The sequence below is a fragment of the Giraffa tippelskirchi genome, chromosome 2 (assembly GCF_054371585.1).
Source record: "Giraffa tippelskirchi isolate mGirTip1 chromosome 2, T2T-mGirTip1v1.2.pri, whole genome shotgun sequence".
In the NCBI taxonomy this organism is placed as follows: Eukaryota; Metazoa; Chordata; class Mammalia; order Artiodactyla; family Giraffidae; genus Giraffa; species Giraffa tippelskirchi.
In genome coordinates this window covers 189620943-189909300 of record NC_137276.1, presented here as the reverse complement: position 1 = coordinate 189909300, position 288358 = coordinate 189620943, and the positions used below count along the sequence as shown (strand labels likewise).

The 288358-nt window shown below is 37.5% G+C and overlaps 1 long non-coding RNA gene and 1 pseudogene across 1 annotated transcript; one reads left to right on the top strand and one right to left on the bottom strand.

Moving 5' to 3' along the window:
* The first annotated feature begins 66188 nt into the window (after positions 1-66188).
* LOC145539096 (hsc70-interacting protein pseudogene) lies at positions 66189-67017 on the top strand (annotated as a pseudogene).
* Positions 67018-86885: 19868 nt separating this feature from the next.
* Positions 86886-287981, bottom strand: LOC145539090 (uncharacterized). The gene is made up of 4 exons (XR_014077567.1): positions 287932-287981; positions 239254-239304; positions 151785-152040; positions 86886-89548 (listed from the first exon to the last, which is right to left on the bottom strand). It is a non-coding gene; the product is annotated as an uncharacterized LOC145539090 (long non-coding RNA).
* Between the last annotated feature and the right edge of the window lie 377 nt (positions 287982-288358).

Here is a 288358-nt window from a genome sequence, read left to right as displayed (position 1 = left end):
CTCACATCCATACATGACTACTGGAAAAACCATAGCCTTGACTACATGGACCTGTGTTGACAATGCAAATCAAAACTACAATGAGGTATCATCTCATACCAGTCAGAATTAACATCATTAAAAAGTCTGCAAATGATAAATGCTGGAAAATGTATGGAGAAAAGGGAACCCTACTATACTGTCAGTGGGAATGTAACTTGGTGCAGTCAGTATGGAAATAGTACGTGGTTTTTCAAAAAGTTAAAGATGTAATTACCATATGATCCTGTAATCCCACTCCTAGGCATATATCCAGACAAAACTCTAATGCAAATAGATACATGCACCTCTATGTTCATAGCAGCACTATTCACAATAGCTAAGAATGGAAACAATCTCAATGTCCACTGACAAATGAAAAAATAAAGAAGATATGGTAATATACACAATGGAATATTACTTAGTCATAAAAAAAGAATGAAATCATGCCATTTGCAGCAACATGGATAGAACTAGAGATGATTATACTAAGTGAAGTAAGTCAGACAGAGAAAGACAAATATCATATGCTGTAACTTAAATGTGAAATCTAAAATATGGCACAAATGAACCTGTGTATGAAACAGAAACAGACTTACAGATATAAAGAACAGACTTGTGGTTGTCAAAGGGGAAGGGAGAGTAGGGGAGGGGTGAACTGGGAGTTTGGGTTTAGCAGATGAAAACTATTACACATGGAACTGACAAACAACAAGGTCTTACTGTATAGTGTTGGGAACTATATTCAATATCTTGTGATAAACTATAATGTAAAACAATATGAAGAAGAATATATATATATATATATATCTGAATCACTTTGCTGTGCAACCAAAATTAATACAGCATTGTAATCAATTATACTTTAATTAAAAATTAAAAAAGCCTCAAATTTATAAGTTACTTCATCCTAAGACATAAGTCCCATTTTCCTTTTTTCTTGTTGCATTCCTCTCATATTATTTCTTGTGTGATAAACAAGGTCAGACAGATAAAAGATATATGAGGTGGTTCACTAGGTAGAAGGAAATATAATGAGGAAATGAACCTATCTTATTTATTATCTCATTAAGTAAATTAGATGCATTTAGTTTTAGAGTTCACCTGTTACAAGCAAGATGAGTTAAATATCTAAATTTTAATGAAAAAAGGCATGGTAGTCTCTGCAGATTAATGCTATTATAAATTAATTGCATTTCTACTTTAATATCTACCAGAAAGTTTATGGTGTTCATACATGGGGTAAGGTATGAGGCATAACCTAAAACATTCAGGCAATGTGTAGTAATTTAAAACTAAGCCTGATGGAATGGTGTAGTTCTTAGAGAAAATATTTCTAGAAGTGACCCAGTGACAAAGATAAACATTTTTAGTTTTTAAAGGAATGTCCATACTGTTCTCTATAATGGCTGTACCAATTTATGTTCCCACGAACAGTGTAGGAGGGTTTTTTTCCCCTGACATCCTCACAAGTATTTACTATTTGTGGACTTTTGATGAAGGCCATTCTGACTGGTGTAAGGTCATCATTATAGCTTTAATTTGCATTTCTTTAATAATGTTGGACATCTTTTCATGTGCCTTTTGGCCATATGTATGTCTTTCTTGGAAAAATATCTGTCTAGGTTATCTGTCCATTTCTCAACTGGCTTTTTTTTTATATTAAATTGTATAAGCTGTATCGATATATACATCAATATACATATTAAAAAATATATGACCGAGGAAACCAGAATTGAAAGAGACGCGTGTACCCCAATGTTCATCGCAGCACTGTTTACAATAGCCAGGACATGGAAGCAACCTAGATGTCCATCAGCAGACGAATGGATAAGGAAGCTGTGGTACATATACACAATGGAATATTACTCAGCCATTAAAAAAAATACATTTGAATCGGTTCTACTGAGATGGATGAAACTGGAGCCCATTATACAGAGTGAAGTAAGCCAGAAAGAAAAACAACAATACAGTATACTAATGCATAGATATGGAATTTGAAAGATGGTAACGATAACCCTATATGCGAGACAGAATAAGAGCCACAGATGCATGGAACAATTTTATGGACTCTGAGGGAGAAGGTGAGGGTGGGACGTTCTGGGAGAATGGCATTGAGACATGTGTATTGTCATATGTGAAACAGAGCACCATTCCATGTTCGATGCATGTGACAAGGGCTCAGGGCCGGGGCAATGGGATGATCCAGAAGGATGGGATGGGGAGGGAGGTGGGTGGGGGGTCCGGGAAGGGGAACACATGTAAACCCATGGCTGATTCATGTCAATGTATGGCAAAAACTATTACAATATTGTAAAGTAATTAGCCCCCAACTAAAATAAATAAATTTATTAAAAAAAATAATAAAATAAAAAATATATGCAAATATTTTCTCCCATTCTGTAGGTTAACTTGTCATTTTGTTTCTAGTTTCCTTTTCTGTTCAAAAGCTTTTAACTAGGTCCTATTTGGTTATCATTATTTATTTCCATTACATTAAGAGATAGATCCAAAAGGATATTGCTGTGATTTACGACAAAGAGTGTTCTGCCTATGTTTTCCTCTAGGAATTTAAGGGTATCTGGTCTTATGTAGAACTGCCATATGATCCTGCAATCCCATTCCTGGGCATTTATCTGGAGAAAATCATAATTTTAAGATACAAGTACCCCAATGTTCAGCACTATTCACAATAGCCAAGACATGGAAGCAATCTAAATGTCCACCGACAAATGAAGAAATAAAGAAGATATGGTACATATATACAATGGAATATTACTCAGTCATAAAAAAAGAATGAAATAATGCCATTTGCAGCAACATAGATGGACCTAGAGATTATCATACCAAGTAATTGATAGACAAAGAAAGACAAATATAGCATATCACTGATATGTGGATTTTTAAAAAGAATTTATATACAAAACAGAAATAGACCCGCAGATTAGAAAACTGATGGTTACCAAAAGGAAGGGAGGAAGGGATAAATTATATATATTACTAAATATAAAACAGATAAGTAACTGGGACCTACTGTATAGCACAGGGAACTATATTCAATATTTTATAATAGCCTATAAGGGAAAAGAATGAAAAATAGATATATATGTATGTATAACTGAATCACTTTGCTGTACACCTGAAAAAAACATGCCACTGTAAATCAATCACACTTCAATTTAAAAAAAACAGAACTAGAAGAGATTTCTAAAGGTCTAATTAAAATAATTGTAGAAGTTAAATGAAAATTTGGTGTGGATTTGTTAAATATCCTGACTAAGAGGCAGTATAAACTTAAAAAATTAGTGGAAAAAGGAGGAACTTAAACAGTATTTGCTGTGATTTATTTCTTTGAAAGAAGGAACAAATATCCCTAACTAAAGCTGCTAAAGCTTAAAGCTCAATGTTCAGAAAACTAAGATCATGGCATCTGGTCCCATCACTTCATGGGAAATAGATGGGGAAACAGTGGAAACAGTGTCAGACTTTATTTTTTTGGGCTCCAAAAGCACTGCTGATGGTGATTGCAGCCATGAAATTAAAAGAGGCTTACTCCTTGGAAGGAAAGTTATGACCAACCTAGATAGCATATTTAAAAGCAGAGACATTACTGCCAACAAAGGTCTATCTAGTCAAGGCTATGGTTTTTCCAGTGGTCATGTATGGATGTGGGAGTTGGATGGTGAAGAAAGATGAGTGCCGAAGAATTCATGCTTTTGAACTGTGGTGTTGGAGAAGACTCTTGAGAGTCCCTTGGACTGCAAGGAGATCCAACCAGTCCATCCTAAAGGAGATCAGTCCTGGGTGTTCATTGGAAGGGCTGATGTTGAAGCTGAAACTCCAATACTTTGGCCACCTCATGCGAAGAGTTGACTCATTGGAAAAGACTCTAATGTTGGGAAGGATTGGGGTCAAGAGGAGAAGGGGACAACAGAGGATGAGATGGTTGGATGGCATCACCGACTCGATGGACGTGGGTTTGGGTAGACTCCGGGAGTTGGTGATGGACAGGGAGGCCTGGCATGCTGCGATTCATGGGGTCGCAGAGAGTCGGACCCAACTGAGCGACTGAACTGAACTGAAAGCTGCTGCTGCTGCTGCTGCTAAGTCGCTTCACTTGTGTCTGACTCTGTGCGACCCCATAGACGGCAGCCCACCAGGCTCCCCCGTCCCTGGGATTCTCCAGGCAAGAACACTGGAGTGGGTTGCCATTGCTTTCTCCAATGCATGAAAGTGAAAAGTGAAAGTGAAGTCTCTCAGTCATGTTCGATTCTTCGTGACTCCATGGACTGCAGCCCACCAGGCTCCTCCGTCCATGGGATTCTCCAGCAAGAGTAATGGAGGGGTTGCCATTGCCTTCTCCGCTAACTAAAGCAAGTAAGATCAAATGTTTTTATCTATTTTGTCATTCTGGTGGCTACATAGATGTCTATTTTATTTTTTCTATTTGTTTAAAAATTTTATTATTAAAATTTTTAAGGGTGGGATTGTTGTCACCATCATTTTTTATTTTTAGAGATGCATACTGAAATACTATATTGGGATGAAACAACATATCTGGGATTCTTTAAAATACTTTAGCATTCATAAGAAAATAAGAGGAGCTAAAACGATAAATAGAACAAGGGTGGCACAATCTTGAACACATTGTGTGAAAATTAATAAAGGAAAAACCCCCTTGAAAATGGAGTCTGGAAGTCCTAAAGGAGAAGCTCTCATGTATGTACCATCTGCTGCAGCTTGCTTTATATTCCTGGGCATGAAGAAGCTTACTTTACTACCCCAGTAGGAGGAAGGTAGCTTTTCTCCTCAGCCACAGCCCAGCCAATGAGAAACTCCAGGAGACAGTGAAGGACAAGGAAGCCAGGCATGCTGCAGTCCATGGGATTGCAAAGTGTCAGACATGACTTAGCGACTAAACAACAACAACAATAACAACAGCCAGAGCCCAGCCAATGAGAAATTGCAACAGCTCAGCCAGTGAGAAACCATCACCACCCTGAATTTCTGTTTTCCTACAGTGGACTTTTGTTCAAAGCAGCCCCTTCCAACTTTCTCCTTTTTCTCTATAAAGTAACCCTTCCTCTCCTATTGCAATTCCTCTGCCATTCCCAAACAAAAACAATTTTTTTTTTTTGCTGGTAAAATAACTGGCCATTTTATTTGTAAGTTTGAAAGTTAAATCCAGATGATAAGTTTATATGCATGTAAATATTTTAAAATGAGGAACAATGTATATATTCTTATATCTGTTGGCACATGAATGCTTAAACAAACACAAAAAGGAATTAACAATTAATGAGGAATTAATAATGATTCTGAATTTCTAAAAGTTTCAATTATTTTATTTATACCAACTGTCCAAATGTTAGCTAGTTCATTTTTATGAGTGCAGAATAATAGTAATAACAAGTTAGATTCCTGGGAAATTTCAGCTCTTTGCTTGTATAAACTCTCTTGGTTTGTTCTCTTTTTCCTAACCATTAACTTATTAGCTTAACTTATTCCTCAACTCTGTTTTACCCACCTGCTCACTCCAAATGAGGACTTTGACCATGAGGGTCACTTTAAAGCCAAATTCTAGGGGGAAAAATGAATACAAAAAGGAGTTAGTGGGAATTAAGTGAGAACATTCTGAAAAGTACACTTGAAATTGAAAGGATATGGGGACATTCTCAGCAGGATAGAGTCCTGGAATTGGTGAACATTTGCCACATCAACCTGTTACTAATAAGTAGTTCAAATTTACTTATCAGAGCTCATCTAAATAACCATTCTTTTTCAATTATATGCTATTTCCTTATTTCCTCCTGTAAATACGTTTCACATAAGAAGTCACAGTAATGTGAAGTTAGTTTTGTTCTTGGAATTTTTGTTAAGAAAATATTTGCACATAAAATGAAAAGACCCTGTTATTAGGAAATTAGCACACATCTTTTATCCTGCCCCAAAGGCAGGATAAATCCTTTATTGTGTTTCATTAATTTTCCTATGTCCTGTATATTTTGGACATGACAGCACTGCGTTGTATCCTGTGTTGGTGTCTCTGTTTTGGTTAACCAGACCAAGTTCAGGATTCAGGACTTTAGCGCCCTTCCCAAAGCATGTTAAATCAATTATGGAGGCATAGGGTAGAAGGGAAAGCATTTCTACCCAAAAGGCCCCACTAAAACTGTTAGATTCAATTAGGTACAAATTTAGTCTTCAGGATCAGATTTTTATATTCCAAGCCCAAACTCTATTCCCTTTGTTCATTTCTATACCCACACATACATCTTGCTACTGAGGGTATGTATCCCCACTGTGCTGTCTAGCCCTGAAAAGACACAGTGATTCACAGCCTTCCTTCTGAGAAGTTGAATACATTCACCCTTTGGGTTTGGAAAAAATCTGAAGGCTTCTTTTTTGGGAGAGAAGTGGGAGAGGGAATTTTTTGTTGGTTAATACAGGAGAGATTTGGGTTTTAGGTTTTATTTTCATACCAGAGTTGAGTTGCCGAGCCGGAAATCAAATTAAAACTGGCATGTCTCTGTGGCTTCATTTGCTTTTCTTCCCGCCATGGGGCAAGCTGGCACCAAAGCTTTGTTTTGAAACCCTGAAATTCAAGTCTTAGGCAGTCAGTGCCAGTAGTGTAAGTTGAAATTGCTTGGTTTGACTTTCCATAGGATTGTGGGGACCCAAATAGAAAGATTGAATGGGAGTTTGTCTCAGCAGCTAGTAGAATATCTTCTTTGGGAAGGTTTGTTAAGGGATCCAGGCATTGTCTTACAAAATGTTTAAAGATTAAACTTGCACCAGCCCTTCTTCTACTGTATAGAAATAGTACCTTATTTATGGGAGAAAAGATGTATTAAAGCTAACAGAAGGAAGTGAGGTTTGTTGTGTTTTAAAGGAGAGTTTTCAGGGATCATGTAAAAGGAGCAGAGGAAACTGGGGCAAACAAAATTTGATCAATGTAGGGTATTGCAAAAAAGTGGATGGAGAAGATTTTACAGACATTTTGCTGTATATTATGAGTGGCATTCTCTTTGCAAACACTTTGAGAAACTTACAAATTTCAGTAGCTTTTAAGAGCCTCCTCCTACCTTTTTTTTTTCTATAAGGTTGGATTCCTTTAAAATGGAATTCTTAAGCACTTATACAGATTAAAAAGTAATAATGGTCTGGATTTATTCTCTTAGTAGGTTGCACAATTCACCTAATATCCTAGTTTTATATTCAGGAAGAATTTTAAATCTCTCCTTTCATTAGTTTTTATTTAATATTAGATTTTGAATTTGGAAATATCTCTGATCCAAGTCAATGTAATGGGAGATTTAATTATTTCTCTTTTTTATTTTTTTATCCAGTATTAGATTTTATAATTAAAATTATTTCTAACTTCGGGCAATATAATATGTTATTGATTAATAGAGGGGTCAGGACATGTGACCTTCACTGTAACTGCAGTCTAGTCAACTACTTATGCACAAAAATGAAGATCAAGTAAGAGATAATACAGATACCTGCAACCACGAGGCTCCTTGTACTCATCCTCTTTTTTTTCTCCCTCAGCAATATCATATATTAGAATTATCTTACAAAGAGTCACAGACTATAAATTTGGAAGGGAGAAATATAGAGAGGGGAATGCTCCTGCATCTATCATGTGGAAATGATAACTGACCAGGTTGTTCAAAATCCCTTGAGTCAAGTTCAACTGGAAGAATGAAATGGAAATGTTGTTGATGTGCTTTTAAAGATTTCTTTCCAGATAGATTGCCTGTGGGTTTAATATTTACAGTGCAGTCCAGGTATGAATTTGAGAGAAGGGAAATGGATTTTGGTTATTTCTCCAGAATAATTTTATTTTTGTTTTTGTCATTGTTTTTGGCCTTGGACAGACTTATCTAGTGTACACAGAAACACAGATGTTGCAGTTTAGAAGTGTGATACTCATTTTTTCCCCTAAAAACAAAGCAAAAAACCTGTCTGCTTATCTACTAGATGATAAAATTGGACATGAATGGTAGTCTTGGTGTGAAATGTGAAGTTTCTGTTTAGTGTCTCTCAGCCTGTTACCCCATACATTATTTCTTATGAGGTATATTTGAAGCTACATAGGCCTAAAGAGAAAACTGATACGAGTGTGAGCCTTGGACTAATGATACCTCACATGAGTTAACAAGGAATGGTGATAGCAAACCCTCTCAAATTAGGGAAGAGGAAAGCCACTACATATTGTGACAGATTTGAAAAACATGAATGTTTGTAATTCCACATCTGTACTTAATTTCGTTAAATTTCCCTGGTTACCCAAGTCTGACTCAAGTAGACTCAAGTTCTACTGCCATGCAAAGCACAGAGTTGTTGGTTACTCTAGCTGGATATTTAGTTAGTAGCTTTTAGAAGAAGAGTTTAACCAGGCATTAGAGAATGTGATTATTTTATTCGGGAAAAAGTTAAAGACATTAAGTATGATTAAATGTATTTTTAATCCATATGTTATGAAAACTATGATGCTTAGAAGTGGAATGAAGGGAGAAGTCTCTGTTTATTTAGGCATTAATGTAGTCTTGCTTTCCACATCAGTCCTCAGAGGGGAAGTGGGGAAAGAGTAAGAGTCACATTAATCATGCTGAGGGCAAGTCACAGGCTAGGTCCAATTTAATGTCTATACTTGATAGATAATATCATGGCTACACTAGTCAACTTTTAGGTGAATTCCAACTTTAATGAATTTCAGGATCAGAAGATTTCTGAGAAGTATTAAGGCTGAAAATAAAAAAAAACCTCCTATTGAACTGAAGAAAATAAAGCCAAAGAATCCTAACTTCCAGGAACTGAAGGGACCTCAGCCCCAATTCCAGAAAAGACTCTGACATAATTCTTACCCACAGGTGAGTATCTACCCAATTCTAAAAAAGTTCCTCTTTCTAGAGGAAAGCATTCTACTGTGTTCTTTAATGAGTACAAATTATAAGGACTTTCCTTTGAAAACCTGAACTCCAACTACTTTAGCAGGGTTCATGGGTGGGTGATCATCCTGGTATGATTGTGAGACAAGACCCATATAAGAACACAGAACCTCCTGACATTACTAGAAATGTACCCAGAAAACTAAGTTGAAGGGAACATTTTTCAGCTTTTGAACTATTTTATCCCTCCTAAGTGGTATGTTATTTTGCTTGAAAACATGTCAGAAATATTAGAACCAACCCACTGATTAGTTTCTGCCATCATGCTTCTGAGATAGTTAAGGATCAAATGAGCCATTAGATGAAAAAGTACTTGAGAATCTCAAAGTTGTTAAAATATGAGTGATTATTTCAATGACTCTGACCCTGACAAGCTGTACTTGGTTAGGCTATCCATTAAAACTCACTAGGTCTCAGTGGCTTCATGAGAAAATGAGGAGGTTGGATTAATGGATATTTAAGATTGCTTTTGGTTCTAACATTCTATGATTTCAAGATGTTTGATTTTCAGTTAATTCAAGTCTGTTTACAAAAAAACTGTTCATCCCAAAGATATTCCTGAAATTGGGTCTTAAAATTATGGGTCTGGAAATATTTGTTCAGTAGGTATTTATTTCTTTTAAAAAATAATCCCTGTTCTCTTATAACCTGGGTTATTTAGCGTAGACCTTTGGAGTCCTGTATACTCTTCTACTTCAAAAGAGGGCCAAATTTTTCTGGTGAAGAAGTTCCAATTATACACCAAACATAATCAGAAGGATCTGGCAGGATATATTGTCTATAGTGTCCAGAATTTTCACATTTTATGCTGGTTTGGGAGCTTGGTTTTTGTTAAGTATTTTCCAACATCTCATCGCTCTTAATTGAACCCTGAAGGCTTTTCTTGGCAGTTGATCTCAGCCTTCACTAAGTCTGAGAAGGCCCCTCAATGTGGGCAGAAGCAGTGTACTGTTAAGAGTCCTTGATTTCTCTCTCAAGGTTCTGCTTAGGCAAACAGAGACCAACTCCTGCTGCTTGATTGATACCCAGACAAGATTTTCCAAGATAGAGATTGCTGGCACATAGGGTTTAAAACAAACCCCCAATGGTTGCCAGGGAATGTGGTTTTGAGACTGGAGGTTATATATTCACATCTCCCTGTTCCTCTTGGAGTCACTTCTTCTGCTTTCTAGAGGGTAAAGCGAGTTGGCTAACAAAATTGAGCAAATTCGTGATTGATGGCGCTTTCCCTCTCTTGAAATTCATTAATATTTCTTAAGGTCTGCAAGTCAATGGTTTAAAAGCTCTTCAAAAGTCTGAATGGTGACAAAGTTTAGCTTCTGTCTTTGTGCTTTTCTCATGTAAGGCCAGACATGGTTTTTAATTTTTATATTTTTTCAATTTTTAAAAATATAAAGCACTTTTAAAAGGTTACTTTTCATTTAAAGTTATTACAAAATATTGGCTATATTCCCATATTGTATAATACATCCTCAAGCCTTTCTTTCACCCAGTAGTTTATACTTCCCACCCCCCAGTCTCTGTACTGTCCCTCCCACTTCCCGCTGGTAACCACTGGTTTGCTCTCTCTGTCAGTCTGCAGAAGTGGCTTTTCAAAAGTGAAAACAAATTTATAGGAAGAAGTGTTGCTTTGTATAATTGCTTATATCAAGGTAAGGTAGTGGCACTAATGAATTTGGATTGTGTTACTGGCTAAAAACCGAGACATAGCCTAGATTACAGTGAAGGAAAGAATGACCCCAGCACTCTTTACTGTCATGAAGGATATTGATGTTTGATGAAATGATTTTGAATTCCATCAAAAGAAACCTTATCACTAACAAATAATAAAATGTCATAGGAGAATGGGAAAGGGCTGGAGGTGATCTCTGGGTTCTCTTTTGCAATTAAGTTAGTCTGCATACAAGCGAGTGATATGACTGTGTCCATAGTTTACTAGACAAGGCTTCCGCTATATGCAGCTCATGGTCACCAGGGCCAAGGCCGGCTGATCTCTTATACTCAGTGTGGGCTGCAGTATAAAGCAGTGTATATATTTGGAAGAAAGAAATCACCAAATGAATATAGGTGATCAAAAATTTATTTTGAACTTTTATAAAAATAACCCACTCATAGAAAATCAGATATTAGAAGACCAGAAAAAAAATCATGCAAATTCCTACTACCCATTGACAACCAACAGTAACAGATAGTCTATTTCTAGCAATCTCTTTTCCTAAGCATTTTCAATCATGATTGTGATGATGTTGTATATAAAATTTTGTATTTGCCTTTTCTCATTTAGTACTTTATTCTCCCCCCTCCCCAGTTTTACTGAGGTATAATTGACATAGAACGTTGTGTAACAGTGTAAAATGTGATGGTTTGATATGCATTATACATTTTCATTTTTTTCATTTTATTAAGTTCCTTTGTAGAACTTGACAGTAGAAATATAAAGCTGATCACTGAATAGACACTATTTTGGGTCCTCTTTAATTTACAATGCCTCAAAATTTCCTAGTATGCTGATATTCATAATTATCATTTTAGTGGGCATCACATTCCATCAGTTTGTTGTACCATAGTTGAATCATTCCCCTACCATCCAAAGTCCTAGGTGTTTCCTGACTTTCCATTTATTGCCAGTATAAATAATGATAGAATGAGTATGTTAGTACATATATTTTTTTTCCTTCTTGTGAATTATTTTCTTAGGATAAATTCCCAAAGGTGAGATTCCTGGTACAAATATCACTTTTTTTGATTTCTGATACAGTCAGACCACTTTCCAAAATCAGCAACAGAAGGTTGCAAACTTGCAAATTAACCCATTCCACCACAATTTCATTACCCAGTCCAGTATTCACGAACTTCCCTGGTGGCTCAGATGGTAAAGAATCCACCTGCAATGTAGGAGGCCTGGGTTAGATCCCTGGGTTGGGAAGATCCCCTAGAGGAGGGCATGGCAACCCACTCCAGTATTCTTGCCTGGAGAAACCCAATGGATGAGGAGCCTCTTGGGCTACAGTGCATGGGGTCGCAAAGAGTCAGACATGACTGTGCAACTAAGCACAGCACAGCACCACAATTTCATGAGGACTGAATATTATGACTTTATTTCTTAGCATTTATTGAGTAGCATTTATTTTTCTCTACATGGTACACAGTGTGTGAATTACTTCTTATAATTTCAGCATGTGTCATTTGTTTTTATTCAAGCATTTGTCCATGTTATATACAATCTCATTGTTACCATAACTGAAATTTTAAATAATGGCTACATAACTGTGAACTGTGAATGGCTACCTAACTGTGATTCTAAAGGAAATCAGTCCTGAATATTCATTGGAAGGACTTATGCTAAAGCTGAAACTCTAATACTTTGGCCACCTGATGCGAAGAACTGACTCATTTGAAAAGACCCTGATGCTGGGAAAGATTGAGGACGGGAGAAGGGGATGACAGAGGATGGTTGGATGGCAACACTGACTCGATGGACATGAGTTTGAGCAAGCTCCAGGAGTTGGTGATGGGTAGACTGGCGTGCTGCAGTCCATTGGGATGCAAAGAGTGGGACACAACTGAGCAACTGAACTGAATATAACATGAATATAACTGTAGATTGTTCAACATTTATTTATTGATATTTCAGTCATTTTCAAATTCTCACTGTTGCAAATTACAAAAACATCTTTGAGGCATAAACGTATTCTCTAAAAATTTGTCATTTTTTTCCTTTATGAGAGATACTCAGCATGTCAGTCCTTCTTCAAGTTATCACTAAGCAACAGAATTTTAAAGAACATCAGAAATTATCTCAACCAGCTTGCTCACTTTGTAAATGAAATATATGAATGTGTACTGTGAAAAAGAATTTTTTTCTTTCCTTTCTTGCTTAAATTCTCTTTAAGATGACTGTATCTGTTCCCTAAAGGAAGCAGAGATGGGAAGTTAGATACCCTTGCAGCTACAAATGACACCTCTCAGGTGACAGTCTTTGGCTACCCATTCCATGATGAAAATCACGTGGGCAACTGCTGATATATCCAATATGCATTGTTCTGAGCCAGTCTGGTTTTGAGATTCCTTACACTATTCCCTACACCATTGTTTCTTTCCCATTGGGCATGCTTCTCCTTCACATACTTTCCATCTCTCTCCCTCTTGTGTGATGAGCTATTGAGTCACAGAGCAGAAACAAAAACCTGGTGTCCTTATTCCTAATCCAATGATGAAACATTAGGGGCAAATTGGGAATATTACTCTGGTGTTGATTTATCTGCTGGCCAAATACATTTTTGAGAGTTTAAATCAGAATTTTGCTGTTTGTTTTTAATTTTAAAGTGACTGATTCTCTTCTGTCTTTAGCTTTCATTATCTTCCTGATTACAATAAGAAGTCTCCAAGTTGAGAATTTTGGCTAACCTTGGGAAATCTTGTTGTTCTCCATTGCTTCATCTTTTTTCTCTTTCTTTGTGTCAACATTTCCTTTCTTTCACATTTGTTCCTCCTCTCTGAAGTATTCTTTTGATGTAACCAATTACTGATTATGGGGCAGAAGAGTGCTGCTTCACTTTTTTCCCCCTGATTTTTGAGTAATGGAAAAAGAAAATTAAAAAAAATGGGAGCCAGGTGACTTACTTTTGAATCTAAGTTCTAGGACTTGTCACATGTATTGCTATAACCTTGGGTAAGTTACTTGATCTATCTATACCTCAGTTTCCTTACCTGTAATACTGGCCTAATATTATAACTTCCCTCATAGAGTTGTTTGAAAATTAAATAAGACATTACAAGTAAATCATAAAGGTTCCATAAAAAATGTTTGTTGTTATTTACTGAATCAGAATAAGAAAAAAAATGGGCTATAGACTCCAGCTTTTAACTGCAAGTATACTCTGAAAATTAAGCTGACCAGTCCTTCTTATTTAGGGTTTCAGTTGAATGATTTTAAACAAGGTATTTGAATTTTTTGAATAGTTTTATATGCCAGCTGTGGAGCTAAAGGACCTCCCTTGCAGTATCTCATCTAATCCTCAAAACAACCTAACTACATGGATAAATTATCCTTAGTGTGTGGATGAGGAAAATAATCTTACAGAGATGACATACCTTGTCCAAGATCATCTAGAGAATGCCCAAACTGGATTTCTAGCCAATTTGAGCTATATATACCTCTTTTCAACAACTAGCCTATAGTCTCGTTTTATCAGAGGAAAAGTAATTTAGAGTTAAAAGACAGAAATCTTAGAAAATGAAACTGTGAATACCTTGGATTTCTAAGAGAGGAGAGAAAGATGCTTCAAACACCAAGAACAAAATGCCCATGTTAACAGGTGACTAAGTAACTAATGTTACCTACATGCCATCTGGCATCAAAGTCATCTTTCCCAGGATGAGTCACCATACAGTGGTAGTGATGGGATCATGCTTAACATTCCTGGGCAGTTTAAAAGGACAGGCAATAGTAAATAACAGGAAATAATAAAATAATTTGAAATTTTAAAAAATATTATACACACAGTCATGACACAAAAGAATAATTTTCCTTCTTTTTGTGGGGAGCTTCCCAGCCCAGGGATTGAACCCAGGTCTCCGGCACTGCAGGCAGATTCTTTGCCGAATGAGCCACCAGGGAAGCCCAAGAATACTGGAGTGGATATGTTATCCCTTCTCCAGAGGATCTTCCTGACCCAGGAATCAAACCTGGGTCTCCTGAATTGCAGGCAGATTCTTTACCAGCTGATCTACCAGGGAAGCCTAATAATTTTCCTAATAATCCTCAAATAAAGTTTTAATCTTTAAGAAAGACTAGTATTTCCTCCTCAATTAAACCACACACTTTCTGATTATAAGAGGTCCCATGTAATGCTTCATCTGGCATTCTTCTCTCTGTCGTTGTTTGGTTGCTGTCATGTTTGACTCTGCAGCCTCATGGACTGCAGCACGCCAGGCTTCCCTGTCTTTCACTATCTCCTGAAATTTGCTCAGACTCATGTCCATTCAGTCAGTGATGCCATCTAACCACCTCATCCTCTTGCCCCCTTCTCCCTCTATCTTACTTCTAAGAAACTGAAAACTAGGTATATTCTCTAGGAACTGGGGATAATAGTTCCTAATATCCCTTTTATCTTCCTATGGATTAGAGCTTGCCAATTTTGTCTGTTGCCCTCTTGTGCCTTTCTCCCATTGCCCTGCTCCTTGCCTTCTGTTCATCTCCCCCATCCTCTGAATAAGGGACACAGGTAAAGGCAGAATGATAACTGTGACAGAATTTAATGGTCATTAGGCCAAAACCTTCCTCAGTCCATATTCTTTTACTGTTGTATCAGATGAGCTGAAAGGGAGTACTAAAAATGATCCAAGGAGTTTCCATGGCCATGGAGCCCGTATGTCCAATTTCAAAATCAGAATTAACATTAAACTGATATATTGCTTGAGGGTTTAAAGTTGTTTTGTTTTTTTCCTGAAAAACTGTGTAAGAACATTGATTCCTAACTTAAAGGTCCTTGACTTCCTCCCTACCAGATGTCTATGAAGAATAGGGATGTATGTTATTTACAGTGTGTTTTTTAAAAAAAATTCAGAAATAATATATTCACCAAAGGCTAGAAAAATTTAAATTTCTTTGTTTTTTGTTATAAGTGGTTGTGTTAGCATTTGTTCCTAATCAGGAGCTCTAACTAGAAATTTTGTTTTAGATGCTAAATGTGCAAAACTAATTAGCAATTCATGATGTTTGTTTCATGGATTCAGCTACCACCTATACTCTTAGGACCACAAACCTTTATTTTTTAAAGTTAATCTTTCTCTCTCTCTCAACTTCAAAATCAAATATCCAACTCCCTTACACCTATAAACTGCCAGATGTTGTACTGTTTCTTCAAACTAAACTCATCTCTCTCCTCATTCTCAGCCTCCTCTTGACTTCCCTATTTTCATGAACCCATCACCCTCTTCACAATCGCTAAGAAAGGCATTAGAGAATCACTTTCTTCATAGCAGCACTATTTACAATAATCAAGACATGGAAGCAACCTAAATGTCCATCAACAGAGGAATGAATACAGAAGATGTGGTACCTATATACAATGGAATAATACTCAACCATAAAAAGGAAAAAAATTGCATCATTTGTAGATTCCAAGATGGACCTAGAGAGTATCATACAGAGTGAAGAAAGTCAGAAAGAAAAAAAAATTGTATATTAATGCAAATATGTGGAATTTACAAAAATAGTATGGATGATCTTATTTGCAAAGCAGAAATAGAGACACAGACATAGGGAACAAACACATGAATACCAAGGGGCAAAGGAAATATATAGATGAATTGCGAGATTGGGATTGACATATATACACTATGATGTATAAAATAGGTAACTAATGAGAACCTACTGTATAGCACAGGGAGCTCTACTTAGTGTACGGTGGTGAAGTGAATGGAAAGGAAGTTCAAAAGGGAGGGGATTTATGGACACATATGGTTGATTAATTCTGCTGTACAGTAGAAACTAACAGAACATTGGAAAGCAACAATACACCAATAAAAATTATTTTTTTAAAAAACAATCACTCTTACTTTCTTCATCTCTCTCTTTTTCCAAGTGCAACAATTTAATTCTGTCATTTCATTTATTTTAGAAATCTCACTCAGTCACAGTTGGTAGTACCATTAAAAAAGTCCAAAATTGTCTCCTTTCTTCTCCTCTGTAAAGTACATTCAATCCATAGCCACTACAGATCTGATTACAGTATTTTGGTTTTTAAAATCAGTTCCGTATCACCCAGAGAACAAATCCAAATCTCAAGCAAGCATACAAGGCGTTTTAATACAAGGCCTCAGTTGAACACACTATCTCATTTGATGGTATTTCTGATCCATAGCTTATATTCTAATCACTTACTGAAACATCCACATACTCTCCTGTCTTGTCATTGTCCTCTGCCAGCACTGCTCTTCCCCTCCTACTTTTTCTTGTTAATCTCTACTCATTTATCTTTAGAGCGCAGCTCTTGCCACCTATCTTTAGCTTTTATTTCAAATGCAATTGTTCATTCCTTTTCATTGTACCCCATGGTATAATTTTCTTCATGTAATCATCCATTTGTTCATACATTCATCCATTTATTTATTTATCCAAATATTTGTTGAGAGCCCTGTATGTATTCTAGCTAATAATACAGCAGAGAATAATGCAAAATCCTTACCCTCATAGTTTTTTTTTTATACATTCTAGTATGAAATAAATAAATAAAGGTTGATATAGTGTGATTCAGGTAGTGACAGTATCAGAAATAGAAATCAAACAGTTTAAGAGGAAAGAAGGTGACAGAGGTTGGGGAGAGTGGCTACATTTAGTCAAGAGATCAGGAAAGGTTTTTATAAGGAGGTGAGAGTTGAATAGATATTTTAATGAAGTGCAAGAGTCATACTGGTGAACTTCTAAAAGGTGGTGTATAAGCCATGAGAGAAATAAGAATCAAGAATAAAATCTAGGCTCGAGAAAAGGGCATCTGGGTGAATGGTGACATCATTTACTGGATAAAGAATATTAAAAGAGCACAAGATAGGCAGAGGATATATTTATTACACACATTTATTTACAGATTTATATCTCTCATTAGTTTAAAATTCCTTGAATACAGGTTCCATGTTTTCTTTGACTCTGGATTAAATAAAAAGGGCAAAATATTTTAAAACAGGGAGAATTGTTCATGGGTGTGGCCACTAAGCAGCAAAAATGTTAGGGACCTCTTTGCTAAAGTATTTCTACAGTGGTGTCTAGCTCTATAATTGTATGCATCTAACTCTAAAAATTTTAAGATGAGCATTACCCAGGATTTGAAAATCAAATACTTACTACCAATGGGTATTCTGAATAATATTCCATGTACAAAAAATTATCTTTTTCACTAGAAGCTTTCAAGTTAAAAACAACATCTTCAATATGATGTAGAAAAAAATGAATAAAATGGCAAAAAATGTTAACTGAAATATAGTTAATAATATCTAAGTCCTGAAGTGAAACTTAAAACTCAATGCCACCTGTTTTTGATTACTCATATGAGCTCTCTCTTTTCCAAACATTCATCACTCAGATCACTTATCACATACTAAAGAGGCAGCCCAAGGCTATAGGAAGAACAGAGGGAATGGGAAGATAGGCTACAGCCCATTTCTACCACTTAGTTTATTGGAAACCATTATGAGCTCTCGGAACCTGATTTTTATTGACTGAAATGGGAGCAAACATGTAGGCTCTGCTCGTCTCATAAGGTTAGCCAAGTGGCTTCATGGACTTAAAAGCTTTTCGTAAACTATAAAACTTCATTCACAAAGTGATTCCTTTTATTTATGATATATTAGTATTTGTCTCTTTTCCAGGTACTACAAGGCCTACAAACATTAATAAAACACAATCCTGATTACCTAAGAGCTTAACCTGTGGTGGGAAAATAGGAACATAACCAAGGAATAAGAGAGATGGATAGCAAGATGCAGGAGGTGTTACTACTACCAGCGTGTACACCTTCATTTCCCAAAGAGGAAGTAAATTCCTAAGTGGTAGAGACCATGTCTTGAATAATATTCTTATACTCCACTATTGGCAGAAGTTCAGTCCAGTTGAAGTTGGGACCTCAAAATTATTAATAGCTAAATGAATGTGTCCAAATAGGGAGCTGAGCCAAGGAATCATATCACTATAAATATAAACATGATATAAATCTCCTGCTCCATACACACAGTTCCCTTGCTCTGCCCTGTGTCTCCCTGCTTTTGGACTTTGGAATGTCCACTTTATGGAAGTAAATTAGTTTTTTTTGGGGGGGGGGGTGGCTGGATTCCTTAACCTTGGTGTCAAGATTGCTCTCTCATAAATATTTCCAAAGACATTCTTGAAAGATATGCACATCTAAATTTTCTCAAGACAAGTATATTTCCTATAAATGTTTTGCAAAGTTAGTTCAATCTCTTGAAACTTGTAGAAAAATAGTTTGGGGGCATAGTTCTCCTTATTCACTGATTTTGGTATCTTTTATAATAGCTTACTATAGATATTTTAGTGATTGCTTGTAGTAAAATTCCCTAGCACCCAGAGAGGTCAACACAAAGGTTACATCCTGACACCTCCAGCTTAAACTGGTCAGTTGCAGTGAGGTTATTACAGATGAAGGAAACAGCTGCAAAATGACACACTTTGCTCGGAAACTTGGTTTCTATGGTCTTAATCCAAACTTGCTGTCTCTTCTGAATACACACTTCTGTGCAATGATGTCTTTCCTGAGTGCATCCCAAACACAAAGTGCCAATTTTAAGTATGACTCAGCATGAGTATTTAATTTGCCTGACTTCACAGAACAAATGGTTTATGACCTTATAAAACACAAGAAGTGACCATTTGATCATTAGTGGCATGTAATTATCTTTTCATGCCCCTTAGAGGTCATGGTATTCAGCAGATATATCATCAAATAACTATTTAACTGGATTTTTCGGATCATATGAATTTTGTTGTTGGGACATGTTGATTTGGACACGAGAAACATTATAATGTATTGGGGAATGTCTTCTTTCAGAAATCAGGAAACCAGGGTTCTGATTCCATCTTTGTCAGTAATCCATCCTTGTCACTAACTCACTCAATAACCTTGGAGAAACAATTTCACTTTTGAAATCCACTGTTCTTACCAGTTAATGGAAAGAATTTTACTAAGTCCATGGCAATCCTTTCCAGTTGGAACATTCTTTGGTGCTAATCACTTAAAATTTTTTTATTGACATTGTTAACCATTTTTAGCATTAGATAGTATCAAGTTAATTTATTACTTAGTCTAGGAAGAGTAATGTGTTTTGAAAAAGTATTGAATGACAGGAGGCACAGTACTAGGTGACCTAAGTAGAAAGAGAACATTTATATGAATTGAAGCACAGTGTAAGACTAGAAATTATAATATGTAGAACACTAGTGAACAAAAAGAAAGCACAGGTTAGTCTGCCTAATGTTCTGATAAGGTTACTGAATGAATCCTATTGGGACCAGACCTCTTTAGGTCTCATTAAAATGTGACCAAACTGGCTCTTTTACTTGAAACATCACTGTACCCTGCCCACCAGTCTATAATAGCAGACTACAGAAGTTTGAGAATGAATGTAGTCTAAGATGAGAGTGCTGCAGCTTTTGCTTCCCCTCCATGGAGGAGGTAAAATAGTGGCTCTTTATGGTCCCCAAATTGAGAAATCTGAAAGAATCACTTCTAGAAACTGGAAGAGTCAGGTTTAATTGAAGCCTGGCATCTTATTATCTGGTAGGTTGCAGAGGACTTACTAAACATCCCTGTGTCAAATTGAGCAAAGGAAAGGGAACTAGAGAGATATGGAATGGAGAGATACGAAAAAGACCAAGGAAGGAGACAGGAGTAGAACAGGAGTTCACTCCCACTATCTTTCGTGGCAAGATGCACGCAATATCCTGTGGATCAAATGTCTTCTGGACAAGGGCAACCCAGAAACAAGATCAGTCTAAGAAGCAGCTGATAGAGATATCAGGGTCAAGCTGAAACAAAACTCTCATGCAGAAGCTGTGTATTTAGAAGTCTTCACAAGTGTTCTAAAGAATCCACTTATGTGCCCACTAACGAGCCATCAAATCAAGATCATTGTTCAGAGAAGAGTATTTAGGAAGATATATTGATTGGATTGAAGTCACTCAGTCCTGTCTGACTCTCTGTGACCCCATGGACTATAGCCTACAGGGCCACTCTGTCCATTAGATTTTCCAGGCAAGGGTACCGGAGTGGGTTGCCATTTTCTTCTCCAGGGGGTCTTCCTGACCCAGGGATCAAACCCAGGTCTCCCACATTGCAGGCAGGCAGACACTTTACCATCTGAGCCACGAGGGAAGCCCTGGGAAGATATAGGTGAGAAACAATTGCTTATGACCTTCCATGTCTCCTCCCACCAAGCCAAAAGTGAAAGTGACCAAGAAAGGGGCCAAAGGGGTGTTCTCAGAGCACCCCATGTCCACACAGTCCTTACTCATTCTGCATTCTTCAGGCCAAAGCTAAAGTTGAGCTGAGAAAAGGAGGATATGAGGTTAAAGTTTGCAATGATTAAATAAGACTGGACTCTTCTACAGCCAAAAGTGACAAGAAAATTGAAACTGACTGTAGAACTGAGATTTCACAAGGAGATAGGAAATGGAAATTCCTCCTGGCATAGTGAAAGCAGATTTAGCAAAATAGAAAATCATTTTAGCTTCATGTCCTACTAAATCCAGAATGCTAGGTAATCTGGCAGGCAGCAGGTTTTCTCAAGCCTTGGTCCAGGATATCAGGTGTGGGGAACATGACCTAGTTGAGGATGCTCTTATACCTGTTGCTATTGAACAGATATGTGGATATCTAGCTTAGCTTCTAGAATTTGTGGAAATTCATGAAATACCAGGTTCATTAAGAAAGAAAGGATCCTGGTCTGCTGTTCCAAAATATCTAGAGAAAAATATCTGTATATCCTTTTTTCTTGGGAGATAATTCTATTCATGGATATTTTCATATTTTTGCATAGTTGGCCTTTACGACTAAGTCATAAATGCAGGAAGATAGAGATTGTGCCTTGCTCCAGGGACATTTAGAGATTTCCGCCCCCAGAGCCATTTGTTTACATTCCAGGGTAGAGCCCTTCCCTTCCATCCCCCAGAGAAAATTTTGTTACATTTCAGAGCGAAGTTTTCTCTCTCTCCAGAGAGGAAGAGGGAGGGGTAGATAGATCAGCTGCCTTGTATAAACTTTGAGTCATAATGTCAGGGTTCCTGTCCTCTGATGAATCTCATGCATGCCCAGGTGAACAATTGGTCCTCATCGCAGTGCCCTCTGGGGAAATGGAGCTGAGATGTTCTGTGAGAAATAATCTGTTCTCTAATTCAGAGATTTCATATTTTCTGTCAGTGTATATGACATATACTATATACACACACACATATTGAGAAATACTACATACATATAAGTGCTGTGTTTAGTCGTTCAGTCCTATCTGGCTCTTTGCAACCCCATGGACTGTAGCCCGTTAGGCTCCTCTGTCCGTGTGGATTTTCCAGGCAGGAATACTGGAGTGGGTGGCCAAGCCCTCCTCCAGGAGATCTTCCCAACTCAGGGGTCGAACCCAGGTCTCCCATATTGCAGGTGGATTCTTTATAATCTGAGCCACCAGGGAAGCCCACATACGTGTATAGTGTATGTCAATTTTACAAAATCAATAGGAAAATATTTAGCAACTTTATCCTACTTATATTTGTAAAAATTGACATTTACAACCAAATAAGCAGTCATTTTAGGTCCAAAAACTAGTATAAAGCATTTATATTTTATTTCTATTATGGGATTAATTTTAGAAATTGTTTTAGAGATATTGGTAGTTTAATTTGTCTGCAGAATAAAAATACTTGATTTTACATTTATTAGAAACAACATTAACTCTGTTAGAAAAATAGACTGATATGATCTATTATTCAGACATAAACTTCCTGAGTATTGGGTGGATACTGTAGACTACAGAATTAAGGCCTAAACTAGGTGCCGTTTTGAATGTTGACCCAGCTGGGTGTATCTGTTAGGGCCAGTGAGACAAACTGTGTTCTTGTGAAGTTTGGTGAGGTTTCCGACCCGAACTTTGGCTGGATGAGGTGGGCAGCTGGAGGTCAAGAATAAATTTCCTCCCTCTGTTAAACTGAATAATTTTTTATATTAAGAGATCCCATTTTTTAAACACATCCCTTACTCTTCTCTGAAATGTAGAGTGAGGAGAGGGAGTTGGGGCATAGAAGAGGGAGCTGGGGCTTGGGACAAGAATGAGGAGGGATGATTTTGAGCTACTTAATTTGTCCTCTTGCCTTGACCCAGGGAAGGACCCAGGTCTTTAGTGACAAAATTGAACTAGGTGACCTGATCAGATGAAAGATTTTACCCCTTGATAAAGGAGACCATGATGAGAGGACTAGGAAAGGTAGAAGTGATAACACAAGTGAGCATATTTGCTGATCAAGCTGGCATTAGCTCAAGAAACTTATTCTGCTCCTATTGTGCACAATGTACTGCACTAGGAACCGGGCTGAAAAGATGAATACAACACAGTTCAAGGCTGTGTGTGTGTGTGTGTGTGTGTGTGTGTGTGTGTGTGTTTCAATATAAAATAGCAAATGAAGGGATAAAGAAGCAAAGAAACAGAGATGGGAAACAGTATGGTGTCCTAGGAGAATCAAAAGTAGTTCAGTAAAATTAAAGCAGTGCTTTTCAACCACGGTCACACAGAGGAATCATCTCATGAACTTTAAAATAAATTGCCCATGTGTAGGCCCCACCCTAGACCAGTAAAATGTGAATCTCTGGAGGCAAGCTCAGGCATCGGTTAGCCTTTTAACCTTCCCAGGTGATTCATTGTATTTGGGTTGAAACCCACTGTCATGGTGGATAAGCATAAAGTAGGACTTCATGAGAGATCATGCAGTTTACCCATCTGTTAAACAGGGCTTATAACATCCACCTTGACTAACTCATCAGGTTGTTATAAAGGCAGTTTGAATGTGAGTATGTGTTTGAAAATGCTTTGTAAACTACAAAGCCTGAAAAAATGCAACATAATATTAGTTCTCCTACCAGACTGAAAGTCCTTTGAGCATAGAGCATTATTAATTTTTATTAATATTAACTTCTATAAGGTTAATCTTATTCATCTTTATATCACCACACTTTCCAGCATAGGATCTGCCACATAGTTAATATTCAATATATGTCTGCTGCTTGGGTGAAAATATAAATAAATCAACAGTGCAAGTAAACACACACTGAACTCCTGAAACAGCACTGAAACAGAGAAAGTGAATAAAGTGAAAGTATTTCTTTATGGTTTATATAAAGTTTATAGGGGCACATGAGCTTATGAAGTGATTTAAATTAAGTTGATTTATTGTACCTTTCAAACAATATGTGAATGAACCTTAAAAATATGTATGGAAACATGTCTCTGATATTGAGTGTTCCAGCTGAGAACCCAGCTTGGTATGTAGACAATTTAAACAACAGGAGATTTCAGAAAAAAGTCAGTATTTGAAATCAGAGCATAGTGGAATTCTTGGAAAGAAATCACATTTTCTTTGGAGTCTCCCGCTTTCATCTTTTACATGGTCTGACTTTGAATAAAATCATATGTGGCATGTATGTTTGTATATGTGTGTGTGTGTAATTTATGTGTGGATTTAGACATTATGGAGATGTTCAGATAAAATAAATCTACAATCCAAAAGTGATTAGCAAGTTTTAAACTTAAGAAAAAATGTTGCATGTTTAGTCAATGAGGAAAGGCAAAGAACTATAAATACAATTGTATTTGCATGCTACTCTCTGTGAATTTCAAAGAAATATCATAAAATATACCCTCATCATTGGTATTAAAGAAAAGCCAGTCTTTTTGTTCTTTTTTTGCAATTTGTCTTTCTGATTGGTCATCAACTCATTTTCATTTTGCCTTTGTTATGCTCTCACTTATAAGCTTCACTTCCCAGAAAGAGATGAATGTGTGCCTTTATCCAATGCTAGAGTGAAGGAAAGGGAGGTCACACAGAGGGGAAAAAATAGGAGTAGAAACAGTACTCCCAGAGAGGTACCAACTGTAACACTTTTCATGGTTCAGAATCAAATAGGTATCAACATCTAATTAGAATTCCATACCAGGAACATAGGATAATTTGTTTCTAACTTCAGAAGTTTGACACAAAGATGACAATAACATTAGTTTATGTCCAAGGAGACATGGTATCATGTCTAAGGAGATCCATTTGAATCTGTGTGTGATGAGCAGACAGAAGATAAGAGAGTAGATCCAAGTTAGCATGCCAGGTGCAGAGCAATCCTCCTGGCGCCACTGGTCTAGGCAGGGAGATGTTAGTATGGAGAAAATCCAAGGACTCAAGGAAAGTTAGCATAGGTAGGCCTGCACTTGTCTCAGGGATGCTCAGAAGGCCTGCCACCTTCAACAAATGTCTTCTACATATGCCTAATGACGCTAGTCAAAAATATTTTTCAAGATATATTATCTGATGGGGTAAGTTTCGCTTTAGTGCTAGGTTAGAGTCTGTTGGTCCACACAGGCTAATCTGCAGATGGTTAACAACTCATTTGACAAGTTGGATTGAAACTAAAGTAGATGGGAATTAATGCATTGCCCTTTAGCCTTGTTTATATACTCATCATCTAGTTGTTAGTTTTTTTTATAATGGTCCTCTACCTAGCCCCCTTGCCTGCAGTGCATCTCTACAATAATCTCCCAAAAATGTAAATCTAATAACATTACTCTTTAACATCATGTTCATTGTTTTTAATGGAATCTTCAATGTGTTCTATTGCTGTGTGTGTGTGTGTGTGTGTGTGTGTGCGCGCGCGCATGCTCAGTCATGTCCAACTCCTTGTGGTCCCATGGACTGTAGCCCATCAGCTTCCTCTTTCCATGGCATTTTCCAGGCAAGAATACTGGAGTGGGTTGCCATTTCCTCTCCAGGGGATCTTTCCAACCCAGGGATCGGACTCACAACTCTTGTGTCTCCTGCATTGGCAGGCGGATTCTTTACCACTGTGCCAACTGGTAAGCCCATGAGGTTAATTAAAAAAAAAAAATCTAACTTCCCACTACCCAATGACAATTAGCCCCATTCCTTGGCTCTTTCTATATATGGAGCATTCCAACCTCTTAACTGCTAAAATTCCACAAGTCCTTCAAGGACAGCTTCAAAGCTTAGCTCTGGGTAGTTCTGCCCAACCTTCCAAGCTAAGATTTTTTGAATACTTTGTTCACCTTTTCTTTTTGAATTTTCTGTAAAACTAAACATTCAAAATAATATTTATGTTTGTTTCCTCCATGAGTCTGTGAGCTCATCAGAGGCAGGGAATCTTTCTGATTTGTCTTATCTTTCATTTTCAGCACTCAGCATAGTGTCCAGTACACACTACATCTTCAGATTTTTTTAGTTAAATGAATGTTGTGGTCCAGTCACTAAGTCATGTCCAAATCTTTGTGATCCCATGGACTGCAAAATTCCAAGCTTCCCTATCCTTGACCATCTCCTGGAGTTTGCTCAAACTCATATCCATTGAGTTGGTGGTGCCATGCAACAATCTCATCCTCTGTCATCCCCTTCTTCTCCTGCCTTCAATCTTTGCCAGCATCAGGATCTTTTCTAATGACTTAACTCTTCACATCATGTAGCCCAAGTATTGGAGCTTCAGCTTTAGCATCGGTCCTTCCAGTGAATATTCAGGGTTGATTTCCTTTAGGATTGACTGGTTTGATCTTCTTGCTGTCCAAGGGACTCTCAAGAGTCTTCTCCACCACCACAGTTTGAAGGCTTTGATTCTTCGGTGCTCAGCCTTATTTATTGCCCAGCTCTCACATCCGTACATGAGTAACAGAAAAATCATAGCTTTGACTATATGGACAATTGTTGGCAAAGTAATGTCTCTGCTTTTCAATATACTGTTTAGATTTGTCACAGCTTTTCTTCCAAGGAGCAAGGGCCTTTTAATTTCAAGGCTGCAGTCACTGTCCACAGAGATTTTGGAGCCCAGAAAATAAAGTCTGTCACTGTTTCCATTGTTTCCCCATCTGTTTGCCATGAAGTGATGTGATGATCTTCATTTTGAGGTTAAATGAATAGATGCATATACACTATATCATTTGACACTAGGTTTGATTCAATATGATAGAAATTCAAAATAAATGACTCAGACAAGATAGTAGTTTTTCTTTGTCCTTATGTAAAGGAAATTCAGAGACATATAGGCAATCTCAGGATGTATGGACCTACCAGAAACAGAAGATATTAAGAAAAGGTGGCAAGAAGAACTATACAAAAAGATCTTAATGACCCAGATAACCACAATGGTGTGATCATTCACCTAGAGCCAGACATCCTAGAGTGCAAAGTCAAGTGGGCTTTACGAAGCATCACTATGAACAAAGCTAGGGAGGTGATGGAATCCCAGTTGAGCTATTTCAAATCCTAAAAGCTGTTGCTGTTAAAGTGTTGCACTCAATATACCAGCAAATTTGGAAAACTCAGTGGTGGCCACGGGACTGGAAAAGGTCAATTTTCATTCCAATCCCAAAGAAAGGCAATGCCAAAGAATGCTCAAACTATCACACAATTGCAATCATCTCACACGCTAGCAAAGTAATGCTCAAAATTCTTCAAGCCAGGCTTCAACTGTACATGAACCGAGAACTTCCAAATGTTCAAGCTGGTTTTAGAAAAGGCAGAGGAACCAGAGATCAAAATGCCAACATCCGTTGGATCCTCGAAAAAGCAAGAGAGTTCCAGAAAAACATCTATTTCTGATTTATTGACGACGCTGAAGCCTTTGACTGTGTGGATCACAACAAACTGGAAAATTCTTAAAGAGATGGGAATACCAGACCATCTGACCTGTCTCTTGAGAAACCTGTATGCAGGTCAGGAAGCAACAGTTAGAACTGGACATAGAACAACAGACTAGTTCCAAATCGGGAAAGGAGTACATCAAGGCTGTATATTGTCACCCTGCTTATTTAACTTATATGCAGAGTACATTATGGGAAATGCTGAGCTGGATGAAGCACAAGCTGGAATCAAGATTGCTGGGAGAAACATCAATAACCTCAGATATGCAGATGACATCACCCTTATGGCAGAAAGCAAAGAGGAACTACACAGCCTCTTAATGAAAGTGAAAGAGAAGAGTGAAAAAGTTGGCTTAAAACAGTTGAAGTATAGGATGTTTTAAATGCTACTATCGTTTGATTAAAAGGTTGGGTAGGACATATTCTAATATACCTTGGAAAGAGTTTTGAGAGGATATTCCTTTGTCTCCAAGCAAGAAGAATCTCAACTGGATATTCCTCTAAAAATGAGAATCCACTCTGGACCTGTCACTTCAGAAAGGTTGATTATATTATGCTAATCAGAATCTATTTGCCAAAGTTAGCAGAAGAGAAATAATAAAGATCAGAGCAGAAATGCATGAAGTATATATCAGAAAAATAATAGAAAACATCAATGAAACTATGAGGGTTTTCTAAAAGTAAACAAACTTGGAAAACCTTTAGTTAGACTAACAAAGGAAATAAAAAGAGATGACTCAAACAAATAAAATCATTAATGAAAGAGGAAAGCACTGATATCAGAGAAATATATAGGATTATAAGAAACTACTATGAATAATTAAAAAATTAGAATAAGTAGATAAATTCCTAGAAACAAACAACTTACTAAGACTGAATCAAGGAATAGAAAATATGAACAGACAGATAGTATGTTAAGAAAGGAATCAGTAATCAAAAACATCCCAACACAGAAAACCCCAGGGCCAGAGAGGTTCACAGTGAATTCAATGAATCATTTAAAGTAGAATTAATGACAATGTTTTTCATTAATTGAACTCTTCCAAAGAATTGAAGAAGGGAGAACACTTGTTAACTCATACTATGCCAGCATTGCCTTGATATCAAAACCAGATAAGGAGACTACAAGGGAAGAAAATTATAGATCAATAAGGGACTGATGAAGATACAGAAATTCTCAACAAAATATTAGCAAACTGAATTCAAGAACATATTAAAGCATCATACCATGACCAAGTGGAATTTATTCCTTGAATGCAAGAATGGTTCAATGCATGAAAATCAACAAATGTAATAACACCACATTAATAGAATAAAAAATTGAAATCATATAATTATCTTGGATACAGAAAAAGCATTCAACAAAATGCAAAATCTTTCCATTATAAAAGCCCACAACAGATTGGGTATGGAAGGAACATATCTCAACATAATAAAGGCCAAGTATGACAAACCCACAGCTAACATTGTACTCAATGTAGAAGAAATTGAAAGCTTTTACTCTAAGATTAGATACTAGGCAAATGGTGCTATGAATACTGTACTCTTACTCAGTACAGTACTGGAAGTCTTAGCTAGAGCAATTCTGCAAGACAAAGAAATAAAAGGCATCCAAATTGAAAATGAAGAAGTAAAACTGTTGTTAGTTGAAGAATATATGATCTTATATACATATTGTTGTTGTTTAGTCACTAACTCATATCTGACTCTTTTGCAACCCCATGGACTGTAGCCCACCAGGCTCCTCTGTCCATGAGATTTCCCAGGCAAGAATACTGGAGTGGATTGCCACCGCCTTCTCCAGGGGATCTTCCCAACTCAGGGTTCAAAGCATTGGCAGGTGGATTCTTTACCCCTGAGCCACCAGGGAAGCCCTATATACATATAGGAAATCCAAAGACTTAAAAAAAAACCTGTTGGAATTAATACATGAATTCAGTAGAGATGTAGGATATAAGAACAACATACAGAAATCAGTTGAATTTCAATAAACTGACGATGAAGAATCTGAAAAAGAAATAAAGCTATCCCAGGCACAACAACATTAAAAACAATGAAATACTTAGGAATAAATCTAACCAATGAAGTGAAAGATCTCTACCCTGGATTCTATAAGACTCTGTTAAAAGAAATTGAAGAAGACACAGACAAATGGAAAGATACCCCATGTTCATTGATCAGAAGAATTAATATTATTAAAATGTTAATATTACCCAAAGCCATGTATAGTTCTGAATGAGCCCTGTTAAAATTCCAGTGGTGTTTTTCATGGAAGCAGAAGAAAATCCTAAAGTTTGCAAGGAACCAAAAAAGACCCTGAATAGCCAAAGCAATCCTGAGAAACAAGAACAAAGCTGGAGGCATCATACTTCTTGATTTCAAATTATACTATAAAGCTATAGTAAAAACAGTAAGGGTACTAATATAAAAATAGGTATGTATGTCAAAGGAATAGAATACAGAGCCCTGAATTAACCCCCCCACCCCCACCCCCACATATATGGTCAACTAATATTTGACATGGGAGCCAAGAACGCCCAACGGGGAAAGGATAGCCTCTTCAACAAACTGTGGTGGGAATACCGAATAACTACATGCAGAAAAATGAAATTGGACCCCTATTTTACCCTACTCACAAATATTAACTCTAAGTGGATCAAAGACTTAAACATAAGACCTAAAGCTGCAAATCTTTTCAAAGAGAACACAGGTAGGAAACTCCTCCATTGGTCTTGGCAATGACTTTTTGGAAAGGAAAACAAAAGCACAAACAACAACAGCAAAAATTAATAGCACAAATTATGCAAATGCTCTAAAGAGCAGTACCTTTCTTTACCTGTAAAATGAGAATATTAAAAACACTTACATTCTATCGTTGGGGTGCATAATCAATGAGAGATACTATCTCATGGTTCTCCAAGGCATTCTCTGGCATCTGTGCCCTCAGTGACCTGGGACCCTGTCCATAGCTATTTGTTATTTGGGAAGCTATATGTTAAATTTATTTATGAGTTAAATTCATTTATAAGTTAATCAATATTTGATCACTCTGTTGTTTAAGCAGAAAGATTTTGAATACTGTCATGCTTTATATTTTAAAGCAATAGAAATTTACATTTCAAAAGAAATCTCCAAAGAGAACCAAAACATATAGTCCAGACAGAAGCAGGAGTCTAATCATAATTCCTCTTAGGTTTTGGCGGCTGCTTAGAGGTGGTGATCCTAGGGATGGGGTGTTTGGGGTGGGGCTAAAGATGGTGAGCTCAGCCTAGGCTGTGGTGACCACAAGGTATCAGGCAGAGAGACAGTAGATAGGTGTAGAAAGGGCTAAAGCTTTAGAACCAGGGACACTGGTATGGACAGTATCAGGTGCTGTGTGCCTTATGAGGTATCAATAAATCAATGTTGGGTGGCTGCAGAAGCCAGGTGAATGGAATGAGTATGGGGAATGGAGAGAGAATCATGGATAGAATGAGAAAACACCCTAAACACAGGAAGAAAAGAGCCTGTGGAAGAATCCAAGCAAGCGAAGCCTGAGTCGGAGGACAATATTGAAGAGCAGAGCCATAGAAGTTATTCTAGAGATGCAAAATCACATTCTACCTGCCTCCATGTTGGGGGATAGTCTCACCCCCCACCACAATCTGAGTCCGCACCTGCAAAAGATCTCAAGCTACTGACCACAGCTGACTGGAGATCAGGATTTGACATTAGACTCAAATGGGTCAAGCAGATTCCCTCTTCTTGATGGGTGTAACTGTAATGAAAGACTCTAGTCATTTTACTGGGATTTTACACTAGATGCCATGGAAACCTAGGATCAGGACAGCCATCTCAGTGCTAAAGCAGAGAAAACTCATCTGAAGAGAAGTTATGAGAAATTCAATGACCACAGGGTGCTTGAGAAAGAAACTCAGGTTACAACTTTCTGGTTCCAGTTAGTTGCTCAGAGGTCCAGAGGGGTACCTGCCTGTGGGTTCCTGTTATCAATACTTAGGCTGCCTTGAGTAGGTTGGGTTCCCAGCAGCCAGGGATCACAGACTGAGGCAGAAATCAAGGGAGGAAAGCATTCTAAGGATATTGTGGCTAATGGTATGTAGAGATGCAACAAGGTTAATGATACAGTCTGAAATTAATCCATTCATTTGGTGAAAAAATAAGGGATTGGCCTTACTAAGGGTATAGGCAGAGTACTAGTAGTGAGAGATTTAGGTAGTAGTTGGGATAATGAAATGGATGCAATCTGGCTCTTCAGAGGAGAGGAGAGAAGGGTAGGAAGGTACAGATTAAAAAAAAATTATTTATTTAATTGGTTGTGCTGGGTCTTTGTTGCTGCATAGGCTTTTCTTTTGTTGTAGTAAGAGAAAACAGTACAACCTGTAGTTGCAGTAAGCAGGTGCTACTTTCTAACTGAAATTGAAATTTGCTGGAAGTGAAAGGCCCATAGAAGGGAAAACTTTGCTGAAGATATGATCTGCCAAGCAGAGGGTATGGTAGCATATGAGGTACAAAATTATTTACTAGGTTGCAGGAAAAATTTTTCTCATTTAAAATTATATGTATATAGCTTTTTAATGTATATATTATAAAATAGTACAGTTGTATAATTTACACATACATATACATACATTGTGAGTGTGTGCTCAATAATTTTATTGATAGAGGCATATGATCAAAAAAGGTTGAGACCACAGCCCAAAACTGTCAAAGAAGCAGGATGTTCACTCTCCTAAAAGCCAACAGTGTACTAGATAGCACAGATGTAGTGCAATGAAAGCCAATGTTTTGGCAAAGAAAAACCATGGAAAACTTCATCCTAAAGAAGTTTTGCATTTTTATCCTTTTTGCTTTGTGCTTTGTTGAAACCTTTACTTCTTTCTTAATGAGGTAAGCTTTATGATACTGGAAAGAGTGGAACTCAAGTAGCTTTTATTTCATTACTTTTCGAGACCAAAGACTCTTGGTCATCAATGACCAATCCTAACATACCAAAAAAACATGAAATATGAAACAAAACATTTCCATAGAGCAAGTGCCAGAAGAATCTACTTTGCTTTTTCTCTTTGTTTTTTTGGCTGCACAGCATGTGGCATCCCAGTTCCCCAACCAAGAATTGAACCTGTACCCCCTGCAGTAGAAGAACAGAGTCCTAAACACTGATCCACCAGGGAAATCCCATACTTTGATTTTTTTTCTTACTTCAGTGGTCTTCCGATGTCCTAATGACTTATTCCTAACCAGCCATGGAAAGAAGTAACAAAGGTTTTTTTTTTTATTTCTAAAGCTAAGGCAATAGCTTTGCTTTCAATTTGCTTTGATTCTTTTACATTTGAGGTAGAAAAATAACACAGAAGATCGAAAAAATCTTGTTCTGAACATTGGGAAACCCTTGGCATTCCTACAGTTTTATAATAATTATAATAAATTAATCAATTCAATAGCAACAGATTCATCTTCAGTTTAAACATCTTTAGGCCACTAGAAGAGAGAATTTAGAGATCTCTTCTAAATTACTCTCTGTGAAAGGGCAGAGTTTTCACTTTTGTTCTCCAATTGAGCTGCATCATCGAAAAAACAAGAGAGTTTCAGAAAAACATCTATTTCTGCTTAACTGACTATGCCAAAGCCTTTGACTGTGTGGATCACAATAAACTGTGGAAGATTCTGAAGGAGATGGGAATACCAGACCACCTGACCTGCCTCTTGAGAAACCTGTATGCAGGTCAGGAAGCAACAGTTAGAACTGGACATGGAACAACAGACTGGTTCCAAATAGGAAAAGGAGTCCATCAAGGCTGAATATCATCACCCTGCTTATATAACTTATATGCAGAGTATATCAGGAGAAATGCTGGGCTGGAAGAAACACAAGCTGGAATCAAGATTGCCAGGAGAAATATCAATAACCTCAGCTATGCAGATGACACCACCCTTATGGCAGAAAGTGAAGAAGAACTAAGAGCCTCTTGATGAAAGTGAAAGTGGAGAGTGAAAAAGTTGGCTTAAAGCTCAACATTCAGAAAACTAAGATCATGTAATCTTGTCCCATCACTTCATGGTAAATAGATGGGGAAACAGTGTCAGAATTTATTTTGGGGGGCTCCAAAATCACTGCACATGGTGATTGCACCCATGAAATTAAAAGACGCTTACGTCTTGGAAGGAAAGTTATGACCAATCTAGACAGCATATTAAAAAGCTAAGACATTACTTTGTCAACAAAAGTCCGTCTAGTCCAGGCTATGGTTTTTCCAGTAGTCATGTATGGATGTGAGAGTTGTACTATAAAGAAAGCTGAGCACCAAAGAATTGATGCTTTTGAACTGTGGTGTTGGAGAAGACTCTTGAGAGTCCCTTGGACTGCAAGGAGATCCAACTAGTCCATCCTAAAGGAGATCGGTCCTGGGCATTCATTGGATGGACTGATGTCGAAGCTGAAATTCCAATCCTTTGGCCACCTGATGTGAAGAGCTGACTCATTTGAAAGACCCTGATGCTGGGAAAGATTGAGGGCAGGAGGAGAATGGGACAACAGAGGATGAGATGGCTGGATGGCATCACCAACTCAATGGACATGGGTTTGCGTAGACTCTGGCAGTTGGTGATGTACAGGGAGGCCTGGCATGCTGCAGTTCATGAGGTCGCAAAGAGTAGGACACGACTGAGCGACTGAACTGAGCTGAACTGAGCTGACAGTGTATTTAGTAAAAAAAAAAAAAGAGAGAGAGAGAGATAGATATTTGTGGCATAATTGTATGTGTGAGACTTGTAAGTTATTAACAAGAGATGGCCCATCTTATCGATGCTCCCCAGTGAAGGTAAATCTAGAATCCTGGGAAGGAGGTGGGATGGGAAGAAATGACCAAGAGAAACTGAAAGAGTAAGCAGAAATCATGAAGGAATACTAAGAGCCTAGGTAAACTGCTATATAGTCATCTGAAGTGGATTCTATGAGAAAGAAATGTGACTCTTTGGGGAAAAGTTTAAAAAGTTTTGAATTAATATCATCTTTTAGACCTATGCATGTTAACAATCATATAACATGAATTTCTTTTTGGTCATAAATCACTGAGAAGCTATGTCACACCTTAGAGATCCTAAATAAATGGGCTGCCAAGTTGCCATTGGATTACAGTATTTATCCATCTTTCATTTTCAGAGTTAAACTGGAAGACTCTGTTCATCAGAGAATGTCACTCTTTACCCCAGAACTGATTGCTATTCTAGGAACTTACTGTAAGTTAATGATCTTTCTGGAGAGAGAGGTAATCAACTCTAACTCAAAAACTTATCAGTGAGCTTGAACTAAACATCAATATCATTTCCACATTGAGCTTAGTTTTAGTGGAAATTTGGATTCTTTATATCCTTATTATATTTTTGAAAAATTTATTTCTGGTATTGATTTAGGTTTCAATTAGCACCCTATTTTGGCATAAGGATGATAACTTCCTAATACTATTCTTTGTAGGCAATCTTATAAGGAGCCAATGACAACTAGAATTAGTAAATTGAAATAATTTATGATAAGCTTTTAATTCAGATTTTATATATTGTAGGTTTATAATTTTCCACACACTCCTCTAAGCACATTTAAGTTACAAAAATTTGAATTATGCACAAGATAGCGTACTGGTTAATTTTATGTGTCAACTTGGTTAGGCCATGATCACCAGTTGCTTGGTCAAACATCAGTTTGGATGCTGCTGTGAAGTTGTATTTTAGGGGTGATTAACATTTAAATTAGTAAAGTAGACTTTGAGTAAAGTAGATTACCCCCTGAAATGTGAGTGGGCCTCATCTATTCAGTTGAAGACCTTAGAGAAAAGGCCGAGGTCCTTAGAAAAGGAAGGTGTTCTGTTTTTACACTGCCTCTGGAATCAGGACGGCAACACCAACTCTCTCTGGAATTTCCTAGCTGCCAGCCTGCTCTGCGGATTTCAGACTTGCCAGTGTCCACAATGAGGTGAGCCAGTTCCTTAAAATCTCTCTCCTTCTCATTCATATTTATATATGAATATAAATAGAAAGAAAAATTCCAACTCTCCAAGTTTTTTTCTTCTTAATGTAAATTGAAAAATTATATTGACATTATTTTGAGAATGAATAAAATCTTATAAATAGATGTGTTCACATATCAAGGCTTTTTTTTAAACCAAGTAAACAGAAATGAAACATGGGTAGAAATCTAGGTGTTCAAGGAATGGGCATTTTGCCGAGCACACCAGTGAGGATGGTGGCTCTATGTGGATTTCATTTTCAGGTGTCCTGTCGATTGTTACCCCCTTAATTCTGTTGGTTCCAACACCTGCTTGTTGGGAGAAGCACTGCCAGGTCTGAAGTGAAGCCCAGACGAAGCCAGCCTTACTTCACCTAAAACACCCTTTGTGGAAATGCAGTCCAAGCATTTCAATAGCTGTGGTTAGTCCACCATTCAAAATTGAACCAAGATTTTGAAGATTATGAGAAAGCTTTCCAGATGCTGAGTCTATACATGCATTCTATCTGAAAATCAGTCTACTTAGATGCACAAAGGTTTACCCAGAAATAATGAATGTTCTGTTTTGGCTGCCGCCCAAAGTAAGCAACTAGAAGAGGTTCCAGTAATTTCTTCCTTCATGTGCTGATATTTAATAAGTTGGAAATGTCTGTCTTTCAGCAAACAGATTTTATGCCTCATCTTTTAACTCTAAGACAACTGTATGGTTAGACTAGAATTATAGAATACCAAAAGGTTGGTAAGTTCGAGTGCTTCACTTAAGTCGCTGGTTCCCCACGTTGCCCCTGAATTACAAAATCATCTTCACAGTAGAGTTTCCTATTTGGAGACTGTTTTCTACCCTTGGCTTGAAAAGCTGAACTAGTCTGGCCGGTTGGCCTGTTGCTCACAGAGGGTCATATCGAAATGTGATATCAAAATGCCTACAACTGTGTATTTTCCAAATCTGCTGTAGTTGTAGAAGCACAGCTGGAAACAAACTGATGATTTTAGATATGAATCTTATCTAATTATGGAATAAACTACAATTTAAGAAGAAATTCATCCAGATACAGTGGGATTAGCCATGGACATCCTCAGACCAATTGCAATTATTTCTTTTTCCATTTATACTTTACCACACAAAGGTTCCCCTGGGGCTCAGGGATCATGGTGAGAAGCCTGGGATTGGAGTGCCCTGGGATGTCAGGATGAAATGCTATAAGTGCGATGTGTAATTAATCATAGGCATGTCTTAGGAAGTGTATTTTGAATGCACTGCTTATCTCTCTAAAAGGTGCAACCACTCTAACAATCTCCATTCCCTTTAGTTTCTCACAACTTCCTCCTGTATTCACACCGGAAAGGAGTCTAACTTCTTGTAAGGCCAATATAGAAAAGTAGACTGTATCTCATCTTGTCAGGACCAAGCTGGACCAACAAACTGAGGAGGAAGAGTTTAAGTTGTCAAGAGAAAGAGACACAGATTAAAAAAATACCTCAGACTAAACATTTACACATCATCTATCTGGACCTGACTCTGACCAGCCTGTTTTTAAATCTCTGGTGATGTGTCGCAGACAGCAGAATACGTGGTCTTGAGGGCTGCCAGCTTCCCATCCAGAGACGTAGGTGGCCACAGGCATCTGCCCATCGTTGTCAAGATTCAGCAAGTCTGAATAAACATCAACATTTTCATAAGGAAGCTGAGGAATTCCAGATGCATCAACCCAGTGAGACAAATACTCTGTAAAGGAAACCGGGGCAGACTCTCCCACACCTCTTGGACAGACATCCACATTTCCTACATGAGGGCATCCACTCACCCCTAAATGTGAGAGCTGAACAAATATCAATTTCACAACCCAGACCAGTGAAGGCATATTTTGATTCCAGAAATTAAGCAAGCTGACCAAATGAGTCTACCTATGAAAACTCCTGGCCACTCTCCCCCAATCTGAGACAGGAATGACAAGAAATATTTTTTTCCCTCAGGAAAGAGAATCCTGCTAAGACTTAAACTCCATTCTAGACAGGATCTGGCTTCTAGAATTTTAGGCAAGATGCTAAGTCAGTTAAAAAACAAACTGTGTAGAAAAATCAGACATACAGAAATGCCCCCGAACATTTTGAATGTTGTTATATAAGGTATTTTAAAGGGAAGGAATTATATTTTTAGAAGCCAGAATATTTTAGAAGCCAGAATATTTTTCAAAGGTTATTCTTTCTCCTAGGTGTACTATTGCTCCTCTATTCAAATTCATTAAATGAGGAACTATCTTATTTAAATGTGGGAATGGTGAATTCAGCTCAAAATTGTTAATATTGGAGATGGAAATTCTTTCTGGAAGTTGTGGTTTTACTCCTCTTCCCCTGCTTGTCAGGTGGATTTCAGAACTAGATTCTCATATGTTCTCTTTCCACAACTGGAAGCTTCCCTGTGTGAAGGGAGGATTTCGCACTGTTGTTTTCTGTTCCAATGTGTATAAGGGTCCACTCATCATCCTCCTAAAATTGTGACAATGTATACTTTTAGATTCTTAGCAAGAAATGGTTACATTTGAATTCAAATTCAGTAAAATCCAGTAGTTTTAACAAATGAGTTAAGTTGTAAACCATTTATGCAGAAAGTAATTCACATAATGACATCATTCATTCATTTAATATTTATTGAGTAGCTTAGTATATACAGGCTTCCATGGTGGGTCAGATGGTAAAGAATTTGCCTGCAATGCAGGAGACCTGGGTTCGATCCCTGGGTTGGGAAGACGCCCTGGAGAAGGGAATAGCAACTCACTTCAGTATTCTTGCCTGGGAAATCCCATGGACAGAGGAGCCTCCTGGGCTACAATCCACGGGTCGCAATGAGTCAGACATGACAGAGTGACTAAGCACTAGTATATTCAGATATATTAAGCCTTTAATCTCTACTTATGGAGTAAAAAGTTTTGTTTTTCTAAGAACTTTCAGGCATCTGAAAGTATACAGAGAAATCTAAAAATAAAGCAAAAAAAACAGACCTAATCTTGAACAGCAACAAATCCACTGTCCTAACCAAAATCAGCATTTTCCTTGGAAAACATCGCAAGAAAAGAAGATGGTCAGAAAAAGTTGATTATTACTGAACAGCTATCTGTTTCATTTAAACTGATATTAGATTTTATCAGGGGTAGAACTGCTAACTTGATTTATGTTCTAGCCTAAACAGCCATGCAGGATTTGGTTTCCTTTTCTCCTTTTGATGTTTGTACTTTGTGAGGCTATCAATTAATCTCTTACAATCTAATTGAAATGCAGACATGTGGAAGAAAAGCAGTTAGAATGACAAAGATTAATAAAACTCTAGGAATGCTCCTCAGGACTCAAAATTTATGGTCTGCATATTGAGTAATTGAGACTAGAATCACCAGAAAAAAACAAACAAACAAAAAAAATTAGGAGCAGTTTGAAGTTCAGTAGACTCTGGCTGTTGGTTTTGCTTGTTCCCCTCCACACTGAGAGGGGTGTGACCTATTAACTTCAGTGGAATTTTTGCTAGCTCTGCACCACAGGGTTGAGCCAGACAGCATATTGAAAGTGGGGCTCTTGTACACTTGGATTGAATGAATTCAGGAGTGCCAACCATTGTCAGTTAGTAGCTGAAGTGCAGAGATCTTGGCATAGAGGGTTTAAAAATATGTTCTGGCTAGTCCCCAAAGAACTATTTTGTTCTTAGAGTACTTTAACAACACACTGAATCATAAAGCAAGGCCAAATGTATGTCTGGCACAAGTTTATCTACTATATTCATTTGTATATTTTCAGGGTACCTATCAGGATGCCTAAGCTTTTATGTAGAAACATAATATCCTTCAATGGAAGTGACTGGAAGAGAATCCATTTCCTCTGTAAGCTGGGGCTATGATAATGAAATGCATAAAGGGTCAAGAGCTGGCCAAGCCTGTAGAATGACTGTGTGCTGTTTACCATCTATACTTCACATGTAAGAGTTGGCCATTTCTAAAGTGATGAGTAGCAAGGCAATGATGATTCCTTCGCTTCACAGTGAACAAATAAATACATACAAAAGAGAGGCTTCCCTGGAATGGCGGTGTATTGCTAATAAAAACAGGTGAACTAGGAGTCTGGAAAACTTGGTCTAGCCCAGTTCTGCTAAAATTGATTGCATAACCATGGGTAAAGCACAGTCATTCTAGGGCTCCTCCTTATTTGCAAACTGAAGGGGTGTGACTCTCTAAGATATCTCCCACCCCATAGTTCTTAATCTCCAAGGGATGATGAGAAGAAAACAAAACGTGTGCAAGCACAGTGAATAATGAAACAACTTTGCAGATTTTGTTCCTCTCAAATGCCATGTCTTTTTCATCAGCTCTAGAAACTGTCATTGCTCAAGTTCAGCATTCCTATAACCAGGCTTCCCTAGCGGCTCAGACAGTAAAGAATCTGCCTGCAATGCAGGAGACGCAGGTTTGATCTGTGGGTCAGGAAGATCCCCTGGAGAAGTGAAAGGCTGGTGAATGGCTAACTACTCCAGTATTCTTGCCTGGAGAATTTCATAGACAGAGGAACCTGGCAGGCTACAGTTCATGGGGTCGCAAAGAGTAGGACACGACTGAGTGACCAACACTTATAACCAGGTTAGGAATCAAAAAGAAAGGCACAAACTAGCTGGATTCTAGAATCATGATGATTCAGTGGCTTATAAAGTTAGATGGAAGTTGCTATGAAAATAGTTGCACTAGTATTCTGGCATGGTTAACTTCTGGGCCTATATTTGGTTAAGCTTGCTTTTGACTTCAAGCAAGGAATAGGGACAGAGATTCTGACTCAATTCAAGGACTTCAACTGCTTTTCAGTTTCTCTGACAAAAGGTCTCTGGTCTTGGCCAGCATCATGACTGCCCAGGCCCCTTAATCTTCTTTGTTTTTACTTCCCCATTTATAGGATGAGGTACTGTCTAAAGTCATTTACTGCTCTGAAATTCTATCAGTTACAGATTATTTGGGCCTTAGCATAGAAGAAAATAGTCAACTATTCTTCCTTAAATATTTTTTCAAAATTAATTGTATGCATTAATTTTTACTATGACATACAACAAGCTGATATTTTTTACTTGTATGAAATTAATCAACCCAATATCTTTGCATCCTTCCTGTTCTTTTTAGCCTGCTCACTGTAGGTGGGCATTCCTTTGTCTATCACTTGCTTCCCAGATTTATTAGACCTCCCTAAAAACCTAGAAAAACATCTGTTCCTAAGAACTCTCTGAAAAATTTTTTTCATCAAAGAATTCTTTTTAATTAATTTTTTATTGGAGTATAGTTGATTTACAATGTTGTGTTAGTTTCTGCTGTAGAGCAAAGTAAGTCAGTTGTACATATACATGGTAGTGGTGATAGTTTAGTTGCTAAGTCACGTCCAACTCTTGCAGCCCAATAGATTGCAGGTCACCAGACTCCTCTCTCCATGGAATTCTCCAGGCAAGAATGCTGGAGTGGGTTGCCAGTTCCTTCTCTAATATATATACATATATCCACTCTTTTTTTAGATTCTATTCACATAAAGGTCATTACAGAGTAGAGAGTATTATTGCCTGTGCTGTACAGTAGGCTCTTAATAGTTATCTATTTTATCTATAGTAGTAGTGTATCTATGGGACTTCTTCAGTGGCTCAGAGGTAAAGAATCTGCCTGAAATGTAGGGGACACAGGAGATGTGGGTTTGATCCCTGGGTCAGGAAGATCCCCTGGAGGAGGGCATGGCAACCCATTCCAGTATTTTTGCTTGGAAAATCCCATGGACAGAGGAGCCTGGTGGGCTAAAGTCCATGAGGCTGCAAAGAGTCAGACATGACAGAAGCTACTGAGTACAGCATACACATAGTGCATATATGTCAATCCCAATCTCACCATTTATCCCTCAGCCCTTTCCCCCTTGGGAACCATAACTTTGTTTTCTACACCTGTGACTTAATTTCTGTTTTATAAACAGGTTTACTTGTACCATTTTTGAAAGAAAAGATCCTCTCTTCAAGAAGACACAAAGTTCTTTATAGCAAGTCACAATGGTAGTCAGCATTGGGATAGTGCCAGAAAAGCTAAATGTTTATTAGCTTGATGTGCTGTGTGTGCAAAGTCACTTCATTCATGTCTGACTCTTTGCAACTCCATGGACTGTAGGCCACCAAGGTCCTCTGTCTATGGGATTCTCCAGGCAAATACTGGAATTGGTTGCCATGCCCTCCTCCAGGGGAATCTTCCCGATCCAGGGATTGAATCTGTGTCTCCTGTGGCTCCTGCATTGCAGACAGATTCTTTACCGCTGAGCCACTGGGGAAGCCATATTAGCTTGCTAGGGCTGTCATAACAAAATACCACAAACTGGGTGGCATAAATAATAGACATTCATTGTCTCACAATCCCCAGTCTTCTTGGCTGGAGAATCCCATGAACAAAGAAACCTGGTGGGCTACAGTCCATGGGGTGGCGAAGAGTCAGAAAGGACTGAGCAATTGAGCATGTATGCATGCTCCAGGAAGTAAGAAGTCCAAGATCAAGGTGTCAGCAGGACTGATTTCTTCCAAGGGCTTTGGGTGTGTGTGTGTGTGTGTGTGTAGGGATTTGTTCCTTGTCTCTCACCTGCTTCTGGAAGTTTGCTGGCAATGTGACATTTCTTGGCTTGTAGCATCTCTATCCAATCTTTACCTTCATTTTCACATCTTCTATGTGTGCATGTCTATGTCCAAATTCCCCCTGTTTTAGTCACTCAGTCATGTCTCTTTGAGACTCAGGGATTGAACCCCGGTCTCCTGCATTGCAGGCAGATTCTATACCATCTGAGCCACCAGGGAAGCCCCATGTTGGATTAGACACCAGCATATTCCAGTTTGACCTCATCTTAACTAGCTACATCTGCAATAACTCTGTTTCCAAATAAGGTCACATTCTGTGGTACTGGGGGTTAATATTTTGATGTGTGAATTTGGGGCAGACACATTTCAACCTATAACATATGGCTTCCAAGATTCTTAGTGTGGGCAGAATCCAGTGAATGGTACTGGCTTCACACTTTGCACCAGGGCTCAGTTGCATTAATAACAAAACTTATGTGGAAGGCTCTTGGCTAAATTATGAAGAAGAGGAGTTTGCTTTCTGTTATCTTGGTCCCTCCTTCTAGGTCCTTCTGCCTCTGGTGGGCCCTCTACTCTTAGTCCTTTCATGTTCTGCCCTTCAGAATGGATGTATAATTCATAATATTAAATGCCTGCCCCAGCCTTTGTTACTTTGGGGAACATTGCTGAACGCTCTTTGTTAATCATTACAGAATTTTAGATCTGTTTAGCTTCTTGGCTGGCAGCTTTATCTAACATGCTTTCAGAATAACAAGATATTAGATTTTAAAATCATCTATTTTTTTCACTTTACAAACCTTATGTATACCAAATTGGCAAGCTACTTATTTCTGTGACCACTTCTCTTCTTCTTTTTTTTTTTTTTTCTGCTTCAAGGAAAAGCACCAGAGGCTCTTTAAGTCTCGTCTCCCTTCTCACCAACATCTATTTTGTCAGTTGTCACTATAATTTGTCCCTTTGACTTGTCTCATTTCCACATCTAGAAGTTATAGGCATGTATTTTAAGCATTCTATTCGGGAAAAATATTCCTACATTTTCCTATTTACAGAAATATCTAGAACCTATTCTTTATGATGGAGTAAGGAAGAGATGGGGGCCTAGGTTTGATCAAGTTCAGACACTTTCCCAGGCACTTCATGTAAGTTATCTATTTCAATCTTACAATAACCCTGAAGTATTCTTGCTTAAATTTATGAACAAAATAGAGACAAGCTAAAGAATTTGTGATCATTAATAGCCAAGAAGGAAGGACCTCTGGAGTTCTTCCTATTTCAATGAGAAATGCTGAACTTTAATAACATTTTGAATGGTGACAATAATGATAATTTCATATTTACTGATCACTTACTCTATTTTAGGTACTGGCCCACAAGTGCTTTGCTCACTTTATGCAATTTTATTCTCATAACTCTTCAAGTAAGATGCAAACTCTGTTTTTGTTTTATGGTGATATTATTGACATAGAATATTACATTAGTTTTAGGTATACACCACCATAATTTGATATTTGTATATACTGCAAAATGATCACACAGGTCTAATTGACATCTACCACTGCATATAGTTAAATTTTTTTCCTTATGATAAGAACTTTTAAGATCTATTCTCTTAGCAACTTCCAAATATACAATATAGTGTTGTTAACTGTATTCACCCTGTTGTACATTACACGCCCAGGACTTATTTATTTTATAATTGGAAGTTTGTACCCTGTGACCACCTTCATGTATTTTGCCCACCACATAACTCCCACCTCTAGTAACCATGAGTCTGTTCTCTGTATCTATGAGATTTTTTTTTTAAGATTTCATGTATAAGTGAGATTGTACTGCATTTGTCTTTCTCTGACTCATTTCACTTAGCATAATGCCCTCAAGGTACACTAGCCTTCTTTTACAAAATGAGAAAATTGAGGCTGAAGGAAGGTTAAATATCTTGACCAAAGTTTCATGGTTAGGAGTTAGTAAAACCTAAACTGGAACCCTGCCAGTTTAAGAATTAAGACCCTTTACTTTTAACCACAACACTTTAATTGAAAGTGAAAATATCACACATTACTTTTCACTTGGTCATTTTTTGCAAGACAAACAAACAAAAAAACAAAAACCCCATCTCTCTTTTATTAAAATTGCCACATATAAACACCACACATCTCCCCAGGATGTCTAGCTGAGTGCTGGGCACAAAGTTTATGATGAATATATACTTTCCCTCGTAAGCAGCCATATGAATGTATCCCTTAAATTTACAATAAATACAACTGGAAAAGTCATCATCAGAGTGGAGGCTGGGAAAAATACTGGACAGATTGTTAAGAGACCTAGGTTCTAGCCCTGGGTAACACCTGTGATACTAAGTTCCCTCATCTGTAAATTTAAAAAGCTTGGTTTTAATGATTTGGCTTCAAAATGGTTTTAAAATGCATACCCCACATTTTGTAGTTTCAATCATGTTTTAATTGTGTTGGAAAGTATTTTAACTTCTGGTTAACAGCAAAGACTATATGGAATATCAATTTCAGCACAGGTTTGTTTCCATGGCTTTTAGGAATGCAAATTATGTGTACCCAGGTTTTGGCTGACCCATATATTTGGGGGCGTGTGTGTAACTGAGAGAGTGTGTGTGTGTGTGTCTGTGTGTGTTTAGTGTCTGTGGTCAGATCTAACCTAATTTGTGTATATTCCCTCAGAAATACGAACTATGAAATTGTTTGGAGATAAATATTATCTTCATTAATGTGTCCTTTTTCTTAACATTTAATATTTAATTCCAGCTTAAAAAAAGATCATTTAATACTTTTCAGGCACAAACATTGGCAGCCATTAAACTATAGCTATTTACTAGAGACCCAAATAGGCAGGCTTCCTTTAGATGTGGTAAAATTCAGATATGTATGTACGTGTGGGTGCTCAGTCATGTCCCACTATTTGCAATCAAATGGGTTGTAGCCTGCCAGGCTCCTTTTTGGTCATGGAATTTTTCAGGAAAGAATATTAGAGCTGGTTGCCATTTCCTACTCCAAGGGATCTTCCCGAACCAAGGATCAAACCCTGGTTTCTTGTGTCTCTTGCATTGGCAGGTTGATTCTTTACCATTGCGCCACATAGCTAAGTTTTATCCAGTGTTTAGTATTTTGCAGACATTTTGTATTTGCCCATATTAGCTCCTTTAATCTTTATGAGGTAGGTGCTCTTAACCATTCCATCTTTCAGATAAGGAAACTGATACAGAGAGTAAATGCAACCTGCCAACCCACTAACTATTATTTAAAATATGAATAGAAATCTGAGCTACTTCCCCACCAGTGATATTTTTTTAGGTACAAAAGAATTTGCTTAATTAAAATTGCCATATTTATGGAAATAGATTCTAAAAAAGAGTGGGTATATGTATAACTGATTCACTTTGCTCTATGGCAGAAACTAATATGTCAACTATACACAATAAAATTAATTTAAAAATTGTCACATTCAGACAATAAGAGCTAAATGAGTCTTTAAAAGTCAGTTTGTAATAACAAAGTTTGAGTTACTCTCCTAATCTTTAGGTATTCCCACCTTCTGCTTAATTTTCAGATTTGACCTTGGCCTCCCTAGATTACTTCCTTTGACTATAACTTAACTTCATTATTTAAAATGCTCCCAGCTTCAACGTTTTCATACCTTTTCCAAGTGTAAACTTTAACACAATTTTTCCTGCACCCAAAGTTTTAAATGTCCCCAGAGAATGAGTCTTAATTGTGAGACACACAGACATTAAAAAAAAAATTCTTTTTTACTTTTCCCCACTCTTAGCTGTTGCTAGTGTGGGGTATTGTGCAAACAGAAATACTCTCATCTCAATGAGTTGTATAGAAACTAAGCTATTAAATCAATAGATGAATGAATTGTCTTAGGTCTAGTTGGAAAGTCAAAGCTGTGAGAGAATGTATCTTCATCCAAAGTAGGCCTTTAAATCAAAACTGGTTGAGTAGGCAGCAACTTAGTCATAGCTTTTGCAAAAACATTCAAATTACTGATGCGAAACAATAGATTTAAAGTTTAAAATGGAAGTCACTATCCATTTATTGCCCTTCTGTACGCAACTCATATTCAACTGCAAGAACAGAAAACCAATGGAAAAACATCTCTCATTTCCATATATTCTGGCTTATTCAGGTTTATTCTCCTGTGAATTGACTTTTCAGAGCTTTCATTCATTCTTCTACTGAGCTTTTCTTCTTATAAGAGTTCTTTATATATTTTAGATACTAATTATTTACTAGTTCTAGGTACTATAAATATTTTATTCCATATGATAGTTTTGGATTTCACCTTATGATTTCTTGTATCAAATAAAAGAATTAGTAGTTAAATATATCCATCATTTCTTTCATATTTTGGCTCTGTGTGTCTTTTTTTCACTTGAGGTACAGTAGATTTACAATATCGTATGAATTTCAGGTGTACAACATAATGATTTACAATTTTTAAAGGTTATATTTCATCTATAGCTATTATAAAATATTGGCTATATTCCTAGTGCTGTACAATACACCCTTGCAACTTATTTATTTTATACATAGTCGTTTGTACCTTCTGATCCCCTGTCCCTTTCTTGCCCCTTCCCTTCTCTCTCCCCACTGGTAACAACTTGTTTGTTCTTTATATTTGAGAATTTTCTCTCTCTTTTTTTTTTTGCCATATTCACTAATTTTTTTTTAAGATTCTATATATAATTGATATCGTACATTATTTGTCTTTGTCTGTCATATTTCACTAAGCATAATACCCTCCAAGTCCCATCCATGGTTTTGCAAATGGCAAAATTTCATTCACTTTTATGACTGGGTGATATTTCACTGCATGTATATACTTTTATGACTGGGTGATATTTCACTGCATGTATATGTGTGTGTGTGTAACATAGTTTTTATCCATTCACCTGCTGATGGATACTTAAGCTGCTTCTGTATCTTGGTATTGTAAATTGTGATGCTATGACCATTGAGGCGCATGTATCTTTTTGAATTAGTGTTTTTGTTTTCTTGGGATATATTCTCAGCAGTGGATACATGAATATTGTTGGATTGTATGGTAGTTCTATTTGTAGCTTTTTGAGGAAACACCATACTGCTTTCCACTTGCTGCACAAGCTTACATTCTAACTAACATGAGGCTTCCATTTTCCCACACCCTCACCAACATTTGTTATCTATGGCCTTTTCGATGACAGCTATTCTGACAGGTTTGAGATGATATCCCAATGTGTTTTTGGTTTGCATTTCTGATGACTATATTATTGGCCATCTGTATGCCTTCTTTGGAAAAAATATCTATTCAAATCTTCTGCCCATTTTTTAAATCAGGTTCTATGAAGTTTTTTTTCTTGATATAGAATTGTATGAACTTTTCAGATATTGTGGATGCGTGGGTGCTGCATGACCAGTCACTCAGTTGTGACCCTTTGCAACCCCATGGATTGTAGCCCACCAGGCTCCTCTGTACATGGAATTTTCTAGGCAAGAATACTGGAGTGGGTTGCCATTTTCTTCTCCAGGAGATCTTCCTGACCCAGGGATTGAAGCTGAGTCTCTCGTATTGACAGGCGGATTCTTTGCCACTGAGCCACAATGGAAACCTTTGCCTTAAAAGACAGATCCCCAAAAAGCATTTCTATGATTTATATCAAAGAATGCTCTATTTTCTTTTCTAGGAGTTTTATGGTTTCTGATCTTACATTTAGGTCTTTGATACTTTTTGAGTTTGTTTTTGTATATGGCATTAGAAAATGTTTTAATTTATTCTTTTACACATAGCTGTCTAGTTTTCCCAGCACCACTTATTTTTTTTTTAATTTCCGAATTTTATTTATTTTTTTCTTTTTAAATTAGTTTATTTTCTATTTTTTAACTTCACAATATTGTATTTGTTTTGCCATACATTGACATGAATCCACCATGGATGTACATGTTTCCCCCTTCCAGAACCCCCCTTCCACTTCCCTACCCATCCCATCCCTCCAGGTCATCCCGGTGCACCAGCCCCAAGCACCCTGTATCATGCATTGAACCTGGACAGGCAATTTGTTTCACATATGATAATTTACATGCTTCCATGCCATTCTCCCATATCATCCCGTCCTCGCCCTCTCCCGTAGATTCCATAATACTGTTCTATTTATCTGTGTCTCTTTTGATGTCTTGCATACAGGTTATCTTTACCAATTGACTAAATACCATATATATGTGTTAGTATACTGTATTGGTGTTTTTCTTTCTGGCTTACTTCACTCTGTATAATAGGCTCCAGTTTCATCCACCTCATTAGAACTGACTCGAATGTGTTCTTTTTAATGGCTGAGGAGTATTCCATTGTGTATATGTACCACAGCTTCCTTATCCATTCATCTGCTGATGGGTATCTAGGCTGCTTCCATGTCCTGGCTATTATAAACAGTGCTGCGATGAACATTGAGGTACACATGTCTCTTTCAAGTCTGGTTTCCTCGGTGTGTATGCCCAGTAGTGGGATTGCTGGGTCGTATGGCAGTTCTATTTCCAGTTTTTTGAGGAATCTCCACACTGTTCTCCATAGTGGCTGTACTAGTTTGCATTCCCACCAACAGTGTAAGAGGTTTCCCTTTTCTCCACACCCTCTCCAGCATTTATTGCAGCACCACTTATTGAAGAGACTCCTTTTCTCCATTGTTTATTCTTGCCTTCTTTGTTGTTGATTAGTTGACCATAAATGAGTAGATTTGTTTCTGAGCTCTCTATTCTGTTTGGCTCAATGTGTCTTGATTAAGTAATCCTTTACTACTGCATGTCATGAAGATATTCTTTGATATTTTCTTCAAAAAATTAAAAAATTTGGCTTTTCACATTTAGCTTTTAGATCATCTCTCATCTTATCTCTATATGTGGTGTGATGCAAGGTAAAAATGTCATCTTATTTTTTTACCATATGGGAGACCAACTGTCTCATATTTATATTGGACAGTCCATTTTCCCCCCAACAATTAATAATTCTCTCACTATTTTCAAAGCCCTTGTGTATACAAAAGTAAGATTCTAGGCTATATTATCATCATTGTTCTTACGGTCACTTCTTACATCAGTACCACGTTGTTTTAACTATGGCAAGCCTTGATGGTAAATCAACTCTTATTTTTTAAGATTTTCTTTGTTCTTGATTCTTGTTTCACATTAAAATATATTTGGGAATTTGATTGGAACTAACTGAAATTTTAAAGACGCATTCATATGTATATATGTAATACGTATGTGTATATATGCCTATATACATATCCAAAACATATGCATATGTACATATGTACACACACCTATTCTGGGAGCCCTTCATTCTTTTGAGATTGAATCTTTCCATTCAGTAAGATACCTCTCATAGATATCTCTGTGATTTTTCAATAAGATTTTATCTATTCACAATATTTTGCATGCTGCTGCTGCTGCTGCTGCTAAGTCGCATCAGTCGTGTCCGACTCTGTGCGACCCCATAGACGGCAGCCCACCAGGCTCCACCGTCCCTGGGATTCTCCAAGGAAGAACACTGGAGTGGGTTGCCATTTCCTTCTCCAATGCATGAAAGTGAAAATTGAAAGTGAAGTCGCTCAGTCGTGTCCAACTCTTCGCAACCCCATGGACTGTAGCCCTCCAGGCTCCTCTGTCCATAGGATTTTCCAGGCAAGAGTACTGGAGTGGGTTGCCATTTCTTTCTCCAATATTTTGCATATCTTTTATTATCTTTATTTATAGGAACCAATAAAGGACCTATAGGAACCACATGGGAATGTTTATTGTAAATGTATCTTTTTTATTTATTTTTATTGAAAGATAATTGCTTTACAGAATTTTGTTGTTTTCTGTCAAACCTCAACATGAATCAGCCATAGGTATACATATATCCCCTCCTTTTTGAATCTCCCTCCCATTTCCCTCCCCACCCCACCCTCTAGGTTGATACAGAGCCCCTGTTTGAGTTTCCTAGGTGTAACTATCTCTCTTAAAATTACATTTTATAAATCATTCTGTCTCATAGAAATATGTTTACATTTTATATAACTTTGCATATTAATCTTACATCCAGCATGACTTTGCTAAACTTTCTTACCAGTTTTAATAGTCTGACAATAACATTCACCAATATTTTTAATGTAGAAAATAAAATTGTTTGCAAGCACTCCATTGAAAGAACTGGTAATACTATTCATTTTGGAATTGAAAAGGAATTCTCTTAAGATTTGTTGTTCAGTTGCTGTCGTGTCCGACTTTACGGCCCCGTGAACTGCAGCATGACAGCCTTCTCTGTCTTCACTATCTCCCAGAGTTGGCTCAAACTCATGTCCATTGTGTCAGTGATGCCATCCAACCATATCATCCTCTGTTGCCCCCTTCTCCTCCTGCCCTCAATCTTTCCCAGCATCAAGGTCTTTTCCACTGAGTCAGCTCTTAACATCAGGTGGCCAAAGTAGTGGAGCCTCAGCCTCAGCCTCAGCCTCAGCCTCAGTCCTTCCAAAGAATATTCAGTGTTGATTTCCTTTAGGATTGACTGGTTTGATCTCCTTGCTGTCCAAGGAACTCTCAAAGGAGTCTTCTCTAGCACCACCATTTGAAAGCATTAATTCTTTGGTGCTCAGCCTTCCTTATGGTCCAACTCTCACATCCATACATGGCTAGTGGAAAAACCATAGCTTTGACTATATGGACCTTTGTTGGCAAAGTGATGTCTTTGTTTTTTAATATGATGTCTAGGTTTGTCATAGCTTTTCTTTCAAGGAGCAAGTATCTTTTAATTTTGTGCTGTAGTCACCATCCACAGTGATTTTGGAGCCTGAGAATAGGTATTATCATTAATTTTTTTTTAAGCTACTTTCCTGATGCCAGAAGGTCTATTTCCCTATAACCAGTGACTCTCTGATGAATCAGAGAGCATCAGAAACACCTGGAGAGTGTATTAAATCAGAGTTCTGGGCTCTAGCCCTGGAGTCTCTGATTCAGCAGGTCTGTGGAAGAGCCTGAATATTGGCTGTTTATGCAAGTTTCTAGGTGATGATGATGCTGCTAGTCAGAGAACCACACTGAGTACCACTGCCAGTACTCTATGTTAAACTTTGGTCTTTATTATTTGAGTGTATTCTTCTGGTCAGATGGTTCTTATTTGCTTCTAAACTTGCTTATTCCAGCTTTATTGTGATCCTCTGTATTTTATTGTGATCCTTTGTTGATGACTAAGGCCTGCAAACAGTTTTATAAGTATTTGTCCAGCTTTTATAGTTGCTGATTCCTTTTATATCTTGCCATTTCTGTTCATAGTATATTTCTCCCAATAATTTACTATGAAAAAATTCAAACAGATAAGAAGTCATTTTACATTGAACACCTGTATAACCACCACCCATATTTTACTATAAACATTCTACTACATATTTGTCCATCTGGTCCCTCTATATCCATTTATCACTATCTTATCTTTTATGCTTTTGTGTCTTTTTTTCTACATCTTCAAGTCTTGCTTTTTTCTCTCTCTCTTTAGTCATCTTAATAATTTACTTCAGAATCTCTGTCAGATTGTTCTATTTTCTGTTATTATTGGGATTTGGTATGTGCTGTCTCATTCCTGGTGGATTGTTTCCTTTTATTTTGTAATTGCGTTGTAAACTTATTTTCATTCTCATAGGAATCCTGTGCAGCCTAGGTTGAAACCATGTCCTATCAGGGAATTTTTATGCTTTATTAATTCCATGACTCTTAGAAGTATTACTGGTGTAAGAGCAATTTTTATGGTAATTTCTTTTCCAAACCAGACAATGTTTGGTTCAGCCCCAACACAGAGAAATTCTTTTAGCCACTCAAAATCCAGACTAAAGTAAACTTTCTTATATTCTCCCTGAGTCAGGAGGCTTTCCTTTTCCTTTTTCTTTTTAACCTTTTAATTGCAGGGACTTCAGGTTCTAACTTATGTTGGTGGTCTCAGGTCCAACTCCTTGCTTTTCTGAGTTCTAGCTTCTCTGCCACTGTTTCAATCTGGGTGAAAACTCAAGATTAGTACATCTTGAAGAGCAGATATACTTCAGCTCATGTACTTGCTACTCATTTCCCTTTTTTGGATCCCTGTCATCTCTGGTTTCCCAATGTATTTAAAGAATGTCTGCTATAAAGTATTTCTTCCTGTTCTCCACTTCTTGTGTTTGTGACAAACAGAAGTCTACTTCTACTTCCATTCACCTGGATTTTATTTCTATATGTATCTTGAGGAAGTGACTATTTCTATTTCTGATTCCCTAGACAGCATATTAAAAAGCAGAGACTTTGACAACAAAGATCTGTCAAGTCACAGCTATGGTTTTTGCAGTAGTCATGTATGGATGTGAGAGTTGGACTATAAAGAAAGCTGAGCACCAAAGAAGTGATGCTTTTGGACTGTGGTGTTGGAGAAGACTCTTGAGAGTCCCTTGGACTGCAAGGAGATCCAACCAGTCCATCCTAAAGGAGATTAGTCCTAAATATTCATTGGAAGGACTGATGCTGAAGCTGAAACTCCAATACTTTGGTCACCTGATGTGAAGAACTGACTCATTGGAAAAGACCCCGATGCTGGGAAAGATTGAAGGCGGGAGGAGAAGGGGACGACATCCTTGGTTGGATGGCATCACTGACTCAATGGACATGAGTTTGAGTAAACTCTGGGAGTTGGTGATGGACAAGGAGGCTTGGTGTGCTGCAGTCCATGGGGTCACAAAGAGTTGGACACGACTGAGTGGCTGAACTGAACTAATTGAATTGATTTACATATACTGGCCAGTCTTCATTCTGTGTTGTTCTGTGTTTTTCTAACGGAAGTCACCTCTATTTAAAATTCACCAATGGAATTCTCTCTCCATTTAAAATTTTTTTTCAGCTCACATATGTTATAATATAATCCAAGAGAATCACATTGAGTTTCTGTTCAGGAAAACCCCTTAGCTTACTTGCTAGTTGAATGAATTCTCTCTTTCCTCTCTGTATCATAGTCATCACAGTGACTGAGGTTGATTGAGTCTCATGATACAGCAAACATTCAAGACCAGAAGACTATTTTCTTCTCCAAGCCATATTGGTACCTCTGTTCCCATCAGTTGGCTTACAGACTTATCCAGAACTAGTTTGGTTGCTGCCTTATGTTATTTAATATTTCAATGTTATTTTAAATGACTTTACTTAAAAAATTTTAATGCATTCAAATATATAATTGAATGGAATATGAGTGGAAAATAAAATTATTTCTATAAAAACTAAGTTTAGTTCTGTGATTAAGCCATGATAATCTTGTGTTTATAAATAAAATTTTCTTTTAAATGAGGCATAAATAAGAATTTCATAAATGATTGGGTAAATAGTCTCAAAATCTTAAGACTTACACACCAATTTTAATTTGGAAATATATTTAAATTTTCACTTTAAAGAAGCCAAAGTTGGATATTAGAGATGTCGTACTGTGGCTCAGCTGGTAAAGAAACCGCCTGCAATACGGGAGACCTGAGTTTGATCCCTGAGTTGGGAAGATCCCCTGGAGAAGGGAAAGGCTACCCACTCCAGTATTCTGGCCTGGAGAATTCCATGGACTGTAATAGTCCATGGGGTCACAAAGAATTGGACACGACTGAGTGACTTTCACTTCACTTCACTTCATTAGAAATTGTGGTCTTTGTACAACATGGACTACTATGGAACACTCTAATAAAAAGATATTTATGTGTATAAATATGATCTTTAAACAACATATCATTTAAAAAATATTCCTCACACTAAATGACTTTTTGACTAAATAATCAATTACTGGTGATTGCATGAGGTAAGAGGACTCCTACTTGTCTGATTTTATTATTACTTCTATCCAAATTATTTTGTATCTGAAATGTTTATAGTAACCTATGTTTATTTGAAAATGGGTTCAAGAGAATAGATGGGAGGCAATAAATTGGACTGTTTAAATTAAAATGAATTTTTTTAAAAAAATTAGCAAGTTATGATTAAAAAATAAGGGATGCCAGGTACTATAATTCATGAGAGGTCTCTGCTAGCCTGCTCCCATCCTTGAGATAAAGTACTTGCTTATGGTAATTATGGTTTGTGCCATGTGACCGCACAACCCTTGAGAAAGCTGAGGATGGGGGATATGACCCAAAGGATATAGGCAATAGACCTATACATAAAGGAGGTCAGAGCCCCAATAAGTTTGTCTTGGTAACTAGCACATTCGAACTGATCCTCTAAGCAGAGTTAAGTCAAAAGTAGAATATCTCAGAAAAATAAAAGAAGGTAATAATTTTACCCAAGAAGGCAATAATAATCAACTCTAATCAATAAAAGGAGACAGAGAAAAGGAGTACAGAGACAGGTTAATTTACATGAAAGATAAAAACAACTAGAGAAAGAGGCAGGATGATAGGAGTGAGTCCTGGCCACAGGAAATGTGCATTCACACTGGCTTCCCAGAGATGCCCTCTCACTTCTCCAGCTTTTGTGGATTCCAAACTGTAAAGATGCGGTTCCAATCATTGAAATGATTTCCTATGTCTATTTAAAGCCTTCAGAGACCAGGTTCTGCCCTTTCATACTTCTTGTATCCCCCAAAGCCCTACCTGGAATCTGAATATATATGTCCTGCTTGCTTGTTGAAAGAGCCTAACTAATATAAGTGCAAAGGAAACTAATTTACAGTTCTATTGTCTTTAATAGTTAATATTCTTGAAGGCAGTGACCATATGTCTACCACATTTTGGTATGCTAATAAGCAACAGAATAAAAACAGCTTTAGTGAGTTTATCTGTACATATTTCTCATTTAGAACCCTATCTTAGCCAAGAGGCTTTCCAATATGTTGATATAACTTATCTCATATCTTTATATGGAATGTTGTGTGAACTGCAGGCCATAAAATTTTGGATCAGGAGTCAGGAAATCTTGATCGTAATCACAATTTAACCATGACAAGGAGTTGGTGACTTTGGAAAAATCATCCAAAATCTCTCCACCTCAGTTTCTTTATCTGTGGGTCTCATGTTTTTTGATTTAAGGTTATTGTAAAAATCAAATTAGAGACTATATGAAATTACATTGTAAATTTGATCTGCCATACAAATATAGGTGATGAAGCTTCAGAATCTCAGACAGAGTCAGAAGGGACTTTGCAGCATCTCAGATCCAGACTTTACTTAATTTACAATAATTTTTAATGCTTTTAATCTTTTATAACTTTTGCGTATCTCCTCTGACTTCCATACTTGTTTCACTTAAATAGGAATAATATTTTAGCTAAGTCGCTTCAGTGGTGTCCAACTCTTTGTGACCCTATGGACCTTAGCCCGCCAGGCTTCTCTGTCCATGGAATTTCCCAGGCAAGAATCCTGGAGTTGGTTGCCATAATTTTAGCACATCGTGTTCAAATGAATTTCCTGATACTCCTAAAACAACATTTGAAAAAAAACTAGATTTCTTTTTCTCGAGTTAACCAGTAAATACAGAGGGAAGAAGAAAAAGATTCACTCTCATACTCCATAAATACTAAGTTATTGACAGCATAAAAATTGTTTGAGTGTGCTACCAGACATGATTACATCAGATAGGCTGGGCAGAAGACAAAGGGGGTGGAGTACCCCAGGATCTCTCCGCACTCCTGCCCCCTCCTTCAGCTCCTAGGCTCCCTTCCATCTATGCTTTGTGGCAGCAACACACCTGTAAGTTTGACTTTTCCTCCCTAATTCTCATCTTTAAAACATATGTGTCCTCTGGGCTCTGCCAAAAATAAGCAGAGTTAATGAAGAAAAAGCCTGTTAAGAGGAGGATGTATTTCTCACCTTGAAAAACATTTGCATTTTCAAAGCTGTCTGAATTGTAGTCACAAGTATTGACAGGTTCAGTCAGCTGTGTGTGAAATCTTTCCTCAGGGCCTCTCCTGTGAGACTCAACAAATAGGAGAGCTCTTTATACAAGGGTGGTGTGTGTGTGTGTACACAGGGTGTGTGTGTGTAAGAAGATAGCTGGCCAATAGATGTCAGAAACTAATTTTGTAATCTTTGACAAGCCTTTCACTGATGTAGCCAACAGTGACCAGGTTGGAGAAAGGTTGTTTATTCATGATCCAAATGCATGTTGATATCTCATTAGGCCCAGATATTCATATTCCTAGATATCATCTTGATATCAGGGCCCAAACCAACATTATGCTGGGAGACTGAATTCCTCAAATTCATTCCTTAACTATTTATGTTCTACTGGGAAAATTTACTTCTCCCTCCTTCCCTACCTTCAATACTCTCTAGATTACAAAGTGAACAGTTTTAAAACAGTCAAATGGAATGGAAATGGAGGAGTGGGGTTTTAGGCATTCCTTAGTAAGACACCCAAGAGGCCTAAGAATTCCAATCATATGAAGCCCTCTCCACAGCTGAGCAATGGTGATAATAACAGAGAAATAATTTCAGAAAAACTCAGTTGGAAAAGATACAAAAGAGAACAATTCAGAAAATAGTAAGAATGATTAATGGGAAGAAGATTAAATCAGATAAATAGAGTATAGGGTTAAAGGTTTGGGTTCCAGAGAAAATAAGTACCTATATTTTTATTATTAATAATCAATTATTAATAATTAGCAGAGTTTAATTTGGAGTTCTTTAATAAATTGTTATAAAAATCTTCCCAGCCTCAATGATTTTAGGCAAAGTAGGGGCCATTCAAAGGGAGTTATACTTATGACTTGCTTCAAGAATATAAAAAGCCACTTTAAACAAGATTCTGGTACATTGTCTGATACTGAAAACCAAATACCAGTAAGAGGACTTATATTAGTGATCAAAAGTGAGGTTAGATTTAAAGAAAATGTCATAGGTCTTAATGGTGATTGATTATATACTGATATACCAAGAGAGCTTAAAAGGATATCTATTCCTAAGATATGTTCAACCAGCACCATAAGTAAATATAATATTTTATATTCTTTTTATGCATTGGATTTATTTCCATGATTTTACCCCCTTAGTGAAAGTGTTGATTGAACTATTTGAATAGATCATGAAATAGTAATTACAATCTTAGAGGCAAATTAAAGACATTTATATAATAGGAATTGTAATTATACATTGAAAACTAAGAATGTTTTTTTTTTAGTAGGCTACTTTTGCCCTAATAAAAATCAAACCTTCTTTCAGAATGTGGTGCTTTTAATTCAGATTACCTAGTATACTGACTATCAAATTTGAGTAGTGTTTTAGACAATAAGGTGTTAATATTTGGGAGGTGTTTTAAGTAGTATTAAAAACCAAGTCATTTCACTGTAAAATTTATTTAGGATAACGTTCACAATTAGGTAGGCTGTCTGATAGCATCAAGTGCTGGCTATTCACTGCTGCTCTAGATCTGAACAACCAAATGCTAAGGAGTTCTCAAGTATTCTCATTTTAAATTATGTTCCCAATCAAAATTACAAGAAAATTGGCTTAAGAGCCTTTTGATTTCTTTTGCCTCAATAAAGCAATATGTTTACTGTTGGATTTTAAAAATTATAGCTAAGCAAGGAAGTGGGGAAGAAACTACTCAAAACATGATCACTCAGAGATGGGCATGGTTAATATTTTTGTTTGCTTTCTTTCTTCAGAGAAGCGTTCCGTGTGTGTTTGCATGTTTACATTTTGTTGTATAATGTTTCTCCTCATAAGACAATTTATTAGGAATATGTTTCAGCTATTAAATAAGTTTTGATTTCAAAATAGGTACACTTTGAAGACCAATAATTATGGGAAGAATGCTTTCAGAGACAGCCTGCTTGGATTCAAAAGGAACAATGAGTATTAAAAGGCAAGAATGACAAAAAAATTAATTGGAGGATAATTGCTTTACAAAGTTGTGTTGGTTTCTTCCTTAGGACAACATGAATCAGTCATAAGTGTGTGTGTGTGTGTGTGTGTGTGTATCCCTCCTGAGCCTCTCTCCCACACCCTCTATCTCACTCCTCTAGGTCGTCACAGAGCACTGAGCTGAGCTCCCTGTGTTATACAGCAGCTTCCCACTAGTTATCTGTGTCACACATGGTAGCGTATACATGTCAATGCTACTCTCTCAGTTTGTCTCACTCTCTCCTTCTCTCTCTGACCACAAGTCTGTTCTATGAGAGACCACATCTGTGTGTCTATTTCTGCCTTATAAATAGGTTAAAAGGCAAGTATTGAAACCTTCTCAGGGAACCTTTCTTCATGGTTATTTTGGCTACATATTCATGTGAGACAGCAGTCAGCAACCTTTTTTGCACCAGGGACCTGTTTCACAGAAGACAATTTTTCTTTGGACTGGGGGTGGGGATGATTTGGGGATGATTCAAGCACATTAAATTGATTGTGGACTTTATTTCTGTTATTAGACTTTGGCATTTAGTCCAATTTACATCCACTGCACCTTAGATCATTAGGCATTAGATCCTGGAGGCTAGGGACCACTGATTTAAGAGACTTCACCCAATGTTGGTAAGTTAGTTATAGGAGGCATATACTTACAGGTTAGAAGAAGCCTGATTTATTAAAAATTGTGTTAACCTGGGGACCAAGGGGCCTGGCATCTAATCAGGGACCCAGCGAGTGACAATCAGGCAAAGGAATTAACTTAGATGTCTTTGTTTATACTGTATGCCTAACCCTGGCGGACTCTGATTTTATATATCATAAATAAAATAACTAAGTGTTACTTGATGTGGATTCTGCATAATTTAGTTTAGAAATCTGTTCAGATTATTGTCATTTCTGTGAGGAAAGCTGTGACAGAATAGCAATTCAAAGATTTTTACATCTATTTGAAAAAGCTATTCAATCAACCTGTTCCTTGAATCTTAGAAAACAATTTTTACAACATACCAATCACTTGATAAGCCTACTTTTTTCTGTGATTCAAAATTGTACAGAATTGGACTAAATACCAAAGTCTAAAAATGTAACTCTTTAGAAACAAGTAATTGAAGCTAAATTATTTTGAGGAAAGACTTTGCCCTAAAAATATCAGTAATGATAGTTTATATCTATTTCTTTTTGCACAGCTATTTTTTTTTCTTTGAATGGTTATTCAGAAATTAGAATCCCATCTGTGTCAGTAACAAACTTAGTTCACAGAAGGCTTTATTGCTATATTAAAATTTTCTCACAGATGTAAAATTTGCAGATGGCTTTGTTAGGTGGGATAAATGAGAAGTTATAAAGGAAGGAAAAATTTGCTTTGGGATAGTCCCATCTACTGAAGTTTTGATAATATAAAGTTGTGAAAAGAGCCCTGAAGAGACATAATCAGAGTGTCTTTTCCAGTAGCAACATGCAAAGCCCTCTAAATATAGAGGAGAAACTCATCTCTTTCAAAGAAGGTTTATTCAATAACTTAGCTTCATTGCTTATAAGAAATATTCCAAAATTAAGTCCCTTCTAACTTAATTTAAACCTATTTTATCTTGTGAAAGATCCCCTGGAGGAGGGCATGGCTACCCACTCCCGTAGTCTTGCCTGGAGAATCCCATGGACAGGGGAGCCTGGTGGGCTACAGTCCATAGGGTTGCAAAGAGTCAGACATGACTGAAGCAACTTAACATGCACACACCCATGCACATCTGAGTCTGTAAACAGCTGGCTGCCACTCACTGAATACAGTCCCTCTGTATATTTAAAGACCGGCACGTGGACAGCTACACGTGAAAGAATGAAATTAGGACACTTCTAACACCATATGCAAAAATAAACTGAAAGTGGATTAAAGACTTAAATCTAAGAATGGAAACCATACAACCCCTAGAAGGAAACATGGGTATAACACTCTTTGAAATAAATTGTAGTGATATTTTTTTGGATCTGCTTCCTAAAGCAAAGGAAACAAAAGCAAAAGTAAAAAATGGGACCTAATTAAACTTTAAAACTTTTGAACAGCAAAGGAAACCATGGACAAAACAGAAAGACATCTACTGAATGGGAGAAAATATTTGTAAATGATATGACTGGTAAGAAGTTTATATCAAAAATATATAAATAGCTCATACAACTTAATATCAAAAAAGAACCCAATTAAAAGATGGACAGAAGACCCAAGTAGACATTTTTCCAAAAAAGATATACAAGTGGATAATAGGCACATGAAAAGATGCTTAACACAACTAATCGTTCAGTTCAGTTCAATTGCTCAGTCATGTCCGACTCTTTGCAACCCCATGAATCGCAGAACGCCAGGCCTCCCTGTCCATCACCAACTCCTGGAGTCTACCCATTAGAGAAATGTAAATCAAAATCACAATAAAATACCACCTCACACCTGTCAAAATGACTATCATTGAAATATCTACAATTAGTGAACTTTAGCAAGGATGTGGAGAAAAGGGAAGCATAGTACACTATTTGTGGGAAAGTAAGTTGGTACAGCCATTATGGAAAACAGTAGGGAGTTTTCTCCAAAAGCTAAAAACAGAATTACCATATGACCCAGAAATTTTATCCCTGGGTATACTTCAAAGATTTCTAGGTCAGGAAGACCCCCTGAAGAAGGGCATGGCAGTCCATTCCAATATTCTTGCCTGGAGAACTCCATGAACAAAGGAGTCTGGTGGGCTATAGTCCACAGGGCCACAAAGAGTCAGATACGATTAAAGCAACTTAGCATGCATACGTCAAAAAACAAAGCAGAAACACTAATTCAAAATGATACAGGTACACCAATGTTCATAGCAGCACTATTTACAATAGCCAAGACATGGAAGCTACATAAGTGTCCATCTAGATGAATGGAGAAAGAAGATGTGGTACAGAGTATACAGTGGAATATTATTCAGTCATTCAGTTCAGTTCAGTTCAGTCACTCAGTCATGTCTGCCTCTTTGCAACCCCATGGACTGCAGCATGCCAGGCTTCCCTGTCCATCACCAACTCCTGGAGCTTACTCAAACTCATGTCCATTGAGTCAGTGATGCCATCCAACCATCTCATCCTCTGTTGTCTCCTTCTCCCCTTGCCTTCAATCATTGCCAGCATCAGGGTCTTTTCAGATGAGTCAGTTCTTCGCATCAGGTGGTCAAAGTACTGGAGTTTCAGCTTCAACATCAGTCCTTCGAATGAACACCCAGGACTGATCTCCTTTAGGATGGACTGGTTGGATCTTCTTGCTGTCCAAGGGACTCTCAAGAGTCTTCTCCAACACCACAGTTCAAAAGCGTCAATTCTTCGGTGCTCAGATTTCTTTATAGTTAGAAAGAATGAAATAATGCCATCTGCAGCAACATAGATAAACCTGGAGATTATCATACTAAGTGAGGTAAGTTAAACAAAGAATGGTAAGTATTATTATGGTATCATTTATATGTGGAATATAAAAAATGATACAATGAACTTACTTAGAAAACCAGAAACAGAGTTACAGATTTCAAAACAAGCTTATGGTTACCAAAGAGGAAAGGTGTTGAGGAGGGATAAACTGGGAGTTTGGGATTAACAAATAAACACTACTATCTGTATTATAGATCACCAAAAAGAGCCTACTGTTTAGCACAGGAACCTATGCTCAATATCTGAATCACTTTTTCTGTACACCTGTACACCTGAAATTAACACAACACTGTAAATCAACTATGCTGCTGCTAAGTTGCTTCAGTCGTGTCCGACTCTGTGCGACCCCATAGACGGCAGCCCACCAGGCTCCCCCGTCCCTGGGATTCTCCAGGCAAGAATACTGGAGTGGGTTGCCATTTCCTTCTCCAGTGCATGAAAGGGAAAAGTGAAAGTGAAGTCACTCAGTAGTGTCCGACTCTTAGCGATCCCACGGACTACAGCCTAGCAGGCTCCTCCATCCATGGGATTTTCCAGGCAAGAGTACTGGAGTGGGGTGCCACTGCCTTCTCCAATATAAAATAAAAATGAAAAATACCACAATAAGATATCAGCTCATACCTCAAAATGCCTGTCATCAAAAAGTCTACAAACAGCAAATGCTGGCCAGGATGTGGACAAAAAGGAACCCTACTGCACCATTTCTGGATATGTAAATAGGCACTGCCACTATAAAACACTATGGAAGTATCTCAAAACCTGAAAATAGAACCACCATATGATCCAGCAATTCTACTCCAGGGTATATATCAAAAAACAAAACAAAACTTCTAATTCAAAAAGATACATGCACCCCCAATGTTCAGAGCAGCCTTTGTTACAATAACCAAGATATGAAAACAATCAAGATATAAAGGTGATGTTATACCACATAATGGAATATTAGCCACAAAAAAATGAAATTCTGCTACTTGCAAGAACATGGATGGACATAGAGGATATTACGCCAGTGAAATAAGCCAGGCTGAGAAAGACAAACATGATATGATATCATGTATATGTGGAATCTAAATGATAAAACAAATGAATACAACAAAACAAACTCACACACAGAACAAACCAGTGATTACCAGTGGGAACAAGACAGGGGGAAGCAGCAAGATATGGGTAGGAAATTGAGATACAAATGACTATGTATCACATAAGTAAACAGCAATGGTATATTGTACAGCACAAGGAAATATGGTCATTACTTCATAAAAACTTTGGAGGATAATCTATGAAAATATCAAATCATTATGTTGTATACCTGAAACTAATACTGTATTTTAAATCAACTCTACTTAAATAAAAAAAATTTTTTTAAGACTGTCATGAAATGACTGCTCAGTCTTTTTCTTCATCAAGTGGTATAGTTCTATAGATATTCTATCTATAGTTGTACTGACATTCTCTCAATGTCCGTCTTGCTTCCAGTCCTTTAATCAACTTCTGGATCATATCTAAAGCTGTCACACAGTCTTTCATGAGTCAATTTTATTTCCATAAGTTCTCCAACTGCTAAGAAACATGTCAGGATTTATGTTTAGTTGTCGTAGCATTTTATGCCTCTTGATCTGGATTTCTTTGAAAACTCCAAGCACAAGGATAAGGCAAAGATGGAACTTTACGAGGTACAGATTTACTTTTTGTTTGTTTTCCTTTTCTTTGGTAATATAATATTATGACAGTTTTGCCAGTAAGCCCAAACAGCTAGTCTGGAATTCTGTATTTAGCAATAAAAACTCTTAAAAAATGAAGGTGAAATAAAGGCATTTTCAGAAAAATAAAACCTGAGAAAACTTGCTTTCAATATAACTATACTGTGAGAAATATTAAAGGAATTTCATAGGATGGAGAGAAACAACACCAATTGGAAACTTTAATCTGCAGGAAGGATTGAAAGTTCCAGAAATGATTAAGAAAGATATATCTTTTCTGTTTCCCAATTTCTCTGAAAGATGTTTGACTAAAGGAAAATCAACAGCAATATATTGTAAAATATATAATATGGAAAAATATATGAAAACAAAAAGTTCTAAAATCAATAATCTAAGAAGCAAACATGATATCAATAGACAGAAGAAAATAATAGAGAACAGAAAAAAATGTTGTGGAAGTAAAGAGAAAATTCTTCAAGCTAAGTTGGTTCTTGAAAGGATTATTAAAGTTGATATATACTAACACCACCAATTTAGGGGAAAAAAGCACAAAGTATAAATATACAAAATAAGACAGGAAACATGACTATAAATCTACAGTAATTAGAAAGATAGTAAGGAACTATTAAAGACACAAGGCCACAAATCTGATGATGTAGGTAGATGAAATAGACAAATTCCTCAAAAACACAACTTAATAAATTGATGAAAACTGGTAAAGAAATTGATTTTTTAATCTCTCCAAAACTCTTTCAGGAATAAAAGAGGAAAAACAGTTCCTGACTCATTTTATGGGACCACTATACCAGCATAACTCTGATATCAAATGATGATAAAGCAACCATAAGCCCTTCACAAAAGTAAAATCAACCGTGGAGTAATACCCCTGAATATAGGCAGAAAATTTCTTAACCAAATATTGGCAAATTTAACCCAGCAGTATATAAATAGGATAATATGATACGACTAACCAAGGATTATCCTAGGAATGCATGTTTGGTTTACTAACAGAATAAAAAACAGTCACATGGTTAGGTACAGAAGAGGTACAGAAAATATGTACAAAATAGGTCAAAAAAAATCACATGATCATGTTGATACCCAACTATGATAAAAATAAAAACCCTAGGAAAACTAAAAGAGATTCTGCAGATTCTATACTGAATTTAACTTAATGTTAAAATATTGAATGAAGTCTGTTTTTACCCTTCCTATTCAACATTCTACTGAAATCTGAGGCAATGTAATTAGGCAGAAAAGGAAAAAGATCAAGGGAAATAGAGACAAAATTTTACTTTCAGAAAATCTAAAGGGTGCTATGAAAAATTCTGCTAGATCCAGTAAGTGAATCGAACAGTGTCTCAAGGTCAATATATACAAATTGTTTCTACATGCAAGCAACAAAGAATTAGAAAATAAAAATGAAAAATTGATGCTATTTGTAATGACATTAAAAGTGATACTCAAGAATAAATTTTTAAAAAGAAATCAAAGGTTGTTTCATCTGAAAACCACACATCACTGAGTTTTCTTTTTTATTTTTTTTAAGGATTTATTTATTTGGGGGTACCAGGTCTTAGTTAAAACTCAACAGTCAAAAAACAAAGATCATAGTTTCCAGTTCCATCACGTCATGGCAAATAGATGGGGAAACAAAGGAAACAGTGACAGAATTTATTTTCTTGGGCTCCAAAATCACCTTAGATGGTGACTGCAGCCAACAATTAAAAAATGCTTGCTCCTTGGAAGAAAAGCTATGACAAACCTAGACAGCACATTAAAAAGCAGAGACGTTACTTCGCCGACAAAGATCAGTATGTATAGTCAAAGCTATGGTTTTTCCAGTAGTCATGTATGGATGTGAGAGTAGGACCATAAAGAAAGCTGAGCACCAAAGGATTGATGCTTTTGAAATGTGGTGCTAGAGAAGACTCTTGAGAGTCCCTTGGACTGCAAGGAGATCAAATCAGTCAATCCTAAAGGAAATCAACCCTGAATATTCATTGGAAGAATTGATGCTGAAGCTCCAATACTTTGACCACCTGATGTGAAGAGTGACTCATCTGAAAAGACCCTGATGCTGGGAAAAATTGAGGGCGGGAGGAAAAAGGGGTGGGGGGGCGACAGTGGGTGAGATGTTGGATGATATCATCCACTCAAGGCACATGAGTTTGAACAAACTCCCAGAGATAGGGAGCTACAGGGAAGCCTGGCCTGCTGCAGTCCAAGGAGTTGCAAAGGGTCGGATAGGACTTAGGGACTAAACAACTAAAGCCAAACCATTATGCTGTATACCTAACACTTACATAGTGCTGTGTATCAGTTATATCTCAATAAATTGGAAGAAAAACTATCACATAACAAAGTAGAGAATTAGAAATGATAAATTAGAAAAAACATCAAAGAATATCTGATGTCAAGATGATTCTTCCTCACCTGGAGCTGTGACTGCTGCTCTGGCCAGAAGTCCTTTTGGTTTCATGGCATCATGTTCCATTTAATGGCCACACTCAAGAGAATATTCTATTCTAAATAACTCCTTTCAGGGGCTAACAGTTTCCACCTTCTTGAAAACACTGGATGGTTGATTCCTCTAGAGCACAGGTTTTGAGTTAATATAAGAATGCATGCATGGAGAGGTGGGCAACACCATGAACAGCCACACTTCTAGAAGGTTCTAACCAGCATGCAGGGCAGTGGTAGAGAAAGTAGGAGTGAACAGGAGAAGAATCCAGGGTAGTTGGGTGGGTGGAGCCAGTGGCCGAGGAAGTTCTAGTTTGTTCGGCCTCGGGGCATCCTTCCCCTTTACGTGGTCATGCTGAAGTAGTGCCCAGGCCTGGCATCTGGCCAGCAGCTTCTGGCACTCCCACCATCTCCCAATGCCTCCCGGACCACGGACTCTCGCAAAATGAGAGAGCTTGGAGCCTTCCTGTAAATGTGTGAGCAGGACTGAAGTGTTTTGAACACAGAGGAAATGAGCTTCCTGAGGGAGTGGGGGGAGAGCATGGGGGCTAAAATGCCACCTGTTTCTCATAAAACTAAATCAGAATTAAGCACCCAGGAAGCAAAAGCAGATAGTAAGAAGGTGGAGGAAAACATAAAGACAGACAAACCATCAACTGAGGAAAGTGATCTAGAATTTGATAATGAAGGTGTGATTGAACCAGACCATGATGCCCCTCAAGAAATGGGAGATAAAAATGTAGAGATAACTGAGGAGATGATGGATCAGGCAAATGATTAAAAAAAATAAGTGGCTGCCATTGATGCCCTAAATGATGGTGAACTACAGAACGCCAATGAGTTGTTTACAGATGCCGTCAAGCTAAACCCTTGTGTGGCCATTCTGTATGCCAAGAGAACCAGTGTCTTCATCAAATTACAGAAGGGAAATGCTGCCATCCAAGCCTATGACAGAGTTATTGAAGTAAATCTGGATGCAGCTCAGCCATACACGTAGTGAGGGAAAGCACACAGACTTCTGGGCCATCAGAAAGAAGCTGCTGGTGATCTTGCCTCTTCCTGTAAGCTAGATTATGAAGATGCTAGTGCAATGCTGATGGAAGTTTACCCAAAGGCCCAGAAAATTGCTGATACTGGAGAAAGTATGAGCAAAAAGCCCAAAGAGTGAGAGATCAAAAAAAAAGAATAGAAGAATAGAAAGGGTTAAGAAGGCTTGGGAAGAACATGAGAGAGCCCAGAGGGAGGAAGAAGCCAGGGGACAATCAGGAGCTCAGTATAGCTCTTTTCCAAGTGGCTCTCCTGGGGGATTCCTGGTAATTTTCCTGAAGGAATGCATGGAATGGGTGGGGGGCAAGCCTGGAATGCCATTAATGCCTGGGCTGAATGAAATTTTTAGTGACCCAGAGGTCCTTGCAGCAATGCAGGACCCAGAAGTTATGGTGGCTTTTGAGGATGTAGCCCAGAACTCTGCAAATATGTCAAAATATCAGGGTAACTCAAAGGTTATGAAGCTCATCAGTAAATTGTGGGCCATATTTGGAGGTCAAGCATAATGCCCTTCTGACACATAAAGTCCCTACCAGAGGAAAAGCAACTTAGATCACCTAATGGATGGTGCAATAAAACAAACCAGTGTACTTCTGACCTTCTCATGAAGAAAGTTGGGGTGCTTTCAAGATAATCACTAGGCCCTCTGCCCCAGATGCAGCTGAAAACATTTTGCAGTGGTTTGCCATTAGGGTGTTCAATTCAGATAACGTTTTCCTACTAGAAATTAAAAACTTTAAGCAATTTTTAAAACTTAAATATTTAAAACAAATTAAAAAGGTGTGTTAAACCCTACATTTTTCCTTACTAGTGATTTTGGTTTTTTCCTTTGAATTAATTAGGCAATGAAGATACTTTAGTATGGAAGATTCATCGTTCAAGTTTGAGTGAAATAAAGCTTTATTAGCGGGAGAAAAATATAACATTTAAATAAAGTTTGAGTTGGACATGTAGTCACTGAGGCATTTTGATTTGTCTTTTTAATTGCTCTGTTATTATTATTTTTAATGATTTGCTTCTGTAAAACTCTTGGGACCACCAGTATTGCAGTAGGACCTGGGTAAGGCTCCAAAGTGCTTGGCAGGGCAATGTGAAATGAAAATGCCTTCTGCCATGTTAATCAACAAGAAATGTCACAGCCATCAGTGATTGAATTCTGGCCTCCAAATGTGAATAAGGGCTCCCAAAACTGTGATCCAGTGGATGCTGCCATCCATTGTGCAGCATGGTGATTGCTGAGGAACTGTGAGAACGCAAGAAGCAAGGTGAACAAGGAAACAGGATTGGTCCCAGATATCTGAGGTGCATACGAAAGGAATGAATTCAGTGAACCCAGAGGCTTACATCTTCCCATACTGTAGAATGCTAAATTCCTTAATTTGATACCCAATCTTTGATGTTCAGACTGCCTGTTCCCTTTTTTGCAAACTTGCATAGATCAGTCCTGGGTATTCATTGGAAGGACTGATGTTGAAGCTGAAACTCCAATACTTTGGCCACCTCATGCGAAGAGTTAACTCATTGGAAAAGACCCTGATGCTGGGAAGGATTGGGGGCAGGAGGAGAAGGGGATGACAGAGGATGAGATGGCTGGATGGCATCACCGACTCGATGGACATGAGTTTGGGTAAACTCTGGGAGTTGGTGATGGACAGGTAGGCCTGGCGTGCTGCGATTCATGGGGTCACAAAGAGTTGGACACAACTGAGTGACTGAACTGAACTGATATAGCCTGACTTCCCCAGCCTCTTTAGAGCTGTTGTATCAGAGCTGCTGAGATGCTGTCTCCCAGGCTCAGGGTACAAAACATTCCCCCAAAATAAGATAACTCTCTACTTTCAGTCTGTGACTATCGTTTTTAGTCTATAGCAGCAACCAATCTACTACATTTTATGTCACATGTACCCTTGTGCATCTGCATTTATATCTTACACTGTGGTGAAGGGATGGTTTTTAATATGCTGCAGTAAAATTGTATTACTTAGTTCTGCTTTTGTCAAATATCTAAAATAAATGTTTCATATTTCCTCAGTTCAGTTCAGTAACTCAGTCGTGTCAGTCTCTGTGTGACCGGATGGACTGCAGCACGCCAGGCCTCCCTGTCCATGACCAACTCCTGAAGCTTACTCAAACTCATGTCCATTGAGTCAGTGATGCCATCCAACCATTGCATCCTCTGTTGTCCCCTTCTCCTCCTGCCTTCAATCATTGCCAGCATCAGGGTCTTTTCAAATGAGTCAGTTCTTCACATCAGGTGGCCAGAGTATTGGAGTTTCAGCTTCAGCATCAGTCCTTCCATTGAATATTCAGGACTGATTTCCTTTAGGATTGACTGGTTGGATCACCTTGCAGTCCAAAGGACTCTCAAGAGTCTTCTCCAACACCACAGTTCAAGACATCAATTCTTTGGCACTTAGCTTTCTTTATAGTCCAACTCTCACATCCGTATATGACTACTGGAAAAACTATACCTTTGACTAGAAGTACATTTGATGGTAAAGTAATGTCTCTGCTTTTTAATATGAGTCTAGGTTTGTCATAGCTTTTCTTATAAGGAGCAAGCGTCTTCTAATTTCATGGCTGAAGTCACCATATGCAGTGATTTTGGGGCCTCCAAAATAAACTCACACTTTTTCCACTGTTTCCCCCTCTATTGCCATGAAGCAATGGGACTGGATGCCATAATCTTAGTTTTCTGAACGTTGAAATTTAAGCCAAATTTTTCTCCTCCTTCATTTTCAACAAGAGGCTCTTTAGTTCTTCTTCTCTTTTTGCCATAAGGGTGGTGTCATCTGCATATCTGAGGTTATTGATGTTTCTCCCACCAAACTTGATTCCAGTTTGTGCTTCATCCAGCCCAGTATTCTGCATGATATACTCTGCATATAAGTTGAATAAGCAGGGTGACAATATACAGCCTTGATGTATTCCTTTCCCAATTTTGAACCAGTCTGTTGTTCCATGTCCAGTTCTAACTGTTGCTTCCTGACCTGCATACAGGTTTCTCAAGAGGCAGGTCAGGTGGTCTGGTATTCCCATCTCTTTCAGAATTTTCCACAGTTTATCGTGATCCACATAGTCAAAGACTTTGGCATTGTCAATAAAGCAGAAATAGATGTTTTTCTGGAACTCTCTTGCTTTTTCAATGATCCAGCAGATGTTGGCAATTTGATCTCTGGTTCCTATGCCTTTTCTAAAACCAGCCTGAAAATCTGGAAGTTCATGGTTCACCTATTGCTGAAGCCTGGCTTGGAGAATTTTAAGCATTACTTGACTATCGTGTGAGATGAGTGCAATTGTGAGGTAGTTTGAGCTTTCTTTGGCATTGCCTTTCTTTGGGATTGGAATGAAACTGACCTTTTCCAGTCCTGTGGCCACTGCTGAGTTTTCCAGATTTGCTGGCATATTGAGTGCAGCACTTTCACAGCATCACCTTTGAGGATTTGAAATAGCTCAACTGGAATTCCATCACCTCCACTAGCTCTGTTCGTAGTGATGCTTCCTAAGGCCCACTTCACTTCACATTCCAGGATGTCTGGCTCTAGATGAGTGATCACACCATTGTGGTTATCTGGGTCATGAAGATCTTTTTCTGTATAATGTTTGTGTATTCTGGCCACCTGTTCTTAGTAGCTTCTGCTCCCGTAACATTTCTGTCTTTTATTGTGCCCATCTTTGCATGTAATGTTCCCTTGGTATCTCTAATTTTCTTGAAGAGATCTCTAGTCTTTCCCATTCTATTGTTTTCCTCTATTTCTTTGCATTGATCCTTAAGGAAGGCTTTCTCATCTCTCTTTGCTATTGTTTGGAACTCTGCATTCAAAAGGGTATATCTTTCCTTTTCTCCTTTGCCTTTAGCTTCTCTTCTTTTCTCAGCTTTTGGTAAGGCCTCATCAGACAACCATTTTGCCTTTTTGCATTTTTCTTGAGGATGGTCTTTTTTTTTCTTTTAATTTATTTATCTAATTTGAGAGTGGTCTTGATCACTGCTTCCTGTACAGTGTCCCAAACCTCCATCCATAGTTCTTTAGGCATTCTATCAGATTTAAACCCTTGAATCTATTTTGTCACTTCCAGTGTATAATCATAAGAGATTTGATTTAGGTCATACCTGAATGGTCTAGCGGTTTTCCCTACTTTCTTCATTTCCACATAGTGGGAAAAAAAGATGATTCCACGTCAGAAAAATTTAATGATTAAACACCATACATTGTGACTAATTTGAGTTTATGCCAGAAATTCAAGAACAAAACAATGTCAAAATTTTCTACACACTTCATTACACAACAGACTGAAGAAAAGTCATATAATCATTTTAACAGATGCAGCAAAATTAGGAAAACTTAATAGTTTGTAATTAAAAAATATCTTAGTAAACTAGAACTAAAGGAAAATTCCTTAAATTTGTGAAGTATATCTACCAAAAATCTATATCAAACATCACAGTTAAGGATAATCATTTCAGAAATACCTTCAAATAATTCAATAAGACCCTACTAAACTCACTACTATTCAACACAGTACTAGATACTATAAACAATGAACAAGACAAAAAAAATGTTAAGAGTTTTAAGACTTGCAAAGAATAAAGCAAAATTGTCATTATTTTCAGATAATAATTTCAGAGACTCTAAAAATCAGGAAAAGATTTTTGTAGGATTGTTGATACAAGATCAAAAGACAAAATCCACTACTGTTCATATAGTCTTAAAACATCTTCAAAATGTAGCAGTAACATAATCCTGTATTTGTTAGCAATGAAATCTATAGCTACTATTCATAAATCAAGCTAAAGATTTATATAATGTCATGGAGAAAATTATTTATTAAAGAACAAAAAGGAAACTTGAATAAATAGAGAAGAAAATTTTGTTTATGAATTGAAAGGTTTTTGATACAGTCAAGATGTAATTTTATCACAGAAATGTATAAATTACAACAGTTTTCAACACAATTTCAACAATTAATGAACTAATAAAATTTTTATTAGTTTCCTACAAGACCTTCTACAACTAAGACCCAAAAAAGACATCCTTCTCATTATAGGGGACTGGAATGCAAAAGTAAGTAGTCAAGAGATACCTGGAGTAACAGGCAAATTTGGCCTTGGGGTACAAAATGAAGGGCAAAGGCTAACAGAGCTTTGCCAAGAGAGACACTGATCATAGCAAACACTCTCTTCCAACAACACAAGAGAAGATTCTACACATGGACATCGCCAAATGGTCAATACCGAAATCAGATTATATTGTTTGCAGCCAAAGATGGAGAAGCTCTATACAGTCAGCAAACACAAGAACGAGAGTTGTAAAATTCAGGCTTAAATTAAAGAAAGTAGGGAAAGCCACTAGACCATTCCAGTATGACCTAAATCAAATCCCTTACGATTATACAGTGGAAGTGACAAATAGCTTCAAGGGATTAGATCTGATAGACAGAGTGCCTGAAGAAATACGGACTGAGGTTTGTGACACTCTACAGGAGGCAGTGATCAAGACCATCCTCAAGAAAAAGAAATGCAAAAAGGCAAAACAGTTGTCTGAGGAGGCCTTACAGATAGCTGAGAAAAGAGAAGTGAAAGGCAAAGGGGAAAAGGAAAGATACACCCATTTGAATGCAGAGTTCCAAACAATAGCAAGGAGCAATAAGAAAGCCTTCCTTAATGATCAATGCAAAGAAACAGAGGAAAACAATAGAATGGGAAAGACTAGAGATCTCTTCAAGAAAATTAGAGATACCAAGGGAACATTTCATGCAAAGATGAGCACTATAAAGGACAGAAATGGTCTGGACCTAGCAGAAGCTGAAGATATTAAGAAGAGGTGGCAAGAATACACAGAAGAACTATACAAAAAAAGATCTTCATGACCCAGATAACATGATGGTGTAATCACTCACCTAGAGTCAGACATCCTGGAAGGCAAAGTCATCTGGGCCTTACTAGGTCTGGGAATACCAGACCACCTGACCTGCCTCCTGAGAAATCTGTATACACGGGCTTCCCTGGTAGCTCGGACGGTAAAGCGTCTGCCTACTATGCGGGAGACCCAGGTTCGATCCCTGGGTCGAGAAGATTCCCTAGAGAAGGAAATAGCAACCCACTCTAGTATTCATGCCTTGAAAATCCCATGGACCGAGGAGCCTGGTGGGCTACAGTCCGTGGGCTCGCAAAGAGTTGGACGCGACTGAGTGACTTCTCTTCTTCAAGAAGCAATATTTAGAACTGGACATGGAACAACAGACTGGTTCCAAATCAGGAAAGGAGTACATCAAGGCTGTATATTGTCACCCTGCTTATTTAACTTCTATGCAGAGTACATCATGCAAAATGCCAGGCTGAATGAGGCACAAGCTGGAATCAAGATTGCCTGGAGAAATATCAATAACCTCAGATACGCAGATGACACCACTCTTATGGCAAAAAGCAAAGAAGAACTAAAGAGCATCTTGATGAAATTGAAAGATGAGAGTGAAAATTTTGGCTTAAAACTCAACATTCAGAAAACTAAGATCATGGCATCTGGTCCCATCACTTCATGGCAAATAGAAGGAGAAACAATGGAAACAGTGAGACTACATTTTTTTGGGCTCCAAATTTACTGCAGATGATGACTTCAGCCATGAAATTAGAAGATGCTCCTTGGAAGAAATGCTATGTCAAACCTAGACAGCATATTAAAAAAACAGAAACATTACTTTGCCAAACAGGCCCATCTATCAAACGTATGGTTTTTCTAGTAGTCATGTATGAATGTGAGAGTTGGACTATAAAGAAAGCTAAGTGCCGAAGAATTGATGCTTTTGAACTGTGGTGTTGGGGAAGAGTCTTGAGAGTCCTTTGGACTGTAAGGTGATCCAAACAGTCAATCCTAAAGGAAATCAGTCCTGAATATTCATTGGAAGGACTGATGTTGAAGGTGTAGCTCCAATACTTTGAGCACCTGATGCATAGAACTGTCTCATTGGAAAAGACCCTGATGCTGGGAAAGATTGAAGGCAGTAAGAGAAGGGGAAAACAGAGGACGTGATGGTTGGATGGTATCACCGACTGAATCGACTTGAGTTTAAGCAAGCTCTGGGAGTTGGTGATGGACAGGGAGGCCCGGCATGCTGCACTCCATTGGGTTGCAAAGAGGTGGACATGACTGGGTGACTGAACTGAATAAAATTTTTAAGAATCCTATGAATGAAAGACTTCCCTTGTAGCTCAGTGGTAAAGAATCCGCCTGCAATGCAGGAGATCTGGGTTCGATTCCTGGGTTGGGAAGATAGCCTAGAGAAGGAAATGGCCACCCACTCCACTATTCTTGCCTGGGAAATCCCATGGACAGAGGAGCCTGGCAGGCTACAATTTGTGGGGTTGCAGAGTCAGACACAACTTAAAGACTAAACAACAACAACCCTGAAAGTGAGCAGACAATGATAACAAGATGATTTTTCATTTTAATTCATTTAATCTAAAATACTTAAGGTTTCCACATAGCTGAGTTACAAACAGGTTAAATTCTATTCTGTTATAAAAATAAAAGGAAATGAATCCTCTGAAAAAGCAAGTTTATGGCAATTGATTACTAACACTAACTTTTACTATAAAAACTGGCACCACTGAGAAACAGGAAAAGGGCACCATTTACTCAATAATATAATTTGCTTCCACAAGGCTAACAATGTCTAAAATCCTAGAAATTATCTTAGTTTAGAGATTGATTTAGACTACTAGAAGTTACAGATAATAAAAGCACTGCTTTTGACCTAAAGTAATTATTAAAAAGTTTTCAAGCTTGTACCAGCTATAAATTATTCTCTGATATCTTGGCCTCATATTAGTCACTGGATTAGTATCCTAAATAATCATTTCAGCTTAAATCTTTCTGAACATTCTTTTCTAGACATAGAGCTGTTTCAACTTCTGCTTGTTTGTGTTTGTTGAACATAACACTGTCTATACTGACTTGTATGGTTACTGGTTCTAATCACATTCCAAAACTTTACAGTATATTTCTATTACTAAGAATCATTTTGTTCTGATTTTTATCAAAATATTGGCACTTTCTTTTTTTCAGAACAAGAGCTGTATACAAGTGAGTGAGCTTCATGAAGCTAATGGAATGAATTTTTAATCTTTTTAATTTGCATTAAGCATTAATGCAAATTAATGCTCATTAGTACTGAGAATGTTTAAAAAAACCCAAAGACTTGTGAAGGAGAATCTCTTTGGACAGAATGGGGAGGATTTCTGTAGAATCTGATATCCACCCTTGGCATAGAGTTTATCTGGGCTGGAGACAGCCAGCCTTGTTCTCAAGCTCTTGATATTCTGCTAAGTATGATTTCTATTTGATTCAAGAGAACCTGGAGAATTTTCTTATAGAAGAACATAGAACATGGACTTTGCAAATTAGTATTTCTACTCTCACTTTAGTAGCACAATGATTTCTTTTAGGTAAAGAGTTAATACTGATTTGATCTTGTATCTCTTTAAAGGATACGAATGAATTAAATCAGGAAGAAAATTTTATTTCTAAAGTAAAATTATATTCCTTAATATATTTCAAAGATTATTCTTCCACGTGGTGATTTCAGTATAAGGAATGCTGTCCAGGAGAAAGCTTGAATTGGAGTTGCTTAATCCATCCTCGAGAATGTTCCCATGAAAGTGAAAGAAAGTGAAGTTGCTCAGTTGTGTCTGACTCTTTGCAACCCCATGGACAGTAGCCTACCACGCTTCTCCGTCCAGGCAAGAATATTGGAGTGGGCTGCTATTTCCTTCTCCAGGGGATCTCCCCAACCTAGGGATCGAATCCAGGTCTCCTGCATTGCACACAGACACTTTACTGTCTGAGCCACCAGGGAATAGACAACACATAATAGAAAGTGCCTGTTTGATTCGTCAATTGGCTAGACTTTAAGTAATAAAAAGAGGAATGACTGGGTGCGTGACAGAGCATCCCTCTGTACACTTCAGAAGAATTTATCTTATGTCATGAGGCATGGGTAGTATATTTGTATGCTCCAGAGAAACTGGTTCTAATCAAAGTTAAAGAGGAATTGAAATCTCTGATCTAGACACATGGTTGGAACTATCTCATATCTAATGTTGGGGCTTAAGAAAAGGCTTAAGCAATTGGATGCATGAAAAAGATGAAAGGAATTAGGATTATTTGGTTTGGAAGAAAGCATGATAGGGAAGTGTCTGACTATGAGTCTTTAAACATGACATTACTATTTAGAGGACACTGACCAGCTGTTTTCCAGCCCCAGTATGTCTTAGATGTAAGAAAATATTTAAAATAGTAACATAATAAATATAGGCTAGATCATAAACTCTAGAATAAAGATATTAAGGGTTAGAAGAGACTGTATATGTGGCTATTATAAATATTTAATACTTATGGGAGCTCTTTCATATGGCTTCAGCCATATGAATTCCATAATATACAGATTGCACTAACATTCTTCATAATATATTCATGACATTCATTGGAGTAAAGAAAAGTAATTATTGACATGGCTACTTAAATTACAAGGTAATGAGTTTAAATATCACTGTAAAGCAAAAAAAAAAAAGTTGTTGAAGTAGCTCTCTTTCTTTTAAATCACTGATGTCTTCTCCAAATTAAGCTAAAGATGGAATCTTTGTGATATGCACTCTGATTCTTTGATTCCATGGTCATAATAGAAAAACATTCAGCAGAGTGAAGGAAAATTGCATTTCCTGAAGTTTCCATATTTTTACATTTTTCTTAGTGATAGTTACAAGCTGAAATAGCTATGAGTTAATTGAACATGGAACAACAGACTGGTTCCAAATAGGAAAAGGAGTACGTCAAGGCTGTATATTGTCACCCTGCTTATTTAACTTATATGCCAGAGTACATCATGAGAAATGCTGGGCTGGGAGAAACACAAACTGGAATAAAGATTGCCAGGAGAGATATCAATAACCTCAGATATGCAGATGACACCACCCTTATGGCAGAAAGTGAAGAAGAACTGAAGAGCCTCTTGATGAAAGTGAAAGAGGAGAGTGAAAAAGTTGGCTTAAAGCCCAACATTCAGAAAACTAAGATCATGGCATCTGGTCCCATCACTTCATGGCAGATAGATGGGGAAACAGTGGAAACAGTGGCTGACTTTATATTTCTGGGCTCCAAAATCACTTGAAAAGACCCTGATGCTGGGAAAGATTGAGGGCAGGAGGAGAAGGGGACTACAGAGGATGAGATGGCTGGATGGCATCACCGACTCAATGGACATGGGTTTGGGTAGACTCCAGCAGTTGGTGCTGGACAGGGAGGCCTGGTGTGCTGTGGTTCATGGGGTTGCAAAGAGTCAGACGCGACTGAGCGACTGAACTGAACTGAAGTGAACTGAATGAAGTCTATGTGGGTGACTGCTTTGCTCCATTAGCAGAATGAGACTAGGCTAAGTTGAGTCACAGACAAGACAAACTAGAAGACAGTGCTACTAGCACGTCAACAACATTCTAGCATCAGTTCAGTTCAGTCGCTCAGTCGTGTCTGATTCTTTGTGACCCCATGAATTGCAGCACGCCAGGCCTCTCTGTCCATCACCAACTCCCGGAGTCTACCAAACCCATGTCCATCGAGTCAGTGATGCCATCCAATCATCTCATCCTCTGTCGTCCCCTTCTCCTCCTGCCCCCAATCCTACTCAGCATTAGGGTCTTTTCCAATGAGTCAACTCTTTGCATCAGGTGGCCAAAGTATTGGAGTTTCAGCTTCAACATCAGTCCTTCCAATGAACACCCAGGATTGATCTCCTTTAGGATGGATTGATTGGATCTTCTTGCAGTCCAAGGGACTCTCAAGAGTCTTCTCCAACACCACGGAACAGAAATAAAGTTGATTAAGCAAATAAGTTGTGTCACCATTCTAAAACTCATAATAAGCATAAAACAGACATAAGGATGGAGTGTCTCTGCCACTAACTAAAATATCTTTGCCTGTCTTAATGTCATGAAGATTATCTTCTGGTTTCTTTGAGAAGTTTTTATAGCTTCTGCAATTATATCTATAATTCAAACTATAATCATGTGAAATAAAGGTTAAAGTTCATTGTTTTCCATTTTGGTATCCAATTGGTCCAACAGAATTTTCTGAAACAACTTTTCTTTCCTCATTAATTTCTTTAGCACTTTGGTTGAAAATAATTGAGTACATGTGTATGAATCTGTTTTTGAATGTTCTATTCTATTCCATCGATTTATATTCCTAATTTTATACCAATACCACTTTGTCATGAACACTGTAGCTTCACAGTTTTGAAATAGTTCTGACTATGAAAGTTTCTTTCATTATGTTATAAATTTAGAAATAACATTTTAATTTCTAAAAAATCTCTTGGAATTTGACTGGGACTGCACTGAATCTGTATATCTGTGGTGAATTCTCACAATATTATGGAATCTTCCAATCCACAAACATGGTATATTCCCTTTTTAAATTTATGTCTTCTTTAAATTTCAAAAAGTTTTTGTAGTTTTCAATGTACAGGATTTGTACATATATTATGAAAAATTTACCTATTTCATATTTTTCAAGTTACTGTAAATGGTATTTTAATTGCAATTTCCTTATCTTTTTGTTGCTGTTTGTGTTAGTCACTCAGTCATGTCCGACTCTATGCAACACCATGGACTACAGGCCAGCCAAACTCCTCTGTCCGTGGAATTCTCCAGGCAAGAATACTGCAGTGGGTTGTCATTTCCTTTTCCTTTTGTTGCTAGTACATAGGAATAATATTGATTTTGCTACAGTAACCAAGTTCTGTAACCTTGCTGATCTCAACACTTAATTTTAACAGTTTTTTAAGGGGATTTTATTCATATGTAAACAGTTATGTTATTTGTAAATAAAGACAGTTTTATTTCTTTCCAAACTCCACAGCCTTTCTTCATTTTTCTTACTTTGCTGCACTGGTAGAACCTCCAGAACAAATTTGAAGGGTGATGGTATAAAGGGATATTTTTGCCTTTTTCCTAACCTAATTTTAGGGAGAAAGTATTCAGTCTTTCACCATTAAGTCTGTAAGTGTGATGTTATCTTCAGTTTTTCTTTTAATAAATGCTCTTTATCAGTTAAAAAATTATTTTTATTCTTAACTTGCTAAGTTTTCATAAATGGTTATTAAATTTTTCAGATTTTTTGTGGTAGGAAACACATGAGACTCTTCATCTTAACCTTTTTAAGTGTACAGCACTGTTCACTTCAGTTGCTCGGTCATGTCCGACTTGTTGCAACCCCATGGACTGCAGCAGGGCAGGCCTCCCTGTCCATCACCAAATCCCAGAGTTTACTCAAACTCATGTCCATTCAGTCCATGATGCCATCCAATCATCTCATTCTCTGTTGTCCCCTTCTTCTCTTGCCTTCGATCTTTCTCAACATCAGGGTCTTTTCAAATGGGTCACCTCTTCACATCAGATGGCCAAAGGATTGGAGTTTCAGCTTCAACACCAGTCCTTCCAATGAATATTCAGGGCTGATTTCCTTTAGGATGGACTGATTGGATCTCCTTGCAGTCCAAGGAACCCTCAAGAGTCTTCTCCGACACCACAGTTCGAAAGCATCAATTCTTCTGTGCTCAGCTTTCTTTACAGTTCAACTATCACATTCATACATGACTACTGGAAAAACCATAGCCTTGACTAGATGGACCTTTGTTGGCAAAGTAATGTCTCTGCTTTTTAATATGTGGTCTAGGTTAGTCATAACTTTTCTTCCAAGGACTAAGTGTCTTTTAATTTCATGGCTGCAGTCACCATCTGCAGTGATTTTGGAGCCCCAAAATTAAAGTCAGCCACTGTTTCCACTGTTTCTCCATCTATTTTCCATCACAGAATAAAATGTGGTCCACTGGAGAAGGGAATGGCAAACCACTTCGGTATTCTTGCCTTGAGAACCCCATGAACATTATGAAAACACAAAAAGATAGGACACTGAAAGATGAACTTCCCAGGTCAGTAGGTGCCCAATATACTACTGGAGATCAGTGGAGAAATAACTACAGAAAGAATGAAGGGATGGAGCCAAAGCAAAAACAACACCCAGTTGTGAATAGGACTGGTGATAGAAGCAAGATTCGATGCTGTAAAGAACAATATTGCATAGGAACCTGGAATGTTAGGTCCATGAATCCGGGCAAATTGGAAGTGGTCAAACAGGAGATGACAAGAGTAAACATCGACATTCTAGGAATCAATGAACTAAGGTGGACTGGAATGGGTGAATTTAACTCAGATGACCATTTTATCTATTACTGTGGGCAAGAACCCCTTAGAAGAAATGGAGTAGCCATCATAGTCAACAAAAGAGTCTGAAATGCAGTACTTGGATACAATCTCAAAAAAGACAGAATGATCTCTGTTCGTTTCCAAGGCAAACCATTCAATACCATGGTAATTGAAGTCTATGCCCCAAGCAGTGATGCCGAAGAAGCTGAAGGTGAACACTTCTATGAAGACCTACAAGACCTTCTAGAACTAACACCCAAAAAAGATCTCCTTTCTATTATAGGAGACTGGAATGCAAAGGTAGCAAGTCAAGAAACACCTGAAGGAACAGGCAAATTTGGCCTTGGAGTACAGAATGAAGCAGGGCAACGGCTAATAGAGTTCTGCCAACGGAACGCACTGGTTGTAGCAAACACCCTCTTCCAACAGCAGAAGAGAAGACTCTACACACATCAAAATCAGATTGATTATATTCTTTGCAGCCAAAGATGGAGAAGCTCTATACAGTCAGCAAAAACAAGACCAGGAGCTGACTGTGGCTCAGATCATGAAATCCTTATGGCCAAATTCAGACTTAAATTGAAGAAAGCAGGGAAAACCACTAGACCATTCAGGTATGACCTAAATCAAATCCATTATGACTATACAGTAGAAGTGAGAAATAGGTTTAAAGGACTAGATTTGATAGACAGAATGCCTGATGAACTATGGATGGAGGTTCGTGACATTGTACAGGACACAGGAATCAAGACCATCCCCAAGGAAAAAAAAATGCAAAAAAGCAAAATGCCTGTCTCAGGAGGCCTTACAAATAGCTGTGAAAAGACGGGAAGTGAAAAACAAAGGAGAAAAGGAAAAATATTCCCATTTGAATGCAGAATTCCAAAGAATAGCAAGGAGAGATAAGAAAGCCTTCCTCAGCGATCAATGCAAAGAAATAGAGGAAAACAATAGAATGGGAAAGACTAGAGATCTCTTCAAGAAAATTAGATATACCAAGGGAAGATTTCATGCAAAGATGGGCTCAATAAAGGACAGAAATTGTATGAACCTAACAGAAGCAGAAGATATTAAGAACAGGTGGCAAGTATACACAGAAGAATTGTACAAAAAAGTTCTTCATGACACAGACAATCATGATGGTGTGATCACTCACCTAGAGCCAGACATCCTGGAATGTGAAGTGAAGTGGGCCTTAGGAAGCATCACTACGAACAAAGCTAGTGGAGGTGATGGAATTCCAGTTGAGCTCTTTCATATCCTCAAAGATGATGCTGTGAAAGTGCTACACTCCATATGCCAGCAAATTTGGAAAACTCAGCAGTGGCCACAGGACTGGAAAAGGTCAGTTTTCATTCCAATCCCAAAGAAAGGCAATGCCAAAGAATGTTCAAACTACCACACAATTTCACTCATCTCACACCATAGTAAAGTAATGCTCAAAATTCTCCAGGCCGGGCTTCAGCAATAGGTGAACCATGAACTTCCAGATGTTCAACCTGGTTTTGAAAAGGCAGAGGAACCAGAGATCAAATTGCAAACATCCGCTGGATCATCAAAAAAGCAAGAGAGTACCAGAAAAATATCTATTTCTGCTTTATTGACTATGCCAAAGCCTTTGACTGTGTGGATCACAATGAACTGGAAAATTCTGAAAGAGATGGGAATACCAGACCACCTGACCTGTCTCTTGAGAAACCTGTTTGCAGGTCAGGAAGCAACAGTTAGTACTGGACAGGGAACAACAGACTGGTTTCTAATAGGAAAAGGAGTCCGTCAAGGCTGTATATTGTCACCCTGCTTATTTAACTTATATGCAGAGTACATCTGAAAAACGCTGGGCTGGTGGAAGCACAAGCTGGTATTAAGATTTCCAGGAGAAATATCAATATCCTCATATATGCAGATGACACCACCCTTATGGCAGAAATTGAACAAGAACTAAAAAGCCTCTTGGTGAAAGTGAGAGAGGAGAGTGAAGTTGGCTAAAGTTCAACATTCAAAAAACTAAGATCATGGCATCTAGTCTCATAACTTCATGGCAGATTGATGGGGAAACAGTGGTAACAGTGGCTGCCTTTATTTTTCTGGGCTCCAAAATCACTGCAGATGGTGACTGCAGCCATGAAATTAAAAGACACTTACTCCTTGTAAGGAAATTTATGACCAACCTAGACAGCACGTTAAAAAGCAGAGAGATTACTTTGTCAACAAAGGTCCATCTAGTCAAGGCCTGGTTTTTCCAGTGGTCATGTATGGACGTGAGAGTTGGAGCATAAAGAAAGTTGAGCGCCGAAGAATTGATGCTTTTGAACTGTGATGTTGGGGAATACTCTTGAGAGTCCCTTGGACTGCAAGAAGATCCAACCAGTCCATCCTAAAGGAGATCAGTCCGGGGTGTTCATTGGAAGGACTGATGTTGAAGCTGAATCTCCAATACTTTGGCCACTTGATGTGAAGAGCTGACTCATTGGAAAAGACCCTGACGCTGGGAAAGATTGAGGGCAGGAGAAGGGGATGATGGAGGATGAGATGGCTGGATGGCATCACCAACTCAATTGACATGGGATTGGGTGGATTCAGGGAGTTGGTGATGGACAGGGAGGCCTGGCACGCTGCGGTTCATGGGGTTGCAGAGTCAGACACGACTTAGCCACTGAACTGAACTGAACTGAACTGATGGGACCGGATGCCATGATATTAGTTTTCTGAATGTTGAGCTTTAAGCCAACTTGTTCACTCTCCTCTTTCACTTTCATCAAGAGGCCCTTTAGTTCTTCTTCACTTTCTGCCATAAGGGTGGAGTCATCTGCATATCTGAGGTTATTGATATTTCTCCCAGAAATGTTGATTCTAGCTTGTGCTTCATCCAGCCCAGCATTCCTCATGATGGACTCTGCATGCAAGTTAAATAAGCAGGGTGACAATATACAGCCTTGACGTATTCCTTTCCCTATTTGGAACCAGTCTGTTGTTCCATGTCCAATTCTAACTGTTGCTCCTGACGTGCATACAGATTTCTCAAGAAGCAGGTCAGGTGGTCTGGTATTCCCATCTCTTTCAGAATTTTCCACAGTTTATTGTGATCCACACAGTCAAAGGCTTTGGCATAGTCAATAAAGCAGAAATAGATGTTTTTCTGGAACTCTCTTGCTTTTTTGATGATCCAGCGGATGTTTGCAATTTGATCTCCGGTTCCTATGCCTTTTCTAAAACCAGCTCGAATACCTGGAAGTTCATGGTTCACCTATTGCTGAATCCTGGCTTGGAGAATTTTGAGCATTACTTTACTATCGTGTGAGATGAGTACAATTGTGTGGTAGTTTGAGCATTCTTTGGTATTGCCTTTCTTTGGGATTGGAATGAAAATTGATCTTTTCCAGTCTTGTGACCAGTGCTGAGTTTTCCAAATTTGCTGGCATATGGAGTGTAGCACTTTCACAACATCATCTTTCAGGATTTGAAATAGCTCAACTGGAATTCCATCACCTCCACTAGCTTTGTTCGTAGTGATGCTTCCTAAGGCCCACTTCACTTCACATCCCAGGATGTCTGGCTCTAAGTGAGTGATCACATCATCATGATTGTCTGGGTCATGAAGAACTTTTTTGTACAATTCTTCTGTGTATACTTGCCACCTGTTCTTAATATCTTCTGCTTCTGTTAGGTTCATACAATTTCTGTCCTTTATTGAGCCCATCTTTGCATGAAATCTTCCCTTGGTATCTAATTTTCTTGAAGAGATCTCTAGTCTTTCCCATTCTATTGTTTTCCTCTATTTCTTTGCACTGATCACTGAGGAAGGCTTTCTTATCTCTCCTTGCTATTCTTTGGAAGTCTGCATTCAAATGGGAATATCTTTCCTTTTCTCCTTTGCTTTTGGCTTTTCTTTTCACAGCTATTTGTAAGGCCTCCAGAGACAGGCATTTTGCTTTTTTGTATTTCTTTTTCTTGGGGATAGTCTTGATCCCTGTCTCCTATACAATGTCATGAACCTCCATCCATAGTTCATCAGGCACTCTATCAGATATATTCTCTTCAATCTATTTCTCACGTCCACTGTATAATCATTAGGGATTTGATTTAGGTCATACATGAATGGTCTAGTGGTTTTCCCTACTTTCTTCAATTTAAGTCTGATTTTGGCATAAGGAGTTCATGATCTAAGCCACAGTCTGCTCTCGGTCTTGTTTTGGCTGACTGTGTAAGAGCTTCTCCTTTTTTGGCTGCAAAGAATATAATCAATCTGATTTCGGTGTTAGCCATCTGGTGATGTCCATGTGTAGAGTCTTCTCTTGTGTTGTTGGAAGAGGGTGTTTGCTACAACCAGTGCGTTCTCTTGGCAAAACTCTATTAGCCTTTGCCCTGCTTCGTTGTGTACTGCAAGGCCAAAGTTTCCTGTTACTCCAGGTGTTTCTTGACTTCCTACTTTTGCATTCCAGTCCCCTATAATGGAAAGGACATCTTTTTTGGGTGTTAGTTCTAGAAGGTCTTGTAGGTCTTCATAGAAGTGTTCACCTTCAGCTTCTTCGGTGTCACCAGTTGGGCATAGACTTGAATTACCATGATACTGAATGGTTTGCCTTGTAAACGAACAGAGATCATTCTGTCTTTTTTGAGATTGCATCCAAGTACAGCATTTTGGACTCTTTTGTTGACTATGATGGCTACTCAATTTCTTCTGAGGAGTTCTTGCCTACAGTAGTAGATATAATGGTCATCTGAGTTAAATTCACCCATTCCAGTCCATTTTAGTTAGCTGATTTCTAATACATGGACATTCATTCTTGCCATCTCCTGTTTGATCACTTCCAATTTGTCTTGATTCATGGACCTAACATTCCAGGTTCCTATACAATATTGCTCTTCACAATATCAGATCTTGCTTCTATCACCAGTCACATCCACAGCTTAGTGTTGTTTTTGCTTTGGTTCCATCTCTTCATTCTTTCTGTAGTTATTTCTCCATGATCTCTAGTAGCATATTGGGCACCTACCAACCCGGGGAGTTCATCTTTCAGTGTCCTATCTTTTTGTGTTTTCATACTGTTCATGGGGTTTTAAAGGCAGAAATACTGAAGTGGTTTGCCATTCCCTTTTCCAGTGGACCACATTTGGTGAGAACTCTCCACCATTACCCGTCTGTCTTGGGTGGCCCAGACAGCATGGCTCCTAGTTTCACTGAGTTAGACAAGGCTGTGGTCCACGTGATTAGATTGGTTAGTTTTCTGTGATTGTGGTTTTCAGTCTGTCTGCCCTCTGATGGAGAAGGATAAGAGGCTTATGTATGCTTCCTGATGGGATAGACTGTCTGAGGAGTATACTGGGTCTTGTTCTGGTGAGGGGGCCATGCTGAGTAAATCTTTAATCCAATTTTCTGTTGATGGATAGAGCTGTGTTCCCTCCCTGCTGTTTACAGCTCTGTAGTGTTAAGTATATTTGCTGCTAAGTCACCTCAGTTGTGTCCGACTCTGTGCGACCCCATAGACAGCAGCCCACCAGGCTCCACCATCCCTGGGATTCTCCAGGCAAGAACATTGGAGTAGGTTGCCATTTCCTTCTCCAATGCATGAAAGTGAAAAGTGAAAGTGAAGTCGCTCAGTCGTGTCCGACTCTTAGTGAGCCCATGGACTGCAGCCTACCAGGCTCCTCCATCCATGGGATTTTCCAGGCAAGAGTATTGGAGTGGGGTGCCATTGCCTTCTCCGGTTAAGTATATTTACATTGTTGTAAAAGAGATGTCCTAGTGGCTCAGAGGTAAATAATCCACCTGCAATGCAGGAGGCTGTCTGCAGTGCAGAAGACATGGCTTCAACCCCTGGGTGGGAAGCTCCCCTGGAGTAGGAAATGGCAGTTGACTCTAATATCCTTGCCTGGGAAATCCCATAGACAGAGAAGCCTGGCCATCTACAGCTCATGGGGTCACAAGAGTTGGACATGAATTAGTGACTAAACCACTACCACCACCACAAAAGAGATGTCCAAAAACTTCATCTTGTGGAACTGAAACTCTATACCCATTAAATAGTAACTGCCCATTTCCTTCTCCTTCCAGGCCTTGTAACCTCCATTCTACTTTCTATTTTATGAATATGAAAATATGAATATGAAAATTTTGTGAAAATAGAAATAGAAATACAGTTATGGGATCTTCATATAAGTGGAATCATACAATATTTGTCCTTTTGTAACTGGCTTATTTCACTTAGCATACTGTCCTTTAGGTACATCCAAATTTAGCATGTTTGGAGAAGGAAATGCCAGCCCATTCCAATATTCTTGCTTGGAGAATCCCATGGACAGGAGGCTGGCAGGTTATAGTCCATGGGATCATAAGAGTCCAACATGACTTAGCGACTAAACCACCATGACCAAATTTAGCATGTTACAGGCTACACAGTATTAAATATCTTCATGGTATTTCTTTCTATGTAAACAAGATGTTTTGTCCATTCATCTGTCATTGGGCATTTGGACTGTTTCTACCTTCAGACTCTTGTGAATAATACTGTTATGAAATGGGTATACAAGTATCTTTTGAAAACACTGCTTTCAGTTCTTTTTGATACATACCCAGAAGTAAGACTGCTAGATCATATGAAGGTTCTATTTTTAATTTGTTGAGGAACTTCCATACTATTCTCTATAGCATTTGCACCATTTTATAATCCTCTCTACAGTGCAGAAAGGTTCCAACTTCTCCACATCCCTGCTGACACTTGTTATTTTCTTATATATATATATATATATACATACACATACATACATATATATATACATATACACACACACACACACACACACACACACACACACACACTATCCTAATGGGTGTAAGGTAGTATCTCATGGTGGCTTTGATTTGTATTTCTTAGATGATTTGTGGTGTTGGACATCTTTTCACATCCTAACAAGCTATTTGTATGTCCTTCTTAAAGAAATGTCAAGTCTGCCTTCTCACTGGTTTTCAGCAATTTGATTATGATTTCCTCTGTGTGTTTCTTCAGTATATGTGTGTGTGCTTGTGCAAAGCACTGCTTGATATTGTCCCATGTGTAACCAATACTCTGTTCCTTTTTTCTACAGGCACATTTCTTGCTTCATTTTGAAGAGATTATATTTTATTGACTTTAAGTTTATTGATCATTTTTTCTTCAGTGTTGAACTTTCTCATACCAGTCAGTGAAAGTTGCATTTCTAACATTGTATTTTTTCATATATTTTTCATCTCTAGATATTCCATGGTTTTCTTTTCCACAATCTATTTTTCTCATTATGCTCATGTTGCTTTTCTAAATATCTAAATACCACACAGTAGCTTTTCAACCTCTTCTTTTAGTCTCCCTAGCCCTGATACTTCTTTAAATTTTCTGATTCTTATCCCTGGCAATGGGTCACAATTACCTGGTTGTTGGCAAGTCTACCAATTTTTCACTGAATGTTGGACTGAATGGATATTTTGTGTCCAAACACGTATATTTTGATGTCTTTCTTGAAGAGTGTTGCACTTTGTTCTGACAGGCAGTTAAATTACTTGTTGATAAGTTGGACCTTGTAGATCTATTTTTAAGGTTTTCTAGGGCAAGTCTACAGTTGTACTCCGGTCCCTGTGGCTAGTGAAGCTCTAATTTCAAAGTATCACATCTCTGGGGTCTTCACTGAAGACTTGGCTTATTTCCAAGGGCTCTTCATTTTGATGCCAGAGGTCAATTACTCTTGTAGAAGCTCTGGGAATTAATTTATAATTCCCAATTGTTCTTTGCCTGAGTTTGTAGAGTTTCACTATAATCACATCCAGCTTAAAACTCAAAAAAGACTTGAGGGAACTATATGCATATTTCTGAATCTCTTTTTATGCATATCTTTCTCCTTTATGAAATTCTTTCTTTAATTTCCAATATCTCAGTCTTTCTGAACTGTAATTTATATCTCTTCAATTCAGTGAGGCCAATTGCTTCTTCTTGTGCTCACACTCCCTGTATCTGCGGTTGGGAAATTGCCTCTAGGTAGAAATTTGGAGCAATTGTAGGGCATACTTTGGTTGTTTTCCCTCTTTCAGTCATCACATTCTGTGCAGCCTTACTGCTCAAAGTTTGAAAGCAATTGCTTCAAATATTTTGTCAGTTTCTAACTGTTTATAGCATGAAGCTATATCCAATATTTATCACTCTGTCATAACTCATAAAAGAAAGTCATAACTGATTTTACATTTCAAAATTAGGGAATATTTCAACTATACAAAATATTATAGGAAGATATGTCCATTTTAACCAGATTAAAAACTATTATGCTATAGTGATTCAGATCATTTAATGTGAAAGGAAAAAATGCTATAAATGTACTTATAGCTTTCATTCACCTCATGTCTACTTATCTTTCTCCTGTAGTAGAGGCAAACATTGATGTATATTTCCCAATCATATTTTTATACTTGTTATAAATCTTTCCATACATAGTATGTAACATGGTTTTATTCATATTTCATCTCAATAGCAGCTTCTCGCTACTAAACATTAAAGAGCATTTTCTGCCCACGTACGACACATCCTTCAGGCCAATGACATGAAAGGAATGCCCATATAGACTACTGCCTCCTCCATGTAGAGTCTTTGCCTCTTTGGCACCTTAGTCCCACAGATTTCCACCACATTAGTAGAGTCAAACTCCTATGTCTTCCTCTTCAGCTCATTGAGTGCTGTCTCCACTTAGTCATCACCAACTCTGCTGCAATCATGGATGTTTTTCCGATCAAGAAAAGTGGGCTGATGTAAATCTCAAAACTCGTATTCCCTTTTTCCTCAAGTATCACAGTTATACTGCCTTTTGGTCATACCAGAAACAACTGAAATGTTTTTTCATCCAGTGTGATACTTGCTTACGATAAGAGGGTAAGTCTGAAACCGAATCATGATTTGCATGATTATAGGAGAAGTTTCCCAAAAGATGCTTAAAAAGTATCTTTATCACAGTGGTATAACTGAGATAAGTGATTCTATTATGTAATAATATATCACATTTTTAGAACTTCTTTTAATCTAAAATTTAACTGCTGAAAATAAAATTCATATACATAACTCTCTCATCCCAAGCTTTCTTCCTTTTGGTTAAATCAATTAATTACTCTCAGAGCTTCTCTGTGCCATTTGATATGGCATTATTTCTCTATCTACAAGCTATCTCCATGTGAAACGTCCTTTTCATTATGCTTAGTTTCTGAGTCTCTCACTATTCCTCTGTTGATAATATACAGAACTCCTCTGTCACATCACTTTCATCCTATCAATAGAGTCATCAATTACCTTTTTAATTTCCAAAGCCAATGAACACTGTCCAGTTCATATTTTGCTTTATAATTTACTATTTGATACTCTTCTTGAAACATACTCTACCTTTAGCCTCTACTAATAACTTTTCTTCTTACCTTACTAACAACTCACTGTCCTTCGATGTTCTTTTTCGTCTACTCATTCCTTGAATATTGAGATTTGTGGATTCTCTCATTTCTTTCCATATACTCTCCTTGAGCAATCACTTCTACTCTAGTATTTGTAAGGGTGAAAATTAAGCTAATGTAACAAAAAGACCTCCAAAGTCCAGTCACTTAAAGAGAAAAGAAATCTTTTTCAATGTCATGTAACAGTCTAAGGTAAATATTTTGGTGGTGGGAAGCTTTGCTCCAGGGACCCAGGTTTCTTCCCAGTCATTGCTTTACCATTTCATAGGGTACTGCTGTGGTTTCCATGGTCAGGGCTGGGTTGTTCCAGGCTCCAGTTGTTCACCCACTGGATAGAAGATAAAATATAGAGATGACATTCTAGCTGCCCCAATTTGGGGAACTACCATCCCATATTCTTAACTACCATTCTCACATCTACCACTTTCTCATTAGGTGCATTTTCCACACATCATCCAGGATGGCCTTTTAAAAATACACAGTTACTCATGTTACTTAAAAGAAAACCAATGGTTAAAAAGATAAAATTCCAACTCTCTGACTTGTCTTATAAATATCTCTACATTCTCTCCTTGATGCTCAGCTGGATCCAGAATCATTCCTTTTTTTTTGAACTCTATAGTCCAGTAGTAGGTGACTTCCCTCTTAGGTCGGTTGGTAAAGAATCCACCTGCAATGCACGAGACCTGGGTTCGATTCCTGGGTTGGGAAGATTGCCTGGAGAAGGAAATGGCAACCCACTCCACTATTCTTGCCTGGGAAATCCCATGGACAGAGGAGCCTAGTGGGCTACAGTCCATGGGGTCGCAAGAGTCTGACACGACTTAGTGACTGAACCACCACCACCACCATAGTCCAGTAGTATTTAACTAATCTCAATTTCTTATATTCTATGTCCTCTGTTTCCTTTGTGTATGCCATTCTCTTTGTCAAGTACATTTTCTCTTTTGCTTGGCTATTTTCCATCTTTCATTTGCCAGGTTTCAGTGCAAATTTTACTTCCTCTAATGAATGTGTAAGTCACTCTAATGTATATAATCAGGGAAATAATTAGAAAAGAATGTGTAAAATATAATGCAAAGTGTTAATAAAACCCATAACTTAGGAAGCTATTGTGTAAGGATGCTTACCGGCCAAAATTTTTAGTACAAGTTATCTTGCAGATGGTTGGAACATTTGACCAAAAACTGTGAAATCTTAAATAAGAATCATTAAAATTAGGCATTATCCCATTACAAAGAGTTATATTTACATCCCTGAATTTGAAAATGTAAAAGAAGCATGTGGGTATTTATTTAGGCATTTTTCCCTTGTTCAATTGTCATATTTTTGGTGCCATTAAATATTTTTTGAATAACAAGACATAGCTAGTGAGGTCTTCTATAATGTCAGTTCAATTAACAAGTTGAAAAACAAAATCTACTGTGCCTATCCTATTGTTTGCACATGAAAATGGGTAGTTTGGCCTGGGTATCTTGGCACACATGCTATATTTATTTTTAATCAGATTCATCTCTAGTTCAACTTGAAAAATTGCTTCTGTCATCAACATTGCCAAAGATATTTCATCAAAGTCTGCACTTCACCAGATTTCCAAGAAAGGGCATGGAGAATTCTGATTTTTCTTAGGTGGTCCCAGTAATTTCAGGCTTTGAAGAGTTTTGGAACAGTTTTTTTTTCTTTTAGACCAATATCCTTGTTAAAATGTTTTCAATATAAAAATTCATCCCAATAAGCTCATCCGTCAGCTATTCTGGCACTCACCTTACAGCTTTATACCCAGAACTTCTTTATGTACCTCTTTTGTCTTGTATATGACTGATTCTGTGCATCTCTTATTTTACATAGGATTGATTCTACAGTTTTCAATTTCTCAGCTAATTACTTCATGATTTAGAGGAAAAATACTTGCTTTACATTTTACAGAATAAGTAAGACAATGCATAGCACATAGTAGCTACTTAGTAAATAACTGATAAATGAGAAGTTTATGGACATTAATTAAGTGACCAACAGGGAAAAATCCTCCAACACCTGAGGAAAAGATGTAAGGATATAAAATAGTGCCATACTAATGTATGTTTTATTACCTCAAAGAAAGTAATTTCCTAAATTAATCTCTACAGGTTCCTCTAAGTATATAAATGCTAATAAAATAGTTTACATCATGGTGAACCAAAAAAAGTCAAAATATTCAATGCTATATGTTGCAATTGCTCTTATGAGATGAAGTCCCCCTGAATTCTTGCAATGGGATTACAACAAACAGTTATATGCTAACTGCTCTTTATTGCACCAAACAGTCACTAGGTCAGCCAATAGTCCCATTTTTGGTAGGAAAGTAAGGAACAAAATTTTCTAAAAATGAACATAGTGAAAGATTCACAGTGTGGTAAATAAGTATATATTCTTTCAGGAGGATTTACAAAGGAGGAAGTAACAAAAGGATTGAGTCAGGCGATTCTCTGTGAAAATGGGGAAACATCAAGCTAACCACAAAAGTAATGTGACTAGGGGAAGGAAGCTGGAGGTAATGACGTGGAGCAGAGTCATGTGAAATTCCATGAGCCCCCCACCTCTTCTTCACAACATGGAGCATGTGTGTCTGTTTCGCGTTATAGCATTGGAAGAGAACATAGCGGTCATTTTAATCCTATTCTATTTCCAGTGATTTTGTAATTAATTGAAGGTCACAAGTATTTAATGTTCTTTTTCTTTCCTACTTGGAAACTAACAAGAAGAGAATGTATTTCTTTCCTCGCAATTCACACTGTTATGCATTCTGGCCTGAACTGAGAGTCTCCAATAGAAAACTGACACACCAGCAACTTCAGGAGATATGAGGGTTTCATTCATAATAGGAATCATATGGAAGACTGGGTGTCACAAACGTGAACACCAGCTTCATAGCTGATGTATCATTTTTGTGTGCAAATAAATATCTCAAGTATTTTCCAAAAGAATGAAGATGAAAAGGCTAGTAAAGACCAGAATTACATAAGATCCAGATGAAGATGATGGGATTCCTATGTTTTTCTCTTTTCATTCTGTTCATGGAATGACAACAAGATCAAACCAGTCAATCTTAAAGGAAATAAATCCTAAATATTCATTGAAGGGACTGATGCTGAAGCTGAAACTCCAATACTTTGGCCACCTGATGCAAAGAGCCAACTCATCGGAAAAGACCCTGATGCTGGGAAAGATTGAGGGCAGCAGGAGAAGGGGGCAGCAGAAGACGAGATGATGGGATGATATCACTGACTCAATGGACATGAGTTTCAGCAAACTCCAGGAGATAGTGAGGACAGGGACGCCTGGTGTGCTGCAGTCCATGGGGTTGAAAAGAGTTAGACACAACTGAATGACTGAAAAACAATGATATCATTCATGAATTCATCTACCCAGAATTTTCCCAATATAATGGGTCTGTATAAAAAGGAGAGTGAAAAGTTCACAGGCCTGTTTTTGAACAAGCTTTTACTGAAATGTGGGCATTATTTATCCTTGGCTCAAGACATGAGCATCAAGGGTAACTGAAAGAGAAGATGAGGGCTCAAACCTATGCTAAATCTTCTCAAGAATTGATTGTTTTAGAATCTTCTAGATAATTACATTATGTTTTAAAACATGAAATTACAAACAGTAGAACATTTTTTGTTTTTAAAAATATTTATGATAATTAGCTGGCTAGAATAGACATTTGTAGTATTTCCTATGCTTTAGTCCTTACTCTGCAATCCCAGCAGTTCTAAGATTTCTTTCCCACTACACTCAAGTTACTAAGGAAAACCAGAGGACAAGTCTCGAAGAAACAGACAGGCTTTGCCAAAAATATCTTGCTCCAGTTTTTAAACTTCTACCAAAATGGTGACCCAGTACACAGTGACTATAAACATTCCGAGCATGCTGGAATTTGATGGTGAAACTTAGAAAACTGTATGAGTTTCAAATGGTTCTGTGCATGTTTTTTTCTTTTAAGTTAGAGAGTTCAGGAGAAAGAAACCACTGTTAGATTACAGTAAGACTAGTGAAAATTTGGGGAGAAACTATGTATATTTTCTTTTCGATGCCTGGTGATTTTTTAGCTCAATGGTATTTTCCACTGTAAAACATTTTATAAAACATTGCTTTTAATTATGTTAAACATATTAAAATAAAACTTTAAAATGCCAGTAGTTATCCCAACAATAATGATAGAGAATTTTTAAATGTATGTATGTACACATACACACATATGCACCCTCAAAACTATACTCTTTAATAGGAGACTTACAGAAATAACCTCTAGGGGCTAAGGACTATTAACATTATTTAAAACAAATCATATTGTTTCACTTTGAGTGTCCTGAAGGACATGCTAAGAAGTTGTTTTTAGGAGAATGAATAACAATTTTTTAGAAGGGTTAGTGTCTTTGCTAGTTGTTCAGCCGTATCTGACTCTTTGCAATCCCATGGACTATGTCAGGCTCTTTGTGGCCTTCTCTTACAGTCCTGGCTTTCAGAATTTAGTTATGGCCAACATAACTAAGAAACACTGGCTCATTCTTAACTCTTTTACATCTTGAAAGCATGAGTCTTCAGAAGACAGATCTAGGACACCAAGAGGTAGTGGGCCTGTAAGTTTCAACATAAGCTGAGAAATAAGCAGTAATCAAATTTTCTACTATTTTGTCTGGAAGTTTCATTAGGGAAACAGAATGGGAAAATATATCTTTTCTTATATGCTGAAATAGTTATCCAGTCTATATAAATTGAAAATTTTGCAGCTTCAGTTTTGCCACTGGATGATGCTCTTGCATTTTCAGTAAGGCAAAATCAAGCTTGAATAATAGTTGATTGTCACCATAAGTCTGGCCAGAAAGTGACCAACACTAGCATTACAACTGCAAGTTTTGCAAACAGGGATTTTTTTTTTTTAAAGCAGCATTGGAAGTACTAGATGCCAGAAAGGTGAAGTGAAAAACACACAGTTCACTTCAGTTCAGTTGCTCAGTCATGTCTGACTCTTTGCAACTCCATAGACTGCAGCACGCCAGGCCTGCCTGTCCATCACCAACTCCCAGAGTTTACTCAAACTCATGTCCATTGAGTCCCTGATGCCATCCAACCATCTCATCCTCTGTTGCCTCCTTCTCCTCCCTTCAATCTTTCCCAGCATCAGGGTCTTTTCCAATGAGTCAGTTCTTCGCATCAGGTGGCCAAAGTATTGGAGTTTCAGCTTTAGCATCAGTCCTTCCAATGAATATTCAAGACTGATCTCCTTTAGGATGGATTGGTTGGATCTCCTTGCAGTCCAAAGGACTCTCAAGAGTCTTCTCCAATACCACAGCTCAAAAGCATCAGTTTTTCAGCGCTCAGTTTTCTTTATAGTCCAACTTTCACATCCATACATGACTACTGGAAAAACCATAGCTTTGACTAGAAGGACGTTTGTTGGCAAAGTAATGTCTCTCCTTCCAAGGAGCAAGTGTCTTTTAGTTTCATGGCTGCAGTCACCATCTGCAGTGTTTTTGGAGCCCCCCAAAATAAAGTTTCTCACTGTTTCCATTGCTTCCCATCTACTTGCCATGAAGTGATGGGATCAGATACCATGATCTTAGTTTTCTGAATGTTCAGTTTTAAGCCAACTTTTTCACTCTCCTCTTTCACTTTCATCAAGAGACTCTTTAGTTCTTCCCTTTCTGCCATAAGGGTGGTGTCATCTGCCTATCTGAGGTTATTGATATTTCTACTGGCAATCTTGATTCCAGTTTGTGCTCCATCCAGCCCAGCATTTCTCATGATGTACTCTGCATATAAGTTAAATACACAGGGTGACAATATACAGTCTTGACATACTCCTTTCCCTATTTGGAACCAGTCTGTTGTTCCATGTCCAGTTCTAACTGTTGCTTCCTGACCTGCATACAGGTTTCTCAAGAGACAGGTCAGGTGGTCTGGTATTCCCATCTCTTTCAGAATTTTCCACAGTTTGTTGTGATCTACACAGTCAAAGGCTTTGGCATAGTCAATAAAACAGAAGTAGATGTTTTTTCTGGAACTCTCTTGCTTTTTCAATGATCCAACGGATGTTGGCAATTTGATGTCTGGTTCCTCTGCCTTTTCTAAATCCAGCTTGAACATCTGGAAGTTCATGGATCACATACTGTTGAAGCCTGGCTTGGAGAATTTTGAGCATTACTTTGCTAGCATGAGATGAGTGCAATTGTGTGGTAGTTTGAAAAACACTGGACCATCTCTATTTTATTCTGATGTGTGCTGTGGTTAGGATGATGTTTTGATCTAATAAAATATTAGTGGGTTTTGCTGCCACTGCTCCCCAAAATACTTTATGGTTCTTGGCTCTTAACATGAAAAATAGGCCATAAACCCCACTGCTGGGCATATAGCCAGAGAAAACCATCATTTGAAAAGATACATGCACCCCAATGTTCACTGCAGCATTATTGTAAATAGCCAAGACACAGAAATAACCTAAATGTCCATCAACAGATGAATAGATAAAGATGTGGTACATGTATACAATGATATTTTACTCAGTCATAAAATAGAATGAAAAAATATCATTTTCAGCAACATAGATGGACCTAGAGATTATCATACTGAGTAAATCACACAAAAACAAATATCTGTGGAATGAACAAATGAACTTATTTAGGAAACAGATTCACAGACCTCGAAAACCACTTATGGTTACCAAAGGGAAACTGTAGGGAGTAGGGATAAGTCAGGAGTTTGGGATTTACATATACACACTACTGTGTATAAAATAGATTATCAACAAGGCCCTACTGTATAGCACAAGGAACTTTACTCAATAATCTGTGATAACCTATATGGGAAAAGAATCTGAAAAAAAATGAATATATGTATATGTATAATTGAATTACTTTGCTGTGCACCTGAAACTAACACAACATTGTAAACCAAATATATTCCAATGAAAAATAAAAATTAAATGAAAAAAATAGGCCATGAAATACTCATTGCCTCAAGGAAATGTTGCTATAGCACAGTTTGATAATTTAAAATTCATACTCTCCAATTTTTAACTACAAAAGTCAATACCTGTAACAAAGACAGCAAAATACTTTGAGGATGTATCCTCATGGTCAGTCAGAGGACCCCTTCTCCTCCTCACTCTAGGGAACTGTACTGAGTTGTCCAGTGGAGAAGAGGGAGAGATGGAGGGGGTACACAGTATCAAATACCCATATGTCTCTGAGAAGGAGCCACTGCCTATACCCTTGTGCTCAGCCCTTTTGGAGAGTAAAACATAACAAACACACTTATTAGAAACTCACCAATTTCTTTCTTTTTTGCCTTCGTAAATACAAATGGGCAACTAAGAACCACAGTTATATGAGAAGAATGTAGCATAAAAGAGAGAAAATAACAAAAACAGTAAAAAGGGTCAAGAAGAGATGGAGTCAGGAGGGAGAGAGAGAGAGATTTATTTTTAGGAATTGACTCACAATTGTGGAGTCTTGCTCATCCAAGATCTTCAGCCTAGGACAGCAGACTAAAGATCCAGGGAAGAGTTGATGTTACGGACTGAATTCAAAGACAATCTGAAGACAAAATTCCCTCTTCCTTAGGGGACCTCAGGCTTTTTTTTCTTAAGGCTTCCAACTGATGGAATGAGGCCCACTGACAGTATGGAAGGCAATCTGCTTTACCAAGTCTATGGTTTAAATGTTAATCTCATTTAAAAACAATACCTAACAGCAACACCTAGACTAGGGTTTGACCAAATAACTGGTTACTTAGGCCTAGCCAAGTTGACACACACAGTTAATCATTATAAACATTAAAACTTTCAGCAGAAGGACTGGTGAATAAACTTGAGAAAATTTGCTGAAATGTAAACAGAAGAGAAAAAAGATGGGATATATGAAGACAAAAGAAGGACATAAGTCATCAGATTACAAGGGATCACAAAATAGGTAGTATGGTTGATAAAAAATGAAAGAAGCCTGGTATCTAAAAACTACTTCTGAAATTTCAGAACATCAAAATTGAGAGAAGAATCTAAAAATTTCAGAGGGGAAGAATCACTTCCCAAGGAACATGAATTATACTGGCATTGGAGTTGTCATTAGCAACCCCTGGATTTAATCTCTTCAAAATTTGAGGAAAAATGAGATATTTGACTTCAAATTCTATCCTCAGGCAAACTACCAATCAAGTAAGAAGTCAGGAAGAAGGAATATTCAGACATGTGATGACTCTGAAAGTTTTTCTGCACATACTCTTGTCAAGAGTTATTCTAAAATTTACTCTGGCAATTCAAGAGGATGAAAAGCATCAAAGGAAAAGACTACCCTTCACATACATCTGAAGCAAAGAAGCTTGATTTATCACTTGCTTAGCAAGTAAGAACTGTGGATGTGGAATGAAGTCTCTAAATACAGCAAAGAGCAGACTTAATGTAGACCCTGAGGAGGGTGGAGCTTAGGGACTGGCTCACTTCCTTAGGCATGTTGAAGCGAAGCACCTGCTGACTGGCCAACAATGAGAGGCCTGAGTACTTAAATGAAGCTACCACTGATTGACTGGGATAGATTTAAATCTGTTCTGAGGTATCCTGTTTATGACTTGAGTTTTGGGGCTAAAGAACAATCAGTATTGTCTTTTCTTCATCATGGAGAAGAGGATATTTTATTCTCAGAACAAAGATGATGTGGGGTCCAGGAAAGTTAGACCCAAGCAAGAGAAATGAGAAGTTCTACCTGACAGTGACTTCATAGATCTAGAAAACCACTTAGCTCAGTTGGATCAGGTGGCTGGTAATCTGCAGAAGTTAGGTATGTAAATGCAAAGGAGAACTGAATAAAATATGAAGTATGTTTGAGAGTTTGGGGAGAAGCATGATATAGTATAGCATCGCACTTATAAGCACATACCTGGGAGCTGACGGGCCGTGATTGAGTCCCATCTCTGCTTGTTACACATCTCCACTGTGTAACCTTGAGCATGCTACTTAAGCCCTCTCTGCCTTGGCTGCCTCATCTGTACACTGACCATAGTAATTGTCTCTATCTTAGAGAGGTGTTGTAAGGATCACACAATGTGTATTGTTACCTATTGCTTTGTTACAAATTATTGCAAAATTTTGTGGCTTAAAAAATGGTAAGTATTTATTATCACTCATAGTTTCTGTGGGTCAAGAAAATGGGAGAGGCTTGGCTGGGAGACCTGATTCAAGGTTTCTGATGATCTGGCAATCAAGATTTGGGGGCTAACTATGGAAAACAATATGGGAGTCCCTCAAAAAACTAATATTAGAGCTATTTTATGATCCAGCAACCCACTCCTGGGCATATACTCAGACAAAACTATAATTTGAAAAGATACATGCACCCATATGTTCATAGCAATGCTATTTACAACGGCCAAGACATAGAAACAACCTAAAAGTTCACTGACAGATGAATGGATAAAGAAGATATGGTACATGTGTATACTGATGGAATATTACTCAGCCATAAAAAAGAATGAAATACCATTTGTACCAACATGGATGGACCTAGAGATTATCACACTAAGCAAAGTAAGTCAGAAAGACAAACAGCCTATGATATCACTTACATGTGGAATCTAACCTATGACAGAAATGAACTTATCTATGAAACAGAAACAGACTCACAGACTTGCGCTTGCCAAGGGGGAGGGGGTTGGGGGAATGGAGAATTAGAATGGAATTAGCAGATGCAAACTAATATATATAGAATTGATAAACAACAAGGTCCCTATTGTGTAGCACAGGGAACTATATTTAATATTCTATGATGAACCATAATGGAAAAGAATATGAAAAAAAAATATGTATAATGGAATCATTTTTCTGTACAGCAGAAATTAAATCATTTTTCTGTACAACAGCATTGTAAATCAACTAAAATTCATTAAAGTATAAAAAGGATTTTAGGGCTACACTGGCTGGCAAATTGATGCACAGGAGGCCTCTGTCCCTTTTTCTGTGGGCCTCTCCCAGTGATGCTGGTATATCCTATGATACAGTGGCTAGATTCTTCCCAGAGAAAATGATAGAGGGGAAGAGCTTGGCAGAAACTATTTATAACTTAGTCTCAGAATCACATAGCATCACTTCTACCTCATTCTACTCAGTGGAATGAATCTCTTTGTCCAGTCCACATTTAAGGGAAGGAGGATACAAAGAGAGGAGGACCAATGATTTTACACATTATTTAACCTTGTAGAACAATCCTTGGCATAAAATAAGTAATGTATGCATGTCTGATATTGTTAACACCATAATAAAAATTATTAGCCTGTTTATTAGTATATAGAAGTATGTTTGACTTCTGTATATTTATATTTTATCTAATATTTTGAAAACCTGTCATTAATTCAGTTTTTTCAAGGGAATTTTTTAACTTTCTATGAATTCAACCATAATACCTGCAAATAAAGAATATTTTGTTTCTTGCTTTCAGATCCTTATGTATTCTATTTATTTCTCTAGTTTTGATATACTTGTTAGTACCTCCAGTACCATGCTGAAGGGAGTGGCACAAGAGGTACTCTTGGTTTGTCACTGATAGTCAAGGACACACTTTCAACCTGTGATGTTGGCAGGAGGCTTTTTGTAGATATTCTTTCTTAGTTAAGAACATTTTCTTCTGGACCTACCTTGTTAAGAATTTATTTTTTTTAATCATGAATGGATACTGAATTTTTGTTTTTTCTAAGACTGCTGATTTTCCTCTCTTAGAATGTAATGTGGTAAATTATGTCTTCACTTTTACCTTTCTTCACTGAATCATCCCAGAGCTAAGTAGGGTCATATCTTGAGATTCCTGAGTGAAGTAGATCAGAATTCAGGGCCAAGGCAATCCTCAAAGTAGATCTTTGGTCATTTAAAAACTTTTTTAAATTTTATAGTGGAGTATAGTTGATTCAAAACATTACTTTGGTTTCAGGTGTTCAGCGAAGTGATTCAGTTATACCTATATCTATTTTTTTTTTCAGGTTCTTTTTCACATATAGGTTATCACAGAACATTGAGTAGAGTTTCCTGTGATATACAGTAGGTTCTTGTTGATTATCTATGTTCATTGTACCTCATTGTGTCTCTAGCAAATCTGCTTGTAGAGAACAAGTCTTAACAAATCAGGATATGCATTTATTATAAGCATTATTTTCTAGAGTTACATTTTTTCTACTATTCATTTAGTAAAAATATTTTCTCAGTTTTGGCAGAAATAGCTCTTAATAATAAGCCTTTCATGGTACACTTCCCATGAAATGCAATAGTTAGTTGGGTCTTTAGAAAATACCAAAAAAGGAATTAAAATGGAAAAATTGCACTTTCTTTTTTAACTTATTTGAAACAATATGGACACACACACACACACATTCAAACAGGCAGTGACTAAACTTAAGTATTGAAACAGTTTGGCTTCCTAAATTAATCTTATAGTTGAGGTATTTCACAAATATTAGTTGTTTTTGCCTTAAATTGGAAGGTGTACCCATGGAAAGGAATGAGTTCTGCTTTCCCTCAGGGCTCCTGTGAACAAAACATAACATCCCAGAGCCACAGCCAGGCAGTACATTAGGCTGCATTCAGTAGTGCAAAAACAAAGCCTTATTTCATGTTTCCTGCTAAAATAAATATAAAAAAGAACAGGCTTTTCTGTTTTTCCTTGGAATTGAGCCACATTGACCTTAAAGATTTTACCTTTTCCCCTATTTAACACTCCAGTAGGTAAGAATTTTGCTTTTCCAGACAGCTGGAAAAGTAGGACAGCCTCCTCTGAAATTCACCGTCTTTCTCTTGATGCCATGCTGGGCATAGCTTGTTCTCCGTCCAGCCGTCAGTGTTCTCTGAGCATGAAAACTTCTATCACAAGTGAACGCAGGTGTCAAATTTCAATAAATGTCAAACAAACTGTGGATTTCACTCACTTCACATCCTGTGTCTTTCTTAGGAGAGTGAAGGTTGGTTTAAAGAAGAAGGTGTATGGGAAAAGCTGGCAACGTCTTTGTACATGTTGGCAAGTCATAAAGAAAGGCAAAGTTGGCGAGAGACAGAATAATAATTACTACCATGCTTGGAGTACCTGGCATGTGCCAAGCGTTTATAAACATAATTTCATTTATCCTCTACCACTCTAGGGAGCAAGTATTGTTATCTCTGGATTACATATGAGAAGCTGATGCTCAGAGAAGTAAATTTCACTTCAGTCAGTGGTTGAACTAGGATATGAACCCAATTCTCTCCAAGTCTAAACTCTGCACTGCTGCTTGCTTTAGTATTCCAAATAATGCATTTTCATTTACACCTATTAATACTTTTTACTTGAATACATTGTCAGTGCTACATACCTAAAAGTACAAACATATTTTAAGAATCAGATATAATGATAAATTAACTAGAACAATCAGTTATTTGTGCTTTAACTAATACTGCATCCAGAACTATGTTGACAAGATGCCCTGCTCTTTAAGGTGCTATGGTAAGACAGTGTCTTGCCAACTCTCCTATATTCAATAGGCTGTGGATTTTAATAAACGTTCCCTTTAGGCAAATAAGCAATGCAATTTTTTATGGATTATTAAAAACAGTATTCTAGTGTAAAAGAGCTTTCAGATCTCATAAGTTTGATTGGTTGCTATTGGTTTATGATCATGAGCAAATTACCAACCAATAATAAGTGTACCAGTTCCAACAATTTTATTAACTTCACATGATTCCACCTGCATTAAAATTGTTGGAGAAACAACAGACCTCCTTTCAACAGATACTTGGACAACTGGTTGTTACTTTTCCAAATTTATGTTATTGAAAAAATAATTCTGCTTTTATTTCTGCAAGCAATTCATTTTCTATGAACAGCTGTGAATACAAGCTTTCTGGAATTCAGATACCTACACCTTTACAGATGTAAGATATCTAGAGAAATGTGACAGTGTAATGTTATGGATTTCCAACTTTCCTCTAAGGAAGTTATAGGAAAGGAGAAGAAATTGGTAGTATCTAGAAGGATTTCTCCATATTAGAGCATCAATAATTATGAGCATGGGGTTCTTGCTTCATTTGGGAGGTAGATTGACTTTCAGTTTGGAATAAATATATATCCAATCAAAGAAGAAAATTATCATTTTATTTAATAAAGCTTCCTAACTTTTATTTCATGTACTCATTAATTTACTGAGGTATTATTTATTGATTACTGATATTATTACTTGCCCAATAAAAATTATCAAAAACTGAATTTCTCAGGGCAGAGTACAGGGAGTTTTTGCTTTTATAGAAAAGGGACAGAAAAGAGACATGCACAATATATAAAACATAGAAAGAATACATAAGGAGACATTTAAATTTTCTACTCAGTCTGGTTATAAGAATCTACCCTCTCCATTTTTGTCTGGATTCATCAGCTATCACAAAATAAATACTTAGAAACCATTCAAACAATTTAAATATATATATAAAGCAAAAACTGAGTATCTCTTCTGATTTTTAACTCCACTCTGATAATTTTTACTAAGAGTATATGCATTCAGACTTTTCCCTTGCCTATAAGCACATATTTATAAAGATGTTACAAAATGATATCATACATATTTCAAATATATATATTGATGAACAACGAAAGAACAATGAAAAACCTATAAATTAAAAAGACAAGGTAAAAATGTGGTGAAGAGAAATACCAACAACCAGGTAATAGGAGATCAGAGAGAAGTAAAAACGGAGCAGTACAAATATTTTCTAAAATAAGGAAGATGAACAAATTAAGACGAAAAGTTTTCATAGTTGCCAAGGAGGAGAAAGAAGGAAAAATTAACACACTTAGGCAAATATTAGTGAAATATCAGAATGTGGAGAAGAGGAGGATTTAAAGGAAGAGGAGAAGGGTGAAAATGAAAAAAAAAAGAAAAAGAAAATATTCTGAAAGCCTTTAGAGCAAAGAGGAATCACCTACAAAGAAATAAGAATCTAAACTGATGCCAGACTTTTGCACATCACTGAAAGCAAGAAGACAATAGAGCAATATTTAAGTACATATAAATTGTTATTCAAATGTAAATGTCTAAAATAAATATTTTAGCATACAATGCCTTAAAAATTTGCTACAGAATGACTCACACTGAAAACTCTTCAGAAAGAAGTTGTCATACAGGAAGAGACAGAAATATTAAGGAGATATGATATAAGGTAGTCAGAAGTCTTAAAAGAATTTATATTATTTTTTTAAATGTTGAAAGCAAAGAAAGAAACTAAAGAAGTATTTCCATAATAATTCAATTAATAGTCTCGATAACATCAGCAAGATAATGGGCAGGTGGGGTGTGAAAGATGATGAGGGCATGAGAAAGTTTCTGTTATGGAGAACAATGAATGCTGGTTCAAGTCACAGTTAAAAAAGCAAGAAATAAGGCTATAAAAGCAAAAAATGTAGAAAAGGTAAAGAGAATTGAAATTAAAAAAGGAAGACAGTAAAGTCCAGAAATATCTGCAAGCTCAGCAAATGTAAATGAACTAAACTCACCACTTAAGAGATTGTCAGACTGGATAAAGAAACACCCATACCTATAAAAACACAAAGCCATGAGGTGACCAAAAGTAAACATGTAAAAAAAAAAAGGTATATCAGGCAAATATGCTTAATTACAGGAAAGGTGAGGTAGCCATATTTTAGTCACATAGATTTTAAGGCAGAAGGTAGCCAGTTTATCAGGGATATCAAATGGCTATGAGCTGTATCTGTTTCCCCAGTTAAATTATACTTGTGAATTAATGAAGTACACAGATCTGCTAGCAGTTCAATTAGAATCATTTGTGGCAGAAAATGGATGGGCCAGTTTTTTTGTTTTTTAGTTGTTAAGTTTTGTTCGACTCTTTTGCGACCCTATAGACTGTAGCCTGCCAGGCTCCTCTGTCCATGGGATTTCCCAGGCAAGAATACTGGAGTGGGTTGCCATTTCCTTCTCCACGGGATCTTCCCAACCCAGGGATTGAACCCGCATCTCCTGCATTGCAGGCAGATTCTTTACTGCTGAGCCACCTAGGAAGCTCAGTTAAAGTTGTACTTGTGAATTAATTCATGAAGTATACACATCTGCTAGAGGTTCAGTTAGAATCATTTGTGGTGGAAAATGGATGGGCCAGACTTGTTCATCATCATGCTTGCCAATCTGCATTTGCTGGGTGATGGAATAATTATTTTCATTTTCTTTGTGTGGGTGCCAGGGCTGGAATTTCTTTCTGTACTCAGTCAGCCGCGGCAGCACGCATAGTAGTAATATGTGCAAACACTGTTCACACATTATTGGTTTCTCACCAGCATCATACTGAATGACCAAGCTTTAACTGGTCTTATGAATGCCACAGGATTCTATACCTAGAAAGGAAGGTCAGAAGAAAGCTTTAGAAATCCCAATTTTTCACTACCAATGGTGATCAACTGGTGGTTATGGAGGCTTGCAGACATCCTCGTGAAGATCCTGAGAGTAAGAGACTCAGGCTACATTACCACAGCTGAGAGGAATATTGTGTACAGTCTCAAGAAACAGCTAAGATGTGGGGTCCAGTGTGGGGAGAGTGGTCATATCCAGGAAAATCATGAGTGCAAGGGTCAGAGTCACTATTTTTGCTGCATGAGATTTCTTTTTCTTTTCTAATCTGTCTGAGGTGGTTACTGTATCGTCTGAGGAGAATGTGGGCAGAGAGCATGTGAGAGCATGAGAATCTCAGATTTAATGTTGATCATTGTAATTGATATATTTCAGCAAAAACTGGACTATTGCATTGAAAAAATATTATTGCTGGAAATAACTGTGTCATATACTTTAGAGCAAACAAACTTATGTGTATTTGTTATGTCTTTCCCTACTTATACTATCTTAGACACATGGCAAATACTTAAAATGTGTTTGATTTACTAATACATTATCTTTATCATAGTGAATAATCATTTTATACATTGGTAGACTATTTAAATGTGTTATTAAATAGTTTCTTTCAAAATTAATTATTATTAAACTGCACTGATAAAAAAATGAGAATAACACTACAGGAAAGTTTTCAAACCACTCATGCTTCTACACATGCTTCTACACATGCTTTAGTGCTTGAAGTGTTTTAGATAATTAATTACAAAAGTATTTGGTTCTGACAAGTATCCTAGTATTAAGCAATTAACAGAAACATTAGCATATGTGGATTTTAGAAATGTGCCAAATAGAAAAGCTGTTGAAACAAATTAGATGTTTTGTGTTTTCTTTTTCTGCTTTAAATGACAAACATCCACAGTTAACACAATTAAGGAATAGTCTTTAATTGTAAGCTATAAGTAAGATGTAATCACAGAAAAAGTCACTGTATGGGTAGGTGTGCCTTTATTTTATGAGGTGGTAATCCAGTCATGAAAATAATCTCTGGTTCATGTGCCCAGTGCCTGAAGAAATCAGACCAGTAGATCTTAAGAAAATTCAATACATGCATGTCTCCTTGTTGCTTCTTTTCTTTTGTTGAAATTCTGTAGGTATTTTTATTTAAAGAAGCACTCTCAGGGTATTTGTTAAGGGCAAAAGCTTATGTATTCTTAGTTCAGTGAAAGACAAGCACAAGAAAGACATGAAGAAGGAAGTGGATAAAAGGGAAATCAGAAAATACGCTCAGAATTTTAATAACCTTATCCTCACATTTACATTTAAGACTGTCCTATTCTCAGTCATGTCTAACTCTTTGCGACCCCATGGACCATAGCCCACCAGGTTCTTCTGTCCGTGGGATACTGGAGTGGGTTGCCATTTCCTTCTTCAGGGCATCTTCCCAATTCAGGGATTGAACTCACGTCTTTTGTGTCTCCTGTATTGGCATGCAGGTTCTTCACCACTAGCACCACCTGGGAAGCCCTATGACTGTCTAAGCCACCGTTATCTCTTTCGTGCTCTGTCACATCTTCTAACTGCTTCCTCACTTCTATTAATTCCACCTATACGTAGTAGCAGGGTGATATTTAAAAAAGATGAGTCAGATCATATTTCTCATTCATGTTAATCCCTCAAGTGGCTTCCTCTTGTTCAGAGAATAAAAGCCCAACAAACACCACACGGTGACCTCCAAGACCTGACTCCATCCTGTCCCTGCCCCACTGTTCCTCCTCACTGAGAGCCACACCCTCTCCACGCTCCAGCTGTTCGGTCTCCTGTTCTGGTGCTGGACTAGCCAAGTATTCTTGCCTTAAGACTTCACTGCTGTTGCTCCCTCTGCTAAGACAATTCTATTGATAGATCTTCGCACAGTTGACTTCTAAGCTTTCAGGTCTCAGTTTAAATGTCACATTTATAGAACTTTCATGACCACATAAGACAATGCATCTTCTCTTCCATCTCTCTTTATTCCTTTACCCAACTTTGTGCTCCTCCTAGCAACAATCACTTTCCAAAATTATCTTATTTGTGTATTTTCTCCACCCTCCACAGCAGGTACTCAATAACATTGCTTGAAGGCATGGATTGTGAATATTTCTGAAGACTACTTGGCTGGCACAGTTTTCAAATTTAGATCTCTTGAAGCAATATTTCCTCATCTTCTGTAAAAAGGATTTGAAGGATGTGAATACTTTCTGACTTGCCTGATTATGCCTATAATTCTATCTTCAAAGAGCAGTGTTAGAACCAAACAGTTGGTCAATCAGAAACGAAAACATATGCATCTTCATGGATTACACTTTCGGGAAATTCATAGGAGCCCTTTGTGGATGAATGACTAGAAATAACTTAAATTTATATGTATCTAAATGTGGTTCATTGACTTAAAATCAGATATTACTGTCATATTGTAGTTGATTGTTTCTGAGAATGGAGGAAAATACAATTTATCCAACACTATTATGTTCTAGACACTACACTAGGCAGTAATTGGTACAGAGATAAAAAGAACCAAGTCCCACTATCTAAAGCCATACACTTAAATAAATGACCATAGAACAGGACACATCATGAAAAGTATGATAAAAGTACAAAAATTAATTTAATATAGGGGATTTGGAAAGACTTCATGGAGAAGATAAATTTTTATTAAGTTCTTAAAGGATGATATGACCATAACAGAAGGGAGTTGGGGGCATGAACTAGGCTATGGACAGAACCTGACTGAAAGTTTTACTTAAAAGATGGATCATACCCTCTTATGCTGCTGGTAGGAATGTAAGCTGGTACACCCACTACAGAAAAGAGTATTGAGGTTCCTTAGAAAACTAAAAGTAGAAATAACATATGATCCAGCAATCCCACTCCTGAGCATATAGCTGGAGAAAACCATAATTTGAAAAGATACATGCATCCCAATGTTCATTGCAGCACTATTTAAAATAGCCAGGACATGGAAGCAACCTAAATGCCCATCAACAGAAGAATGGATAAAGAAGATGTGGTATGTATGTGTGTGTGTATATATATATGGAATATTTCTCTGCCATAAAAAGGAATGAAATTGGGTCATTTGTAGAGATGTGGATGGATCTAGAGCATGTCATATAGAGTGAAATAACTAAGAAAGAGAAAAACAAATATATTAACTTATATATGTAGAATCTGGAAAAATGGTATAGATGACCTAATTTGAAAAACAGAAATAGAGATATAGATGTAGAGAACAAACATGTGAATACCAAGGAGGAAGGAGAGATGGATGGGATGAACTGGGAAAATTGGGTTTGATATAAATACATTATTTATACTATGTATAAAACGGATAACTAATGAGAACCTACTATATAGCACAGGGAACTCTACTGAATGCTCTGTGGTGACCTGAATGGGAAGGAAATCCAAAAAAGAGAAGATATATGTATACATATGTGTACATATAGCTGATTCACCGTGCTGTACAGTAGAAACATAACATTGTAAGGCAATTATAGTCCAAAAATTAATTAAAAAAAATAAAGTCAATTATGTTTCTGAAGGGGAAGGCAATGGTACCCCACTCCAGTACTCATGCCTGGAAAATCCCATGGATGGAGGAGCCTGGTAGGCTCCATGGGGTCGCTGAGAGTCGGACATGACTGAGTGACTTCACCTCCACTTTTCCCGTTCATGCACTGGAAAAGGAAATGGCAACCCACTCCAGTATTCTTGCCTGGAGAATCCCAGGGATGGCGGAGCCTGCTGGGCTGCTGTCTACGGGGTCGCACAGACTCGGACACGACTGAAGTGACTTAGCAGCAACAGCATGCTTCTGAAAGTCCACACGGTTTATCCCCAGAAGAACAAGGCTTTGTAAAGACTCTGTCTTTTAAAGACTCATGCCCGTTAACTGTCACTTCCCTAAGCCTCCTTATCCCTGACTCCTAGAAGCCATTAATCTGCTTTCTGTTTTTATGAATTTGCCTGTTCTAAACACTTCATATAAACTGAACTATACAATAAGTGGACTTTTGAGTCTGGCTTATTTCATTTGGCATATTATATTCAAGGTTGATCCGTGTTGTTGCAGCATATCACCATTTCATTCCTTTCTATGACTGAATAATATTCCATGGTGTCTATCCACTTTGTTGTTTAGTCGATAAACCATGTCCAACTCTTTTGCAACTCCATGGACCGCAGCCCACCAAGCTCCTCTGTCCATGAAATTTCCCAGACAAGAATACTGGAGTGGGTTGCCATTTATCTGCTTACCAGTTGATTAATATTTCTGTTGCTTCCATTTTTGGCTATTATGAAAAATTCTTCTATGAACATTCACGTACAAGTTTTTGTTTGAACAATTGTGTTCAGTTCAACTGGATTTCAGTCAAGTGGAACTTCTGGGTTATATGATAATTCTATGTTTGTTTTAAGGAGCTGCTCAACTACTTTCCATATCAGCTGGACCAGTATATATATTCCCACTAGCAAAGTATGAAGGTGCCAATTTCTCTTCATCCTCAACAACACTTCTTATTTTCCATTTTATTATTATTAATATTATTGCCTTCCTAGTGGATATGAAGTTGTCTCTCATTGTGATTTTGATTTGCATTTTCCCAGTTACTAACCATGCTGAGCTTCTTTTCATGTCCTGATTGGTCATTTACGTAACTTCTTCAGAAAAATGTCTATTCAAGTCCCTTTGGTTATTAGACATTATTAGATATATGATTTGCAAATATTTTCTCTCATACAGTGGATTGTTTTTCACTTTATTGTGTCCTTTGATACACAAGCATTTAATTTTGATGATGTATATTTTATCTATTTTTTCTTTTGCCATTTGTACTTTTGAGGTCATATCTAAGAATCTGTTGCTCAATCTAAGGTCACTAAGGTTTATCCCAGTGTTTTCTTCTAAGAGTTTTACAGTTTTAGCTCTTACATTTAAATCTTCATCCATTTTCAGTTGTGTTTTATATATGGTATGATGTAAGGATCTAGTATCATTCTTTTACATGTGGTTATTCAGTTGTTCCAACACCATATGTTAAAGACTACTCTTTTCCAATTGAATGGTCTTGGCACATTTGTTGAAAATTAATTGACCATAGACATATGAGTTTATTTCTGGGGTCTCAACTCTATTCCACTGGTCTGTATGTCTATCCTTGCCAATACCACATTATTTTGATTACTCTAGCTCTGAAGCAAGTTTTGAAACAAAGTGAGAGTCTTCTAATTTTGTGCTTCTTTTTCAAGATTGTTTTGGCTATTTTGAGCCTCATGTAACTCAGTATGAATTAGAATTAGCTTGTCCACTTTAGCAAAAAGGGAATTTGAATATTAAGAGGGATGGCATAGAATCTGTAGATCAATTTGGGAGCCTTCCCACCTTAACATTAAATCTTTTAGTCCACAAATACAGGGTATCATTTCATTTATTTAGAATTTTTAAAATGTCTTTTTTCTACCAATTGTCTTATTACCCAGCATTCTCTTGCAAGCTTTTCAGTTTGTCTATTATTTGCCCCTTTATTTCTTGCCCCAGCTGCCCTGGTGGCAGCTGTTAATTCATTGCCTTTAAAAGGTTTTGGCAGTGTCCCCTGAGTAGCCAACTCAGCTCATGGGTTTTTATGAGTTAGGTAAAATAAAAGCAAATCCTTCGAGCTAGTCCTTCAGAGAGCCACCAGATATGTCAAGACAAACAGCCAAAATTCTTTGAGAATAAGTACTGTTCTGCTCCCCCTGGTATCAGGAACCTGTGTGAAAAATGTAGCTTATTGTCTCCAAGGCTGTCTCTGAGCTGGGGAGTGAGAAATGGGGACAGGGTAAGTTAAAATGTCTCAAAGCTCTCTTACTGACACTCAGATAATTTTCTCTTGATCAAGCACTCATCTAGTTGCTATAGTCTCCAGAATTCTGATAATGCTAATGCTGACAGCCCTTGCCAGTTTATTCACTGCTTTTGAGAAGGGATAAGCTCTGGAGGTCCCTACTCCACCAGGATCTCTGGTATCACTCTGAGACTTAAGTTTTTACTAAGGTAACAAGTAATCCCCAAATTTCAGTAGATCAATACCACAAAAGTTTATTTCTTGCTCATGACTTGTGTCCATGTGCACATGCTGTGGCTGTGCTCCACATCTACCTCTATCTCAATACTCAGCATGCCAAAGAGCCAGAATCTGGAGCTGTGCCAAGAGCTATGGCTGAGGAAAAGGGAATGTGTCACATCATCCATTCACTACTAAAGCTTCCATCTGGAAGTGACCCACTGACATTTCACTGGACAAAGTAATCTGGATGGCCATGCCATGCCTAACTTCAATGACGGTGGTAAAGTACACTCCTAGCAGGTGACTCAAAGGAGGAAGAACTGAGTATTTGTAAACAGCATTAATCATGCAAAGAAAATTTGAGGAGGTTCTTATTAAAGTTATAGTCAAGAGTATTTATATTAAAGAGTTTTGAGCCTCACAGTTAAGTAAATAGTGAGGTTAAGTTACTATAGTATGGGAGGTGAAGACTGCATGGGGGCTCTGCTGCTGTTGCTGCTAAGTCGCTTCAGTCATGTCTGACTCTGTGCGACCCCATTGATGGCAGCCCACCAGGCTCCCCCCGTCCCTGGGATTCTCCAGGCAAGAACACTGGAGTGGGTTGCCATTTCCTTCTCCAAAGCATGAAAGTGAAAAGTGAAAGTGAAGTCGCTCAGTCGTGTCCGACTCTTCACGACCCCATAGATTGGAGCATACCAGGCTCCTCCGTCCATAGGATTTTCCAGGCAAGAGTGCTAGAGTAGGGTGCCATTGCCTTCACTGATGGGGGCCCTGAGAATATGTAAAACATGTGGAACAGGTGTTATATGTAGGTAATTTGATACAATGGGAATTTAAAAATGAAAGGAGTTGTTGAGAAGTGCTGAAGCCCAGTTGAAGTTAGCTATGTTTTCATAGCTATGCATCTAATCATTGTGGGATAGTTTCCAGTAATACTTCAAAGCTCAAGACAAGCAAAAGGTATTGAGCAGTATAGGATGATCAACAATATAGCACACCACTAAAATAGAAGCAAAGGTCATACTTGAATTTGAATAATTTGTGCTAATTTGAGATTCTTTTTTTTTTTTCTCACTGGCTCATATAACATTTTGGACAGTTCCACTTCATTTATTATGCTTTGAATAAATCATAATGTAATGGGGTGAAACCTATGAGGAAAGACTTGCTTGTGGCTTGGCTGGATGACCTGCCCATGAAATACTGTTGACAAGACATAATTCTTGGCCTCCAGCAAGGATATCTAAAATATTTATTCTCTTAAAAATGCATATGTGACAGTTTCTATTGTTTCATCTTCAGAAGTTTACAAAATAAACTTTGTTTGGGAAATAAAAGGAATGATAAAAAGAAGTGATTATTTGTGGATTGAAGAGCAAAATATAAAAGATTTGAAAATTGGTGATTGAGTAATCTCTATCTGCACTGAGGGTGAGAAGAGACAATTAGATTTTATGGAACAAAACAAACTCCTTTGAAACAGTGGATCAGATGCTAGGATCAAGGTTGAATATGGACTCAAGAGGGGCCATTCTAATGACTGAAAGCTCTGGTTAAAGGCTGAGAGGTTGACTGTTTAAAGTAGGGGAAGCATACTAGCTGCTGCTGCTGCTAAGTCGTGTCAGTCGTGTCCAACTCTGTGCGACCCCAAGACGGCAGCCCACCAGGCTCCGCCATCCCTGGGATTCTCCAGGCAAGAACACTGGAGTGGGTTGCCATTTCCTTGTCTAATGCATGAGAGTGAAAAGTGAAAGTGAAGTCACTCAGTCGTGTCTGACTCTTAGTGACCCCGTGGACTGCAGCCTACCAGGCTCCTCCGTCCATGGGATTTTCCAGGCAAGAGTACTGGAGTGGGTCACCAGTGCCTTCTCCAAGCATACTAGCTAGTTGATGGTAAAACTAAGTCCATACCCTACAGAACATAAACAGCTGCTTAACATTTCACCTTCAGTGCTACCCTTGGTGTGACTTAATATGACAAGATTAAGTAGGGGAATGAACTTAAGTGTTCTATAATACCACCAGCCTTGTCCACCCATCTGCAAAGTTTAGCCATATCACTTTCTCCTGGGTAAAACTAAGAATGAGTGGAGGTAATTGAAAGAGTAACTGCCTTCATAAAAGGCTTTTAACAGAGCCACGTAAGAAGTTTACAACATTTCTAATGGAGAAGCTTGACAAAGTAGTTGATAGTCATTGTCCTGAATTCTTTAAATTTCATCTCATAGATAGGCTGAGCTTATAAATCCAATGAAACTTTCCTGAGTCCTGTTAAGGATAAGAACCACATTAGTCACACAGAGGGAGCACACAGCTAAATTACATGTGGTCATTGTCCTTATGAAGCCTATAATATAGTAAAATTTAAAGGAATAGGTGTAGAGGGGAAAGAGATCAAGATGGCAGAATAGGAGGATGCAGAACCAACTCACCTGCCCCCATGAACAGATCAAAAATACATCTATAGGTGGAACAATTCTCACTGAAAACTAACTGAAGAATGGTGGAAAGATTCTTGTACAACCAAGACTGTAAGAAAGATCCATATAGAATTGAGTAGAAAGAGAAGAGAAACAATCAGGTTGAGACCTGATCTTAAATTTAGCAAAAAAACAAATATTCTACATCAAAGACATAAAGAAGAAACCATGAGATGATAAGAGGGGTGCACTCATGACATAATAAAAAACAATGTTGGGGAGGTGAGTAAAAATGCAGATTTTTTTTAAAGAATGTGTTTGAACTTAAGTGACTACCAGTTTAAAATAAGTAGATATCATTACTAGTCAATATATAGGAACCCCATGGTAACCACAAATAAGAAACAAAAAACAGATTCACTAAAACTTGAGAGAATGGGACACAGGCATAACACTAAAGGAAATTATCAAATCATGAGGGAAGAAACTAAAACAGGAAAAGACTAGAAAAGAGCTACAAAAATAACCAGGAAACAACAAAATGACAATAAGTACGTATCTATCAATGTCTTTCAATGTCAATAGACTAAATACTTCAAATCTAAAGGAATAGGGTGACTGATTAGATTGAAAACAACCCATCTATATGCTGCTTACAAGAGACTTACTTCAGCCTAAAGATACACACAGACTGAAAGTGAGGGGATGAAAACAGTATGTTTCGTGCAAATGAAAGGACAAGAGAGGGGGTGGTAATACTCATATAAGACAAAATAGACCTTAAAACAATGGCTTTAACAAAAGATGAAGGGAATCACATAATGATAAATGGATCAGTATAAGAAGAGAATTATTTCATCCATTAACGTATACACACCTTACAGAGGAAGACCTAAAAGTATAATGCAAACATTAATGGACATAAAGAGAGAAACTGACAATAAGACAATAATAGTAGAGGACTTTCACACCCCACTGACATCAATGGACAGATCATCCTGACAGAAAATATACAGGAAACAGTGGTCTTACATAACACATTAGACCAGTTGGACTTGATAGATATTTATAGAACATTACAGACAAACTGTATAGAATACACACTCTTTTCAAGTGCACATGAAATGTTCTTCAGGACAGATCATATACGAGGGCACAAAAAATTGTCAACAAATTTAAGAGGACAGAAATTATATCAAGCATTTTTTTCTGATTACAACAGTATGAAGCTAGAAATAAATTACAGGAAGAAAAATGGGAAAAATAAAAATACATGGAAGTTACATAACATACTACTAAAAAAATCAATGGGTGAATGAAGAAATTAAAAATTGAGGAAATCAGAAAATACCTTGAGACAAATGAAAATGGAAACAAAAAACTGCAAAATTTATGGGATGCAGCAAAAGAAGCCCTGAGAGGGAAGTTTATAGTGATATAGGCCTACTTCAAGAAACAAATCCCAACAAATTCCAAAGTCAGCAGAAGAAAGGAAATAATAAAGATCAGAGAGGAAATAATAAAAAAGAGACATTAAAAAGAAAACAATAAAAAGATTGATGAAACTAAGCTGTTTTTTCTGAAAAGATAAATCATATGAAAATACTATAAAAAGGAATATGCCAACAAATTGGACAATCTAGATTAACATACAAATTTCTAGAAACATACAACCTCTGAAGGCTGAATCATGAAGAAATAGACAATCTGAATACAACTAGTAGTGACGTTGAATTTGTAATCAAAATTTCCAGTAAACTGAAGTCTAGGAATAGACATATTTACAGGGATATTCTACTAAAATTATAAAGAAGGGCTAATAACTATCTTTCTCAAACTATTCCAAAAAAATTATACAGGAGGGAAACTCCAAAATTCAGTCAAAATTCAGTTTACTAAGAGTCGCAAACAGGAAAGATACTTCAAAAACAAAAATTACAGGCCAATACAACTGATGAATATAGATGTAAAACTCAACAAAATATTAGCAGATCAAATCCAACAATATATAAAAAGAATAATATATCATGATCAAGAGGGAGTTATTCCAGGGATGCAAGAATGGTTCAATATCTGATCAATCAATATGTTATATCACATTAACTAAAGGAAGGATAAAAATCACATGGTCATCTCAATAGACACAGAAAAAGCATTTGACAAAATTTAACATCCATTCATGATAAAAACTGTCATCAAAGTGGGTATATAGGGAATATACTTCAATGTAAGAAAAGTCATTTATAACAATTACACAGGCAACATAATATTGAGTATTGAAAAGCTGAAAGACTTTCCTCTAAATTCAAGAAAAAAACAAGGGTATCCACTCTTGCCCCTTCTATTTAACACAGTATTCAAAGCTCTAGAGACAGCAATCAAATAAGAACAGGAGCATCCAGATTAGAAAGAAAGAAGTAAAACTGTCAGTATTTGCAGATGACATGATACCACATATAGAAAACCCAAAAGTTTCCACCAAAATTATTAGAACTAATAAATGAATTTTAAAAGGTTGCAAGATTAATACACAGAAATCTGTTGTTTTCTATATACTGATAATGAGTTCATTTCTCAGATGGAGAAAGCAAAAGAACAACCTTGCTAAAAATCACATCAAAAAGAATAAAATACCTAGGAGCAAATTTAATTAAGAAGTGGAAGACATATATTCTGAAAACTATAAAACATTGAAAATGATACAAAGAAATGTAAAGTTATGCCATGTTCATTGACTGGAAGAAATAATATTGTTAAATTTGAGCTAAATTTGACTTTGATGGCTTGAGGCAAGTAGGGATCTTTAGTGGTGCCTTTAATAGAAACAGAAGAATTAAAAGAATGAAGGACCAGAAAGAAGGAAACATCATCTTGTCTCTAATCCCAGATACACTGAGCAATTCATCTAAATTCTCTAGGTCTCCCTGAAGTTCTCGTGTAAATTAAGGAAATTGGGATTAGGAAATAACTGCTTATCAACCATATAACTCTATGAGTTGATATTTTGGGGAAGGAGGATGAGTTCATTTTGAGATATCTTTGGTTTGAGATACCTGTGGAGTATCCATTAGATATGTCAGGCATTCCAATAAAACTCAGAATTTGGAATTAGAAAACATGGGCATGCAGACCACTTAAAATGTGTTCAAGACCATTCAGACTCTATTTTAGTGTATGTGAAATAGTGTGGAAAACTATTCTTTTGGCAGAAATTGTGTACCTCTGAGTTGTATCCAAAAGTGTATTTCTTTTGGAGAAAAATGATGCAAATGTGCTAAACTATGTTTGAGTTAGAAGCAGGTGAAAAAGTATCTTTTACTATTGTTAAAAGATCTAAAATTCCTTTTGGTGCATTGGCTTATAGTGAGAGTTTAAAAGTTGAAACTTCACAGGTGTCAAGTTATCACTGAGGAATTTATTACTTATTAATAAAATCACTGTTACCATTGAAAACAATCTTGCACAGAAAGCAAGGTCATTTTCTAAAACTGCCTCAAGTTGAACAATAGAAGCTCAATTTCTCTGAACTTTACTGAGGTGAATGGATCAGTAGATAGTGAAGAGTAATAGGAGGGGCATGAACAGGGAAACATGATAAAACTGAGAAAATACAGTCTTCATTTTTACACTCTTCTATGTTTATTAAAGAGGAAATAAGAAGCAACAACTTGAAACTGCTCAATGTTTAGGTTCTGGACATAAGGATAGAGAGGGCAAGAACTGAAAAATGAAAATAGTTTTCTTTTGACTATGGTGCACATTCTTCTGCAGAAGGCAATGGCACCCCACTCCAGTACTCTTGTCTGGAAAATCCCATGGACGGAGGAGCCTGGTAGGCTGCAGTCCATGGGGTCGCTAAGAGTCAGACACGACTGAGTGACTTCACTTTCACTATTCACTTTCATGCTTTGGAGAAGGCAATGGCAACCCAGTCCAGTGTTCTTGCCTGGAGAATCCCAGGGACTGGGAACCCCGGTGGGCTTTCGTCTATGAGGTCACACAGAGTTGGACACGACTGAAGTGACTTAGCAGCAGCAGCAGCAGCAGAGAATTGTGTAAGCATGAGAGGCACATGTCTAGCACTTCTTAACTTTTTTGTAATTGCATTTAGAAGTATAATTTATTTGTACACATGTGTCTTCAGGTCAGTGTGTGATTACATGGCTTTAATTTGAAAGGTCTCATCTTTCACAGATGACATGATGGACCAGCCTCCTTGTCAAACTGTATGTCAACAGTTCACGTAACTTGGAGGGAACAGTCTATACAGATTGAGAGTTATGGAGAAATTCACAAGTTCTGTTTGTGTTAATCTGATAATTTAGAATATAATTCAGATCTTACTTCTATCTCTTTGTAGTAGCTAGGCAACCTCTAAAATGGCCCTAAATGACCCTCACCTCCTGGAATTCATGATCTTGTATAATCTCCTCTCCTCGAGGGCAGGTTGGCTACCATGTCTAACAATACTGCAAAAGTGATGAATGATTAGGTGACCATGAAGGACTGTGACTTCAGTCTCAGGCCCACATCTAGTCTTTCCAGTTTTCTCTCAAGGATGTCAGCTGCCATATTATGAGCTGTCCAAAGGAGAAGCCTATGTGGCAACATCTGTAGCCAACAGCCAGCAGAGCCTGATGCCTGCCAGCACAGCCATGTGAGTAAGATTGGAAGTGGATCCTTCCCCAGTGGAGCCCTGAAAAGATGGCAGCCACTGCTGATGTCTTGACTGCAGCCTCATGAAAGGCACTGAGCCAGAAGGCAACCAGTGTAACCATGCCTGGACTCCCAGTCCAAAGAAACTGGGATATAGTAAATATGTATTATTTTAAACCACTGTTTTGGAATAGCTTTTTACACAGAAATAAAAACTAATACATTTTTTTTATTACAGAATACTGGTGAATCAACCAACAGCAAGTTAGAAGTTTTTTAAAAGTCAAATATGCTTCTGGAAGACCATAACCATGAACCATGGTTTATCTTCAGAAGAGCAAGGCTTTGTAAAGACTCTATATTAAATAGGTTTAGTGATACAGGTCTTTTCTTTTGTAGAGTAGATATTACTCCTCTTAATGAGGTCCAATATTCTTGCCTGGAAAATCCCATGGACAGAGGAGCCTGGCAGGCTATAGTCCATGGGGTCACAAGAGTTGGACACAACATAGTGACTAAACCACCACCACCACATTCTATCTCCTGGAGAGACAGAATCCTTAGGAGTCTTGCAGGATCTTTGGGAATACTACATGGTATACCATTTATTCTACATTCCTTTCCTATTGTTTTAACTGAGTATACAAGTATGACATTGTATGTTGCTGTTTTGTTGTCCAGTCACTAAGTCATGTCCAAATCTTAGCAACTCCACTGACTGCAGCATGCCTTCACTGTCTCTTGGAGTTTGCTCATATCCATGTCCACTGATGCTATGAATATTGTATACACTGTGCACAAATTGCTGACATTGTTATCAGTTGTATGTGCTTGAACTCTCTTTGCTAACGTTAAGAAGCTGTTGTACTACAAATCTAGTATACTATATACTAATCTATTATGTTCTAATCAGGCTGCCTCCTCTACTTAGATATTCATGGCCTAAGTCATTTGCTGGTAACATTGAATACTCAAAACTCTGTAAATTTCAGTTTAGTTTTCTACTGAAATTATTTGTCATCTTATTAAGTTGGTGCAAAAGTAATTGCGGTTTTGCACTGTTGAACTTTGTTGCTATTAGAATGCATTCTTAAGTAAATGTAGTTATGTTATATATCATTTTAATGCACATTTCTTGTTTTATATTTTTGCTATTGACTTATTTTACTTGCTGTGTATTTTATATTTATTTGGACTAGGGAAATGATGTTATAAAAAAGCAAATTCAAATGATTTTCTTATTCAAGTTCAAAATGGGTTGTAAAGGAGCAGAGACAACTCGTAACATCAACAATGCATTTGGCCCAGGAACTGCTAATAAATGTACAGTGCAGTGGTGGTTCAAGAAGTTTTGCAAAGAAGACGAGAACCTTGAAGACGAGAGCACAGTGGCCAGGCATCAAAAGTTGACCAATTGAGAGGATCATCGAAATTGATCCTTTGACAACTAGAAGAGAAGTTGCTGAAGAACTCTGAATCAACCATTCTACAGTCATTCAGTGTTTGAAGCAAATCAGAAAGGTGAAAAAGCTCAATAAGAGTGTGTCATGAGCTGATAAAAAATCAGAAAAATTGTCATTTTGAAGTGTCTTCTTTTCTTATTACATGCAACAACAAATCATTTCTCTATCGGATTATGACGTATGATGAAAAGTGGATTTTATACCACAACCAGCAATGACCAGCTCAGTGGTTGGACTGAGAAGAAGCTCCAAGCACTTCCCAAAGCCAAACTGCACCAAAAAAAGGTCATGGTCACTGTTTGGTGGTCTGCTGCCCATCTGATCCACTACAGCTTTCTGAATCCCAGTGAAATCATTACATTTGATAAGTATGCTCAGTGAATTCATGAGGTGCACCAAAAACTGCAATGCCGGCAGTAATGGTCAATAAAATGGACCCAATTCTTCTCCAAAACAATGCCTGCCCACATGTCACACAACCAACAGTTCAAAAGTTGTACGAATTGGACTACAAAGTTTTGCCTCATCCGCCATATTCACCTGACCTCTAGCCAACTGATTGCCATTTCTTCAAGCATCAATAACAACTTTTTGCTGGGAAGTGCTTCCACAACCAGTTGGAAGCAGAAAATTCTTTCCAAAATATCATGGAATTATGAAGCATGGATTTTTGTGCTACAGGAATAAACGAACATTTCTTATTGGCAAAAATGTTTTGATTATAATGGTTCCTATTTTGATTAATAAAGACATGCCTGAGCTTGGCTATAATGATTTAAAATTCATAGTCTGAAACTGCAACTACTTTTCAGAACCTAATATTTATACTTGAATCCTTGCCTTAAAGTAATTTTATTCAAACTGTACAGTTGATTTCTTCTGCAAATCATGTAATTATCACAATGATGGATCTGATAACTCACATCCATAAAGATAAGTGAAATTTAAGCTTTTAGGTAGCAATCTTCAAAGGAGGTTATAAATATACTCATGTTCTTGATGACAGTGAGAGAGGAAAGTGAAAAAGCTGGCTTAAAGCTCAACATTCAAAAAACTAAGACCATGGCATCCAGTCCCATCACTTCATGGCAAATAAATGGGAAAGAGTGGGAAAAGTGGCAGGTTTTATTTTCTTGGGCTCCAAAATCACTGCAGATGGTAACTACAGCCACAGAATTAAAAGATGCTTGCTCCTTGGAAGAAAAGCTATGACCAGATTAGACAGCATATTAAAAGGCAGGGACATCTCTTTGCCAACAAAGGTCCATATAGTCAAAACTATGGTATTTCTAGAAGTTAGGTATGAATGTGAGAGTTGGACCATAAAGAAGGCTGAGTGCTGAAGAATGGTTGATTTTGAATTGCGGTGCTGTAGAAGACTCTTGAGAGTCCCTTGGACTGCAAGGAGATCTAACCAGTCACTCCTAAAGGAAATCAGTTCTGATTATTAACTGGACATTCTGATGCTAAAGTTGAAACTCCAATACTTTGGCCACCGGATTCAAAGAGCCGACTCATTGGAAAAGACCCTGATGCTGGGAAAGATTGAGGACAGGAAGAGAAGTGGGCAACAGAGGTTGAGATGGTTGGATGACATCACTGACTCAATAAATGTGAGTTTAATCAAACTCTGGGAGATAGTGAAAGACAGGGAAGCCTGGCATGCTGCAGTTCATGGGGTCACAAATAGTTGGACATGACTTAGCCACTGAATGACAATAACAACACTGAACATTGAACTTGTGCTGATTACTGGGCCTCATTTCTTGGAGCATACTATGGATAAATATTTATAATAACTTTTAGAATTTTCTTATGAGTGTTGCAAATATATTGCATAGTGTTTTTGCATTAAAAAGATGAGTTTATTAAATATTTGTATGGAGTCCACAATTTTGAGAACACTGCTTTGGTCTATCAAAATTTTTCATATATTAGAAGCCTCAGAAAACAATAGCATCCTGGGCTATTTGATGTCTGGCAGTCTGCAAATGGAATATGATAAATTCTTAAATGTAATGCAGCATGCTGCCTTTCCTTGCTCTCCTTTGCCAATTTGAATAAAGAAAACAGGGGATAAAATTGGTAGAAAGGAAATAGAGTAGATAAGAGCTTTTGCTAAATATGTACACACTTTCAATACTCTTTCAAGAACTAAGGTAATCTCTTATGAAGACTTTCCTGTTTTCTTCAGTCAAAAACTATATGAAATCCTCAGCATTTTCTTGACATCTCTAAGCTAGTCCTTCTTGTATAGAATTATAATTTAGGCAAATATATTATTATTACTTCCCCACTTTATTATGCCCCATTCCCATCCCCCCCTCACTGCCCACATCAAACACTATACTCTTCAAGGTAAAAATTGTATCATTCTTGCTTTTATCTCAGCTCCTACCCCAATCATAATGCCTGGCATGGAGTGAGTACTCTAGACACCTTTTTGAATAAAAAAAGAATGAAGAGGACTTTTCCTTCTTCCTTTTGAGTATTAGCATGTCAAGAGAATCTCAGATTTCACATACATTGATTTAACATACCTACTAGGCAATCTATTTCTGGAAGATATACTGTGTATCCAGTATGTCCATGCGTTGAGATCGGCAATGGAAAAGTTACACAAAGCCAGAAGGTAAATGTCCTATTTTCAAGGATCTTGCCCTCTGATTAGCAACTATGATATTCTAAATGAAAAGCTATGTTTTTAGCTGTCACTTAGGTACCTAGTAGGATATGGTATGACCAAGCAAATAAATACTTATGCTATCCATTAGTGAGATAGGCTCCTGCTATTCCTTTTAACCAAAAAATTGCAGTGATTTTCCATATGTGCTTCTTTTATTTTCTCTTGGTACAAAGTTCCAGTAAACATACAAAACCTCTTTGAAGAAAAAAAAAAAAGAAATGAAATTTATGTATAAATTTATTTAATCCTAAGCGATCGGAGACAAAAAACTCTTTCACCTAACTCAAACCACATAAAGGACTTTCAAAAACATTTGAGCATTCCTGGGCTCTGTTCCCTCCGCATATCCTACTAGCCAGACAAGGAAGTGCCGCGTTCCCTATGTGAAATCTCTTCTGTTGGACAATTAGTTCCACGTATTGGGATCTCATTTCCTAAGGTCCTGCCAGTGACCTTCTCTTAAAAACCATTAATTCTTGTGAGATTCTGGCCAGGTGAAGTTTGGTCTGGCTTCTGGACAAGGGTGATCCTGGGCAGTCCTGCAAAGCCTAGAGCAGTATTACACATCGCCTTGGAGTCGGAACATTTTTGGCCCTCCAGTGACTGGCTCAGGAAGGTAAAATTACTGGATGAAGCATCGCTGTGTAAGTCATAACTCTATAATCACAGTTGTGTGTGTGTGTGTTTTAAAAAGTATTTGGCATTGGGGTGGCAGGCACAGTGGTAAACCCTTTCAGAGAGTTTTTGTGACCCTTTCCAGGGTTATTTATACTTGATGAAATGGTGAGTTCAGCTAAATGAATGGTTCCCCATTAATACACCCAAGCTCCATCTAAAATCAAATGAAACTATGAATACCTATGTCTCTGCCCTCTTTCCCTGAATAGTTGGAGTTTTATATGGTTACCTTGAAATTCCTCTGGCCTTTCCCTTATAACAATCAACCAGACTAAGATTGGCACTTTGTTCCAGGGAAAAGGAAAGGTCAGAGAATGAGGAGCATTTTAACTATCAGCTAAGAATCTCTGCTTTTCTTCACTTTACCTATTACCTTCCAATATGTCTACCTGTCTAACAAAGGAATCAGACACATTTTAAAAGGTATACATTTATGATATACTGGCCTGTGGGCTTTGCTGTTTATTGGTGGAGTGGGAATTTAAAAGAAGAGAAAAAGGGACCAAAATGGGAAGCAATGATAATAAATGAAAATGAAGAAATAGGGAGCACTAAGTTTAAGAAGAATGTGTGGATAGTTTTTTTTTTTTTAATGTATTTATTGCAAAAGACTCTTTCTTAATGACTCTGTATATATGGGAGAGGCACTATTTTACATGTGTGCTGTGCTCAGTCGCTCAGTCGTATCCAACTTTTTGTGACCTCGTGGACTGTAGCCCGCCAGGCTCCTTTGTCCATGGGGATTCTCCAGGCAAGAATACTGGAGTGGATTGCCATGCCCTCCTCCAGGGAACCTTCCCAATGCAGGGGTCGAACTCAGGTCTCCTGCATTGCTGGCAGATTCTTTACTGTCTGAGCCACCAGGGAAGCCCTTCACATATGTAGATGCTCTATTTCATTTACTTAGTGGATTAGTTACTCTTCACTGAGAATAATTCAGAGAGGCACTGGAGGACTGGGTCTGGTTCTTGTTCTCCCCTGAGATTTAGATCTTTTTGTGGTAGATTTCCAAATCCATCCCTGTCAACTCTGGCCTTACTGTGGGAGTGGGCTGGTCTCCTGATTATTCTCTGAACATGGGTGCTCTGAAGCTCCCCTGGAATGAAGTTCATGCCTGTGATGGGCTCCAAGATTCTAGGGCCCTCAGTGGTCCCAGCATCATGATGTACTCCTCACCATTTCTCTTTATTTCCAGTCAGTCCAGGCAGAGATTCTGGTGTAGCTCACTTATGTCTTGCTGAAGCTCTTGTCATGCTCAATTTCCAGAGGAGAAGCACTTGCTTACTCTGTGAGAAACTACTGCTATCACTACTACTGCTGCTTGCTAATACCATCTATTCCATGCCAACTTTTAATAAATGTGAATAATCTTCACAACCAAGATCTGTGTTGTCATCTCTCCTAACACATTAAAAAATTGAGGCTCTATGAAAATAACTTGCCATAGGTATTAACTAGCTGGTAAGAGATAGAATCAAAATTGAACCCTGGCTTTTCCATGCTAAAACTCGATGCATATATATACAAATATATATTACTCTAAAGTCATAAATTATTTGGTAAATGAGTTATTAACCACTGAGTTTGCTTAACACATTATTGACCAGGGATGTATTAATGCCATAGGTATTAGTTTCTGCAACAATCTCCTGGTCAATAATGTGTTAATTATAAGCTCACAACTTAAAATTTTATCTTTTTATAACTTGAAATGTCTTAAATAAATACACATTTTATATATGAAAAAAGTGAGAGTGTTAATCGCTCAGTAGTGTCCAACTCTTGGCAACCCCAGGGAATGTAGCCCACAAGGCTCCTCTGCCCATGGAATTCTCCAGGCAAGAATACTGGAGTGGGTTGCATTCCCTCCTCCAGGGGATCCTCCCAACCCAGCTCCTGCCTTGCAGGCAGATATTTTTCACTGTCTGAGCCATCAGGAAAGACCATACATTTTATATATGGTCCATAACAATTCAACTCATCAAGTATTTTTTGAGTGCCAGGGATGTGCTGTGTTGTTTTAACACTGGGATTGGAGCAATGAGCCAAACAAATTAGGTTTCTGATCTCATGATGATATTTATTTTTGTCTCCTAGTAAGGGGAGACATGAAATAAACAATTTCTTAAAAAAGTCAATGCACAGGTGATGATAAATTCATTGAAAAACAATGAAGCAAACTAAGGGTGATAAAAAATAGGAGGTATGGTTAGGGGGTTGTGCTACTTTCAAATAGGGCAGAAAGTATTACCTTTTGATAAGATAACAGTTGAAAAAAAGACTAGAAGAAAGTGATAGAGTGAGCCACGTGGCTGTCTGGTAGAGGAACATTCCAATACAGGGAGCCCCAGGTGCAGAGGTGTTAAGGTGGAATTGGATTGATGTGTATCAAAAGTGGCAGGGAAGCAAGTCTACCTAGAGCAGAGAGTGAGGGGCTCAGCAGCTGCGAGGAGAGAAGAGATGGAAAGAAGAGGTGATTGGAGATGAGTGGGAGAGATAGCACAGAGCCAGATCATGCTGGACTTGGACGGTCACCATCATGACAAAGGATTTAGATTTCATGCAGAGATTAGAAGCCACTAGTAAAGTCTGAACAAAGGAAAATGTGATCAGACCTAGTTTTTAAAAAGCATCACTGGGGTACTCTGTGTCAAACCCAATATCAAAACAAGGATTGGGATAAGGGAACCCATGTGAATACTATGCACAGAACACAAGTGAGACATGACAAAGTCTTAAGCCAGAGTGGGAGGATTCAAAGGGCAGCACTGGCAGAATTTGTTGACGGACTGACAGTGGGGTGTGAGAGAAAGAGAGGAGTCAAGAATGACTCTAAGGTTTTTGCCTGACATAAGAGCAAGGATGGAGTAGTGTTTATTATTGATATAAGGAAGACACACGCAAAAAAAAGATGTCCTTTTTGTTACAGGGACTGGAATGCAAAAGTAGGAAGTCAAGAAACACCTGGAGTAACAGGCAAATTTGGCCTTGGAGTACAGAATGAAACAGGGCAAAGGCTAATAGAGTTTTGCCAAGAGAACGCAGTGGTTGCAGCAAACACCCTCTTCCAAAACACAAGAGAAGACTCTACACATGGACATCACCAGATGGTCTATACCAAAATCAGATTGATTATATCCTTTGCAGCCAAAGATGGAGAAGCTCTATACAGTCAGCAAAAACAAGACCAGGAGCTGACTGTGGCTCAGATCATGAACTCCTTATTGCCAAATTCAGACTGACATTGAAGAAAGTAGGGAAAACCACTACAACATTCAGGTACGACCTAAATCAAATCCTTTATGATTATACAGTGGAAGTGAGAAATAGATTTAAGGGACTAGATTTGATAGACAGAGTGCCTGATGAACTATGGATGGAGGTTCGTGACACTGTACAGGAGACAGGGATCAAGACCATCCCCATGGAAAAGAAATGCAAAAAAGCAAAATGGCTGTCTGAGGAGGCCTTACAAATAGCTGTGAAAAGAAGAGAAGCAAAAAGCAAAATAGAAAAGGAAAGATATTCCCATTTGGATGTAGAGTTCCAAAGAATAGCAAGGAGAGATAAGAAAGCCTTCCTCAGCGATAAATGCAAAGAAATAGAGGAAAACAACAGGATGGGAAAGACTAGAGATCTCTTCAAGAAAATTAGAGATACTAGGGGAAAATTTCATGCAAAGATGGGCTTGATAAAGGACAGAAATGGTATGGACCTAACAGAAGCAGAAGATATTAAGAAGAGGTGGCAAGCATACATAGAACTGTACAAAAAATGATCTCCATGAGCCAGATAATCACAATGGTGTGATCACTCACCATCAGCCAGACATCCTGGAATGTGAAGTCAAGTGGGCCTTGGGAAGCATCACTATGAATAAAGCTAGTGGAGGTGATGGAATTCCAGTTGAGCTATTTCTAATCCTAAAAGATGATGCTGTGAAAGTGTTGCACTCAATATGTCAGCAAATCTGGAAAACTCAGCAGTGGCCACAGGACTGGGAAAGGTCAGTTTTCATTCCAATCCCAAAGAAAGGCAATGTCAAAGAGTGCTCAAACTACCACACAATTGCACTCATCTCAAACGCTAGTAAAGTAATGCTCAAAATTCCCCAATCCAGGCTTCAGCAATACTTGAACCGTGAACTTCCAGATGTTCAAGCTGGTTTTAGAAAAGGCAGAGGAACCAGAGATCAAATTGCCAATATCCGCTGGATCATCGAAAAAACAAGAGAGTTTCAGAAAAGCATCTATTTCTGCTTTATCGACTATGCCAAAGCCTTTGACTGTGTGGATCACAATAAACTGTGGAAAATTCTGAAAGAGATGGGAATACCAGACCACTTGACCTGTCTCTTGAGAAACCTGTATGCAGGTCAGGAAGCAACAGTTGGAACTGGACATGGAACAACAGACTAGTTCCATATAGGAAAAGGAGTACTTCAAGGCTGTATATTGTCACCCTGCTTATTTAACTTGTATGCAGAGTACATCATGAGAAACGCTGGGCTGGAAGAAACACAAGCTGGAATCAAGATTGCCAGGAGAAATATCAATAACCTCAGATATGCAGATGACACCACCCTTATGGCAGAAAGTGAAGAAGAACTAAAGAGCCACTTGATGAAAGTGAACGAGGAGAGTGAAAAAGTTGGCTTAAAGCTCAACATTCAGAAAACTAAGATCATGGCATCTGGTCCCATCACTTCATGGGAAATAGATGGGGAAACAGTGGAAACAGTGTCAGACTTTATTTTTGGGGGCTCCAAAATCCCTGCAGATGGTGATTGCAGCCATGAAATTAAAAGATGCTTACTACTTGGAAGGAAAGTTATGACCAACCTAGATAGCATATTTAAAAGCAGAGACATTACTTTTCCATCAAAGGTCCATCTAGTCAAGCCTATAGTTTTTCCAGTAGTCATGTATGGATATGAGAGTTGGAATGTGAAGAAAGCTGAACGCTGAAAAATTGATGCTTTTGAACTGTGGTATTGGAGAAGACTCTTGAGAGTCCCTTGGACTGCAAGGAGATCCAACCAGTCCATCCTAAAGGAGATCAGTCCTGGGTGTTCATTGGAAGGACTGATGTTGAAGCTGAAACTCCAATACTTGGCCACTTCATGTGAAGAGTTGACTCATTGGAAAAGACCCTGATGCTCGGAAGCATTGGGGGCAGGAAGAGAAGGGGATGACAGAGGATGAGTTGGCTGGATGGCACCACCGACTCGATGGACATGGGTTTGGGTAAGCTCCGGGAGTTGGTGATGGACAGGGAGGCCTGACGTGCTGCGAGTCATGGGGTCCCAAGAAGTTGGACATGACTGAGCACTGAACTGAACTGAAGGAAGACATGGGAAGGGACAGATTTGGGGAAGTGTATTATGGAAGAGTATCAGTTCCATTTTAGACATGGTAAGCTTGAGATGTATATCAGCCACTTAATGGAGATCTTTCAAAGAGTCAGTTGGATACTAGAATCCAGAGCTCAGAGGAGAGATCAGGAAGGTAGATATAAATTTTGGAGACACTGATGTAAACCATGAGACTGACCTTTAGATGACATTTAGGTGAAAATAGAGAGATAATGTTTAAAGACTGAGCCTGGAGCATTCAAGCCCTAGTGATCAGCAAAATGGAGAAGACCCAGAAAAGGAGAGTAATTTCCAGCAAAAGAGCAGCCACTAAGGAAAAAGAGGAAGAGTAAAAAAAATGGTAGTTCTAAAGCTCAGGGAGTGTATTAGGACTTAGGCAATAAACCATTTGTCAACAGAGGTCATGCATTAGGTCAAAGATGGTAGGGACTGACATAGTTCCATTAGATTGACCATCAGGGGCATTACTAGATACAGTGTCTGGTAGTACTGCCATGGAATGAACAATCATTTTAAATAGAATTACATCCATTTCAGAAAATTACTCACTTAACAGTTATACCCTAAAATTTATATTCCATCTAGTTAAATACAAATAGTCAGAAGTCACTTCATGGCAAATAAATGCGGAAAAAGTGAAAACAGTCGCAGATTTTATTTTGGGGGGCTCCAGAAACACTGCAGACAGTATTTGCAGCCATGAAATTAAAAGGCACTTGCTCCTTGGAAGAAAAGTTATGACAAACTTAGACAGCATATTAAAAAGCAGAGACATCACTTTGCCAACAAAGATCTGTATAGTCAAAGCTATGGTTTTTCAGTAGTCATGTATGAATGTGAGAGTTGGACCATAAAGAAGGCTGAGCACCAAAGAATTGATGCTTTTGAACTATGGTGCTGGAGAAGACTCTTGATAGTTCCTTGGACTACAAGGAGATCCAACCAGTCAATCCTAAAGGAAATCAGTCCTGAATATTCACTGGAAGCACTGATTCTGAAGCTGAACTCCGAAATTTTGGCCACCTGATGCAAAGAACTGATTCATTGAAAAAGACCCTGATCCTGAGAAAGACTGAGGGCAAGAGGAGAAGGGGTGACATAGGATGAGAGGGTCAGATAGCATCACCAAATCAATGGATATGAATTTGAGAAAACTCATGGAGGTAGTAAAGGACAGGGAAATGTCACATGCTGTAATCCAGGGGTTCACAAAGAGGTGGACACAACCTAGCAACTGAACAACAATAGCAACAGGAGTACCAACAGAAACAGTTTTCCTATTTTACTTTCTAGCACTTGTCCGCATTCTAATGAAGACTTTCTGGTGAAGTGGCTTTTGAAATATTGGAATCAGTCATGAGCCTTTAAAGAAGAAAGACTTCTTTCGTCTCTCAAGAATGAACATCTATCCCATATAGTTTGTGATACACCCACCTGGAGACTCTTGATTTTCCAAATTGTAGTTATCACAATATTCGTCTAATAACCCTGGAAAATGTGATGACAATGCACACACACAAAGAGTTTGGCCTTTAAGTATCTCCCAAACCTATGAATAATATTTCCTTCTTTCTTAATTTTTTTCTCCATAAAATATTAGGTAATATTCCTTAATGATTATGTCTCTTAAAATTAGCTTTGAAACACAGAAATCACAAAGATTAAGTTTGAATCTTTAAGAGGAAACAGTATGGATTCAGGAAACAGTATGGATTCAGTATGTCTAGAAACATAGACAATTTTCCTTAAAAATAAAATGAAAGGTGTGTTTTGGGTCTTCATTTTACTTTTGAATAATCCCAGATTTCTTTCTTCTGTTATATGAAACGAGACAAAACAACAACAAAAGAGGAGAGGGGAGAGAGAGAGAAAAAGACAATGCAGCAACAAACCAAGCAAACTCATAGGTGTAGAAGAATGCTAACATTTAGAACTATTACATGATGGTGGCGCAGTTGGTAAAGAATCCTCTTGCCAATGAAGGAGACACAAGGGACACAGGTTTGATCCTTGTGTTGGAAAGATCCCCTGGAGTAGGAAATGGCAACCCACTCCAGTATTCTTGCCTAGAAAATCCCACAGACAAAGGAGCGTCGCTGGCTACAGTCCATGGGGTCGCAAAGAGTTGGATATGACTGAGCACACAGGTACACGTACATGTGCATGTACACACACACACCCTTGATCTCTACCCCTTCATCAGACTTAAAACTCTCAGGAGATAAGATGAAATAGGTAAATCAAATTATTCCCAAGCTAGTTTCTTTTTTCTTTCTTATTTGAAAGAAGGAAGTACATGATGAAATTGTTACTAAATTTTTAAATTCTCAAGGGTCCTTTTTGCCTATTTTCTATACAGGAACTTCAGAGTCAGCCATGAATAGCACCACCACAAGGGGCTTCACCAGCATTCAATGCTTGCCCTTGCTTAATAGGGACCACCATGGAGCTAAGCAAAATGCTTTTTATTTCTGTAAATTGGAAACAGGTATTTCAGAGCACCTAGTTCTGTAACGTTTCTTACAAAGCAACCAGGATGTTTTTGGTAGAGGCCCTGTCCAAGTACTGGAGCACTTCTGCTCATGTCTCATTCCAAGGGTTTTTCAATAACTGTGAGATATAGTAACAGTACACCCATCCCCAGATTAGGGCATAGTAAGGATATTTATCTCCAGGGTCAATCTTGAAGAAAGTGGGAAATTTATTTTTGCTAACATTTATTCTCTTCTAACTTTAGGTCAAATTTCTTACTTTTTCCTTCTTGCCTGTTTTCCCAGCACTTTACCTCAGCTTAACTTTTTAAACACACACAAACACACATCCCTAGATCTTCTCCTACACTCTTCTTTCCTTGTATCATTCATTTGTTTATTCACACATCAGTCATTTGACAAATATTTCTTCATGGATTACCATGGGCCCAGCAAGGTACCAGCCACTGGGTATAAAGTGAGAAACAAGACATGCTTCTAACAGGAGGAGCCAAGAATAAAAGACAAGAGTAAACAAGAAAACTATTGGGGAGTGCTAATTGATGTTAAGAGAATTAAGTAGCGTTATATTTTAGTAAGTGACTGGGTGGCTCCATTAAAATATACCTTCCTATACTAGAGTCAGGACTTTGCTCTTTGATCTCCAAAGTAGCAAATAATTTGAAAAATTAATCCATGTTTTTCTGTTTAGAGCTTCCTTTCTTTCTTCCCTCTTAATGTAATTTCTTGAGAATCTAGAGATTTGAAATGCAGAGATAATGTGTTCATCCATATATATGACTTATAGCAGATATTTCCAGTTCCAAAGCAATGGGGTGAGATATTTGGGAGCAGACAATGGTTTATCACCTAGGTTGTCCCAGAGCTTGGCTTTGCTTGGCTCTTCTTTCTTTCTTTTATAGATGTCTCAATCCAAATCTGTCTCCCAGGCTCTTGATGTCTCTGGGTTTTTCCACTGTGTCGTGCAGGAAAGGAAAGGACTTCACACTACTCTCCAGTGAGTTGTTTCTCTCGTCTTTTTGGCCCTGTCTCCACTCAGTCCTATCTCCCCTTTCTAGCCATTGCTTTCTAGCCATGTCATTCTACCCCACCATGGATCAGATTGTCTTATTTTTACCCCTGTAAAGGTCATTTCATCCAGTACACAGAGGTCTTTTTATTTTTTTTTACTGAAGAGTGACAAGTTGTCTAACATTTCAAGGAATGAAGCCTAAATAAAGGCATTCTTTTTTGTGTCTTAAAAATTCCTTTTGGCTCCATGCAATTTTGGGTTGCCACCTTTCCAAAGAAAATGAAAGGCCTAGATCATTAGTTTACAAACTTTATGAGTCTCTGAAATTCCTATGGGCTGTTTTTCATGCCTTAGACTCCAAACTCTCATTGCAGGACTGGGGCAGTGCCGGCTGCTGGTGGAGCAGACACAAAACAAACATATCTCCAACGGTCATGTTATTTTTCTTTCAAAGAACCCTTAGGGGTATTGTTAGTCTGAAGAGAAAGACAGGAAGGAAGACTAGATCTATGCCCTTCAAATGTACAAGGCCTCAAATCAGAGACAATCCCAGGATGGTAGAGAAAAGAGATGAGCTGACCAGCAAAATGACCTATAGATGAAGTGGATAGCAAGCACAGATGGCAACACACATGCTGCCTGCCCCAGACGGCATCTCAGGGCACTGTGAAACCATTTCTCCGACCCAGAGATCAGTCCTGCAAGCTCCTTTCCTGATCCCCAGGAACACACAACAGTGATGGAGTCTTCCTTTGGAGTATCTTTTCAACTGGACCAGAAGAAAGTCTGCATCCGTGGCAGGCTCTGGGAATACTGCCAGCCACTAAAACTGATAGATAGCTCACAGGAGTTCTGCAGTTTAAAGAAATGTTTGAAAAGCCCTATTCTAGATTAGTGTTCTATGTAGTTTCAAAAATTTTGAAACTTGAAAAGGTCCTTTGATATCTCTGCCAACTCCTTTGTTGCACAAATGCAGACAACCTAAATAGGTAGAGTGTCTGGCTTGTGCTTGGATAGCTACTTAAAAACAAGTATGCGATTGGGTGGGGAACATGAGAATAATATGAAGTCAAATACGCTAATAGATAGGAGTTTGATGGTTACATAATTTCTGTGAACTAAATTTAAAATCTATATAGACAGATATGTACATACCTATCCTATATATAGGTAGATACATATGTAAGTATCTAGAGATATAAATGTAAAAAAGAAATCTAGAAAATCATACAGACCACTGTACATTTTTTATGATGAACTAGTGGTTGGATGTCAGTCACTCATTCCTCAAAACACTTCATGCTATAATAACTTCTTGAGTATTGAAACAAATGTTATATGCTGCAACTTTTTAGGAAATAAAATCTTTCAAACTCTTAGTCTATATATTTTGGGATATACCTCAGGAGATTACATAATTCAAATTTAGGAGTTAAAATAAGTATAACATCACAACTGCTTAGATGAGTAGTGTTAAAGATAGGACAACAGACCCAAAACAGAATTGCTTATTCTTAGCCCCATGTTACCAACTGCTGCTGCTAAATCGCTTCAGTCGTGTCTGACTCTGTGTGACCCCAGAGACGGCAGCCTACTGGGCTCCTCCATCCCTGGGATTCTCCAGGCAAGAACACTGGAGTGGGTTGCCATTTCCTTCTCCAATACATTTAAGTGAAAAGTGAAAGCGAAGTCGCTCAGTCATGTCTGACTCTTCGCGAGCCCATGGACTGAAGCCTACCAGGCTCCTCCGTCCATGGGATTTTTCCACAAGAGTACTGGAGTGGGATGCCATTGCCTTCTCCACATGTTACCAAACCAAGACTTATTTACAGTTTTGGCTCTTCCAGAAATGAAATCTTAAGCCAGTCAAGCAGGAATTGCCTGGTTAACAGTAGTTAGGTCATCTGACCAATAGATCCCTGCCACTCCCTAAAACGAAGTGACCTTTCACTAAACATCCTTTTTTTTTTTTCCCCTAGTTTTAACTTCCTTGTTCTTATTCCTTTTGGGCTAAAAAAAAAGTCTTCCATTTTGCACAGCTCCTCAGAATTCCTTTCTATCTTCTAGACTGAATGCTGTTCAATTAGAATTGATTTTTGCACACATTAAGTCAACATGTTTAATATGCCTGTTTATCTTTTAACAGTTCTGTCCAAAGAGTTTGCTTAAACATCCTACCACATACCTCATTAAAAATAACCAGATTTGCTTATACAGACCCACTATATTTATTTTTCATAAATTTATCTACATATTAATGAACTAATAGGCTTAAATTTAGATTATTAGCAAGGTAAATTAAAAATAAAAAAAGTGAAATAAATATTTTACATTATTTTATTTACTAACAATATGAAAGTGTTTTGCTTTCACTTAATGGGTTTTTTTGTTGAAAACAAATATTCTTTCTTATTTTAAAACCTTAATTGAATGTGTTATGCTTTAGTGATTCAAAAATCTGATTTTAGGTTAGGCTTATTCTACATTTGGTGAGAATAGCTGCTTTAGTTTTAAAAAGATTGCTAAAAATAACACATAGGTCCAAAGGGAAAAAAATGTTTCATTGGTTATATTTAAATCTTAAGATTCATTTTTTAGTTTCATCCAACTAAATGGTCTCTGACAAATTGTCTTATATTCTCTAATGTCAATCCATTGTTCCTAAAAATAACAAGAACTTAGTCTATTTTTATATTTTTAGAACATTATTTCAAAATATACTAGAATCTTTCATTTGGAAAATGTTTTGACTGAAGTATTCTAATTTCAAGATCATTATTTGAGTAGATAACACTTTTGATAGGTATCAATTTTGCCAACAAGTAACATAATAATAGGAATATTCTCTCCCAACCCAATTCTCTTTATATAAGAGGCTTTTTTTTTATTATTGAAAAGTTATTTCTCACTTGTCGGTAAAATGTCACCTTTATCTTGAAGGGTCAGATTAATGGTACTTATTTTTAAGAAAATATTCACTGCTGCTGCTGCTGCTAAGTCGCTTCAGTTGTGTCCGACTCTGTGCGACCCCATAGACAGCAGAGCACCAGGCTCCCCCATCCCTGGGATTTTCCAGGCAAGAGTACTGAAGTGGGGTGCCATTGCCTTCTCTGAAAGATTCCTAGGTAGCATATTACCAACAATAACTTGTTATCTTATCAAAGGTCAACTTTGGAATACAGGTTGCTTGCTAAAAGTGTTTAGCTTATCTTTGAATTCAACAATGTTTTTGCAGGTTGAGGGGGGACACTAGTGTGAAAACTCTGAATTAAACAGTCTTGTTAACTATCAGCAAAATTGAATTTCCTTTCTTCCCTCAGCCAATGAATTAGGCTGCACATTCCCTTGAGTGCATAAAGCCACTAAAGCTTCTACTAATGGGCTAATTATTTACTGATGCTGTCTCTTGGACTCAAATCCATTCTTCTATACTCTGCTAATTCTCCAGATTGCTTTGCTACCTGGCTTCCCCTTAGGTCCTGCCAAAGAGACATAACAGAGTCAAACTGGAATGTAGGAAGAGGAGAGAACTTTGTTCTTTTTTTCTATTAACATTATCCTAGCAACAGCAATTCACCCAGGCAGCAGCAGTTGATCCCAGGAGAGGAAATTCATTTGCTTCTAGTTCTTTTAGCACTCAGAGCCAGCCTCTGTATGCCCCTCTAAGGGCCCAGTAGGAGGCAGCTGAGATTCCTTTTCTAAAGATCTGAGCACAACATCTTCAGGCGAGTCCTCTGAGTTTCTAGGATCTGGTAGTCCTAATACTCCCATTCTCTAGTATTTGCTTCCTTAAGTTATTTCTGGGTTCAAAAAAAAATCTTCTTTTGTTCTTTCACTCTTTTCATCTGTGTAACCAATTCTCTGTATTAAATTCCCTTTCTTGAAATAACTTTTTCTTTCTTTTTTTGATTATACCTTACGTGACATAATTGATTTAGACCAGAAGAAACCTTAGAAGTCTTCACTTCATTAAAAACAGGGGCAAAATGAAGACAACTAGATACATTAAAAATCTAAATGCAAAAAGCAAAACTTAGCAGTTTTTAAGAAAATGTAGGGTTATATTATTATGATCTCAGTTAGAAAAGAATTTTTAAAGACAACATAAAATTTACAAGCCATAAATTAAAAAAGGGATATATTTGACTACATTAAAGTATAAAATGCCTGTGTCACAAAAGATACCATAAATAAAAGCCAGCTATTAGTTTGGGAAAAGATAATTATAGTATATATAACTGCTAAAGCATTGAAGTCCAGATGATTAAAAAAATTCTAAACACCTACAAAAACAAACAATCCAATGAAAAAATACATAAATGACTTAAAATGTTAATTTTAAAAGGAGAAGACTAAATGGCTAACAAACACACTGAAAGCTTCTCAACCTCATTTGTAAACATAGAAATGCAAATAAAAGCAACAGATACACTGTGTCATAAAGGTAAAATTGAAAATCTGAAAATGGCAAAACTCAAAAGTTCAAAATGGCAATGATGTTGGGACAGATATACTCCTATATACTGCTGCAGAGGCATGAACTGTTTCATGTTCTTTGGAGAACAATTTGGAAATATAATGTAATACAGGTGAAGGTGTACATAGTCTATGAACATGACCCCAAAATTCCACTTATACGGTAGCTCACCAAGGGACCTGAGCTAGGATGTTTGTTGCCACATTTTTAATAATAGCAAAAATAGTATGTATAAATATGCATACATTGGAACCATTCAGCGATTTAAAATATTAAAGAAAATCTGTATTTCCCAACATTGAAAGAAAAAGATGCTTTTTCCTGAAAGAAGTAAAAATATAATCAATATGGCTTATTAAAGAGAAATGCATTTGCTTATGTGAAAATATTAATACTAAAAAAAAAAAAAACAACAGCCTGAAGACTGGTTAATACAGCTTCTGTTTTACCCCTGTTTCTGCTCCGCCATCATCCTTATACGGACATATCATCAAGCCAGCTTCCTCAAAGTAACAAGATGGTTGCACAGGTCACACTCAGGCGTGGTAGCATCCAGCACAAGATGAAACCATTCACTTCTGTGCTTTCAAGAACAAGCAATCTTTCCTAGACACTTCCCAGCCATATTCTGCTTACTTCGTTCACTAGAATTATGTCATATTTCTCTGCATAGTCCATTCACTGGTAAGGATAAGATTACCATGACGACTTATACTAATTGGTATCTACTATTGACATGGTGAAAGGTTCTCTTTTCCTAAGGAATGGAAGCCTCAACAAAATTGGGGCTTTGTTTAGCGAGGAATAGGGAGGAAATAGTTAATAGGCAGGCAATCACCAATTTTTAAAAATGTAAAATGTAGAAGGAGATGCATAGTTTTGTGTCTTTGTGAATCTTTTTAATGCTCTAAATCATACTAAATATTGCATAAAGATATAAACGCCTATAGTGAACAGTCAAAAACAAAAGCAGACACTCTATATTGGTGGTTATTGGGCTGTCCCATAGCACAATTGGAGTTCTGTGGTTCAGTTTGGGTCACTTAGCAGTGTGCCAGATTCTGTGACCTCGAGGTTTTCTGTAGGAAAAGAGGGAGGGGAGTGATACAGGAGGGGAGCATCATCCTTAGCTGCACATTTTCTTTCTATTATTAAAGAAACAAATTTGGCAATATGTTAACATTTGTTAAATCTCGGAGGTAAAATAAAATCCATCATTTTAAATATCAAATAGTTTTGTTCCCAAAGCCCAGGGTACTCTATGTTGTGTTCAAATTCCTGTGTGTTGATTATCTGTCTTTTTGGGCAAAAAAGGAAAACAGTATTTCAAAGTACAAAATTGGTACATTTTAACCCGAAGCAAATATATTTACTTTGGCAAAACTGTGCAAGATTTATGAATGATGATTAAAATGATCAAAATGTTAGCATTTCATTGTTATCGTTCCAAAAGGCCATTCTCCAACATGAATTCCCAGACAAATGTGAATGTGGCTTTTGGCATTTTTTTTTTTTTTTTTTGCTAGTTTGTTTTGGGTTACTCATTCATGTAAATCGCTGGGGAACAGGTAAGCTTCTGTTTCCTTCCTAAACTAACCCATGCTTCTGTCCACACCCTGAAGGGTTGTACGTGGGCAGGACCCCTGCCTAAGCCCTGTGAAATATATTCCAGCTGATCATAAACATAATCCCTGGTTTTCCTTTCCTTTTTCCTCTGGTCATTTGCATTTGCATACATTTTGACTTCTCATGAAATTGTCAGGAAGGTCACCTTGCCATTTCTTAGTTCCCCATTCTGTCCTCATTCCTACAGTATAATGGGGTTCTATACCTAATTGGGAAAAACAGGGGTTCACATAGCCCCTTGCCCATGAACATTTTTCTGGGGATTGGTAGGAACAGAACAAGAAGAAATAGACCTTATATTTTGGCTCTTAAAGCCTCAAAATGTTTGCAAAGTGGTACATGCTTTAATAAGGGCCTTCTGGCTGATTATTTTCTGTCATTGATATTCAGAAAGTCCAACCAAAAATATTTCCAAACAGCTGCAACTAGACTGGTAACTCTTCATTTTGCATTCCAGAGCAATGGCGCCCAAGTGCCCCTTAACCATTGGAAACACTGGCTGGAGAGAGTTGACACAGATCCTGGAAGCCCCAGCCTCCCTTGGGCTTCTCATTTCACTACTGGCTCATCAGTGCATTAGCCAGAAGTAGACCCGGCATTGGATCCTGTGCTGGAAGTCCAGGTTTGGTGTGATTTGAAGTGGGGTGGAGGAACAGTTCTCACCTACTCTCACTGTATCCATTTTTATTTCCCAAAGAATAAGGAAGGGCTATTTCAACACACTCGATCTCAAACTATCAGCAGACAAACCTCACTATAAAAAGTGCTGGCACTATCTCCACTGTCTAAATATCAGATTAAAGGAGAAGTCAGTTCTGACTCCTAACATGGCTCTTCCTCAATTGGTCTTACTATAAAATGAAGGGGTATGTTTTGTTATTTGTGCCTCATGCACTTACAATACTATCGTAACTACTTTTTCTGCTTGCTCATGAAGACTTATCCATCTTTTTCTGAAACTATTTATGAAGGTTATGTTATGAATTTGCATCACTCACCTTTAGACAGGACTACAGTTTAGTGGTTTTAAAGAGCAATTTAGTGGCGGGTGTAGCTTGAATGGTGCAGAGAGTAGTATTAAAGGTCGTTTTGGAGACAAGTATAATAGTGCTATTTTTCACTCAATTCAAAAAGTATCTGAGCAGAGGAATTTTACTGTTGACTCACCTTAAATGAACCTCTTAGCCACAGTCTCAGTTTTCACTGTAGTCAGCATAAGATTTTTATGCCTACCTGTCATACCAGCACGTTAGAGAGTACCTATAGCAGCACTTCCCTGATCACTTTGAATCTGCTCCATTTCTAACTAGAATTTTCTTCACATTTCACAAAAAGGGACTATACGGATTTTAAATGTAATTTTCCCTTATAGAAACACCCAGAGTGAGCGTTCTTTAGCTTTTGTAGTAGAACCTTCCTCCTAGAAGCTCACAGCACTTAATATATAAAATTTCATTTGTGTCAATCCAACTGCTATAAAATAAGTTGGGGTCAGGTTTTAATTATTTCCTCATGTTCCATGCAGATGATATGCTATTATTTTATAGTAAGTGAAGATTTTGAAGATACTGTCTCAAAGCAGAAGAAAGGAAATAACTGTTTCTTTTCCTGAAAACATGTATCCCCATCAAGCTTTGGCAGGCCTGTGTCTGACCTTTTGTTCCTTCTATTATCTAAATACTTATTTGGCTTTAAGAAACCAGCCATGCATGTCTGGAATTATTACTAAATGTAACCTTCAGATTGTAATACCAGTTTATAACTAAGGAAAGAGTAAGCTTGGCCATGTTGAGGTTTTGAAAAATATCTTCTTAGTGAAGCATGGACCACTGTCTGCTTCATCCTCAGCTGGGTGTTTCTGCCTAGAGCATCATGGCAGTCTAGAGCCTCACACTGATGTCTTGGCTGACTGTACCCTTTATCAACAAATATTCCAGGTCACACCCATACAAGTAATAGCAGAACAGAGAGGAAGGTCTCCCTACCCCAATTCTATAGTCTTGTTCTTTTTGGGTCTAACGCAGTGGTTTCCAACCTGAGGGCCCTAGATTTCTAGAAGTCCTTTAGTTGCAAAAATAGAAGTTCAGAGTTATTTATAACAAAATTTGAAGTCTCACATGAATTGCTTTCAAACTGTGGTGCTGGAGAAGCCTCCTGAGAGTTCCTCTGGACAGCAAGGGATCAAACCAGTCAATCGTAAAGGAAATCAACTCTGAATATTCATTGAAAGGATTGAAGCTGAATCTCCAATACTTTGGCCACCTGATTCAAAGAGCTGACTCATTGGAGAAGACCTTGATGCTGGGCAAGACTGAGGGCAGGGGAGAAAGGGGCGGCAGAGGATGAGATGGTTGGATGACATCATTGACTCAGTGGACATGAGTTTGAACAAACTCTGGGAGATAGTGAAGGACAGGGAAGCCTGGTGTGCTGCAGTCCATGGAGTTGCAAAGAGTTGGACACAACTAAGTAACTGAACAACAACAACAACACATGAGTTGGATATTTTCACACCATTGTTGTGGCTTGCAAGAATCTCAACATAGTATAGTAACACTCTGATCTTGCACTAACAGTTCCAGTTGGCTATTTTAGGGGTCTTTTAAGGAAACAAATGAATTATGACTTAATACATGAGGTGAGTTTGGTGGAACACAAATCTTTTTCAGCTAGAATCTGTAGGGGAAATTATGGTGATGGGAACACTGGTTACTCCTGTTCTTAATTTGAGGTCATAGTCACTCAGTAGAAGAGCCCTCCACTTCACAGAATTGATAAGCTCTTCACCTTATTTAGCTCAATCCCCAAAATCTGGAGATCTAAGTGCTTCTGTGAGCTAAGTACTAAGAGCCCAATTAAAGTTCATTAAAAGAAAAAAAAAGCAGGCTATCTACTTCTTAGAATCATACTTATTCAACAGATACATAGCAACCACCTTGCCCAGGCTCTGTGCTGGACCTTTGGAATATAAAAGTTCTACCCAGGACCATTCTTGATCACATAGACATTGCAGTATTAGGGATAACAGATATTCATCAAATGATCGCATAAAGAGAATTAAGATTATAGTCATGGTAAATATTATCAAGGAGAAGCACATGAAAACCCTGACTCATGGATTTGACCTAGCCAGGGGTATTGTGAAAAGCTTCCCCAAGGAAGATAATTTGAACTGAAACTAGTAGTTGAGTAGTTAACTAGTCAAGATGGGAGGAAGAATCATGCCAGCCAAAGAAATCAGTTATGTAAATACTCTGTCTGGAAGAAGTTTGTTAAGTAGTAGGGATAAAAGGAAACCAGTTTGGTGGTGAGACTGGAGAAAACATGGGAGAATTAGTGGGAAGTAAGGTTGAAAGTTTAGTTCAGTTCAGATGCTCAGTGGTGTCCAAATCTTTGCAACCCCATGGACTGCAGCATGCCAGGCTTCCCTGTCCATCACCAACTCCTGGAGCTTGCTCAAACTCATGTCCATCAGGTCAGTGATGACATCCAATCATCTCATCCTCTGTAGTCCCCTTCTCCTTCCACCTTCAATCTTTCCCAGCATCAGAGTCTTTTCCAATATGTCAGTTCTTTGCATAAGGTGGCCAAAGTATTGGAGTTGCAGCTTCAACATCAGTCCTTCCAATGAATATTCAGGACTGATTTCCTTTAGGATGGACCGGTTGGATCTCCTTGCAGTCCAAGGGACTCTCAAGAGTCTTCTCCAACACCACAGTTCAAAAGCATCAATTCTTTGGTGCTCAGCTTTCTTTATAGTCCAACTCTCACATCCACACATGACTAATGGAAAAAACAAACCTTTGACTAGAGGGATTTTTGTCAGCAAAGTAATATCTCTGCTTTTTAATATGCTGTCTAGGTTGGTCATAGCTTTTCTTACAAGGAGCAAGTGTCTTTTAATTTCATGGCTGCAGTCACCATCTGCAGTCATTTTGGAGCCCAAAATAATAAAACCTGTCACTGTTTCCATTGCTTTCCCATCTATTTGCCATGAAGTGATGGGACCAGATGCCATGATCTTAGTTTTCTAAATGTTGAGTTTTAAACCAACTTTTTCACTCTTCTCTTTCACTTTCATCAAGAGACCCTTTAGTTCTTCTCAGCTTTCTTCCATAAGGATGGTGTCACCTACATATCTGAGGTTATTGATACTTCTCCCAGCAATCTTGATTCCAGTTTGTGCTTCATCCAGTCCATCATTTCTCATGATGCACTCTACATATAAGTTAAATAATCAGGGTGACAATATACAGCCTTGACATACTCCTTTCCCGATTTGGAACCAATCTGTATTTCCATGTCCAGTTCTAACTGTTGCTTCCTGACCTGCATACAGACTTCTCAGGAGGCTGGTCAGGTGGTCTGGTATTCCTATCTCTTGAAGAATTTTCCACAGTTTGTTGTGATCCACAGTCAAAAGCTCTGATGAAGTCAATAAAGCAGAAGTAGATGTTTTTCTGGAACTCTCTTGCTTTTTCAATGATCCAACGGATGTTAGCAATTTGATCTCTGTTCCTCTGCCTTTTCTAAATCCAGCTTGAACATCTAGAGGTTCATAGTTCACGTACTGTTGAAGCCTGGCTTGGAGAATTTTGAGCATTACTTTGCTAGCATATGAGATGAGCACAACTGTGTGGTAGTTTGAGCATTCTTTGGCATTGCCTTTCTTTGGGATTGGAATGAAAACTGGTCTTTTCCAGTCCTGTGGCCACTGCTGAGTTTTTCAAATTTGCTGGCATATTGAGTGCAGCACTTTCACAGCATCATCTTTGAGGATTTGAAATAGCTCACCTGGAATTCCATCACCTCCACTAGCTTTGTTCGTAGGGATGCTTCCTAAGGTCCACTTGACTTGCATTCCAGGATGTCTGGCTCTAGGTGAGTGATCACACCTTCGAGGTTATCTGGGTCATGAAGGTCTTTTTTGTATAGTTCTTCTGTGTATTCTTGCCACCTCTTCTTAATATCTCTGCTTCTGTTAGGTTACTACCATTTGTGTCCTTTATTGTGCACAAATATTACCTTGGTATCTCTAATTTTTTTGAAGAGAGCTCTAGTCTTTCCCACTCTATTGTTTTCATCTATTTCTTTGCACTGATCACTGAGGAAGGCTTTCTTATCTCTCCTTGCTATTGTTTGGAACTCTGCATTCAAATGGGTTTATGTTTCCTTTTCTCCTTTGCCTTTGCCTTTCTTCTTTTCTCCGCTATTTGTAAGGCCTCAAATGTTGTGGTAAAATTCCACCTTGAAGGACTTCTTAGCAATTTTGTTTCTCTTTAACTTGAGAATATATAGAAACAGGGTGAGTAGTATGTGTTATATGACCAAAATTGTGTGCTGTTGCTTTTTTTTTTTTTAAGAATCACTTTGGCTACAAGATGGAGAAAAGACTACAGGTGGAGAAGAGAGATCAACTAGGAATCTATTGTTATAGTTCAGAGATCACAGTGGCTGGGACTCTTAGAGAGTTGGTCAAAAAAATGAAGAAATCAAGACATTTAGGAATTTCCCTCAAACCCTTTAGTAGCCCCAGATGTCCTTGTCTTTATATGTGTTTGCGTGTTTCCCAGGAGACTTTTCTTGGTTTCCCATTTTCCACCAGAGGATCCCCTCGGCCTCGTAGTTGGGTACTACCTCCCCTAGGTATATCAACCTTCCTCTATGGTTTGCTCTTCATCATTCATGATATGGGCTGCTTGCTTTATTGTTAGGTTAGCCCTGGGCTACTGCTTTCTAGACACAGACCACAGACTGTCAGCCTGGGCATGATGAGCACAGCTGTAATGTCAAAGATAGTATCTACTTCCTTGCCAGGTGGGCCACTAGACAGGGCAGCCCTTATAAAATATAAAGGCTCCACTGTGGCCACATGACCACCAAGGTTATTTAATAATTTCCTGTTTAATATCAAGGCTCTTTGATTTAGAATTTGGAGAGCAAGAAGATCAAAGCCAGCTTCAGCAAAACAGATGCCTATGTTCTTACCTCTGACTTCTAGCAGGACCATTTTGTGATGCTGGCTGAAGTTGTGCAATAGAGTACAACTTTCATCTCCCACTTATTTTAAATATAATGTTCAGTGAGTGCTTAGTACTTGTCTATGACATGGATAAATCAATCAAAGATAAGTTTCTGGTCTGATTTGCTCATTCAAAGTTAAAAAGAAAATAAAGTTATAAAGAATAATTATAAAATCTAACTCAAATTTCAACAACAGAGGGAAAGGGAAGCTATCTGGTTGAAAATAGAACCAAGACAGGACCAGAGAGAAATTGAAAAAAGACAGAGGTTTTGGTGAGAAGGTAGCATGGGAAAAATGAATTGATTCTTATTCTGGCAGGAGAGAGAAGAAGCTGGAATTGGTGTAAAATCTGATGGACACAGTGTGACTATGCATGTCCCAGCTGGTTTTACTACATCTCCTCAGGCTGCTGTGACTACCCCAAGTTTCTTGAAGACTGGGCTTCTGGATTGAAAATCAGTCTAGACATTTTATTCTCAGACTTTCCAGAGGAAGCGTGGTTGGTAACACTACCAGCATGGCAAATTGAGAACCTATTAATACATGGTTTTCACCTCATGACAGACATTTAGGCAACATCCAAGACAATCCAAAGAAATAGGAACTATTTCCACTTTGTAAGAAAGTAAATGCTTCCTTGAAATCTACTATGTAGGTTGCTTAAATGAAAAAAAATTAAAAAGAAAGAAAGAATGCTAGTGAAACTTTTAAATGACTTGACATGTTCAGTTGCTCAGTTGTGTCAGACTCTTTTGATACCCCATGGACTGTAGCCCACCAGGATCCTCTGTCCATGGGATCATCCCGGCAAGAATACTGGAGTGGGTTGTCATTTCCTCCTCCAGGGAATCTCCTCAACTCAGGGATTGAACTTCTGTATCTCCTGCATTGCAGGCCAATTCTTTACCTCTGAACCACTGAAGAAGCCCTGTAAATGCTAATATAATAACAGGGAATATCAGAATTTTCACCTTTGCTTTTTGTCATTTCTGAACATACTGAAATATTTTTATATTTAAGCCAAAAAAGTTTTGAATTCCAAAGAAAGACACGGCAATGTGGTGAAAAGAACAGAGGACTCAGAATGAAGATAAACAGGATGGAGTTTTAATTCTACCTATGTGACCCGGGACTAGCTACTTAATCTCTCTGGGTGCCTATTCCTTCAACATAAAAGTTACAATGTTGTTTGAATGACCTAGAAGAATACTCTACCTAGGATATTTACTGATTCCATTTAGGACTGATAGCACAGAGTTACCCATTTTATATACTAGATCTGGTAGTGAATATTTAGGATTTTTTAAATGGAGAAGCAAGATATCATTAATTAAACAAGGAAGCCAGACAGAGGTGATTCTAATGCCATGGTGGCCTATATAAGCAAACCACAACTAAGCGTTTAAATGCTTAATGGTTACAAAATCAAAACTTAAGGACAGCCAATCACAAAGAGCCAACTAGGCTTTAAGCTATAACCAATCAGTCATCTTTCTTTACTTCTGTACATTGTGTATATAGTATAAGTCTTTCTCCAGCTCCTAACCACTTCTGATTTGGTGCTTCCTGCTTGGAACTGATTTCTGCTCAAATGAACCCCTGAAATTTTTAATATACTTCAGTTTGTTTTTTAACAATATTCAAAGCCCAATGTGGATTTTTGTATAGTATTATAATCAGACATGTAAATTATACTTCAATGAAATTTTGTATTTTTAGCTAGAGAAACAATAGAAGTTAAACTTTTGATATTAATTTCTTGGAGGAAATTAGGAAAAAAAAATAATTATTGACTTTCTTCCTTAAATAATGAAAGATTCAAGACAGTGAAAACATACACATTTTTTGCCAGACTTATCTATAAAAACAAATGGAAGCCCTTTGTGAAAGTCAAAGAATATGTACTTTTCTAGTTGAATTAAAGACCCTAAGTAAGATACTGGAGAGATAGAACTCCTTTTCTTAATATATCCAGCAATAGTGGGCACTTAGTTGATGGTGGTGAGCAAAACAGGTCCCTGCTGTCTCTGTGGCCACAGAGTTTAGAGTGCAGTTATTTCTTTTCTCTGCACATCCACCACCTTACTTTTTGGTAGAACTCAAAACACAGAATGTAAACCACAGAGATACTCAGAAAGTTTCTGCATGCTTCTAAGTAAGCTCATGAAACAGCATGATAAAAATTCAAGTCCAGTTATACAATACAGGGACTCCATTGTGCTGTCATCTCATAGGGGGAGTTTAGTGGAGATAAATGAGTCCCCAGAGGGGCCCAAATTAAAACACATGGCTCTTTTACAAGTAAACAGTCTGAATCATCTATATCATTTTAATGAAACTGTGAGGACCAATAATGCATAGCCTATCCCAATGTCATTTCTGTGCAAAGAGAACTGGCCAGGAGGGAGTTCCAAAGGAAGTACATTGCTGATGGTGCCATAATCCATGTCACTAGTATTTCATCTCATCTGAATTATTTTGTTACATAATTAATTAGTATTTTTGCCTGATCTTCCTTCTTTCCCTACCATATAGTTAGCAGACTGAGCAAATAAAATTAAAGAATGCCCAGATAGATTTGAATTTTAGGTAAACAACAAATATGTTTTTAGGATAAGTATGTCCCATGCAATATCTGGGTCATACTTACATTAAAATTCAAATTGAACTGGGCATCCTGTATTTTGTTTATCAATGATACTACCACAAGTTGCCTCTCAACCATGGCTTGCACTAGAAACTTTCTACATATGTATTTTTTTTTATGTAGAAAAACATTGACTCTTATTTGAAGGCTGCAGTAATCCCCTCTCTGAAGATCCTCTGGCGTGACAAATACCAAGTCTGTCAGAAAATATTTCATTAAATCCTTTCTTGAGGTAAGGGAATGGCCTAGGTGGCTCCTGGGAATCCCTTTCAAGCTTATACTTCTGAGTCTCTAAATCACATAATGATCAAATAATAAGCTCACTGAAGCTTCATGAAGGCAGGAACCTTGTGAATCTCCCCAGTGCCTAGCATACCATCTAACAGAGGTGCTGGCCAGAGTAGGCATTCAGTGAATATATACTGGGTAAATAAGAAAAATTTCCTTGAAATTTGTTATTCCAGAAATAAAGGAAAAATTAGAGCAGTTGTCTGTTTTCAACTATAGACCCAGTAGCATAAGGCCCCACAATAACATTGCCATATCATTACATTCATGCCTGAAGCTGCATTCTGAAGTAATATATGAGGATTAATACATGTAGATTTCTAAAAGACCTAAGACTCTGGAGGGGCAGAGCCAAACCAGAGGGTGTTTTTTTGTTTTGTTTTGTTTTGTTTTCTCCAGGTATCATGTAGGGGCTCCCAAAAGGAAATATTTTGACTCCTAAATTTAAATCCTTTTATAGTCCCTCTGGGCCACCTGGGTATTTTCTTAATCCACAGTGTGAAGCTCCTTAGAGCACTTAGAGATTTAAACTGGGGTTTTGCTAAGTAGAATTTGTTTATGCATAAGGAAAGCCATTGTGAACTCAAAAAATACAAATGGAGGAATCGAGAAAGAGAATAAAACTAATTTATATTTAATTTGGCCTTCACTCAGCTATTGGGGAAAATTTAAAATTTTCCAGACTTGTGTTTTAAAAGGATCCCCATGGGGAAAGACTCAACATTTCAATAATACTTATGTTTTCCTCCTACCAGAAGTTAAAAGAGAAACAGGAGAGAAAATACAGAGATTCTGTTTCACATGGTTCTTTAGGTAGTGCTTCTGAGGCAGAAGGCAGATGGCCCCCTCCAGGGTAAGCAATTTGAGTTCATTCCCTGTGGACAGAAACTCCAGGACAATGGAGAGAGGAGGACGGGCTCTGCCCAGATAAAAGATAAGAGACCACATATTTCTCATTCTCAAAGACAGGGAGACCTTCCTGACTAGAAAGCTTCTTGGAGGTCAAAAGAGGGCTGATGTCAAGTCTATCCATAGTGCTTTTTACTGGAATCCATCTTGGCTGTAAATGATTCAAACTACCAGAGGGCATAACTCTGAGTGTGCCGTGTGTCTATCCACATGTGCTGTACTTTTTTCCTCCTAATAAGTATTTTACTTGTTTCACTACTTTCAATGTTAATGATGGTGGTGATTTAGTCGCTAAATCGTGTCCAACTCTTGAGACCCCATGGACTGTAGCCTGCCAGGCTCCTCCATCCATGGAATTTTCCAGGCAAAAATACTGGAGTGGGTTGCCATATCCTTCTCCAGGGGATCTTCCTGACCTAGGGATAGAACTCTGGTCTCCTGCATTGCAGGAAGATTCTTTAACGACTGAGCTATCAGGGAAGCCAGTTCAATCTTTATGGGAATTCTTTTCTGAAAACCCAAAGGGCCAGGGCCTTGTCACTGACGTCTGGGCTAGTGGCTAGGATTCAGCTCTCACTGCTGCATCCCAACCTCATTCTCTGGCTGGGAACCGAAAACTGCTTCAATCCACTGCATACCAAGGCTACCCAAGATCAGTTCATGTTTCAAAGAGAAGACGATTTTTAAATTTTTACTTAAGAAAGAGTTCCTCTTATAGTTTGAAATCAGGTTGCAGACTTCTACCAGAAATTATTACCCATCCCTCTTTCTTTCTCTAATGTTTCTTTGGGGGTATCTGAATAGCAAGCAGGATTTTTAAAAATTATATACCTATGCATACATAGTTATTTTTTAATGCAGTTTCAAAGTATCAAGGACAAAGAGAAAATCTTAAAAGTGACCATAGAGAAAAGATATTAGACTGACTTTGTTTTTATCACTAGAAATAGGAGATCAGTAAAATTTGGAGCAATATCTTCAAAATGCAGAGGGATAATAACTCACTTCAGAACTAAGTGATCAACTTGACTATTTTTTTTCAATAGGGAGAACAAAACAAAGATATATTGAAATAAACAAGAACTTTCAAAGTTTACCACAGACAAATCCTTAATTTTAAAAAATGCTTCAAAAGATTCTTCATCAAGGAGAAAAGTAAACTTACAGGAAAGGAAAGATGTAGTAAAGTCAAATGTTAACATGGATTCTACTAAATATATTGATAAATATAATTGCTTCAAAATATCTAATTATCTTTTGCTTCACTTTTAAGAAGATAAAACAATGCTTTGCAAAAATAAAAATATAATGGGATTTTAATTGATACTCAAGGAGATTAAGGGTCTAACTGTTATGAAGGAAGGTAAAATAGTCACATTTATTAGGAGAAGTGATACTTAAATATATATACAGAAAGAGGGTAACAACATAAAAAGAAACTATATGGTGTCCAAACCAGAAGAAAAAAAAAAAATTGCACAGTATAGTTAAATAAAACCAAAAAAAACACAGTCAAATGCTAACCAAAAGCTCTACTGACTGCTAGATTTGTGAACTTCTTAACTTCTTTGTCCCTGGATTTCTTCTTCTGTAAAAATGATGCCCTCGCCTTATACAGTTGGTTTAGAATAAAATAAATTATATTTAGAGGACACATACAGTACCAAGCGCATATTAAAATCTATACATAACTTTTTACTGATTGAGAGAATTTTAAGAATTGATTCCTATAATAAAGTGAAAAATTGATATTCCGACAAAACATAATAATGCTAGAAGACTTCAATGAATATTGTTTTTCTAAATGAGAATGTATATTGAACACTACCTCTGAAAAGTAAAAAATATACATTTTTGAAATTACTGGAACATTATAAAATTAACCACATACTAGATCACATGTATGGAGTAGAAAATGGCAACCCACTCCAGTATTCTTGCCTGGGAAATTCCATGGACAGAGGATCCTGGCGGGCTACAGTTCATGGGGTTGCAGAGTTGGACACAACTGAGCACAAATGCCTAAAATATCAACTATTTTCAATAATTTATATTATAAAACCATATCTTCTTACAAGGATTAAACATTTTTTAAAAATAAAATAAACTTATTTTCAGAAAGTTGATATGTTCTCAGATGTAAAGTATGAAAAAAGATCACAATAGAAATTAGAGAATATTTATAACTAAGTAAAAATAAAAGTGTTACACATCAAAACCTGCTGGAACCTGGTATAGCAGTAATTCAAGGGAAATTTATACACATAAATGTATTTACTTAATAAATAAAATCAACAAAACAAAAGCTATTTCTTTTAAAGAAAGAAAGTACACTGACTCCATCAGTAAAATAGAGAACATCAAAAATAATAATAGAAAAATGGAATGAAAATAGTAAATATTGAAATTACTATATTTTTATGGAGCTTTTTATAATATCATAAAAAAACATTATAAAGAAATTTATGCCAATAATTTGTAGACTTAAATGAAACTGACAACTTTCCAGACAAATATAAGTTAGTAAAATTGCCTGAGGAAGAAATGATAAGCATTAAATAAATTTAGTGAGTTATACAATCTTATCTTGCCTAAAAAACACCAAAGCTTCTTGGAACTAACAATTGAAACCATAGAAAAATGTTTCAGAGAATAGTTAATGAGGGGAAACTACTCAGCCAGTTTTATGAAGCAGATGTATCTTTACACCCAAAGCAGACATGAACAATGAAAGAAACAAAATCCTATAGATAGATACAAAAAATGCAATCAATTTCAAGAGTCATTTACGACAACTTTCAGCTAATTAGGAATAGAAGGAGAATCTCTGAACTTTTATCTATAGTTAACAGCACATTGAAATGTGAAATTTCAGATGTGTTCCAATTAAACTCAGGAACAACTCAAGGATGTCTATGAAACTGCTTCTAACACTGGAAATACAACACAAACAATAAGGTAAGTAAAGAAAATAAGGTATAAGGAGTACAAAAGCTAGCAAAATTATCTTTGTTGAGACAATACTGTTTATAAAATTAAAGAAAATTTACAAACAGTTGGCAAGTTTGCTAGACACGAGCTCAATATATAAGAATCAATAGTGTCCTTACATATGAACAATCATTAATGAGTAAAACAATGGCAGCTAAGTAGTTATTAATAATCAAAGAAAGTAAAGCACCTTTTAATAAATCTAGAAAAAGCTGTATAGTAAACTTTTGACAGAGAAAACTATAAACAATCCTTTAAAGCACTAATAGAAAATTAGGCTATGATAACAGATAAAAGACTAATATCTAAAAGATATCAGTGCTCTCGAATTCACTGTATATTTTCATCCAATTGTGACTATAATCCCAGAAAGAATATATTTGCCTGTTTAATGGAACTTGCCAAGCTTATCCTGGAATTCAAATAAATGAATAAAAGTCCAAGATTAAGTAAGAAATTTAGAAGAAAAATAGCTTTTAAAAAGATAATATCAAGATATTTTGTTGCTGGGGTATTTAAAATACTGTAGAACAGGAACTGAAATAAATAAACAGGCAAAGGGTCAGAAAAGAGAGCCCAGAAACTCATAAATATGTTGATGTATGAGAGAGAAGAGACATTAAAATCAGTAAGAAAAGAGTGAATTTTTCATACATAGCTTTAGGACAATTGGGTATCTAAGTAAAATACAATTTCAAATATTTCAAAGCCCTAAATATTAAAAGCAAGATGTTACACTTTTAAAAGAAAATATAGAATATGGTTATCCTGAAGTTGCAAGATGTATATGCCTAAAAGGCAAAACTCATTAAGTAAAAAATATGATATATCTGCCAACATTACAATGAAAACTTTCTATTTAATAAAATACCACAAAGTTAAAGGAAGCCACAGAATGGGATTTTATATTTGCATGGGTTTCACCAACGAAGATTTCATATTCAGAACATATAAATGTTTACAAATAAATAAGAAAAATATAACAACCCGATAATGAATAAAGGCCAATATATGTGAGGTATTCAAGAAAAGGAGTGTTCAAATGGCCAACAGCATAGAAATTAAAATGCTCAACCTCACAAATGATTAGGAAAATGAAAGTTAAAACCAAATGCAAATTAAAACTATTCACCTTTCAAATTCAGCACACCAATTTTAAAGTCTGGAGATACTCTAGATTTATAAAGGTTAAGAGGTCACATGGATTCTCATACATTGATAGTGAACACAGAAATTGGTGTAGCTATTTTGGAGGGAAATTTACCATTCATAAAGTTTAATATGCTGTATTAGTTTTCTATTGCTGTGTAACAAACAACTATAGACTTCATGGCTTAAAACAATGAAAATTTGTTTGCTTACAGTTCTGGAGGTCAGAAGTCTGTCCTGGGTTTCACTGGGCTAAAATCAAGATGCCTCTTCTGGGCTGCATTCTGGGCTAGCTGGAGGCTCTAGGAGAGAACCTGTTTTTGTTGCCTTTATCCAGTGACTCCAGACTTATATTGCCCGTTGCATGCCCCACTTCACCATCTTCAAGACGAGCAACAGCTGGTAGAATTTTTTTCAGGTGGTAGCTTATGACTCTCAATTCTGCCTCCTCTTCTGATTTCAAGGATTCCTGTAATTAGATTGGGCCCTCCTGAGTAAGCCAAATAAGTAAGCTTTCCCTTCTAAAGATACTTAATTACATTTGTGAAGACCCTTTTGCCATACAAAGTCTAACATATAAACAGGTTTCAAGGACATCTTTGGGGGAACCACATATACAGGTGCTCCTTGAACTAGCAATTTTACATCAGAGACCTTAAAAAATTATTGGAAATGAACTCAAAGAGATATTCAGAAATTCATTCATTGGGACACTGTGTATATTATGGGAGTTTTTTTTTAATTGTTTATTAATAGGAAAATAAGTATCAGTGCATTTCCACAATGGAATTCTGCATAGGGTTAAGATAAATTATAAAAACATAATATTGAACAAAATAAAGTTGCAGAATTACATATGTTTGAGTATGTGTATGTATGGATGTACATGGATAAGGAGAGATGATTGACAGATTGATAGACAGATGATAGAGATTACAACAATGAATTGGCATAATAAATTCAAGATCCGGTGTAATGGTCATCCCTGGGAAGTTAGAGGAAGGGGAAGATACACAATATGTTTACATTTGTTAGAACTAGGTGGGTACATATGTTTTCCTTAAAATACTCTCCAGTTATTTTACGCTTTCAGTGTTTCACAATAGGAATTTGAAGACACTTGTGTCAGGACACTAAATGGAGTAAAGGAATCCCATGGAAGAAGCAAAAGCTAAGAAGAGGAGCACATGGGGCTAAGCCTAGATTAGTTGGTATTACTAATAAACACTAAACTGAACATCAAGAGCCTGGAGTTTCAGTCTTAGCTCTATTTACTTCTGTAACTTTGAGCACATTACCAAACACAATCGGATATTAGCTTCCCCATATAACAAGTGACGACACAAGTGAGGACTCTAGGTTTGTTGTAAACATAAGATAGTCTATCTGATGGCTTTTAAGTACAGTCAGAGATTGTTGACACTAAAATATGGCTAGTTTGACAAAGTACATCTTCTTGAAATTGGTGTTCATGTCTACAGAACTTGTTTAAATACATGTACATGCTCCCACACACACCAACACTGCATAACCTCTGCTTTTGGCTTAAAATCACTACTATCTGCCAGTCTTTTGAGGCTAAAAGACGGCTCCATAGCTGTTCAGGGAAACAGTTATTAAACCCAGTCTGGGATAAAATGTTGAGATGGAATTGAATTTAGAGCCCTGTTCTTTGTGACCTTCACAGAATCAAGCTCAGTTTTTCATTTGTATAATCTCCTTGGGAAACATGTTCAGTGGTAAGCTGTTAAACAGTACATCTCTAGAACACTATTCCCCAAGAGAGACCTATTAATGCCATAGAATTATGGTAACTTGCCTGTCCTAATTTAGGAACAGACAGTGTTAGACTATGGGGTAAATATTTCCTGGCAAAAACTATATGGTCATTCAAATCCCAGTGTTGCTGAGTGATCTCCTTGCCCATGCCAGAAGGGCCCCCGGACTGCAGAAAGAATTCCCTTCACAGATGCTCTGCCACCTCACAAATGCTTCCTTTGTCCTATGTACAAAATCAATGCTGAGGATTTTATACCTTGATTCATTTCTTTGGACACTATTTGGCATATCCTTCCAAGTGATGTCTTCTTCAATAACAACAAACCACTTACTTCTGATGACATGAATTTTTGAGTAGGACTCTGACTGGGACATTCATTGCCTAAGGCAGGAGGCTGGGCTCACTGGCTGTCTTTTGAGCAGCCCTGCTTTCATGTCCTAGTTACTCAACTTTGAGCACAGCCAAAATTTATCTCAAGCCAAGTTCTTCTGGACCAAAAACACTGAAAATTCTTGCCTGCTTCAAGCCAGTAGAAGACTCCAGCCAGATATTGGAACTGTCAAGTAATTTTAATCACTGAAAGAAGAATAGGTTAGATCCTTGCTCTCATTCTCCATAGTGCTGAGGCCACATATGCTGCTGCTGCTAAGTCGCTTCAGTCGTGTCTGACTCTATGCGACCCCATAGATGGCAGCCCACCAGGCTTCGCCGTCCCTGGGATTCTCCAGGCAAGAGTACTGGAGTGGGTTGCCATTTCCTTCTGCAGTGCATGAAAGGGAAAAGTGAAAGTGAAGTCACTCAGTCGTGTCCGACTCTTCGAGACCCCATGGACTGCAGCCTACCAGGCTTCTACGTCCATGGGATTTTCCAGGCAAGAGTACTGGAGTGGGGTGCCAGTGCCTTCTCCAGAGGCCACATATAGGCCACCTCTATATGAAATTTGTATATTTTAGTTTAAATTCTCTGTTGGTTTTGTTGATTCTGTACATATGATATTTCAGGATACAGTTTTCAATCATATATGCATTCCTGAAGACCCATGAAGTGACTACTGCATGTTTATATCAGAATTTTTTTATTTTAGGAAAGAGTATTTTAGATGTTGTACAACCCTCTCCATTTTCCTGTCACTGCATTATACCTGTCTCCTAGTCATCTTCCCATATACTTTAAGAATTTGACCTCAGGTTCATGGATTTCTTTTCCAAAATGAAGATTCTTGTGGACAAGTTACCAAATCCCAGCTATCTCTAAATGATAGCTTTCTCCATATGTTACATTCTAGAATATGCCACTTCACAAATTGCTCACTTACATTACAACCTCTAATCTTTTTACTTTACACATATGTGGACATCATTCTACTCTTGCAGCTTGTCAGTTCACTGACCCTTCCATTTTTACTTCCTTATCACCTTTTATCTCCCCCTTCAGGTCAGATTGCATGCTCTAGAATTTCAGTGATTATCCTGATAAAACCATTGATTTTTTTTTTTTTTTTGCCTTTCTTTTCACAGAAAATTCTAATCCTATATAAACTCAATTATCTGCTTTGGAAGATTCAGTTCAGTTCAGTTGTTCAGTCATGTCCAACTCTTTTCGATCCCATGGACCACAGCAGGCCAGGCCTCCGTGTCCATCACCAACTCCCAGAGCTTCCTCAGACTCATGCCCATTGAGTCAGTGATGCCATCCAACCATCCAATGAATATTCAGGACTGATTTCCTTTAGGATGGACTGGTTGGATCTCCTTGCTGCCCAAGGAACTCTCAAGAGTCTTCTCCAACACCACAGTTCAAGAGCATCAATTCTTTGGCACTCAGCTTTCTTTATAGTCCAGCTCTCACATCCATACATGACTACTGGAAAAACCATAGCTTTGACTAGATGGACCTTTGTTGGGAAAGTAATGTCTCTGCTTTTTAATATACTGTCTAGGTTGGTCATAACTTTTCTTCCAAAGATAGGTCTCACTATAAAGCTGGAATCATAAGCCTTATTTTTTTCTCTGCTCAACTTGCCTTCTGACTTTCTCCAAAAATTACTTCAAACTTTATTTTCTATTCTCAAACTTCTACTTCAACCTCTCACATTGGCTATTGATTTTTAGCTGATTATGTTACCATTTACTTCTTGGAGAGAGAGAGAAATCCACCTGAAAAGAATCAGCTAACTTCGTGATCATCCAACCTACAAATCCACCTGAATGTGCTTGCATCTTTTCCTTCCATGTGTACTTCTGAAGCATTTCTTCCATCTGAACTCTGAGATCCTATGCCCTCCTGATTGCCTGGAGCATTTACTTCCTCTGCTTTCCCATGAATCACCAATCTTCAAACTTTACATAAGCTCTTTCCAAAGTCTTCCAACCATTCCAACAATTCTTTACTAAGTTTAAAAAATCTGTTTGTTAATTTGAGTTTCCTGTTCTGTGAATATTATATTCATATATTGTACCAGCTTTCTATAGAATCATCTTTTCTTTATCCATTTGTAGTATTTTCTTTTTGTAGATTCTATATATATAAATAGTCAGCTAAAACACTGCAATAAGTGTTATTTGCTTGTAGTTTTCCTTTTAGGTTTGTTTATGGGGTCTTTTGTCTATTAGGAGTTTTAATTTTACTGAACTCGGATTTAGCAGGATTTTCTTTTATGGTTTATGCATTTTGCATCTTTTAAAAAACTGTTTTTTAAAGATATATTTCAATATTTTCTTCTAGAAATTTTAAAATGTTACTTTTTACATTGCATCTTTAATTTACATAGATTTTTTTCAAAGAGAATAGTATAAACTAAGAACCTTTCATTTTTTTCTTATAGATAATTATCCAAACAACATTTATTCTCCTACCCAACTTCTATCTAATAATTTGAAAAAGAAACTTAGTCATTGACCAGATCTAAATATTTGTGTCTACTTTGGCACTCTATTTTTTGTCCCAGTGATTGATTTTCCATCCAGGCATCAATATCACACTGCTTTTATTATTAAATTGCTATAGCTCTTTAACATATCTTGATATCTGATGGGGAGTGTTCCACCACCATATCCTTCTCAAAACTCTTTTGACTTTGTTGGCTCACTGCATTATTTGAATTTTAGTTTTCAATTTGTCAAGTCACAGGAAATTTTATTTGATTTCTTTAATAATAATTGCTTTATATTTATAGATTAATTTGGGGTGAACTGACACTTTTTTCAGAGAAGGCAATGGCACCCCACTCCAGTACTCTTGCCTGGAAAATCCCATGGATGGAGGAGCCTGGTAGGCTACAGTCCATGGGGTCGCTAAGAGTCGGACACGACTGAGCGACTTCACTTTAACTTTTCCCTTTCATGCACTGGAGAAGGAAATGGCAACCCACTCCAGTACTCTTGCCTGGAAAATCCCATGGACGGAGGAGCCTGGTAGGCTACAGTCCATGGGGTTGCACAGAGTCGGACACGACTGAAGCGACTTAGCAGCAGCAGCAGCAGACACTTTTTTGGTATTATTGGTTCCCAGGCATAAACATGGTACATGGTTTTCATTTTAGTTTTTTTTATGTATTTTAAGAATAAATATTATACTTTTATCACCAAAATGAGTAAAAATATAAATTATTCAGATCAAAACACAGAGGAAAAAAGAGAAAAATGGAACAGAATATTTAAAATCTTTGGGAATAAAAATCAAGCAGTTTAACATCCATTAACATATCCTAGAAGGAAGAGAGAAAGTATAAGAAACATTATACAAGATTATGACTATGATTTTCCAAATTGACAAAAAAAATAGTAACTTATATATCCTAGAATATCAGCAAACACAGGATAAAGTAAACCATACTTAAGGAAATCATAGTTAAAATTCTGAACAGCAAGGATTAAGTGAAATTCATAAAAGCAGTCAGTAAAAAACTCTGAATTTCACTTACTCACAAAGAAACAAGATTGATGGCTTAACTTATTGTTGAAAAATACGTGTTCTGGAAGTGTCAAAAGTAAAAAAATCCTGCAAATTAGAATTCTATCTTCAATGAAAATATCTTTCATAAATGAAGGCAAATTAAAGAAACTTTTAGAGAGACAAAACTTACAAGCTGAAAAAATTTTCTCCAACAGATCTACACTATAGAATAAAATAGTTAGGCTAAAGAAAATGATACCATAAGGGAGTTCAAATTTACAAGAAACATCAAAAAGCAATGAAGAGAAAATTAGTGGGAGTAAATATGAAATAACATTTTTATTACATACATATATACATTTTATATTTATTTGCATTCTCAACTCTCAGATGGGCTTTTAAAAACTATAATTTTGTAGCTTAATCAGTTTGCTCCATTATTAGTTGAGAATGTGTTTGTTTTAAATATATATGACAGAATTTCCTTTACTTAAAAAGAACAAATTTATTTTCAACCGGAATGTGCATTATATAAAGAAAAATTTAGTTGGAGGGAAAGTTTCATTATACAATATAAACAATATATTACTGTTTCTTTTTATTTACCTGTCTATTTTAAACCTTAGAAAATACTAATATTAGATTTAGCTTTCCTTCAGCAGTTAGTCTTTGCTGACTCTAATTTGAAGTGACCATAGGTTCTAAAATACTTAAAGTCTTTATAATTCTCTCCTAATTCCAATAACTCAAAGTTTTAATTTCTTCATTGCTAATTTTGATGGTTATGTCAACTTCCTTGCTTTGTTAGTTAACATTAATGGGTTTTACTGGCAGTTTTATTTGGTCAAGTCTTATTCTTGCACAACCAATTTTATACTGAAGGAGTATAATGAATTTGGTTCTCCAAATGCGTGGAAAAAAATATGGACCCCCTACAATGACATAAAAGGATGAAGGAATTCTAGGGTCTTCTCAAAAAAAAATGTTTTAAACAGTTTCAAGATGATTTCTACTTCTTTTTGTTTTGCTTTTTGATATTATTGCATTGTTTTTAACCATGCAAACATTGCCCTCTCCTCTTCCTTAATACAAACTTTTCTTGTATGATCGATTTATGGTACTGACACAAGGAATTCTAAGTGTATTGAACCCAGTAGGATGTGTAATATGTGGGGTTTAATAAAGACATGCACTGCTATTGCAATGGAATCACAGACTCTGCATTTGAATTCATAACAATCTTTACTAGGAAGAATTCTTCAACAACTAGCAAATTTCCATCAATATATTTGGTAGAGCTTCATCAAATCTTAATACATCAAAATAATTCTTAGTATTGATTTTTTTTTTTTGCCAAATCTGAAGACAAGAACTCAGCAGCTAGATCACTTGAAAGAACGTTGGTTTCTTCAAGGGCTTCTGTCAATCAGCTACTTATATTCAGTACCTGATACTGGGAGTATATTTAGTGCTCTAGCCATTGGCTCAGAAGGTAAAGAATCTGCCTGCAATGTGAGAGGCCTAGGTTCGATCCCTGGTTCAGGAAGATCCCCTGGAGAAGGAAATGGCAACCCATTATGGTATTCTTGCCTGGAGAATCCCATGAACAGAGAAGCCTGGCAGGCTACAGTCCATGGGGTTGCAAAGAGCCGACACAGCTGAGAGACTAACACTTTCACCCTTTCACTTTCTAGCCATTGTCATTTTCTTCCTCAGACCCTGTCTGGCCTATAACCTCATCTGTTCAATTCATCAATATAGCATCTTTTTTTCTAAGTACATTAGTGCTATCCATTCTAGGGGAAAGAAGAGACCAGAACTAGGACTAAAACTAATTTCAACCCCAGTTTTGATCTCTGTCCCAATCTTGGCCTCAGCTTCAGATGGAATTTTAATGATTCCATTAAATGGACAAATGGCCCCTTAAAACCCTATCAAGGGTGCATTTAGCTTTAACCACCTACTCCTCTAGAGCAAATGGACCTTGGAATGCTGTCAGTCCTTTATATGTCAGAGTCAATTTGAGCTGTTTCCTTTCCACCCAACACCTAATTGAGATGAGTCACATGAATAAACAAAATAAATTCCTCTGTTGGAGAGAAAAAGAAGATATGACTAATAATTTCAGATCATACCTAAATTATGAGGCTAAATAAAGGTCTACAGTCTTGAGAAGCTTGTAAGAAGAGATGCAGCCAGTGGGAAATAGTGCAGAGAGAATACTGAACTGTTGCCAAAGATGAATTTAATCAATCCCTATTAAATAATTTTTCATCCTATCATTTAGAATAAAGAAAACAAATTCTTTCCTGCACCTAAAGTTGATTCTTTGTAAAAGCAAACTGTGAGGAAAATATGCATTCAGAAGAGGACTAGCAGAGGACATCTGTTATTAAGTGATGGAGAAAATTTGGGGTCAGAAGAGATTCTTAAATTTTTCAGATAAAATATGAACTTGTACATCATTTTTTAGGAAAAAAATTGAATATAATATTGGCATACTGGATATAGTATCAAAATAATAAAGAAGAACTAAAGAGCCTCTTGATGAAAGTGAAAGAGGAGAGTGAAAAAGTTGGCTTAAAGCTCAACGTTCAGAAAACGAAGATCGTGCGTCTGGTCCCATTACTTCATGGGAAATAGATGGGGAAACAGTAGAAACAGTGGCTGACTATTTTTTTGGGCTCCAAAATCACTGCTGATGGTGATTGCAGCCATGAAATTAAAAGATGCTTACTCCTTGGAAGGAAGGTTATGACCAACCTAGATAGCTTATTTAAAAGCAGAGACATTACTTTGCCAACAAAGGTCCATCTAGTCAAGGCTATGGTTTTTCCAGTGGTCATGTATGGATGTGAGAGTTGGACGGTGAAGAAAGCTGAGTGCTGAAGAATTGATGCTCTTGAACTGTGGTGTTGGAGAAGACTCTTGAGAGTCCCTTGGACTGCAAGGAGATCCAACCAGTCCATCCTAAAGGAGATCAGTCCTGGGTGTTCATTGGAAGGACTGATATTGAAGCTGAAACTCCAATACTTTGGCCACCTCATGCGAAGAGTTGACTCATTGGAAAAGACCCTAATGCTGGGTAGGATTGAGGGCAGGAGGAGAAGGGGACGACAGAGGATGAGATGGTTGGATGGCATCATCGACTCGATGTACATGGGTTTGGGTACACTCCGGGAGTTGGTGATGGACAGGGAGGCCTGGCGTGCTGCGATTCACGGGGTCGCAAAGAGTCAGGCACGACTGAGTGACTGAACTGAACTGAATATCGAATACCTATTATGTGCCTGGATAACTCCATTAGATCTAAGTAGAGATAACTGCTAAAAGAATATAGTGGCATTTGGTGTTTGTATTTGAATGTCATATGAAAAATAGATTCAGTTGAATGGCTTTGTACATAAAATAAACCAAGGTGACTTGGGATGCATGTCGTTTGAAAAATCATACTTTATACTATTTGAACTTTAAGCACACTTGATATATGTACATAAGTACTGTGTCATATGTCATATGTGTCATACATCAAGTACTTGTAAGTATAGGGACCTTTCTTTGAATTTATTCTGAGTTGAGAGTCAACTCAGAGTTTGAGTTGATGAAAAAAAAAAAGCTTCTACCCCAATTTGTTTTTTCTTTTCCTAATAATTCTTTTCCAAGAATGTCACGTAAGTTTTCTTGCACCAGTCAATTTCATATCTACTTGATATAACATACATATTAATATTTTAACAGTTATAATACATATTGCAATCAATGATAAATAGAATTTTTAAATGTAAATAATTCTTATTTCAATTTTATTTCTGTTCCTATTATCTCCAGGTCAAGAACATCTTAGCTTATTTTTTTTTCACTTAACTTTGAGAATTTTCCACAGTTTTTTGTGATTTGCACAGTCAAAGGCTTTGGTGTAGTCAATAAAGCAGAAGTAGATATTTTTCTGGAACTCTCTTGCTTTTTTGATGATCCAATGAATGTTGGACATTTGATCTTTGGTTCCTCTGCCTTTTCTAAATCCAGCTTGAACATCTGGAAGTTCTCGGTTCATGTACTATTGAAGGTTTGCTTGGAGAATTTTGAACATTATTTTGCTCGCAATTATGTGTTAGTTTGAACATTCTTTGGCATTGCCTTTCTTTGGGATTGAATGAAAACTGACCTTTTCCTATCCTGTGGCAATTGCTCAGTTTTCCAAATTTGCTATCATATTGAGTGCAGCACTTTCACAGCATCATCTTTGAGGATTTGAAAGAGCTCAACTGTAATTCCATCACCTCCACTAGCTTTGTTTGTAGTGATGCATCCTAAGGCCCACTTGGCTGCATTCCAGTCTGGCTCTAAGTGAGTGATCACACCATCATGGTTATCTGAGTCATGAAGATCTGTTTTTTATAGTTCTTCTGTGTATTTTTGCCACCTCTTCTTAATATCTTCTGCTTCTGTTAGGTCCATATTGTTTCTGTCCTCATTATGCCCATCTTTTCATGAAATGTTTTCTTGGTATCTCTAATTTTTGCAGTGTCCAACCCCTCATCTCATCAACATAAAAGTTCACACTAAAGGTTTCTTTGCCTCAATTCCCATAATGTTCAGTTCCCCCATCCCCCCAAAATATTACAAGGTATGCTAAGAGGGAAGAAAGACCATAGTCTCCAGAGACAAAGCAAGCATCATGTTTACTAACGGAAAAAGTGGACACAGGACAATTACAAGCAAGTAATGTAAGCAGAGAGATGAAAATCTAAGAAAGACTCACAGAAGACAAAAACACTGTAAAAGAACTGAAGAGTACCTTTGGGGTCATCAGCAGACTGAACAGAGTCTAGGAAATAATCAGTGAACTGAGATATAAGTCAATAGAAACTTCCCAAAAGTAAATGTAAAAGGGAAAGATAATGACAAAAATAGAACACAATATCCAAGAAAAAAATAACTGTATCTTGTCGAAATTTTACCTGTAGAGGAAAAATAATACAGAGATAAGAATTACAGTGAGCTCTTCAGAAATCATGCAAGCAAAGAGAAAATGGAATGAAATGTTTAAAGTGTTAAAGGAAAAAACCACCAACCTCGAATCCTATGTCCAGTGAAATTGTCTTTCCCAAGTAAAAAAGAAATAAGACTTTCTCATTCAAACAAAAACTGTAGGAATTCACCATCATGATATCTACTCTGTAAGAAATGTTAAAAAAAATTCTTCAGGGAGAAGGAAAATGATAATAGGTCAGAAACTCACATCTGTATATAGAAAGGAAGAGCACTAGAGAAGAAATAAAGTAAAACAAAATCTTCTACTTTCCTTATTCTTAATGACCTAAAAGATAGTTGTTTAGAGTAATAATAGTCACAATGTATTGGGTAATTATAGAATTCAGACAGGTAAAATGAATGACAGCAACTTTAAAAACGATGAGAGGGAGGAATTGGAACCTTTGTTATAAGGTTCCTGCACTACAAGTGAAACAATATAGTGTTATTTGTAGGTGGGCTCAATTAAAAATATATGTTATAAACGCTGAACCCACCACTAATAACTTCTTTAAACTAAGTATAATTGATATGCTAGTACAGTTCTCCAAAGCTGATATCATTCAGGTATTTGGTTCAAAGATATTTTTCAATAAGGCAATCATCTAAGAGTGCCACAGGTAGCTCCTTTTATAGTTCAAAACCCTTTTTTTAAAATTTCAGTTGGCAATTTATTTTCCCCAATAGGTTGAGAAGAATCTCATAATTACTCAAAATATATTTTAAATGGGAGATTTTTTTAATATATTTCTACCTACAGCACTTTCATCTACGTTACATCAATGCAAATGTTTTCTTATGTTCTTTGTTAATATAAAATTGCTCTAAACCATTAGTAATAAACATTTCAGAAGATTTAGGTTATTTATATCTTGTGAAAAAAAAGTTTAAGTGTTGGTTGTTCAATTATGTCCATCGTTTTGTGACACCATAGCCTGTAGCCTGCTAGGTTCCTCTGTCCATGGGATTCTCCAGGCAAGGATACTGGAATGGGTTTCCATTCCCTTCTTCGGAGGATATTCCCAACTCAGGGATCAAACTTGGGTCTCCTGCATTGCAGGAAGATTCTTTACCATCAGAGCCACCAGGGAAGCCCAAATTAATTAAATTCAGTAAAAATTATTTAGTGAACATTTGCCATCAGACATTAAGAAATCCTACAGTGAGATATCAAGAGAAGACAAAAGGTCAGTGAACTATTCATATAGAATAATCCCTGCTAAAATAGAACGGTTATTAATAAAACCAGAAGTTGCTTTTTTTAGTTATTGCATCCATGGGTTTTCAGTAACATTCAATCAGTCAACTGATACATATTTTTTTAATTTTTAACTTTGTGACCACTTTTAAGCACTCAAGATACAGTGAAATTTTGTATTACTATTCCTCCTTGCAGTGCATGACAGACCTCATTAAATTATATTGGTATATTTTCAGATTGGGCTTGGATATGCCTTTAGAATCTTTCAAACAGCTTGAGACATTCCTTCCATTTGATTAGAATTGCCATACAAGATGAGATCCATTTGCCATTTCTGGTTTAAATTAAAGATATGTAGTAATTATATTGTCATACATAAGAATGTTGAGTAGGGTCTGGGTAAATGCTGGAACATATTCCAGTTGATTTCAAGGCATTTGAAAAAGTATCTGGAAAAACAAAGAGACAATATAAACTGAAAATAAAAGACTTAGGGGTGAGTTGTAGAGGGAAAGGGAATTAAGGCCAGCAAGAATACTATAAAAGACAAACTCTACTGAAACTCATTGTTCTAAGAGAGAACATGGTAATTTATTGATCTTTCAAAAGTATTAAAATAAGACTAGAAAATTGTGTGTCTTGGTACCAGTAAAACTATATTTCCCCCACTGAAAATAAATCACACATTTTAATATTGTATTATTTATGTTATTAGAAATTATTATATTATTTATGTTGTTTCAGATTTCAAAAGAAATTTGGTTTCTAACAATTATAAAAGTAGACTTCAATGAATTGTCATTATTTATGCTTATGTGAATTTAGTCATATGTAGAAAGTAATACTTTGTTAGATAATTTAAGTCTTTAATATTGGCAGTATCCTGCAAAGTTAAATCTTCACCCCAAGTTTGGATCCTTAAATGTCATTTAAAATGTATTATGAGATACTAAAGCATAATCTAGCATATGATTTAATTATAATATATAGCATATAATGGAGCATCTCAAAACTTCTAAGGTATTTCCACTGAAGACAAACAGAAAAGTTGGATGAAATCTAAAATAGCATCTTAAAGCATCAAGGGAAAGGCTGAATCATTGAAGATAACATTTGAAGAATTCAATACATTATATTAATATCAGATTAGACAAAGCAAAAGGCAAAGTTAGTAAATGAAAAGTAGATCAATAGAAAGTATACAGATCAAAGTATAAGGTGAAAGAACAATGAATAAATACAGAGAGAAAAACAAAAAATGTATGTGGACATAATGAAAAAAATGTAGCACTATTTATAATCAGAGTTCCAGAAGGAGAGAATGGGAAAGAGACAATACTTGAAGGGGTAATGACTGAGGATATTCTAAAATTGATGTAATCTCTTCATCCATATATTTCAGAAGCTCACTGTACTTTTTAAGAGAGAAATAATCTAAAAGTAATCCAAATTTAAAGTGTACTAAATAAAATAGCTGAATAAAAAATTCGAAGAAAACATTTTGAAAACACTCAGAAAACAGCATTTCATCTGAAGTGTGGCAACAATATGAGTAACAGATGATTTCCCAACAGAAACAAAAGAAGTCAGAAGCTAATGAAATGAGACCTGTTAAGTACTGAAAGAAAATAACTGTAACCTAAAATTCTATGTAAAAAATAACATTTAAAATAAAGGCAAATGGCAAAGGAAGAAACAAAAATGAGAACTGAACAGAGAACTACAGAAACAACCAGAAAACAAATAATAAAATGGAAACAAGTACATACCAGTCAATAATTACTTTAAATAGCAATAGACTGCTCCATTCAAAAAAACATATAGTGGCTGCTAGGACAAAAAAATTAAAGACCCTTCCATATGCTGCCTACAAGAGGCTCATTTCAGAGTTAAATACACAGACTGAAAGTGAGAGGATGGAAAAAGATATGTCATACAGAGACAAGAAGAAAGTGGGTATAGCAATTAAGATATCAGACAAAGTAGAATTTGAAACAACATTTATAAAAAGGGATGGGCATTACTTAGTTATAAAGGAATCAATACAAGAAGAGAATATTACACTCATTAATACTATGCACTCAATATGGAATAAATACAAATAAATATAAAAAGCAAACACTCACAGACATAAAGGAAGAAATTGACAATAATATAATAATTGTAGGGAACTTAAACACCTCAATGACATCAGTGAGAAGATCATCCAGTCAGAAAATCTGTAAGGCAACAGTGATCTTAAATGACATAACAGACCAATTAGACTGAATTGATAACTATAGAACATTACATCCCCCAAAAGCAGAATACACATGCTTTCAAGTGTTCATATAATGGCTTCCAGGAGAGACCACATGCTAAGCCTCAAAATAAGTCTCAACAAATTTAGGAGAGAAATTGATAATTTTTTCCTCACCATATCAGTATGAAACTAGAGATCAACTACAGAGAAAAAACTAGAAAAGACTGAACAAGTGGATACATGTTAGACTAAACATGTGGATACATGTTAGACTAAACATGTGGATACATATAACATGCTACTGAAAAACCAATGGGTCAATGAAGAAAACAAAGAAGGAATCAGAAAATATCTTGTGATAAAAGTAAATGGAAATTCAACATACAAAAAAATTATGGGATGCAGCAAGAGTGGTTCTAAGAGAGAAGCTTATAATGACACAGGCTTTCTCAAGAAACAAGAAAAATCTTGAACAACCTAACCTACCACCTAAAAGAATTAGAGAAAGAAAAACAAAGCACAGAATCAGTAGAAGGTAGGAAATAATAAAGATTAGAGGGCAAATAAATAAAAAACAATAGAAAATATCAATGAAATCAAGAACTGTTTATTTGAAAAGATAAATTTGATAAACCTTTAGCCAGCAGCAATAAGAAAGAAAGGGAGAGGACCCAAATTTAAAAATAAGAAATCAAATTGGAGAAATAACAAATGATGCCACAGAGATTGAAAAAAAAATTAAACTACCAAAAGTTATAACCCCCAAATTGGACAACCGAGAATAAATGGACAACTTTCTAGAAACATACAACCTGCCAAGGCTGAATCAAGAATAAATAGACAATTTGAACAGACTGATCACTAGTAGTGAAATTGAATCTGTTTAAACCTCCAAGCAAACAAAGTCGAGGACTGGACAGCTTCACAGGGAAATTCTACAAAATATACAAAGAGCTAGTAACTATCCTTTTCAAACTATTCCAAAAATTGAAGAGGATGGAATATTTTCAAATTCATTCTATGAGGCTACCATTACTTTGTCACCAAAACAAAGATATTACAACAAATGAAAATCACAAGTCAGTATCTTTGATGAATATAAATGCAAACATCTTCAATAAAATATCAGCAAGCTGACTCCAACAATATATGCAAAGAATCAAACACTAGGGTCAACTTGAATTTATTCCAGGGAAACAAGGATATTTCAAGAGGGAGGGTATATATATATATATATATATAATAGCGGGTTCATGTTGTTGTACTGCAGAAGGCAACACAATATTGTAAAACAATTATCCTACAATTAAATTTTTTTAAAAAGTAAAAAAAGCAATCCAGGCGATAAATCACATTAACAAAAGGAGAGATAAACATCACATGATCATCTCAATAGAGGCAGATAAGGCATTTGCCAAAATTCAACATGATTTTATGATTAAAAACTCTACAGAAAGTGATATAGAAGGGACATAATGCTATATAAATGCTATATATGACATATATAGCATGTCATAATATTTATAATGTCATAAATGCTATATATGACAAACTCACAGGTAACATACTCAATGGTGAAAAGCTGAAAGCATTTCCTCTAAGATCAGGAACAAGATAAGGAGGCCCACTCTCACTACTTTTATTCAACACAGTATTAGGGGTCCTCACCATGGAAACTGGACAAGAGAAAGAAATAGGGATACAAGTTGGAAAGTAAGAGGTAAGTCTGTCACTGTTTGCAAATGACATGATTCCATACATAGAAAGTCCTAAAGACACCAAAAAATATTAGAATTCATCAATGAATTTGGTAAAGTTGTAGGATATAAAATTAATATACAAAAATAATACATTTCTGTATTATATTTCTATACACTAACAATGAACTATTAGCAAGAGAAATTGAGGAAACAATATCATTTACTTTAACATCAAAAAGTACCTAGGACTATACCTACCTAAGGTGGTAAAGACTTGTACCTGGAAAACTATAAGAAACTGATAAAAGAAACTGAAGATTACATGAACAGATGGGTCATTGGTTTGTAGAATTAATATTGTTAAAATGATCATACTCCCCAAGACAATCTACAGATTCAATGCAATTGCTGTTCAGTCGATTGGTTGCGTCCAACTCTTTGCAACCTCATGGACTGTAGTACACCAGACATCCCGGTCTTTCACCATCTCCTGGAACTTTCTTGAGCTCATGTCCATTGAGTTGGTGATGCCATCCAGTCATTTCATCCTCTGTCATCCCCTTCTCCTTCTGCCTTCAATCTTTCCCAGCATCAAGGTATTTTCCAGGGAGTTGGCTCTTTGCATCAGTTGGCCGAAGTATTGGAGCTTCCACTTCAGCATCGGTCCTTCCAATGAATATTCAGGATTGATTTCCTTTAGGATTTACTGGTTTTATCTCCTTGCTGTCCTAGGGACTCTCAAGAGTCTTCTCCAACACCACAGTTCAAAAACATCAATTTTTCAGCCCTCAGCCTTTTTATTGCCCAACTCTCACACTCGTACATGACTCCTGGGAAAACCATAGCTTTGACTAGATGGACCTTTGCTGGCAAAGTAATGTCTCTGCCTTTTCATATGCTGTCTAGGTTTGTCATAGCTTTCCTTTCAAGGAGCAAATGTCTTTTAATTTCATGGCTGCAGTCATCATCTGCAGTGATTTTGGAGCCCAAGAAAATAGTCTGTCACTGTTTCCACTGTTTCCTCATCTATTTGCCATGAAGTGATGGGACTGGATGCCATGATCTTCATTTTTTGAATGTTGAGTTTTAAGCCAGCTTTTTCACTCTCCCCTTTCATTGTCATCAACAGGCTCTTCAGTTCCTCTTCGCTTTCTGCAGTGTCATCTGCATATCTGAGGTTATTGATATTTCTCCTGGCAATCTTGATTCTAGCTTGTGATTCATCCAACCTGGCATTTAGCATGATGTTCTCTGCATGTAATTTAAATAAGCAGGGTGACTATATACAGACTTGATGTGCTCCTTTCCCAATTCCTATCAAAATATCAAGGATATTTTTCATGGAACTAGAACAAATAACCCTAAAATTTATATAGAACAACAAAGCAAGCTCGAGAAAAAAAGAACAAAGCTGATCAAAAATCCTCCCAGACTTCAGACTATACTACAAAACGAGAGTAATAAAAACAGCGTGATGGTGGCACCAAAGCAAAAAACAAACAAACAAAAAATACATAGTTAATGGAGCAGAATAGAGAGCCCAGAAATAAACCCAGACACCTATGGTCAATTAATCTACAACAAAGCAGGTGAATATGACTGAGGAAAGATGTCTCCTCATTAAATAATGCTGGAAAAACTGAACAACTACATATAGAAGAATGAGATTAGCATATTTTAATGCTATATACATAAATAAAATGTATTAAACACCGTAATACATAACCCAAACCCATAAAACTCCTCAAAGAAAACCAAAATGAAACACTCTTTGACATAAATCATAGCAATATATTTTTGAAGCTGTCTTCTAAAGCAAAGCAAAAAGAAAAAGTAAAGAAATGATGCCTAATTAAACTTAAAATCTTTTGAACAGCAAAGAAAATCATCCACAAAATGAAAAGACAACCTATTGAATAGGTGAAAATACTTGCAAATAATTTGACCAATAAGGCTTAATATTCAAAATGTATAAATATTTCATACTACTCAAAATCAAAGAAACAAGCAACTGGACTAAAAAATAGCAGACAGTCTGAATAGAATCTTTTCCAAAGAATCCACCTGATGGTCTACAGGCACATAAAAAGATACTCAAGATTTAATCATTCTGGAAATGCAAATGAAAGCCTCAGTGAGGTATCACTTCACAACATTCAAAATGGCTATTATCAAAAAGGACACAGAAACAAGTCTTTGCAAAGATACAGAGAAAAGGAAACCCTCATATACTGTTGGTAGAAATACAAATTGGTGGAAAATAGTGTGGAGATCTCTAAAGAAAAGAAACTAAAAATAGAACCACCTTATGACCCAGCAATTTCACTCCTGGCTTTATATCCAGAGCAAACAAAAGCACTAATTCAAAAAGATACATGCACCCCAGTGTTCACAGCAGCATCAGTTTACAATGGCCAAGATATGGAAGCAATCTAATTGTCCATAAATAAATGAATGGATAAAGAAGAGGTGGTATACACACACAATTGAGTACTACTCAACCCTAGAAAAGAATAAAATTTGCCATTTGCAATGACATGGATGGACTTACTATGCTTAGTAAAGTAAGTCAGAGAAAGACAAATACTGTATAATAACACACATTTAGAATCTAAAAAGTAAAACAAACTAGTGAATATAACAAAAAAAAACTCAACAGACACAGATATAGAAAACAAACGAATGGTTACTAGTAGGGAGAAGGTAGCAGGGAGGGATTAAGAGATACAAACTACTATGTATAAATATATATGTTAAGGATATATTGTATGGCACAGAGAATATAGCTAATGTTTTATAGTAATTACAAATGGAGTTTAACCTTTAAAAATTGTGAAACTCTATGTTGCACACCGCAATTAATATTGTACATTAATAGAAACAATTTTTAAAGTATATATGGCTTTTCCCCAGGAATAATCTACATAATATTGGTTTTGACTTAGAAAAGTTCAAGTTTGCTATATATACAATTGTTAGTTATTCAAATTAATAAGAATTTACAAATTTCATTCCTTTAAATTAACAAGTTACCAATTGCATTTTAAAATAATTTAATTTATAAAATCATTTGCTTTCAGTAATATATATTTCAGAAATACATCTAGTGCTATGATGTGTTTTTATTCTGTAAATTACAGATTTATAAGCAAGAACACTTAGATTCTATGTTCTATAATTTAAGACCACATATGTTCTATATAATTATCTAGTTAATACTGTTATTGGGAATGTATTTTAAATATAATTTTGAGATGCTACTGAATGCAGGGTTAAAAGCACATATAAACCTTGTATGTCTACTATTTAAATTTTAACCAAATTTTTATATCATCTGAAATCCATTAGTTAATCCAGACCTTGCATTAATAACAGTATCATAAAACCTACTAACATTTATGATAATCTTTCTAGCTTACAAAATTATTTTATTTGTTCCTTACAAACATAGGTAAAGAGATCTGGTATTAATATTTTTATTTTACACATTAAAAAATCTGAGATTCAAAATTTCACACCTTTTCCCTGTACCACTCTATCACACCTTACATGATCACTTTAACCCTCTCCTTACATAACCTCTTGATAGTGTAGTTGTTATTCACTACACTATATTTCCCCAAACTCTCTCCAGAAACACTGATGAATTTAATTATATACAAAAAAGATATTTGCTTAATGATATGATTGTTAACACCATGAAGTGACAGGTGATTGAGACCAATGAGAGATCAATACCTAGGCTCTACAAGAAATACTTGTGAATCAATGAAGAAAATAAATTACGCAGGAAAAATGAAAAAGAATATGAACAGCATTTTTGAAAGAGATAGTACAGAGAGCTAGTCACCCTATAAAGAAATACTCGAATTCATTAGTAATAGAATTGTAAGTCCTCTAAAATTACCACATAGGTCTCCAAGTGAAGATATATCTGGATAGTCTTTGCAAAGTTATTGGGGGTGGTGGAAAGCTGGAGGCACTTTATATGGCCTTCAATGGGAGAGTGGAAGCACACCATTGAGAACTATGCAGTAATTAAAATAATGGTTTAGATGTATATGGCAATAGAATTGAATCTTACATAAAATCCAAATAACAGCATTTACATAAATTAAGAATGCCTACAAAGCAATATTTCATATTTTGCTAGATCAACAAGGAAAAAAAAAACATTAAACAGTTTGGATAAGTGCTTATAGGAAAGAGAAAGGCAGAAAACTATGAGGATAAAGAGAAATGATGGGAAAAAAATGAATGAAGGAAACACTCTCTTCCCTCCCCATCACTACTATCTGTCTACCTCTCTCCATCAGCAGTAATCTAAATCTCCTTCACTTCAGGAACATTACAATCTTCTTTTACTTTCCTCCTCTCCATTTTTGTCACCTTGGACACAGTGACTTTTAAAAATCCAGATTTCTTAATTTTACGCCCTTTTAAGAATTCTTCAAAGCTTCCTTTATCTTTCTGTTGTTGCTTAGTTGCTCAGTCATGCCTAACTCTTTGCAATCCCATGGACTGCAGCACAGCAGATTTCCGTGTCCTGCACTATCTCCCAAAGTTTGCTCAAACTCATGTCCACTGAATCGATGACACCATCCAACCATCTCATCCTCTGTCATCCCCTTCTTCTCCTGCCCTCAACCTTTCCCAGCACCAGGGTCTTCTCCAATGGGTCGGCTCTTCACATCAGGTGGCCAGAGTATTGGAGATTCAGCTTCAGTCCTTCCAATAAGTATTCAGGGTTGATTTCCTTTCAGTTCAGTTCAGTTCAGTCGGTCAGTCATGTCCGACTCTTTGAGACCCCATGAATTGCAGCACACCAGGCCTCCCTGTCCATCACCAACACCCTGAGTTTCTCCAAACTTTGATTTCCTTTAGCTTTCTGGATAAAGAGCAAATCCTTGGCACAATCCTATCCCTCCTTGTGTTGAGCATTCTGTTCCATGCAGATGCTCTAATGCCTTTATGTCAATGCATCTGTCTAGAATATTCTTCGGTTCTCTCTTTAGCTAACTAATTTGTATTCATCTTTCACATCCATCTCTCAACATCTGACTAGATCACTTCCCTTTGCTATGGGCTCAAATTTCAGTTAAGTTCAGTCAATCAGTCATGTACAAATCTGCAACCCCATGAAGTGCAGCATGCTAGGCCTCCATGTCCATCACCAACTCCCAGAATTTACTCAAACTCATGTCCATTGCATCAGTGATGCCATCCAACTATCTCTTCCTCTGTTGTCCCTTTCTCCTCCTGCCTTCAATCTTCCCGAGCATCAGGGTCTTTTCCAATGAGTCAGTACTTCACATCAGGTGGCCAAAGTATTGGAGTTTCAGCTTCAACATCAGTCCTTCCAATGAATATTCAGGACTGATTTCCTTTAGGATGGACTGGTTGAATCTCCTTGCAGTCCAAGGGACTCTCAAGAGTCTTCTCCAGCACCACAGTTCAAAAGTATCGATTCTTTGGCGCTCACCTTTCTTTACAGTCCAACTCTCACATCCATACATGACTACTGGAAAAACCACAGCCTTGACTAGATGGACCTTTGTTGGTAAAGTAATGTCTCTGCTTTGTAATGTGCTGTCTAGGTTGGTGATAACTTTTCTTCCAAGGAGCAAGTGTCTTTTAATTTCATGGCTGTAGTCACCATCTGCAGTGATTTTGGAGCCCCCCAAAATAAAGTCTCTCACTGTTTCCATTGTTTCCCACATCTATTTGCCATGAAGTGACAGGACAAGATGCCATGATCTTAGTTTTCTGAATGTTGAGTTTTAAGCCAACTTTCTCACTCTCATCTTTCATTTTCATCAAGAGGCTCTTTAGTTCTTCTTTGCTTTCTGCCATAAGGGTGGTGTCATCTGAATATCTGAGATTATTGATATTTCTCCTGCCAATCTTGATTCCAGCTTGTGCTTCATCCAGCCCAGCGTTTCTCGTGATGTACTCTGCATGTAAGTTAAATAAGCAGGGTGACAATATACAGCCTTGACTTACTCCTTTCCCAATTTGGAACCAATCCATTGTTCCATGTCCAGTTCTGTTGCTTCTTGACCTGCATACAAATTTCTCAGGAGGCAGGTCAGGTGGTCTTGGTATTCCCATCTCTTTCAGAATTTTCCAGTTTATTGTGATCCACACAGTAAAGGCTTTACTGTAGTTAATGAAGCAGAAGTAGATGTTTTTCTGGAACTCTCTTGCTTTTTCAATGATCCAATGGATGTTGGCAATTTGATCTCTGGTTCCTCTGCCTTTTCTAAATCCAGCTTGAACATCTGAAAGTTCACAGTTCACATACTATTGACGCCTGGCTTGGAGAATTTTGAGCATTACTTTGTTAGCACATGAGATGAGTGCAACTGTGTGGTAGTTTGAGCATTCTTTGGCATTGCCTTTTTTTGGGAGGTCTGTGGCCACTTCTGAGTTTTCCAAATTTGCTGATATATTGAATACAGCATTTTCACAGCATCATCTTTTAGGATTTGAAATAGCTCAACTGGCATTCCATCACCTCCACTAGCTTTGTTTGTAGTGATGCTTCTTAAGGCCCACTTGACTTTACATTCCAGGATGTCTGGCTCTAGGTGAGTGATCATGCCATTATGATTATCTGGGTTGTGAAGATCTTTTTTGTATAGTTCTTCTTTTTATTCTTGCCATCGCTTCTTAGTATCTTCTGCTTCTGTTAGGGCTATACCATTTCTGTCCTTTATTGTGCCCATGTTTGCATAAAGCATAGTGAAATTATTATTTATATCATTTATTACACATGTAATTAGCTCTGGTAATTATTTTAATAATTTCTATTTCTATCAACATTTTTAAACTCCTTAAAGTTAGGGCCCCTACTGGTTTCATTCACCAGTGTGTTCAAAGGACTTGAGAGGGTGCCAGGCCCTCATAACTGGCCCAGTAAATTGTCTGTTAAACAAATGGTTAAATGTAAAAGTTCCTGGTTTAAAGAAAGTATTAGATACCTGCTCTCATAATTTAAAAATGAGAGATATATAGAAGGAAGTTTAGAATAACAGTAATAATAAACAGTCTGTGAGTCAAAGAAATGATGTTCAGAAGAGAAAAGCATGAAATCAAGAAACACAGACAACACTTTACTTCTAGATTTAATATTAAATGATTACTTTATTATAAATGTGTGAAAAAGATGAGCACCACATGCCTGTTTTTTGTTTCTCCATTCAGAATCTGTGTATAACTCTATAGCTGATGAATAAAAGTTTTTAAAATGGCATTCCAAATGACCCCCAGTAAACAATAATTTTTTTTTTCTGAAACAAAGCCACGACATCACAGATGTCCATGTACCCAAAGATTCATTGTGCAGAAACTAATCCCAAAATATTCCCTTTTAAATTCTGCTAACTTATTTCCTCATATAAACAAAAGCAAAGACAGTCCCACACGAAAGAGAATGAGGTTTACTACATTTTGCAAGTATACCACACCTGTTTTTCAATTCTGTGGCATTCTAACTCACCTAAAGAAAACCTTAGAAAGAAAACTATAAATGGTATACCCCATGCATACACATTTAATAATGACTAGAACACATGGAAGTTGTAAAGTCAGGAGGAAAATCAATGTTTCCCATTGAAACTAGTCTAGTCAAAGAGAGGAAGCCTCAAAAACAGGATCTTTGTTATTCAGAAGTCAGTGCCAATCAGCCTAGTTATACTTTCAAAGGAAGATAAAATCTGATCAGGGTTTATGTGTCAGGTGCTTTACAAATATTATGTCACTTAATCCTCCCCTTCAAGTCCTGTGAGGTAGTCTATATAAATGTCAACATTTACAGCAGAAGAAACTGAGGCGCAGTTAAACAATTAACCAGAGCAGACAGATAACAGTGGGGGCAGGGCTTGAATGCAAGTATAACTCCAAAGTCTTCATGTTTTCCCTTCAGGCCTGCTTTAAAGCATTCTTCCTCTCCATCAACTATTGAATCGCTAGAGTTCTTCTCAAAGTGTTTCTTCTTCCACCAATTTGACTCTGTCATCTTTGAACACTTTCGCTGTGTTTATCATGACGGATATTACAACCTTGTGGGCCCACTGATCATCTAACTAGAAGGTCACTTGAGGCTGATTTCTATTTCACATCTTGTCCTCTTTCCCTTTTCCTCTTGTTGGTCACAGAGTGTCTTGGACAGACATCTACCACAAGCACTAAAATTTTAACATGTGAAGAGTTGAAAGAATAGTATAGTAAATAATACTCTGTCACTTCCAAATTTAAGAATCCTTTTTAGGTCAACTTGACTTTAATGTTTTCTAAATGAAATTAGGCCAACAAAATGTTCCTGTTATCCAGAGTTTACCTCATTAAGGACCACAATAAAGGGAAAATTCTCTGAGCTGTTCCAAAATAGATCTCTTCTACTTGATTATTTCTCTACTACATAAAACTGAAAAGATTTCCCTTCCAAAGATCAAGCCCCTCATATTCATGGACTTACCTCATCCAAGTAATCTGTTTCTCAACCATCCACATCACTCACAAATTATTTTGTCCACACGTCACCTTTTAAATAAGGTATTGGTTTCTAGCTATGTGAGGGGAAACCATGATTTCCTTCAAACAATATGAATTCAATGAAAGCTATACTACACTGAAATGTATATGATCAGATAAGTACATGACAAAGATGACTGTGTTGATTAAAGTTGGATATTGCAAATACACTGATTAGTTAGTTAGCGTTAGTCACACAGTCATGTCTGACTCTTTGACAACCCATGGTCTGTAGCCTGCCAGGCTCATCTGTCCATAGAATTCTCCAGGCAAGAATACTTGAGTGGGTAGCCATTCCCTTCTCCAGGGGGATCTTCCTGACCCAGGGATTGAACCCAGGTCTCCTGTGTTGCAGAAAGATTTTTTATTATCTAAGCCACCAGGGAAGTCCCCAAAATAAACTGGTAAATCCTGCAAATTTAGGTATGAACAAAGCTTTTGTCCACCACTCATTTGCTCTTTTCTTCTCACTGGTAAGCCGTATAGATCTACTCTCAGAAGCTGACCTCCTTCTGAATATGTGATGATTATATGATGGAAAATCTGCATCCCTGAATGGTAGCTTGTCTTTCATTCCCTAAATCTAAACTCAGAAATAGCATCCTTTCTTTTCCTAGTTTAGAGATGGTTCATGATAGCTCTAAGTTTAGACACAAAAGAATATCTAAATCTAGCTTTTCCTGCTTGAGCTACAAGTAAGCATCTATCTTTTGCTCCTTCTTCCAGATGTTCCTAATCCCCTGTCCCCCTCCACACAGACACAAACACATGTATGCACACACACATCCAAATCTTTTGATGTATGACATACTGGAATGCTGGAGAGAGAAGAGTACTTTCTGGTCAGACAAGAAAATAGCACTAAACATGGAACTAGGGACAAAATTCTAATTTTAAAGAAAGAATTTCAGTAGATTCCAAGGATTTCATTTCACACTCTGGGACCTTTTTGTTCCAGGAGGAAAGAAAAAGGAGAAGATAAACACAAAATGACTTTTATTATATTTTTGCCCTAAAGAAAAATCTTGATAAAAGAAATTGTAAATTTAGAATGAAAGTGACATTTGGGCTTACTTTCTAATGCAACACATCTATTCTACTTACTTTTACTTTTATCCAGTTTTATTAAAATATGATTGACAAATAATGTATAAATTTAAGGTATACAATGTGATGATTTGACATGTGTATATTGTGAAATGATTATCAAAATAAAGTTAATTAATACATTCATCCCCTCATGTGGTTATCATTGTGTGTATGTGTGTGGCAAGAACACTTAACAACTGCTCTCTTAGCAATTTTCAAGTATACAATACAATATTGTTAATTATACAGTCACCCTGCTGTACATTAGCCCTCCTGAACTTACTCCTTATAACTGAAACAGTATACCCTTTGACCAAGATCTCCCCATTTCTCCCACCCTGTGGCAATCACATATAAGTGAGATTATACAGGATTTGTCTTTCTCTATCTGACATTTTACTTAGCATAATGCCCTCAAGGTCCATTCATGTGATCACAAATGGCAGGATTTCCTTCTAAGTGAGAAAACTGTGGCCCAAAGAGATAATGTTACCTGTCCAAACTCTTACAGCTTTCTGGTAGCAGAACAAGAAATGGAACCCAAGTCTCAATGCTATTATTTTTGTATTGTATTTGAGTCAGGATCAAAGAACACCAAAGAAAGAAAGCTTAACAGTATATCAACATTTTTATTTCTTTAACTATAATGTTACTGGATTGATGTAAATCAAAGAAAACTTTTGGGCTATATCCTATGAGTTCATAATTCCTCTATTTTGTACTTTAAAAATGTGTGTGTGTGGTGATACAGGGCTATTAATTCTTTTATTGATACACCATAGAGATGACTGTCAGGATGGTTTATTTTACAGACATGTAAATTCCTTTTTTAAAATGCCATTGGCAACAGCAGGGAACACTTTCTTCTCTTCCCCATTATAGCTGTGAAATTCCATTCAGTAAGACTGTCATAGCTAGTTTTGAGAATTACCATTACCTTTATTTTGCAATAAAAATGGTGATTTCTAGCAAGAAATTAAAGCAGTTAGCAGGCAAGGCTCACTGATACTATGATCCTGGTGCCACAGACAGTAGAGAGAAGCAAATGAACTTGACCCTCAGTTGTGTTTCAGCTGATTTCTAGAGTCAAATATGCATAAAGGGACCATGATTCTCATGCAGGTTCAATGTTATCCTATGGACAGTGGAGCAATGAAGAACGAGAGGATGAGCCTGAAAATCTGGGGCTTAACGAATGTGTTCATAGAAAACCTGATGAGCGTTGGCTGGTTCAAAGCAGTGTCTGATCTGAAACAAGTGTTTATTGCCTAGTGACCAGAGTTCCCTTTATTGAAGTTGTATGACTCACTTGAATGTTTTGCCATACCAAATTACTTAGCTAATCTGAATAAGGAACCCAGCTATGTTATTTCTTCCCCAGACTTTTCTAAATAAGAGTTTCTTTTCTTTCTCATATCCAAAATACAACTATTAAAAGGGAAACATCTTAATAATTTTGAGATGCTCAAGAGAATCTCTTTGAAGTATGAGTAGAATATGGTACATGACTCATGGTTGAAAAATGTTTTAGCCAATGTTCAGGGCCTCTGAACATAGTTCCAGGGGTATCATATATAATATAAATGGAGCATCCAGACTATTAGCATCTGGTTCAAAGAAGAAATAATTTTGAAATGGGATAGTATCAAAGGTCAAGAAAGCATGGACTCTGTGAAAAGCCTTGACTCAGATGACAGAGACATGAAGATCAGAATGTTAATGAGAAAAAAAATGAGAGATATGAAAATTAATCTAGTTTGGGGAACTTGCCGGACATTGTTCAGTCAATGAGGGGAGGTATATATCACACTCTTGCCTAAGATCACAAAAATGACCGTTGAGGTACGGCACTGAGGACCTCAGTTTCCTGTTCTTAGAGTCTCCAGCTGACCTCTTGTGGGCTCTTTATTTCCATCTTACTCAATCACATCCAAATCTGCTCTTCACCCTGGACTCAGGTAATTTTTTTAATGTAAACTAGATTTCGTTGCCACCATGACTGAAACTTCACAGGATCATTCCTACCTGATTTTCCTTGTCTTCAAGGGAACATGATCTGATCTCTACTTGTCTCTTCATTTCCTGCTGATTTCTTGTATATTGTTTCCTCATTCCATGCCCATCTTCCTCTTCCTAGAAATACACACTTTAGAACTAGCGCACTTGCTGTTACTCTGTGTAGAATAATGTACCAGAGATATTTTACGCCTGGACCCTTCTTGGCATTCAGATCTCAGCTCATATATTACTTCCTTAGTGAGGTCTTTAATAAGCATCTAATTTAACTTGGTACACCACTCCTGACCCATAACTTTATATGGTATTATGATATTTTATCTATATAGCCTAGCATTCTTTTTTAGTTGCTAAGCCATGTGTGAGGCATCACTACAAACAAAGCTAGTGGAGGTGATGGAATTCCAGTTGAACTATTTCAAATCCTAAAGGATGATGCTGTGAAAGTGCTGCACTCAAAATGTCGGCAAATCTGGAAAACTCAGCAGTGGCCACAGGACTGGAAAAGGTAAGTTTTCTTTCTAATCCCAAAGAAAGGCAATGCCAAGGAATGTTCAAACTACTGAACAGTGGCACTCATCTCACATACTAGCAAAGTAATGCTCAAAATTCTCCAAGCCAGGCTTCAACAGTACGTGAACTGTGAATTTCCAGATGTTTAAGCTGGTTTCAGAAAAGGTAGAAGAACCAGACATCAAATTGCCAACATCCACTGGATAATCAAAAAAGCAAGAGAGTTCCAGAGAAACATCTACTTTTGCTTCATTGACTACACCAAAATCTTTGACTCTGTGGATCACAACAAACTGTGGATAATTCTGAAATAGATGGGAATACCAGACCACCTGACCTGCCTTCTGAGAAATCTGTATGCACGTCAGGAAGCAACAGTTAGAACTGGACATGGAACAACAGACGGGTTCCAAATAGTGGAAGGAGTACGTCAAGGCTGTATATTGTCACCCTGCTTATTTAACTTCTATGCAGAGTACATCATGAGAAATGCTGGACTGGAGGAAGCACAAGCTGGAATCAAGATTTCCAGGGGAAATATCAATAACCACAGATACACAGGTGACATAACTCTTATAGCAGAAAGTGAAGAAGAACTAAAGAGCCTCTTGATGAAAGTGAAAGATGAGAGTGAAACAGTTGGCTTAAAACTCAACATTCAGAAAACTATGATCATGGCATCTGGTCCCATCACTTCATGGCAAATAGATGGGGAAGCAATGGAAACAGTGAAAGACTTTATTTGGGGGAGCTCCAAAATCATTGCAGATGGTGACTGCAGCCATGAAATTAAAAGACACTTGCTCCTTGGAAGAAAAGCTATGACCAACCTAGACAGCACATTAAAAAGCAGAGACATTTCTTTACCAACAGAGGTCTATCTAGTCAAAGCTGTGGTTTTTCCAGTAGTTGTGTATGGATGTGTGAGTTGGACTATAAAGAAAGCTGAGCATCGAAGAATTGATGCTTTTGAACTGTGGCGCTGGAGAAGACTCTTGAGAGTCCCTTGGACTGCAAGGAGATTCAACCAGTCCATCCTAAAGGAAATCAGTCCTGAATATTCATTGGAAGGGCTGATATTGAAGTTGAAACTCCAATACTTTGGCCACTTGATGCAAAGAACTGACTCATTGGAAAAAACCTTGATGCTGGGAAAGATTGAGGGCAGGAGGAGAAGGGGATGACAGAGGATGAGACAGTTGGATGGCATCACCGATTCAATGGACATGACTTTAAGTAAGCTCTGGGAGCTGATGATGGACAGGGAAGCCTGGTGTGCTGCAGTCCATGAGGTCGCAAAGAGTTAGACATGACTGAGCAATGAAATTGAACTAAGCCATGTCAGCTCTTTTGTAACACCATGAACTGTAGCCCACCAGTCTGTAGCCCACCGTCTGTCCATTGATTTCTCAGGCAAGAATACTGGAATGCGTTGTCATTTCCTTCTCCAATAGATCTTCCCAATCCAGGGATTGAATCCACATCTCCTGCCTTGGCAGGGGGATTATTTACCACTGACCCACAAGAGAAGTCCAGCCTAGAATTAGCTGAGATCATTTTGATATATGTATTTTGTTTACTATGTCTCCTGCCTCCTCTTTCTGTTCCCTTCTCTGCCGTATTCCCTCCATCAATACCTTTGCCTGATGCATAATAGGCACCTATTATATATTTAATGAGGAAATAAGTCTTGCCTCACTAACTTAATATTGCTATGACAATAATTCCAGCTCTCAGTCAGTCCAGGAGTAAGCAAGAGGAACTACTGCTTTGAACTTAATCTCTTGCAAGAAAGAGAAACTGAGCCAATGGGAGAGATAAGAACTTTGGAGAATGTGAACAATGTTCTTGGAATTGATAATAAAACTATGGAAAGGAATGCTGGGAGACAGCCAGACATCTACCCAGGACTTCAGGAAGGCACATCTCAAAAAGTATAAAACAAATTAGGTATGACCGCATGGCCAGAGATTCTAAAAGGAAAGATTGCTTCAGAGAGATGGAAGAACAACGACAGTCTGATAATACAGTCATTGATTATATTTTTTAAACAAAAAATGGAACCTTAGTACTGTCTGGGATGAGATCGTATTTTAAAAAGACATGTACAAAAGATAGAATAAACAGTGTATGCTGCTGCTGCTGCTAAGTCGCTTCAGTCGTGTCCGACTCTGTGCGACTCCATAGACGGCAGCCCACCAGGCTCCACCGTCCCTGGGATTCTCCAGGCAAGAACACTGGAGTGGGCTGCCATTTCCTTCTCCAATGCATGCAAGTGAAAAGTGAAAGTGAAGTTGCTGAGTCGTGTCCGACTCTTCGCGACCCCATGGACTGCAGCCCATCGGGCTCCTCCGTCCATGGGATTTTCCAGGCAAGAGTACTGGAGTGGGTTGCCATTGCCTTCTCCAAAAACAGTGTATAACCAAAAGGAAAACAAAAGTGCCATAAACCTATTAAAACTGTGAGTCAAAGTCCAAAATTGGCTGTGGAGTACAAAAAATAGAATATAGAGTTTAAATATCCTCTAAAAAAATTACAATTTGCTCTTCTCAAATTGAGAACATGAAGAGTCAAATCCATTTGAGTGAGACAGAGTAACATTAGTAAAAGTCTAAACTCAATGTTTTGCTTTCAAATTTTGTATCAAGAGAAATTACTTTCAAGTTGAAAAAAGAAGAAACATGAAGAAATAAAATGAGGCACAAGATAGATTAAGAAAAATACATTCCTGGGTGATCTATGTAGCTGGGAGTGTTAAAACAACCTACAATCATGCAATCTTTAAGGAATCAGGTTGACTGGTATAGAGAGGAAAAAACCTCATCCTAAAGCTCACAAAGGGTAAAATAAATGTCTGCAACTGCATACCTACTAATTTAGATTGTTCATGGTAAAATTCTAATGCATGTTATTGGGGTCGCAAAGGAGTGTATCTTAAGTATTTTCCATGAACCAGGAGCATAGCAGGATGTTAAAACCAACCAACCAACCAACCAATCAAAACAACAACTACCAACGGGGTTTCCTCACACAAATAAGCTTGGGAAATATTGGGTTAATTCAAGTTAAACAGGACTTCTAATATTGCACTTTACAGTGTATAATATGCACTGAGACTTCCCCCCAAAAAGGGCAGATAGTATGTGTTATCTCAAATTTAACTGATCATGGAAGATTTTTCCTTTTTTTCTTTCAGCATCTCATAGATGCTGGAATCTTGTTGAATATAATTTGGGGAAACAGAGTTCTGGTGGCATGCTGCAATATTTTTATATTTAGGGTCTTTGTGTTCAATCATCACTTTCACTAATAGTTTAAATGAAGACAAGAGAGTCTGCTTATCATATCTACAGCCAACACAAAGCTTGGAGATACAGTTAATATGATGGATGATGGAATCGAGTTTTAAAAATATTATGACAGGTTGAAATACTGGGCTGAGCCCAACAAGATATTATTAGGCTCCAAGATCATCTCACAGGATAAGAGACACCTGGCTTAGCAGCAATTTCTATGAACAAAATCTAGACGGTTTACTTGACTATAAATTTAGTATGAGCCAATAGTATGTTGCCCTTGCAAAGAAAAACAACATGGTGAAACTGTTACACTAGGATGTTTTCACAGATGAAAAAACATCTAGACAGGGGCGCTGCTAACTGCATTGTCTTCAGTGCCGGTCATACAACATTTGGAACATTTGGAAGTGAAGTTAGGTATTGGATGTGCTCAACTGAGGATCACAGAAAAGGGAAGATGTCTGGGTGCTGTATTACAATAGCAACACAAAACTAGAAATGTTTGATGTAAATATATGAATAATTGAATTAAACACCACACAAGGAGAGGTTTTCTGATCCTTCTCATTTCAAGGAGAAACAAATTAAAATGCTTATTTATAAGATGGTGAGCTTGTTATTCTTGGATATCTTCAAGTCAGGCTGGGTGATTGTCTTTCCAGGACACGGTAGGTGGAATTCCTATACTGACTCCCACTTTCTGAGTCTAAGTGGTTTCTAGAAGTCTGTGATACTAGGCATTTAAATATTGTTTTTCTGGTCACTAGAATCTTATAAGGTTTTCATATACAGCACTGAAAATGCTAAACCAGGAAATTACCTTAGAAACAATCTATGTAAGACTCTGCTTTTTGGAAGTGAGAAACTAAGGCTCAGAATATTTCCATTCCTTAATTTTCCAGATGTTTCCTGGGTGCAAAGCCCTGAAATATGTAACTGTAGAGAATACCAAGAAGAACAAGAAGAACTTGATTACCATAAGTTTATAATCTCAGTAGCCAAAGCACAGCCCAGAGATACAAAACATATGTAGTTGAGGCAATTCATTCTGATTGGCAGATCAGGAAATATGAAAGTTGGGAAGATATTCCAGCAGAGAAAAATCAGCAGACTTCACAGGAGAAAAGCATTTGGGGAAGTGACTTTCATGGAGTTGGAAGTGGTCTCATGTGGGACCAATGCAGAGTAAAGGACTGTGGAGTCTTTGAAAAGGGACTCAGGTCCACTTGAATCAGAAGTACTGAGACCTGGATCCCAGACACCTTGAGTGTGATCTCAAAGATAGACATAGATTCCAGGTGGACACATCACTTTAGGCCCACAAACTCATTGCCTTATGGGGAGAGGCATAGACAAAGGAGGGCCAAATGTCTTCTAAGCCTCAGGGCAAAGGACAGAAGCTCCTTTTGTCACAGTGTAGGAATTTTGATTTTATTTTGGAGCCATTCAAGATTTTTTTTTCAGAGGAAGTGGAGGATCATTTGAAAAGGGCATACCGCTGAGCCTGGAATCCACATTTTCACATCCCTAGTCCAATATGTCCCCTGTTACTCCACACGGTGCCTATTGGGTTTTGTATTCCACATTGATTAACCTCGAACTTAACTGTTATGGGCACCTATTATTCTTGGTATGGATCAAAAACAAAACATATAATATTTCCAAAAGGAATCAACAGTGCCTATTCATATCAAAAACTGATTTTATTTAAGGGGATAAGAAAATATGAAGAATAAACTATCAGAGGTCATTAAATCAGTCCAAAAGTAACATGACTATTTACTGAATACCCCACATGTAAGTGTGTGTGTGTGTGTGTAGTTTCTAAACCTTGCAACAACCCTACGATGTAGGTATGGTTAATCCCAATCAACAGATGAGGAACTGGGGTTGATCATGTAATGCCCACCAATAAGTTACTGAACTTGGGTAAAAACAAGTTTTTTCTGATCAAAATGCTTATGATGTTCCCTCTATAGCACTCAACAGTCTAGTGGGGAAAGGGCAGCAATGTTGGTCAGATTGTCCTTTCCCGTGTGTTAAACTATTTTACAAGAATAGTGTGAAAGTGAAAGTTGCTCAGTCAAGTCCGACTCTTTGCGACCCTTTGCAACTCTGTGGACTGTACAGAATGTAAATTCCTCAAGGAAAATTAGTCTACTTTACACTTCCCTGGTGGCCCAGACAGTAAAGCATCTGCCTATAATGCGGGAGACCTGGGTTCAATCCCTGGGTCGGGAAGATCTCCTGGAGAAGGAAATGGCACCCCACTCCAGTATTCTTGCCTGGAAAATCCCATGGATGGAGGAGCCTTGTAGGCTACCGTCCATAGGGTCGCAAAGAGTCGGACTCGACTGAGCGACTTCACTCTCGCTCTCTCACTCTCACACTTTCCCTATTCCCTATAACTGCAATTAGTACAGTAATAGCATATAACAAGCAATTTAATCCAGTTGAAAAACAACTGATTCATTCAGCAAATATTTATGAAAAGTCTACTGTGTGCCGGGCACTGTTCCTGGCTCTCAGGATATACCAATGAACAAAACATGCAAATTCCCAGCCCTCAGGCAAAATTCAGTTTCTTGCTATCTTAAGACTGAAGTCCTTGTGTTCTTGGTTGATGTGAAGGAAGATTGACCTCAGCTTCTGGATCATGTTCACCATGCCTGACACATGGGCCTCTCTATAAAAGGGCAGTTTCTCATTCAAGGCCAAGAAAAGGAGGTCTCTGCTCCTTCCAGCTTCTGATTTTGGCTCTGACCTCTAGATTCAAAGTCATAGGCCTCATTATGTCAGGCCCAGTCAGGTTGTTTCTGTTTTAACTCAATCAGTTGCTTAAATGTACTTAAGTAGATATACCTAAATGTACTTAAATTACTAAAATGTTCAGTAATTAAAATAAAATTTAAATCTATAGTTAAGATTACTCATCTTAGTTACATCTTCAGCAATCTCTTTTGCTATATGACATAACATAATCATAGCAGTGAGATCTCTTCTTATTCACAGATCCCATCCACACTTAAGGGAAGGGATTGCACAAGGCTGGCACACAGAGTTAATCTTAGGAGTCTATCACAGGCAGTAAAAGAACTTGTGCCTTATAGTTTTCATTTATTAATCCACTCATCATTAATATACACTTACTGAGCATGTGTTATATACATACTATGCTATGGGCTACAGCTAAGTGAATGAATAGACAGGTGTCACTGTCTTCAAGGGTCTAAAAATACAAAAAAAAAATTCAATAAATAAAAGTTATAATGAAACAATACGATAACTGCAATAAAAGAATTGTGTAAATGTGCAGATTTGGCACAGAAGAACTGATAAATCATCTAGAAGGCCAGATAGCATTGTGAAAATGATGCAATACCTGTCATATTAAGTGGACTCAAACCCTTCTGAATATTTAGCATTGATTTTGATACTTTCATGGAAGGAGTTACAATGGAGACATATTCTCCCTCACTGATACTAGCCTTTTTCTACGTAACAAAGGAATGCTGAATTTTTCCATCTACTTAAACATACCTGACAAAGTATGGCTACTCACTTTGTGGGCTAATCAATTTCTCAGTTAAGTCCATAAAATGAAATTGATGAGTCTATGGAGAGGGCTTTCTACATTCATGGATGGGATCAGAAAAGTCCCAGTTTCTATTAACAGTAACAGAACTACTGGTGCTAAAGTTTCTTCCATCTGCAGGTTGGAAATATAGGTTAGGTCATAGCACTAGTAAATCTATAGCAAGATCCCACAGGTATTAAAAAACAGTGAACACATTCATTTCTTGGCTTATAGACAGGGGAAGTACATGCATGCCTGGACTCCAAAGGAATGACTTTGTACAGTTCTGTTTGTAGTTACACATGGTCTGTATAAACAGATGAAGGGTACTTGGCTTCCTTTTGAACCAGGAAGGGTAGTAAGACTCTAGCAGCCAAAAGAAAAACACTGATTGTTGGCTACAAACAAATTTGATCAATGGTCTGGGAGCTTCAACTTGCCATTCTATTTCCTTAGCAAGCACTTCATCTTGTGCCAGCCACTGCTGTGCACCGTGTTTGATTTTGCAGACTGGCTATTCATCATCCCTTGGTTTTCTCACCAAGCACAAGGGTGCCAACAAGGCTGTTTGCTGCCTCAAGATAGCAGGTGGCAATGTTGGCAGTTAAATGGTCAGCAAGACGTTAATCTCACTCTCAGTGCTTTGTTCCAGAAAAACACAGAACTGAATGGAATCTCATTTCCCCACCTCCTAAGTTTTTCCAACTATCAGATTATTTGGGGAAAAAAACCCCAAGAAACTTAGCAACATAGAAGTTCCTTATAGCTCAGAGACCCTAACTGATACATATTTCTAGAATAAATAAGCGAAATCCTCACAAAAAGAGCCAGGCTAATATGTCAGGGAAGAGCTTTCTTTCTGTAAAATGAAATAATGGGAATTGTCTTTCATATAAGACTTTGAGTGGCTGATTGTTTCGTTGGTGGCTCCATTCATGTGATCTGCAGTGTTTCTCAACCTCAGCACAACTGACATTTGAGGCCATAGATCATTCCAGAGTAAAATGAAAATGATGAGAATAATGTTGATTATCTGTCTAGACCCCTTCAGAATCCTTTTATGATTTCTTTGTGTGAATCCATATCCCAGTTCCCCTGTACTGTGCTCTCAAAGGCTTACCTCTGCACTTTGCTTCAGAGAACTGTTCTGGGGTGACTGGAGCTGCTCTGCTCATAGGTACAGAGAGCTAGGGATGCCTAGGAGATACTGGGTTTCAGGCTAGCTTATGGGATCAACTCTGGGACATAATTCCTGTTTTAGTCTACCATGGAGACAAGCTGAGATTGGGTTGACTTCCCTCGTCCCAACTCCCTCATCAACTTCTCCCAGAAGATCTTCCTTAATAAATCACCTCCACAATCAGACAAGCATTTTTAAGACATTCTTCTGGCTGTGACGAGGAGAAAAGAGGGTAGGCTGAGATCAAATGAAAATAACACCAGCCTCCTAAATATTGAGTATATCACAGTTCTCTGGAGTAGAAGCATCTCGGATGGGAATGCCGTTCAAACTTCATTCAAAGCAGGAACCTCTTGTAAGCATTCTTTAACAGATCAGCTTTAGTTTGAAGATCTAGAAGCTTATTCTCTAACAACACAATCTTTTTTCATAGGATTGTAACAGTCATAAATTCTTCCTATAATGAGCCTAAATGGGTCTCCCATGAAGTCTGCACATCGTTCCCAGTTCTACTCTTTAGAATCTCACAGATTAAAACTAATCCTTTGAACACGTGGTTAATTTTATGTGTCAACTTGACTGAGCCCACGGGGTGCCCAGATATTTGATCAAACATTATTCTGGGTGTGTTTGTGAGGCTGTTTCTACCTGAGTAGACTGAGTAAAGAAGATTATCCTCCCTAATATGGGAAGGCTTAATCCAATCAATTGAAGATGGGAATTGAGCAAAAAGACTGAGTAAGAGGGATCTCCTCCTGTGTGACTACTTGAGTTAGGACATTGGTTTTTTTCTGCCTTCACACAAAATGAAAAACCAGCTCTTCTAGGGTCTTGCACCTGCAGGCTCTCAGACTGGAACTATACCCCCAACTCTTCAGAGTCTCCAGCTTGCTATCTCCAAATCTGGGGACTACTCAGTCTTCATCATCACATGAGCCAACTTCCTATAATAAATCTTGTTGTAAATATTTACTCTATTGGTCTTGTTTCTCTAGGGGACCCTGACTTACACAGTGTAATATCCCTCAGGTAGGGATTTCCCTATGTAGTCTGATTTAAGAGCACCTGCTATCACAAATGTACCCTATCCATTCCAGCCTGTCAGAACTCACTGGTATTGAATACACTGTTTTGGTTAGAGGGGTTGTACTGTCATAAAACTTTGGTTAAATGTAAGCTTACAGGAGAAGTACATGAGAAAATAATACATGAATTCAAGAACAATTTTTACTTTACTACCAGAGGTTCAGGGCTTCTCTGGTGGCTCAGGTGGTAAAGAAGCTGCCTGCAATGCAGGAGACCCAATTTCCATCCCTTGGTTGGGAAGATCGCCTGGAGAAGGGAATGGCTAACCATTTTAGTATTCTTGCCTGGAGAATTCCATGGACAAAGGAGCCTGGCAGGCTACAGTCCATGGGGTCCCAAAGAATCAGACACAATTGAACAACTAACACCAGAGCTTTGAGTAGGTGAGATACAGGGGAATATGTTTTGACATGAGATGTAAAGTCTTGATAAAAGAATCAATGCAGGGAATTATGCTCTGGGAAGTTTCCATAAATCAGGCTTCTAGGAATTCTGGGGTGGCATGAGGTGTCTGAGATGTGGAAAGGTACAAGAAGGCAGACAAAAGACTGCTGGTGATCAGTTTTTCCTCAGACTGGCTCAGCATAAAAAGAAATTCCCACTGATTATTTAAACTGATGTCTAGTTTACACATATTTCTAAAAGAAATTAATAAATTTATTATTTTTGTATACATTTTTTAGACATGAACTATTTCCTTTGCTCACTTTTCATGTGGTGAATCCAGCTGTTAGGAACAGAATCAACAGAGTACTTCTTGGCTGTAAGACAATTGCTAAGACAATATATTAATATCTGACTTGGTTGGCAACTTTGGGATAAAATTCTCTAAGTGTGTAAGGCAAGGAACTAAAACCTCATGGCCATAAATTATAATCATCCATGAAGTGGTCTAGGCTCTTAAGACCCTGGGGTAGACAGATTTTGCATAAATTAAACACTCAGTGGATTTTTTTTGTGTTAACAAGAATAGTTATTACCTGGGAAAAAATTAACATCTTCATGAGAACATTACTTTTATCTATTTTTAATCTTGGCCATTTCTCTTTATGTGTTACTCAACAATTAGTGAGTTAATAAAAGAGATTTGAAAAATGATATCTGGCACTGAGTCGTTTGAAGATCTAGACATCTTAACAGGATTCATTTATTTAACTTACACTACTCTACACTTGATAGTGATTTTCCTTTGGCTATACACCGACAGCATTTCTAATGTCAATCAACTTTATTTATACACAGACACTCTCTGAAGAGAATGCATATCATTTCTAATTTATGGCTCCAAATTATTTTTAATACTCTTATTGCACCAATAATTGGTGTTTATTTCAATCTCACCCTAAATTTCATCACTTTTTAAAACAGAAAACACTGGTCTGAAGCTCTAAAGAACTGGTTGAAGTCCAGAAATTGAAATATGGCTGAGTGCTTTTAAGCAAAGTCATAATATCTCTTTATGCATGCTGTTTTTCTTAGAGGCTTCAAAGAAAATGATTTCTGAAATGATTCTAAATTAGAATATTCTACAATTGGAATGTATTGTTTTCACACTAATGTGTATGCTCTTGCTTTAGCAAGATTTTTTAAAATTCAAGTAAATAAAAAAGTGCATTCAATCTCAAATACTTAAAAGAATGGCTAGGAAGAAGTTAAGCCATCTCTAGCATTAAAACTTTATCCTAGCTTATTAAGTGATGGGAAATGTCAGAAGATATAGAGTAGGGAAGACACAGTCCCTTCAACATGCAATGTCTTATCTTTAAACTCATTGAGTTTCAACTTCCTGAGATCTTAGGAGACAGCAGAGCTTCCCTCCCAACTTCAGATTCCTTACTGGTATTGGGCTTGCATCCCAGTATAAGTGGAAATTAGCTTTTTATTGAATTTTGAATTAAACTGTGTGGTTTTAACTGATAGTGAGGATGACTACCAGGTCACTGGCACATCCAAACGGTATGGAGGATTTGCAGCAGAAATACCAAGAACTCTCCAGGGAATGCTCTTGGAAAACACATGATGGTTTCCCTTCTTTTATAGACACCAAGGCCTATGGAGATTATAGAGCCAGACTTGTATTTGAGATGCAAATATGTAAAAATATAGAGAGAGTCAATATAGACTGAGAGATAAAGATATTTGAGCTTGAATTACTCACACTGAATCAGCCTCCATCATTTTTTTTTTGGATCCTCACTTGATGTTTATCAGTTTTATAAAGCTACAAATTTAATTATTTAACTTATACAAATTTACTGTACAGGTACTACTCTATAGATTCCACAAGTAGCCAAAACAAAATAAATACAACCAAACCCAAACTCATCAAGACCATCTATTCCTCCACTCAATAATAATATGTTATATTAGCATGAGCATAACATGAGAGTCAGAACTCAGTCATTTCCTCTATTGGTTTCAATTCCAGAGCATCACTCACATGTGTATATCTGCTTACTAAGTTAAGATTGCGGGGAAAAAATGCAATCCTTACTAGATTTAACATATATCCTTAGTAGATCTAGATGTATAATAAACACATAGCTTTAAAGCCCAGTTTCTTACACAGCCTAAATATAAGCCAACTGCATAACCTGGTGCTTGACTGGAATATAAATGACCTGTCCCAATGCTGAAGAGAAAATAAACTGCATTGGGCTACTGAATAGACGTTATGTTGATCTTCCATATGCACCTTCCTAAGTCAGTTCAGTCACTCAGTTGTGTCCGACTCTTTGCAACCCCATGGACTGCAGCACGCCAGGCCTCCCTGTCCATCACCAACTCCTGGAGTTTACACAAGCTCATGTCCATTGAGTTGGTGATGCCATCCAACCATCTTATCCTCTGTCATCCCCTTTTCCTCCTGCTTTCAATCTTTCCCAGCATCAGAGTCTTTTCAAATGAGTCAGTTTTTCATATAAGGTGGCCAAAGTATTGGAGTTTCAGCTTCAGTATCTGGCCTTCCAATGAATATTCAGGACTGATTTCCTTTAGGATGGACTGGTTGGATCTCCTTGCAGTCCAAGGGACTCTCAAGAGTCTTCTCCAGCACCACAGTTCAAAAACATCAATTCTTCGGCACTCAGCTTTCTTTATAGTCCAACTCACATTCATACATGACTACTGGAAAAATCACAGCTTTGACTAGATGGGCTTTTGTTGGCAAAGTAATGTCTCTGCTTTTTAATATGCTGTCTAGGTTGGTCATAGCTTTTCTTCCAAGGAGCAAGCGACTTTTAATTTCATGGCTGCAGTCACCATCTGCAGTGATTTTGGAGCCCAAAAGAATAAACTCTCTCACTGTTTCCATTGCTTCCCCATCTATTTGAAATGAAGTAATGGGACCAGATGCCGTGATCTTAGTTTTCTGAATGTTTAGCTTTAAGCCAACTTTTTCACTCTCATCTTTCACTTTCATCAAGAGGCTCTTTAGTTCTTCTTCACTTTCTGCCATAAGGGTGGTGTCATCTGCATATCTGTGGTTATTGATATTTCTCCTGCCAATCTTGATTCCAGCCTTGTGCTTAATCTAGCCCAGTTTCTTATGATGTACTCTGCATATAAGTTAAATAAGTAGGGTGACAATATACAGCCTTGACATACTCCTTTTCCTATTTGGAACCAGTCTGTTGTTCCATGTCAAGTTCTAACTTTTGCTTCTTAACCTGCATACAGATTTCTCAGGAGGCAGGTCAGGTAGTGTGGTATTCCTGTCTCTTTCAGAATTTTCCAGTTTATTGTGATTCACACAGTCAAAGGTTTTGGCATAGTCAATAAAGCAGAAGTAAATGTTTTTCTGGAACTTTCTTGCTTTTTCAATGATCCATCGGATGTTGGCAATTTGACCTCTGGTTCCTCTGCCTTTTCTAAATGCAGCTTGAACATATGGGAGTTCATGGTTCATGTACTGTTGAAGCTTGGCTTGGAGGATTTTGAGCATTACTTTGCTAGTGTGTGAAATGAGTGCAATTGTGTGGTAGTTTGAACATTCTTTGTCATTGCCTTTCTTTGGGATTGGAATGAGAGACTTAGGATAATTTTGACTTTATAAACATTTCATCCTTCACACTCTCCACTTTGGGTCCCAACTCAGGTATACAATTTAACTCCATGGTATTCTGTGTATGGGAGTTTTTTTTTTTAATTTTAATAACTAAAAAACTTTGAAAAAATAAGCAAAAGAGTCAATGATGCAATAATCTATCAATATGACGCATTATTTAATATTAATAAATGTTCATAATCCTTGTGATCTCCCTCTCTAAAAAGCATCATCATCATCATCATCAGGCATGCATTTTTCAAGAGGAAAATAATCGAATAACAACAAAACTTGGAGAAGGGAGAGAGTCTGCTCTGTGATATTTCAAGTTCTTTCATCTTGGTGAATGGTGTCATTCATGTCATCCTGACTGTGGCCAATTTTATGCTTTCACCAAATTTTCTTATTCTTTCAGAAAATGTGTCCAACTTTTAAGGGATATGATCTCTTATACTTCATAGTTTACCCAGGCCCTTAACATTCTGTTGGTGAAGGGGCAGTGGGTGGGGGTAGATCACCATCCTTTTTGTTTTAGAGATGACAGAATCGTTTTGATAAATATTTGTAAAATTTTTACGATGGTACATTCCTGTAGAAAAACCTATCACAACTAGGAAAATTAGTTGAATATCAAGCATACTGATATTGTTGAATCATCTTTTTCTCCACTCAGATAAACACTTAATGGATAGCATGGCTTTATATTTCTTCAGTCTTTCTGGTAGAAGGCAGAATCTGGGTGTGGGGAAATTGTGGTGGGAAAAGTCTGAAGACTGGAACTTGGTTAGGAAATTTGTTGGGATATGTGAACAGATCAGATCTAAATTGAAAGTAGTATATCACACCCAGGCTTAGAATACAGCTTCTCTGGAATAGCAATGCTGACTGTTCTAGTGTGGCTCATTTGGCCTGTAGCTTCTCACAGTATGGGCAAAATACCACTGATGTGGGAAATAAAGAATAATATTTATATATTTCTATCTATCTATATAGATAAATATAGATATTTGAATCACCTACCAACTGAACACTGTGTAGTGATGAGTATTAGATGGAAGATGTTTTGCAACCACAAAGCATTATTACTTCATCTTATGAATGTCTGAACCAGGCATGAATTTTTAGTAAGAAATAAAATGAGGACTTTGCTTTTCCAAGATAGATAGAATATCACATGATTTATAATGAAGGAATAAATTGGGATAAGCATGAAACATCAAGAGTTCCTATAATATATAAGCAAATAAAATATTATAGAAAGCCCCAGGATGCTGTATTTTCCTTCATAACAGGTTATTTCTGATATTTAGACTGGTAAATAAACTGACCAAATTGTGACCAAAATGTGACTGTTGCATACCAGATCTGAAAAATATGAAAAGGGTCTTAAGAGCAAACAAAGGGAAGTCAGAAGTTGAACTTAGTTTGTGTTTGAAGGAGGAATAGAACTTGAACTTAGACAAAGAGAAAGAAGAAGAAGAAGGAAGAAGAACCAGCATTATCAAATCATAGAAGTGAGACTGCCCATGACTCATTTTGGAGTCAATAGGCATACCTGTTTGGCCTGAATATGCAGATTATTTTGAAGAGCAAATATTAGATACAGAATGTAATTAATACAGAATTAAATACAGAATGTATAAGGCTGAGAATGCCAGACTAAGGAATTAATGTAAAATTAAAATGTAACACTATTAGCCACAGAGATTGCACAGAGTGTTTTTATGATTTTATAGTAGGAATTTCTTAACCATAAAAATGATGCATTTGACTAAATTAAAATTTCAAACTTTTGCACATGGTTAGAATTAAAAGAGAAAGAATATACAGCAATTTCAGAAAACAGTCAAAGCTTCTTACAAAACTAAATATATTCTTACCTAATGATTCAGCAATTGTCCTTGATATTTACCCAAATGAACTGAAAAATTATGTTCACAGAAAAACCTACACACATATGTTTTACTCACTATTGCCAAATTAATGCTTTATTCATAGTTGCCAAAATTTGAAAGCAACCAAGATATCCTTCAATAGATGAATGTTTAAATAAACTGTGATATATTTATATAATGGCAAATTATTCATTAATAAAAGAAATGAGCTAAAACCCACAGAAAGGCATGCAGGAAACTTAAATGTTTATTGCTAAGTGAAAAAGGCCAATTTGAAAAGCCTACATACTGTTTGATTCCAACTATATGACATTCTGGAAAAAGTAAAACTATGAAGACAGCAAAAAGATTAGTGGTTGCCAGGAGTTTGGGAGGATGTAGGGAGGGCTGAATCAGTGGAGCATGCAGGTTTTCAGGGTAGTGAAACTATTGTGTATGAAACTGTAAAGGTGAATGCATATCATTATACATTTTTTAAAACCCATAGAATGTACAAGGCAAAGAGCAAACTCTAATGTAAACTATGGACTTCAGTTAATGAGAATATATCTATACTGGCTTATCAACTCTAATAAAGGTACCACATTAATGCAAGATATCAATGATAAGGGCACCTTTTGTGGGGGGGGAGAAGGGAGTATATGAAAACGCTCTACTTTTCATTTATTTTTCCTTAAATTTAAAACTGTTCTAAAAGTAAAATGTGTTAAACTGAAAAAACAAACATAGGGACAATAGAATAAAGATGTTTGCAAGATATAAAGGAAGAAATCAGTAGCTGGAATATATGAAGAGCCTCACAAATCAATAAGAAAAAGATACACAATTCAGTACAAAAATGGATGAAGGAAATAAGCCAGGCAATATATAAAAAGGAAATTTGAATGGCAAATAAATATTAGAAGAGTCTCAAGCTCATTAGTAAATGTACTAAAACAAAACATTTATTGAGTTTTCACTGAGCTCAGGTACTATTTTAGATACTTGGGTTACATGAGTTTACCAAATACAGAAGCATGCACATATGCAGGTAAAGTAAGTAAGTAAGTCTTTTTTTGCATTCATCATATTGGCAAAAATGAAATGTCTGATTTTATCAAATCTTGGCAAAGATTTAGGAGAAGAGAAAATTTCATGCCTTAAGGGTAGGTATAAAAAGTAGTTCAAAAAGTGTGAAAGAAAAAAAAAACCCCGGCAATGTATGGCAAAACAAATACAATATTGTAAAGTTAAAAAATAGATAAATATACTAATTTTTAAAAAAAAGGAAAAAAAAACAACCTGATAATGTCTTGTAGTATTAAATGTACATACCTTATTATTTCCAAAATTCTACTTCTAAGATTGTAGCCTAAAAATATTCTTGCACATGCACACAAGGAAACACAAACAATAATGTTTATTGTAGCATTGTTGTAATATTTTAAGACTGGAAGCAATCAGGGAGTTGACAAATATGAGTATATACAAAGAAAGGAATATTATGAAATAAGTAAAGGAAATTAAGCAGATATCAGTATATCAAAATGGCTAAATTTCAAACCATAAATTTGAGGGGAAAAATGCAATTAGCAGAATATACAGCATGTAATAAATCACATTAATAATAATGTACACAAAATAATACTATATATTGTCCTTGTATATGTGTGTTTGTATACACATGTATGAGGGGCTTCCCTGGTAGCACAGATGGTGAAGAATTTACCTGCAACGTAGGCAACTTCAACTCCTGGGTCAGGAAGATCCCCTGGAGAGTAGAATGGCTACCCACTCCAGTATTCTTGCCTGGAGAATTCCATTTGGATTAAAGTATAACTGGCTGCATATGGTGAGGATGGAAGGGAATGGAAATGGATATGGGGAGCATAAGTAACTTCATCTTTATCTTTATTTTATTTACTTTAAAAATTGATTAAATAAATATGGCAGAATTTTAATAATTATCAGTTTCAGTTAATGAGCATAAATCTGTTATATTATTACATTTTCTGTATTTTAAAAAAGGGTTCTGAATATGAGCAAAATTGTAAGAAATACTGATGAATTTAGTACAACTCTAATTCAAGATAAGCAAATGTTTTCATACATCTGTCAGAATTTCTGACTCAAAACAGCATGCAGCCAATAAGCCCCAACATAGCACTTTCAACCCCTATGAAAATTAAGAATGCAGACAACAAAAAAAGGAAAAAAAATACACAGTAACACAGTCACAATCTGGGCAGAATTTCCTCTAATTTTCAGACCAAAGGAATAAGAGAAAATTACAATCTGTGGATGGTTTATGTAGTAGAACTGAAATAAAGCAAATCTGTTCACCAAAACACAATTAAATAATTCCTTTAGCCCTCCCTATAGTCTGTTCATTGATGTAGATTTGTTCGCAACCGCTAGATTGGAATATAGTTTTTGTGTCTGACTGTTTGTGACCCCTATGGACTATACATTCCATGGAATTCTTCAGCCTGGAATACAGGAGTGGGTAACCTATCCCTTCTCCAGTGATCTTCCTGACCCAGGAATCGAACCAGGGACTCCTGCATTGCAGGTGGATTCTTTACCAACTGAGCTATGAGGGAAGCCCTTTCCTTGTTTAAGGAGAGGTAAACAGAAGGATGATAACATGTGATTCATGGGAAAACAACACAAGTGAAAGGGTAAGTTTCCCAGGATTCTGAACAGAAGAATAAACCTCTGAAAAAAACACACTACTGAAGCAGAACAAAATTTTTATTACATTTCATGGTTTTCTCTTTAAAATATAAGAAGATGTTTTCCTTTAAGAGATGCAGAAAGTCATAAGAGAAAAAAACTTTTGATGCCATAACTAAATAAGATGATATAAAAAAAGAGAAAAGGAAATAAAAGGAGAAAGAAAATTAAAATACAGTATCAAAAGCAGGAAGGAATGAAATTCAAAAATGCAGAAGATAAATGAGCAATTGAGGGGCAAACATAAAAAGTTCTCCTGCAATATATTTTGAACCCCAGTCTACTTCAGTTGGCCTCTGTGTTGCTGGCTAGATTCTGTAGCCCTGGAGGAAAGTTCACACTGCAGCATTCTCTCCTAAATTTCCCTTTGATTCCTCTCCTTTGACAAGTCCAGGTACTGTGTCTACTATCAAATAGTTTATCCCAGAGTTCAGCTGGAATTTCCTGTTACCTTTTGGTAATAATAAAATACAATATTTCCACTATTTTTATTTAGCACTTATAAAAAGTATCTAAACTATTTGCATGAGACATTTTGCCAAGAGAAACTTTCCTTACCCATCTCCATAAAACAGAGCTACACAGAGTAAAACTTTGCCAAGTATCTTGAGTAAGTATTTTTTGCATGGTCAAAAGTCATACTAAATGACTTGAGTAATTTTGCTTAATTAAAAGAGACCAATAAACCATCTAGGAGCAAATATTAGTTGTTACCATACCCTGGACCTATTGTCTTCTAAATAGGATCTGTAAATGATCCCTTATTAACTGTTTAAAACTTTATACATATTATACAAATGTACTTATTTAAATTATGTTATACACAATAGATGTATTATTTATATATACATATAATATATATACACACATACATTTATAATGTCATAATCTTTAAAAAGTCAAGAAATAAACTGCACAAACTCCAAGGAAATATGTCTATATATTAACAGCAACTGTCCATTGTTGCTTAGGTTTTAGAATGATTTTATTGTCTCTTTCATTTATTTTCCAAACATTCAAAAAACACCGAACTTAGAACTTCTCCTAGCCATGATGAGATATCAAAAATTGAGTTTAACTTCTTGCTGTAAATAACTGGGCAAAATATATGAAAAAAAAAACTACTTTCTCACATGGGAAAACAGAAAATGCAGGATTGGTATTTCTAAGAGAATAAGAAATGTAGTTGAGCTTTACATTTATATTGCCTTTCTGCCTGGGGCCAATTACTGAAACATAAATATAAGGTGTGAGAATGCAGTGAGAATTTAGTTGGCCTCCCTGCATTGAGGAGGTGAAGATCAAAACTATGAAAGCTGAAGCAGCTGAAAATTTTGGGGCAAAGTTTCTGAAAGTAGGCAGCCTGAAGAAAGGTCTGCATAGGGGTCCCAATGTGGGTTACTGAGTACTAGCCCTGACATGCATAGGAGTAGTTGTGCTTCTGGCTTCAACAAATATGTTCTTATTAGGTTGACTTTCCTGCAAATAATAACCGTATACTCTGGAGAAACTGCAAAAGAAATTACTTTAAAGAATTGGATTGTGCAAAACAGCAGGCATACTCTGGAACTTGGACAAAAAGAAATTTTTTATACAGCATTTAGCTTGAAAGCAAGCTATACTTGGCACCAAGCGAAGTGGCTAAAACTCAGTAGAAAACACACCATCTTTCAGGCCTGAATAGTCTGCTAGCAAGTGAGGTTGCATCCAGAAAAAGACAACATAGAGGAAGAGCCACAAACTCTACGCTTACACTTCGCCAAAATCTCTGGGTGACCCATGAACCGTGAATGCATGAAGCCTACTTTAAGTATCTTAGATAAGAAGAGAAGAATTGAGCCATCCAAAAGGCTTAATTTGCAGTCTAAGTCCCAACCAAGGTAACTGCCTGCAAAAACAAACAAACAAAAAAATAAACTGTTCTTGAACTAATATAGTAGAATCCAGAGTTTCCACAACGTAACACCAACAATTCCAAGGACCCACTCCAAAATTACTCAACATATGGAATAACAGGAAACCATGACTTATTCTCAAGGGAAAAGAAGATCAAAAGAGATAGCCCCCAAGGTAGAATTATTAGACAGGTACTGTGAAGCAGCTATAATAGTTATGCTAAGAAAAAGAAAAAATGCTATAATGGGTGAAAAAAGAAAAAGAAGTTTAGGAGAGAAATGGAAGTTATAAAATAGAATCAAAAGAAATTTTTAGAAATAAAATATCTGAAATTTAAGAGTTCACTGTATTGGTTGATTTAACAGCAGAATGGAGAGGAACAAGAAAAAGCACAAGTTAACTTAAAATGAATTGAGCAATTGCTCTCTGAAGAACAGAGAGGGGAAGTGTGTGTGTGTGTGTGTCTGTGTCTGGGACTTGTTTGACAATCTTAAGAGGTCTAACTTCCATGTACTGTAGTCCCAGGAGGATAGGAGAGAAATAATGGGGCAGAAGCAATATTGAAAAAAATAATGTCCAAATGTTCTCAAATTTGGTAAAGATGTAAATTTATAGATTCAAAAAATCAGGAAAATTCAAATGGATAAATATAAGGAAATATTTGTCCTAGGTATATCATAATCAAACTGCTGAAAACTGAAGATAAATGTAAAATCTTGAAATCAGTGAGTATAATGACAGATTATATGGGATAATGAAACAAATGATTCAAATGACCATTAGTTTCTAATCAGAAAATTACAGGTGAGAAAGCAGTGGACCAATATCTTTCAAAAGACTGAAAGAAATAAAAATTTATCTAGAATCCTACATTTAGCAGATATATTATTTAAAGTATTTTTAGGCAAAAAAAAAATAAAACAAGTGTTATCATTAGCAGACCTGTATTATAAGAAACACTGAAGGAATTTCATCAGGCGTGAGGGAAATAATACAAATTTAAAAGTGAAAAACATAAAGAAAGAGTGTCAGACATTTCAAATAACTAAATATTTTTTTCTAATTTATAAATTTTTATCAATATAATTAAAGAGAATATAATGTATTGAACAAAGTGGTATAGCTACTAAGCCAATAGTGAAAATAAAGTGGCATATTCCATTTCAAATATTCAATCACTATGTAAAAAGTAAGAAAAGAGAAAAATAAATGGAAAACAAATTAAACAATTAGAAAACAAATACAATATGGTAGAGGACAGAGAACCAGATTGTTGGATGGCATCACTGACTCAATGGACATGAATTTGAGCAAGCTCCAGGAGATGGTGGAGAACAGGGAAGCCTGGCGTGCTGCGGTCCATGCGGTCGCAAAGAGTCGGACACGCCTGAGCGACTGAACTGAACTGAACTGAACTGTTGTACACCTGAATTTAACACAACATTGGGAATCTACTAAACTTCAATAAAAATTAAAAAATAAAAATAAAAGGAGAAAATTAAACTCAAAGTAAGTAGAAGAAAGAAAGAATAAAGGTAAGCACAAACATGCACCTGTGGCTGATTCATGTCGATATATGGCAAAAACCACCACAATATTGTAAAGTAATTAGCCTCCAATTAAAATAATAAATTAATTAATTTAAGGAAAATAAATGAAACGGAACTTTTTAAAACTAACTGAGTTTCTGGGGAAAAAAATCAATGAAATTCACAAATTTTAGTTTCAAGGAAAAGAGAGAAGATACAAATTACCAACATTAGGATTGAAATAAAGTACATCAGTACAGATACTACAGATATTAGGATAGCAAAACAATATTATGTATAATTCAATGCCAAAAAATTCAACCACTTGGATGAAATGGAAAATTTTCTTGGTAGATACATATTAACAAAGCTGAGATGAAAGAACCAAGTGAAAGAAATTAAATCTGTAATTCAAAATCTTCCCATGGAGAAAACTAGTAGGAAAAGTGTCACACTGGAAAATTCTGCAAATTATTTAAGAATAAAATATAACCAATCTCACACAAATGCTTGCTGAAAGGAGAGGAGAAGGGAGTGCTTATCAATTCATTAGCCAAAAAAAGATATCATAAGAAAATAAAAACTATGGAACAATATCTGTTGTGAAAATAGATTCAAATTTTTAAACAGAATATCATATATAGTAATGTATAAAAGCTTAACATAGCAGGAACAAGTAGGGCTTAGTCCAGGAAAGTAATATTGATTTCACATAAGTTAATCAATATAACTTACTACATTAATAGATAGTAGAAAATCATTTAGTCACTTCAATAGACATAGGAAAAACATTTGATAAATTCATTATCCATTCTTAGGAAAAAATATCAGCAAGTTAAGTTAGAAATAAAAGAATAATACTCTTTTTTATAATAAGCTCTACTAAGACTACAGACCCTTCTAAATGCACGGAATGCTATTTTCCAGGTCTAAGTTTCCCTTCCATCTGATAATGCTACTGACACATGAAATTGAAAATACCAAAAGTAAAACATAAATTCCAAAAGTAAAAACATAATTATGTTTTTAAAAACATGAAAACATAAACAAAAGTAAAACATAAAACAGATTTATATATTATTTATAAGTAGTAACTAAAAATGAACAAATACTAGATTTATAATTGCTGTTTGTATTCAGCAAGTTCCATCTGAAATTCCTTATTACCTCTCAACTTCTGGATTCTCTGACTGGCTCTATCCAGAAGTCAAGAATCACTGGGGCTTTCTTTGTTTTCCACCTCAGAAGTTTACTCCAGATACCAACTATTACTCAAATCAGTGTTCCTAGGAATTAACCTCAAACCCTCTACAATACTACAATATGTTCCCGGATTGTCTGAATGCTGTCATGTCTGATATACATAGAACTACTCTTGACTGACATGTGCTCTTCCTTTTCCTATAAATAGGAGTTCACAAACTTTTTCTGTAAAAGTTCAGATGGTAAATATTTTAGGCTTTGCAAACCCAAGGTTTCTGTTGCAAACATTCAACCCTGCTGTTTTACTTTGAAACCAATCATACAATGCATAAGAAAGTGAGTGTGGCTGTGTTCCAATTAAACTTTATTGAGAAAAACAAGCTGTGACCAGGATTTGGCCAGAGGATCATAATTTACTGAACTTGTGCTCTAATATCTTTTCTTTTATTCAAAATATTGCTTAAAACATATTTCACAACTAGGAGTGGAAGAACCAATCACCTTGCTTAATATTTACAGCTTTCCTAGACAAGTAAATAAGAAATTTAAATAAAAGTATTTGGGGGAGCTACCAAGGAATGTTATCTGTATATCTGCCTTCTTTCTACTATTAAACTACTCAAGACTAGAACCCCAAATCTCCCATTTCTATATACAAAAAGATGAACAAAAATTGATCATCATGGTAATAACAAAGATGACACTAATTTTAATATCTTAAGAAGTATCCAGTTAGTGCTTATGATGAAAAAAATCTCAGAAAAGAGAAGAGTATCCACTTAAACCTTTGCTTGATCTGCTTCTGGAATGATAACATAGTCTATAGCATAGTTAATAGAATAGATATCCATTCAGTGTTAATTTGGTTCCTGAGACTGAATGGATGCAATGAAAAATGAACAGACACAATAAAATCTAACATACAACATATGCATGGAACTCTTTTGGTACAGATATATGTTTACAGCATTTACTTGGGCTACTTGGTTAGAATTGCAATAAAGAACTAATCCAAGAACAAATACCAGTATTAAGGCACATCACAAGTGCTTTTAATTTAGAGTTAGTTTTAAAATGTTAGCTGAATACTTCCACTGCATTCCATTCTCCCTCATAATCCATTGACAAGCTCTCTTGATCTAGGGCCAGTGTATCTTCAGCAGTGAAATAAAGCTTGTTCCAATTACCAAAGTAATCATATGATTATAGTTCCCTAGACACTACATTTAGTGTACATAAGCTCACACAACTCTGCCCTATGGGACAGCACTGGCTCACAAATGCTTTGTTGGATATGCCTGAGAGATTTCTGGCTCAGTTTGGCTTAGTTTGAAGTCATGAGGATTGAACCCTACTCCTCCATTTCCATTCATCTATGCAGTGTGGGTCATCACCATCCCCTTTGATCATGTCTGTGTTGACATAGTAGGTGAGCCTTCAAAAAGCAGCTGGTGTTTCTCCCTCCCAAATAACACTGTCCTCAACTAAATCAAATGACTTCCAAATATGGAAATTATAAGTATAAAGTATCAACACAGGCAAGCAGAAATCTGTATTTTTCAGTGCATCTACCTCTCAACCTAATTCTCCTTAGGTTTACATTTAATTGGTACTTTGGGATATACGTGTAAAATAAGTGGAGTTTAACACATATTTGTGTATTCTCTAGCTATATTGTGCTGTATTCTCTAGTACAAATATGTCTGTTTAATAAGTGAATCAGCAATCTTAAAATGATAAATTAAAAGTTCTTTACAAGATTTTACATCTCATCTCCAAATGGTACTCTATTTTTCCCATCTATTGCAAGACTAATTTGAGAAATTAAGGCTAAACTTTCCATACTTCCTTTTTTTTTTTTTAATCGGCCAATATGGCTAGGGTAAATGGTTGGATGGCATCACCGCCTCAATGGACATAAGTTTGGGTAAACTCCCGGAGTTGGTGATGGACAGGGAGACCTGGCGTGCTGCGATTCATGGGGTCGCAAAGAGTCAGACAAAACTGAGCGACTGGACTGAACTGAAAATTTATTTATACAGAGATTTAAAAAAATTACTTTTTTTCTCCTCCACTAGTAAGGAAAAAGAAAGGCCCAAAGGAGAAAGGCTCATTTTAAGTCTTCAACATCATGCAATTCATTTTTTTTTCATTAATGAAAAATATCTTCTTTTTTCTTTATAAAATCTAGTAATCAAGGGAAATTTCTCCTGGTTTATTAAATAGAATACCTTCAGACTTGATGTATTATGTTACAGTATCTTTTTCTTTTCCAGTCCACCTAAGTTTAGACATAGGGATGCTGTGCTGGAGGGAAAACGCTGTTTAAGGAGCCATTCTAATCCCAGATCCCATGTGAATTACTCCTTTCCATATTTAAAATTAGTATCTGGAGTAGTCAGACTTCCATGAGCCGTATGCCAACCACACTAATGGTTCAGGTAAAAGGAGATCCATGAAACTCAGACACTAGTCCTGAAAACTATGAAACAATAGTCTGGCAGAGTACTACTGAGGCACGGGGTATTTATCTTTCGGTTTTTTATTCCCTTATATGTGAGAAACATATGCCATCATGGCTTTTCCAGATTACTCTGCTCCCACCATCCTAAAGGTGGCTTTTAGCTTCTTCTCTTCTGGTTAGTTCAGTTCAGTTCAGTCGCTTAGTCGTGTCTGACTCTTTGCGACCCCATGAACTAACTGCAGCATGCCAGGCCTCCCTGTCCATCACCAACTCCCGGAGTCTACCCAAACCTATGTACATCGACTCAGTGATGCCATCCAGCCATCTCATCCTCTGTCATCCCCTTCTCCTCCTGCCCCCAATCTTTCTCAGCATTAGGGTCTTTTCCAATGAGCCAACGCTTCGCATGAGGTGGCCAAAGTATTGGAGTTTCAGCTTCAACATCAGTCCTTCCAATGAATACCCAGGACTGATCTCCTTTAGGATGGACTGGTTGGATCTCCTTGCAGTCCAAGGGACTCTCAAGAGTCTTCTCCAACACCACAGTTCACCAGTGACATGCAAAAGCAATCTTTGTTGACAGCCTAAGCAATCACTAAGAAATAAGAATCTTACTTATTTATTCAAACTGCCAGAGCTAAACTCCTTTCAGTAGAGGTAAAGGCATTGCCCAAAATTTGGAACTGGGTCACTTGGGCTCACTTTTTAATTTGTTAGATACATGGCCTTGGGCAAGTTACTTGGCCCTTCTTTGCTCAGTTTCCATATTTGTTAAGTGAGATATTTCTATAATGTTCCCCACAGGATTACAGTGAGAGTAAATTAAATTCAAATCAAAATACTACAGGGTCTGCTGCTAAGAACCATAAAAGTATTCATTATTATTTCAAGTACAGTATTTGGTGGTAAGTATTATGAAGTATTTCTTATCATTTCTGGTTTCTACACCATATTGTGAAATTTCTCCAAGACATCAATATAATTTGGGAATAACAGACCAGCACAGTACTTTGAAATTGGAAATCCGTGATTGCTGAATGAAGGAACCCAGTGCAAGGAGGGTGATAGCTTGAGTCCAGGAGGCAGTGAAATATTTGATGTTATAACATTGATCTGATTCTTCCATTTCTTTGAGTAAGGAAATGATTATCTTAGGGAGTTCAGGAAGATCTCACATGCAGGGGCCAACAACTTAGGTGAAAATACTGCAACTATGTTTCAATGTCTGACTGCTTTCCTTTTTGCTTTTTCTTTAAATTGGAGTATAATTGCTTTAAAATGTTGTATTTGTTTCTGCTATACAATGAAGTGAATCAGCTGTATGTTTACATATATGCCCTTCATCCTGGACCTCTCTACCTGCTTCATCTCACCCATTTGGGTCATCTGAGAGCACTGAGATGAGCTCCCTGTCCTCCACTAGCCGGGGAGGGGGAGTGGCTGCGGGTATCACTGCCTCTTTCTCCCTGAAGGTGTCATGAGGATGAATGTGTTCAATATCCTGAGATTTTCAGAGATAATTGTCAGTGCAGCATTATCAGCTGCTGCTGCTACTGCTAAGTCGCTTCAGTCATGTCCGACTCTGTGCAACCCCATAGATGGCAGCCCACCAGTCTCCCCCATCCCTGGGATTCTTCAGGCAAGAATACTGGAGGGGTTTGCCATTTCCTTCTCCAATGCATGAAAGTGAAAAGTGAAAGTGAAGTCGTGCAGTCATGTCTGACTCTTCGCAACCCCATGGACTGCAGCCTACCAGGCTCCTCCATCCATGGGATTTTCCAGGCAAGAGTACTGGAGTGGGTTGCCATTGCCTTCTCCAGCAGCATTACCAGAAAGCAGTACAAATCAGACATGACAACCACATTTCCTTAAAACACTCAGCTATTCTTTTCAAGAGTATGTCAAGGCTGTGTATTGTCACCCTGCTTATTTAACTTATACGCAGAGTACATCATATGAAATACTGGGCTGGATGATGCACAAAGATGAAATCAAGATTGTTGGGAGAAACATCAACAACCTCAGATATGCAGATGATACCATTTTAATGGCAGAAAGCAAAGAAGAACTAAAGAGTCTCTTGATGAAGGTGAAATTGGAGAGTGAAAAAGCTGGTTTAAAACTCAACATTTCAAAGATCATGGCATCTGGTCCCATCACTTCATGGCAAATAGATGAGGAAAAAGTGGAAAGAATGACGGATTTCATTTTCATGGGCTCCAAAATCACTGAATGGTCACTGCAGCCATGAAATTAAAAGACTCTTGCTCCTTGGAAGAAAAGCAATGATAAACGTAGACAGCATATTAAAAAGCAGAGACAACACTTTGCCAACAAAGGTCTGTCTAGTCAAAGCTATGGTTTTTCCAATAGTGGTACATGGATGTGAGAGTTAGACCATAAAGAAGGCTGAGCCAAAGAATTGATGCTTTCAAACTGTGGTGCTAGAAAAGACTCTTGTGAATCCCTTGGACAGCAAGATCAAACCAGTCAATCCTAAAGGAAATCAACCCTGAATATTCATTAGAAGGATTGATGTTGAAGGTGAAACTCTGATACTTTGGCTATCTGATGCAAAGAGCTGACTCATTGGAAAAGACCCTGATGCTGGGAAAGATTGAGGGAAGGAGGAGAAGTGGGTGACAGAAGATGAGATAGTTGGATGGCATCATTGACTCAATAGACATGAGTTTGAGCAAACTCAGGGAGATAGTGAAGGACAGGGAATCCTGGTGTGTTGCAGTCCATGGGGTTGCAAGGAGTTGAATATGACTTAGGGACTGAACAACAACAATTAGTTACATTTTTCTTCACAGGGAAATTTTATGCTTCCTTTTCTCCTATAGAAAAGTCAAAGTTCACACCTTCATATTCAGCTGAAAGAAGGTTAACCAGTTAGTTAGACTTGGAATAGAAGATGATAACCTCATGCCATATCATATTGTACATTTCTATACTGCTTCACAAAAATTTTTTCAAGTCATTTTAACATAGATTATTTGCATATGTCTTACAATATCTTCATAAAGTAGAAAAAACAATAGGCATTTTTTTTTTGATGAGGAAACTGTGGCTTGAAGATATAAAATGTGTTATTCATCCACTTTTTCATGCCCCAAATGGCATTAATTCCAGTTCGCTTGACTCTTATTTTCTTTCTAACCTTCATGACTTGAATTTCCATAGCTGCTGATAACACTGTAAAGAATAACATTTAAATTGCTTAGAGAAAATGTCTTAACCATTCAGTGATTTATATTTTATTCAGCTACTTTTGTAGCAAAATTGAATAAAAAGAATTTACTCTTTCTCCTGCATTATTTTGATGCTGCCCCACAAGGGAGAGTCCCAGAGTCCCATCAATGAACACACAACTTGAAATTGCATTATCTGTTCCCCAAAATTCCTTTCATTACCTTTTGGATCCTAGTTAGGCCTACATAGCTAATAGACAACAGGAGTCTAGTCCCCTGCCCCAACCCTACTCCCTACCATCTTCCAGACAAGGAAAATAAATTCCCATAATCAAGGTACAAAAAGGAGCAAGGATCCAGACTTTTTCTAAACTGGTAGGAAATGCTCCTACTCAAATACACTGGGTAATTAATTTGTTCATACATTCAACACAATATTTACTCAGAAATTATGATGAGCTAAGTTCTAGAATAGGTGCTGGAAAAATAGATTTTAAAGATAATAAAATAAAGATAAACCTGATTCAAAGAGCTTGTATCCAATGGGAGATCTCAGTTGTAATGCTGTATTATAATGCTATATGTTGGCTGCTCTGAGATGTCCAAGGAAGCTTTCCCAGGGAGTGACATAACATACAAAGAACACTAAACATTTGAGGAAGAGGAAACATCTGTTTCCACTGAAATGCAGCCAGGACCACTGTAAGCTGTCCAGGGACAAGCTGGAAAATGGGGGCTAGGAAGAGCTGGTGCTCCCCTTACCCCATCCAGAGAGGTTTCACAGAGATGAAGTCAGCACTAGGACAACTTTGAAGTGAAAGTAGTATGCAACAGCCACCTGGAGGTAAATGAATGGGTGGGAAAGGGTCCTAGCCATCTTCTACCTTGGTGTTCTGGGAAGGAGGGCCTGGGGCAAGTCTACATCAACTTGACTACTTCCTTCTGCCCCACAACTGGTTCCAGATTCATTTATGAGGTTAGGCAGAAATTAGTCACCCTGAGTGATAATAAACAGTATACAAATAATGCACATGAGCGATGAGGCTCTGGTCAAGGGCAACAGAGAGAGGAAGCGAGATATAAACAGAAAGGAAGAGGGACAGTGTGTCATTTTTGTCTGTTGTTTTTCTCTGAGCAGGAATTTCATGCCATTTATAAAGCAAGAATGAATTTTAGAAACTAAGTATATGTAAACTTGATGTCCTTGTCACACTTTTGATAGGATTTTGTCTTTTTATTGCTCCTTCCCCTTTTCTTTCTTTTTTATTTTTATTGTTTATTTTTGAAGCATTCTGACATCCTCTCATAACGTTTAGCAGGGTGTTTTTCACCCAATGAAAATATTAAATATCTCATAATGTTACAGTGTAATTCAGTTCTGTTATACTCTCTGACAATAAATAAATGAACAAACAAATGGCTTCAGGGGGTATAAAACTATAATTATAAACAGGACACTGTGACCAGACTGTGATCTGGAGTAGACAGATGACAGGATGGAAGAGAGGAAGGAAAATGAATGGTAAGGGAATGAGTCTGTAAGTGCTAAAGTTTATGTAAAAGGGAAATTCTTAGTATATCTCAATCACAGAGTGGGAGGTGGGGGCTGCTCACAAGCCTTAGGGAGCAGCCAGCTGAGATCCTGTTCTAGGCTGAGCCCATATCTACATACTGACAAAGGGAGGTTAGTATGAAGGATGTCCAAATGGTATATCATTCCAAGAAACAATCTTTAATTAGAGTATCTGGGGAACAAGGTGAGAATTGGGGGTGAAAGCACTCAGTTGTCTATGTCAGCTGAATTTTTAGCGTAGAGCAATCTTAAGGATAAGGGCAATTAGATATTTTTTAACATGACAAACCACAATTACTGATCAGAGGCCTCTAGTGTAGGATGCTTATGCTAAGATGGGGTTTAGAAGTTTAGGATAACAGCCTGGACTGCAGGTAGTGAGCACGTCTATCTCCCTATCCTGATAACAACCCACAGGGCTCTTTAGGGGGCAAAGGGCTACCCAGTCTGTTTGGTCCGACCTTCACCTTGATTGCTGTGCCTCTGCTATTATTATTGTTAATATTTTGAATAACATCCCCGGAATCATCTCCACACCAGAAATATGATCAAATAACAGGAAAAGAACCCTGGTCAAGCAGTACTGTTTGCTCCTTGATAAATATTGCAAAGAGAAATCCTGCCATTGCAATATTCTCTTTCCAATCAATGGGGCTAATCAGCAAGCGATCCTTGGGGAACAGCTTATACTAAAATGAATAACTACATGAAGACAATGTATTATACAGTAATTATCAAGGATACTGGCCTTGAGGAAGCCAGGACTGTCCATTGGTAGGTCAGAATCCACTTGGAAACCTGGCCCTTCATATCCACTCATACAAGCATTCCTGTCTTCCACCTGGGGAGGAGATATGGGGAAACCCTGGTCTTCTAGAACATTTCCAAGTTCAATGATGCTTGCTTGTGTGCTGTGTGCTAGGATGCATCAGTAGTGTCCGAATCTTTGTGACCCTATGGACTGTAGTCTGCCAGGCTCCTCCATCCATGGGATTCTCCAGGCAAGAACGCTGGAGTGGGTTGCCATTTATAGACATAATCCAACCAAGAAAGAAAATCTCCACTGAATTCTGGTCCAGCCTTTTCTGCTCTCACCAGCCCCCAGGTAACAGTGCAATCAGCTTCCAGCCCCAGCCACTCTAGTACACAGACCTCTTGCCCTGCCAACTTTAGAACTCTCTGACTTTGATGACCTATTATGTAAAATGTAAGGAATAGCAGCCAGATAAATCACTAAGTATAGTATTAAACATACAAGGTGACAGTCATTCTGCTTGGAAGTTGAGCAGCATGGACAAACTCAAACCAGTAGATGTGCTCTGGAGGGCATTCTTCACTCAGAACAGAGATTGATGGCTCCAGGCAGCAGCTTACCAAAATTGATATGAGTTTCAGGAATCCAGGTGGAAAAAATGAAATTATGGGGAGAAGTTAAGGACAGGAACATAGAAAAGCCTATGCTTCTATATTCAATGAAGGATTCTTTTTCTTTTTACAAGAGGGCAAGTTTCCTGTTTAGTTTTATGGGGACATGTTTCAGTATTTTCCTTATACTGAGACGTGTCACTCAACCACATATGGTATGATAGGCATCTATTCTGATTCAGAATGAAAAACTATCATGAATAACAAGCTAGACATTCAGGTGTTCCTTGGAAATATCTCACCTCGTGGAATTTTTAAAAATTTATTTGTTCATTTATTTTTGGCTGCACTGGGTCTTCGTTGCTGCGGGGGCTTTTCTCTAGTTGCCGTGAGCAGAGGTTACTCTCTAGTTCCAGTGCTCAGGCTTCTCATTGTGGTGGCTTCTCTTGTAGCAAAGCACAGGCTCTAAGCACATGGGCTGCAGCAGTTGCACTGCCTGGGCTCTAGACTGCAAGCTCAGTAGTTGTAGCACCCGGGCTTAGTTGCCCCGTGGCATGTGGAATTTCCCGGACCAGGGATCAAACCTTTATTCCCGCATTGACAGGCGGAGTCTTTACCACTGGACCACCAGGGAAGTCCCCTCATGGAGTTTTGATTTGTTTTTGTTTGCTTTTTATTTAGGAATAACTTTCAAAGCATCACCCTTCTCAGGTAGCTGATTCCAAATGCCAAAAAAAAAAAAAAAAAAAAAAAGCTCAGACAGTGGCAAGTTCTCATGGCGGGAAAGGTGTTTGCTTTGCTGTACCTATAGGGCGGCCTGAACGTGACAATATGGCTTCACTTTTCCTTCACATTCTTTTACCCACACGTGTAAATAACTTGAAAAGAAAACACCATGCCCAGACCAAAAAAACTCCCAGCTATTTCCCCTCTGAGCCTTTGCTTTTCTGGAAAGGGAAATCATATTACATACTACATGCATGGGGAATGAATTTCCATTGCTTGCCCCCAGACCATGAGACTTATGCGCTAATGTGAAGAGTGAATATTAACTATATATTTTGCAGGTGGAGGTGAATCAGTAAGTTTTATCATGCATAGGATTTTACCTTGGTAGTAACACCTGGAGCCATAGGGTCAATTTCTCAAATTCTAGGCCAAAGCAAACTTCTAAATGCCATTTCACTTCCACAGAGATTTGGTTCCTTTTATTCTCTAAATGTAGATGATTGACTGTAGAATGGTTTGCTACTTCAATCCATGTTAATTTGTATAAAAACACTTAAGTCCAAGAATAGACCCAGAGGCAGGGAGAGAAGTTAGCAATGATTACTTATTGGACATTCACTCATATTCACGAATACTTACTAGAAAATATTTATTAAGCATCTGTTACATGCCAGGGAAAATACTATGTGCCAAGGACACAGAAATGAAGTAGGCAGATAAAGACTGCCCCTCACAAGCTCAAAGCTAAAAACAGGAACAGAAAATAAATCAGTAGACATTTAAACGTAGGCTATAATGGCATGTAATATAAGCACTGAAAAGAATAATAAAGCAGAGGAAGAAGCTATTATTCTTTCAAATATTCTTGCAAATTTTCTTTAGATGCTGTTAGAGAAAGCCCCCTTTGGTCTAAGTGTGTGGAAGTAAACTGAATAGTCAAATGATCAAATAAGGGTTAATAACATAGAGTATGATTTATATTTCATGTACAGTATGATTTATAGAAGATAGAAAAATGTTTAAAAATATAAAAACTTAAGAAACATAGATGGGTAAAGGTGGTCAAAAGACACAAACTTTCAATTATAGGATAGATAAGTTACAGGGCTATAAAATACAGTATAGTGATTATAGTTAACAATGAAAGTAATGCTCAGTCGTGTCTGACTCTTTGCCACCCCATGGACTGTAGACCGCCAGGCTCCTCTGTCTGTGGAATTCTCCAAGCAAGAATGCTGGAGCGGGTAAACATTCCCATCTCCAGGGGATCTTCCCAACCCAGGGATTAAACCCTGGTCTCCTGAATTGCAGGCAGATTCTTTACCATCTGAGCCACCAGGGAAGTCCAATAGTTAATAATACCATAACGTATATTTGGAGAAAAATGTAACTATTTGAAGGTTAATAAACTTAATATGGTAATCATCTTGCAACACATATCAAATCATTATGTTGTACACTTTAACCACTGTTTTATGCCAAAGATATCTCAATAAAACTGGAAAGATATACAAAACATATCTTATTCACAACAATTCTGTGAGGTGGATAGGTTATCTTAATAATTATCATCCTGTCCTCTTTTTACAGATGGTAAAACTGTTAAATAATGAGAAATTCACATAGTTTGTGAGAGACAGAGCCAGGATCATGGACAAAGACTTTCTGATCCTAAATACAGTGTGTGTTCAAAGTACAATGTTTATCATCTATAATTGAAGCTAGGTATTGAGCTTTGTGGAAGAGTTCTTTTATTATAATTGGAAACCAAAATATATCTCTCTATTATAGTCTGCAGTTCTTAAGGTCCCTGAGCAGAAGTCCATGATTGTCTCTTCTGCCCATGGCATTTTCCTCCTATAGCTGTTGTCAACCATAACAAAGCTATAACCCAAGAGGTAAGAGTTTCCAAAGACCTGATTAAGCTGTCCATTTTCCATGTGGTAAGAATTTGAACTAAGAGGTCAATGATTTGTAGATAAAGATTCATATAGATGAGCTGAACTCAAGTGGAAATAGCTATATGCACAAGGAGAAAGGAAGGAAATTCAGTGGGAAAGAGGAAATATAAGAAACAGGGAAAAAAGAATGGAGTACACTAACACAGAGAAACAGAGACAACTATGTTTTCCCTATAGAAAGTCTAGATTGTCTGTTTCTAAATTGGCTTCAGATCCTCAAACCATACACCATTCATGGAAACTATAGCATGGGTCTGGCCTAGCCCCTCTCGGCTGCCGCCCCTGGCCCCAGCCCGGCCTAGCTCCTCTCCGCCACACTTCTGCACGGAGCCATCGCAGCTGCCTCATCCTCTACACCTGTGATCAAAATGAGGGGGGCTAGACCGGGCCGGGGGCCAGGGGCAGCGGCCGACAGCAGCTAGGCCGGGCCAGGGGCCTGGGGCCGGAGGTCGGGGGCGGTGGCGAGAGGAATTACCCAAGGCCCAAGGATCAGGTGCTGCGTGGGCACAGGAGGGCCGAGAGGAGTTACTCCACATTCAAGGTCAGGAGGGGCCGTCGTGAGTAGATACCCGTTGTCCAAGGTAAGGAGCAACGGCTGCACTTTTCTGGAGCAGCCGTGAAGAAATACCCCACGTCCAAGGTAAGAGAAACCCAAGTAAGACGGTAAGTGTTGCGAGAGGGCATCAGAGGGCAGACACACTGAAACTAAAATTACAGAAAACTAGCTAATCTGATCACATGGACCACATTCTTGTCTATCTCAGTGAAACTAAGCCATGCCATGTGGGGCCACCCAAGACGGATGGGTCATGGTGCAGAGGTCTGACAGAATGTGGTCCACTGGAGAAGGGAATGGCAAACCACTTCAGTATTCTTGCCTTGAGAACCCCATGAACAGTATGAAAAGGCGAAAAGATAGGACACTGAAAGATGAACTCCCCAGGTCAGTAGATGCCCAATATGCTACTGGAGATGAGTGGAGAAATAACTCCAGAAAGAATGATGGGATGGAGCCGAAGCAAAAACAATACCCAGCTGTGGAAGTGACTGGTGATAGATGCAAAGTCTGAAGCTATAAAGAGCAATATTGCATAGGAACCTGGAATGTTAGGTCCATGAATCAAGGCAAATTGGAAGTGGTCAAACAGGAGATGGCAAGAGTGAATGTCGACATTCTAGGAATCAGTGAACTAAGATGGACTGGAATGGGTGAATTTACCTCAGATGACCATTATATCTACTACTGTGGGCAAGAATCCCTTAGAAGAAATGGAGTAGCCATCATGGTGAACAAAAGAGTCTGAAAGGCAGTACTTGGATGCAATCTCAAAAACGATAGAATGATCTCTGTTCGTTTCCAAGGCAAACCATTCAATATCACAGTAATCCAAGTCTATGCCCCGACAAGTAACGCCGAAGAAGCTGAAGTTGAATGGTTATATGAAGACCTACAAGACCTTCTAGAACTAACACCCAAAAAAGATGTACTTTTCATTATAGGGGACTGGAATGCAAAAGTAGGAAGTCAAGAAACACCTGGTGTAACAGGCAAATTTGGCCTTGGAGTACAGAAGGAAGCAGGGCAAAGGCTAATAGAGTTTTGCCAAGGGAATGCACTGGTCATAGCAAACTCCCTATTCCAACAACACAAGAGAAGACTCTACACGTTGGACATCACCAGATGGTCAACACCGAAATCAGATCAATTATATTCTTTGCAGCCAAAAATGGAGAAGCTCTATACAGTCAGCAAAAACAAGACCGGGAGCAGACTGTGGCTCAGATCATGAACTGCTTATTGCCAAATTCAGACTTAAATTGAAGAAAGTAGAGAAAACCACTAATCCATTCAGGTATGACCTAGATCAAATCCCTTATGAGTATACAGTAGAAGTGACAAATAGATTTAAGGGACTAGATCTGATAAACAGAGTGCCTGATGAACTATGGACAGAGGTTCATGACATTGTACAGGAGACAGGGATCAAGACAATCCCCATGGAAAAGAAATGCAAAAAAGCAAAATGGCTGTCTGAGGAGGCCTTACAGATAGCTGGGAAGAGAAGAGAAGCCAAAAGCAAAGGAGAAAAGGAAGGATATTCCCATCTGAATGCAGAGTTCCAAAGAATAGCAAGGAGAGACAAGAAAGCCTTCCTCAGCGATCAGTGCAAAGAAATAGAGGAAAACAACAGATTGGGAAAGACTAGAGATCTCTTCAAGAAAATTAGAGATACCAAAGGAACATTTCATGCAAAGATAGGCTCGATAAAGGGCAGGAATGGTATGGACCTAACAGAAGCAGAAGACATTAAGAAGAGGTGGCAAGAATACACAGAAGAACTGTACAAAAAAGATCTTCATGACCCAGATAATCACGATGGTGTGATCACTCACCTAGAGCCAGACATCCTGGTTTGTGAAGTCAAGTGGGCCTTAGAAAGCATCACTACGAAAAAGGCTAGTGGAGGTGATGGAATTCCAGTTGAGCTATTTCAAATCCTCAAAGGTAATGCTGTGGAAGTGCTGCATTCCATATGCCAGCAACACAGGAAAACTCAGCAGTGGCCACAGGACTGCAAAAGGTCAGTTTTCGTTCCAATCCCAAAGAAAGGCAATGCCAAAGAACGCTCAAACTACCGCACAATTGCACTCATCTCACATGCTAGTAAAGTAATGCTCAAAATTCTCCAAGCCAGGCTTTAGCAATACGTGAAACATGAACTTCCAGATGTTCAAGCTGGTTTTAGAAAAGGCAGAGGAACCAGAGATCAAATTGCCAATATCCACTGGATCATCGGAAAAGCAAGAGAGTTCCAGAAAAACATCTATTTCTGCTTTATTGACTATGCCAAAGCCTTTGACTGTGTGGATCACAATAAACTGTGGAAGATTCTGAAAGAGATGGGAATACCAGACCATCTGACCTGTCTCTTGAGAAACCTGTATGCAGGTTAGGAAGCAACAGTTAGAACTGGACATGGAACAACAGACTGGTTCCAAATAGGAAAAGGAGTCCGTCAAGGCTGTATATTGTCACCCTGCTTATTTAACTTCTATACAGAGTACATCATGAGAAACGCTGGGCTGGAAGAAACACAAGCTGGAATCAAGATTGCTGGGAGAAATATCAATAACCTCAGATATGCAGATGACATCACCCTTATGGCAGAAAGCGAAGAACTAAAGAGCCTCTAGATGAAAGTGAACGAGGAGAGTGAAAAAGTTGGCTTAAAGCTCAACGTTCAGAAAACTAAGATCATGGCATCTGGTCCCATCACTTCATGGGAAATAAATGGGGAAACAGTGGAAACAGTGTCAGACTTTATTTTTTTGGGCTCCAAAATCACTGCTGATGGTGATTGCAGCCATGAAATTAAAAGACGCTAACTCCTTGGAAGGAAGGTTATGGCCAACCTAGACAGCATATTTAAAAGCAGAGACATTACTTTGCCAACAAAAGTCCGTCTAGTCAAGGCTATGGTTTTTCCAGTGGTCATGTATGGATGTGAGAGTTGGACAGTGAAGAAAGCTGAGCACCGCAGAATTGATGCTTTTGAACTGTGGTGTTGGAGAAGACTCTTGATAGTCCGTTGGACTGCAAGGAGATCCAATCAATCCATCCTAAAAGAGATCAATCCTGGGTGCTCATTGGAAGAACTGATGTTGAAGCTGAAACTCCAATACTTTGACCACCTCATGCCAAGAGTTGACTCATTGGAAAAGACCCTAATGCTGGGTAGGATTGGGGGCGGGAGGAGAAGGGGACGAAAGAGGATGAGATGGCTGGATGGCATCACCTACTCGATGGACATGGGTTTGGGTAGACTCCGGGAGTTGGTATGGACAGAGAGGCCTGGTGTGCTGCGATTCATGGGGTCGCAAAGAGTCAGACACGACTGAGCGACTGAACTGAACTGATAGCATTGGTAGCTGGACTGAAAAGACCAATGATTTTTATCTTAATTAATACCTCTAGGGATAAAATTCTTAACCTGTATGACTGTTGTTGACAAGGATGAGATAGGAGGTGAAGAACTGTCATCACTCGCTTACAGGTAGAAATAAAAAACATAGGTCATCTAAAAATTTCTTCTTGGCTCTCTTTTTCAACCCTTCCACCCGCTACAAAGAGCTATAGAATGCCAGAACTGGATGAGAAATAACAGCTCATCAAATCCAAGTAGGTCAGGCTAATTTTATTTCATTTTAGCTGCATAATATCCCTGGGAGGTTGGGAAAGGCCGAGAAGATGGAGGGAAAAGCTATGGCACCAAGAGGATTCACCCAGGCCCCAGGGCTTATGCACAGCAAGGAACTTCTAGCTTTGAGTCCTCTGTCTTCTTCAGCAACTATTACATGACAGTTCATACTTTATTCTCTTAGAATTCTTCCCAGAGACTATTTGCCAAGATCTAAAAGATCAACAACACTTAATATTTTCCACTTCAGAATAGCCACAGGCCAGTGGGGCCACACAACAGAAAGATCCTGAATGAATGCAAATGAAACAAAAAAGAGGAACTAGTAAAAGAAAGCTATTGTAGGGTTTAGTAGCTTATACCCAGAATGTGTTCCAGAAACTTCTAAGCTTGCTTCCTGGTCCTATCCCTGTTTATGGGAATGAATTGCCCAAGTCATTATTTCCCCAAGTCCAATTTTCATTTGCCAGACAGAAATAACAGCACTGCTAATCAGGATGCTAAGAAAAACACAAATGAATGAAATGAAAAGAGCACCGAAGACAAGAAGAACTATAAAACCATGGATTGAGAGAGACAAAAAGAGACCTTGACAGGTAATCTAGCTTTGAAATATAGAATAAGGTGTACTATATTTCTCTCCTCTGGCAGTTGTCAGAGACTTGCATTCATATATCTGTATTTATATCTCCAGAAAACTTTGCCAAACAGTTGGAAAGAAGAGAGAGTGGAGAATTCATGGATGTGCTTTCACTGCTCCCCTCCATTCTGGGGCTCTTTGCTGAATCCAAGCGGAGAGGTTGAGTGGGAAAACAGAAGTAGCCATGAACTAGGGTAAAATTTATATCTGGAAACTTTCCATTCATTCCCACCATCCCCATCCCACTGTTCAGCTGTCCTCCCCACTGTCTTTTACCAGATTCTTTAAGTGGTTTTATGCTGCCACTGCCTTAAATGATAAGAATGTCATCCCCTAAGGAACAAGTTCCATTCCCCTCCAGGCTTACCAAAGAAATAGCTATCATATAAACTTCATGTGACCCTCCACAAACATTTGTGGAGCTCTGTCATTTACTAGATACTAGTTACAGCATATACTCTTCTCATACCATGGACATTCTTAACCAGATGAAGTACAGCTAGGTTCTGAAAGATGACAGTGCTAGAAATGTCAGGTACTCAGCAGGCCAATAAACCTAGGTACTTACAACCTCCAGAGACAGAGGGCAGTGATCCATGTGGAACAAGGCTGATGTTTAAGTAGCTGAGCAGAGGCAGGATCTGACAGTGGCCTTGATGTTCTTGTTCTCTGGCCCACGGCTGAGCCAGAGCTGGACACATGAGCATAAAGGAAGCTCAAACCCGGGCAACCACCATGAAGTCAGAGAACAAGAGTGACCAAAAAATATTGACCTGGCTTTGAAAAAGAGAGAATCTGTGGGGGCATAGGAAAGCTTGTTCTCTCCATTCCCCAAAGACAAACAGTTCTTTTCATAAAAAGTAGAATGAAGTCTAAGTCACACGTGTGACTTCAGACTGAAGAACAGCTAAGTATTTACAGATTTCTCCACTGATATTCAAAAAGATGCCCCATTTTTCTCCACCATTCAGTTCAAGTGGCATGTCTTCAACTCTCACAGTACTTACTATGAATAAACCAGACTGGCTTTGTTACCATCTGAAATTCTATAACAAGTATGTTTCAGCCTTGGCCAGCCTTCTAAGGAGAACAGCAGAAACCTTATCACTGCAAAGTCCAAGGAAATCAGACCATGAACCCATGGTTGATATATTTTCTCTTGACATACACAATTTTGCTGAAACTGCTGACTTGAACTTTGAAATGCAAGGATGTTTTATATGAAAATTCTACAAGGACTTATGCTTCAGGAAAGTTTTTTGGTATTATACCTCTATTGCTGTAACACCTTGTCACCTACTGGTTCTGAATTCACTCTGTTCTTACAACTAAGTACACTTTCAAAAAGGTGCCAACTCTAATTCCAAACATGAACCCCTTTTTTCTTTATCATTTAAACTTTGTCATTGTTCACCAATGCCCCATATGAAAGATGCTTCATTTAGCACTGTCACTAGCAGTATACCCATTCCTGCGTTTCTAACATTGGCCAATATCTATCTATGTCTCAGTCCATGAGCAAACATATTATGGACCATATGTAGATCTCTGTTTCCTAGGAAGATACGTGAGATGGAAATTGGCAAATTGTGATTGCACTTGAGAATGTCTAGTGAAATTACTTTGGATCCTTGATGTATGGGAAAGTGGTTTGGTTGGCTGACCAGACCAGATACTGTGCATGCTCGTGCCAGGGGAGCCAGAGCAACATGCTGCCCCAGTCCAAACCAATGGGGGGAAGCTGCTTAACTAGGGAAGTCTCTAGTTCGAGGGTTGGGTGATTTAAATGCTCAGTGGGAAAAGTTATTGGTCAGTTGATAGGTCAGCCATGGTCTGAAGACTTTTTCTTTTAACATAACAATTTGTCTTCAGACTTTTTAAAACCTCCAGTAGACTCTCTGCTAGCCAAATATTTAGTGGTTTTGTGAAGTTTTTTTGTATTCCTGTCAAATGCAGTTCTTTAGAAACCCATTTAAAATGTTGTTTCTTTTCCATATGGCATTTTGAAAGAGGACAAGGAATGCAAATTTAAGATTGTGACAAAAAAGAATGCTCTTTGTAACTATTTCCATACTTGCTAAGTTTCTTAAATGAGTTTGATTTATATTGTGCCAAGAGTGAGTACCATGTTGATCATTAGGACCATGATTTTTTTTTTTTTGATTTTATTTTATTTATTTATTTATTTATTTTTTTACCATATGATATTACTTTTATTTATTTATTTATTTATTTATTTATTTTATAAATTTATTTATTTTAGTTGGGGGCTAATTACTTTACAATATTGTAATAGTTTTTGCCACACATTGACATGAATCAGCCATGGGTCTACATGTGTTCCCCCTCCCGGACCCCCCACCCACCTCCCTCCCCATCCCATCCCTCTGGGCCATCCCATTGCCCCGGCCCTGAGCCCCTGTCTCATGCATCGAACATGGAATGGTGCTCTGCCTCACATACGATAATATACATGTTTCAATGCTATTCTCCCAGAACGTCATTAGGACCATGATTTTTTAAAAGCCCGATAGACCCTTGGCAATTAGAATAACTGTATATATGGTATGTTGCAGGGTTTCGGTGTTTAATTTTACTATGAGTTGAAGTTTGATTGACTGATTCCAGAAATGAATTTTGAAGAAGGATAAATCATCCAAGTTTCCTCTCAGCACTTTCAAAGCATCTTTAGTGCAGCTTTAAGGTCTAGGACCCCAAGCACTGTTTGCAAAGTTGTTCTTAGTCAATCTCATTGTCTTGTTCTGTATGCTGGGACACCACATTTTCTTAGATTTTAAAACTCTAGGGGCTATAACTTTGACCATTTTCAATGTGACTCTGTAAGACAAGCCAAATAATTAACCCTTCTGAGAAGAGTTAGGGTCCTTTCCAAACCATGGCTCTCTTCAGGGTGGTTCTCCATCCATAGATTGTTGTACTTTATATCCTATAATCTCCACCCTGCTCCCAATTCTGGCTATAGCCAAAGAATATGTGCCCAACCCAAAGGTGGCCATCTACAGACTGGGTGAGGTCCAAGAAGGGGTCGAGCTGGAGAGCTCTACTCAAAAAAATGTTGCAATGACTGACCCCTGATCCCATCATACCTGTCACTTGAAATCAGACTGAGGGATGTATAAAGTTGGAATCAGTTGTGGGAAAAGAATTTAGGAGAAAAATAAGATAGATGGCATGACTAAAGGGTAAAAGCTGAAGGCGGTAAGAAGTAAGTAGAGAACAAGGCATAGGGGAAGCTGACCTTGAACATGACATAGTATCACTGGGGTTGGCGGGCATCATCACAGCTGTGGATTATTAAAGATATTGCTGCATTTTAATTGGTTCCCCAGTGTTCTATCAGTTTGGCTGTGGAGTTGCTGAGACTGGTTTCTGTCCTTATAGCACATCTCTGTTAACAGAGACAAAACAGTTGGGCTTTTTCCAGTTTCTGACAATTGATACTTGACACGTTGTTCCAAGAGTGAGTACCATGTTTATCATTCGGACTGTGATTTTTTTTAAAGCCCTATAGACCTTGGCAACTAGAATAACTGTACATAGGGTATGTTGCAGGTTTTTGGTTTTTATTTTTACTATGTTTTGAAGTTTGACTGATTCCACAAATGAATTTCTTTATTAAGTAAGTGATTTATTTTCTATGAAATGAAACATCTATTTTGTGGATAGATGTTTTGACAGGTTCTATAAGAACTACAAAGATGAAAACCCACAATTACTATACTCAATGGGCTCATTGGTTTAAAGAAATACTATCATAGAATATCAACAGAGGCAGAGAAGGGTTAAAAGTGGACATTCTGGACCAGACTATTGGCTTGCAACTAGCAGTGTGCCCCTATACAAGTTACTGAACCTCTTTGTGCCTAGATTTCCTCATCCATAAAATGGGCAACACTGTAAAACTGTAAGTGAAAGTGTTAGTCACTCAGTCGTGTCTGACCCTTTGCCACCCCGTGGGCTGTAGCCTGCCAGGCTCTTCTATCCATGAGGATTCTCCAGGCAAGAGTACTTGAGTGGGTAACCATTCCCTTCTCCAGGGGATCTTTCCAACCCAGGGATCAAACCCAGGTCTCCTGCATTGCAGGCAGGTTCTTTACCACCTGAGCCACCAAGGAAGCCCTGTAAAACTGTAAAACCTACCTCACAGTATACTTATTAGGATTATGTGAGGTAAGATCTAAAAAGAGTCCAGAACAACTAAGGTTGTCCATGCCCTTCCCAGGTAGCTGAGGTCCTTGTGGAAAAGGAAGGATTTGTGTTGATTAGAAGCATCTCTTTATAAACTTATTCCTCATGGGAAGATGGCCCATTTGCCAAACCAGTCAATGCAGATTCCAAGGTAAGTGTCCATAGAACGATACCCACTCAGTGCCATTGATCTTTGGCACAGAACATCCCTCTTCTCAATGGTCATTGACGTGCCAGGGAAGGAATTTGGCTCCCCAGTCTCCCTGCCCTTTCTTTGCTCCTGCCTTTGCCAAACATCTGCTACACATGCAGCTATTGTGTCTGCTTCACCTTTCCCTGCATGATCTTGTTCTCTTCCCCTCTTCCCTCCTTGTACTCTCTTACAGGAAAGAACCAGGGGCAATTTTCTTTACAACATATGTAACCACACAAAACATACATTTCCCTCTTGGCTCTGGAGTGTTCTGAGTCAATCAAGACCATCTGTGCTTGCATATCCAATATCCCCCAGTCTACCCCACCCCCTAAATCTAATCCTTTCTGTGTAATTTAGCAGGATCTTTGTGCTACAAAGCCCTTAATAATTTTTAAACAAAATTACCTTAATACATAGCAATTGCTAAATGCAATACGGAAATATTTATTTTTCTTGCCAGCTATAGATTCCAGAGTCTGAAAGCTGCCTTGCACAACTTGCAGAACTCTGTGTGATGCAAACCATATAAGACACATTTCTTAAAAGCTACTCCTTTGGGGAGTCTAGCAGCACATCATATCCAATTCTACAAGAAGTGAACACTACAAATTATCAGCAAGTTAATTGCTCAGGGCAAGAACCCAAGCCAGCCTTATAATGTTTAATTTCCCCTTGACCCTTCTTTGGCTGACATCTGAGAGGCAATACTGAGTCTTTCCTGTGGCACCTGATCTCTAATTGTTGACTTTTGCTTATCATCACTGCAAAACACTCAGGCAGAAATTCTACTGACAGACAGGAAACCAGCTGGAAAGTCATACCATCAGAGCATCCTGGAATAAGTAAGATAGTCACATAACTGTAGTCATGGAGAAGCACTGAAGATAAAAAATTATTTTTGTAATCCTATACTTACAAAATCATTTAAGTGTTTATGGATTTTCCCATGGATTTGAAAATATATAGTCATTCTTTCTGGAATTTTTGAAACCCCATGAGTTTGCCATTTGCTCCACTGAATCTAAAATTTTTTGAGTTCTGCTGAGTCATTCAGCATAGCTGCCTGAACTCTTTGTTGTATGCAGTACACTTGGATTGACTCTGTGGTGGGTATAACAACAGGTAAAATATACATTTTAGTTCCCAAGAAGCTTACCATCTAGGAAAAGAAATAAAGCAATATAAACAGGTGGTAGGCAGATTAATAGCTTAACGTTGTCTACTCCCTAATTTCTGGAACCTGTGTATATGTTACCCTACATGGGAAGAGGGACTTTGCAGATGTGACAAAAGTTGCAGATATTCTGATGGGGAAGATAATGTTGGATTATTTGGGTGGCTTCAACATAATCCCATGATTCTTTAAAATCAAAGCGAAAGTGAAGTGAAAGTGTTAGTTGCTCAGTTGTATCTGACTCTTTGCAAACCCATGGATTCTAAGCTACCAGGCTCCTCCGTTCATGGAATTCTCCAGGGAAAGATACTGGGGTGGGTTGCTATTCCCTTCTCCAGGGGATCTTCCTGACCCAGGGATCAAACCCAGGTCTCCTGCATTGCAGGCAGATTCTTCACTGTCTGAGCCACCAGGGAAGCCCACAGTCAAAGAGAAGAAGATATATATGATCAGAGAGATACAGTGTTGCTGGCTCTGGGGCTTTGAGCCAAGGAATGTGGGCAGTCTCTAGAAGCTGGATGAGGCAGGGAAATGAATTCTCCCCTAGAACCTCCAGAAAGGAATAGAGTCCTTCTTACACCTTGATCTTAGCCAAGTGAGAACCATGGCAGATTTATGACCTCCAGACTTGTAAGCTAAAAAAATTTGAATTAAGTCACTGGATTTGTAGTAATTTATTCTAGTAGCAATAGAAAACTAATACAATACATACCTTTAATACAAGTCAGAGAGTGTCAGTTGCTATAAAAGAGGTACAAAGTGATCTTCGATGAAGGTCAGCATGATGAAATTGACTCTATTTTTCACCCTTGCTGTTCTTGACTCTAGATTTGTATTCCTTTTGGATTTGCAACAAATAATAGCAACATCAAAGTAGTATCACAATATTCTCTCCATCTTCCCAGGGGCTCTACAGCACAAAAGCAAGGTGCCCATGCACATGGTATAAGTGAATTGTACAAGATGAGAAGCTGGCAAAGTGGCTAACCCTGAATTTAACAGTCCACACCCAAGGGGCATTTTCCAAAGCTGTGACTAATGAAGCTAAAAGTAAGTTTCTGGGATCACAAAGATACATTCATGATAGCGTCTTAGTGAAGGCAAACATTATCCTAAAACTTTGTTTTTATTTTAAAAATTATTTTTATAACACTCCAGGAGTCTGATACCCACTTTTAGCAAGATGAAAAAAAAACAAAACTAGGACTAAATATTAACTCCTTTCCTGTAGTCTGCATGGTGAGTCAAGAATGAAGTTGGAATTGCTAAAATGTCCCTGACTAAATGGAAAAGATAAACAAAATGAAAAAGGTTAAAAAAAACAAATATGAGTGAGAGTTAATAGAAATAATACCTTAATTTTTTTCACACCTATTTATATGTGGTTACACTTAATACTTATAATAATGTTGTGAAGGTCTTATTATCCTTGCTTTACCAAGGAGGAAACCAAAGTGTTAGAGCTTCAATGACTTGTTACTAAGTAACAGTGCCCAAACTTAAACTAAGCAGTAATTAGAAAACTCTACCTCTTCTTCCCTAACACCATCCAAGGCCTGTAGGCCCCTGGAGGGCAGGGACTGTGGATGTCAACAGCACTTAATAGAATGCCTGTACTCTGCGATGACTGTGAAATGAATGCAAATAGTCTTCTCTTTGTGCTCCATCACCGGGCAGCTCTCAACTAGAACACAAGACAGCACATATTCTCAAAAACTCCTCAAGTGATTCTAGAAAGAGGTTTTAAATCTTTGGGACAGATTCAAATCACCTGTGGAGCTTTTGAAAATTCAGATATCTTGGTACCTCATCTTGCTATTGCAGGACATAAATAAGACCCTCTGTGGACCAGGTCTTACAATGAATCATCTAATCCCATTGAAACACAGGTTTCAGGACACCACAAAACAGAAACCAAATGGTTTGCTCTTTCTTCTTTTTTCCTATTAAACAAGATATTACATAATAAGCAAATGATACCCCCTAAACTCTCTAGTTTCCTGACATGAGTCAGTACAGTCCTGTACTGTAAGCAGAACTGGTTTTCCTAGTAATAAAGTATTCCCAAAGGAGTTCTTCACATAACTGGCAATCAAACTGTTGGTAGAGAGAAAATAACAGGCAATCAAACAACTGTTCTTGGGTCAAAGAGGTCTGTGTGCTTGCAAGTATAACCAGAAATGGAAGATTCATGAGAATACTGTACCATAACCTTCTTACCTTTCCTTACTCTAAGGGCCTTGTTTTTTTATTATTATCTAATAGAAACCTAATACAATGAGCATCCATATCTAAATAGAGCTGGAGTTTGAATGGGAACTCTGTAAATGTTACATGTTCTCCCGTACTATAACACAGAAACAGAAGTGGCACAGAAATCTGGGTGAGTTAAGAACAATGATCATAGTTTATTAAATCCATATGTATTATTAAAAGGCAAAATGGTTACCGGATGGTGTGCAGGATTCTCTAAGTTCATATCAGGGGGGATGAGCCAGACATACAGATTTTTAAAAGAGGTCCAGAAGTTATTTGGGTGCACACTAGAATTGATGACCAGTGTTCTGTTATCAAAATCCCCCTGTAGGCTGAACTGTGGCTAACCTTATTGATCTATTATAGAATGGGTATGAGGCTTGAACCCACAACACCTTTCACTGGCTTAATGAAGCCATTCTTCTCAGTCCTCTTAAATTAAATGGAAGGGACTAAGTGAAATCCAGAAATTGTAATAATATATAAACAAAACAAAACAAAAAACTTTAAAAATTATAGCTAAAAAGAACTGGAGTAAAGGGAAATCATTTTAAAAAATCTGATGATAGAATTTTCTCGAAAGGAGAAAAACAAATGTTCAACTAGCCCTTTTGCAAGACAGTCCTAACAATGAGATCAGTCAAGCAAAGTGGCATTTTTCCTTGAAATTCATTGAGGTATTCAGGCCATAATTGGCTGCGGCATTTGGGAAAATTTAGGGGAAGAAACTTGGCTTTTGGAAAAGAGGGAAAAACTATCTCAATGCCCCAGAAGCTCTCTTTCAAACTCCAGATTTGCAGTGGGGAATTTAGAGTTAGAATTTCCAGTAAAGAAGAAAATATACTGAAGCCACAGCTTTCAAACAAGGGAGAAGATCAAGGAGATGGTTTAAAAAAAAGAAAATTCCGGAAGAAATAGTCATAGATAGTTGAATGGTCAAATAATCTAACTGAATCATAGGAAAGAATGATGCTGTATCTAAATGTTAGGTTGGGGATGAGTGTCTTGAGCTCATGACGTGATTACCCATTTGTTGAACACAGGTGCATTGAAAGGATGCCATTCTCATTAAAAAGTTTGATTTATCAAGTTTAACATGATAATGCTTTGTCATATACCCTCCTGGGACTCTGTCTTGCCTGCTTTTTATATTATTATCTTGAAAAGACTGAAGATGGTTTAGAGTGACTAGTATCATAATCCACCATTTGATCATATAATTCAGGAGTAACCACTGTGTGCCTGGCACTCTGCCAAGGAATATAAGAACCACAAAGAAGTAAAGCATGATGTCTACTCACATGAAACAAAATCTAACTGTAGAAATAGAATTTTAGCACATGCAGATATTAAGTAACAATTGTTTATCTGATACCAGTTGGAAGTACAATGTGATATCTGGATAGGAGGAAGCAATGTGGACTGGGGTATTTGGGAGAAGACCTCAGAGGGAGGTTGAGCTTGACCTATACCTTAATGAACGAAATGGAGACGGGAAGCATTAAGTAAGAGAGTGTGAAAAGAGCTAGAGGCAGTGAAAAGCTCAGAGGGTACAAGGAAATGATTATATCTGTCTGGGCATTGAGCTTGAAATATATATGCTTGAGATTTGGACTGTGAGTCATGGAAAAAGACTGTGGTACAGCAGACTGAGGCCAGGTTTTGAGACTAAATTCTGATTTTGCCACTATAACCTAGTTTACTTCAGTACAGTCACTCAGGCCGACTCTTTGCAACCCTGTGGACTGCAGCAAGCCAGACCTCCATGTCCATCACCAACTCCAGGAGCCTATTTGAACTCATGTCCATCGAGTCAGTGATGTCATACAACCATCTCATCTTCTGTTGTCCTCTTCTCCTGCCTTCAATCTTTCCAAGCATCAAGATCTTTTCTAAAGAATCAGACCTTTGCATCAAGTGGCCAAACTACTGGCGCTTCAGCATCAGTCCTTCCAATGAATATTCAGGACTGATCTCCTTTAGGATGGACTAGTTGGATCTCCTTGCAGCCCAAGGGACTCTCAAGAGTCTTCTCCAAGACCACAGTTCAAAAGCATCAATTCTTTGGTGCTCAGCTTTCTTTATAGTCCAACTCTCACATCCATACATGACCACTGGAAAAACCATAGCTTTGACTAGATTGACCTTTGTCAGCAAAGTAATATCTCTTCTTTTAAAGATGCTGTCTAGGTTTGTCATAACATTTCTTCCAAGGAGTGTCCTTTTAATTTCATGGCTGCAGTAACCATCTGTGGTGATTTTAGAGCCCAAGAAAATAAAGTGTGTCACTGTTTACATTGTTTCCCCATCAATTTGTTATGAAGTGATAGGACCAGATGGCATGATCTTCGTTTTATGAATGTTGAGTTTTAAGCCAGCTTTTTCACTCTCCACTTTCACTTTCATCAAGGGGCTCTTAAGTTCCTCTTCACTTTCTGCCATAACGGTGGTGTCATCCGCATATCTGAAGTTACTGATTTTCTCCCAGCAATCTTGATTCCAGCTTGTGCTTCATACAGTCTGGCCTTTCACATGATGTATTCTGATTATAAGTTAAAAAGCAAAGGTGACAATATACAACCTTGACGTACTCCTTTCCCAATTTTGAACCAGTCTGTTGTCCCATGTTTGGTTCTAACTGTTGCTTCTTGACCTACATACAGGTTTCTCAAGAGACAAGTAAGGTGGTCTGGTATTCCCATCTCTTTAAGAATTTTCCCCAGTTTGTTGTGACCCACACAGTCAAAGGCTTTAATATAGGCAATGAAGCAGGTATTTTTCTGGAACTCTCTTGCTTTTTCTATGATCCAACAGATGTTGGTAATTTGATCTCTGGTTCCTCTGCCTTTTCTAAATCCAGCTTGAATATCTGGAAGTTCTCAGTTCATGTACTGTTGAAAGCTAGCTTGGAAAATTTTCATCATTACTTTGCTAGTGTGTGAGATGAATGCAATTGTGTGGTAGTTTGAACATTCTTTGGCATTTCCTTTCTTTGGAATTGGAATGAAAACTGACCTTTTCCATTCCTGTGGTCACTACAATCTAAACTTCCTTCTAATATGTGCTGAAAAAGCAGAAATTTTAGTTGTACTTATTTGAAAATGCCCCTGACTTATCTCTCCTTGAATATTCCTCCTTAGCCTCTGTGCTTCTCCAAACCACTTCTACCTCTGGCCTAGGACCATTTTCCATCTCCCTAATAAAGAAGACAGAGAACAAAAGAATTGATGCTTTCGAACTGTGGTGCTGGAGAAGACTCTTGAGAGTACTTTGGACAACAAGGAGGTCAAACCAGTCAATCATAAAGGAAATCAACCTTGAATATTCACTGGAAGAACTGATGCTGAAGTTGAAGCTCCACTACTTTAGCCAGCTAATGGGAAGAGCCAACTCATTGGAAAAGACCCTGATGCTGGGAAAGATTGAGAGCAAGCGGAGAAGGTGGTGACAGAGGATGAGATGGTTGGATGGCATCACCGACTCAATGGACATGAGTTTGAACAAACTCTGGGAGGTAATGGAGGACAGGGGAGCCTGGTGTGCTCCAGTCCATGGGGTAACAAAGAGTTGGATGTGACTGAATGACTGAACAACAACAACAAATGCAGGTCATTAACCAGAACTGTAGGACACACTCCACGTGAGACAATGTTGCTACTTGTCACCTGGAAACAGTCACACTGAGTGATATAGAGTATTACTCTGACCCTTTCTTTTTTCCACAGTGCCTGCAGACAAGGCTTACAAGCACAACAGGCTTAAGGTAGTGGTCCTCAGACTGGGCAGAACATTAGAATTACCTGGGGAGCTTCCAAAGTACTGATGCTCAGACCATGAATCTGAATCTCTGCAAGGTGGTACCCAAACATTAGCATCTTTTAAAGCTCCCAAGGGATTCCAACGTGCATACAGTGGTGAGAACTACAACTCTAAAGCAATCATCTGGGAGATTCTGCTGGACAAGAGTGATTGTCACACTTCAGGTTCCACAAAGTGATCTGGAGGGAGAGAGACTTGCTGCTAGACCTTCTGCAATCCAAATCAGGTGGGGCATGGACCCTTTGAGCAACTTCTCTTTAGGCTCTGTACATCAGCATGGGTTTCAGACAGACCTGTTCCCTCCTTTGATTGGCCAATGAGCAACTGTTGAGCCATGTTAACGTGGCTCCCCCAGATAAATTATTCTCAGAGATTGTACAGCTTAAACCCACGAAAGCAGTAGGAATATATTCACTAATGACTCAAAAACTTCTCACAAGTGAGTCAAAATTTTACACAATTATGTGAAGATGTGTTTATTTCTTTCCTTCCTTATATCTCTCTTGACCCATGCCATTTTCAACTTGTGGCCACTTTTGGCCCACTCAAAAGTAAGGAAAAAATTCAATGTTGTGCTATATCCATTTAATGGCACTTTTTAAGCCATCCAGAGAGCATCTAAGTGTGAGAATTATACCTCAAAAGAATTATGTGCTCAAACATTTTTGTTTTTTTGTTTCTTTGTGAGGGTTGAGAAAGTATGGTTAAATTTTTCTAGATAATATCTGAATAAGCTTTGGATGAGTCTCTTAGTCTTTCTGAGCCTCAGCCTTCTCATTTAGAAAGAGATAATATTAGCATCAAATCACAGGGTTGTGATTTTTTAAAAAAAAATTAATTGGAGGATAATTGCTTTGCAATGTTGTATTGGTTTCTGCCATACATCAACATGAATCAGCCACAGGTATACATATGTACCCTCCCTCTTGAACTTTCCTCCCAGCCTGTCCCACCCCTCTAGGTTGTCACAGAGCACCAGGTTGAGCTCCCTGCGTCACACAGCAAATTCCACCTGGTCATTTATTTTATATATGGTAATATATATGTTTCACTGCTACTCTTTTAACTCATCCCACCCTCTCCTTCCCCCACTGTGTCCACAAGTCTGTTCTCTATGCCTGCATCTCTATTGCTACCATACAAACAGTATACCTCACTTTTGAAATGCCATATATGAAGCACTCTATTCTTTTATAGTATTTTGTCCCCATTAGTTCATGAAAGATATGAATCATCTCATTTCTTACTTTAATTTTTAAATTCCCATTTGTCATAATTTCCCACTTCTATTACTCTTGTCCTTCAATAGGCTCCCATCTTAAAGTGTTTTGGGTTAATTCTACTTGCCTTCTTAGAACAGCTATTTTGATGTGTGTGTGTGTGTGTGTGCGAGCGCATGCGTGCGCGCATGCATGCGCATGTGATCTGTGGGTGGGGGGTGGGGATTGCATGGTATGGTGAATATCTTATGTTTCCAACTTTACCCACTCAATATCAACTTTAAAAAATCTACTCATGTGTCCTTTAAGTATTTCTTCTTTTGTTGCATATATTCCATGATGTGCTCTAAATCACAACCTCGGCAGACCCCCAGTCTAGCTGCAATACCTCAGTGCCACAAACAACACCATTGCTCTCCAGACTTTCTGGGATTTATATCTAGATGTGGAGTTTCTGGGCCATATAGTGAAGCTATACTTTTAAAAACTGAGTTCTGCTCACTAGAATGGTGTACAGGCAATTTACTGATAGGGAAGTTTCCTAGTATAATCCCACAAGGCCTCCAGCACTTGGTACAGTGTGAAGAACATGTTATTTTAAAATAACATTCATTAAAAAAAAGAAAAATAACATTCATTTCTATTAACATTAAGACCTAAAACAGCGAGATGATCTAAAGAAGGACATTTCATAAATAAAATCCTGTTCTTCAAACATCCTGGTTTGATCCCTTCACTATGAGAGAGAGAAAACAGTACAGAGATGTGGTTTATCTCCACTAAAGGAAGGGACATTGCATGTCCTTCATTTGGAAGGAGAGTCAGAACTTCAATTTAATAGGAAGACTTGAAACTTTCTTTTCAAGAAAGTTATAGCCACTGTGAATTGCAAAAATATTTTTCACTTGAGAGCGTGAGATAAGTACTAGTGCCTTGGGCCCCAGGTCACTCTGCCAAGGACAAAATGAGGACACCACAGTTTCACCTCAGGATGTGGACCTGATAAGACTGCTAAGCTATGGTGGCAAAGAAGACACAGTCGATGATCTCATGGAACTTACAGGACAGTAGAAAAGATAGAAGGCAAAAAATAATTACAGAAGATACCTGTGAGTCTGAGATTTAAGTACTCTCTCTGAAATAGACTTTTGAATTATCTTGGATGTCAGAGTCTAGTTCCCTGGGATATGTAGTCACAGCTCTTATCATCCAATTTAGAAGTCTTTCCCAACTCCCGTGTCTGCAAGGAAGATGAAGTCCCTTGCTTATGTAAGCTACTTTCCAACTCACAGTATATCCAGGTTCTCTCTCTCTTCATTTAAGCGAGTCTCTTAACTTGTATTTGTCTGGCATGTTCAGATCCATATTTTTGGCCAAAAATTATTCAAAGATTAACAGTCCTGAGAGGAATAATGTTCCTCACACTAGATTTTGAAGGAGCTGTTCAGTCTTTCTTAATTCAGCAGTGAGAATGATGAGCTGGAACAAGAGTACCCTCGACAGAAACTGTCCTCATCAGCTATTTTTCTTGTATCCCGAGAGGGTTTGATGGGCTCTTGAACTTTCTCCTTGAGCTAAGTAGTTGGAAAGTACTTTGACTCCTGGCAGCTTACCCTGTAGTCTGATAAATGTGACTTAGCTACCTTAGTTCTGGTTTGCGGGAAACAGTAGAATTTTCTATGGTTATTTTGTACACTGTTACAGAAGAGAAAGCTTTTCTTTCATATGTGTGGGCTCTGTAGGCAGGAAGGATTGTGAAGGAAAAATTAAATGGTAACAGCAAATCCGATTGACTCCTGGGATTTCAAGTATGACAAACAATGCCTGTGTCTCCCCATTATTGATTTCATGGTGTTTAGAAGTAACTGCTAGGTTTTTGTTTAAGTGTATTAGAAAATACTGGTGTGAGACTTGTTGTTGATATGACATATGGAATATATTTTAGCAAAAGGGCTGCTAACTCCCTACATGATACATGGGTTTTTATCTGTGTTAAATGAAAAAAATACAGTGTTTTTTATTTTACTTTGTAGAGTTGAAAGTCTATAACAAAGGGTATATTGAGATTAAGGGACCTTTAGCACTCACTTTTTTTGCAGTCATCTTAATGGCTAATATAATCATACCAATTATGAAGTTGAGAGGATCCAGTAATGATACCATTTGTTGGACACTTTCTTCATTTTAGGCACTGCATCATTTGCTCATTTGTTTATGCAATTAACAAATAATTATTAGTACATATGACAGGCACTCTGATAAACACTGAGACTATTATGAAAAGACTGAGACAGTCCCTAACCAGTGGGAAAGACAGAACCCAAACAGAAAAGAAGCAGATAATCATAAGAAAAAGTTCTGAATGTTATAATAAAGAAAGAGGGCACTGCTGCTCCTGCTGCTAAGTCGCTTCAGTCATGTCCGACTCTGTGCGACCCCGTAGACAGCAGTTCACCAGGCTCCCCCATCCCTGGGATTCTCCAGGCAAGAACACCGGAGTGGGTTGCCATTTCCTTCTCCAATGCATGAAAGTGAAAAGTGAAAGGGAAGTCGCTCAGTCGTGTCCGACTCAGCGACCCCATGGACTGAAGCCCACCAGGCTCCTCCATCCATGGGATTTTCAAGGCAAAAGAGTACTGGAGTGGGGTGTCATTGCCTTCTCCAAAGAGGGCACTATGGGAGAACAAAAGGAGAATGAGATTGAGGGATACGAAGACAGGAAAACTATATTTAAGCTGAGGCCTGAAGGATGAATGGGAGTTATATTCAGGAGAAAAGAGAGAAGAGGAGTGATTTATAGGCAATGCGAACAATCTTTGGGAAGATTACAGCCGAGTGAAAGATTATAGCATATTCCAGGAACTAAAATGATTCCTGGTGTCCTTGAGCTGGTATGTGCAATGAGAGGAAGTGGAGGCAGTGGCCATATTATAACAATCTTTTAAAAGCATAATTGGGGCTTTCGAATTTACTCCAAGCCACATAGGTAGTATTATCCTCATATAACAGATAAGAAAATTAGCTTTGAGAGGTTAACTATGTTGCCAATTATAAGCAAGTAAGAAGAGGTGGCAAGAATACACAGAAGAACTATACAAAAAAGATCCTCAGAACCCAGATAACAACGATGGTGTGATCACTCACCTAGAGACAGACATCCTGGAATGTGAAGCAAAGTGGGCCTTAGGAAGCATCACTATGAACAAAGCTAGTGGAGGTGAAGGAATGCCAGTTGAGCTAATTCAAATCCTGAAAGATGATGCTGTGAAAGTGCTGCACTCAATACGCCATCAAATTTGGAAAACTCAGCAATGGCCACAAGACTGGAAAAGGTCAGTTTTCATTCCAGTCCCCAAAAATGGCAATACCAAAGAGTGCTCAAACTACCACACAATTGCACTCATCTCACACTCTAGCAAAGTAATGCTCAAAATTCTCCAAGCCAGGCTTCAGCAATACGTGAACTGTGAATGTCCGATGTTCAAGCTGGATTTACAAAAGGCAGAGGAACCAGAAATCAAACTGCCAACATCTGTTGGATCATTGAAAAAGCAAGAGAGTTCCAGAAAAACATCTACTCCTGCTTTATTGACTATTCCGAAGCCTTTGACTGTGTGCATAACAACAAACTGTGGAAAATTCTGAAAGAGATGGGAATACCAGACCATCAGACCTGCCTCTTGAGAAATCTGTATGTAGGTCAGGAAGCAAAAGTTAGAACCAGACATGGAATAACAGACTGGTTCCGAATAGGAAAAGGAGTATGTCAAGGCTCTATATTGTCACCCTGCTTATTTAATTTATATGCAGAGTATATCATGAGAAATGCCAGTCTGGATGAAGCACAAGCTGGAGTCAAGATTGCCGGGAGAAATATCAATAATCTCAGATATGCAGATGACACCACCCTTATGGCAGAAAGCGAAGAACTAAAGAGCCTCTTGATGAAAGTGAGAGAGAAGAGTGAAAGAGTTAGCTTAAAACTCAACATTCAGAAACCTAAGATCATGCATCTGGTCCCATCACATCATGGAAAATAGATGGGGAAGCAATGGAAACAGTGAGAAACTTTATTTTGGGGGACTCTAAAAGCATTGCAGATGGTGACTGTGCCATGAATTAACAGACGCTTGCTCCTTGGAAGAAAATCTATGATAAGCCTAGACAGCATATTAAAAAGAAGAGACATTACTTTGCCAACAAAGGTCCATCCAATCAAAGCTATGGTTTTTCCTGTAGTCATGTATGGATGTGAGAGTTGGAATATAAAGGAAGCTGAGCACCGAAGAATTGATGCTTTTGAACTGTGGCGTTGGAGAAGACTCTTGAGAGTCCTTTGGACTGCAAGGAGATCCAACCAGTCCATCCTAAAGGAAATCAGTCCTGAGTATTCACTGGAAGGACTGATGCTGACGCTGAAACTCCAATACTTTGGCCACCTGATGTGAAGAACTGACTCATAGGAAAAGACCCTGATGTTGGGAAAGAATGAAGGTGGGAGGAAAAGAGGACAACAGAGGATGAGATGGTTGGCTGGCATCATCTCCTCAATGGGCATGAGTGTGAGTAACTCTGGGAGTTGGTGATGGATAGTGAAGCTTGGCATGCTGCAGTCCATAGCATCGCTGAGAGTCAGACACGACTGAGCAACTGAACTGAACTAAACTGAACTGAATTGGTCAAGTCAGGTTTGTAAATAAGCACTACGTAACTCCAAAATCTATGAGTTTTACTTGTTCATTTATGGTCTCTCTTCTAATCTACATGAAACAGCCACTGGGTATCCTTATCCTAAGAGTTATATTTAGAGAAACTCTGAATGTAAATTAAATGAAGACAGGAATCGTACTTGTTTACCACTGCCAATACTTAAAATGGTGCCAGGCCTATTCATTCAGTGCTCAGTAAATGAATGAATGAATAAAAGAAAATTGACCCAAGCTGAAGATTTAAAAGGTATACTACTAGGTGATGTAGTGTTTTTCTCTGCTCCTCTCTAGCAGGTAAAACTATGAACCCTGGAAATGGTATAAGGTACAAAGAAAAGAGAACTGTAAAAGATGGGGAGAAGAAGATGGGTTATTTTGGGAGCCCAGGACTTGGAGAATGACACAATGACAGGCTATCTTGCATCTGCCATCTAACAGAGGCCCAATGTTTCCTGATCCCCAACTTAGCAAAAGAAGGCAGCTAAGGTAGGCTTATCTCTTCCTAGGACTGAACAGGAGTCCCTCTGACAACATCAAGTGAGCCAGACTCCTCAGGTAGGGAGGATGGATTGGGAGCCACACCAAAAATTAGGAGCCTGGGGAAGTATTCTTCTTCCCTGAAGAGCCTGATACTCCTGCAAAAGCAGTAGATATGAAGTGGAACTGGTGAAAGAGACTCAGCCTGGTCTGAGACGCTCATTCTCCCAGGGCCCCAGAGTCTCCTATCCTTGCCCAGAGATATCAGAACAACTAAGAGGTATCAGTCCTCATCCATGGAAGAAAAACTTAAGAGATTCATCTTGGGACATCAGTGCTTCACCTTTTGGCAACACAGGGAGGAGCAACACATGTCCTAGTTATCACCAGGTCAACCAAGTAGACCAAAATAACACCACATAGACTCAAAAAGGAGAGGAGAATGGCAGAGGATGAGATGCTTAGATAGCATCACAGATTCAATAGACATGAATTTGAGAAGCCCCAAGAGATAGTGAAGGACTAGGAAGTCTAGCCTGCTGTAATCCATGGGATTGCAAAGAGTCGGACATGACTTGGCAATTGAACAACAATAAGACTCTAAATGTGAAACTACTATTGGAATCACAGTCCACAAAGTGTACCAGTCGAGTTCAGTTCAGTTCAGTCGCTCAGTCATGTCTGACTCTTTGTGACCCCATGAATTGCAGCATGCCAGGCCTCTCTGTCCATCACCAACTCCCGGAGTCTACACAAACCAATGCCCATCGAGTCGGTGATGCCATCCAACCATCTCATCCTCTGTCGTCCCCTTCTCCTCCCGCCCCCAATCCTACCCAGCATTAGGGTCTTTTCCAATGAGTCAACTCTTCGCATGAGGTGGCCAAAGTATTGGAGTTTCAGCTTCAACATTAGTCCTTCCAATGAACACCCAGGATTGATCTCTTTTAGGATGGATTGATTGGATCTCCTGCAGTCCAAGGGACTCTCAAAAGTCTTCTCCAACACCACAGTTCAAAAGCATCAATTCCGTGGTGCTCAGCTTTCTTCACCGTCCAACTCTCACATCCATACATGACCACTGGAAAAACCATAGCCTTGACTAGACGGACCTTTGTTGGCAAAGTAACGTCTCTGCTTTTAAATATGCTATCTAGGTTGGCCATAACCTTCCTTCCAAGGAGTTAGCGTCTTTTAATTTCATGGCTGCAATCACCATCAGCAGTGATTTTGGAGCCCAGAAAAATAAAGTCTGACACTGTTTCCACTGTTTCCCCATCTATTTCCCATGAAGTGATGGGACCAGATGCTATGATCTTAGTTTTCTGAACGTTGAGCTTTAAGCCAACTTTTTCACTCTCCTCTTTCACCTTCATCAAGAGGCTCTTTAGTTCCTCTTCGCTTTCTGCCATAGGGTGGTGTCATCTGCATATCTGAGGTTATTGATATTTCTCCCGGAAATCTTGATTCCAGCTTGTGTTTCTTCCAGCCCAGCGTTTCTCATGATGTACTCTGCATACAAGTTAAATAAGCAGGGTGACAATATACAGCCTTAACGTACTCCTTTCCTGATTTGGAACCAGTCTGTTGTTCCATGTCCAGTTCTAACTGTTGCTTCCTGACCTGCATACAGGTTTCTCAAGAGACAGGTCAAGTGGTCTGGTATTCCCATCTCTTTCAGAATTTTCCACAGTTTATTGTGATCCACACAGTCAAAGGCTTTGGCATAGTCAATAAAGCAGAAATAGATGTTTTTCTGGAACTCTCTTGCTTTTTCGATGATCCAGTGGATATTGGCAATTTGATCTCTGGTTCCTCTGCCTTTTCTAAAACCAGCTTGAACATCTGGAAGTTCACGGTTCACGTATTGCTAAAGACTGGCTTGGAGAATTTTGAGCATTACTTTACTAGCATGTGAGATGAGTGCAATTGTGCGGTAGTTTGAGTGTTCTTTGGCATTGCCTTTCTTTGGGATTGGAACGAAAACTGACCTTTACCAGTCCTGTGGCCACTGCTGAGTTTTCCAAATTTGCTGGCATATCGAGGGCAGCACTTTCACACCATCACCTTTGAGGATTAGAAATAGCTCAACTGGAATTCCATCACCTCCACTAGCTTTGTTTGTAGTGACACTTTCTAAGGCCCACTTGACTTCACATTCCAGGATGTCTGGCTCTAGGTGAGTGATCACACCATCGTGATTATCTGAGTCGTGAAGATCTTTTTTGTACAGTTCTTCTGTGTATTCTTGCCATCTCTTCTTAATATCTTCTGCTTCTGTTAGGTCCATACCATTCCTGCCCTTTATCGAGCCTATCTTTGCATGAAATGTTCCTTTGGTATCTCTAATTTTCTTGAAGAGATCTCTAGTCTTTCCCATCCTGTTGTTTTCCTCTATTTCTTTGCACTGATCACTGAGGAATGCTTTCTTATCTCTCCTTGCTATTCTTTGGAACTCTGCATTCAGATGGGAATATCTTTCCTTTTCTCCTTTGCTTTTGGCTTCTCTTCTCTTCCCAGCTATCTGTAAGGCCTCCTCAGACAGCCATTTTGCTTTTTTGCATTTCTTTTCCATGGGGATTGTCTTGATCCCTGTCTCCTGTACAATGTCACGAACCTCTGTCCATAGTTCATCAGGCACTCTATCAGGTCTAGTCCCTTAAATCTATTTGTCATTTAAACCTCCGCAATAAATCTAAACATGGTACTTTTTGCAAAAATAAGATATTTAAATGAAATCCAGTGTTCTCTAATATAATAGAAAAATAACATCAAGAATGTAATAGAAAATCATCCACCATACAAAGAACAAAGAAAATTGCAACTCGAGGGAGAAAAGACAATCAATTGAAACCAAAAAAACAAAAAAAAAGATGAATTTAATGTTCAAATTATCTGAAAACAATTATAAAGAAATGTCATAAAAATACTCTAATAAAAATCTATTATAAATTCTGTTAAAATCAATTAAAAATAGTAAATATTAGCAAAGAAATAAAAGCAATAAAAAATAAACAAGATGTAAATCATGGAGCTGAAAACTGCCAATAATGAAAATAGAAACTCACCAAATGGGCTCAGTATTTGAGAGGAGATGACAGAAGATAGAATCAATGAACCTGAGGACAAAACATTAGACTGGTTATTCACCTAGTCTGAACAACAGAGAGAAAATAGACCAGAAGAAACTAACAGAGTCTCAGGGATCTTGGAGACAATGAGGAAAATCAACATTCATATCATTGGTATTCCAAAAGAAGAGGGAAAAGACAGGGGGACTGAAAAAGAATTTGAGTAAATAATTCCTGATTTTTTTCCAAATTTGATGAAAGGCATAGGCCTATAGTTCCAAGAAGCTAAGCAAATCCCCTGAAAGTATAAACTATGAAATCCACACCAAGACATATCATAAACTCTTAAAAGCTAATGATAAAGAAAAAAATATTGAAAGTAACCAGACAGAAACTACACATTATCTATAGGGGAATATCAATTCAAATAACAATAAGTTTCTCACTGAAATCCTGAGGCCATTAGGGTGTGACACAATTTTTTTCAAGTGCTAAAAGGAAAAAAAGATCAGTTGTGAATTCTATATCTTTATAAATCATTATTCAGGAATTAAAGGGAAATAAACATTCTCAAAGGAGAGAAAAGTAAACGAATTTGTTACCAACAAACCTACTGTTAAAGATTAGCTGAAAGAAGTTCTACAAACAGAAAAGAAATGATCAATAGAATGGAAGAAAAGAGAAAAAATATGAAGAGAGAAAATATGAAGGAAAGTTGCTTTTTTCAGTCAGCATAATTCTTTTATTCATCATCTAAGTTGTTGTTTACATCAATTGTCCATTTCTTTTTTATTTCTGAGTAGTGTTTTATGGTGTGTATATAAAATAGTTTGTTTAATCATTTGCCTGTGAAATGAACACAGATTAGTGTTTACCAGGAGTCAGGGTTGACAAGAGGAGTTAGTATAAGAGGGAAAAAGGTATGTTTGTAAAAAACCAAGAGGAGGAATTCTTGTGGTGTTGGAATTGTTCAGTATCTTGACTGAGGTATTAGATACATGAACCAACATGTGATTTAACTGTATAGAACTTAATACACAAAAATGCATATACGTACACTAATGAGAAGGAGAAAACCCGAGAGAGCTGAATAAAAATGGTGTATTATATCAATGCCAGTGTTGAAACATTATACTAGAGTTTTGCCAAATGCAAAATTGGGGAAAACTTGGCAAAGTATGCACTGGAGAGTCTTTCATAATTGCATATAAATCTCTAATTATATCAATTAAAATCTCAATTAAATGAAAAGGTAAACTACCATAGTAGCCAGCCTCCAAGGTGGCTCCAATTGAGGCTGCCCTTGGTATTCACCCCTTGTGGAGGTCGTCCCATAAAAGACACTGTGGTGTCCACCTTACTTTTCTCTGGATCACACATTTTGTGGAGGCCACCCACAGAACATCAGATTTTCCATCTACTATAATGGAAAATAAAAGAGTGAGAGAACTATAGATTTGCTAACAAGAAAAGCAGTACAATTATAGAGATTCTTATCCTTCCCCAAGATAGCCCTCATTATCAGATCTCACAAGGATTTAAAATTTGCACGCCCTCTCTTTTCATGTATTCTGGCTGAAGCAATTACTTGAGAAAGTCGTCCTCACCAAAAATATTATGCACTCTCAAGGTAGAATAAGTGTTTATAGACTCCAAGGGTGAGCAATGAATCTGGTGTTAGTCATAGTGAAATCTAGATAAATGGTTTTAATGTAATTGAAAATTATAATACAGGGTTGGTGTATAGTTACTAAGTTGTGTCCAACTCTTCTGCGACCACATGGACCGCAGCCCGCCAGGATCTTTTGTCCATGGAATTTTCCAGGCAAGAATGCTGGAGTGGGTTGCCATTTCCTTCTCCAGAGGATCTTCCCCACCCAGGAACCAAACCCAGGTCTCCTGCATTGGCAGACAGATTCTTTACCACTGAGCCACCTAGGAAGCTCATATATAATATAGGGTAGTATGCAAAAATTTCTGCCATAAAACAGACACTCTGTGAGAGGGAAAACAGTAGCAAGGCAGCAAAACACTACTTCAGCAAACTCAGGAGCTGGAAGATAGGTGAAGAATTTACTTGTAAAGCGTAACCAGCCCAAATATTTGATTTCAGTGAGGATAACGGGCAGGATTGGCTGAATAAATACAGTGGATGGAGATCATATAATTACTTAATTTTGATATACTCTGCAGAGATGACTATTGCAAATAAGCTATTAAAGATTAAAAAAAAAATCACTAGTAAACCACTAGTCATACTTCTCAATTCAGAGGGAGAGAAAAGAAATATTTGAAAAAGAAAACGAGAAGGTACTTGCTTTAGATTTCACAGCAAGACAGAAATAAGTCTCTATAATAGGCCAATCTGGCTCTGAAACTCATAAATTTTTACTATTTGGCCTCTATTTGTGATCCCAACAGGTCTATACTGAAGACATTCCAAGCTAACAAGCATCTATCTTACATTTTCATCATTTCCAAGACCAGAAAGCAAAGCAAAACAAACAACATACCCTTGAAACTTCAATTGGCACTGCTATATATGAGTGTGCAACAACAAGAATAAAGGAAAAAGAAAAAAAATGGTAATTATATTTCATGGCAATAGTCACTGACAAAAAGAAGACTGCATTAGATATGAGAAAAGGACTTCTGACTCATTCAATGACCACCTAGGAGACCAAGAAGGAATTTGTGATGTTCAGGAATTCTCCAGACCTTGGGCCCTTTGATATTTGCTGATATTTGAAACATAGTTTTCACACTGTCCTTAGTTATGTTGCTAACAAAATAATATGGCAGTTCTAAAGAAATGATCTGTTTCTCAAAACACAAAATTCAAAGCATATTTCTAGCAGTGGCTGTTAAGGAAATTGGCCAAAAAGGAACCTGGAAATCTGAAAGCACATTAGGCGAGTAAATCAGATTTGAAACAAAAAAATGTTAAAGGAAAATTATCTTCTTAAATTAAAACTTCATTTTTGGAAAAATTGTCTCTCTCTTTCAGAGGAATAGTACCTATTTTAGGCTATTTCTACATGATCTGTGAGAGAAGTATCCTTTTCTCCCGGTGCAGTATTGGTCCTTTCTCCTAATGATGCCAAGTGCTGTGAATGAGGTTCCATGAAACGAAATCTGAACCAGGAACATTTGAATCAAGAAGCACAGTTGCTTGATGTAACAACTGAAACTATAGGTACATGAGACCCAGTGTGTGTGGCTTTCACCTAGAAGTTTCTGAGAAAAAAGTCTCATGCTGAGATTTGGACCTTTCCATTTCAAAGCCGTCAGAACATTTTTTTTTTTTTTTCAGCACAAATACCAAAACATTGAAAAAGCTAGAGGCAATGGATAACAAGAAAAGATGAAAGACCCAGTTCAAATTGTTGGGCCAAGTAATGACTAAGGAGAAATAATAACCATCTGCAAATATTTGAAAGAATTATGGAACAACGGGAGAGGAATTTCTTTGAGTTATCCAAAGGGGTATAACTAAGAAACAGGCTTAAATTGAGCAAAGAAAAATGTAGACAGAGCATAAGGGAGAAAATGACCACGTAATAGGATCTGTCAGTCTGTGGAAGAGTCATTCCCAGGAAGTGGTGGAAACCCCATCACTTGAATCATTGTCAGCTAAGTGGAAAAATTGCTCTCTTAAAGAGGACTACCCAACCCTGGAAGACAAGGGACTTGAGGAGCAATGTGTCCTTTCCATCTTTAGTTTCTATAGTTTTGGAAAAGAAAGAAAGAGGAGGAAAATTGAAAGAGAAACCTGGTAGAATATCTTGGAGGAAAAGATTTTAATCTGGAAACCACAGAACAGCTATGATGAGCAAAAGAACAAATGAGAGAGAAAACCCTCATTCACTAAAACACGCCAGTTTCAATAAATAGGAAAAATTTAAAGCAAGTCTGAAGAGGGAACGACTTCAAAGAAAGGTTGGATATTTATTTAATGACTTTTGTTTTCTATGCACAATAAAATACCAGATTCATCTCAACATTCCTCTTAAGCAATTGAAGGACTGTCATGATTATCTCTGAGTTAGACTAACAGTTGTGTTAGATCTCTAAGACCTCAGCAAACCTAGATACTTCAGAATAATCCAGGTGATCCAACTAATCATCTATGGTGGCTGAGCCCCCAAAATACTAGTTAGGCAAAGAGTTAGGCTGATTATAATTAAATAATAATTAGATCAACAAATACCATATAAATTCTATAAACACATACTGAACATTGACTATAGGTAAAGTTCAACATCAAATAATGTCAAAGAAGCATAAACATTGTCACTTTTCCCTTTGAGTTTTGAGCCCACTGGAAAGACAGATAGATTGGGAAACTTCATATGTCTTTGGGTCACTAAGCATGAAGGCTCTTGCTTGGACAGGTTTCTTCTTACTCCTGCTCAAAATCTCAGGGACTCAGTCTGCTCTTCCCTCCTCCTAGTAGCTTTTTCTACCCACTCTGTCCCCTCTCCACAAACCCAGCTTCCCCATTTCTCACTGCCATGAAGAAAAGGAGTCGATCTCTTTTCAGTTTTCAGAGTTAATCAGCACTAGGGCATAAACAAGAGCTCATAACAACAACCAATATTTCTTGTGCACTTATTCTATGCCAGGAATGGTGCTGAGTTCTTAAACTACACTATTTATTTTAACCCTTGTCAAAATCCTATGAGTTGAGTAATTAACCATATCACATAGATTATTAAATTAAGCAATAGAGCCATGATTTGAGCACATGTTGCAAAGGACTGCACTGTGTGCCTCCAAATCCATGTGTTGAAACTTTAATCCCCGCTGTGACTCTATCTGGAGACGGAGCCTTTAGGGAGATGCTACTGCTGCTTAGTCACTCAGTTGTGTCAGACTCTTTGCAACCCGTTGGACTGTAGCCCACCAGGCTCCTCTGTCTATAGGATTTTTCAGACAAGCATACTGGAGTGGGTTGCCATTTCCTTCTCCAGGAGTTCTTCCTGACGCAGGGATCCAAACCAGGTCTCCTGCATTGCAAGCGTTTTCTTTTCCCGCTAAGCCACCATGGAGTTAAGGTTGAATGAGTTCATAAGTATGGGGCCTAATCTGAGTATTTGTGTCCTTATGAAAAAAGAAAAAGACACTAGAGATGTCTCTCTCTCTCTAAAGGCAGAGAGGAAAAGCCATGTGAGGACACAAATGAGGAGGAGACCATCTACAAGCCAGGAAGACAGGCCTTACCAGAAACCAACTCTGATGGTATCTTAATCTTGCACTTTCAGCCTCCAGGATTGAAAAAGTAAATTTCTGTGTTTAAGCCACCCAGCCTGCAGTATTTTGTTATGGCAGCCTGAGATGACTAACAGACACTTTCTTACTCCACAGTCTTTTCTTTAAACTACTCCTCTATTCCATTTATTCATTAAGTCTTTGCAGACATTTCATTCTTTAGGAGAGTGAAAGTCAAAGCATAAGAATATTAATTTAAGGATTCAGTTCAGTTCAGTTCAGTCGCTCAGTCGTGTCCAACTCTTTGCGACCCCATGAATTGCAGCACGCCAGGCTTCTCTGTCCATCACCAACTCCCAGAGTCTACCCAAACCCATGTCCATCGAGTCGGTGATGCCATCCAACCATCTCATCTTCTGTCATCCCCTTCTCCTCCTGCCCCCAATCCTACCCAGCATTAGGGTCTTTTCCAATGAGTCAACTCTTCGCATAAGGTGGCCAAAGTATTGGAGTTTCAGGATTAGCTCCCACTGAAATATCATTTTCTGTTTAATAATCACATAAATCCTTATCCTATTCTAAGAAACTATCTTACCAGTTTACAGATGATTATCCAATTTTGTAAGTAAAAGAAAAAGGTGCTGAAGAATCACAAGTAATACTATTGACAAATAACGGCCTGAAAGATTTAGTCCAGTTTAATTAGATGAAAATAAAGACAAGAATGATGCCAGAATAAGTACTCTAAAAGAAAATGGTTTTGAATAACAAATTGTAAAAGACTTATGTGGAAAATTAATGAAGCTTCCATTTTTCTTTGCAAAAATGACACTTTATATATGTAAATATCAAATATAGAATGACGAATATCATAACATTACATCAAATGGTTTTGTCTGATTGCCCCACAGAAATAAAGGAGAACTTGATTTACATTTTATTTCTTCTTAATATTAGCATAGGTTGAAGTGTATGTAATTATAACCTAATTATATTACTTGGTTTAATAAATATACTTTCATAATTTTTAGTTTTATTTTTCAATATAAACTTCAACAAATCTTTCATTCATTGTTAAATGTGGAACTTTGGTCCCTATTGAAGCAAATTCACTTTAAGTAACCTGTTAACAGAACTAGGTTATAAAGTGTATAAAACTCAACTAACAAAAGTTATTTCATTTATAGTTCTCCATTTAGGCTCAGTGGTAAAAAATCCGCCTACAATGCAGGAGACTTGCAGGAGATGCGGGTTTGATTCCTGGCTCAGGAAGATCCCCTGGAGAAGGAAATGGCAACCCACTCCAGTATTCTTGTCTGGGAAATCCCAAGGACAGAGGAGCCTGGCAGGCTATAGTTCATGGGGTCACAAACAGTTGGACACAACTGAGCATGTACACATACACACAAAAATTTACTTCTTAGATAGTAAATGAAAGTTTCTTTAGTATGTTTCTACTTTAAATTCTAAGCAGCAGAGTTAACAGTCAATCTCCATCTCTCCTCTTCTGGTTTCATTTACTACCATAGTGATAATAGCCAATAAAAAGATAATGTTTTGTGTTGAAGTCCTAAATTCAATTAACAACTCTACAACTTTTTATGTTGGTTGACTCCTTTGATGAAGACATGCTCTATGTTCTCCAAAGGGACAGTTATTCAGGATTAAGATGTGTCTAACAGCTAGAGTGTAAACACCTTAAGAACAAAATAGAATGTTTTTGGGAAGTAGTCAGTCATCATTATTAGAAAGCATTCACTATGTGTACATTTATGGAACAGATATATATTCATGATGACAAATAGGGGGCTGAAAATTAATGTCCTAGGAAAGTTCTGCTTTGGCAAGTTTTCTAATTCAATTTAGTATCATGAGTTCTTGAAATATCACCTAAGATTTCTCCAGCCTACCTTTGCTGACAAGGTATCGTCTTTCAACCAGCAGTCTGAAGTAAGATGTCTAACAGCCTGAAATATCCTTTCCATTTTTGAAAGTTTCAAACGTCTCCACATTACAGAATTTATGACTGTGCCTTATATATTCAATCATTTCTCCTGTATTTTTTCCTGGCACTATGTTGAAAGGGTGATTTAAACATTAAGATTTATGTGTCATTTAGAGTAAAGGCAGTCAGTTTGTCATCAGAGAGATGTGATCTGGCTGCCATCTGACTAAAGTAGTGAGTTTCCTTTTTAGTGACAAGGCAAAAAGAAAAAAAGTGAAGAGGACCAGAGAACAGTATTATTGAATCAACTCTGAACAACAGATATGAGGAATCACTCAGGAATAGAAAAGCATTGGTTTTGGTGTCACACAGACCTCAGTTCCAGTCCTGAGTCTCTTTACCACTGCATAAACTTTGACTGAGTCCACAACTACTCTGAGCTTCAGCTTCCTCATCAGTAAAATGGAAAAAATAATAGTGGTGCTGTAGGATTTAATGTGGTAATACACATATAACAGTAAGTAAGCACAGAAGCTGACATATGGCAGACAAGTCCATAAAATTGTACATTTCATTATCAAAATATTTTATAAGAAGTAAGTAAAAGTCACTTTCTAAACCTTCTAACCACTAAACAACTCTTTCTCAAAATGTGGCATAAAGAAAATTTACATAACATCATGGTGTGAGGTGCTTATTTAATGATGTGCATTCTGCCTCCCACTCAGATCTCCTTAATTTTCTTAATTCATTTATCTATTGAATGAATTAACAAGTATTTCTACACCCATAATATATGCCTGTCACTGTCTGCCATTGGGAAAACAATGATAAGACAGATAATTTCCCTGCCATTATAGAACTTACATTCTAGTGGGGAAGACACAAATAAATAAATAAGCAACAAGTGTTGTAAATTAAATAGACTGATAATATAGGGCATAATCTGGGAAAGTCACTTTAGATAGGGTGGTCTGGCAAAACCTGTTCAGACGAGGTGGCAACTGAACTGAGACTTGAAGGAGGAAATTGAGACACCATGGAAAAAGCTAGGGGAAAATCATTCTAGGCAGAAAGAATAAAAAAATCCAATGGCCTACAAGTCTAAAGTCTTGGCATGCTGATAAAGGAAACATGTAATTGGAATGTGGTGAGAGAGAAGAATGGTAGGAAATGATACTGGGGATGGTAGAGAAGAAAGAAATTATTCCCCATTATGCCATTCATATCCATTTTCTTTCTACTACAAATTCTTCCCATCTGAGAACATCATTTCTAGAATTAAAGCTGGTCTCTTTTTCTATACAAGAAACTATACAAGAGTTGGGGCTTCCCTGTTGGCTCAGCGGTAAACAATTTGCCTGCAATGCAGGAGACATGAGTTTGATCCCTGGGTTGGGAAGATCTCTTGGAGAAGAAAATAGCAACCCACTCCAGTACTCTTGCCTGGGAAATCCCATAGACAGAGGGACCTGACAGATGACAATCCATGGGGTCACTTTGGTGACCCCATGTCTATGTTGTTAAGTCTTAGTGACTTAACAACAACATCCAAGGGTTGGTTAATGGGTAAACTACAGGCCCCAACATATTGCTGTCTCAAGATGGAAACTGATGCTCAGCATCTCTCTCCTCCACCAATCATTCTAGATTCCATTCAGCCTCAATGAGTACTTCTGCTAGTCGAGGTAGCTTATTTCGTAGATGATCCAGACCCTTATTCATGAGGAATCCAAGTCCCTGGTCACCATGACATTCTCAGGCCATGACTAATGGACTTTACTATTACCTTCAAAATTAAGCAGAGTTGCAGGGCTTTGCCAAAAGATGTCACATTAGATCATCTGGTTGCCATGTATATTCTCCCCTGTTCCCATTGTATAACAGCCACTCTACTTTCCCTTAGTATTCAGGGTCAATTATGCTTTTCTGTTGATCTCCTTGTATGGGGAACCCATAGTAACTGGAAGACAGCAGTACTTTAAAATTACATGGAACTTTTACTATATTTCTTAATGGAAACATTACCCCTTCTAGTCTCTAGCCTCAGAGCACAAAGCTTTTGTATTGGAGAGTATACATTTCCCCCATATGGGTCACTGGAAGTGATGATATGTGTGGCTATTCTGATTTCCATACCTTGGTTCATGAACCAATTTATTCAACCTATTGGGGACCTAATACTATACAAAATCATTGGTCTAGAGCAGGGTCAGCACACTTTCTTGCAAAAATCTAAGCAGTAAACAGTTTAGGCATTGCAGACCATACATTTTTTGTCACAGCTACTCAACTCTGCCTCTATAGTGTGAAAGCAACCATTGGCAAATGTAAATGAAAGAGAATGATTGTAACCTAATAAAACTTTATTAACAACAAAGATGGGCTTTCCTGGTAGCACAGATGGTAAAGAGTCCACCTGCAATGCAGGAGACCTGGGTTAAATCCCTAGGTCGGGAAGATCCCCTGGAGAAGAGAATGGCAACCCACTCCAGTATAGCCTAGAGAATTACATGGACAGAGGAGCCTGGCAGGCTGTAGTCCATGTGGTTGCAAAGAGTTAGACACAACTGAGCACCTAAGTACAACAACAAAGATGGCAGATCAGATATGGCACTTGGCCCCTTACTTGGAGTATATGGTGCATCCTGGAGGGTGACATGCCATTGCATCACCCTATCAGGCTGGCAGCTTCTGGGCAGTGGGCTGCCATGTGACAAGAGCCACTACCATACCCCTTTTGTTTTAGGTGGGATTTGGGGTTTGATTTGATGTTTTATGGGACATCTAATTATCTGGTCATTAGATCAAATGTTCTGTAGCCCTCAAATAGTGATGCTGACCAAGCCTATGTCAGCAGGAATGACAAAATGAATGTTTTTTCCAGGGTAAAAGGGACCCAATATAATCAATTTACTATGAATTGCCTCGGTGACCTTTTCAAGTGATTGGGGATCAGTATTAGTTTCTCTTGCTGGCAGGTTATATATTTAGAAAGGGCAATAGCTAAATAACTTTTGATAAGGGGGAACAGATCGTTTGGACCCTTACACAGTCATCTTGCCAAACTGGCTACTCTATTCATGAACTCATTGTCCCAGTACTGAATTAGGGGATGACAGATGCTATCTGATATCAGCTGGCCCATAAATCCATCATGGTATTTTTCTTCATTATTCAAAGCCTCTAGTTACATAAGGTCTGATGGACTTTATGGTCCACATATTATAGTTTATAGTATGACCTGAACTTGCTACAGACCTCTTATCTTCTTTGAGCCTCACTAAAAGCGGGTAGCATATGTGTCACTTGGTAAATGGATCCAAAAAATATTCCCAAGTGTAAAATGTTTTGCCACTAGGTACCTAAACAGATCTACAAGACATTATGCTAGCTTCCTAGTGGTGAGAAGCATGAGCTGTAAAAATTTTCTTAGTGTGGAGATGATACATAGACATGCTCCTGACTACTGTTAAATTCACTGTTGTGTTAGTCTATGAATCTTCTGAGTGTATATCCTCTACCCTCTGGAGCATATGTCTTGTCAAGGAGCTCATAAATCTTACCAAGGCCTCCAACATGTTCATCATCTCTTGCTCATTTGTGCCAATTAACATGAGTCATCACTATCAGAGACCAAAGTGATGTACTGCAGAGTATCCAAATGGTTGGGGTCTCCAGGAACTACACTGTAAGAAAGGACTGGAGAGTTAACACAGCCTGAATCAAGGCTGTACTGTTCCGTATTCCTTATTCCATGTTGATAGAAGTAGAAAATAACACATTTGCCAGATTAACAGCAAGTGCTGACAGTAAATAATAATTAATTAAATATGAACTCTGAAAGTCAAAGGGCCTTCTTGTTAGCACAAAAAGAGACTCTCAATTTCTGCATTTTTGAAGGGAAGAAAAATACTTTATAAAAGTAGTAGTAGTTGTTGTTTACTCAGTCATGTCAAACTCTGTGACCCCATGGACTGCAGCATGCCAGGCTTCCCTGTCCTTCACTATCTCCCAGAGTTTGCTTAAACTCATGTCCATTGAGTCGATGATGCCCTCCAACCATCTCATCCTCTGTCACTCCCTTTTCCTCCTGCCCTCAATCTTTCCCAGCATCAGGGTCTTTTCCAAATATTGCATCTTCAGCTCCAGCATCAGTCCTAACAGCCTCATAAGAGTAGTAGAGTTCCAGAGAAAGTTGAGTTCTCAACTGTGGCAAATCTGATACAAGATTGGAACCCTACTGGGAAAGCAAGGAATCTTGAATCTAGGGATGGGGCCAGTTGGGTCAGTTTATCAAAGATCTAGAATTCCTATATCCTTCTGATCTTGCTGAGCTCACAGAAGTGGCCCACACATCCCTGTTAAAGTCTGGTGCTTCTCTTTCTGCTTTGCAAAATAATTCCTCTCAGGATCTGTCTTCACTTCCTTTCCTAACCACCAGACCAATATCTAGGGTCAATTTACAACGTAACTCAACCAGGGAAGTCTAGGTTTGCTTAAAAAGAAAAAGAAGAATATATCAAAGGATCAATAAGACCTCATTAACATATATTGCCAGGTGTCAAGAGGTTCTAGATCAGGGGGGCAGAACTCAAAGCTGGATAAGTGAGAGTTTTATTTGCTACTCTTCTGGGATATCAGCTGTAACTCGCTGGCAAGACTTTAGGGGAAAAGTGTTAAGATACTGCTGGGATGATCCTGGGAAGCTTGGAAAAAAGACAAGCCTGTTCTAAACGAAGTGATAATTCTAGAACCACTGTGACAAACAGCTGAGACAGTGATCAGTATGGCAGAGAGAAGTGAACAGGCTAGAGGAGATATGTTCTGTATGTTTGGAAAACCCACCCACTGACAATATTTTGTGGGAGGTGAAGTTGGGACTAGTTGAACTGCAATGCATTCCTCTACTAAAGGACTTAGCCAGTCCTTCTGGAAGTTCTGGAACTGGAAGTGGTCCTTAAAAGTAGTCCCAAGTGGAAGCAATGAGGCTGGGCCATTGTACTCTCCTCAATAACCAATTATTGAATGCAGACTACCTAGGGAAGGGAGTATAACCTTGAGTGAGATGGATTCTTTAGCCAAGGCCAATCCCCAACAAAAAGCTCAGTGAAGAGTTATTAGCAACCAATATTATTGTAATCCAGGGCAATGAATGCTATGCTTCTGTAACAGTGATATTTGGACTGTGGTATAGCATTCTTTACACCATCACTATTGAATTTACTTTTGAGTGAATGAAAACATCTATCCATCTTTCAAAATTACTCAAGTGACAAAGAAAGTTGGAGCCAAAAGAGTTCTTGGATGTGTGATTAAGCAGACACTTTGAGAAAAAGGGAGAAGAAAGAAATGGCTCATCTCCAGTGTCCAAGAGTTTTACGTTACTGCAGCTGCCTTCAGTGTAATTCGCAATTGTTTCTAAATATCTAAGATAATTACTCACTTATTTCTTCCCAAGAACATCTCTTCCAATTTTACAAGTGAGGAAGAAATGTCATAATATTTAGAATAATAGCATGAGTTGGTATGCTTCCAGTAAAGCCAACCCCATAACTGAACTTCTTTTAAAACTGACCCTTTGGTGGATGAATAACCAGCAGAGCTAAAGCCCTCTCACCAGCTTCTGAGTTTGATCCATGAGCGTTACAATATAACTTTTTAGGCCAGGGATTTCTGTTAACCCTGTGTAACCAAGACATCAGCCAGTCAAATAAAATGTTTTGTTACACTCTTGTGTGCTTCCAGACAACAAAAACTATAAGATATTCAGTTCAGTTCAGTTCAGTATCTCAGTCGTGTCTGACTCTTTGCAAACCCATGGACTATAGCTCGCCAGGCTTCCCTGTCCATCACCAACTCCCAGAACTTACTCAAACTCATGTCCATAGAGTCGGTGATGTCATCCAACCATCTCATCCTCTGTTGTCCCCTTCTCCTCCCGCCTTCAATATTTCCCAGCATCAGGGTCTTTTCCTATAGTCAGTTCTTCGCATCAGGTAACCAAAGTATTGGAGTCTCAGCTTCAGCATCAGTCCTTCCAATGAATATTCAGGACTGATTTCCTTTAGGATGGACTAGCTGGATCTCCTTGCAGTCCAAGGGACTCTCAAGAGTCTTCTCCAACACCACACTTCAAAAGCATCAATTCTTCGGTGCTCAGCTTTCTTTATAGCCCAACTCTCCCATCAATACATGACTACTGGAAAAACCATAGCTTTGACTAGACGGGCCTTTGTTGGTAAAGTAATGTCTCTGCTTTTTAATATGCTGTCTAGGTTGGTCATAGCTTTTCTTCCAAGGAACAAGCATCTTTTAATTTCGTGGCTGCAGTCACCATCTGCAGTGATTTTTAGATTCTCCAGGGGATCTTCTCAACCCAGGGATCGAACCCAGGTCTCCCACATTGCAGGCGGATTCTTTACCAGCTGAGCCACAAGGGAAGCCCAAGAATACTGGAGTGGGTAGCTTATCCCTTCTCCAGCAGATCTTCCCAACCCAGGAATCAAACCGGGGTCTCCTGCATTGCAAGTGGATTCTTTACTGACTGAGCTATCAGGAAAGCCCTTTATAAGATATTGGACTGCTGCAGTATCAGTGACTTCTAAAAGTAAAGTATAGGATTTCGTTCATCAACATTTAATGTGCTGGATGTGACTTACCTGATTTTTCCCTATGTACTTTTTAGTTAATAAGAATTTATTTATTTTTTATTTATTTATTTATTTATTTTTATTCATTTATTTTTTTTTTTTTATAAATTTATTTATTTTAGTTGGGGGCTATTGATGCCCCAACTACCTAGAACTAAAAGAATTAACAAAGTTCAGTAACAAATTCCTTGTTCTAATTTCAACATCTGAATTCATTTAGGCTTAGATCCCAACCCGTGAAGTCTTCAAAGATAACCAGTGAGTTCCTGATACCTAGAAGCACCACATTCTGCCCTTCCTCATTTGATACTGGTAGGATTGTTCTACCTATGAAGGAAAAGGAAGCAATCATGCATTGCCATTAATCAGTAAACTATGAGCACTGGTCAAGGACTGAGCAGAAAACTAAACTTTATAGCTATCAGCAGTATTTAAATACTTCTCAGAATGCTAAATTTGATGATTTAATCCAAACACTATCTAAATAAACCAATAAATATAAAACACACATAAATGAATAAGTGTAAGTATGTGAGTTCATGCTGTTTATAAATAATGAACAGCTCAGGGAGACTGGTTTTATATACAACGCATTCTTCCCTTGGTGCTTGCTGTGTGTTTAGGAAAATGAAAATGTATTACAGCTGGAAAGTCAGTGAACTGCTTCATGCCAACACTCCAGACTTTTCTTCTGGATCCCATATTCAAGGAAGCACTTGAGACTATGCAGAAGCTTCAACCTTTCCTGGACAAAGCAATCCAGGGTATGACTACTTGGCTTCCTTCTGTGTGGAGGAGGCACTGAAAAATTTCCAAACTCTAGAATCATGTTCCTCATCATTTATGCAAGCCATACCACCACTTGTTAAGATCTTATGAGGGTGATACTATAATTCCCACTTCAGAGATGAAGAATCTGAGACACAAAGATGTTAAATGTCTTGTCCCAAGTCACAAAACTAGTAAGAACAGAGACATCATTCAATCCTTCACGGTTTTCATGGAGAATTTGTGTCTTTATGACTTGGCAATGCTAACTTCTGCTCACATTATTTACTAACAATATTAATAAAACCCGGAGTATATGAGAAGAATCAGGAGTGAAAAATATACAAATCATACAAATGAAGCTTATTACCCCCATTTGACCTGTTCCTTTGCCCAGTCTGGTATCTGCATTTGATTTGAAAATCTTCATAGGAATCATGAGCCTCAAAGGACCACAAATGTTTTAGACACTTAAAAGGAACTTAATGGATAATTTTGCTGGTGATGTTCTAGAAAATACTGTTACCAAGACCATTCCTTTCAAAACTTTGAATTATCCAGGTGACATATTTGCTTTGCCACCTAATTAATCTAAATTCACTGCTCATGCAATTCTATCAGATGTGATTCTTGGGCTTCTTTTACTAATTTTTTCTTGGCTTTATTCTTCTAAATGGAAGTGTGAACTAAATTATATTATCATATCTCATCTTTTTTTTCTGGTCTTAAATACAATATGAACTTAATGTATGAAATGTGATGAATAGTGAAAGTTGTACAATTGAAAGTTTATAATACCTGACAAAGACTCATGCAATATTTTCATAAACTTTTCTCTTCCTCCCTCTTTTTCCTCCTACCGCTTCATTTATCTTGTCTGTGCCTACACTACAAGGGGGCATTAGGTAAGTATGACTTTCCATTCTGCTTTATATCATCACCTATTTGCCTGTTTCTTCAAAAGCCAAGCAGCAATTTCAGTAACTGATTGAATAATACCATATTTGATGGATGCAGGTTAAAGAACATTTTGACTTTTTTTTAATTTGAAAAATAAAGCTGTAATAGACTTTGCTATTAATTTCCTTTGTTAAATTACCATCACCAATTCCCCAAATATCTGCACTGGGCTCTTCAATGACCTCTTGCAACTTCTCCTAATTCCCTCCAATCTAGTCTCCATGCTGCAGTAAATAACCACTGGCAAAACTGAATGATTGTTCTTGGAATAAGCACCAGATTTTATTATGACAATAAATCCCTGGATGTTTTGGCTTCTGCCTCCATCACCAGTCTCACCTTAAAGTAATGCCTATTTTACTCTCTGGTCTTTCACCACAGGATCTTTGTTACAGTGGTTTCCTCTTCCTAGAGTTCACATTCTTCATCTATTTAACTCTTAATCATTCCTTAAGTTTCAAATCAATCATCACTCTTTAAGGGAAACCTCCCCTAACTGTCCAGAATTCAGATTCCTGTTATATACTATCACGGAGTATATCACTGTGCTCTTTATGAAATTAAATATTACCTTTTATAAAAATCTTAAGTTATTTGGTAGACATGAAATACTATACCACTGCCATTTTAATTATGTTCATTTAAAGAAACATATTTTTCAAATTCATACTGGTCATTTGTAGTTTTCCTATGAATCTTCTATATAATCATTGTTCACATTCTATTACAGTGTTAATGTATCTTTTATTGATTTATGAGTGTTCTTAATATATTAAGAGAATTAATCATATGTTTATCATTTGCAAATATTTCCTGCCCAGGTCAAGATATACTCTTAAAGTGTATGTACAGCAATTTTAGTGTTTGTAAATAATAAAACAGTGTAATGAATTTTATCAATAATTTCTTCATGCTTTCTTAATACTCTTATTTTTGAAAAGAAAGGATATTTCTTATCATAATATCAATACTATAATACTATAATAGTTTCAGGTATACAGCACAGTGTTTCAGTACTTTTATAGGTTATACTACATTAAAAGTCACTATAAAATAATGGTTATAATTCCCTGTGCTACACAATATACCCTTGTTGCTTATCAATTCTATACGTAGAAGTTTGTATCTTTTAATCACATAACCTTATTTTCTGCCCACTATTAATAGTAACAATTAGTTTGTTTTCCATATCTGTGACTCTATTTCTGTTTTGCAATACACATTCATTTATACTATATTTAAGATTCCACATATGAGCAATGTCACACAGTATTTGTCTTTCTCTGTCTGACTTACTTCACTAAGCATAATATTCTCTAGGTCCATCCATGTTGCTACAAAAGGCAGAATTTCATCATTTTTTTATGGCTGAGTAGTATTCCAATGTATATATCTATAGGGCTTTCCAAGCAGTGCTAGTGGTAAAGAACCTGCCAGCCAATGCAGGAGACATAGAGATGCAGGTTCAATTTATCCATTGGTCTGTTGATGGATATTTGGGTTAATATCTTGGCTAATGTAGTGTTGCTATGAATATTGTGGTGTGTGTATCTTTTCAAATTAGTATTTTCATTTTTTCCAGATATATACCCAGGAGAGGAATTGCCTGATCATATGGCAATCCCATTTTTAGTTTTTTGAGGAACCTCCATAATGTTTTTCACAGTTACTGCACCAATTTACATTCCCACCAACAGTATACTAGGGTTCCTTTTCTTATACCACAATAGTATAAAATTAGAACAATTACAGAGAGAAAAAATAGAAAAGAACAAATACATGATGACTAAACAACATGCTATTATAAAACTGAGTCAATGAAAACATCAAAGAGGAACTCAGAAAATGCTTCAAGACAAATGAAAATGGAAGAAATTGTCCAAAATCTATGGAATCCAGTAAAGTAATTCTAAGAGGGAGGTTTAGAGCAACATAGGCCTTCCTCAAGAGATAAGAAAAATACCAAACAATCTAATATACCACCTAAAGGAAATAGAAAAAGCACAAAGCCCAAAGTCAGCAGAAGGAAAGAAATAATGAAGATCAGAGAGGAAATAGAGATCAAAAAAGCAATATCAAAGATCAATGAAATCAAGAGCTGTAATTTTTTTAAAGATAAAAAAAATTGGCAAACTTTTAATTAGGCTCACCAAGAAGAAAATAGACCAAGGCAAACAAAATAAGAAATGAAAGAGGAGAAATAACAACTGACATCACAGAGATACAAAATATCACAAAATAATGCTATGAACAATTATATGCCAATGAGTTGGAAAACTTAGAAGAAATGGACACATTTCTAGAAAAATGAAACCTTTGGGGATTGAATCAAGAATAAATGAACAATTTGAAAACATTGATCACTGGTTGTGAAATTGTATTTAAAAATATAAACTCCGAACAAACAAAAGTCCATGATTAGGCAGCATCACAAGGGTGTTCTAAACATATAAAGAACTAACAGCTATTTGTTTCAGACTATGCCCATAAACTGAAGAAGAGAGAACATTCCCAAATTTATTCTTTAATGCCCCCATTACCTTGATACAAAAACTACACGTAGACACAACAACAACAACAACAACAAAAGAACAAATTACAGGCCAATGTCTCCAATGAATATAGATGCACAAGTCCTCAACAAGGTACCAGCAAACTGAACCCAACAATAAATAAAAACAATCATACACCATCATCAAATTGGATTTATTCCAGGGATGCAAGGATGGTTTGACATTTGTAAATCAATCAATGCGATATACCACAGGGGCTAAGAGAAGGATAAAAGTCACATAATAATTTCAACAGATACAGAAAAAGCATTTGACAAAATTCAGCATCCATTCATGGTAAAACCTCATTAAGGTGGGTATAGAGGAAATATATCTCAACATAAGAAAGGATATTTATAACACACCAACAGCTAACATCATACTCACAAGTGAAGAGCTGAAAACCTTTCCTCTAAATTCAGGTACAAGACAAGGTTACTGACTCTCACCACTTCTCTTTAGCATAGTTTGGGATATCCTAGCCACAGAAATCAGACAAGAAAAAAATAGCTATCCAAATTTGAAGGGAAGAAGCAAAACTGTCACTATTTGGAGATGACATGATACTAACTGTATCCACCTCAAAACTGTTAGAGCTAATAAATGAATTCAACAAAGTTGTAGGATATAAGATTAATATACAGAAATCTACTGCTTTTCTATAATATAATATTAAAATATCAGAAAGAGAAAGCAAAAAGTGATAATTGCAGCTAAAAGAATACCTAGGAATAAACTTAATCAAGGAGGTGAAATATCTATACAATGAAACCAAACATAGGTGAAGGAAATTGAAGATGGTGCAAAGAAATATTTAGATATACTGTGCTCTGGGATTGTAAGAAATAATATTGTTAAATTGTCATACTATTCAGAGGAATCTACAGATTTAATGCAATGCCTATCAAACTACCGATGACACTTTTCACAGAATGAGAACAAATAACCCTAAAATTCATATGGAATTACAAAAGACCCCAAATTACCGTAGCAATCTTGAGGGAAAAGAAAAAAGCTGGAGGTATCACACTCTCTGACTTCAAACTATACTACCAAGCCTCAGTAAATACAACAGCATGGTACTGGCACAAAAACAGACACATAGATTAATGGAACAGAACAGGCCAGAAATAAACCCCACACACTCCTGGTTGATTAATCTATGACAAAGGAGGCAAGAATATACAATGGGAAAGACAGTCTCTTCAATAAGTGGTGCTGGGAAAACTGGACACGTAAAAGAATAAGATTAGAACATTTTCTCGCACCACGTACAAAAATAAGTCAAAATGGACTGAAGTCTTAAATGTAAGACCAGAAACCATAACACTCCTAGAAGAAAACACAAGTATAACATACTTTGACATAAATTGTAGTGATATTTTTTGGATTTGTCTTCTAAAGAAAAGGAAACAAAAGCAAAAACAAACAAATGAAATCTAACTAAACTTAAGAGCTTTGCAACAAAACAAAAAGACAGTTACTGAATGGGAGAAAATATTTGCAAGTGATAGGACTGTGTGTGTGTGTGTGTGTATTAGTCACATAGTAATGTCTGACTCTTTGTGACACTATGGATTTTGCCTGCCATGCTCCTTTGTCCATGGAATTCTCCAGGCAAGAATACTGGAGTGGGTAGCTATTCCCTTCTCTAGGGGATCTTCCCAACCCAGGGACTGAACCCAGATCTGCTACATTGCAGGCATATTCTTTACCACCTGAAGCACCAGGGAAGCCCAAGTGATATGACTGATAAGAGGTAAATATAAAAAAAATATAAACAACTCATACAACTGAATATCAAAAAACAAACAACCTGACTGAAAAATGGGTAGAAGACCTGAATAGACATTTTCCAAATAAGATACACAGGTGGTCATGAGACACATGAAAAGATGATCAACATTGCTAATTATTAGAGATATGCAAATCAAAACCATAATGAGATACCGTCTCACATCTGTCAGAATGGATAGCATGAAAAAGTTAACAAATAATAAATACTGGCGAGGATGTGGAGCAAAGGAAACCCTGTTGGTAGGAATGTAAACTGGTGCAATCACTGTGAAAAATGTTACGAAGTTTTTCCCCAAAAACTAAATATGAAACTACTATATGATCTAGCAATTCCACTTCTGGCTCTATATCTGGAAGGAAGGAAAATTCTAATTTGAAAAGATGCATGCATTGCAATGTTCATAGCAGCACTGTACATCAGTTAAAATATGGAAGCAACCCAAGTATCCGTCAATAGACAAATGGATAAAAAGAAGTGTTATGTATGTATAATAAAATATTACTCATCCATAAAAAATGAAATTTTGTTATTTGCAACAACAGGGATGAACCTGGAGGGTATTATGGTTAGTGAAGTAAGTCAGACAAAGAGAAATACTGTATATTATCATTTATATTATGATACCTAAAAGTAAAATAAATGAACTTAACAAAGTGGAAACAGACTTACAGACATAAAGAACTAGTAGTTACCAGTGGGGAGCAGAAAGGGGGAAGGGACAGAATAAGGATAGGAGATTAAGAGGTCTATCCATTATGTACAAAATAAATAAGCTAGAATGACATAATATATAGAACAGGACGTATACCCAATATTTTATAATAACTTTAAGTGGAGTATAATCTGCAAAAATATTTACTATGCTGTACATCTGAAACTAATATTTTGTAAATCAACTATATTTCAATTAAGAAAAAACTCTAGAGAGTATTCAAATTTTCCACATTTGCAATGCTATTTTTTTTTTACAGTTTGCTTAAATCATAATCCAAATTAGGTCTATAATGTCACAATTTAAATTCCTTTAGATCTATAAATTTTCCAATATTTTCCTTTCAATTTATTTATTGAATAGAGTAGAGATTTTTTCTGTATAGTTTTTGGCAGTTTGGGGTCTGCTAATTGCAGTCCCATGGTGTCATTTAACATGTTCCTCTGCTCCATGTAATCTTTCTCTATTTAGATGTAGAGATATAAGCAGATTCAAACTTAATTTTTTGAAAATACCTCAGAGGAATTGCAATGTAAATTTTTTTTCTCTTTCTCTTTTAATGCTGTTACAGGTCACTGGTGATCTTTACCTAGATTGCTAATTTGCTAGAGGTTGCAAAATAGTGATATAATAACTCTTATTCCTTCTTCGATTTGTAAATGGGACACTCCATAAAAGTATAATTTTCCTCTTTATTTCCTTCTGGAATCCAGAGTAATTGCAGAAAAATGATTAATTTTATTTGATCTCTTCATAGGCCCTCTTCTGCCTATGGTTAAAAGAGAACAGTTGTGATAGAAGATAGTCTTCACACCCAGAACCAGTTAAACCAGTAGTGACGAAATTAACTTTTCCTCTTCAGTCTGATGACAGCAAAGTTGCCTCTGTGATGGGAGGTAGGGCAGCAGGAGACCATGGAAAGAAACATCTTCTCACCAAAATGTATGTGAAGTGTTTCACACTTAACACACTCTCAGAGAATCTATAAATTAAAGATTGCTGTTTATTTGTACTTAAGATTTTGTTTTGTTGAAAGCTCTCTTTTTCCCTTAGGCACAGGACTGAAAACCTAAAATTGACTTTCTTAGTGTATATTGTGGGCTTCCCTGGTGGCTCAGATGGTAAAAAATCTGCCTGCAATGCAGGAGGCCAGGGCTCGATCCCTGGGTTGGAAAGATCCCCTAGAGAAGGAAATGACAACCCACTCTAGTATTCTAGACTGGAGAATTCCACAGAGCCTGGCAGGCTATAGTCTAGGGGGTCTCAAAGAGTCAGACACAACTGAGTGACTAATACTTGACTTAACTTGGTGTATATCATAATGAGTTTTTTTTTAATTTACTGTTTATGATACCAGCAATTTCTCTGCCAGCTATGAAAAAGGGTATTAACTTTTAAGAGACTGTTGAGACCAACAGCAGAGAGTTAAAATGAAATACCCTCAAAGCAGTAGATGCAAGACACTGGTTCATCTGGCCCACTCTGTCTGGCTGCCCATTGCCCAAGTACCAATGTACATTCTTCACACAGATGATGTATATTTTATAATTTTCCCACATAAATTGTCAGCATAAACTCAAGGCAGTATATGTATATATGTGTGTGTATATATATATGTGTGTGTGTATATATATATATATATATATATATATATATATTCTTAAGTGTTTCATTACTTGGGAATAAACAACAAGGTATTAAACATTATTTTTTTTGTTTTCTCTGGTTTCTGCTGAAAACTTCAAAGAAGCTGAGCTGGTATGTGAACTGCCATTATTCAAGGGGTGCAGAATGTCAGTATTTTCAATCAGACTTATTCAAAAGCTGGCTGAGCTTTTGAATATTCAGTGCATTGATTCAGAAAAGAGTGTAAGGGTGCATACTTCAGAGTAGACTAAACATGCTTGTCACTAATTCACATTTGTGCATCATTGTTTCTCCAATTTGAAAAGGTGAGGAAAACAATCCAAAGAGATAGACTAGGACATTAATTCAAACATGATAAATTCAGTTCTTTTAATCCTAGACATTTTGATTAGAAATGAAAGGATTTCAGACTACAAAAAATAAGTCCTATGTGATCCAGACATCTAAACCATTAACATTTGTGATATGTATACCCAAGTACTTCATTTCATAAATTTCTGATATGAAGAATGATTTAGGATGGTACTGTATAAAATATAAAGGATTTTTATACACATTTTCTTAGTGAAAACTCACAAAGTTCCCCAAACTTTCTGTCTCCAAAGCCCATTCTCTTTGTTTCATTTGATCCCCACCTCGGTTTTCTTTTTTGTTTTTAATGAAGTATTTTAAATATATGATCTCCATTGGATAATGAGAAAAATGTCATCTCTGACAGAAATAGAGATATTAGATTGAGATTTTTTTCCTCATTTAAAACTATATTTTTCATTTGAGGCCCTCTACTTTTAAGATTTAATTAATTAAAAGATGATTCCCTTACTCTAAGTCTCACTTATCACAACTACATGACTGACATTCTTACTTTGACATCCAAATACATATCAATTGCAATTCTGCCTAACATAGGCCTGAACTTCTGCTGCATGATAATTATTCTTTCCTGAATCTTCTTCACCTCAGTAAACATCATCACTATACCCAATTATTCAGGTGAAAAATATAGAGTCACCCTTAATTCTTCTATCCCTTAACTCCACTATCACTGCTGCTGCTGCTGCTGCTGCTAAGTCGCGTCAGTCGTGTCTGACTCTGTGCGACCCCATAGACGGCAGCCCACCAGGCTCCCCCGTCCCTGGGATTCTCCAGGCAAGAATACTGGAGTGGGTTACCATTTCCTTCTCCAATGCATGAAAGTGAAATGTGAAAGTGAAGTCACTCAGTCGTGTCCGACTCTTTGCGACCCCATGGACTACAGCCTACTAGGCTCCTCCGTCCATGGGATTTTCCAGGTAAGAGTACTGGAGTGGGGTGCCACTGCCTTCTCCCCACTACTACCATCCAATTCACTGACAAATGCTTTTGGATCCACCTGAAACATGTATTCCTTATCTGTTTACTTCTCTTTCTTTATACTATATTTACCCTGGTCTAAGTCATTGTTATTTCCAGCTTTGATGACTGCACAAGTCTCCCAGCTGGTTGTTTCTCTGCTACTTGTGCTCCTCTATAATCTACACAAAAGTCATAGTAATGCTTTTAAATGTGAAACAGGTTTTTCTTTTTTCAAACTTCCACATCAAACTTTTCGGTAGCCTCCTACTGAATTTTGAATAAAATCTAAATGGCCAATTAGGTACCACATGATATGACCCTGCCCTTTTCTATGACTTCTCCTTCTTTAATTTCTCACTGCCTATGCTTTTGCCACCTTATACTTCTAGAATAAGCCAAAATCTTTCCCTCCTTGGGGGCTTTGCCTCCAGATCTCTGCATATCTGGCCCCTCCTAGTCACTCAGTCTCAGTTCAGATGTTCACATTCTCAGTTCACATTCTCACTGACATTCACTTGTAAGTAGCCCTTTCCCACCACTGTAACCCATCACTTTCCAATGCAATATATCTCTTTCCATTTGTTTCATAGCATACATGTGTGCTAAGTCACTTCAGTCATGTCTGACCAATAGGCTGTAGCCTGCCAGGCACCTCTGTCCACGGAATTCTTTAGGCAAGAATGATGGAGAAGGTAGCCATTCCCTTCTCCAGGGGATCTTCCCAATCCAAGGATGGAAACTGCATCTCTTATGTCTCCTGCATTAACAGGTGGGTTCTTAACCACTAGTGCCACCTGGGAAGCCCTTATTTCATAGCATCGATCACTAATTTCATTTATTTGGTTATTTGATTATTTCTGCCTCCCTACCTCAATGCCACGCTTACTCCTCGGAAGAAAAGGTATTACCAACCTAGACAGCATTTTAAAAAGCAGAGACATTACTTTGTCAACAAAGCTCAGTCTGGTCAAGGTTATGGTTCTTCCAGTAGATATGTATGGATGTGAGAGTTCGACTATAAAGAAAGCTGAGCATCGAAGAATTGATGCTTTTGAACTGTGGTGTTGGAGAAGACTCTTGCAAGTCCCTTGGATTTCAAGGAGATCCAACCAGTCTATCCTAAAGGAAATCAGTCCTGAGTATTCACTGGAAGGACTGATGCTGAAGCTGAAACTCCAATACTTTGGCCACCTGATTCGAAGAACTGACTCATAGGAAAAGACCCTGATGCTGGGAAAGATTGAAGGCAAGAGGAGAAGGGGACGACAGAGGATGAGATGGTTGGATGGCATCGCTGACTCAATGGACATGAGTTTGTGTAGACTCCGGGAGTTGGTGATGGACAGGGAGGCCTGGCGTGCTGCAGTCCATGGGGTCGCAAAGAGTCGGACATGACTGAGCAACTGAACTGACCCCAACGCTGGCTTAAGACTAAATATTAAAAAACTAAGATCATGGCATCCGGCCCCATTACTGCATGGCAAATAGAAGGGTGAAAGGTGGAAGTAGTGACAGATTTCCTCTTCTTGGGCTCCAAAGTCACTGCAAACAGTGACTGCAGCCATGAAATCAGAAGACAAATGCTTCTTGGCAGGAAAGCGATGACAAACCTAGACAGTGTGTTGAAAAGCAGAGACATTACTCTGTTTACAAAGGTCCGTATAGTCAAGGCTATGGTCTTCCCAGTGGTCCTGTACAATCGTGAGAGCTGGATCATAAAGAAGGCAGAACGCCAAAGAATTGATGCTTTTGGATTGTGGTGCTAGAGAAGACTCCTGAAAGTCCCTTGGACAGCACGGAGATCAAATCAGTCAATCTTAAGGGAGATCAACCCTGAATATTCACTGGAAGGACTGATGCTGAAGCTGAAGCTCCAGCATTATAGTCATCTGCTGTGAACAGATGACTCACTGGAAAAGTCCCTGATGCTGGGGAAAATTGAGGGGAGAAAAAGAGGGTGTCAGAGGATGAGATGGCTTGACAGCATCACTGATGTAATGAACATGAACTTGGGCAAACTCGGAGATGGTGAGGGACAGGGAGGCCTGGCATGCAGTCCATGGGGTCACAAAGAGTTGGATATGACTGGGTGACTGAACAACAACAACCCCAGTGCCATCCTATGAATGGGGATCTAGTCTGTCTAGTTCATCCTTCTATGCCTTGAGTTGTGCCTAGCATACACTCAGTTTTCCCTAAAGATTTGTTAAATAAGCAAAAGAACAATGTCCCTCTTGTTTGTTTAAATCAATAGAATTCTGGCTATATAGAATTCCCATTTTGTTTTAGGCTTGAAAATGGGAAAATCCGAGGGGAAATGTACATTTTTCTGCAAGGAATGCTAGAAACCCAGACTCATAGAAAATAGAAATAGAAAACTTACTATCATAAAGGGAAAAAAAGGATAAATTATAAGAAATATTTAGAGATATTTGTGGACAGTAATATACCCATTTCATGGGTTCTGAATCTATATACAACCAGAAGTCCACACCACAGCTTAGCTAGTATGCTACTGCCTTCTATAGAATACCGAGAAAACTGGGCTTGTGGTCTAATATAACAGGAAGGGTGGTTTGAGAGGCAGTGGGATTACTGCCAATATGACAGGGCCTCTCACCCTCAGCTCCCAGAGGGGAGAGACCAAGAACCACAAAACCACCAAGGCCAGTGCTCTGAATTCTGGAGAATATACAGGCCCAGGGTAAGTAATGACTTAGGCCTGGCAGACTGTATGTTATTCTGAGATGGGATGAAGAGAAACAGAGCACAGATGGATGAGTGCCCGTGGGAAAAGGAGAGTATCAGCTCTCACACACACCATTGTGCCCTGCATGACTGGGTTAAACAGAAATCTGGCAGCAAGAAAGGGAACTGAAGGAAGCAAAAAATAGCAGACAGTGCACTCCTCTCTCATTCTTTAACTTTCTGGTGAGGAAATAAAATGTTGCTACCAAATGTACCATGTGATGGCATTAATTATCTCATTCTTCCATCATCAAGAGAGAATTGATTCATATTATCATTAACATGAGGCCACTTTAGAAAAAGTAGTACATTGTAGTGATTAGTAATTTAAATTCTGGATCCCATGCAAACCTGGGTCATATTATGGTTTTATCTCATAGAACCACAACACGTTTTACAATGAGGATGCTTTATTAGCACTACATGAGATTGTATAAGGAAAAAATAGATGGTTCATGTGAAAAGATTAACTCAGCACCTGAAACAGAGAGCTCTCAATAAATAACAAAATATAAACAAGATATGAAATTACTATTTTACCATATAATCTTCTTTTATCTCCCAATGGACAAAGCAAATGGTCTAAATAAACCACATATTCTCCACAAAAAGAGTCTATGGGATATTTTGAATGTGAAAGAAGTTAAGGAGCCAAAAAAGGTAAGTGTTCCATATTTAAAATATGTCTAGGTCTATAAATCCCCCCAAAAGTCAACTATGAGCTGCAGGCTTTTAATTATTAAAAGCAAAAGCCAGTTGTCAAATAAAGAACAAATAATATAATTTTAGAATTAAAATAGAAACTTTTATATTGATACAATATACTACTATTTTCCACTTGTTTGGCAAGGAATAAAAAGTTGAAGGATGACATTTAATAATAATAGTGTATAAAGAAATATGTACCCTTCTACACTGCTGTTGGAAGCCTAAGTAAATATAAACCCTCTGGAGGACAATTTTCCAACATGTGCCAAACACTTAAAAAATGCTTCCTCTTTGATCCAGAACTTATTCTAAGAAAATAACAAAGGAGTTCTACAAATATATATGCATAAGTATCTCATTTTAGATTTTTTAACAGTCCTTCCTGCTCACAGAAATCTTGCTGTCCGTTATTTGAGATTTTGCTAAATAAATTATGGTAAATATTTTGTAGTCACTGAAAATGATAATATAGATATACATTCACATCACAAAGCTCAAGATACATTGCCATTCATTTTAAAAGTTTAAGTCAATATTTTCCTGCACTTAGAAATATGACATCAGTTCTTTGCTGTATATATCATTGAATATAAAAAAGAAAGTGAGGAAGTGGCAAAAATGGCAGAATAGAAAGACCCTGAGCTCACCTTCTCCCATGGCTGTTATTGTTGTTTAGTTGCTAAGTTGTGTCTAACTCTTTGAGGCCCCATGGATTGTAGCCCTCCAGGCTCCTCTACTCATGGGATTTTCCAGGCAAGAATGCTGGATTGGGTTGCCATTTTCTTCTCCAGGGGATCCTCCTAACCCAGGGTTCAAACTTAGGTCTCCTGCTTGGCAGGCAGAATCTTTACCATTGAGTCACCTGGGAAGTCCACTTCCTCTCATAAGCACACTAAAATTACAAATATTTACAGAGCAGTTGTCAATGAAAATAACCCAAAGACTAGCAGAAGAGATCTTCTACAGCTAAAGATATAGAGAAGGAATCACAATAAAATAGGGAGGAGGAGCAGAGACAAGGCAGAGTCAAGATCCATACCCCCAGGTAGGCAACCCACAAATGGGAGAATAATCACAATTTAAGAGGTTTTTCCCAAAGAATGAGGCCTCTGAGCCCCACATCAGGATCTCCAATCTGAAGGTCCTGCACCAAAAAGTGAGGTCCCCAAAAATTTGGATTTGAAGGCCAATGGGTTATACTTTCAGGAGAGTCAGAGGTCTGTGGAAACCACAGTCTCTGCTCTTAAAGGACTCACACAAACTCTCACACACTCCAAGATCCAGGGAAGAAGCAGCATTTTGAAAGAAGCGTGGGGCAGACACACTTGCTGATCTTGGAGAGCCTCCCCTAGAAGCAGCTGGAAACTGGAACTCATCCAGGGAAAAAAGATGCTGGTAGAAGCCATTTAAGGGCAGCAGCTATTTAGCTCCTAAATGGTGCTGGCAAGTGCCATTTTGGGACACTCCTTCTGTCATATAGGCACTAGGACCCAGCTCCTCCCACTAGCCAGTCAGTATCTTGGAGAGGCCCCAGGTCAACCAATTTTGGGTGGGGTCATAGTCACACCCACCTGCAGGGTGCCTACCACAAGACCTCTGGTAGACCCCAGTCATCCCAGGACTTGATAGTACCCACCAGAGGGTCCAGGACCCAGCTCCACACATCAGTGGGCCAGTACTATCTCTGGGGCATGCATCACCATGCAGCTATCCATGTCAGAAACCAGCCTCACCAGCCAGCTAGTTGACACCAGACCCGGGACCCTCCTAGGTCACAACCTCACCAATCAGTAGGCTGACACTAACTCTGGGGCTCCATGTGCCCCATTGCCAGCACCATGGGACCCTGCTTTGCCCACCAGAAAGCCTTTACTAGCCCCAAGACCACCCAGGTTTCTGCAGCCAGCCAACTCAGGGCATGACCCTGTCTGCTAGTGGGTCAGCATCAGGATTCCTCTGGTCATGCAGCCAGACATGCCGTGACCTAGTTCCACCAACCAACTGGAACAAGGTCAGTCATGCCTATCAGAATGTCCATGGCAGTCAGTCCACCTCAACAGAAGGACAAATGCAGCCCAAATAGAGGGCACCTCTAGGACACATAGCTCTGGTGACCAGAGGCAAGTGTACTGTTGAGCCCCATAGAATGTCTTCTGCATAAGGCTATGTCTCCAAGTTCAGGAAATATACGTAGAAATGAAAGTGAATTGGTCAAAATGAGGCAACAGAGGAATATGTCCCAAATGAAGGAACAAGATAAAAACCCAGAAGAAAAAGTAAGTGAAGTGGAGATAAGCAATCTACCTGATAAAAAATTCAAGCTAATAATCATAAAAATGCTCAAAGAACTCAGGGGAAGAATGGAAAAACATAGTAAGAAGTTTCACAAAGAATTAGAAAAATATAAAATATAACCAAAGAGAGCTGAAGAATACAATAAGTGAAACAATATACTAGAAGGAATCAACAGTATAACCCTAACCCTAACTAATTAATTAAAAAAATAAACAGCAAACTGTTTATTAGAAGACAGAGTGATTACCCAAGGTGGATGTAAAAAGGAAAAAAGAATTTTTTAAAAATGGGGTGCACGTAAGAGACTTCTGGGACAATGTCAAGTGTACCAACATTCATATTAAGAGGTTCCCAAAGACCTACCATATAGCACAGGAAACTCTGCTCAATATGTATAACAACCTAAATGGGAAGTGAATTTGAAAAAAAAAAAAAGATACATGTATATGAATAACTGAATTAGTTTGCTGTACATCTGAAAGTAACACAACATTGCTAATCAACTATACTCTAATCTGAAATAAAATGTTTTTAAAAAGAGATCCCAAAAGGAGAAAAGAGAAATAAAATTTCAGAGAATGTACCTGAAGACAAAAGAGCTGAAAATTTCCCTAACATGGGAAAGGAAACAGAAATTCAGGTCCAGGAAGTAGAGTCAGGATCAACAGGATCAACCCAAGAAGCCCACATCAAGGCACATTGTAATTAAAATAGTAAAAATTAAAGGCAGAAGATATCAGAAACAGCAAGGAAAAAGTAATAAATTATGTACAAGGAAACTCCTTCCCATAAGACTCAGCTGAAATTTTAGCAGAAACTCTGCAGGCAAGAAAGGAGTAGCACAATATACATAAAGTGATGATAGGGAAAAACCTACAAGCAAGAATATTCTGTCTGGCAAAGATATCATTAAGATTTGAAGGATTAAAAATTTTACAGATAACCAAGAGCTAGGAGTTTTACAGAAAAGCAAAAGCTGTCTCCAAGAGATGGTGCAGTGGTAAAGCATCAGCCTGCAACAGGCAACTTGCAGTTCGTTCTCTGGGTCAGGAAGATCCCCTGGAAAAGGAAGTGACAACCCACTCCAGTAGTCTTACCTGGAAAATTCCATGGACAGAGGAGCCTGGCGGGCTACAGTCCATGGGGTCGTAAAGAGTCAGACATGACTAAGCGTGAGCACACAAGAGTTAAAAGACATTCATCAACACAAAACAGCTGCACTAAAAATGTTAAAGGGACTTCTCTAAGAGGAAAGGAAAAGGCCACAAAATGAAAAATCTCATTGGTAAAGGCAAATATATAGTAAACATAGTAGATCAACCACTTATAAAGCTAGTAGGGAGATTAAAAGACTAAAGTAGAAAATCATCTAAATCCACAATAAGTAGTTAAGGGATTACACAAAACAAAAAGATGTAAAATATGATGTCAAAAATAGTAAATGTGGGTGGGTGAATTAAAAATGCAGAGTCATTAAATGCATTTGATCTTAAGAGATCAGCAACTTAAAATAATCACATATACATAGATTGTTATACATAAACTTCATGGAAATCACAAATCCCAAATTTATAATACATACACACACAAAAAGAGAAAGGGATACAAATGTGACACTAAAAGTGAAAGTTGCTCAGTCGTGTCTGACTCTTTGTGACCCCATGACCTATACAGTCCATGGAATTCTCCAGGACAGAATACTGGAGTGGGTAGCCTTTCCCTTCTCCAGGGGATCTTCCCACCCCAGGGATCAAACCCAGGTCTCCCACATTGCAGGAGGATTCTTTACCAGCTGAGCCACAAGGGAAGCCCAAGAATACTGGAGTGGGTAGCCTAGCCCTTCTCTAGCAGATCTTCCCAACCCAGGAATCAGACCAGGGTCTCCTGCATTGCAGGCTGATTCTTTACCAGCTGATCTACCCAGGAAGCCTGTGACACTAAAGATAGTCTTCAAATCACAGGGGAAGAGCACAAAAAAAGAAAAGAACAAAAAAGAACTGCAAAAACAACTCCCAATCAATTAACAATATGGCAGCAAATACACAGCTACGATAATTACTTCAAATGTAAACAGACTTAATGTTCCAATTGAAAAATATAGAATGGCTGAATGGATGTAAAAACAAGATCTATATATGCTGCCTACAAGAGACTCACTTCAGCTCTAAAAACACACACAGACTGAAAGTAAGGGGATGGAAAAGGTATTTCATGCAAATGGAAACATAAAGAATGCAGGTACTTACACGAGACAAAATACAAATACTATAAAAAGAGACAAAGAAAGATATTACATAATGATAACTTATGTAATCAATCCAGGAAGATATAACAATTGTTAAGAAAAATATGTCCCCAACATAGGAGTACCTAAATACATAAAGCAAATATTAACAACCATGAAAGGTAAATAGCTAGTACTACAATAATAGCATGGGAATTTAACATCTCACTTACATCATCCAGACAGAAAATTAATAAGGAAACACTGGTCTAAAATGATACGTGTAGTTTGGATGGAGTTAAGAGATAAATATAGAATATTCCACCCCAAAGCGGCAGAATACATATTCTTTTCAAGTGCACATGGAGCGTTCTCCAGGACAGATCATGTACTAGGCCATGAAAAAGTCTTGGTAAATTTAAGAAGATTGAAATCATAACTAAACATCTTTTCTAAAGAAAATGCTATGAGGCTAGAAATCAACTACAAGAAAAAAAATTTCAAAACACAAAAATACATGTTGGCTAAATGATATGTTACTAAACAACCAGTAGGGCACTGAAGAAATCAGAGAGGAAATAAATACCTGGAGTCAAATGAAAACAAAAGCAAAATCAATGGTACTCAGCAAAAGCAGTTCTAAGAGGGAAGTTTATAGTGATGAAAGACTATCTCAGGAAACAAGAAAAATCTGAAATAAACAAACTAACATTACAACTAAAGGAACTAGATAAACAAGACAAACAAAACCAGAATGCAATATAGGGAAAGAAATAAAGATCAGAGCAGATAAATGAAATAGATATTAAAGCTAAGAAAAGATCAATGAAACTAAGAGCTGTTTATTTGAAAAGAAAAAAATCATAAACCTTTAGTAGATAGACTCATCAAGAAAAAAAAAATGACAATCCAAATAAATAAAATCAGAACTAAAAAAGTAGAAGATAAACTGACAAAAAATTGCAGAGGAAGCACACTTCCAAACTCATTCTACAAGTATCATCCTGATAATAAAATCAAAGATATAATTTTAAAAAAGAAAATTACAGGTTAATATCACTAATGAGCATAGATGCAAAAATCGAACAAAATATCAACAAACTGAATTTGACAGTATATTAAAAGGATCATATAGGATATATCATGGTCAAGTGGGATTTATCCTAGGGATGGAAGGATGGCTCCATATCCACAAATCAGTCACTGTGATACACTGCATTGCTATTGTTGTTCAGTCGCTCAGTCCTGTCTGACCTTTTGCAACCCCATGGATTGCACATGCCAGGCTTCCTTGTCCTTCACCATCTACTGGAGCTTTCTCAAACTCGTGTCCATTGAGTCAGTGATGTCATCCAACCAACTCATCCTCTTTCGTCTCCCTTTCCTCCTGCCTTCAATCTTTCCGGCATCAGGTTCTTTTCCAATGAAGCGGCTCTTCATATCAGGTGGCCAAAGTATTGGAGTTTCAGCTAAAACATCAGTCCTTCCAATGAATATTCAACGTTGATTTCCCTTAGGATTGACTGGTTTGATCTGCTTGCAGTCCAAGGGACTCTCAAGAGTCTTCTTCAACACCATAGTTCAAAAGCATCAATTCTTCAGTGCTCAGCGTTCTTTATGGTCCAACTCTCACATCCGTACATGACTACTGGAAAAACCATAGCTTTGATTATACAGACCTTTGTTGGCAAAGTAATATCTCTGATTTTTAATATGCTGTCTAGGTTGGTCATAGCTTTTCTTCCAAGGAGCAAGTGTCTTTTAATTTCATGGCTCCAGTCACCATCTGCAGTGATTTTGAAGCCCAAGAAAATAAAGTCTGTCACTGTTTCCATTGTTTCCCCATCTATTTGCCATGAAGCGATGGGACCAGATTCCATGATCTTCGTTTTTTGAATGTTGAGTTTTAAGCCAGCTTTTTCACTCTCCTCTTTCACTTTCATCAAGATGGTCTTTAGTTCCTCTTTGCTTTCTTCCGTAAGGGTGATGTCATCTGCATATCTGAAGTTTTTGATATTTCTCCCAAAAATCTTGATTTCAGCTTGTGCTTCATCCAGCCCGGTATTTCGCATGATGTGATGTACTCTGCATATAAGTTAAATAAGCAGGCTGACAACACACAGCCTTGATGTACTCCTTTCCCCATTTTGAACCACATTAACACCACATTAGCAGGTTGAAAAAAAGAAAAGTAATATGATCATCTTAATAAGTGAAAAAAAATCTTTGACAAAATTCAGCATCCATTTATAACCTAATTTCTCCATAAAGTGGGTACAGAGGAAACAGACTTCAACATAATAAAGGCCATATATGACAAGTCCACAGCTTACATCATATTCAATGGCAAAAACCTAAAAGCATTTCTTTGAAGAGCAGGAACAAGACAAGGATACCCACTCTTTTCACTTTTATTCAACATAGTATTGGAAGTCTTCGTCATACCAATCAGACAAGAGAGAGAAATAAAGGAATCTAAATTGGAAGAAGAAAAGCTGTACTGTTTGCAGATGACATGATACCACACACAAAATATTCTCAAGACATCCTCCCCAAACTTGCTAGAATTCATGAATGAGTTTGGTAAAATACTGGGATAGAAAATTAATATATGTAAATCCATTTCATTTCCGTTTCATTTCATACTATAATTGAACTATCAGAAAGAGAAATTAGGAAAACAATTCCATCTGCATCAACATCAAAAAGAATACAGATGCATACTACTCTATATAAAATAGATAAAAAACAAGGTACTACTATACAGCACAGAGAACTATATTCAATATCTTATAATTACCTATAATATAAAGTAATCTGAAAAAGAATACATATATCAGAATATATATTGATATATGATATATATATGAAACATTTTATATCAGAAACTAACATAATATTGTAAATCAACTATACTTCCATGAAAAACAAAAATTAAAAAAAAAATTAACATCCTAAAAATATTAATGGTGTTTGGATGTCTGTTTACACTACTATCAATGTTTGTTTGCTTCCCCTAAACTACATCCAATTTCCTTTGTCTTATCAGCACTATAACGGTACACTATCAATTTTTTTCTTATCCATTATTATTTGACCAAAATATTGGCTTGACCAGAGAACACATTAGAGAACAATACTGACTGGGAATGATTCTCCTTGTCTTGTTTTCAGTGTTCTTATGAAAGTCACCTAGTCTTCTGGGGCCATTTTTTTCCTTGTAAATGATAAAATGAGACACCAATACACTGGAAGCATACAAGTAAAATCATGATGGTAGTTAGAGTATTTTGAAAATCTATCATTTTAGATACATGATTTAATTTAAAACCAGAGGACTAAGAAACAATAGGATGGCTAGCCAGATGAACAATTTTAAGACTTGATATTAAAAATCCATTTCTCCTTTTTTAAAACCAGCCAGAACTTTTAAAAGTGCTGTATTGTTTCCCACTATAATTCATGTCATCACTAACACCTAGAGCATAAAAGATGCCTGCCTCTTGCTTGCCTTGGGTGTTAGTTAGGTGGTGGCAGCCACTGAAAGAGAACTCAAATTTTGGCAATGAAATTCACTTTTTACTTGAGTTTTTTTCCTCTTTCCTTCCAAGTCAATGTGTACTTAGTTAATGATTTTGATGCCATTTTGGACCAAATAGAATAAATTTAGAGCCAAATGTACAGCTTATTTCATGGTATGTTTAGAATCAGCTCTACACTGCCAAAGTGAGGGAAAAAGTTGGATGAATCGGAATAGTACAGACCGCTCCTCTGGAAAATTTACCTTGTCTGTCTGGGATTACCTGAATTATCAGTAAGCATTCATTTGTATACAAAAATGTTTTCCTTTCTGGCAAAGTTTTTGTTTTGCAGGAAACAAATGGAATCTGTTTTCACTACCAACCATCCAGTTGGAATATGTTAACCAAAATGACACAGTAGAGAATATGGTGACATAGTGCAGAAAAATCTTCACTACCCAAGATTATGTGAGTTCTCTATCTGTGCAGGGGATACCAAATAAGAATTTAGTACATTACAAGGCAACACTTAAAACCAAAGCATAATGGAAAACATATAATATCTATTCAGCAAGTCTTAATTAATGTTTCTATATTAATTATATATGATATGTTAGCATATTATATTAATAACCAGCTAACATTTACTGCAAACTTATGATATGTCAGGCTTTGTACTAAGTGCTTCACCCCATTTACTTCTACACAGTCTGGTGAGAGATTTATCATTATTATCTCTAGAGTTGAGAAAACCTAGAGAAATTAGGAGACTCACACAAGGTCATACTGTCTAGTACATCATTAAGCCCAAATTGGAACCCTTGAAGGCTGACTTCAGAGCTTCATTTTTAACCATTACACTACACTGCTTATAGCAATAGTAGGCAATGAGTGAACCACAAAAAAATTAAAAAGTGTGGTCCCACGCACATGGAATTTGCTTTTGTAGAATAGAACAACTGCCCGGGGAAAGTAGGCTGAGAATGGCTGGACTCAAATTTTCCATATTCCTAAAGTTAGTTTGTTAATAATAACAGTGCCATATACTTATTGTTTCATCCAACAACTCCTGGTGACTGTCATTTCATGCCTCATTTTGAAAGAAGGAGCAGGACTTCCAATTGCAGGCAGATATACTTTTTCTCATTCTTCTCACTAAGTACAACTAAAATCCCTATGCAATATGTGTAAAATAATATTAAAGGTCTCTGAAAGGTTGAGAGAGGAAAGAAGATGACCAGAGACTTCAGGACAGAAAGAATTACACAATTGTGAATTTCCTGGATTTTCTTTTTATCACACATATCCTATACTTGAAATGAAAGAAGCCAGAAATCTAGAAAACCTAGAAATGCCTATATGATAAGCTGACAGCTAAATCTGAATCAATGATGTAAAGTTGAAAGCTTACCCTCTAAGATCAGAAACAAAATAAGGGTGCTCACTCAGCACCACTATTCAACATGGTAATGAAATTCTTAGCCTGAGTAATTGGACAAGAAAAAAAAAAAGACATCAAAATTGGAAAACAAGAAGTAGAACCGTCTCTATTTGCAGATGACAAGATCTTATATACATAAAATCATAAAGATTTCACCAAAAAACTCTTAGAACTAATGAACTCAGTAAAGTTGCAGCATACATAATCAACCTACAAAAATAAGTTGCATTTCTATACACTAAAAATGAACTTACTAGCCAAAAAATAAGTTAAAACAGTTACCTTTACAATAGCACCACAAAGAATAATATACTTAGGATTAAATTTAACCAAGAAGGTGAAAGATGTGTACACTGAAAATTATAAAATATTTATAGGGCTTCCCTGGTGGTCCAGTGACTAAGAATTCACCTGCCAAGGCAAGGAAGGTGGGTCGATCTCTGCTCTGAAATATCCCACACGCCATGTGGCAACTAAGCCTGTGCACCACAACTATTGAGCCAGCACTCTAGAGCCTGTCAGTCACAACTAATGAGTTGTGCCACAACTACTGAAGCCTGTGGGTCTAGAGCCCATACTCTGCAACAAGAGAAGCCACCACAATGAGAAGCCAATGCATCACAACTAGAGAGTAGTCCCCACTCTCCACAACTAGAGAAAGCTGGCTCTCAGCAACAAAGACTCAGTACAGCCATAAATAAATAAAAAATAATAATCTTTAAAAAATTATAAAAGACATTGAAAAGGACACAAGTAAATTGAAAAAGACTTAAGTAAAGAAAAAAATATTCCATGATCATGGATTGGAAGAACTAATACTATTAAAGTATTCATAGTACTCAAAGTCATTTACAGATTTAATACAATGCCTATCAAAGTTCTAATGGCATTCTTCATAGAAATAGGGGGAAAAATTAATCCTAAAATCCGTATGGAACTGCTGCTGCTGCTGCTGCTAAGTCGCTTCAGTCATGTCCGACTCTGTGTGACCCCATAGATGGAAGCCCACCAGGCTCCCCCGTCCCTGGGATTCTCCAGGCAAGAATACTGGAGTGGGTTGCCATTTCCTTCTCCAATGTATGAAAGTGAAAAGTGAAAGTGAAGTCGCTCAGTCGTGTCCGACTCCTAGCGACCCCATGGACTGCAGCCTACCAGGCTCCTCCATCCATGGGATTTTCCAGGCAAGAGTACTGAAGTGGGGTGCCATGACTGCAAATGATCCCAAATAGCTAAATTCTTAAACATGAACTTTGAAGAAGAAGATCAAAGCTAAAAACACCACAGTTCCTGATTTCAAAATGTATTACCAAAAAAAAAAAAAAAGATGAGAAATTAGACCATTGAACATATAATACAAAGCTCTAGTAATCTAAACAGTATGGTACTAGCATAAAAACAGATATATAAACCAGTGGAAGAGAAAAGACAGAAAATCCATACATTTATGGTCAGCTGATCTTCAATAATGGTGTCAAGAATAACAATCATTAATAAATACTGTTGGAGAAACTGGATATCTACATCTACAACCAAAGGAGTAAAATTGGACCCATGTCTCATACCATATAAATAACGAATTCAAGATGGATTAAAGGCTTAAATTTAAGACCTGATATTATAAGACTCTAGAAGTAAACGTAGGAAAACCCCTTGACATTGGCCTGTGCAATGATTTTTTTTTAAAAGATATGCTCCCCTAAGCACAAGCCACAAAATCAAAAATAGACAAGCGAGATTACATCTAACTAAAAGCTTCTGCATAGCAAAGCAAACAATCAACAGAGTGAAAAGGCAACCTAAAGAATGAGAAAAATATTTGCAAATCATACATCTGATAAGGAATTAATATTCAAAATACATAAGAACTCCTATAATTCCATAGCAAAATATAAAAGATAACCTGATTAAAATATAAGTAAAGGACCTGAATAAATACTTCCCAAAAGAAGACACAAATGGCCATCAAGTATACAAAAAGATGATCAGTATCACTAACCATTAAGGAAATTCAAATAGAAACCACAGCATTATATCACTTCACACCTCTCAAGATGGCAATTATTTAAAAAACAACAAAACAAACAAAACCAAGAGTAGCTGAAGATGCAGAGAAAAATGGAACTTTGGTACAGTTATGAGAGAATATAAAATGGTACAGCCATCATGGAACAGTATGAAGGTTCTTCACAAAATTAAAAATAGACTATTACATAGCAATTCCACTCTGAACATATATGAAATCAGTATCTGCACTCTCATGTTCACTGCAGCACTATTCACAATAGCCAAGATACAAAAACAATCTAAGCAATTGTCAGTGGATGAATGAGTGAACAAAATGTGCTGTATTTATGATGGAGCAGGATATGGCATCGTGCCTCCTCAAAAGAGCCTGAGCAGAGCTTTGGAGTGTTTGGTGTTCTCTCCCGAGTGTGCTTCAGGCCCAAGTGTATGTATATAAGAGAATATTCAGTCAGTTCTGTTCAGTCGCACAGTCGTGTCCGACTCTTTGCGACCTTGTGGACTGCAGCACGCCAGGCGTCCCTGTCCATCACCAACTCCCGGAGTTTAATCAAACTCATGTCCACTGAGTTGGTGATGCCATCCAACCATCTCATCCTCTGTCGTCCCCTTCTCCTGCCTTCAATTTTTCCCAGCATCAGGGTCTTTTCCTATGAGTCAGTTCTTTGCATCAGGTAGCCAAAGTATTGGAGTTTCAGCTTCAACATCAGTCCTTCCAATGAATATTCAGGACTGATTTCCTTTAGGATGGACTGGTTGGATCTCCTTGCAGTCCAAGGGACTCTCAAGAGTCTTCTCCAACACCACAGTTCAAAAGCATTGATTCTTCAGTGCTCAGCTTTCTTTATAGTCCAACTCTCACATCCATCCATGACTACTGGAAAAACCATAGCCTTGACTAGATGGACTTTTGTTGGCAAAGTAATGTCTCTGCTTTTTAATATGCTGTTTTGGCTGGTCATAACTTTCCTTCCAAGGAACAAGTGTCTTTTAATTTCATGGCTGCAGTCACCATCTGCAGTGATTTTGGAGCCCAAAAAAATAAAGTCACCCAATTTCCCCATCTATTTGCTATGAAGTGATGGGACCAGATGCCATGATCTTAGTTTTCTGAATGTTGATTTTTTAAGCCAACTTTTTCACTCACCTCTTTCACTTTCATCAAGAGATTTTTTAGTTCTTCTTCGCTTTCTGCCATAAGGGTGGTGTCATCTGCATATCTGAGGTTATTGATATTTCTCAAGTACTGCAGGCTCTCACATGTGAAAAGAAGAATTCATACTCTATGATGGTTGCCAAGGGGTGGGGAAATGAGGGAGTTAGGAAGATGTTAGTCAAAGGGTACAAAGTTGCAGTATGAAAGATGATTGTGTTCTGGCAACAATTGTAGTGTGGTAACTATAGCTAATAATACTCTATTGCCTACTGAAATGTGTGAAAGAGTAGAGTTTCAGTGTTCTTATCATACACACAAAAGTGCTAAATGCTGAGTTTATGGATATGTTAGTAGAATTCTTGGGTTTCACATCAAAAGCACAATTCATAGAAGGAAAACTAAGAAACTGGATTTCATTAAAGTTAATTTTTTGGGTGTGTGAAAATCTTGTGAGAAGGATGAAAAGACAAACTACAGACTAGGAGAAAAGATTTGCAAACCACATGTATGACAAAGGCTTAGTATCTATGATATATAAAGAACCTCAAAACTCAGCAGTTCAACAAAAAAGTACATAAACTATTTAGAGTATAGGCAAAGGAGGTAAAGACATATTTAATGAAAATGTATAGATGGCAAATAACCACATGAGAAAAACTCAACATTTTCAGTCATATGGAAATTCAAATTAAAGCCACAGTGAGCTATCACTATACACCATTAAAATAGCTAAAATAAAAGAACAATGACAACACCAAATGCAGCCAAAAATACAGAGAAATTGGATGACTTGTTATTGCTAGTAGGAATATAAAATGGTACAGTCATTATGACAAACAACTTGGCACTTTTTTCTAAAATTAAAAACACATTTACTGTACAACCCAGCCACTGAATTCTTGGGTATTTATTTCAGGGAAATGAACACTTACGTTCACACAAAATCTCTACTTGAATTTATACAGCAGATTTCTTTGTATTAAACAAAAATTGTTAACAGCATAGATGTCTTTCAATAGGTAAACAGTTAAACAAACCATGGCACAATCATATCATGGACTACACAGGTGGAAAAAACAGGAACACAGTATTGATACACACAACAAACTCAATGAATCTCCAGAGAATTACACTAAGTGCAAAAAATCTGCCCCAAAAGGGCTGTATGATTCCATTCATAGAGCATTCTTAAAATAATTAAACTCTAGAAATTAAAAACAAATTGTTTGTCAGGGATTATGGAAGGGATAAATGTCAGTAACCTCAGATATACAGATGACACCACCCTTACGGCAGAAAGTGAAGAGGAACTAAAAAGCCAATGTTCATAGCAGCACTGTTTACAATAGCCAGGACATGGAAGCAACCTAGATGTCCATCAGCAGACGAATGGATAAGGAAGCTGTGGTACATATACACAATGGAATATTACTCAGCCATTAAAAAGAATACATTGAATCAGTTCTATTGAGATGGATGAAACTGGAGCCCATTATACAGAGTGAAGTAAGCCAGAAAGAAAAACACCAATACAGTATACTAATGCATATATATGGAATTTGAAAGATGGCAACGATAACCCCATATGCGAGACAGAATAAGAGACACAGATGTGTAGAACAGTCTTATGGACTCTGAGGGAGAAGGTGAGGGTGGGACGTTCTGAGAGAATAGCATTGAAACATGTATATTATCATATGTGAAACAGAACACCATTCCAGGTTCGATGCATGAGACAAATGCTCAGGGCTGGGGCAGTGGGATGACCCGGAGGGATGGGATGGGGAGGGAGGTGGGAGGGGGGTTCAGGATGGGGAACACATGTAGACCCATGGCTGATTCGTGTCAATGTGTGGTGGGAACCACTACAATATTGTAAAGTAATTAGCCCCCAACTAAAATAATAAATTTATTTTAAAAAAAAAAGCCTCTTGGTGAAAGTGAAAGAGGAGAGTGAAAAAGTTGGCTTAAAGCTCAACGTTCAGAAAACTAAGATCATGGCATCTGGTCCCATCACTTCATGGGAAATAGATGGGGAAACAGTGGAAACAGTGGCTGACTTCATTTTTGGGGGCTCCAAAATCACTGCAGATGGTGATTGCAACCATGAAATTAAGACGCTTACTCCTTGGAAGGAAAGTTATGACCAATCTAGACAGCATATTAAAAAGCAGAGACATTACTTTGCCAACAGAGGTCCATCCAGTCAAGGCTATGGTTTTTCCAGTAGTCATGTATGGATGTGAGAGTGGAACTGTGAAGAAAGAGCCGAAGAATCGATGCTTTTGAACTGTGGTGTTTGAGAAGACTCTTGAGAGTCCTTTGGATTGTAAGGAGATCCAACCAGTCCATCCTAAAGGAGATCAGTCCTGGGTGTTCATTGGAAGGACTGATGTTGAAGCTGAAGCTCCAATACTTTGGCCACCTCATGTGAAGAGTTGACTCATTGGAAAAGACCCTGATGCTGGGAAGGATTAGGGGCAGGAGGAAAAGGGGCGACAGAGGGTGAGATGGCTGGATGGCATCACCGACTCAATGGACACGAGTTTGGGTAAACTCCAGGAGCTGGTGATGGACAGGGAGGCCTGGCGTGCTGTGATTCATGGGGTCGCAATGAGTCGGACACGACTGAGTGACTGAACTGAACTGAAGGAAGGGATGAAGAAGAGGGAAAAAGTGGGTGTGGCTATAAAAGGGCAACATGAGGAATCTGTGTTATGTTGTATATATTCTATATCTGGATCATATAAATTTTCACATCCTGGTTGTAATATCACACTATTGTTTTGCCAGGTGTTACATTGAGGAAAAAATAAAAGGTAACAAGGAAGGAATATTGAGGAAATAATTTTATAACCATATGTGAATCTATAATTATCACAAAATTAAAAGTTTAGAAAACATCATTAATGATTTTAAAGGAAGGAGCACAGAATTGAACTCAGAAGACCTAGGGTTTTGTTCAGTATCACTACTCAGGATCATGACCTTGAGTAAGTCACTTCAACTTTCAGAACCATAGTTTTCTAATTTGTACAATGTGTAGGTTAGACACATTGCCCTCTGAAATCAAGTTACAGTTACACAAGTCTCTGACAGGTTTTTATTTCTTAGAAAAGAGTATCTGCATAAAATATACCCATTTCTACACAACTAAAATAGAGTTCTAGCTCACTAATAGGGAAATTTCTAAAGTATTCTCAGCCCAGCCCAAGATAGCATTTCCCCATGACGTTAGAGATGAGAAACTAGTTTAAAATTAAATTAGAAACTCTACCTTCTCAGCCTATCCAAAGTCCAAATAAATATTTGCATTACAGAATTTTTTTTTATTTTTTCAGAAAGCGAAGCTTTTCCCAGACACTGTTTCACAAGGAAGGGAGACAACCCACACATATGTGGCAGGTCCTTTAATTCATTCTAACTTCAGCAGTGTTGGGTTTTGCTTAGTTATTAGGACTAAAACATTTACAGGCGTTTAGGACACACTTCTTCTGGTCTTCTATCACCAGTTGATTGGCTCCAAGATGTCTGTGTGTAAACCCACCGTTCTTGCTAGAAGCTAGTCTCTAATATGTTCTATATCCACACAGTGTTCTTTTTAAAAAAAAAAAAAGTTATTTCCTTTATTAAAATCTACAAGGTCTTCAAGGAACTTTCAAGAAATAAAATCATTTAAAGCCACATGACTTAAATTCACAAAGGTTTTTCTTAAATACTTGGAATGCCCTTATTCTGAGTTCAACTTGCATTGGTACTGATACATACACAAATTAATAGTGATACAATTCTGTGTGTATAATGTGCACAAAACTATGGAATAGATGAAGGTTTGGTAGCGGCTACTTGTGATTCTAACTAATTAACTATGGATATCATTCTATATGCTTAAATATAAAACTGGGGCCCCTAGGCTTCAAAGAAAAATAAACTTAACAGGGTTTGGGGACTCTGTGAAGATCTTTGTAGGTATCATGCTTGAGTTTTCCTTGGGAGTTCAAAGAAAATGCAGAGATAGGGATGGTTTATGTACTTTTTGTAATTTATTAATATACAAATTTTTATTAGAGCCCTATTATATGCCAAGTGCTATCTAAGTGATGGAGGGTGGTTTATAGACAAATAGATAAGTATCATAAGTGCTATGATAGAGGTATACAGGAAATTTTCTAACTCATATTTGAATTACTCTTTTTAATGGGCTTCCCTGATGGCTGAGATGGTAAAGTAACTGCCTGCAATGTAGGAGATCCAGGTTCTGTCCCTGGGTTGGGAAAATCCCCTGGAGAAGGGAATGGACAGAAGAGGACTACTACTCCAGTGGACTACTTACTCCAGTATTCTTGCCTGGAGAATTCCATGGACAAAAGAGCTTAGCAGGCTACAGTCCATGGGGTCACTAAGAGTCAGACACAACTAACACTTTCGGTTTCCACTTATTGCTTTTTAAATTCAGAACCCCATGTGAACAGTGACATGCATTGCCCCACACTGGGAATATCACGTGGGCCCAAAGAGTTTCAATTGTTGGCTTACTGGTATACTCAGAAATTTGTAAACAGCTAAAAATTTAAATCCAGAATGTCTGCTGCCAAGCAGCCCATTCACTTGTCAAGGTTGCTTGTGACAGAGTAGAGGTGAGAGTGGTCACATCACAGAATGACTGATATGTATCACAGGCTTAGCAGAAATCTGGTTCCAAAGGCCTTTCTGTGGAATGTTCTCCTACATAACTGTGCTTCTCTTTCTAGCGGCTCTGACTTTTGAGTTTTTCCTTCCTTCTCCAGTAAACCAGGCCATGTGCTATATAGAATTTATCCTAAACCCTGTCACATGACAATGAAAACCCAACTTTACTCTCTCACAAAACAGACTTCCTGGGTGATGTTGCAAAGGAAGTAATAAGAAAGTATGTTAAAATTTTCTCTCAGACTTACACAACACAAGAGACCAAGATTGTTGGAGGGAAATTGAGTATACTCGTGGACAGAGTGACCTTAGGTTCCCCATATAAACCCAACTTTCTCCATTCCAGACTGCTGGACTGTGTTAGCGTCTGGTTTGTCTGATTTGATTACGAGCCCCTTGGGCAAGAACTTTGTCTAAGTCTATGTTCTCTACAGCACCTAGCCCATTGTTGGCACCACCCGATGCCAAAGAACACTCAATCTCCATTAACAAATAATGAGGTTGACTTCCCAACTCAACATGATGAGGTTTCTGTCATTTCTATGCCAGTGTTCTTTCTGATTTGTATTTCATATTTATGTCTGGAGTGCAAGCTTCATGTGTTACTGAATCACCTCTGGACTGATCTTCTTTTCAGGAAATGTAGGCATGAAGTTGAGTATTTTTCAACCGCGAGTTTTGGGAACACAGACTGTTGAAATATGCTAGGCTACACGAAGGGGAAATGTTTCTGAGTCACTTTTTTTTCAGCAGTCATGGGGATCTGTGTGAGCCAAGGATGCAGACTGGTTAGCAGATGTGACCATAAAACCAGCAGGTCCCTTCAATGCAAATATTTCACTTTATTTTCTCTGTTCCCAAGGAAAATAGTCGGCTTTCTGGTCTACTAATGTCTTTTTAATATTACCTCTTTAAGTGTACTACTTATTTTCTCTAGTGCTGGATTAATTATTAAGTTTCTCTTCATGTTATATGAGTCTCCATATTGATTTTTATAGGCAAGAATCAGATATCACACATGGGATTTCACAACATAAACATAACAAAGGAATTTTCAGGGCAATTCCATCTTAACTCGACTAAAAGTGAAAATATTTTCCTAAAGAGAAGATATTTTAAGTATACGGTTTTTTTCTTGCCATTTAGCATGCCTTGTAAATTTTTTTGTTGGAAGTTAGATATGATGTATTGGGTAACAAGAACTAGGGTAAATAGGCCTTCAGTGTGGGGTTTTATGTTTAATCTATCTAGAAGTTGAGCTGTGCTCAATGTTTAAAGTAGGTGGACATACTAGAGGCTTCGAATACGTCTATTGCCCTTATTTTTGTCTCCTCTGTTGTCTTTGAACTTCCCTAAGAATTCCTCAGAGACAGGCTATGCCTTCCAGCCCTTTCAGTTGTAACCCTCTGTTATTTTACTGGAGCCCTACTGGAGTGTGTGGTGGGAGGAGGGAGAGTATTCAATAATCTTAAAATGAAATCTCAGTCTTTTAATTGGCCTGTGTCACTGAGCTGTGAACTTTATCAATATTTCTTAGCTTTACTCCCCATCTTAGATGAAACAAGATGGCTAGAAAGTGTCAGAGTTGGGTACATGCACTTCCCTGGATGGAATAAGGGTCTGGTAAAGTTTTATACCCTGAAGAATGGGCGTTTGTCATGGTGTATGTTCTGGGTGAGTTTTTAAATTGTGACTTTTTGTGCCTTCCACTGAAAGAGGCACAGGGGATCTTTCTTGACTTTTTACCAAGAGGATTTGATGGGGCTCCTGAAAGCAAACTATAAAAGTGTGAGGGCTCCTTTCAGACTGTGTCCTCTAGGAATTTCTCATTCTCTTGCAAGTCCATGATCAGCATCCAACAACTCATTAAAATTATTGCTTAATTCTTACTGTAAGTTTTGTAATGTTCCAATTATTTGTGCTGCAGGTAGGCAGATCTTGGTTATGACTTTCTTAGAGCTTTGGTTTGTTTGGTTTGAAGGTAGAGATTGACCTGAGAACTCAGTGCACTGCTGTGACCAAGAAAGGGTACTGTTTCTTTTTTTTTTCATATATTCATCTTTTTTCTTGTGAAGATGGGAGGAACAGCTTCTAAGCTGTTTAAATGTTGAAAATGAATGATTATATGATTTTTCACACATAAAAATTAATGTGATAAGGGAGTTGAAGTACTCCTACAAATAAGTGGGCTAAATATTATTTTAAATTATCTTCAGAGGCTATTTCTAATAATGATGTGAATAGGACAATTGAAATGGATAACAGAGTTCAGCAGAGTTTCCACTGGCCAAATTTGGAATACTTGATACTTTATAACAAATAATGAGTGAAATAAATTATAATACATTGAATAAAAATGACCTCACTCATAATGATACCCCAATATAATAACTTCAAGTATTTGGAACAGGGTGAGTGAAAAGCTCTTATTTAGAGAAAAATGAAAATAAATGTAGAAAAAACAATAAAAATTTTAAAAACCATTTTGCTGAGACCAAAGCAATGATTGATTCAAACAATATGTATTAATGGATACCAAAGCCATTGAAGAATCACTGGAAAACAAATATTTGTATACTCTCACAATATTACTCCAAAGAGTATTTACTAATCACAAAAGACAAAAGTACCTACACAATGAAGAAATCCAACAGATACCACCTTAACCAAGGCATCAAACTTAATTTTTCAAATTAGGATATATTTATTTCATCTATTTCCTGATATGATACTCTGTGAAAGATACAACACCACATCTGTTGTCCTGCCAAAAATGTTCTTTACCTGAATCTAATTATGAGAAAATACTCATTTTAGTAATAGTGTGCAAAACAATGATCCGATCTCTTTAAAAATGTTAATACAGTGAAAGAAAAAAATAGCTGGGAATTGTTTTAGATTAGAGGACAATAAGGAGATTTCATAACTAAATATAATGCATGACTGTTTCTAAGCACCTGGAAAGAGGGTATGAATAACTATGAAAGATTTTATTGGGGCAACTTTGGAAATATGAATATGGATTATACCTAGACAAAAGCATTATATTAATGTCATATTTTCTTATGATAATTATAATGAGGTTTCTGGGAGAATGTTCTTGTTTTAGGAGAGATGTGTTGAAGAATTGGGCTGAATGTTATGATGTCTACAATTAACTCTCAAAAGGCTGTGTATTAACAATTAATGAGTCAGATTGAAGGGTCCTTTTTTGCAGCTTTTCCATAATCTTGATATTTTTCAAAAGAAAACAATGGAAAAGTAAATGAAAGGAATGACAGTAGTAATAATTGTTATAAAATAAAATGCTTTATCCTTGTGGGTGTTAGACATCATAACAGAGAAAAGTTAAGCTTACCTTAGATAATAAATACACTGAACATTCTTTTAGCATGCTATGTGTAAATTAATTTTTTTGCAAATAAGATCCAAGTTATAGTAAAACAATCAGTCAAACGCATAGGAACATAAAGATTACAGTAGTTGGTCCAAAAATTCTTGGGTGAAAAACTTGTGAAAGAAATTTACAAGAGCTTTGGCAAACAGTTGTAGGAAATTAAAAGTAAAATTTCGGATGCAATAAACTCATATATATTCTATTTATGTAAACATAAAAAGCCAATAAAAAAGTTAACATCAAATATAAATAATTGCAATAAAATGCCCTCCTACTTTAATTAAAAGCTTTGCAAAAACCTATTTTCTTTCAAATCCTGCCATTTCACTATACTGGTTACTTTGAGAACTTGTGAAATGATGAAAATGTACCCTTAGCTTTGGCCCTGAAGATTTCCCTAAATAGGACACATTCAAAGACATCTTCTCTCCTGCAAATGATGGTAAAGTAATTACAATGATGGCAAAATCCAACAGAAAGGTCAGAACAAGTATTGCCGACTACTAGAAACTTTGTAAAGTGTGTTTGAGTAATTGTTTTACCCTTCCACATCATCTCCTCTGCTGGAGGAGTGTGCCAAGACCCCAGGGATAGGTTAGGCATTGTGCTCATAGACAGGGCAGGAGAGTAATAAGAGGTGAGTAGGACTGACTTTCCTATCTATCTGGGGTAAAGCATTGGATGATCTAGGAAGAGAAAAATCCTTCTGTGTTGAGCCATGCTTTAGAAGTAGCTTCTTTCCAATTAGTGTCATTTATAAACTACCTTTGCCCTGAGGAATTTCAAGACTTGATTTAAAAAAAAAAAAACAAAACACTTTACTTAATAAGCAGCAAATGTCACAACCAGGACTGCAGTGTAGACATCCATATAGAGTACAATAATTAACATACCTGACAATGTCTGGCCTCCTGCCCTCCCAAACTCCAAGAACGAGTAGTCTGTTTTTAAAGGGCTACATCACAGTCAGAGAAAGATACAATGAACTTCAAGGCTAACAGAAAACAAAACAGACAATGAAAAGCTGCTGTCCTTCCTTCCAAACCTTGCCCTTTTTTACATACTCTTTGATGCTGGGAACTAGGAAGGGATTGAGAAGCTGGGGAAATCGAGAAACTAGACCATGATTCATTTTTTTGACTCTTTGAGACTTATACTCTCATTTTCTTCTTTTGGAGCAGAAGACAAATATTTGCATCTCAGAATCAGATGAGGGAAAATAGAAGCGAAGGACCTGAGACTGGCTTCGGGAAGTCCTAAAATCCTAGCAAATTTTCGTCAGTTCCTGCCCCCACTAGAGAGAGCTGCTGCTCTGGCCTG